The sequence below is a fragment of the Papio anubis genome, chromosome 7 (genome assembly GCF_008728515.1).
Source record: "Papio anubis isolate 15944 chromosome 7, Panubis1.0, whole genome shotgun sequence".
Taxonomy (NCBI): Eukaryota; Metazoa; Chordata; class Mammalia; order Primates; family Cercopithecidae; genus Papio; species Papio anubis.
This window is the reverse complement of record NC_044982.1, coordinates 143,797,867-144,065,035: the sequence shown is the minus strand read 5'-3', so window position 1 is coordinate 144,065,035 and position 267,169 is coordinate 143,797,867. Positions and strand designations below refer to the sequence as shown.

General features: G+C 40.4%; 4 protein-coding genes and 3 pseudogenes across 19 annotated transcripts in view; 3 read left to right on the top strand and 4 right to left on the bottom strand.

Moving 5' to 3' along the window:
- Positions 1-17,068: 17,068 nt before the first annotated feature.
- On the bottom strand, positions 17,069-19,007 carry LOC101010600 (annotated as a pseudogene).
- A 4,634-nt stretch (positions 19,008-23,641) lies between these two features.
- Positions 23,642-179,322, bottom strand: UBR1 (ubiquitin protein ligase E3 component n-recognin 1). Of its 5 annotated transcripts, none has more exons than XM_017960573.3 (47): positions 178,978-179,320; positions 159,260-159,516; positions 155,606-155,684; positions 149,859-149,969; positions 145,668-145,798; positions 142,477-142,615; positions 134,070-134,132; positions 133,720-133,843; positions 130,147-130,254; positions 129,352-129,440; positions 127,380-127,478; positions 125,744-125,901; positions 118,703-118,802; positions 117,441-117,569; positions 113,401-113,581; positions 110,707-110,768; positions 110,308-110,418; positions 109,072-109,137; positions 108,718-108,819; positions 105,969-106,032; positions 103,029-103,153; positions 100,839-100,891; positions 99,635-99,737; positions 98,477-98,525; positions 97,925-98,079; positions 95,805-95,904; positions 94,372-94,472; positions 89,898-89,984; positions 88,439-88,620; positions 82,507-82,712; positions 80,857-80,950; positions 79,573-79,722; positions 75,112-75,209; positions 66,912-67,002; positions 65,686-65,834; positions 62,095-62,150; positions 61,107-61,203; positions 55,117-55,184; positions 53,963-54,113; positions 47,926-48,013; positions 43,195-43,328; positions 41,321-41,429; positions 37,971-38,027; positions 34,716-34,793; positions 28,653-28,823; positions 26,625-26,726; positions 23,642-23,936 (listed from the first exon to the last, which is right to left on the bottom strand). In XM_017960573.3, the coding sequence occupies exons 1-47, from the start codon at positions 179,056-179,058 to the stop codon at positions 23,795-23,797; spliced, it is 5,250 nt and encodes a 1,749-aa protein (XP_017816062.2). In that variant the 5' UTR covers positions 179,059-179,320; the 3' UTR covers positions 23,642-23,794. The 5 variants fall into 5 exon arrangements, 3 of the variants coding, with proteins under 3 accessions (XP_017816062.2, XP_017816061.2, XP_003900891.4); XM_017960572.3 differs by lacking the exon at positions 178,978-179,320 and adding an exon at positions 166,532-166,662; XM_003900842.5 differs by lacking the exon at positions 159,260-159,516 and having other exon boundaries at positions 178,978-179,091.
- A 13,727-nt stretch (positions 179,323-193,049) lies between these two features.
- On the top strand, positions 193,050-200,926 carry LOC101014650 (annotated as a pseudogene).
- A 1,482-nt stretch (positions 200,927-202,408) lies between these two features.
- On the top strand, positions 202,409-248,192 carry TMEM62 (transmembrane protein 62). 10 transcript variants are annotated; one of them, XM_021940504.2, is made up of 14 exons: positions 202,409-202,890; positions 203,165-203,276; positions 204,406-204,543; positions 207,490-207,535; positions 215,567-215,708; positions 217,830-217,954; positions 218,102-218,224; positions 220,801-220,920; positions 223,989-224,148; positions 230,807-230,920; positions 235,010-235,094; positions 242,264-242,368; positions 244,869-244,987; positions 247,307-248,192. In XM_021940504.2, the coding sequence occupies exons 1-14, from the start codon at positions 202,696-202,698 to the stop codon at positions 247,631-247,633; spliced, it is 1,911 nt and encodes a 636-aa protein (XP_021796196.1). In that variant the 5' UTR covers positions 202,409-202,695; the 3' UTR covers positions 247,634-248,192. The 10 variants fall into 10 exon arrangements, with proteins under 10 accessions (XP_021796196.1, XP_009208277.1, XP_021796201.1 ...); XM_009210013.4 differs by having other exon boundaries at positions 220,765-220,920; XM_021940505.2 differs by lacking the exon at positions 203,165-203,276 and having other exon boundaries at positions 202,411-202,890; positions 220,765-220,920.
- LOC103885786 lies at positions 208,992-210,537 on the bottom strand (annotated as a pseudogene).
- A 120-nt stretch (positions 248,193-248,312) lies between the features above and the next one.
- On the top strand, positions 248,313-259,208 carry CCNDBP1 (cyclin D1 binding protein 1). Of its 2 annotated transcripts, XM_003900847.5 has the most exons (11): positions 248,313-248,624; positions 248,801-248,860; positions 249,141-249,220; positions 252,304-252,385; positions 253,143-253,239; positions 253,413-253,486; positions 254,068-254,144; positions 254,797-255,077; positions 256,148-256,208; positions 258,414-258,460; positions 258,726-259,208. In XM_003900847.5, exons 1-11 carry the CDS (start codon positions 248,516-248,518, stop codon positions 258,838-258,840), a joined length of 1,083 nt encoding a protein of 360 aa, XP_003900896.1. In that variant the 5' UTR covers positions 248,313-248,515; the 3' UTR covers positions 258,841-259,208. The 2 variants fall into 2 exon arrangements, with proteins under 2 accessions (XP_003900896.1, XP_021796205.1); XM_021940513.2 differs by lacking the exon at positions 249,141-249,220.
- A 2,770-nt stretch (positions 259,209-261,978) lies between these two features.
- Positions 261,979-267,169, bottom strand: part of EPB42 (erythrocyte membrane protein band 4.2) — a 19,979-nt gene continuing 14,788 nt past the window's right edge. For both annotated transcript variants that reach the window (XM_031668777.1, XM_031668778.1), the window contains 2 exons: positions 266,324-266,457; positions 261,979-262,216 (listed from right to left, as the gene is read on the bottom strand). In XM_031668777.1, coding sequence (XP_031524637.1) covers positions 262,054-262,216; positions 266,324-266,457 — 297 coding nt within the window. In that variant the 3' untranslated portion in view covers positions 261,979-262,053. The remainder of the gene's footprint in view (positions 262,217-266,323; positions 266,458-267,169) is intronic.

Genomic DNA, 267,169 nt, shown 5'->3' with positions numbered 1-267,169 from the left:
GCAACATAGTGAGACTCTATTGCTACAAAAAATATATATTTTTAATTATCTGGCCCCTGTAGTCCCAGCTACCCAGGAGGCTAAGGCAGCAGGATTGCTTGAGCCCAGGAGGTCGAGGCTGCAGTGAGCTATGATTGTACCACTGCACTCCAGCCTGGGTGACAACACAAGGCTCTGTCTCTAATAAATAAATGTGGTAGCCAGCCTTCCAGATGGCCCCCAATGATCCCTACCTCACTTACTCTCGTTCTTGTTTATTCCTGTCCATACTGAATTGGACTGACCTGTGTAACTAATAGGATTTTCCAGAAATTATGGTGTGGGAATATCAAGGCCAGGTTATAACAGACATTGTAGCTTCTGCCTTATGCCTTCTTGGATCACTTATTTTGAAAGAAGCCAGTTGTCCTTGCCCGAATATACTCTAGCAGTCCCATGCAGTGGTCCCCTGGCGAGGAACTGAAGCATCACATCAATAATCAGCACCGGTTTGCCATCTATGTTAGTGAGCCATTCTTAGAAGTGAATCCTCCAGCCCCAGTCAAGCCTTCAGATGACTGAAAGCCCAGCTGGCTTCTTAACCACCACCTTGTGAGACACTCCAAGCCAGAATCACCCAGCTAAGTCACTTCCAAAATGGAGACCCACAGAAACTATATGATATAGTAAATGTTTACTATTGCTTTAAGCACTAATTTTTGGGATAATTGGTCATGCCGCAAGAGATAACTAATACAGTAAGACGTGGGAAAATAAGAGACAGGAATAACTCAAGTCTAAGGATGTGTCCCTGGATAAGTCTAAAGGAATCAGGCAGATTCTAGGATCAGTCTTACAGCATATGCAAAGATATGATGTCCAAAGTTCAGATTTACACTGAAAAGCCCCTACACAGGACATAAAGCCCCTTTCAACACAGCTTCTTTTCTCCTAGCATGAAATAAATAACATATTGAAGAATCTCTTTCTTCTATTCCTTTCCTTTCATTTATGTCCTCTTCTGCCTATCTTTAGGTATCACTTTGTAACCTTCTTCCCATAATCCAAACAGAAAAGGATCTAGATGTGTCACTTACATCAAATTGTTATCGGGACAGCACCCCAGTGTGAATCCGTGTTCAACTCAAGGAAAAGAGACCTCTGCCCTTTTCTCTTTCTATCTCTCTCTTTAGAAACACATCTCAGAGTTGCACACGAGAAGTGGGTAAATTATATGATATGTTAATTATATCTCAATAAATCTCTTTTTAAAAACTCAGTTCACAGTGCTTTGAAACATGAAACTCAATCGTGAACTGGTGCTCAAGCACTTCGGAAAACCAGTAAGCAACCTTGTTTTTCAGTTTTTCATCAAATCGGTTTCTATTTGAACGTTACTTAAACCACAAACAAAATCCCCGTAAACAAGATTTTTTGCTTTTTTGTGAGACAGTCTTGCTCTGTCGCCCAGGCTGGAGTGCAGTGGTGCGATCTCGGCTCATTGCAAGCTCCGCCTCCCAGGTTCACGCCATTCTCCTGCCTCAGCTCCCGGAGTAGCTGGGACTACAGGCGCCCGCCACCTCGCCTGGCTAATTTTTTGTATTTTTAGTAGAGACGGGGTTTCACCGTGTTAGCCAGGATGATCTTGATCTCCTGACCTCATGATCTGCCCGCCTCGGCCTCTCAAAGTGCTGGGATTACAGGCTTGAACCTCCGCGCCCGCGCTCCCGTCCCCGGCCCCCAAAAACAAGTTTTTATAGAGCCTACTAATGCCATCTACTCTGATAGGCACTGGGCAAACAAATTTGAATAAATTCAGTCCTGTCCCTCAGGGTTTCACAATGTAATGATTAGCAAACATGCAAATCTTACTATAATACATTGTAATAACTGCTGTAAGAGAGGTATACAGCATATAGGCCGGGCGCGGTGGCTCAAGCCTGTAATCCCAGCACTTTGGGAGGCCGAGACGGGCAGATCACGAGGTCAGGAAATCGAGACCATCCTGGCTAACACGGTGAAACCCCGTCTCTACTAAAAATACAAAAAACTAGCCGGGCAATGTGGCGGACGCCTGTAGTCCCAGCTACTCGGGAGGCTGAGGCAGGAGAATGGCGTGAACCCGGGAGGCGGAGCTTGCAGTGAGCTGAGATCTGGCCACTGCACTCCAGCCTGGGCGACAGAGCGAGACTCCGTCTCAAAAAAAAAAAAAAAAAAAAAAAGAGAGGTATACAGCATATAAAGATACTCAAAAGCCAAATCCTTGGGGTTCTCTGAGAGCTTCATTTCTTTAAGCCAGTGTCAGCTGCATTCATATTTCGACAGAAAGGCATTCACATCACATATATGCACTAACTCAAGTGTTTGTGTGTTTTTGAAAAGCTTGTTTTTAAGTAAAAGGATTGATTTTTTTTTTTTTTTTTTTTTTTGAGATGGAGTCTCACCTTGTCACTCAGGCTGGAGGGCAGTGGCACAATCTTGGCTCACTGCAACCTCCACCTTCCAGGATCAAGTAGTTCTCTTGCCTCAGCCTCCCAAGTAGCTGGGATTACAGTCGCCTGCCAGCATGCCAGAATAATTTTTGTATTTTTAGTAGAGACAGGGTTTCACTATGTTGGCCAGGCTGGTCTCGAACTCCTGACCTCGTGATCCACCCGCCTCAGCCTCCCAAGGTGCTGGGATTACAGGTGTGAGCCATTGCTCCCAGCCTTGATTTCTTTCCTTTTTTAAAAAAAAAACAGAGTCTTGCTCTGTCACCCAGGCTGGAGCACAATGGCACCATCTTGGCTCACTGCAACCTCCACCTCCTGGGTTCAAGCGATTCTCCTGCCTCAGCCTCCCGAGTAGCTGGGACCATAGGTGTGTGCCACCACACCTGGCCTTGATTTCTAATTTTTGTATTTTCAGTAGAGACAAGGTTTCACTATGTTGGCCAGGCTGGTCTCAAACTCATGACCTCGTGATCCACCCGCCTCAGCCTCCCAAGGTGCTGTGATTACAGGCATGAACCACCGCACCCGGTCTTGATTTCTAATTAAAGAAATTTCAAGCAAAAAGAATTAGGTAAGAGAAAACGGTGTTGAGGCGGCAAGGCAAAAAAACTCTCAATTTGGGAGATAAGAGTTTATTCTCTTTTAATCTATTGATTATCAATTGTGTTTAATGATGATTAAAATAGACCATAATATCAGAGAAGATTGACATTGATTAGACCTAGTAAAGTGAGAAAAGAAACTAAGAGAGTTTACATTCACAAAGTAATTCTAATTGTAGTTATTTCTTGATCTGCTTCCCATTTAGGCCTTTTATGAAACAGAATAATTATATAATTAACCGTTAACTTTTTGAAAGTCTTATTAGAAGAGTGAATTATAGCTATATATATTTGCCGTAGTTTTGTTGCAAAGATTTTTTTTTTTTTTTCGGAGACAGAGTTTTGCTCTCGTTAGCCAAGCTGGAGTGCAATGGCATGATCTCAGCTCACTGCAACCTCTGCCTCGCGGATTCAAGTGATTCTCCAGCCTCAGCCTCCCTAGTAGCTGGGATTACAGGCGCCCACCACTATGCCCAGCTAATTTTTTTGTATTTTTAGTAGAAACGGGGTTTCACCATGTTAACCAGGCTGGTCTCGAACTGCAGACCTCAGGTGATCCGCTGCCCTCGGCCTCCCAAAGTGCTGGGATTACAGGCGTGAGCTACCGTTCCCGGCCCCATTAATATATTATTGTTGTATACTCATAGTTTTAAAATGAGAAAGTAGTGGGGTGATGTTATGATTGTGCCTGTTACAGTCTGGAAAAAGTTCAGTGACTTTTCGTCTAGTTCAGGAACCAGCCGCTCGACTCCTAACGCTGGACAGCTTTCCCTGATTTTCAGGCTCTTCTGGCAGGATCATTAACTGACTAGCAATGCTAATAGCGCACCCTAGTGATAATAGTGTTCCATTGCAAGGTGTATTGAAGCAAAACTGGTTTTATATTTTTGACATTAATCAAAGCCGACTAGCCAGTGGCTAAGGATTTTAATCATTTTTAAAGACCTGATTATGCTCATGATAAAGATAATCTTTTTTTTTTTTTGAGACGGAGTCTCACTCTGTCCCCCAGGCTGGAGTGCAGTGGCACGATCTTGGCTCACTGCAACCTCTGCTTCCTGTGTTCAAGTGATTCTCCTGACTCAGCCTCCTGAGTAGCTGGGATTATAGGCGAGCACCACCACGCCAGGCTAATTTTTGTATTTTTAGTAGAGACGGGTTTCCGCCACGTTGGCCAGGCTGGTCTCGAACTCCTGACCTCAGGTGATTCACCCGCCTCGGCCTCCCAAAGTGCTAGGATTACAGGCATGAGCCACTGCGCCGGGCCAAAGATGATCTTGAAATATTTTTCTGGTGGTGTCATTTTGGGAATTGTATGTTCTACAAAATAAAATAGATTTGTAGATGGCAGATAAAAATTTCCAGAAATGTATTGAGTACCTACATCAAGGTTACCATAGGATATCCTATGGAGGAGTAAAAACATACAAGGGGGCCGGGCGCGGTGGCTCAAGCCTGTTATCCCAGCACTTTGGGAGGCCGAAACAGGCGGATCACGAGGTCAGGAGATCAAGACCATTCTGGCTAACATGGTGAAACCCCGTCTCTACTAAAAAAAAAAATACAAAAAAACTAGCCAGGCGAGGTGGCGGGTGCCTGTAGTCCCAGCTACCGGGAGGCTGAGGCAGGAGAACGCATGAACTCCTCGGGAGGGCGGAGCTTGCAGTGAGCTGAGATCTGGCCACGCACTCCAGCCTGGGCGACAGAGCAAGACCTCGGCCTCAAAAACAAACAAAGGGCCGGGCGCCGGGTGGCTCAAGCCTGTAATCCCAGCACTTTGGGAGGCCGAGGCGGGTGGATCACGCAGGTCAGGAGATCGAGACCATCCTGGCTAACATGGTGAAACCCCGCCTCTACTAAAAAATACAAAAAACTAGCCGGGCGTGGTGGCGGCTGTAGTCCCAGCTACCGGAGGCTGAGGCAGGAGAATGGCGTGAACCTGGGAGGCGCTTGCAGTGAGCCGAGATCGCCACTGCACTCCAGCCTGGGTGACACAGAACAGACCTCGGCCCCAAAAAAAAAAAAAAAAAAAAAAAAAACAAAAAACAAAACAAAACAAAAAACAACATATAAGATATGGTTCCTATATATGCTATTTTGAATTATAGTTTTTGTACATCTTATTTTTATAGAATGTAGAGGGATAATTTCTTATACTATGTATTCCCCATACCTTCTTCACTTTGTAAATATTAAGTACACTTAGTAGGTATTTTAAAATAATTAATGCAAAAAGTTAAATACTAATAAGTACAAAAATACAAGTGATGTCACACATTGTTTTAACTTTCAAACAAGTGCTATCAGCACCTCCGGGTTTGCCTTTTTCTGCATTTTTCTGTATTAAGATGCTTTCAAAGAAAATAAATAGTATCACTCTGTTGCCCAGGCTGGAGTGCAAGGGTGCCAGCATAGCTCTCTGTAACCTCGAACATCTGAGCTCAAGCAATTCTCCTACCTCAGCCTCCTCAGTAGCTAGAACTACAGCAGCATACCACTTTGTCTTTTTATTATTATTATTTTGTAGGGCTAGCACTCTGTTGCCCAGTCTGGTCTTGAACTGCTGGCTTCATGGTATCTTCTCACCTTAGCCTCCCAAAGCACTAGGATTTCAGGTTTGAACCACTGCGCCCAGCAAGTTGCTTTTTTATTTTCCTTGACTCTTACCCAGAAACACAACAAGGGTGATTGTTAAAACAACAAAGAAAATCCTTCAGTGTGGAGACCTCAGAAGAGAGAGAAGAGAGAACAGTCCCAGGAAATGTACCTTAGGAGTAGTAACAGCAGTGTAGAAACTAGAACTAGAAACCTGGCTTTCTGCGTTCCTGGGTCAGTCTGTCTGATACACAGCATTCAAATAGAGTCCCTGATTATTCTTAGCACAGCATCTCACTGTGCTCGCATGTAAAGCTTGCTCTAAACAAGTCAGGGTTGCAAGTCTGTGGGGGAATAAATATCCAGATCCAGCTGGAGATGAGTTCTAGCCTTGTAGAAGGACGGTATCCGTATTCCTTTTTTCTTTTTTCTTTCTTTTTTTTTTTTTTAGACGGAGTTTCTCTCTTATCGCACAGGCTGGAGTGCAACCTCCTCGGCTCACTGCAACCTCTACCTCCTGGGTTCAAGCAATTCTCCTGCCTCAGTAGAAGGCAGTAGCTGGGATTATAGGTGCCCACCACCATGCCCAGCTAATTTTTTAGTATTTTTAGTAGACACGGGGTTTCACCATGTTGGCCAGGCTGGTCTCAAACTCCTGACCTCAGGTGATCCACCCGCCTCGGCCTCCCAAAGTGCTGGGATTACAGGTGTGAGCCACCTCGCCTCGCCTCCTCTTTTCTTAGTAAACTGAAACTTCATTTTTTTGCTCACACAGATTTTCTTTTTTTTTTTTTTTTTTTTTTTTTTTTTGAGACGGAGTCTCGCGCTGTGTCACCCAGGCTGGAGTGCAGTGGCGCGATCTCGGCTCACTGCAAGCTCCGCCTCCCAGGTTCAGGCCATTCTCCTGCCTCAGCCTCCGAGTAGCTGGGACTACAGGCGCCCGCCACCACGCCCGGCTAGTTTTTTGTATTTTTAGTAGAGACGGGGTTTCACCATGTTAGCCAGGATGGTCTCGATCTCCTGACCTCGTGATCCGCCCGCCTCGGCCTCCCAAAGTGCTGGGATTACAGGCTTGAGCCACCGCGCCCGGCCCACAGATTTTCAAAAAATGTGTTGCTGGGAAAATAAAAACAACTGGAAAAAATAAAAATTTTAAACTTTGAATTCTAGTTGAATGTAATAGGAAGTTGAGAATAAACTCAAGTACATTTTACATACGATAAAGGTGACATCTCAGATAGTTGGGACAAAGATGGACCCTCTTAGAAACAGTGTCCAGAGAACCAGATTAGATGGTTAAAAATAATAATAAAACTGAACCACAAACAGGAATAAACTCCAAATGGATCAGAGATCTAAATGTAAAAAATGAAATCATACAAGTACTAGAAGAAAACATGGATGAATTCCTTTAAACCTGGGTATGAGAAGAGGCTTCCTAATTATAATTCAACATCCAGATGTAATTTTTGAAAAGATTGAAGAATTTAACCACAAAACATTAAAAGAACTTTTTATGGAATTGAAACTATAAAGTCAAAATTGGTGAGATAAAATATTTAAAATATATTTCACAGATAAAGAGCTAATATCTTGGATATATTTTAAAAAGCTTAAAAATCCAGGGAAAAAAGAATTTAAAACAATGGAAAAATGGGCAAAAAATATAACATACCTACTATATGGCTAAAATTAGAAAGACTAACAGCATCCAATGTTTGTGAGGATGTGGAGCAACCAGAGCTCTCAAACATTGTTGGTAGGAATGTAAATGGTACATCCATGTTGAAAAAAAGATCTGAAAATTTCTTTCAGACTAAACATATATCTATCCTATGAATCAGCAGTTTGACTTCAAGATATGTACCCAAAAGAAATGAAAACATATTTTCACAAAAAGACTAACTCAAGAATGTTCAAAGTAGTTTTATTTATAATATCCCAAAATAGGAAACAGCTCAGGTCCGAAGGAGAATAGACTACAAACTGTACTATGTTCATAAGTGGAATATCACTCAACACTAAAAATAACCTAATACACAAAACAACACGGATGAATCTGAAAAACAATATGCTGAAAGAAATAAACCTTGCCAAAGCACCATATTATATGATTCTATTTATATGAAGAAGTCTTATGGAAAAGAGAACATACTGGATTATTCTAGTTATGTAAAAGTCTAGCACAAAACACACTGATCTATGGTAGAAAAAAATTAGAACAATGGTTGCCTCTGAGGAGACAAGGGCTGGGATTAGCTGGTAAGGTATAGAAAGTAATGATAATGTTCTATATCTTTTTTTTTTTTTTTTGGAGACGGAGTCTCGCTCTGACGCCCAGGCTGGAGTGCAGTGGCCGGATCTCAGCTCACTGCAAGCTCCGCCTCCCGGGTCTACGCCATTCTCCTGCCTCAGCCTCCCGAGTAGCTGGGACTACAGGCGCCCGCCACCTCGCCCGGCTAGTTTTTTGTATTTTTTAGTAGAGACGGGGTTTCACTGTGTTAGCCAGGATGGTCTCGATCTCCTGACCTCGTGATCTGCCCGTCTCGGCCTCCCAAAGTGCTGGGATTACAGGCTTGAGCCACCACGCCCGGCCTGTTCTATATCTTAATAGAGTTTTGGGTTACATAAGTGCATGCATTTGTCAAAACTCTGTGAATGTACACTTAAGATTTGTGCATTCATTGAACGTAAATTTTATATCAAAAGAAAAAACTGACCAGGCATGGTGGCTTGCATGCCTTTCCCAGCACTTTAGGAGGTCAAGGCAGGAGCATTGCTTGGGCCCAAGAGTTCAAGACCAGTCTTGGCAATATAGTGAGATCCCTTCTCTACAAAAATAAAAGTAAATGAGCTGGGTATAGTGGCATGCGCCTGTAGTCCCAGTCACTTGGGAGGCTGAGGTGAGAGGACTATTTGTGCCCAGATGGTTGGGGCTGCAGTGAGGTGAGATTGCACACACTGCACTCCAGCCTGTGTGACAGAGTGAGACCCTGTCTCAAAAAAAAAAAAAAGAAAGAAAAAGAGAAGAAAAAACCTGCAAAAAATATTGAGCTCTAGTTAATTATATGCATATAAAATACATTAGGGGGGATATGTATTAATTACTGCAATTGACTTTGAATTTTTTCCAAAAAATAAGAGGGATTGATGAATGAATAGAGGGATGGATAGGTGGATAGATACACGATAAAGCAAGTATAGCAAATTACTACTGGTAGAATCTTGGTGGTGGTATATGCATGGTCGCTATAAAGTTCTTTCAACTTTGCTGTATGTTTAAAAATATTCATAATAGACCAGTTTTGGTGGCTTATGCCTATAATCTCAGCACTTTGGGAGGCTATAATGGGAAGATTACTTGAGGCCAGGAGTTCAAGACCAGCCCGGGCAACACAGTAAGACCCCATGTCTACCAAAAATTTAAAAATAATAAAAAATTAGCCCTTCATAGTGTTGCATGCCTGTGGTCTTAGCTACCTGGGAGGCTGAGGTGGGAGGATCACTTGAGCCCAGGAGTTCAAGGTTACAATGAGCTGTGATTGCACCACTGCACTAGAGCCTAGGTAACAGAGTAAGACCTTGTCTATAAAAAAAGACAAGAAAAGAAAATATTCATAATAAAATATTGGAAAAAAATATTTCACACCCATGTTAGGGAGCCATCTTGGAAACAGGTCCTCTGATCAACATCTACTTAGGATCCAGCAGGGCTGCAAATGCACAGAGTGTTCAGTTCTACCCAGGGCTGGGGGCAGTGCGCACCAGCTTTCTGTGCTGATGTAACAAATGAACACTGACCTAGTGGCTTAAACAACACGACATTTTAATCTTACAGTCTTGTCGCTCAGAAGTCCAACATGGGTCTCACTGGGCTTAAATGAAGGAGTTGGTAGGGCTGCCTTCCTTTTTAGAGGCGCAAGGAGAGAATTTGATCCCTTGCCTTTTCCAGCTTCTAGAGGCTGCCCATATTCCCTGGCTTATGGCCCACTTCCTCCATCTTCAAAGTCAGCAGCAACAGTGGGCCAAGTCCTTATGGTATGTCTCTGTGACCCAGGCTTCTGCAAGCCTCTTCTCCTTTTAAGAATCCATGAGATTAGCCGGGCGCGGTGGCTCACACCTGTAATCCCAGCACTTTGGGAGGCCGAGGCAGGCAGATCACGAGGTCAGGAGTTTGAGACCAGCCTGACCAACATGGTGAAACCCCGTCTCTACTAAAAATACAAAAATAAGCCGGGACTGATGGCGCACGCCTGTAGTTCCAGCTACTCAGGAGGCTGAGGCAGGAGAATCGCTTGAACCTGGAGTGTGGAGCTTGAAGTGAGCAGAGATCGTGCCACTGCCCTCCAGCCTGGTTGACAGAGCAAGACTCCTTCTCAGGAAAAAAAAAGAATCCATGTGATTAATTTGGGCTCACCTGGATAATCCAGGAAACTCTCCATCTCAAGGTCTGTACACATAATCACACCTATAAAGTCCCTTTTGCCATGTAAGGTAAACATGTTGACAGGTTTCAGGGTAGAACATGGACATCCTGTGGAGGCAAGTGGACATTGCTGTGTGCCTGCCACAGGGAGCATTAAAAACAACACTTCCTATAAGAAGTAAAGCTCGAGTTCAACTCTTAAATTTTCTTGCATCTTTTAATTTGCATTCATAATATTATTCATTTATATATCCTTGCTTTTGTCGTTTCTGCATTAATTATTTATTTCTATGTTAGAACTCGGGGATTTCTTCAATAAATGGCTGTAAAACTCCTATGGTTTGTGTTATCTTTGCTAAGAATTATAACAAAACATTTTAAAAATTCAAATCAGGCTTTGATATGGTTTGGCTCTGTGTCCCCACCCAAATCTCACCTCAAACTGTAATCCCCATAATCCCCACGTGTCAAGGGCAGGACCAGGTGGAGGCAACTGGATCATGAGGGTGGTCCCCCCCAGTGCTGCTCTCGTGATAGTGAGTTCTCATGGGATCCGGTGGTTTTATAAGCGTCTGGCATTTCCCCTGCTTACACTCACTCTGCCCTCCTGTCTTGTGAAGAAGGTGCCTCCTGCTTCTCCTTTGCCTTCTGCCAGATTTTAAGTTTCCTGAGGCTTCCCCAGCAATGTGGAACTGTGAGTCAATTAAACCTCTTTCCTTTGTAAATTACCCAGTCTCAGATATTTCTTCAGAGCAGTGTGAGAAGGGACTAATACAGGCTTATTTTGATGCTCCTTTAATTGTTGGTTTGACCTTGTGCCATTTCATACACTGGACACTAATTGTGTTGGTCTTTTGCAAATTATAAATCCCACTCTGCAGGAGCAAATTTATTAACTTTTACGTGCCACCTAGCCTAGAGTCATGCACAGATAATAATTAGGAGAAAATAAAAATAAAAAACTAGGCTGGGGGCGGTGGCTCATGCCTGCAATCCCAGAACTTTGGGAGGCTGAGACAGACTGATCAATTGAGCTTAGGAGTTTGAGACCAGCTTGGGCAATATGGCAAAACCCCAGGTCTACAAAAAAATACAAAAATTAACTAGGTATGGTGGCGCACACCTGTAGTCCCAGCTAGTTGGGAGGCTGAGGTGGGAGGATCGCTTGAGCCTGGGAAGCGGAGGCTGCAGTGAGTCGAGATTGCGTCACTGCACTTCATTCTGGAAGACACAGTGAGACTTTTCTCAAATAAATAAGGAGTAAACATAGGGATTTCCCTATTTTTAAACCATATTAACTCACCTAAGCATTAATCCCTCATAGACCATAAAACTGACTTTCAAAACAATAGTAGCTGCTGTTCAAAATAGCTTCAGTATTTCTCTCTCATTTGATTCCAGCCCTAATTAGAATCAATGACTTTGATGGATGAAATCCACAAGGAAGTACATAGGAAGCAAGAAGGCAAGAGGGCAAGACTGGAACCTGGAGAAAAGTCAACATTTAAAAGGAAGGTGGAAGGACAGGATTGAGGAGAGGCCATTGGATAGGACAGTCTGACCTGTGTGAAAAGTATTCCTGCTGAGCTCCCAGATTCTCTTTCCTTGCCTCTTGCTTCACTGTGTTTACTTTTACCCAGAGGCTCCTCCTGGAAGGATCTCAGAACAGTTTGGGTTATTCTCAGCTACCCCTTGCCTATTCTTTCCTGACAGGAAAAATTCTAGTCCACTCCAACTGCAAATGTCAGGAGGAGGATTTGGTAGACCATCTTCTTTTTTATCTGATTTTATTTATTTGTTTGTTTAATAGAAAATAGATTCATATAGTGCAACATTCAAAAGGTCAAAAGGTATTAAAAAGAGTATATTGTGAGGCAGGAGGACTGCTTGTGCCCAGGAGTTTGAGACCAGCCTGGGCAACTCAGTGAGGCCCTGTCTCTACAAAAATTAAAAATAAAATTAAATTAACTGGACGTGGTCCTAGATACTCTGGAGGCTGAGGTGGGAGGATTGCTTGAGCCTAGGAGGTCGAGGCTGCAGTGAGATGTGATCATGTCACTGCTCTCCAGCCTGGGCAACAGAATGAGACCCTGTCTCGGAAAAAAAAAATATATATATATATATATAGAGAGAGTTATATTTATATTTATATATACAGTGAAGAGTAAGTCTCCTTTCCATCCATGTCTCCCGTGGATGTTCCCTGACTTTTACTACTGGTCTCTTACATATTGTAGGGAGCCAGAGATAACCTCCAACCTCTCTTTTAGCTCTTAGTGCGCTCTTCAGCTGGATGTAAAAACTACATTGACATCATATAGATTAACCAGAGAAAAGTATACAAATTGTATTGCTTTTCCATGGTTATTGCCTCCAGTTCCGTCTCTGGTGATAAGGACTGTTTTCTTACCCTGGTATAGAGAGGGTCCCCTGCTCAGAAGAATCTTTCTTTCTTGCTGTATGCAAAATTCAAACAGTATTAAAACATTCAAACAAAAGGCATTAAAACATTCAAAAAGTATAAAAAGAATATATTGTGAGGCAGGAGGGTTGCTTGAGCCCAGGAGTTCAAGACCAGCCTGGGAAAAATAGTGAGATGCCGTTGCTACAAAAAATTTTAAAACTAGTCAGGCATGATGGTGTATACCTGTATTCCCAACCACTCAGGAGGCTGAGGGGGGAGGATCTCTTGAGCCCAGAGTTCAGCGTTACAGGGAGCTATGATCTCACCACTGTACTCCAGCCTGGGTGACCTAGCAAAACCCTGTCTCTAAAAAAAAATAATAATAAGGCCAGGTGCAGTGGCTCACGCCTGCAATCCCAGCACTTTGGGAGGCCGATGCGGGCAGATCACTTGAGGTCAGGAGTTCGAGACTAGCCTGGGCAACATAGTGAAACCCCATCTCTACTAAAAATACAAAAATTAGCCAGGCATGATGGTGAGTGCCTGTAGTCCCAGCTACTTAAGAGACTGAGGCGGGAGAATCACTGGAACCCAGGAGGTGGAGGTTGCAGTGGGCTAAGATTGTGCCACTGCACTCCAGTCTGGGTGACAGAGTGAGATCCTGCCTCAAAAAATAAATAAATAAATAAATAAAAATAATAAAATGGATAATTATTATTAACTAAAGTCCATAGTTTGTCCAAATATCCTTAGTTTTTACCTAGTGTCCTTTTTCTGTTCTAGGAACTCATCCAGGGTACCACCTCACGTCTATGACTTGGACAGCTTTGAGGAATACTGTTAAGTATGTTGTAGCTTGTCTCTCTATTGGAATGTGATGTTTTTCTTATTATTAGACTGGAGTTAAGGGTTTTAGGGAGGAAAACCACATAAAGTACCATTTCATCATATCAAGGTTACATACCATCAACATGATTCTATCACTACTGATATTTACCTTGCTCACCTGGTTGAGGTAATGTTTATCAGGTTTATTCACTGTAAAGTTACCCTTTTTTCTCCATTTCATATTGTATTCTTTGGAAGGAAGTCACTGTAGTCCATACTTTGGCCAGGCGTGGTGGCTCATGCCTGTAATCCTAGTACTTTGGGAGGCCGAGGCGGGTGAATTGCTTGAACTCAGGAGTTCGAGACCAGCCTGGGCAACATGGTGAAACCTTGATCTACAAAAAATACAAAAAAAGTAGCTGGGCATGGTGGCACACGCCTGTAGTTCCAGCTAATTGGGGGACTGAGGTGGGAGGATCTCTCGAGCCCAGGAGGTTGAAGCTGCAGGTCATTGAGATCACGTCACTGCGCTTCAGCCTGGGCAACAAAGTGAGACCGTCTAAAAAAAAAAAAAAAAAAAAAGCTCATAACAGCTTTATTCCAAATGGCAACTTTAGAAACAACCCAGATGTCTATTAATAGGAGAGTAGGTAAATTACGTACTCACACAACTAGATACTAACTAGCAATGAGAAGAAAGACCTACTGGAACATACAACATGGATGAATCTCAAAGATGAAAAACCTGAACACAAAGAGTAGATCCTGTATGTTACTGTAGATGGGCTAAGTGAGTGCACGTAGTGCTCACTGAAGATTTCTGCGTTACATGTTAACAGCCACCAGAAAGCATCCATTACAGAAGAGGGACCAAAACAATCAAGTGTCAAAATACTGCTCACACTAATGTTTTAGCACCCTTTGGAGACTGGCACAATGGGCACACAACTGGACAGACGGGGGTTAAGCATAGGCCCAGTGGCATGGGCCTCCACGCATCAAGACGGCCACCTTTCAATGTCCACCCTGTCAGCAACAGAGACCAATGCTCTATGGATGTGGCATTATTTTTGTTTTTCTTTTTCTTTTTTTTTTTTTGAGATGGAGTCTCACTCTTTCGCCCAGGCTGGAGTGCAGTGGCATGATCTCGGCTCACTGCAACCTCTGCTTCCTGGGTTCAAGTGATTTTCCTGTCTCAGCCTCCCGAGTAGCTGGGATTACAGGCACATGCCACCATGCCTGGCTAATTTTTGTATTTTTAGCAGAGACGGGGTTTCGCCACGTTGGTCGGGTTGGTCTCAAACTCCTGACCTCAGGTGATCTGGCCACCTCGGCCTCCCACAGGGCTGGGATTACAGGTGTGAGCCACCTCACCCAGCCTGTGCACTGTTTTTCAAGATCAACCAGCTACTTTGCAGCAACTTGACTACTTTTTTTTTTGAGACAGTCTCCTTCTGCCACCCAGGCTGGAGTACAGAGGCACAGTCACAGCTCATCGCAGCCTCAATCTCCCAGGCTCAAGCAATCCTCCTGCCTCAGCCTCCTGAATAGCTAGGACTACAGGTGTGTACTACCATACTTGGCTACTTTTTTTTTTTTTTTTTTTTTAGTAGAGACAAGGTCTCACTATGTTGCCCAGGGTGCTCTCAAACTCCTGAGCTCAAGCAATCCTCCTGCCTTGGCCTCCCAAAGTGCTTGGATTACAGACATGAGCCACTGTGCCTGGCCAGGATGTTTCTATCCTAGAAGAGTCACTCGTTCATTCTCATATGAACAGATACCTATTTAGCGTATGGGTTTGCCTTTCCTGCCCACAGAGCTTCAGACAGCACCAGTATCTGGGGGTTTGACGAGTACCTGTTCTACAACATGGAATTCCACTCAGCATAGCATGTAACCAGGGAACCCACTTCACAGTAAGAAAGTGCTGCAGTGGGCCCAGTGACTATGGGTTACCCTGGTTGTACTGCATATTGCACCACTCAGGAGCAGCTGAGCTAATACAATGTTGGAATGGCCTGCTGAAGGGACAGTTCAAGTGTCAGCTTTGAAGGCGGGTGCCATGCTCCAGGCACATTGAATCAGAAACAGTGTAATCCAGAATATTTTCATCAACCCAGTAAGAAACCCCATACCCATTAGCAGTCATCCCTTACTCCCCTGTCTTCCCAACCCCTGACAACCACTAATCTACTGTTTGTCTCTATGGATTTGTCTAATTCTGGACATTGGATATAAAGGGAATCATACAATATATGGTCTTTTGTGACTGGCTTCTTTCACTGAGCATAATGTTTACAAGATTTACCCATGCTATGGCATGCATCAGAATGTCATTCCTCTTTGTGGGTGCATAATATTCCATTGTATGGATAGATACTTTATTTATCCATTCATTGGTTGATGGACAATTGGGTAGTTTCCTGTTTGGGCTATTATGAATAATGCTGCTATGCACATTTGTGTGTAAGTTTTTTTGTGTGTGTGTGAAGATGTTTCAAATTCTCTTGTGTATACACCAGGGAGGAGAATTGCTAAGTCATCTGGTAATGGATATTATCAGGAACTGCCCATCTGTTTTTTAAAGCAGCTGTACCATTGTATATCCTCACTAGTGATGTATGAGGGTTTCACTTTCTCCACATTCTTGCCAACACGTTATTCCCCATCTTTTTGATTATAGCCTTTCTGGTAGGTGTGAAGCAGTACAGTAAGTCTTCATTTAACATCATTAACCCTTGGGAACTATGACTTTAAGCAAAATGATGTATAACGAAGCCAGTTTTACCATAGGCGAATTATTATAAACAAGAGTTAAGTTCGTATGGCATACTTCGCATCACAAAAACATCACCAAACTTCTTCCTTTTTTTTTTTTTTTTTTTTTTGAGACGGAGTTTCACTCTTATTGCCCAGGCTGGAGTGCAATGGCGTGATCTCGGCTCACTGCAACCTCCGCCTCCCGGGTTCAAGCGATTCTTTTGCCCCAGCCACTTGAGTAGGTGGGATTAAGGCATGCGCCACCACACCCAGCCAATCTGTATTTTTAGAGACGGGGTTTCTCCATGTTGGTCAGGCTGGTCTCAAACTCCTGACCTCAGGTCATCTGCCCACCTCGGCCTCCCAAAGTGCTGGGATTACAGTTGTGAGCCACCACGCCTGGCACAAACTTCTAAATAAAGATGAAAACACTTCTAATAATAAACACTGAAATAAATGTGAACTATACATACATTTAAGAAAGATTGATTAAAAACAAGTAAAATAATTATTTATCTGCCTATCCTGGCTGCAGCTCAGGGCACAGGGTGGGACTCACATTGTTTCACTGTGTAGCCTATTTGCCTTTTTCCTCCTCTTTGGTGGTGTACTTCTAGCAGTAAATTTTGCACTAACAATTTTATGTAATATTCTCTTTCCTTAAATACTGTTGGTTTCTTAATACATGACCAATTTTGAAATTGCTTCTTACCCTGCTCCTTCTCTCTCACCATGTAGCCACTAGCTTTATCCTAGTGTCAATGTGTGTACTTGTTTGTATTTTTTTTTTTTTTTTTTGAGACGGAGTCTCGCTCTGTCACCCAGGCTAGAGTGCAGTGGTGCGATCTTGGCTCACTGCAAGCTCCGCCTCCTGGGTTCACACCATTCTCCTGCCTCAGCCTCCCAAGTAGCTGGGACTACAGGTGCCCGCCACCACGCCCAGCTAATTTTTTGTATTTTTTAGTAGAGACGGGGTTTCACCGTGTTAGCCAGGATGGTCTCGATCTCCTGACCCACCTTGGCCTCCCAAAGTGCTGGGATTACAGGCGTGAGCCACCGTGCCAGGCCACTTGTTCTTATTTCTTGATTTGTCACCTTCAAGTGATACCTTATTTATTTATTTTTAATTTTTATTTTTTTAAGGTTACACAATAATTTATTTATTGAGGGCCTCTTCTCCCTGCCCTTGCAGTCTCTAGGTCACTTTTCCGCTTGTAGATGTTGCACGTCAGCCCTAGAAAGATGACTGGGGGCAGGGGCACTGCGTCCTGTTCAGTGAGACCCATAATGTGGCTGTAACTGTCTTCCTAGTATTGCAAGAACACGGCCGGCAGGTCCGGCTCCTCATACAGTCTTCACCGGGGCCACCTTCTCGGCCTCCTTCTGCTTGTAATTCTCCTTCAGGATCTGCTACTGTTCCGGAGTGGCCCGTTGCAGACACTGAACCACCAGTCAGCTGCATTTGTTGTCCTGTTTGTCAGTGCCAACTTTGCCGGTCACACTGGGGTCCCCAAAAGAGGTCAAGGTAATCATCCTGAATCTGAAAGAACTCTCCCTCTCCCATCTCCAGCAGGATCTTCTTGGCATTGGTGTGCTCCTTCTCACCATCAATGCCTGCCATGTACATGGCTGCAGCTACAGGAAGGCAGAAGGAGTAGAAAGCTGCCTTGTACTTGACACTAGATTTGCACCTCTTTTCACTGAATCTGCCAAGATCTGCATTGCCATGGGGGGCTGTGATGAGGTCCACGGTCTGTCCAATCTCAGTCTGATAGAAACACTGCAAGAAGAGCTGGATCAGGTTCAGGTAATAGGGCTGCTCCCGGCAACAGAGCTTCAGCAGGCAGTAGATACATGCTTCCCTTCCAGAAGCATAGCATCACTGATGGCATCCAAACCCACGCCCGGCTTCTGTAACTAGCAGATCTGTCCCCAGCGGTGAGGGATGAATCCGTGATGTCATCTGCCACCAGGAAGAAAGCTTGCAGCAGTTCCACACACCAGCCCACAGTCAGGGCCCGCTGGAGACTCTCAGCATCCTGTTTCCTCAGCTCCACCAGCTCCCGGAATGCTACTAGCACTGTCAAAGCCCAGTGATACTTGCCTCCAATGGCATTGTACTACAGGACCTCCTTGAGCTGGGTGATAGCATCTCCTGTCTCTGGGTGCCCCATCTCGTCCTCAGTCAGCACCCTAACAATCTGGGAGAAGCACTGAACGAAATCCTGCTTTTCTTGGACATAAACATCTGATCTCTGGTCTCCATTCATTCTGAGGGAGGTGCAAAGGGCTTTGTTCCTGGATGCGGGTTTCTGCTTGATACCTTTTTAATTCTGGCTAAAACCACTGATGTAATCAGTGAGCTTATTTAACTTTCTACCCACTTGCCCTTTTTCTCCTATTTTTTGTTAGTTGTAATAATTCTACATCATTAGAGCATCCAATTTTGTCTCTCATCCCCCATCTGTACAATTAAACATACGCAACACTCACCCCCAGACCTTATGCCAAGGCTTCTATAATCATTTACGATTGTCTGAAGCTGGCTCACTGGTAAATTTCTCAGGAAAGGCTCATGGGAAAAAATATTCCCTGAGTGTTAGCATGCTCTGAACTGTCTGGGTGGATTTTATACTCGGACAGTTTGTCTGGATGTGAAGATCCTTTGGTGTTGACTCTTCTGGGTTTTTACAATGTTCTCTTTCAACATGTATTCAAGTTTTTCCTTTTTCCCCGAAGAAATTTTTACCTAATTATAGTTTCCATTTGTGTTCTGTTCCATTGCTTTTTCTTTCTTCAGGGACTTCAATTAGTATATATCAAATCTTCTTTATCCTAAATCCTTTTTTCCTCCTCCCCTGCCCCCTGCATTTTTTTTTTTTTTTTTAAGTCAGGGTGTCACTCTGTCATACAGGCTGGAGGGCAGTGGCATGATGTCAGCTCACTGCAACCTTGACCTTCTTCTCAAGGGATCTTCCCACCTCTGCTTCCCAAGTAGCTGGGACTACAGGTGTGCCACAATGCCCAGGTCTTTCCAGCTTTTCCTTACTGTGCATTCCATTGGTAACTTTCATTTTTGTATTCCTTCTTAGTCTTCATTTCTACTTTTTCCCCAAATTTCACTTGACTGATCTGGGTGACAGAGCGAGACTCCCACTCAAAACAAAAAACAAACAAAAACCCTTCTTTGCCTTCAGTGTTGCCCCTCATATAATTTTTTTTTTTTTTTTTTTTTTTTTGAGACGGAGTCTCGCTCTGCCGCCCAGGCTGGAGCGCAGTGGCCGGATCTCAGCTCACTGCAAGCTCTGCCTCCCGGGTTCACGCCATTCTCCTGCCTCAGCCTCCCAAGTAGCTGGGACTACAGGCACCCGCCACCACGCCCGGCTAGTTTTTTGTATTTTTTAGTAGAGACGGGGTTTCACCGTGTTCGCCAGGATGATCTCGATCTCCTGACCTCATGATCCGCCCGTCTCGGCCTCCCAAAGTGCTGGGATTACAGGCTTGAGCCACCGCGCCCGGCCCTTTTTTTTTTTTTTTTTTTTTTGAGATGGAGTCTCACTCTGTCGCCAGGTTGGAGTGCAGGGGCGCGATCTCGGCTCACCGCAACCTCCACCTCCCAGGTTCAAGTGACTCTCCCACCTCAGCCTCCTGAGTAGCTGGGATTACAGGTGCACGCCACCATGCCCAGCTAATTTTTGTATTTTTGGTAGAGACGGGGTTTCACTGTGTTAGCCAGGACCGTCTCAATCTCTTGACTTTGTGATCCACCCGCCTCGGCCTCCCAAAGTGCTGGGATTACAGGCGTGAGTCACCGCGCCCGGCCCCCTCATAGAATATTTTAAAGCTTAAAACTAAAGCAACTGCTTCTAATTTTAAAAAAATTCCAGGTACCCTTTTCTCAAATGAAAGCTTATACAGAAACTCAAAATGAAAAATCACAACTATCCAGCTTTGGCATTCTTTCCCCTCTCGGGCCTACGTTTCTCCCAGAATCTTTGGCACTTAGTCTGAAAATCACCAAGCTAAAAAGAAAGCAACCTCTTCATTTTAGTGAAGAGTCATGGCTCAGAAATGGAAGAAAACCACCCTGCTTATTTTAAGGCTCAATCCCAGAAGACTGATTCCAGATCGAGGGTGAGAACCAGGCATTTGGATTTTGTTAACTCTCTCTAGGTGACTTTAATGCACAGTTAAGTCTGAGGACCATCACACTAGATACATGCTGCCCAATATGGTAGCCACCAGCCACACATGACTACATTTAAATTAACTAAAAATTAAAAATTCAGGCCCTCAGTTGCACTAGCCACATCTCAAGTGTTCAATAGCCACATGAGAATGGTGACTGCCATTCCGTATGGTAAATACACACAGAACATTTCTTTTTTTTTTGTTGAGACGGAGTCTCGTTCTGTCACCCAGGCTGCAGTGCAATGGCATGATCTTGGCTCACTGCAAGCTCTGCCTCCTGGGTTCACACCATTCTCCTGCCTCAGCCTCCCGAGTAGCCGGGACTACAGACGCCCACCACCACACCTGGCTAATTTTTTGTACTTTTAGTAGAGATGGGGTTCCACCACGTTAGCCAGGATGGTCTCGATCTCCGGACCTCGTGATCTGCCTGCCTTGGCCTCCCAAAGTGCTGCGATTACAGGCGTGAGCCACCGCGTCCGGCCAGAACATTTCTATTACTGCAAAACTCTTCTGGCTACTGCTGCTCTAGACAGCTGTCTTCATATCAGAGTGTGCATACCCAAAAGGACGCAGACTGGATTGGAAGATATTTAAATATCTATTTCTATTTTTAACTGATTTTTAAATCTCCTTTTTAAAGCTATGTTTTATAATTTGCATGTATTAGTAAAGCACTGCATATAGAATATAAAATATGTGTATGTGTTTATATTCTATTTGGCATGCAAGCTTAAAAACTATTTATTGATGGAGCATATGGCTAAAAAAGTTTGGAGACCCATATATACTAAACACCTATGTCTTTTAAGACATTTGCCTGGGCTGACAAAGGTTTCGACTGGAGAGTCTTCCTAGGCACAGATTTTTATACTTCAAACCCAAATCCCCAAACATGAGAAGTCCCTTTTTTTTTTCTTTTTAAATATACACATATATTTTATTTTAAAAAGCACAAGAACATTATACAAGTTTTAAATTTACATTTTTGCAATAAAAGTTATCAATATATGCATTATTTGTATAACTTCATCATGGATGGAATTTGAATCAGTGGTATAAACATGTTGCAGTCACTAAATATAGATCATCATCACAGTGAACCAAAATGCATAGTTGTTATGAAATGACAAATGACCACTAAAAGGTGAACTCACAGCCCATACACCAATATAATAAATTAATTATACAGATATATTTTTCTTCACCATATCATTAAAACTCTCACTAGCCCCTCACCAAACATTAGAAAAACACAGTTCTGGAGCCATCCTGTTGAACCAGTGCCTTCACATACTACACTAAAGAAAATAAAGTGACTCAGTTGCTTGTTTGTAAGTAAACTTCATAACCATAATTGTTTGCAATGATTAAGGTAAATCACTAGGACATTTGAACATAATGAGAAATCCCTGGGGCTTGGGGCAGCACTGAGACATATGCTCACCTACAGTGCAAAAGTCTGAATCAATCGCAATCAGTGGAACGTAATATGAAATGGGTTCTTTGGCAGTAAAGGTCTGGCTGGCCATTGCCAGATAGTCCCTCTGTCCTCTTGAGAGCCTAACTCCAGAATTGATTAAGTTAATATAAAAAGGACTAAAAGAAAGTCCATTTATCTTTGCTGAATTGGGGCCCATCTATTAGGGTAGAAGTCAGCATCTTCTGTTTCCTATTCTAGCCAAGATTTCCCAAACAATCCACTCAATACAATTACATAACAAACACAAATGTTCAAATACTTTAATCATTCTGGCAAATCTGACAAACTGAATAGTGTATTTCCTGATCCTTACCTGTTACTTTTACAAACTGTTCACTACAGATGTATCTATTTATCCGGATACCTTCTGAATTGTAATTATTCAAGTAGAAAATCATGATTGTGATTCTGATGCCTGCTCAGGCCAATCCCTTACTGCGAAATCCACTTTTCTTTACATAAAAGGACCAGAAAAATCTAGCCCCAAATGTGCATCACGAATCACTTAGCAAATATATTTTTACTTGCCTGCCTTTGCTGAGCAAACAGAAGGTAAGAAAACATTTACACATGTGTGTGAGACACTAGTAGCCAAGGGCAAAATAAGATACAGTCTTTGAATGCATCTTTCAAGGTTCTAACATTACCCCAGAAACAACATAAGTTAAAATGGAAGGTTTCCATTTATCTTTTGTCTGCTGCTTTATATCACAATTTCTTGATACAAAAAATAAAAGCCAGGAATCAAGAAGTCTATGCACAAATTCAGGAGAGCTCTATTATTTATAAACAAGATGGCTCAACCACAGCATGTTATAACAGGACACAGACCATTGATCACACGGCTTTTTGGTGGTTTGTACTAGTCATAAAACCAGAGTTTATGAAAAGGTTGCACACAGACAACATCAAGGATTTGTCTTTTACAAAGATATAGAAGATTGTGGAATTGGCTTAAATCCGATTGTTCTAATTTACAGTTGTCATGATCCACTCATGTCATGATCCACTCATTGGGAGAATTTTCTTATCCTCATTCTACAAATAGTTTACATCAGAATAACAAGAGGTTTCTGAGAGTCAAATAGGATGGTACCACAATCTCCTTGCAGAACGAGATCTGCCTTTGGAAAATGTTAAGTATTATTTCAAAACTCAACAAAGCTACTGGTAGTCAGAGGTGCAGAACTGCAAGCTCTTTGTACCATCAGGAATGAATAATAAATACATTACCCTAACTTTTCTTGAGGTCTACAGTGAGAAAAAATCTTTTCCACATTGGCAGAAATCATCCTGTCCACATCGAGACTGAGTTTAATTTGTGGTGATAGCAGCAGGTGGCACATTAGGGGTATTTCCTTAAAAGAGAAATAATAAAAAATTTATATTTGGAATCTTTCTCTTTTTTTTTTTTTTTTTTTTTTTTTTTTTTTTTTTTGAGACGGAGTCTCGCTGTGTCGCCCAGGCTGGAGTGCAGTGGTGCGATCTTGGCTCACTGCAAGCTCCGCCTCCTGGGTTCACGCCATTCTCCCGCCTCAGCCTCCGAGTAGCTGCTCAATTCAAGTATATTGCATGGTTTCTGCAATTCTTCTTTAGCTGCAAGGAAGACTATCACAGATTATTAGAATCTTGTCAGTGATCCAATGTCAGCTGAACTAACTTGCGGGGAAAACACCAAATACAAAATTGCAGAAGAGTTAACCAACATATAAAAATGTCCACAACTGTTTGACGTGACTTCATCTACCAAGTGGATGAAATAAAATGAAATGAGACAAATTATGAAGGGGAATAAATTCTCTGGAAATACCAGCACATAAAACAGATTCATCTACGTCCTTTTTTCCTGTGAAGCATATGTTTGCTAACTGAAAGCAATACTCCATTAAGAAATACTTTATTGATGTAAGTGAATCTGGACGTGGAGCAAAAGACCCTCCAATACTTCCCCAGCCCTCAGAAAGTTTTCCATAATTCTGAATCAGCCTTTATTACTGGTCGTCATTTGTGATTGTCTTGAGGCAGAGTTGGAGCTCACAGTAACTGCCAGTTGAATCCAAATAGCATCTGATTAGTCTCTTGGCTCCTAGCAATCTCTTCTATAATGCAGTGTTGTTGCCAGACCAAATGGAGCTTCCGATACCGCTCATGAGATAAATGAAGGGGGTTGCCCCTCCTTTAGGGAAAAAAGAAAAAACATGTAAGTTTGAATCTAGTAATTGCCACATCTTTATTGTCTAAATTAGTATGTACTCTTGAGATGTTCCTGGAGCTGGGAGGACTCACCAGCACAGGGCTTAAAAAGGGATATTTTCCCTTCACCATTGATCACTAAGAACTTGACAGGCTACTTAGCTAATAAAGCAGAAATATACTCCTTGACTATTCATAAAATAGGTCAGGTATACTATGGCATTATGGGACCTCACTTAAATGGTCAGTGAGGTTTATAACTTGAAGCAGCACTATTCTTTTTTGGTGGTTAGCTTGAATAGCTTTTTGGCTTCAGATTGTTATCTAGCTTCAATTTATGATCTTTGCACAGTAGAGGTTAGGTCTGACATATAACACTAGGCCCTAAAATTATATTTTGCTACTCAGAGATGTTTGGTTGTAACTGTCCTTATGATATGACAAACTGGCTGGCTATTAGCAAATAACTAGCAAATAATTTAATAAAATAATTATACTTCAATTCTAGAGCTGCACAGTTTTTAACACTGTATAACAGTTAATCCAAAATGATTTAAGTCTGGCTGTTGCCAGTAATGGAGAACTGTGAGATCCTAATTCCTTTAGACATTCAAGTGTCTCAGCTGGTTGGGATTTTTTTTTTTTTTTTTGAGACGGAGTTTCGCTCTTTTTGTCCAGGCTGGAGTGCCGTGGTATGATCACGGCTCACTGCAACCTTTGCCTTCCGGTTTCAAGCAATTCTCCTGCCTCAGCCTCCAGAGTAGCTGGGATTACAGGTGCCCACCACAGCGCCTGGCTAATTTTTTTTGTATTTTTAGTAGAGACGGGGTTTCACCATGTTGGCCAAACTAGTCTCGAACTCCTGACCTCGTGATCCGCCCGCCTCGGCCTCCCAAAGTGCTGGGATTACAGGTGTGAGTCACTGCGGCCGCCTGGTTGGGGATTTTTAAACTGCCAAATTAATTTTAAAACTCTGCTTTGTACCCTTGTGGAACAACTAAGACTATCCTCAGTCATTAACTACTTTCACCACTCTGCTTTTCTCCCTAAACCAAAGACAGGTCAAATGTCATCCCAATAGAAACAAAGCTCTGTATGATCCAAGGTCCCAAGCCCCATCTATTAAGCCTATTCTTTCTGAGCAATATTTCAAAGGAACAAAATTTCAGTGAACCAAAAAGAGTTTATTGTAAGGAGGTCTAATCTTTATCTATATGTACTTTTGAGATCACTGTCAGTCACCTCATTTTCATAAGCCATCAGTAGGACCCCAGTTCCTACCACCAGGGAAGGATACAGAAAAGTTCAGGATTATAAATCTTTTGCTAATGCTCAGAAGGAAAGAAGGCTGATATAGCTGGCTAATAAAAAGTCTCAGTTGGGTAGGGTGGCTCATGCCTGTAATCCCAGCACTTTGGGAGGCCAAGGTGGGCATCTGGATCACCTGAGGTCAGGAGTTTGAGACCAGTCTGGCCAACATAGTGAAACCCCATCTCTACTGAAAATACAAAAAAAATTTAGCCAGGTATGGTGGTGCATGCCTGTAGTACCAGCTACTTGGGAGGCTGAGGCAGGAGAATCACTTGAACCCTGGAGGTAAAAGGTTGCAGTGAGCCGAGATCCAGCCTGAGTGACAGAGTGAGAGACTGTCTCAAAAAAAAAAAAAAGTTTCAAGTATTGCAATGGAAACAATATCTCTAAACCAAACTTCATCACTGGACACTACAAATATATACTATCAGTGTCAATCCTTTTAAGCAATTCTGAAGAAAGGTTGATTACAAATACTAGAACACTGAAACATTAGGATGGCTGGGGCCTTTAAAAATTTTGGAGAAATACTACCTTCAAATTTTGGAGAAGCACACAGTTGTTGAAAATTATGTGCTAAAGATTGGCATCATATTTAATATTTAAAATTTGAAGCCATTTAAAAAATAGCTCTCGGCTGGGTGCAGTGGCTCATGCACTTTGGGAGGCTGTGGTGGGTGGATCACTCGAGGTCAGAATTCCAGACCAGCCTGGCCAAGATGGTGAAACTCCGTCTCAACTAAAAATACAAAAATTAGCCGGGCATGGTGGCATGTGCCTTGTAGTCCCAGCTACTCAGAAGGCTGAGGCAGGAGATTCACTTGAACCTGGGAGGCAGAGGTTGCAGTGAGCCGAGATAGTGCCACTGCACTCCAGCCTGGGTGACAGAGGAGACTCTGCCTCCCAAAATAAATATATAAATAAAAAATAAAAGTAAAAGGTAGCTCTCAATTACTTTTTTTTTTGAGACAGAATCTCCCTCTGTCGCCCAGGCTGGAGTGCAGTGGGCGATCTTGGCTCACTGCAACCTCCTGGGTTCAAGTGATTCTCCTACCTCAGCCTACCGAGTAGCCGGGAGTACAGGCGCGCACCACCATGCCTGGCTAATTTTTGTATTTTTAGTAGCAACGAGTTTTCACCATGTTGGCCAGACTGGTCTCAAACTCCTGGCCGCAAATGATCTGCCTGCTTCAGCCTCACAAAGTGCTGGGAATACAGGTATAAGCCAAGTGTCCGGCCTCAATTACCTTTTGTGATTAAAGAACTATCACCGTTTACATACAATAATATGACTGAAATAGAAAACAAACAACATAAAAGAGAACTTACTGAAACCTTCCTATTATAAAAAAAATCTTACTTCAGGCCAGGGTCTGTTTCTCCATATTCATCCAAGTAAGGAGCTGGATAAGCACAGCCTCTGGCTTTACCTTCAACCAGGACCACTCGGCACTCTCTGATTCTGAAAGAGAAAACCAACAGGAATGTGGTTAAGTGTATGTGTGCAAATGATAGGCACTGCATCAATGCTAATCTAGAGAAAAGATATGGCCAATATCTGTTAGAAATTCAGTATACAGACAATATAAACAGACAAATAGACTAAATTATGTTTTGTCTAAATAAATGAGAACACATATTGGTATTTCTGTTGAAGCTATAGAAAAGGAGCAGTGGATTTGGTGAAATGAGATCAGTGACACTGACGGAATCTGTTGAAGGGAGGAAGCTGTCCTACTTCAGCCACAGACACCTTGGAAAATGGTGGCTGGGGTTGTTTCTATTCTGATTTCTGACACAACCTGGACAGGGGAGGGAACCTCACAGAAGAACAGAATCACATCTCCTAGTCTGATAACCTCAAGTCAGACAGAATATCAACTAGGGAAGTATACCAGCTTTTCTGGCTAGAGCTCGCCTGAAACACTGCAGGTACAAAGAGCCACTGCCACCCTGAAGGCACCTGGGACTTTTATGTCTCTTGGGAAACAGACATAAAAAAGGCTTGCGTACACATGTACAGGGGCAAGTACTTTACAGAGAAATTATAAAATAAACAGCTGGGCTAAGGCAGTGGGTTTACTTGCTGTGGGTTCCCTAAAAATAGGTGTTTAGGTTTGGCTTCCATACATTCTTTCCCCTTGGTTCAAAAGATGCCTATGAGTAATGATTACATATTTCACAGTTAGAAAGACATTTGGGTTTATGTAATGGAAACTGTGTTACATGAGGAGAGTGGAAAGAAAAAGGATATATATCCACTTTGAATTTTATTTCTCTGCAGGCAACTTAAACTCTTCTTTCATATATATATAACTGACTATTTTTCTTTTTTCTCTATTTTTTTTTTTCCAGACGGAGTCTCGCTCTATCGCCCAGGCTGGAGTGCAGTGGCGTGATCTCTGATCATTGCAACCTCCGCCTCCCAGGTTCAAGTGATTCTCCTGCCTCAGCCTTCTGAGTAGCTGGGACTACAGGAGCCCGCCACCATGCCCAGCTAATGTTTGTATTCTTAGTAGACACGGAGTTTCACCATGTTGGCCAGGTTGGTCCTGAACTCTTGATCTTGTGATCTGCCCGCCTCGGGCCTCCCAAAGTGTTGGGATTACTGGCGTGAGCCACCGTGCCCGGCCATAAGTGACTATTTTTCTATCCTCAATCTTTTGCTGAAAGACTAGGAGAAATGGTGGGTTAATAGATGAAATAAGGATATCACAGGACAAACCAAAGTTAACAATTTACATGGACTTTTTTTTTTGATAGAGGATCTCACTCTGTTGCCCAGCCTAGAATGCAATGGCACGATCATGGCTTTCTGCAGTCTTGAACTCCCAGACTCAAGCAGCCCATCCACCTCAGCCTCTCAAGTAGCTGGGAAAACAGCCATGTGCTACCATGCCTGGCTAATTTTTTATAGAGATGGAGCCTCGTCATGTTGCCCAGGCTGACCTTGAACTACTGACCTCAAGTGATTCTCTTGCCTCAGCCTCCCAAAGTGCTGGGATTATAGGTATAGGTCACTGTGCCTGGCCTACATGTACCTTTTATTTATTTTTATTTATTTTAAAGAACTCATCTTCCAGGAAGATTACATTTTAAATATAAGTTTTAGGACTCGAAGTTCTTTCATTATACCTGAGTATTATATAATACCAGAGCAATTAATACAAACTCTATCGTATTTAAGATTTTCCATAAATAATGGAAATGTTAACAGAAACCTGTTCTTTTTTCACAGTATCTTCTCAAATGTAATTTCACGTCAGTAACAGGTTAATACTCTAACTTCTGATTATTTGCTATCAACACACTGTCCCAATAGTGACCCCCAGATTGGATCCAGATTCCTTAAGTTCATCATAAAGCTTCCAGAACACTCACTACTCACTTTAGGAAAATGCAGACTCCGGCTCCACAGTGAAGTGCGTGAAAAATGCAAGCTCCAACCTCTTCCCCGTTCACAATTTCTTGGCAGCAAATGTTCTGAGAACATAGTATAGCCCCACAGAAAAGACAGAGGACAGGATGCTTTCGCTCATCATCTGCAGACCGTGGGCACCTCAAAAGGGAAGAAAACATTTAGAAAATGGTGGAAAAACAAAACAAAACAAGTACCATATATCCTGTTAGCAATCAAGCATGTTTTCATCACTGACCCCTTTCTAGCAAAGGAAGCTCTTAAAACACAAGGAAACACTGAATTAGCTAATTCCTCTTTAGTATGTCCCCTAAAAGGGCTTCATGGAAAATCTTCCAATTAATCCATAGTAAGAAAATCTATATTACATAAACGGTGTGCTGATAATTCTCATAAAGTATGGTGGTTGAATATATGCCTTGTGATTGAGATTCACTGATAGACTCCAGTCTTCATCTGACATGCCCAAGTTACAGTTACCTGCCTCCTCTCTATTGGGTTAGTCAAGCTTGTGTCTTCAATGTTGAAGGGATATGACCTTGTAAGTATGCAATCGTTTAAAAGAAAAAAAATTACATTTTACAGTAAGGGCCCAAACACATCCCCCCCATTTCTTTTTTTCTTTTTTTTTGAGACGGAGTCTTGCTCTGTCACCCAGGTTAGAGTGCCGTGGCATGATCTCGGCTCACTGCAAACTCCACCTCCCCGGTTCAAGCAATTCTCCTGCCTCAGCGTCCTGAGTAGCTGAGACTGAAATGAGAGACTATAGCCTTTGAGTTGGCCCACCCTTCCATCTGGGAATCACAGTCTTAGGAAGAAAAAAGTGATAGTGTTGACTTGCTTGAGTCAACCAGTGTTTTATGAGACCATTTTACATACTATGCTGGAGGTGTGCTACAAAGCCCCACCAAGGGGGATAACGATTATCTTTTAAAAAGGAGTTTCCCATGCTCCTCCCATCTATGCTGTACATTGAACACAATGGGAAATATAAAATTCCTTAATTTGGGAAGTAGAAGATAAATGCAACCAAAGGAGAAATCCAACCAGCCCCACACTGGGGTCAGAATAAAGAACATCAGACAGAATCTCCAATAGGGTACTGACAGCTCTTTTTCTGATCCCCCGTTTCTCAGACAGGATTAAAACAAACAAACAAAAAACCCAAAACAAACAAAACCCCACCTCTGTCTCCACAGGAGCAGAGGGACTCTGTGCATAGGATGAGAGGACTATTTTCACTTCCAGGAGGTTTCTCCAGAACATAGTTATAGCCCTTTTTGGATAAAGCCAACATCTTTCTTTTTTTTTTTTTTTTTTTTTTTTTGAGACTGAGTCTGGCTCTGTCGCCCAGGCTGGAGTGCAGTGGCCGGATCTCAGCTCACTGCAAGCTCCGCCTCCCGGGTTTACGCCATTCTCCTGCCTCAGCCTCCGGAGTAGCTGGGACCACAGGCGCCCGCCACCTCGCCCGGCTAGTTTTTTGTATTTTTTAGTAGAGACGGGGTTTCACCGTGTTAGCCAGGATGGTCTCGATCTCCTGACCTTGTGATCCGCCCGTCTCGGCCTCCCAAAGTGCTGGGATTACAGGCTTGAGCCACCGCGCCCGGCAAGCCAACATCTTTCATCTTTAACACAGGATGGCTGAGTCTGAGTCATTAGCCATCCTACAGAGGAAAGGCGGGGAGGGAGCCTAAAGCATATCACTGAGCAGCCACTAGGGATGGCTCCATCTTATGGAAATTGGTGGTGACAATAAAACTGGAAGAGATCATAGGATTGATCTTCATTCTTATGTGAAATCTATAAGTAGTAATATCATCCAGAAGGATCCTCACTGTGATTAATAAAGACCAACACTCTCCTCAGATCCTCCTAGGAGCCAACAGCTTGATATTCTTTTTTTTTTTCTGAGACAGGGTCTGGCTCTGTCACCCAGGCTGGAGTGCAGTCGCACAGTCACGGCTCACTGCTCCCTCAACCTCCTTGGTTCAACTGATCTTCCCTCCTCAGCATCCCGAGTAGCTGAGACTACAGGCACATGCCACCAAGTCTAGCTAATTATTTTTTATTTTTTTGTAGAGATGGGGTCTTGCCATGTTGCCCAGGCTGGTCTTGAACTCCTGAGTTCCAGTGATTCACCCACCTCAGCCTCCTAAAGTGCTGGGGTTACAGGCATGAGCCACTGTACTCGGCCAACCTGATATTCTTAATGCCTGGAAGGTAGTATCTATTCACCAGGCTTTTGTGGTAGCAATGTAGCCCAAGATTAGGAGAATTACTGAATTTAGAGATGGATGCAATCTTTGAAATTAATTAGCTAACTGTTTGAGGGCTGAAAGGTAAAGTGACCCAACCATTCCTTTAGATGATTGACTAGAAAGGGAGCTAGTACAGGAAGGTCAATTTTATCCTGTAACAGTGGCTAGGGTGTGACTCAAGGCCCTATTGGGACAGTTAACTTCCCCAACTTCATGGCTTAAAACAATAGTTTTAACTAGAAAAGAGAATTTCCTGAGTCATTCTGCAGGGCAGTGATTCTCAGAGCGAGTCAAAGAGGGGCTCTTTAAGACCTCAAATGATCTTTTTTTTTGAGACAGAATCTTACTCTGTTGCCCAGGCTGAACTGTTGCCCAGGCTGAAGTGCAGTGGGGTGATCTCAGCTCACTGCAACCCGCGCCTGCAGGTTGAAGTGATTCTCGTGCCTCACCCTCCTGAGTAGCTGCAACTACAGGCATGCGCCAACATACCTGGCTAATTTTTTTTGTACTTTTAGTAGAGACAGCATTTTGCCATGTTGGCCAGGCTGGTCTCGAACTCTTGGTCTTAAGTGATCCGCCTGCCTCGGCTTCCCAAAATGTTGGAATTACAGGCATAAGCCACTGTGCCTGGCCTCCAAATAACCTTAAACTGGCCAGGCGTGGTGGCTCACGCCTGTAATCCCAGCACTTTGAGAGGCCAAAGCAGGTAGATAACGAGGTCAGGAGTTCAAGACCAGCCTGGCCAAGATGGTGAAACCCTGTCTCTACTAAAAATACAAAAACTAGCCAGGAGTGGTGGCAGGTGCCTGTAATCCCAGCTACTTGGGAGGCTGAGGCAGAGAATTGCTTGAACCCAGAAGGCGGAGGTCAGAATGAGCTGATATCGTGCCACTGCACTCCAGCCTGTACAGAGCGAGACTGTCTCAAAAACAAAACAAAACAAATTTAAACTGAACTCCTTTTTTTTGGTTCCTTCAAATGACAGCAAGTTATTTTACATATGAGTAAGGACTACTACATGAAAGCAGTTAATTATGGCTACTAACTGGTATCCTTAAAACAAAATATAAGAGTTATGTGTATTTACTGAGATCTTGAATTAATTTAAGTATTTTACTAAAAAGTCTGGCTGCTGCATAATGCTTAGTAACATTACAAAACTCTTAAAGGAGCTTCGGAATTCTTGAAATTTGGAAAAAGGATGATTACTTACTAGTAAATCAATAAAGTCTTGAATAGGCTTTGTTTTTCAGGCTACCAAGATTCTTGTCTTTTAATTACAAGTTACTACTTGTTTCATGTCATCATTATCAATGTGGTTTGCTATGGGAGGTGATATGATGCCTCCTGAGTATCTAGAATATATAGTTACATCAACAGAAGTTTTGACTTAGTATTTTCAAATACTAAGTCAATGCATTATGATTCAAATATGAAGTATTCACACCCCAATGGTGAAAGTAGATGTGAATATAATTCCTCCATTTGGTGGTATCTCACTGGTGGTGGTCAGGATTCATGCTACTCAAATAACTTACAACATATTATGGCAAGGTAAGCATAATAAGATACAAAATTATGTGTAAGCTACAGGATATTATTTTATCATGTAGACATAGGCTTATGCTCTCTTATAGAGGTAACTAATAGGTAACTCACACACAGCGTTAATAATGAGTACCTGTATATTGTTAACCTATTTTGTTTTCACCAGTCTTTGTTATCATCCAATTCTTTTTCCACTTGAAATGATCAGTGAAAGGCGTGAAAAAGAAAAAAAAAGTTTGGGAACCACTGCTTTAGAGTGGTTTGATAGAGGTTGGGGGGATGGTGCCAAAAAAGCCCAAGGGGGTGTACTCCACTCTTCAGGCTTGCTTGAACCTGAGTCAGGATGCTATTACCTGTTCTGCTGTTTAATGGATTTCCATGTAAGATTTTATTTAATAAGGGTTCTTGTGGCTTGAGGAAAAAAAAAAAAAAAAGATTAAGGAGTAATAGCATAGAAAAGGTAGAGGGGGAGCTCCAGGAATCAGTCACTCTAATCAAACAACTGTTGAGCCAGCAAGAACTGCCTGAAGCAACTTTTTTTTTCTTTTGAGACACAGTCTCACTCACTCTGTTGCCCAGACTGGAGTGCAGTGGCATGATCTCAGCTAAGTGCAACTTTTGCCTCCTGGGTTCAAGTGATTCTCATGCCTCAGCCCCCCAAGTAGCTGGGATTACAGGTGCGCACCACCACGCCTAGCTAAGTTTTGTATTTTTAGCAGAGGCAGAGTTTCACCATGTTGGCCAGGTTAGCCTTGAATTCCTGACCTCAACTGATCTACCCGCCATGGCCTCCCAAAGTGCTGGGATTACAGGCGTGAGCCACCGTGCCCGGCCTGAAGCAACTATTTTGGAACGCTGGAGCCTGGTGAAATACTTGCAGCATCCAGGGGAATGCTTAATAAAGGAAGCAGCTGGTAAATTTTGGTGAGTTTTGACATTTTGTGTCGTGGCTATCTTCCTCTAGCCCCGCCAATGCCACGGCAGGTAGCCATGGGTATGATGGCTTGTTTTTCTGGTGTGGCTTGCTTGTGTCAGGGTAGACAATGGAGACCTTGTCTTCCAAAAGTTGAGGCTGTATGTTTAGATCTCGCTGGTGGTTCACTGCGGGGCCAGCAAGGATGTGAGAAAAAAGGCACCCTCACACATTGCTGGTTGGGACATAAAACGGCGCAACCACTGTGGAAAACAGTTTGCAGCTCCTCAAAAAGTTAAACACAAAATTACCATATGACTCAGCAATTCCACTCCTGGGCATAGATCCAAAAGAAATGAAAACTTTATGTCCACAAAGAAACTTGTAGATGAGTATTTTTTTAGTAGCATTATCTGTAACAGTCAAAAGGGGGAAACAACCTAAATGCCCATCTATGGAGGAAGGAATAAACAAACTCTTTTATATACATACAATGGAATATTATTTAGTCAAAAAAGGAAAAAAGTAATGACACATGCTACGACTTGGATAAATATTAAAAACATGCTAAGTGAAAGAAGCCAGGCACAAAAGGTCACATATTGTATGATTCCTTTCATATAATATATCCAGAATAGGCAAATCCATAGAGACAGAAAGTAGATTACAGATTACCATAGGGTATGGGATGAGAGGAACAGGAAGTGATTAGTGAGTAGAAGGTGATGAAAAAGTTTGCAAACTAAAGAGGTGGTGATTGTACAAAATTTTGAATACACTAAATGCCACTGAACTGTACACTTTATCATGGCTCATTGCATGATTTCCCCTAAACTTAAAAAAAATTGACAACCACTGTTATCAAGGATACTCAGAGGTCACTGTTAAAAAGGGAAGTTTGTGGCCAGGTACAGTGGCTCATGTCTGTAATCCCAACACTTTGGGAGGCCAGTGGGTAGGAGGATCACTTGAGCCCAGGAGTTCAAGACCAGCCTGGGCAACATATCGAAACCTTGTCTCTACGAAAAATCAAAAACATTAGCAGGGCATGGTGCTGCCTGCCTGTAGTTTCACTACCTGGGAGGCTGAGGTGGGAAGAGCCCAGGAGTTTGAGGCTGCAGTGAGCTATGGTCAAATCACTGCACTCCAGCCTGGATAACAGAGCAAGACTGTCTAAACAAACAAACAAACAAACAAAACCCAAACCAAAACAAACAAAAACAAAGAAGTGTGTCAGTTATGGCGTATACCAACTGCAAGTTCAGAAAATGATTTAAAATTATACACACATATATATATACACATTCTCCTTACCTGAAATGAGAAGCTTGATTCAGGAGGCAGCTATAGTCATCAGGAAGCTCTATCAAACTATTTCTTTTTCTAGGGTACCTACAATGTAATTTAAAAGGCAATTTTATTTTAGAGTAAATAAACCCAGATCAAAAACTACCCAAGGTGATAGAAGGAAGAATGTCTTAAAAATAACAAAAGGGCCTGGGCATGGTGGCTCACGCCTGTAATCCCAGCACTTTGGGAGCCTGAGGCGGGCGAATCCCGAGGTCAGGAGATCGAGACCATCCTGGCTAACACAGTGAAACCCCATCTCTACTAAAAATACAAAAAATTAGCTGGGCATGGTGGTGGGCGTCTGTAGTCCCAGCTACTGGGGAGGCTGAGGCAGGAGAATGGCGTGAACCCGGGAGGTGGAGCTTGCAATGAGCCGAGATCACGCCACCGCAGTCCAGCCTGGGCGACAGAGCGAGACTCTGTCTCAAACAAAAAAACCAAAAAAAAAAAAAAAAAAAAAAGAAAGGATCTACACTTGCAATTCAAATTAATTCCCACTGTTAACCTGATCAAATCCAAACTTCTCAGTCTATAATTCCAAATCTTTCATCAGCTGGATTCCTTTCCAAACTTAACTTCCACTAGTTTCTAGGATGAAACTGTTTTAGCTAGATTTCTATACTGTATAGGAAAGTAACATCAAGTAGTAGTTAAGAACACAGCCTTTGAAATTAGATCTGGTTACAAATCCTAAATTCCCTGACACTTCACAAGTCTTTGAACCTAAGCCTGTATTTCCCTGTCTGTAAACTAGGGATAAAATACACCATACTCCAATCATGGGGCCACCATCAAATCAGGTTCTGGGGAAGGGAGGGAGAGAAACATTACATTAAATGAACGTATCAATTAAAAGGCTCATATTGATTTAAGAAATGTTAAATTAAATATGAATATTAGCATTAAGGAAACACACAGAGCAGGTGAGGACTAAATGAGATGCTGAAGTAAAACACAATATACTTAGTACTTAATACATGCTTGCAAATGTTACTCATTCTCACTAAACTAGATACAATAAAAGCCTTGCTTGCATGTATTGGGGAAGATCATCTGAATAGTGTGAAATTCTCTCCTCAAACCTCAATCAATCAATCAATTTATTTATTTATTTATTGAAGGCAGAGTCTCACTCTGTCCCCCAGGCTAGAGTGCAATGGTGCAATCTCAGCTCACTGCAACATCTGCCTCCTGGGTTCAAGCGATTCTCATGCCTCAGCCTCCCGAGTAGCTGGGATTACAGGCGCCTGCCACCATGTCCAGCTAATTTTTGTATTTTAGTAGAGACAGGGTTTCATCACATTGGTCAGGCTGGTCTTGAACTCCTGACCTCAGGTGATCCGCCCACCTCGGCCTCCCAAAGTGCTGGGATTACAGGTGTGAGCCACGGCACCTGGCCCCAATCAATTTAAATTCTGTAATTCTTTTCATCTTCAACTCAGTTGTCTATATTTAGTGCAACCATAACATTTATTTGAAAAACCCAGACACTTTTTTGTTTGTTTTTTTAGAGACAGTGTTCACTCTATTGCCCAGGCTTGCCCTGAACTCCTGGGCTCAAGCAATACTCCTGTCTCAGGCTCCTGAGTACAGGTACACGCTACTCTGCCTGGCTTAAATTTTATAATTATTTCTATACTCAGCTAAAAATGATCTCTAAGACTAACCTTGCCTCATTAACAATCTTTTCCTCTTTAAATTTCTATAGCACTAATGGTATATTCCATATATCATTATACTTTATGTTATAATGTCTTAAGTTTTATGTTGATAACTAGATTATAGATTACTCATGACCAAAAGCTAGGTTACTTCTTTTAAATTTTCTAGAGTATTTCAGTACCATGCTGGGTAAACAGCAGATGTATAAAAGGTATACAGTGAATTGAAATAAAGGAAAAATTTTGTGAGATTAACAGTCCAAAAATATGTATTCACATCTTAAACTTCTCGTTTCTTTACTCGAAGATCTTTTCTTATGAGTGACTCCTGCTCCATCTGAGCACAGGGGCTGAATCTGGTCACTAAATCTCTAAAGATGTGCTACAAGTGAAAGCAGCATATGCACATGCACAGTGGGGGTGAAAGGAGTTCCAGGGTGACAGAAGATGAGAAAAGAAGGCAAATGTATACTGTCTTCATGTTTGTTTTATCCACAGGAAAATGGTACTAGTGTTGGTATTTAAAGCCAAGAGTCAATTCCTCCACTTGTTTATAGATGTGATTCAAGGGAATAAAACCAGACACCGTATACAATACCAGACAGGCCCTGGGAGGGGATACAAAGAAGATAAGCGTGCAGTTCTTATTGGTCAGTTATTCTGGGTGCAAATAAGTGGACACTTATGAGAGAGAATATATTAGGGGAGGCTTCATGGAGGAGGTGGCATTTAAATTAGTACTTAAGAAAGAGGTAGATTTTGTTAGAGCCATAACTTAAGGGAGATAGGAGGGCTAAAGAAAAGTTTTTTGGGTACTTTCTAAGGACATAAATAGGAAGGAAAAAGGATATAGTTCTATGTATATCTTGTTTTATTCTTTTTTTTTTTTTTGAGACGGAGTCTCGCTCTGTCACCCAGGCTGGAGTGCAGTGGCCGGATCTCAGCTCACTGCAAGCTCCGCCTCCCGGGTTTACGCCATTCTCCTGCCTCAGCCTCCCGAGTAGCTGGGACTACAGGCGCCCGCCACCTCGCCCGGCTAAGTTTTTTTGTATTTTTAGTAGAGACGGGGTTTCACTGTGTTAGCCAGGATGGTCTCGATCTCCTGACCTCGTGATCCGCCCGTCTCGGCCTCCCAAAGTGCTGGGATTACAGGCTTGAGCCACTGCGCCCGGCCTGTTTTATTCTTAAAAAAAAAAAAAAATCAAAAACAAAAGTGGCTTATAGAAATACTGTAAACCACCACCTTCTGAAGTTCATATACCAGCAGCTCCATGATGCCTCCTCCACCTTTGCCTTTTGACAGGCATGTGCTAGCTTAAAAAAGATTCTCTCAAGAGGAACTGCGGGCTTCTAATAATCTAAGAGGAAAAGGACAGTCATTCCAAGAAAAAAATATTTGTAGGAAGAACCTGATTTCTGGCAAAGACCTAACAGAAGTCAGGAACACTGCACTGAGTGAGAATGAAGAAAGCAGACTAGAAAGCATGCTCAACAAACCAACTACTTTAGGAAACACAACTTGTGGATGAGGGAGAAAGGATTAAGCAGTAAAACCAACCTGACCACGGTGTTTTTTTGCTTCAAACAGTTTAGTAAGGCGGGATCTGCACACCACCTGTATGTGGAGCCAAGAGAAAAGACAAATGGATTATCACAGCTTCGGTGCATGATTTGTCAACAAGCCATTGTTATCTTCTTTTTTTTTTTTTTTTTTGAGATGGAGTCTCATGCTTTCGCCCAGGCTGGAGTGCAGTGGCAGCAATCTCGGCTCACTGCTTCTGCCTCCTAGGTTCAAGCAATTCTCCTGCCTCAGCCTCCCAAGTAGCTGGCGCCCGCCACCACACCTGGCTAGTTTTTGCATTTTTAGCAGAGATGAAGTTTCCCATGTTGGCCAGGCTGGTCTCAAACACCTGACCTCAAGTGATCTGCCCGCCTCAGACTCCCAAAGTGCTGGGATTACAGACGTGAGCCACTGTGCCCAGCCTTGCCATTCTCTTCAATTCTTTCTGCCCCTTCTTTCTATATTTCCCTTTCTTTTTTTTTTGAGATGGAGTATTGCTCTTGTCACCCAGGCTGGAGTGCAATGGTGATCTCCAGTCACTGCAATCTCCATCTCCCGGGTTCAGGTGATTCTCCTGCCTCAGCCTCCTCAGTAGCTGGGACTACAGGCACATACCACCATGCCCAGTTAAATTTTTAGTAGAGAGTATTTTTATTTTTTAAATAAATTAATATTTTAAAAATATTTTTAAAATAAATATTTTAGTATTTTTTAGTAGAGACAGGGCTTCACCACGTTAGCTGGGCTGGTCTCAAACTCCTGAACTCAGGTGATCAGCCTGCCTTGGTTTCCCAAAGTGCTGAGATTACGTACATACGAGCCACTGTGCGGCTTATGTTCCTCTTTTCTTTTCTTTTCAGATGGAGTCTCGCTCTGTCACCCAGGCTGGAGTGCAGTGGCACGATCTCGGCTCACTGCAACCTCTACCTCCCAGGTTCAAGCGATTCTCCTGCCTCAGTCTCCCAAGTAGCTGGAATTACAGGCATGTGCCACCACGCCCAGCTAATTTATGTATTTCTTTTTTTTAAATAGAGACAGGGTTTCACACCTTGTTGGCCAGGCTGGTCTTGAACTCTTGACCTCAGGTGATTCCCCTGCCTTGGCCTCCCAAAGTGCTGGGATTACAGGTGTGAGCCACTGTGCTTGGCCCTATGTTCCTCTTTCTATACTTATCCTTTTTGTTTTTTGAGATGGAGTCTACCTCTGTTGCCCAGACTGGAGTGCAATGGCGTGGTCTTGGCTCACTGCAACCTTCGCCTCCAGAGTCAAGCAATTCTCCTGCCTCAGCCTCTCGAGTAGCTGGGACTACAGACGTGTGCCACCATGCCCAGCTAAATTTTTTTTTTTGTATTTTTAGTAGAAATGGGTTTTCACTATGTTGGCCAGGCTGGTCTCAAACTCCTGACCTGGTGATCCACCCGCCTAGGCCTCCCAAAGTGCTGGGATTATAGGTGTGAGCCACTGCGCCTGGCCTTATATTTAGCTTTTTATATTTATCATTTTGCCCCTTTTCTTCTCTCTTTCTTTCTTCTCTTTCTTTGTTGTGTCTAATTATTTTTCCTTCTCTTTTTCATTTATTTTTTAAAGACTATATCAACCAAGGTCTTACTAGAAAAACAGAAACCATTCTAAGTATTTAAACAAGAGAGAATTTAACAGGAGTTGGTAATAAAAGTGACAGAAGGGCTAAGAAGTCAACCATGAGACAAAAAGGCAAGGCAAACTAAAGATCACCACTACCCTAGGCTGGAGGAACAAAAAGAAACAGCAGTATCATGGAGCCCAGAGGCTAGGGACACCAGTGGATGCTGGAATTGCAGTAGGCTTGTCTGGTGGGAATTGGAGCCAGACAAGAGCTGCAGTCACCGCCAGAGATGCCCCACAAGACAGAAGGAGGTAGCCTGAACTGGGGCCACTCTCTTTTTTTTTTTGGAGACGGAGTCTTGCTCTATCACCCAGGCTGGAGTGCAGTGGTGAGATCTCAGCTCACTGCAACCTCCGCCTCCTGGGTTCCAGCGATTCTCCTGCCTCAGCCTCCCGAGTAGCTGGGATTACAGGTACCTGCCACCACGCCTGGCTAATTTTTGTAGTTTTAGTAGAGACAGGGTTTCACCACATTAGCCAGGCTGGTCTCAAACTCCTGACCTCAGGTGATCCACCTGCCTTGAAATCCCAAAGTGCTGGGATTACATGCATGAGCCACTGCGCCTGGCCAACACTGGGGCTTCCCTTTCTCCTGGCCACCAAAAACTTGCCAGTGCCTCCCCTCCCACTGGCTGAACCCATGTAGAAGCCAGCTGACAAGGTAGAATGGGAAATTCCCAGAGTCATTTTCCTGCAACATAGGGCAGAGGATGAGAAAAGACTTTCAGACAAGGAGGGTCTGGAAAGATACAGAGGGCAAGGACTTCCTGTTCCAATGTGTGATTTTTTAATACTTGACTAAACTAGAATAGCAATTAAAACTTATGTACTCCAAGAATATAAAAGTAAAATTAGTTCAACCTTGTACTTAACACAAAGCGTGATGCTGATTTTCTTAATTCATTTTGATCACACTAGAGATCAGAATATCCCAAGAGAAAAGAGGAAGCAAAGAAAAGAACCCAACACAGAGAACCACTGCACAAGAAGGGTGGTAGGAGACAGAAGCCAACATTCACACAATACTGACTTGGGTATTAAAAAAAAGATAATGATTAAAGAAAAAGGTAGAAAGTAAGGAGAATAAAGGAAATGATGGGCAAGAAAAGTCATACAGTGAGAGCTGATTATAAGAATGATGGAAAATGGTGCAGGCAAAGATAGGGTAAGGAGATTGGAGGTTAGGAGCATTGATAATGAACAAGAGGGCCAGTAACTAATGGGGTAGAAAGCTTTTCCGAAAGAGGGACACATTTCTCTCTTGGAAGTTTAACTGAAGTATTTTTTTTGATCTACCAAATGACCTTCCTTCTTTTCTCAGTCACTCTCCTGATACATGTGCTACCATGTGAGATGTGCTCCTATTTTGGATACAGCTCCAATTTGGGTTCTTTTGATACTAATTGTGACTTTATGCCTGCTAGCAAAATCCCCATCCCCCACCCCCAATTTAAAACAGATGAGACACCAGCTGCGGGGAAAGCAAATAAAACGAATGACAGTTATAGTGGAGTCAGCAGAAATTCCAACGCCTATGGCTGTTGATCTTATCCCCACTTCTTAAGTGTATAACTTAGGAATCTCCTATACTTTTGCCACCCCTTTAATCAATGCTAATCAAACTAAAAGCTTTGCAAGTAATTGTAATTTTAAAATTTCAAATTGTATAATAACCCAACGACGACATTTTACCCCCATAGTACCTCTGGAGCAAGGGCCTTACAGTATCCCAATATTCCTGGAAGAGCAGGAACAAATTTGTAGGTAAAGACAGATAGCTACAGAGTGCACTGTACTCTCCTTCTGCAGAATCTGCAAGAGAATAAAAATACATTTAATAAGCACATTATTCTTACCTGGTCAGTCTGTTATTAGAGTTTCTTCACTGTTTATGCTCATTTCTATACTCTCCTTGTACAGGGTATATTGCTTATTCTATAAAACCATGGGTGGCAAATAAGTCACAGTGATTTTTTTAAAACATAAATTGTATTCAGTCACTCTCCTGATCAGATGGCTCTAATGTATAAACCACACTTAATATAAAATACAAGGTCCCTGTGGTGGCCCAAAGGCCCTGTGTGAGCTGCCTCTAGTTGCTGCTTAGACCTCATCTCCTGTTACCCTCTCCTTAGGCTTCAGCCATACTCATCTCTCTGCAATTCTGTGACTACATCAAACAAAGCCTTGACATTTATAACTTCTTCTACTTAGGAATATTCTTCCTTCAACTGTCTGTCCAACTCAACCCCATCTATGCAGCTGTTTGCTCAATGTCTCCTCACATAGAAGCATTCTATGAAAACTAGCTCGGAGAGTTCCCCACTCTGGCCCCAATACCCTCTCTATCCCTGAACTGCTTCATTCTGCCTTGCAACATTTATCAGCATTTGACATTACATTATATATATATTTCTCTATTTGTTTATAATTGGATTCCTCCCAATAAAAACGACTTTATTTCACTCACAACTGTACTGCAGCACCCATGAGATAAATACATGACTTTTTTGTATGTGAGCAAACAACAGATCTGTGCTGGCAATTACTTGGAAAGTGGACTCCTATTTTATAAAAGACCATGAAAAATCTAGATCAGATAAACCCTACTGAACTGAGTTCAAGATAAAGAAGTTGATAGCCAGTAACGGTAACCTGGTCAGCCTATTCTCAAAGGACAAAAGGAAGAATCTCTGAGCAGTTTTGACGACTCTTCCAAAATCATATAAACATTCTGATTTTTACCCATACAAAGCCACAGGAAGGCTTCCCTACTTTGGTCTAGATTTAGAGGCAAGTAAATGAGAAGGTGATCCTCTTGCTTAAATATACATGGCCTCAGTTGGTTCCAGTAGGCCTTTCCTAGCAGCACTTTCATTCTTTAATGTAGTTACATGTACTTTTTTTTTTTGAGACAGCCTTGCTCTGTCGCCCAGGCTGGAGTGCAGTGGTGCAATCTCGGCTCACTGCAACCTTCACCTCCTGGGTTCAAGTGATTTTCCCACCTCAGCATCCTGAGTAGCTGCGATTACAGGCATATGCCACCATGCCCAGCTAATTTTTTTGTACTTTTAGTAGAGACAGGGTTTCACCATGTTGGACTGGCTGGTTTTGAACTCCTGACTTCAAGTGATCCACCTACCTCGGCCTCCCAAAATGTTGGGATTATAGGCGTGAGCCACCACACCTGGCCTATATGTCCACAATTTAAATAACAGAGTACACAGTAAAGTCTTCCTCCTATAGCCAAACAGTTCTCTTCTCTAAAGACAACCAATGTTTCTAATTTCTTGTATAGCCTATCAGTTATATTCTGCATGCAGGTATTTTATAAGCTCAAGCATATAACCTATACATAGATAGGAGCTAAGAGTAGGTCTTGCAGATTAAAAAGCTAATAGACTTTTTGGCCTCACCTTTAACCTACACCAAGGCTCATGTTTGAAGTGAACACACATGAAAGAAATGGGGAGAGGAGAAATGGTTTTGTCTGCTTTAACCTTGTATTCATGAACTTGAAGATAACAACAAAGAAAATCTCCCATTTTCCACTCCGTGATTTCATTTTTCTACTTACTGGTATGCAGGTCCTCAGGCGGAGTTACCCCAAGTAAATAGTGGAAAAATAATGCAGCACAGCGAAGATAAGGGGTGATGCCATTCTTCAGTGAGACCCACAAATACCAGCCAGGGATACTACACCCAATGCAGCTAAGAGACAATAATTCCAGAAGAGAACAGAATACATATCAGACTAAAGTCCTAGATTTAAACATATCCCCCTTTTCAAATACAAAGTTAAACATTTAGGTAATTTATTATCCATGCAATTTTTAAATATTTAAAAGAAAATACAATCCCAGCACTCTGGGAGGCCAAGGCAGGCGGATCACCTGACGTCAGGAGTTCAACCAGCCTGGCCAACATGGCAAAACCGCAGTCTCTACTGAAAGTACAAAAATTAGCCGGGCGTGGTGGCAGGCACCTGTGATCCCAGCTACTCGAGAGGCTGAGGCGGGAGAACTGCTTGAACCCAGGAGGCGGAGCTGCAGTGAGCTGAAATTTTGCCACTGCACTCTAGCCTGGGCAACAGAGCGAGACGCCAACTCAAAAAAAAAAAAATTTGAGTAGCTAATAGTTTCAGTGTTTAAATCTCCTAATAATTTCCTCAAGAAAATCACAAATCTTACATTTTTTACCACATGGATTTTTAAGGCAAGGAACTACTCTTCTTTTTCCTAGATGGCGATAAAAAACAAAAGCAAAACAAAAACGAAGAGGCAACCAAAAAATCTACTTTAAAGCAACTTGACTCTAAAATAGGTATACTCTTTATTTTTAAATTTTTATTATTATTATTTTTTGAGATGGAGTCTTGCTCTGTCACCCAGACTGGAGTGCAGTGGCGCAATCTGGGCTCACTGCAACCTCTGTTTCTCAGGTTCAAGTGATTCTGCTGCCTCAGCCTCCTGAGTATCTGGGACTATAGGCACACGTCACCACGCCTAATTTTTTGTATTTTTAGTGGAGACGGGGGTCTCACCATGTTGGCAGGATGGTCTCGAACTCCTGACCTCAGGTGATCCGCTTGCCTCAGCCTCCCAAAGTGCTGGGATTACAGGTGTGAGTCACCATGCTCAACTAGTTTTTTTTTGTTTTTTGTTTTTTTTTTTTTTTTTTTTTTTAGTAGAGACAAGGTCTCACTATCTTGCTCAGGCTGATCTCGAACTCCTGGGCTCAAGCAATCCGACTACCTCAGTCTCCCAAAGTGCTGAGATTATGAGTATAAGCCACCATGACTGGCCTAAAACATATTCTTCAACATAAAACTTAAAGGTAACTAAAACTTACTTTTTTTTGGTTTGTTTATATTAAAACCTTGTAAAGAAATGTGGAGAAAAAAATTTTATCAATAACTAACCAAAGCAACTTGTTAGCTAAAACGAAATTAATCATTTCCTAGTTTCTATATTAAGATTGACTAATGATGTGTATGGCAGTTAAACTATTCTGTATGATACTGTAAAGCGAACCTTATGTAAATTATGAACTTGAGTGAATCATAATGTATTAATATTGGTTAGTCAATTGTAACAAATGGTACCTCCCTAATGCAAGGTATTAATAATACAGGAACTGGTGGGTGGAGGGAGCAAATGGTGACTTTTTTTTTTTTTTTTTTGAGATGGAGTCTCGCTTTGTCGCCCAGGCTGGAGTGCAGTGGCCGGATCTCAGCTCACTGCAAGCTCCACCTCCTGGGTTTACGCCATTCTCCTGCCTCAGCCTCCCGAGTAGCTGGGACTACAAGCGCCCGCCAACTCACCTGGCTAGTTTTTTGTATTTTTTAGTAGAGACGGAGTTTCACCGTGTTAGCCAGGATGGTCTCGATCTCCTGACCTCGTGATCCACCCATCTTGGCCTCCCAAAGTGCTGGGATTACAGGCTTAAGCCACCGCGCCCAGCCAAATGGTGACTTTTTATACTTTCTGCTCAATTTTTCTGTAAACTTAAAATGCCTCTAAAAAACAAAATCTATTAACTTAAAAAAAAAATAAAAAAGACTGGTAAAGATGACTGATGAGGGGAACTTGGCAGCAGATGTAGTTCAGCAGAGTACGCCCATCGTACTCCTACTATAACCTCTACACAAAGGTTAAATACACATAAGATTTTAACTATACATTATGAATATATGTATAAATTATATATGTATTACATAACTATGTTACACAATATATGTACATATTGTATGTTATGTATGTATTACATGCATATTAAAATACAAATGCCAGTGTATTTTCCACATTACTCATAAGAACCTTAACCTGTAACTACATGCAAGCACTGAGTGCATCAATTGTATGGATCACTGTAAAAGGACAACCTATTTTCCATTTTCTACATTTATTTTAATTCTAAATACTCCTTTTGTTAAAATCCAATCATCTTTTGGCTATGCTTCCAGACCAGTTTACAAAAGTAAAGATGTGTTGACTTGTTTCAGTCTCAGAAACAAGTGGGTAGCTGTTATTCCAACCTACTATCTTTTAGTTCAAAGTAAAATCATTAAAATGAGTTTTCTTCACTGTAAGCCTATCCTGTAGCAAACAAAGTCATGCTAAAAGCCCTTAACAGAATTTTTTTTTTTTTTTTTAAATAGAGAGACAGGGTCTTGTTATGTTGCCCAGGGTGGTCTCAAACTCCTGGGCTCAAGTGATCCTCCTGCCTTGGCCTCTAAAAGTGTTTGGATTACATGCATGAACCATTGCACCTAGCTTCATAACTGATTATTATTATTATTATTTTTATTATACTTTAAGTTCTGGGATACATGTGCAGAATGTGCAGGTTTGTTACATAGGTATACATGTGCCATGGTGGTGGTTTGCTAGTACCCATCAACCCGTCATCTACATTAGGTATTTTTCCTAATGCTATCCCTCCCCTTTTCCTCCAGCCCCTGACAGGCCCTGGTGTGTGATGTTCCCCTCCCTGTGCCCATGTGTTCTCACTGTTCAACTCCTACTTATGAGTGAGAACATGCGGCATTTGGCTTTCTGTTCCTGTGTTAGTTTGCTGAGAATGATGGTTTCCAGCTTCATCCATGTCACTGCAAAAGACATGAATTCATTCTTTTTTATGGCTGCATAGTATTCCATGGTGTGTATGTGCCACATTTTCTTTATCCACTCTAACATTGATAGGCATTTGGGTTGGTTCCAAGTCTTTGCTATTGTGAATGGTGCTGCAATAAACATGTGTGCATGTGTCTTTACAGCAGCATGATTTATAATCTTTTGGGTATATACCTAGTAATGGGATTGCTGGGTCAAAGGGTATTTCTAGTTCTAGATCCTTGAGGAATCACCACACTGTCTTCCACAATGGTTGAATTAATTTACACTCCCACCAAGAGTGTAAAAGTGTTCCCATTTCTCCACACCCTCTCCAGCATCTATTGTTTGCTGACTTTTTAATGATCGCCATTCTAACTGGTGTGAAATGGTATCTCATTGAGGTTTTGATTTTCATTTCTCTAATGACCAGTGATGATGAGCTTTTTTGTGTTTGTTGGCCGCATAAATGTCTTCTTTTGAAAAGTGTCTGTTCATATCCTTCACCCACTTTCTGATAGAGTTGTTTGTTTTTTTCTTGTAAATTTGTTTAGGTTACTTGTAGATTCTGGATATTAGCCCTTTGTCAGACGGATAGATTGCAAAAATTTTTTCCTGTTCTGTAGGTTGCCTGTTCACTCTGATGATAGTTTCTTTTGCTGTGCAGTGGCTCTGTAGTTTAATTAGATCCCATTTGTCCATTTTGGCTTTTGTTGCAATTGCTTTTGGTGTTTTAGTGACGAAGTCTTTGCCCATGCCTATGTCTTGAATGGCCCAAAAACTCCCAAAGCTGATAAGCAACTTCAGCAAAGTCTCAGGATACGAAATCAATGTGCAAAAATCACAAGCATTCCTATCCACCAATAATAGACAAACAGGGAGCCAAATCATGAGCAAACTCCCATTCACAATTGCTACAAACAGAATACCTAGGAATACAACTTACAAGCAATGTGAAGGACTTCTTCAAGGAGAACTACAAACCACTGCTCAAGGAAATAAGAGAGTACACAAACAAATGGAAAAACATTCCATTTGTTATCTAAAGCATCCATGTTCATAGATAGGAAGAATCAATATCATGAAAATAGCCGTACTGCTCAAAGTAATTTATAGATTCAATGCCATCCCCATCAAGCTACCATTGACTTTCTTCACAGAATCAGAAAAAACTACTTTAAATTTCATATGGAACCAAAAAAGAGCCTGTATAGCCAAGACAATCCTAAGCAAAAAGAACAAAGCTGGAGGTATCACGCTACCTGACTTCAAACTATACTACAAGGCCACAGTAACCAAAAGAGCATGGTACTGGTACAAAACAGATATATAGACCAATGGAACAGAACAGAGGCCTCAGAAATAACACCACACATCTACAACCAACTGATCTTTGACAAACCTAACAAAAACAAGCAATGGGCAAAGGATTCCCTATTTAATAAATGGTGTTGTCTAGCCATATGCAGAAAACTGAAACTAGACCCCTTCCTTACATTTTATACAAAAATTAACTCAGGATGGATTAAAGATTTAAATGTAAGACCTAAAACCATAAAAACCTCAGAAGACGACCTAGGGAATAACTGATTATTTTTAAACTAGAATTTAAATGATTCAAGTGTTACACTGCCAAACAACTGAACAAGAAATGGAATTACTACAATAGACTGAACTAATGGATTTTCACTCACCCACTTGTATATTGAGAAATTTCTGCAAAAAAAGAAGACGCGGAATGAGCCTCTTCACTGTCTTCTTGAACCTGAGCAAGGGGTACGCCTGAAAAAGAAATTCTGCAAGATGAATTATGTATTTGCTATTCAGTTTATAAATTATACTTTAATTTCATGGTTCCAAGATAATAAACAATGTAGATTCATTCAACTGAGGTTTTCACTTTTTTTTTTTTTTTTGAGACAGAGTTTCGCTCTTGTTGCCCAGGCTGGAGTGCAATGGCACAATCTTGGCTCACTGCAACCTCCGCCTTCTGGATTTAAGCAATTCTCCTGCCTCAGCCTCCAGAGTAGCTGGGAACTACAGGCATGTGCCACCATGCCCAGCTAATTTTGTATTTTTAATAGGGACGGGGTTTCACCATGTTGGTCAGGCTGGTCTTGAACTCCTGACCTCAAGTGATCCACCCGCCTCGTCCTTCCAAAGTGCTGGAATTACAGGCATGAGCCACTGTGCCCAGCCCCACCTGCTTTTAATCTAAGTAACTGATGCTGAATATTAAAGTTGTTAGGTAAACTTTATCTATATATTAGCTGGAGAAACAAACAGGGCAGAATCACTGAACATGGATGTTTAATATTTACTTGCTAAACATGTAAATACTTCATCATAATATGACCATGGAAATAAATTGTTATCAACCTGCTTTGGTTTCCTAGGAATCTTAGGCAGCAGATAGAAATTCAACCTCTAGAAAGGGAAGTAGGTGTCTGTCCTGCCTTCATGCTCAAGCAAAGGGTCCCATAAAGGGAACTTTGTGAGATTATTTTCCTCCATCAACCTATCCTTAAGAAGGACCATCCTAAACCTTTCCAGCAACTGTCAACTCTCCCACTTACATTAAGGCTCTGGATAAGCTACATAAGTTCCCTGAACTTCAGAATTACTGTATTAAAACTGATATAGAAATGTCTACCTTGTAGTTTGCTGAGAGGTATAGTTATAGCACATTTGAGTATTGCTCTGTTGTTTTAAAAATGCTTTTGTTTATGTATTAATTCATCTGGAAGGTCATGATTCAAGTTGCCCTCAGTAATTTTATCATATCTTGAATGAATACTGCTAGTCCTTTTCATTTTCCAAATAACACCTCTTTATTCCTATACTTTTAAAAAACACATCATGAATTCATACTGATTTTTTCAATTCAAATGTAAAAGAGTTCAATAATTCTAAGGGATTCTTTATAAATTTGAGGTAAATTTTACATGCAATTAAATGCACAAATATCAAGTGCTCTATATGATCATGAGTTGGACAAATGCATACACCCATAAGATTTTTATTTTTTAGTTAATACACTTTATTTTTTAAGAGAAGTTTTAGATTCACAGCAAAATTGAGCAGAAAGTACAGAGGATTCCCTCTGTCTCTCTGCACATACAACATCCCCCACCTATCAACATTCGGCACCAGTGTTGTATGCTTGTTATAATCAATGAGCCTACATTGCCACATCATTATCACCCAAAGTCCACAGTTTACATTAGGGTTCATTCTTGGTGTTTACGTTCTATGAGTTTGGACAGATGTGTAATAATGACACATATGCACCGCTGTAGTATTTTGCAGAACAGTTTTACTGCCTTAAAAATCCTCTATGCTGTGCCTGTTCAGCTCTCCCCCAACACCCTTACCCCTGGCAATCACTAATCTTTTTACTGACTCTATAGTTTTGCCTTCTCTAGAGTGTCATATCATTGGATTAATATAGTATACAACCTTTACAAATTGAGTTATTTTAGCTAGTCATAGGCATTTAAGTTTTGTCTATCTTTTCATCTTGATAACTCATTTTTTTTTTTTTTTTTGTATTTTTTTGAGATGGAGTCTCGTTCTGTCAGCCAGGCTGGAGTGCAGTGGTGCAGTCTTGGCTTACTGCAACCTCCGCCTCCTGGGTTCCAGCAATTTTCCTGCTTCAGCCTCCTGAGTAGCTGGGATTACAGATGTGCACCACCATGCCCGGCTAATTTTTGTATTTATTTAGTGGAGATGGGATTTCACCATGTTGGCCAGGCTAGTCTTGAATTCCTGATCTTAGGTGATCCACCCATCTTGGCCTCCCAAAGTGCTGAGATTACAGGTATAAATCACTGTGCCCGGCCGATAACTCATTTCTTTTTAGCACTGAATAATATTTCCACTCTCTGGATATACTGTAATTTATTTATCCACTCACCTATTGAAGGATGTCTTGGTTGCTTCCAAGTTTTGGCAATTATGAATAAAGCTGCTATAAACATCCTTGTGCACAGTTTTGTGTGAACTTCAGTTTTCAATTCATTTGGGTAAATACAAGAAGCATGACTGCTGGATCACATGGTAAGAGTATATTTAGTTTTAGTTTTTTTTTTTTTTTTTTTTTTTTTTTTTTTTTTTTTTTGAGACGGAGTCTCGCTCTATCGCCCAGGCTGGAGTGCAGTGGCGCGATCTCGGCTCACTGCAAGCTCCGCCTCCCGGGTTCACGCCATTCTCCTGCCTCAGCCTCCTAGTTTTAGTTTTGTGAGAAACTGTCAAGCTGTCTTCCAAAGTGACTGTACCATTTTGCATCCCCATCAGCAACAAATGAGAGTTCCTGTTGCTCCACATACTTGCCAGCATTTGGTGGTGTCAGTGTTTTAGATTTTGGCAATTCTAATAGGTGTATAGTGGTATCTCATTGTTTTAACTTGCAATTCCCTAATGGCATATAGATGTTGAACATTACGATCACTTATCATCTGTACATCTTCTGTGGTGAGGTGTCTTTTCAAGTGTTTTGGCCACTTTATTTTTTAGAGATGGGATCTTGCTATGTTGCCCAGAGTAGTCTCAAATTCCTGGGCTCAAGCAATCTTCCTACCTTGGCCACCTAAAGCGTTGGGATTACAGGCATGAGCTATCGCACCTGGCTCATTGCCCCGTTTTTTTTGTTTGTTTGTTTGTTTGTTTGAGACCAAGTCTCATTCCGTTGCCAGGCTGGAGTGCAGTGGCATGATATCAGCTCACTGCAATCTATGCCTCCTGGGTTCAACTGATTCTTATCTCTCAGCTTCTCAAGTAGCTGGGACTACAGGTTTGCACACCACACCAGGCTAATTTTGGTATTTTTAGTACAGACAGGTATTCATCATGTTGGTCAGGGTGGTCTCAGATTGCTGGCTGAAGTGATCTGCCCACCTTGGCCTCCCAAAGTGCTGGGATTACAGGAGTAAACCACGGCACCCAGCCTCATTGCCCATTTTAAAATTGGGTAGTTTGTTTTCTTACTGTTGAATGTTAAGAATTCTTTGTATACTTTGGATAACAGTCCTTCATCAGAAATGTTTTTTGCAATACTTTTTCTCAGACTGTGGCTTGTCTCTCATTCTCTTGACATTGTCTTTCAGTGCATAAGTTTTTAATTTTATTGTAATGAAGTCCAGCCTATCAATTATTTCTCTCACAGATTATGTCTTTGGTTTTATATCTAAAAAGTCATCTCCATACTTAAGGTCATCTAGGTTTTCTCCTATGTTATCTTGTAGGAGTTTTATAGTTTTGCATTTTACATTTAGGTCTATGATCTATTTTGAATTAATTTTTGTGAAAGGTGTAAAGTCTGTGTCTAGATTCATTTTATTGGACATGTATGTCTACTTGTTCCAACACCATTTGCTGAAAAGACTGCCTTTGATCCTTTGCTCAAATGTCAAAGATCAGTTGACTACATTTATGTGGGTCTGTATCTGGGCTCTCTTTTATATTTTATTGATCTATTTGTCTAATCTTTTGCCAACCACACTGTCTTTATTACTGTAGCTTTATAGTAAGTCTTAAGGTTGGGTAGTATCTGCCCCTCAACTTTCTTCTCCTCCAATACTGAGCTGGCTATTCTAGGACTTTTGTCTTTCCATATAAACTTTATTTATTTATGTACTTGTTTGTTTACTTATTACTTACTTTCTGATTGGGTCTTGCTCTGTTGCCTGGCCTGGACTGCAGTGGTGCAATCCCAGCTCACTGAAGCCTTGACTTCCTGGGCTACAGCAATCCTTCCACATCAGCCTCCCAAATGGCTGGGACTATAGGCGTGTGCCACCATGCCCAGCAAATTTTCTTACTTTTTCTTAGAGACAGAGTCTCACTATGTTGCCCAGGCTCAAACTCCTCCCAAAGGGCTGGGATTACAGGCATGAGCCACTGGGCATGGCTCACATAAACTTTAGAATCAGTTTGTTGATATCCACAATAATAACCTGCATGGATTTTCATCGGGAGGCTGGAGTACAGTGGCATGATCTCGGCTCACTGCAACCTCCGCCTCCTGGGTTAAAGTGATTCTCCTGCCTCAGCCTCCCGATTAGCTGGGATTACAGATGCCTGCCACCACGCCAGTTGATTTTTGTATTTTTAGTAGAGACAGGATTTCACAATGTTGGTCAGGCTGGTCTCGAACTCCTGACCTCAGGTGATCCGCCTGCCTCAGCCAAAGAGCTGGGATTATAGGCGTAAGTCACCATCCGGCCTCTATTGTCTCTTTTATAAAACACATAAGCAAAAATGTATATAAACACATATATTCATAAAATACCCTACAGAAAAATGCTATGCTATAACCACTATTCTGTACCTCACTTTTTTAACTTATTGTATCATAAAGAGCAATTCATATCAGATCTTGTTCACTACTTTTTAAAACTGCATAGAATTACATTATATGGTACATCATAGGTAATTCAACGAATCCCCCATTGATGGACAGCTCAATTATTTGTTTTTTTGATATCCCAAAAATAACACAATAAATAATGTTGTGCTTGCATCATTTCCTATTTTTGCCGGTAAAGCTTTGGGATAAATTCCTAGAAATGAAGTTGGTGTACCACAGGGTAAATGCACATGTACTTTTGCCATATTTTATTCTGACATCACTTTAATTATGTTCGTCCTCTAGATTATCTGAATCTTCAGTAGCCCTTACTGGTCACTGGTATCCAGGATCAGATTTTGCTTTGGGTTTTTTTTCCTTCTTTTTTAAAGAGATGAGGTCTTGTTCTGTTGCCCAGGCTGGAGTGCCATGGTGCAATCACAGCTTTCTGCAGCCTCAAACTCCTGGGCTCAAGTGATCCTCCCACCTCAGACTCTCAAGTAGCAGGGACTACAGGCGCCCACCAGCATGCCCAGCTAACAACAACAACAACAAAAAATCTGTAGAGATGGGGTCTCACCATCTTGCGCAAGCTGGTCTTGAACTCCTGAGCTTAAGGGATCCTCCTGCCTTGGCCTCCCAAAGTACTGGGATTACAGGCATGAACCACTGCATCCAGCCCCCAGACTTTGCTTCCTATTAAAACCCAGACTCTAAAAGAACAACTGTATCATCATTCCATAATGTTGTATTACTCATGTATCTTCAAATGAACATTAATTCAAAAGACATTTCATGAGTGTTTACTGGGTTTAACAAAGGTTACTAGATACTTGCAGCTTTAAAGGGAAGATGTTGAAATTTCATTGTTTCCTATTATCAAGAAACTTACACTGAGGACAAAGGAGCAGAGAGAGAGAGAAGAAACAGGGAAAGGAGCAGAACAACAATAAGATATAGCCACAAGTAACTATAAAACAAGATACTAATGATAAATGCTACAAGGGGAAGAAAGTACTATCATTTTAGCTGAAGGAATTAAGAATGGTTTTAGGGACCTCCTTATCAAAAGGTTGAAAAACTCATGTAGGGACAGACCTCGAGGACGAGGAATTTGAAAAAGACGGAAAAGCAGGTTCAAGTGGTCTCCCTGCATATCTGCAGAGCAGTTGCTAATTAGGTAGTTTCACCTAATTATCTTTTTCACAGCTTATTCTACCTTTCCTTGCTTAAATAGTATCCATTAAAAAACAGATGAATAATCATTCAATGAAAAACGTAACACAGAACCCAGAAATACATTATATAATCACAAACATAATTAATTCTGCCAGTAAAGCATGGCAAAATGTTATTCACAGTCAACACCCAGATGAAAACCTTACCTGTGTCTATTGTAAGTAGTATCTGAAGCATGTGTGCCATGGTGATCAAATGGAAGAGATAAAGGTGGTTATAGGAAGAACTAACTGAAGAAGGCTGCAGATCGACAGTTTCATCCCAATACAAGGATGGGAATGCTAACACAGCACCCACCTGTGAGAGAAAAATGGACATCAACATGGGTAATGATAAAAGACTAACATAAATTAATGTCATAACAAAATGTGAAGGGCATCAGATGCTACACTGTTTGTGTGTGTGTTTTTTAATAAACACCATATTTTTCTTACTTATTCAATAGAATATCTTAGAATGTAACATACCATAAATGGAGGACGATGGTCACCACCAAATAGGTTATCCCTTTGCTGTGTCTATTTATTGTAGTTCTAGGTAGTGGTTCTGAACTCTGACTCAGAAGATTCAACATTACAGGAGTTCTTAAAACAATACTGACACAGAGGCCCCACCCTAGTCTAACCAAATGAAAATCTCTTGGGGTAGGGTCCAGTTAATAGCATTCTTTTCGAAGTCCCTCAGGAGATTCTAAAAGACAGTCAGGGTTGATGACCACTGGGTAGAGGCCTAGATAATGAGGGATGAGGATGCTGGCTAACCCTGCATCCATAAACCCCATGCTCTCAATCTCAATACTGTTTTCTCTACAGAACTTGGTTTGAAGGAATGAGATCATCACAGGAATGGAAAATCTCTGCAAAAAACTAAGGGAAGTTGCCATCCATCCATAGGTGTTTTGAGGAAGCCTAGATACACCCATGATCTGGTCCTTATCATCAAATAATGATTTTAAGAGAGCTCACACAGTTATTGACTGTATATCATGTATACAACTTAAGAAAAAGGCCAGAAGGGGAGCATAATATGAATTAGAAAAGGCTTGTCTGTACAGACACCCACTAATGTAATCAACCAGGAAAAGACCTATTACAAATTCAAGTGCTTTTTTTTTTTTTTAAATGAATTTGATGGTCTCCATCAAATCTGTACCTATGTAAACAGAATGGACAGGAGAGACCAAACTTTATAGATTAAACACCAATAATTTATAATCTTGAACAAAGAGCATTAATTTGAATGAGGAAAGTACAAGAAATTATCAACATGAGTGACTTAAACAAAATTACTGAACACTTACCAAAACATGAAACAGATCTATAGACAGAAGGCATGGTGTATCTTCTGATTTTAGGTTAGGAAGAACGACTAAAACAAACAAAAAGTTAATGTAATTCCGTCAGTAAGATAGCAATGTAGTTAAATAAAATGCAAGCTAAAAACACCTAAACCAAACATGTAACAGGGTTATAAAACACAGAAACTAATAAGTCACACCTTTGAGATATGGAAACTATAATGAGACAAACTGAACTGAGAAAAGGCTGCTAGAAAGACTTGGATACAGTTTAAGCGTTGAAAGGTAAAATCTAGGTGGAAAAGGCACATGAAATAGGATAACTGAAATATAGAGATTGTTAAAGAAATATTTGTTGAATGAATGAGAAGAGTTACTTTTATACAATGTCACCTCTATCACTTGTTTTCTCTGACTTCCATTTCTAAGTGTTCTGTGATACATAATATGTGAACAAAATTGGGGTTGTGGAGTGGAAAGAACATGCAAAACAGAGTAGGTGAAATGAGGATGGAGAAGATCCTCCTGAACAAAATTAGATAATGGTTTATGTAGATTGGTCATCTGGAGGAAATGCAAATGACTCAAAAGCTACTATCTTTCCAATCTGGTCCATGCCTAAGGAAAAGCTGTAATTCCAAAAGTGAGAGCAAGAGTGGCAAAGGAGTGAAATTGAGAAGTCAGGACAAGAGGAATGGTTTTGTTTATATAAACATGAGGGAATGAATTACTGTAGGTCTAGGTATTGGTTCTGAACTCTGGCTCAGAAGATTCAACATTACATAAATAAAGCTGTTATTTTTAAAAATGAGGAAGAGAAGACTCCTCAGACTAAATTTTTTTCTTTTTTTTTTCTTTTTTTTGAGATGGAGTCTTGCTCTCTCACCCAGGCAGGAGTGCAGTGGCATGATGTCGGCTCACTGTAACCTCCGCCTCCCAGGTTCAAGCGATTCTTGTGTCTCAGCCTCCCGAGTAGCTGGGATTGCAGGCATGTGCCACCATGCCTTTTTTTTTTTTTGAGATGGAGTCTCGCTTTATCACCAGGCTGGAGTGCAGTGGTACAATCTTGGCTTACTGGAATCTCCGCCTCCCGGGTTCAAGCAATCCTCCTGCCCCAGCCTCCCGGGTAGCTGGGACCACAGGCGCGTGCCACCATGCCCAGCTAATTTTTGTATTTTTAGTAGAGACAGGGTTTCACCATGTTGGCCAGGATGGTCTCGATCTCTTGACCTCATGATCCGCCCGCCTTGGCCTCCCAAAATGCTGGGATTATAGGCATGAGCCACCGTGCCCAACCAATTGTTTCTATTTTTTTTTTTTTTTTTTTTTTTAGTAGAGACAGGGTTTCACAATGTTGACCAGGCTCGAACTTCTGACCTCAGGTGATCTACCTGCCTCGGTCCCCCAAAGTACTGGCATTACAAGCATGAGCCACCGTGCCTGGCCATGTGACTAGATCAATTTCTTAACCTCAAATCCCGAGATTCTAAACAAAAAGCATAAAGGTTAAGATCAGGGGCTTTGAAGTCAGACTAAAATGGCTTCCAGTACTCGTTGTGACTATTGGTCATAGGCAAGTGACAGGTGACTTAAGTTCTCTTAAGTTTACACGCAGTATATACAAGTTTGTTGGGAGGTTCATTAACATATTAATTTATTATTTGTGTATTTTATTTTGAGATGGAATCTCACTCTGTTCCCTAGGCTGGAGTATAGTGGCATGATCTCGGCTCACTACAACCTCCGCCTCTTAGGTTCAAGCAATCCTCCTGCCTCAGCCTCCCAAGTAGCTGAAATTACAAGCACCTGCCACAATGCCCAGCTAATTTTTTTACTTTTTATTTTTATTTTTTATTTTGCCACGTTGGCCAGGCTGGTCTTGAACTCCTGGCCTTAAGAGGTCCACCTGCCTCGGCTTCTCAAAGTGCTGGGATTACAGGTGTGAGCCACGCTCCAGGCCAACATATGAATTTAAAGCACTTGTCCAAGCTTGGCATATGTAACCCCTCAATAAAAGTTATTACTACTGGCTACATAAAACAAACTAAAGTGATCACAGGGCTCTGACATTAACTATCTATGTGACTTCCACAAGTTATTTGCTGTTTCTAGGTCCCATCTCCTCAAATTATCTTTTAGTAATATTTCTGATATTTCAGTTAGCATGTCTATGATACTACCTGTCTTATTTTTTTCCTCAATGTTACAGCTTACTCAAAATATTTAAATCATTCCTGATCCCTTGTCCTAATTTCCATCATCTTTTCAGCCAAAAGAATACTCTTTGTGTCATCAAATTTTTCTTACAGGCAGTTTTAAAATGATTTTTCTTTTCCTGATTGCTAAAAATATTTAAAATTCTTTTGAAATCAAAAGTCAATTTTGGTAAGCATATTTTCATTTTATCTATGGGTTAAGCCAAGCCTTTATGCACAATTAAACACCTCGGCAAAGTTTACATGATATAGTGGGAAAATAATGGGCTTTATGGTCAGGTCTGGGTTTAAATATTAGTTCTACTTCTTATTAGTTTTATTACCATGGGCAAGTCATGTAACTTCCCTGTGCCTCAGTTTTCTCATCGTAAATCGGGAGAATAATTTCCTTGAAGGATGGTGACTAGAAATGAGATTTTATTTAAAAATTCTAGTACAAGGCATAGCACATGGCAGTGAGCATTGTATGTCCTATATATCTATCCATCAATCCATCCATTTAGAGATAAAGTCTCTCTCTGTTGCCCAGGCTGGAGTGCACAGTACGATCACGGCTTACTGCAACCTTGACCTGGGTGCAAGTGACACTCCTGACTCAGCCTCCTGAGTAGCCAGGACTGCAGGTGTGCACCACCACACCCTACTAAGTTTTTTGTGGAGACGGAGTTTCACCATGTTGCCCAGGCTGGTCTCGAACTCCTGAGCTCAACTGATCTGCTCACCTTGGCTTCCTAAAGTTCTGGGATTACAGGTGTAAGCCATTGCACCCGACCTATCCTACTGCTATTGCAGCAATCAACATACTAAACAATACTCATCACTTTACGTAGAAAACAGCTCCTATTCTGAACTCCCTTATTTCTCTCAATTTTTTTGCTATTCATTTTAGTTCAAAATCTTGCCCCTGACCCAGCCCACACCAATGTCTTCCCTAATTCCTGCTACCACATTCAGATGCATATGTTACCTCTAATTTTTCCCTCCTTCAATCCAACCTATTCAATATCAAATTAAGCTCAGAATACTATTGTCCAAAACATTTCAAAAAATTCTAATTACCTAAAGAATAAAGTTCAAACTTACGGCTGGAGCATTTAAGTCACTGTAATTTTATTTAAAAAAAAACTTCATGCTTCTCTATCTGTAGATGCCATTACTCCTATCAAACCTGTCTACCTGAACATATCACATACTTTCCTACCTCCTCAGTGTTTGTTCAAATGCACCCTCTGTCTTTTGGAATGCAGCTTCTGTTCCTCTCAATTTATCTATTGTGTGTACTCCCTTCAAGGCTCAATTCAAATCCTACCCTGTTAGAGGAGATGACAGCAGAGTCCCAAAGTGATTTCTTCCTTGTCTCAATTTTTTTTTTTTTTTTTCCTTTTTTGAGATGGAGTCTCGTTCTGTCACCCAGGCTGGAGTGCAGTGGCGTGATCTCGGCTCATTGTAAGCTCTACCTCCTGGGTTCACACCATTCTCCTGCCTCAGCCTCCCAAGTAGCTGGGACTACAGGCGCCCGCCACCTCGCCTGGCTAATTTTTTGTATTTTTAGTAGAGACGGGGTTTCACCGTGTTAGCCAGGATGGTCTCGATCTCCTGACCTCGTGATCTGCCGCACCCAGCCACTTGTCTCAATTTTTGAAGTGTGTATTAGTGAAGCACATATCTGGCATTTGGCTATTTTATGTTTGTTTTTAGAGAGGTTCTGCTTCTTTAATTCAATCATAAGCATTAAAATGGCAAGGAACATATCTGATAGCCCTAACATCTTACAAATAAAAATGCTCCTCAAATAAATGTTCATATGAAAAACTTTAATATATAGGCATAAAGCTATACTACAGAAATTCCTCCAGTATTGCTAATTAGAGATTATACAACATCATTTTAGTCTCTCCCATCTGTGATAATGTTAGTCTCGTTTGGTGCTTTTTTTGAGACAAGGTCTCACTATACTGCCTACACTGGTGTCAAACTCCTGGGCTTAAGGGATCCGCCCCCTCAGGCTCCTGAGTAGCTGGGATTATAGGTATGTGCTACCATGCTGGGCAATAAGTTGTTTTAAACATTGTAAATCCCATAATGTGTAATAAGTGCAAAAACAGTGAAACTATTTGGAAGAATTAGTATCTAAATAATGACTGAAACGAAAGAGATACCAAAAAAGTAAAATACAAAAACAAAATAGTGATATGCAAATAGGATAAACTGTTCAACAGAAAGAGGTCCTAAAAACAAAGACAGGCACATGTGACATATGGAAGGTTCTGGGCCTGTGCAACTGACCAAGAAGAGAAAAAAGTAAGTGAAAGAAGGGAAAACTTTTATGTGTGTGACTAGGGGAACGGTATCAACATTAGATTTCTATTAGCATGAAGCCAATTCAGGAGACACCTGGAAGTCAATTTGAAAATATAAAAGCTAAGCATGGCAGAAGTTCTAACAAAACTTGAGTGGCAGCCTTGGGAGGAGTTGTGGAATCTCCACATCAACAGGATGAGCAGAAAGCTGCTCGGAAGAGCTCCCTAAGAAGCTTGTGGGGATTGACAAGGAAAAACACTATTGGCTTCAATAGATTTTCAAGGTAAAGAAGTAGGTCTATTTTGCTGGGGAAAAAAAATGTCTGCTAGTTTAGCTACAAGAAAATTATGCCTGGCTTTAAAGCTTAAAAATCTGAATAACTCTTATTTGTCAGAAATATATCTGGGAAGTGCATGCTGAAACTACCCTACTCATGACAATTGGGACTTATGAACAAATAGATTTACAAACAACTCTCTTTAAGGCTGGTCTCTTTGGGTACAGAGGAGCTTACAGTAGACTTCAAATGCCCAGATGGAAACGCAGATAACCAAAAGGAAAGCAAAATCATTCTAATGCTATGTAATGACTTATCCTTCACTTTATTTTTATACTAATTGAGATCACCATATGAGCTCTTAGTAAATTTCTAACTTGTCAGAATCTGAGAAGAGTAGCTGTTATAGCCAGCCTGTCAAAGAAATGGGCATGGAACTGAGTTCTGAGATTACTGAATGTAGCATTTCCATTATTTCATAAGAATTTGACCCACAAACAAAATTAAACATATTTTAAAGTGATCTATCCACATCATTGCTCCCTTTTCTAATTGGATTGGGGATACATGGATGTTAGTTGTTGTAGACATTGGTTCAATAACCTAGGTAGGTAGAAGAAACATAAGTTGAAAATATTTGGAAAATACAGATTTTAAAAATAAGGTCATGAAGGCCGGGAGTGGTGGCTCACACCTGTAATCCCAGCACTTTGAGAGGTGGAGGCAGGCGAATCACCAGAGGACACGAATTCAAGACCAGTTTGGCCAACATGCTGAAACTCCATCTCTGCTAAAAAAAAAAAAAAAAAAAAAAAAAAATACAAAAATTGGCTGGGCGTGGTTGTGGACGCCTGTAATCCCAGCTACTCAGAGAGCTGAGGAAGGAAAGGTGAATCACTTGAACACGTGAGGTGGAGGTTGCAGTGAGCTGAGATCGCGCCATTGCTCTCCAGCCTCAGTAACAAGAGCGAAACTCCCTCTCAAAAATAATAATAATAATAAGATCACAAGTTTTACAGAGGCAGCTACGTGTTTATCTGTTTTTTTGCATGACTTCTGTAGGTGGTAAAATTTCATTACTGAGAGCTCAAAATTATTGTAGCATGTGTTGTTTCCTAATGAAATACACTGCCAGAAATGCAATAGAAAAAGACATAAAAATAATACAATACATAATAATAGTTCAGAGAAGACTCTACCTGATAGAAGACGAAGCAGATGTTTCTGTATCAAGACCTGAGGACAGGTAATCCTCTGTGCAACTGCAAACTGCATTAATGCTTTCAGACCATTATGCTAGATTGTAAAAGGGAAGATAAAAAGATGAGGAAAGATGAGAGACCTAACTCATTCACTTAAGAGTTTGGTAAAAACCAACTCTAGTTTGTCGGAATTAGCTGCAGACTCATTATATACCTTATATCATTGCAAATAAATTACGATATTCTTAATACCTGTACAAGGTTTTATGGCCTTGCTAAATTTCTAACAGATTTTCTGATAAAAAAGTGGTATTAAAGCTATAATTATTTTAATTCTCATGTAAAAAGTATTCATCTTCCCCAGAGCTGAGCACACTGTGGACCAAAAGTCTTCTAGTCTTCTGTGCCAGGTGTCAGAAAAATAAGAGGGACATGGGAAGCAAGGGATGGCAACCTCAGTTACTCCTTTTGTTTCCCCAGGGCTACTCCGCATATTTCTTTAGTACCATTTTCCAGGGATCACTATGTTAAAAGGTTTAGGCCTGGGGCAGGAGTAGAGTCCTACAGTAGTGTCAGTATCTGCCCATCAAGGAGTCATGGCTTAATTTTATTTTTGAATTCAGTATGATGATTCATCCAGAGATAAGTCAGCATTAATACTCAATGTTATATAATGGTGCAAAATTAGTGAGAAGGAAAAATATAGAAAACATGAGGATTTTGAAGTGTAACAAAGGGAGAAAAAGTAATCATCACATGAAATCTCCGTATGAATTACACTTAACCTCTGAGATTGAGTAAGCTCTGTAAAGTGCATACACTATTCAGTTTCCTATAAGACTGAGGCAGCTCCTTTTCTCCCCTATAGAATTCTGCTAATTTTTACAGAAAAGGAGTAAAGATTTTTTTTTTTTAAATAATAAACTGTGGGGGGAAAAAAAACAGCATGCCATGAGTTACATGTACCTTGTTGGAATATACATACCTGCCTATTTTGAAGCGCTCCAAACAAAGGTTTTCCTTCATCTCCCAACAGGTTTTCTCAAAGAATTAAAAAAACATGAAATAATAAATCCTGAATAGTGCCATAATTATATACTGTACTTTTTATCAAATGTTCCTTAATTATATTTTTGATGAGATGATTTGCATTTTTCCCCTTCAAAGTCTTGTGTTTTAAGTCTTTGCTAAAATTTTCCAATTTTTGAGTGAGAGAATATTAGAGAATCAAATGCATATCATTTACAAATTACTAGCATAAAAAATAAAGTCCCTGCAGCAATCTTAAAAAGAATGCTTGGGGGGAAAAAAGCAGCCTGGATTGTTTCTTCTCATTTCAGCATCTTTTTTATGCAAAAAATTCTAAAATAAGTAACTTATATATGTAATTATAGCCTATTTTGTTTAAAAATAATATGTAAGGCAGACATAAATAACTTCTTGCTCTTTTGGGCACAATTTTTTTTTTTTTTTTTTGAGACAGAGTTTCGCTCTTGTTGCCCAAGCTGGAGTGCAACGGCGCGATCTCGGCTCACTGCAACCTCCGCCTTCTGGATTCAAGCGATTCTCCTGTCTCAGCTTCCTGAGTAGCTGGGATTACAGGTGTGCACCACTACGCTGGCTAAGTTTTTGTATTTTTAGTAGAAACAGGGTTTCAGCACGTTAGTGGTGGTCTCGAATTTCTGACCTTAGGTGATCCGCCCACCTCAGCCTCCCAAAGTGCTCGGATTACAGGTGTGAGCCACTGCGCCCGACCTCGGGTACAATTTTAAAAGAATTAGAAAAGATCAATAGGAAAAAAAAGAAAATGAGACCAGGTGCGGTGGTTCATGCCTGTAATCCCCAGACTTTGGGTGACTGAGGCATGAAGACTGCTTGAGCTCAGAAGTTCAAGACCAGCCTGGGTAACATGGAGACACCCTGTCTCTACAAAAACTACAAAAATTAGCTGTGGTGGTGCATGCCTGTGATCCCAACTGCTTGGGAGGCTGAGGTGGGAGGATCACCTGAGCCCGGGGAGGCTAAGGCTGCAGTGAGCTGTAACTGCGCCACTGCACTCCAGCCTGGACAACAAAGTGAGACCCTGTCTCAAAAAAAAAAAAAGAGAAAGAAAAAGAGAAAATGAAAATACCAAAACCATGGATTTGTGTTTTGTTGTCCATGGTATTTATTTCTAAATTACTCTTATTTTCACTGATCCTTAGCAGCAGATATGAGTGTGGAAGCATTTTTTTTTCATCTTTGCATAAACAGTAATTGAAAGGATGCTTTGTTTTGATTCCTCAACTATTATCCTATGCCAATGCATTCTGTACATGTCTCTCCATCCCCACAGGGACTGAGATAAGTTAGTTGCTTATGTACTAAGAATAAAGTACAGTATTATGCTTGCTTGATGGAAAAAGCACAATAGTGAACACAATATGATATTAATCAAATGGAATCCAATTACTAGATTATAGAACCACATATGAAAAGATTCAGCTCCATCAGCAGTGAATTTCTTATCTCCTTTATAACAGACTATGCCCCCTTTTTAATGTTCAAGGTCTAAATAGAAATTCTTGACTTCCTAATGCTTATCTTCCCCAAAATAGGAAAGTGTGAAATAGCTTCACTGAAAGTCTGAATAGACTTAACATGTCATGACTCCGAAGAATGCTTTACATTTCTTATCGATTTGTTCAGATTCTATTTTATATAAACCTCGCCTTTCCTATATCCCATTTGATTGAATCATAGCAAATATAAACTGATGTATTATCCTATACCCATAATTTAAGTCTAACAGGTTTGGAAGTGACTTTCCCCCCTCCCCCCAAGCACATCCACCCACGGTGGCTTTGTTCAGTCACGTCCCCACCCCCACACCTCCCTCCACCAGGCAGACAGGTGGGAGGCCACGCCACAGCAGCATCCAGGGACCACAGGCCAGCAAAGGGCCCCGGCCAGAGGGCACCAACCCCAGGAAGACACAGTCCCCACCTGGAGCTTCCCTGGGCTGCCTCGGCCCCTGAGCCCACTCTGAGGATTTGTGCTTTGACTCTGACAGGAAGCAGGAGGAAGCCACCAGCCCACTGCCCCCCGGGTATCCTTGGAGGGCACACGGTGGAGTGGAGACCCCAGCTCCTGAGCGGCACTTCCTCAGCTCCCACGGCCCTGCATGGTGCTGGGCTCGACCCAAGATGCCCAACTGCAGAGTCTGGTCCTGACAGGAATGGTCACGGCCTAGCCACGGGGCGACTCTGCCCATCAGTCCCCCTGGGGCAGCGACTGGATCCCAGCAGGGGCAGAGCCGGGATGGGCCCTATGTGCCTAAGATCAATGTAGGCGGGGGCTCACTGGGCCAAACAATGAACTCACCCATAGGAGCCCTCTGAGGACAACAGTAGGGGGTCTGCTCAGGGCAGGCGCCCGTGGCCTGGAACCTGCCTTTTCCAAAGCACTGGAAGTGACTCTTAAACTCTATTAAGAAACTAATGATAGTATGTAGGAAGGTTTTGGGAAAAATTTGGCTTCATGCTATTTAATTCAAATTATAAGTGTCTTGTTACAAAAATATATTTAAATGAAGAAAATATAATGGACTCCATTAAAAACAATTATCAAAAATATATATATTGGAAAGGGAAATCAAAGTTGGCTTGGATAAAGACAGGGAAGAATCACCATTCTTAATTTTTTCCATGTAATATTGGACCTTGTCCTTACAATGAACAAGTGCACTAACTTAAGAAATCTAAGTGATCCCTCACTGCTACATTTTTCTATGGGAGATTTTCAATATGGCAGAGAATTTGATAGTAGGCTTCCCTTTAGAGCTGGTTTCTGCCTGCTAATCTCTAAAACTGCCTCAGTCTTCCTTTCCCCTTTCTGTTCATTTTTGGGTAACTTTGGTTTCCCCTCAAGTTCTTCTCTCAAAGGATAAAAGAAAGGAAAATTACTGAGCATTTCTGAGTTGTCTTTTTTCCTTGAACCTCTTTAACTTAACATCATGCTGTTCCTTTAATATAGATACTAAAGGAATATATGTGTGTGTGTGTGTGTGAACATGCACACACTTTTTAGAGACCGGGTCTCACTCTGTTGCCCAGGCTGGAGTGCAGTGGTGTAACCATGACTCACTGAAGCCTCAAACTCCTGGGCTCAAATGATCTTCCCTCTTCTGCTTCCTGATTAGCTAGGATTACAGGTGCATACCACCATGCCTGGCTAATTTTTTGTAGAGACAGTCTTGCTACGTTGCCCAGGCTAGTCTCAAACTCCTGGCTTCAAGTTATCCTCCCACCTCTGCCTCCCAAAGGTCAGCCTCCCAGGCATAATCCACCATGCCCAGCTTTTTAAAAATATTTTTTTAAACTTATGTTTCACATGGCGATCATAGTTAAAAAGAGATCAATATAAAAAAATTATCAGACCAAATGGCATGAGCCACACAAATACACTGAAATGCAAATAGTCGTCATACAAGTCAAATTATTCTGGCCCATCAGTGAAAAAAGGAATTTAAGAATGAATGATCAATGTTAATTCTGTCCCACTGAAACCTCCAAACCAGTTTTCTTATGAGCTTTACCAATTGCCTGGATAGTGAAAGCACAGGTGCTCCAGGTCAGCATAGGGACTCGAGGATCCGTTTCATCAGGAGGCACTTTCAATCCAATTCTATAAATTGTTGTGGCAAAGAGAATAACCATTTCCTTGATGCTATTTGAATATTTAATCCTATAAATAAAACAAGAAAATTTGTATGATTTAGTAAAAGGAGTTACTTAGTAGGACCTACTTAGTAAGAAGTCCAATTAAGTCCTGGAGCAATAGAAACAATTTAACCGCTTTCAACATAAGTAAACTGCTCTTTGCCAAATTAGAGATTAGAGCCTCCGAAGATTTATTCAGCTGGAAAAAAATTGGAAGAGGAGAACTGTATTTTTTAAAGGTAGAGAAATAGCTCTTATAAAATGGTAATGACCAACATAACTTCACTTCCTGTAAAAGATGCAGCAAATGCTCACAGCTAGAAGGGGTTCAGGTTCTAATTAAAAAACAGACTGAACACAGAAGGAATAAAATTCAGAGGAACAAATCTGACCTAACGAGTTTTGGTGCTTGGAAAAAGAACCAAAGAAGTACTTTTGTGTTGACAGATATGTGTATGTGTTTGTGTTGTGTATATGTGTGATAATACCATGTACCTAGAGTGATAATTTCCAGTTTTCTCAACTTCCACTTATAACAAGTATTTTCAGTAGCAATGGGATAGATAAACAGGGATCACAACTAGAAAAACTACCCTGGATACTCAGTATTAATGAAATAATAATACCTGATTTGGGTATATTACATCTCTCCAATAACCTAATGAGTGAGGTAGGACAGAAGGCCTCAATTTTACATACACAAAAAATGAACTGGTGGTAGCATGGAGTGACCTGAGACATTTCAGAAAGTCGCAAAGCAAGTTAGATGTAATTTTAAATGAAGTCTCATAATTCTGGTCCTCTTGTAGGACCAGACAGAACTGGCATTTTTGGTCCTCTTGTAGGACCACAGAGAATTGGCATTTTTGTTGGTTAAAAATGTTACTCAAGAGGCGTAGTTCGCCTTAATATACATTACTTTAATATATCAAACCACTTCATTTTGTTAATACAAATAAACAAAACAAACAGAGAAAGAAACAAGAAAATGGGATAAACTATTTTACAAATAAAAAAGGAAGGAAAGATGGAAGCCTACACTGTTTCCTACTCTTATTTTCACAATCATTTACAAAGTTCTCTTAACTATTTAGATACTTACGAAGACTGAACACCAAAACTCAGGATGGAAGTGAACTCAAAAGTAGAATCTCCCATTCCTTGATTAAAGAAAACAGGAATTGGGTTTTCTCCTTATAAATTAAAAGGAAAAAGAAAGAAAAATCATGAATGAGTTTAGTCTGACATACAGTTTTCTAACATTTATTTATTTGTTTTGACAGTCTCACTCTGTCACCCATGCTGGAGTACAGTGGCATGATCATCTGTAGCTCCAACCTCCCGGGCTCAAGCGATCCTCCCAAATAGCTGGGACTATAGGCAGGTGCCGCCATGCCTGCCTAGTTTTTAAACCATTTTTTTGTAAAGATGGGATCTTCCTTTGCTGGCCAGGCTGATCTTGAACTCCTCAAGAGATCCTCCCACCCTGGCCTGCCAAAGTGTTGGGATTACAGGCGTGAGCCACTGTCCCCAGGCTTTCTGGCTTTTTAATATTATACATGATCATTTTAGGAAACTCAGGATATGCTAATAAGCAATGAATAATTAACAAGTTTCTCCATCCAGATAAACACAGTTAACATTTGGGTGATATTCTTCTGTTCCCCACACAAATATTACATATTTATATTTTTTAAGAGGATGACATGATATAATACTAGTCTACATCTTGCCTTTGCACTTAATAGATCATGGACATCTTTCTATATCAGTAACTCTCCCTCTATTTTGCCATTTTTAATGACTGCATAAATGTTCTCTTGATAAGGCAGCATATATTAGTGAATAAGAGTAAATGATCTGAAGCCAGGCTGCCTGGGTTTGAATCCTAGTTCTGCCACTTACTGTTACTGCAACCTTGTGTGAAAACTAAACCTCTCCATAGCTCCATTGCCTTGTCAAATTCAAATGCTATTTCCCGACATGAAACGGGTTTTCTCCGGTTGCTTTCAAGATTTTTAGTTTTTTGTTTTTTAAGAGATGAGGTCTCCGCCAGGCATGATGGCTCACACCTGTAATCCTAGCACTTTAGGAAGCCAGGGCGGGCAGATCAGTTGAGGTCAGGAGTTCAAAACCAGCCTGGCCAACATGGTGAAACCTCATCTCTACTAAAAATACAAAAAATTAGCCTGGCATGGTGGCGGGCGCCTATAATCCCAGTTACTTGAGAGGCTGAGGCAGGAGAATCGCTTGAACTCAGGAGGTGGAGTTTGCAGTGAGCCGAGATCGCATCACTGCACTCCAGCCTGGGCGACAGGGCGACACTCTGTCTCAAAAAAAAAAAAAAAAAAAAAAAAATGAGGTCTCACTATGTTTTCCTGGTTGGCTTCAATTTCCTTGGCTCAAGGGATCCTCCCACCTCAGCCTCCCAAGTAGCTGGGCCTACAGACATGCACCACTGTGCCTGGCTCTTTATTTTTTGTTTTCAGCAGTTTGCTTTATGATGTGTCTGACTGTGGTTTTCTTATCTGCTTGAGATTTACTGAACTTCTTGAATCTGCAAATTTGTCTTTCACCAAATTTGGGAAATTTTCAGCCAATTATTTCTTCAAATTTTTTTTCTGCATTATTTTTCTCTTCCTTTTGGGACTTCAATGACACAAATGTTGGATTGAAAAAAAAATTGTCCCATAGATCCCTAAGGTTATGTATTTTTATCCCCCATCTCTTTTCTGTCTGTTCTCCAGATTGAATAATTTCCACTGATCTAATTTCACATTCATGGACACTTTACCTCATCTCCAGTCTAGTATATATATTTTTGAAACAACACAGCCTTGCTGTGTTGCCTAGGCTGGACTGCAGTGGCATCATTATAGCTCACTGTAACTTCAAACTCCTGGGTTCAAGCGATCCTCTTGCCTCAGCCTCCCAAGTACCTAGGACTATAGGCACATACCGCCAAACACAGCTATTTTTGTTGTTGTTGTTATTTTATTTTTTTAGAGATGGGGTCTTATTATGTTGCTCAGGCTGATCTTGAATTCCTGGCCTCAAGCGATCCTCCTGCCTCAGCCTCCCACAGTGTTGTTATTACAGGCCTGAGCCACTGTGCTTAGCCTTTCGGTTTACTATTGAGCACATCCAGTTAATTTTTGTTTCATCCAGTATTTTTTCAATTCTATTATCTCCATAGGGTTGGTATTTTTAGTTCCTATTTTTCTGGTAACTTCTATCTTTCAACTCTTTCAAGAGTGTTCACCTTCAACTTATGTTTCAAGGTTAACTAGTTGCTTTAAAACTCTTCGATAAGTTTAACATTTAAAACATCTCAGGATTGGCATTTGGTTGTTTTTCCCTTGAGAATCGGTCAGATTTTTCTGGTTCTTTGTATGTCAAGTAATTCTGGATTATTATCTTGTATATGTAGAATATTACATTGGGAGGTTCTGGTCCTGTTAAAAACCTCTGGAAAAATATACAGTTTTAAAGTGTTTTAGACGGTAATAAACTCAGGTCCAACAAGTCCTGTCTCATTCTCTGTGGATGGTGATTCCAATGTTAGTTTTCAGAGCCTTTGCTGTGGTGTTCTGATCTGTCCAGCACATGTACTCCTCGTGGGGTTAGTCTAGGACTTGAGTGATGGTTTAAATGAAGCTTACTTCTCAAAACTTTGGTTACGCCTCTTTGAACCTATTCTGTACATGTGCAGCTTGGAGGTGAGCCCAGAACTTATGTTGACCTCAAAAATATGAGATTCCCCTTCTACAGTTCTCTCCTCTTAGGGATTTCCCACCCTAGCCCTCCCGCTTTCTAGCTCCTAAGGGCCCTTTCCCCCAGTTTCTCTGGCCAAAATAACATGTTTCTCTCAGTTTTAGTCTACTATGCTGTCAGTCAGATTTATGACTGTGGATGCCCTTGGCGTGAAGCCACAAGGCAAAGACAGAAAAATATGATGATGATTAACCTTGTACTCTTTGGAACACAGGAGCCCCTCTTCCCAGTTCCTCACCAGAGAGACTGGTTTTCTCCTGGGATTATGGGCATCTGTGTGGCCACCATGGCTGTGCAGCTCTATGCCTGAGGCTGGCCTTGGGAGAAGGCCAGAGGAAAAATTAAAAATAAACACACTCCTTTTATATTCTGGCTATGAGGGGCTTCTTTTCCTGATCCTCTGACCAGAAAGAGATGGCATTTCTCATGGATTTTTGTTATTCATGCTTATTGTACAGTTCTAGAACTCAGCTGTTCTTGGGTGAAAGTTGGGAAATAAAGGAGGAAAAAGCCTCAGGAAACTCACTAAATGTACTGATAATTCTTAAATTTTGACTTTAGTTCCCATCTGCCTGCTATTTTACTTTTCAGAGACTTGAGCTGTTGTGGTTTTTCGTATCCTGTGAAAGTATGAGGAATTAGATATTGGATTTTATGAAATGTCTTTTTTTTTTTTTTAAAGACAGAGTCTCGCTGTATCGCCCAGGCTAGAGTACACTGGCGCAATCTCGGCTTACTGCAACCTCCACCTCCCAGGTTCATGCCTCAGATTCTCCTGCCTCAACCATCTGAGTAGCTGGGATTACAGGCACGCGCCACCACGCCTGGGTAATTTTTGTATTTTTAGTAGACACGGGGTTTCACCATGTTGGCCGGACTGGTCTCGAACTCCTGGCCTCAAGAGACCTGCCTGCCTCAGCCTCCCAAAGTGCTGTGATTACAAGCGTGAGCCACCACACCTGGTTTGAAATGTCTTTTTAAAAGTTATAATGACCAGCCAGGTGTTGGTGGCAGGCGACTGTCATTTCAGCTACTCAGGATGCTGAGGTACGAGAATTGCTTAAACCTGGGAGGCGGTAGTTGCAGTGAGCCAAGATCTCACCACTGCACTCCAGTCTGGGGGGCAGAGTGAGACTCCATCTCAAAAATAAATAAATAAATAAATAAAAGGCTATAATGATCATATTAGTTTTCATCTTTAACCTATTCATTTAAGAAGTTTCCATCAAGGCACTGTTAGAATAAACTCAATCTGAGCATTGTCTCTTTTGGGCTATGAGCTGTCTTCTAAGTATGGTTTTGGCCATATTCCATGGATTTTGATCTGTGGTGTTCTCATTGTTGTTAATTGCTAAATAGTCACTAATTTCTCCATCTCTCTTTAGCTTTTTCCTTGCATTCAACAGTTATACAGAATAATATTTAAAAATTCCTAATTTGTTAGGTTTTTGAGCTCTTTTTTGTTAAGTATTATTTTATTGTATTGTAGATAGTGTAAGTGTCCTACATAATTTCCCTTTTTGAAAACTATTGAGATTCTTACATGGCCTAATTTATTAACCAATCTATTATTAATAATCCACGGACAGGCGGGCACAGTGGCTCACACCTATAATCCAAACACTTCGGGAAGCCACGGTGGGAAGATCACTTGAGGTCAGGAGTTCAAGATCAGCCTGGGCAACACAGCAAGACGCTGTCTCAAAAAAAAAAAAAAAAAATTCCATGGGCATTTGATAAAAATATATTTTCCAATAGGAACAAACTCCTGTAGAATATATTACAAAATCAAGCTTAATTTTAAAAATTCTCTGAGTCCTTATTTATTTTAGGATTACTTGACCAGCCATAGTCTTAGAAAGATCTGGTAAAATCTCCCACTATCACTATGTTTTTGTTTAATTCTACTTATGTACCAAAACAACACAGCACGAAAATAAATAGAAACTGAATTTATTATCTGTCTTTTCTCCTAACCTCCCCAGTACACTAGGCAATATAGATAAAATGTTTACACGTTCTCTGCAATCCTTCCTTTACAATCTCTTGGCTGTTTCTTTCTCGCAAACAATTAGTCATTCAATAAGCATTCAGAGCAAACTTGTCAATGCTTACTATTAATACCACCACTTCTTACCATCTCATGGTAGGACCAGTGCAACTGATTCCTGATTAATCTTCTTGAGTTATCTCCTCACTCTTCCAATCTATCTGCGGCACCACTCCCACACTAAAAAGCTACCAGAATAAATGCTAGTCACTTGCTCAAAAATTTTAATCATTTCATGATTTCTTTTTTAAAGTTCTTTATTTCAATAGTTTTTCCTTAGATTATGTTCAGTATTTTCTTCCCTTAAAAATATAGGCTTCTAAGTAAATTAGTGAATATGCTTAAAAAGATACTAATCACTCTTACACTTCTTTTTTTTTTTTTTTTTTTGAGACGGAGTCTCGCTCTGAGTCTCACTTTGTCACCCAGGCTGGAGTGCACTGGTGCGATCTCGGCTCACTGCAAGCTCCGCCTCCCGGGTTCACGCCATTCTCCTGCCTCAGCCTCCTGAGTAGCTGGGACCACAGGCGCCCGCCACAACACCTGGCTAATTTTTTGTATTTTTTAGCAGAGACGGGGTTTCACCATGTTAGCCAGGATGGTCTCGATCTCCTGACCTCATGATCCACCCACCTCGGCCTACCAAAGTACTGGGATCACAGGCGTGAGCCACTGTGCCCGGCCTAATCACTCTTCTACTTCTTTAACGGTCACAGAGGTCCTACTGCTAATAAAGTGATCTTTCTACTTAATGCCATGTTTGAGACCTCCAATTAAACATTTAGAGGCCAAAATAACAATAAAAACTGACTTAAGGCTGAATTTTTGAATCCTAAAACTCAGGATGTATAACCAACATGTCAATCTACATTTTTTTTTAATAAAAAGAAACTAAATTCACATATGTCAAGTCATTTTAAATTACTATAAAAATTAAGAAGAATCTCTTGTACTGAATTGCTTCTCGGTGCTTAAAACAAGTAGCAAAGTAGCAAGTACATGCCAAAAATCACTTCTTAACAAATATAAGGTTTTTTGTTAGAAGAGTTTCCACCTAACAGATTGTTATCTCATTAGCACCACTTGTGGAAAAGGTTTTGTTATAAAATAGAGGAGGAGGGAAACTGACGGGATGTTGCCAGACTCATTCATTGCTGACTGTTGTCTTCCATCATTCTGTGTTTCTAAATGACCAAGTTCAAATTCTTACAAACCTCCACAACTGCCCCATATTCTCCACTATTCCCCACTGTGTACTCTCAACTAAGGTAAGCCAGGCTTTTTCAATGTCTCTGAAAATGTCATGCTCATAATTCCCTAAAAACATTTCTGTTTTCTACCTGGGTTCTCCTTTATCCCTACCACACATCCAAATTTTATACAAGGTCAAATCAAATCTAATTTTCTCCATGACATCTTCCCTTACTGTTTCAGCCCCTACTGATCAATTCCTTCTTAAAAATTCTATGAGCCCTACTGTTTTATACAATAAAATCAGGCTGTTAATGCTATTTCCTCTTGTATCATTCTTAACTGCGTAACATGCACACATATGAGGTCAACAAGGCAGGGAACATAAATAGTGCTGAATGCATGATTAAACACTTAATAAATACTTGATAACTTAGGCTGGGCACACTGGCTCATGCCTGTAATCCCGGTACTTCGGGAGGCTGAGGTAGGAGGACTGCTTGAGTCCAGGAGTTTGAGACCAGCCTGGGCAACATAGCGAGACCTTGTCTCTACAAAAAATTTAAAAATTAGCGTGGGTGTGGTGGTATAAGCCTGTGGTTCCAGCTACGTGGGAGGCTGAGCCCAGGAAGTTGAAGCTGCAGTGAGCTGTACTCCAGCCTGGGTGATGAATGAGACCTGTCTAAACAAACAAACAAACAACAACAAACCCCCCCCCCACATACAAAACAAACAAAAAACCTTTGTAACTTAGACTATGGTGATGAGAAATAAAACCATCACCCCTATTTTTTCCTTTGTAGCTTTTGTATACATCCTTTATTTTCCTTAAAAGTATGTAACTGAAAGGACATAATTAAAGCATAACAGAGGGTAAAATAATCAGGGAAAATGTGGATAAATACAGAAAGGTATGAAATGTAGAAATAAGACATCAATATTTTGAGTAGAATACCTAAAAATACTCTGGAACATTTTCTAGGTATAGTTTTCATCAATTTCAGATCCAAAGAGGGGATGAGAAGATAATTTTTAAAATACTGGACTTTGTCTTCACCCTATTGATTTCACTGCCTAAACCAGGGGTCCTCAACCCCGGGGCCATGGACGAGTACCAGTCTATGGCCTGTTGGGAACCTTGGGAATGGGCTGCACAGCAGGAGGTGAGCGGCAGGTGAGCAAAGCTGCATCAGAATTTACAGCCGCTTCCCATCACTGGCATTGTCGCGTGAGCTCTGCCTCCTGTCAGATCAGCAGCCACATTAGAGTCTCATAGGTGCGCAAACTCTAACTATGAACTGCCCATGTGAGGGAACTAGGTTGCCCACTCCTTATGAGAATCTAATGACTGACATTCTGTCACTGTCTCCCATGACTCCCAGATGGGACCATCTAGTTGCAGGAAAACAAGCTTAGGGCTCCCACTGATTCTACATTATGGTGAGTTATATAATTATTTCATTATATATGACAATGTAATAATAATAGAAATAAAATGCACAATAAATGTAAGGCACTTGAATCATCCCAAAACCATCCCCCTCATCCATGGAAAAATTGTCTTCCACAAAACCAGTCCCTGCTGCCAAAAAGGTTGGGGACCATTGGCCTAAACAAAAGACAACTTTTCCTCACTGTATTTTAAAAATTCCCATTTTTATCCTTTTAAGCACGTCTCCATTAATAGCCATACCTGTCTCACAACTGTAAAGAATATGTAAATAAGATGACAGTTTTAAAATGTTTTCGTTATTACAAACATTACTAACCACATATTAATAGTATTAGTAATAGTAATGGCTAGCATGTAGCACTTACTAGGTACCATGGACTATTCTACTTTACATATAATAACTCTACTAATCTTTCAACCAATAAAATAGGTACTATTATAATATTATTATCCCCAATTTGCAAATAAGAAGTTGAGGCACACAGAGCTTAAGTAACTTAACTTGCCCAAGATCACATAGACAGTAAGTGGATCTTAGTGATTTAGATGAATCTTGGATCGAAGATTTAAATCTAAGCAGTCTGACAGCTTGGAATAATCAGATAGATGGACTTGATAGTTTAATCACTGTCTGTATTGTCTCCTAGTATGAAAAACGATTAAATTTAATAAAGCAATTTAAGCCAAACTTACTCTTAGCTTCAAAAACTTCTATTTCCTGATATTCAAGAAATTTGTACTTGCAAACCATATTTTAGCACATTAATTATTTTAAAAAAATAAAGATTCTGACACCATCTTCACATAGTTAATATAAAATAAATGTAAGCAAACCTTTAGCATGTCTTATATTATAACCTGATATTCTGGCCAGAACAGTCTGTATCCATTGTGCCAGGGTCAAAAGTTGAGCAAGAGCATCTGCATTCTCACTGAAAAATGATATTTAAAAATTATTACAACCATGGGTACAAAGTCAAATGGAAAAGCTGAATTTGTATTATTTCCTTGGATAAATTTTCGTATAAAAAAGTTAAGTTCCTCTAGATTCATTTCCTAGGTCACAGAAACATGTCTAAAAATGTAGCTTTTTGGAAGGGGAAGAAAATTTTAAACTTACAAGAAATAAGTCACCACCCACATGCCAATCACCCACAGGTAGTAAATGTCAGTAAATGGAATCACCATTCTAGTTGCTCCAGTCAAAAACTAGCTGTTGTCATTGATTTCTCTGATTCCCTCACACCCCACATTCTGATCTGTTAATTAACCTTGCAGGTTTTATCTTTTAAATATATCCCAAGTTGATCACTCCTACTTACCTCTTACTACTACCCCCTAATCCAAGTCACATCAGCCCTCACTTGGATTACTTAAATAGACTCCTAAGTGTTCTTCCTGCTTCTACTCTTGTGTTTCATTGTAAGTATAAATTCTTCATACAGCAGCTAGAAGAATTTTCTAAAATTGTAAATAGGATTACACAACTTCTAATCTTTGCTCATAATCCTTTTTATGATCTGGTCTTTACTTGCTCCATTCCATGCTGCCTTCTTGCTGTGCCTCAAACATGATGATGGGGTTCCAAACTTGAGCCTTTGCTTTTTTTTTTTTTTTTTTTTTTTGAGATAGAGTCTCGCTCTGTTGCCAGGTTGGAGTACAGTGGCACGATCTTGGCTCACTGCAACCTCCGCCTCCTGGGTTCAAGCGATTCTCCCGCCTCAGACTCCTGAGTTGCTGGGATTACAGGCGCCTGCCACCACGCCCAGCTAATTTTTGTATTTTTAGTAGAGACTGGGTTTCGCCACGTTGACCAGGCTGGTCTCGATCTCTTGACTTCATGATCCGCCCGCCTTGGCCTCCCAAAGTGCTGGGATTATAGGTATGAGCCACCACCCAGCCAAGCCTTTGCCCTTGATACAGCCTGTGCTTAGAATTTTCTTCTCCCAGAGAAAAGCAGTGATTATTCCTCACTTTATTCAGGTCTCTGTTCAAATGTCACCATCTCAGAGAAGAGCTCCCTGATAACTCTGTCTATAAATGGCCTCATGCCCCAGTCTGTCTTCAGCCCTTTAACCTACTGCTTTAGCTTTCTCATAGTATTTCCCACTACTCAACATTTTGCCTTATTTTTTTATTGCCAGTCTCTCCTTCCTAAAATGGACATAAGGAAAGGGACTTGAGACAGACTGTTATTAAGAACAAAGAAGGGCTGGGCGCAGTGGCGGCTCAGGCCTGTAGTCCAGCACTTTGAGAGGCTGAGGTGAGTGGGTCACTTGAGCCCAGGAGTTAGAGACCAGCCTGGGAAATGTAGTGAAACTCTGTCTCTACAAAAAATACAAAAATTAGTGGGGTATGGGTGGCACATGCCTGTGGTCCCAGCTACTTGGGAGGCTGAGGTGGAAGGATCATCTGAGCCCAAGAAGGTTGAGGCTGCAATGAGCTGAGTGAGATCACACCACCGTACTCCAGCACACAGTGAGATCCTATCTTAAAAAAAACCCCAAAAAACCAAGAAGGACCAGAAACAGTGTTATTAAAAAGACTATAAAATAGGAATCTTTTTATTGAAATAATAGTCTTGAGCAAAGGTAAAATATATAATGAACTGTGCCAAAATTTACGTATCTGGGCACAAATTTGACCTAAGAAATTTTTTTTGTTCTCAAAAAATGGAAATATACTATGACTGATTATAACCAATTTTCTTTACAGACACCAGTTCATTAGTTTTAAATTTTTTGGTAAGTTTATATTATAAATTTTTAATCAAAATCTTAGTTTTGACAGTTTTTATATGCTTTTATCTTTACTATCTTAGATTATATTCATGCTGATTTTCTAAAATCCAAAAAAGGCAAATATAATCAATTATATAGGTAAATTGAAGTATCTAATAAAACTGCTATGTATAATCATGTATTTCAGATCCTGAGTAACAAAATTGTTACTATAAATTAAAAGTGTGCCAGAGTTCTAAGAGAACTGGTTGTAAGGATCAGTTTTCTGAATTTAGAAAGAACTGCTCTGAAGCATCTGATCCTTAAAGACATCAAAGAAAGAAGTAGCTAAATACTCTGTTAGAGAACAATTTACATAGTTTAATAATCCTATTTGGGGGAGCCACTGTGCAAAAAAGGCTTGTGCAAGAAGTTGGAAAGTCACTTTATTATGATTTCCTTTATCTTTGTCTTCTGCTGTACAGTTAGGTAAGGCTTTGGAGTCAGGAGTCAGGCCTGGGTTTGAATCTTAGATCTGTCTTAGGACAAATAAAAACTATCCATAGTTTCCAATTCCTTTAAATGGAAATAATAGTACCTACTTCACTAGACTACTGTGAGAATTAAATAAGATAATAAGATAATGCAGCATTTGCTTTGCAGAATGCCTAAAATGTATTAATTACTCAAATCAAGGATAATTCTTTCTCATGTTACCAAATACGTTGAAGAAGACAATTTGAATTTAGGTTTATCAATGACATGGAATAGTAGAGATCAGAACAACTCTTTATTTATTTATTTATTTATTTATTTTTATTTATTTATTTTTGACGAGAGTGTCGCTCTGTCGCCCAGGCTGGAGTGCAAAGGCATGGTATCAGCTCACTGCAACCTCCGCCTCCCGGGTTCAAGCAATTCTCATGTCTCAGCCTCCCGAGTAGCTGGGATTACACGCATGCGCCACCACGCCAGGTTAATTTTTGTATTTTTAGTAGAGACGGAGTTTTGCCATATTGGCCAGGCTGGTCTCAAACTCCTGATCTCAGGTGATCTGCCTGCCTCAGCCTCTCAAAGTGCTGGGATTACAGGTGTGAGGCACTGTGCCCAGCCAAGGTTAGAGCAATTCTTTTTTTTTTTTGAGACGGAGTCTCGCATTGTCACCCAGGCTGTAATGCAATGGCTAGATCTCGGCTCACTATAACCGCAGCCTCCCAGGTTCAAGCGATTCTCCTTGGCTCAGCCTCCCAAGTAGCTGGGATTATAGGCACCCACTACCACACCCAACTAATTTTTTTGTATTTTAGTAGAGACGGGTTTTACTATGTTGGCCAGGCTGGGCTCAAACTCCTGACCTCGTGATTTGCCCACCTCGGCCTCCCAAAGTGCTGGGATTACAGGTGTAAGCCACCACGTCCTGCCGGAACAACTCTTTATATTGACCCTTCTCGCCAAACCTATCACCTTTGAACTTTTATGGGGACATAAAGGTATTTTTATCAACAAAACAATTTTCTGTAGCAGAATTTAGGTTTCTCATTATAAATTCATTGCATTTTAAAGCAACTGAAATAATATAAATATTATAGTACTGTCATCCTCATGTAGAACAGTGAGAATATAGAAATATATAATTAAATTTCCAAGTTGTCATACAAAAACTAATAATTTGCTGTTAAATTCCATTTACAGATCAGAATATAAAAATTTAAAAACTCAGAATATAAAATATATAAAATATGTCAGAATATACAAATTTAAAAGAGATATCTATAAAATGATATATATATATTATATATATAAAATGAATCTAGTGTTTTTGCTTAATTTTTTTAGTTAACATTTGTCCACATCTCTAGAGCTATAGCATTTGGATCTTCAGAAAAATGAAATTAAAAATAATACAAAGATCATTCGAGCTATCAGACTCCAACTGGCAACTCTAATAATGGCAAAGGGCCATATGAAAGGAATGAATTTTTTTTGCATCTTTTCTCCTTTTGTGAGTGCTAAGGCAGAGTTCAGAGTTCTATTGCTTTAATGGCTGCTGGAAAGTATAACCACAATATATAGATTCGAGTAAATAAACATTATAGTTCTCTGAGAGTCCAAAAAAATTAGGCTGTTGATCACATTTTAAAAGTATAACACAAGATATAAAATGAAAAAGTATTAATTCCTTTGAAGAATAAAAAAGTTATCTAACAAAAACAGGCACAAATTAAAGAACTAAAGACAACTTTCTATTTGTTTTTGAGACAGGGTCTTGCTCTGTCACTCAGGCTGGAGTGCAGTGGCGTAATCTCGGCTCACTGGAGCTTCAATCTCCTGGGCTCTAGTGATTCTGCCACCTCAGCCAGCTCAAGTAACTGGGTCTACAGGCATGTGCCACCACGCCTGGCTAACTTATTATTATTATTATTTTTTGTAGAGATGTGGTTTTACCGTGTTACCCAGGCTGGTCTCGAACCCCAGAGCTCTGGCAATCCACCCACCTCGGTCTCCCAAAGTGCAAGGATCACAGGCCACTGCACCTGGCCAACTTTTAAAAAATTAACCAAAACATAAAATATACCTGTTTATCTTTTGAGGTTGCAAAGGAATAATGGGGATCACAGTATTGCACAGAGATTTGCAAAGAGGGCAAAGATATTCTCCACTTTCCAAGTCAAAAAGGTCAACATGAATGCGCTGCTGAGAGCTCAGCTGTACAGCTTCAAAATATCTGCAAAATTACAAAGACACAGGCCCATTTAGAACTACACATGCATCTCTATATGTGTATCTCTACTTGCTCTAATCCAAGTTTTAAAAATCTAGAATTTTTGCCTCAATAAACATCTTTAGAACATACATGCAAAAACACACAAGTTGTAATCATAGAAGAAACAGGTTGCCTATTATTTTGGGAATAAATTGGAAAATATATCAGAGCAGATATAAATTTAAAATAAGTTTATTGAATCATAACTCATCTCTTGCCTCAAAAGCATGGTGATACAGCATGGACACTACTTTCCTCAGTTTCTAATGATGAACTGAAGTAGTGAGGGCTATCTTGGAAAAATTATATATTGTAATCTAATGCCAAATGGGTAAACTCTACACAAAAGATTTCTCAGGAATTACATTTTTGAATTTTTGTAGTTTCCAGAGATAGAATGAGAACTTCTTGTCCTATTCATCCTATTCTATTTCAAAGGTACTTTTCACAGCAGTATGTTTTGAGGGAGATTAGATTTTTATAAAGATTACTTATTTATTATTTATTTGTTGTGCTTATTAATTTTTTTGAGACTATGTTTCGCTCTTGTCTCCCAGGCTGGAGTGCAATGGCGCAATCTCGGCTCACTGGAACCTCCACCTCCCGGATTCAAGCGATTCTCTCCTGCCTCAGCCTCTTGACTAGCTGGGATTACAGACATGTGCCACCACACTCAGCTAATTTCTGTATTTTTAGTAGAGACAGGGTTTTACCACGTTGGCCAGGCTGGTCTCAAACTCCTGACCTCAGGTGATCCTCCCACCTCGGCCTCCCAAAGTGCTAAGATTACAGGTGTGAGCCACCACGCCCAGCCAATCATTACTTTTTTTACATGAATACTGATGAAGAGCAACTGATTAGTTTATGGAGAGCAAGCACAAAGGAACAGTGAAAATCTAAAGTTGGTAACTTTACACACCACTTTCCAACTTTGATAATAATAATTCATGCAAACAGAATTAGTAATTAAAACTGTTTCAGTCATTCAAATAAGAAGAAAGGAAAGAAGACATGAGAAAACATGCCTTTTTGTGGCCTTGAGTGAACTTCAATGTTCCTAGTCTCTTTCAAGAACATGTCAGAAGGACAACTTACTTCTGCCAGCACACTGCATGCATTACATGACCACAGCTTCCTGTGTAAGTTCCATATGCCAAGTCTGGATCCATGAAAAGTGGGTCTAGGGTTTCTGGCACAAGGCATAAAAAGGAGGGAAAAAGAGAGACAGGTTATCAGGTCTAAAGTCTAATCACAAACTGTCTTAGGAATGTCCAAGCAAAGTGTCACAATATCATAATAGGAGGATATATAGTAACAAAAAAAGTAATAGTAACAAAAGAGAAAAGCATAAAGCTAACCTGTCAGATATGATTCTAAACTTAGTATGGATTAATAACTCTATCTTTGATTTACTTTTTAACCTTGAATATTGGGTTTAATCTGCATTATCTTGGTTATTTAAGTGATTTTCTATGTTTCCAATATAATTTACTTTTTAAATTTTAATAGTAATTTGATAAATAATAATTTTAAGGGATACTTAGGGGAATTACAACCTCATTAAAAAAAGCACAGATGGCAGGACGCAGTGGCTCACACCTGTAATCCCAGCTCTCAGGGAGGCAGAGGCGGGAGGATAGCTTGAGCCCAGGAGTTCGAGACCTGCCTGGGTAATATAGCGAGACCCCGTTCTCCACAAAAAGGAGAAAAAAAAAAAAAAAAAAAGCACAGATGGAGGATTTCAAATTCTGGTTTCATCACTTATAACTCATGGCCATGGGTAAGTTACTTGACCTCTCTGTGCCTCAGGTCCTTCATCTATAAAATGGAACCAATAGTGATAACTAACTCATAGGGCTGTTGTGAAGATTAAGTAAATACACATAAAGCACTTAACAAGTGCCTAGCAATGTTAAGTTTTCAATAAATGCTAGTCTTTATTATCACTATTATTCTAAGGAGCTTTTTTTGTTTGTCTGTTTTGAGATAGGGTTTCACCCTGTTGTGGACCACAGGCTCATGCAACCATGCCTGGCTAATATGTTTGTAGAGATGAGGTTTCGCCATGTTGCCTAGGCTGGTCTCAAACTCCTGAGCTCCAGTGATCCACCCACACCGGCCTCCCAAAGCGCTGGGATTACAGGCATGGGTCTCAAACTCCTGAGCTCAAGTGATCCGCCCACACCGGCCTCCCAAAGTGCTGGGATTACAGGCGTGAGCCACCATGTCTGGCCTATTCCAAGGGTATTTTAAAATAATAATGATGCTAAAACAGCTAACTCCTGATGTAACAAGTGCAATAAATTATCTAATTAGCATTATTGCCAAGAAAATGTTTAACATGATTCTAATCAGGAGGCAACTTAACAATCAAATAAATTCAGAATGTGATACATTATACAAAACAAGTGGCCTGAATTCTTCAAAAAAACTACTATCATAAAAAAAGGAGGGACTAATCTAGATTAAAATAGAGTAAAGGAAATATAACCAAAGCAACACATGAAATGTGTTTGGATCCTGAGTAAAAAAAAAAGTCTAGCAATTGAAGACATTTTGAGAAGTGTTGGAGAAAAACTGATTTTATATTAGATGATATTCCTGGATTATTATTACTTTCTTAAATATGATAACGGTATGGTAGATATATAACCTTACTTCCAAATGTCTTTCAAATATTATTTTCTTTAATTACACAGGCATGAAAAGAAATGCACAAAAGGATATTTATTAAAGAATACATACCTCCTGAGAGTTCTATGGGTTTTCCCCTGTGCTGAGTTAAGGCAGTAGATTTCTGGACACAGGCAGATAATACCATGGCATTATTTTCTATTTTCACCTCTTGTTCTTCTTGGCAAAGGATGCACGTCAGCACCTCCTTTTCAGTAACAGATGGACCCCGTTTAGGACCCAGAGCAATTCTAGAGTAGTCACTGACTGCTGGGGTGCTACCAAAAGAAATGACCAGAAATGAGGACACATGTTTTGGTCACTTGTCTTCATATTTTGGTAGATTTTAAGTAACTATAGGCAAGAAATATAAGAAAGATAATAAAAATAAAAATGATATTTAGCAATATTAAGTTAAAAGCTTCCCCCCTTCCTTTGTGGTTTTTATCAGTTATTTGCTTATTACAAAATACAAGTGTTGCTAAGTGCAAAAAAACAGATGATAAAATGGAATGCATATTATAATTTTATTTAATTTACTATACCAATAAGCTGGGTTTTTTTTTTTCTGGATATAAAAGTAATACAGGGTTATTGAATAAATTTTGGGATATCTGTAATAGTATGTTATATTCCCACAACCTAGAGATACTCACTAGTAACCTTGTACATTTCCTTCTAGTCTGCTTTCTATTTATAATATACTTCTTCATATAAATAAGATCACATTACACAGATTTGCATCCTGCTCTATTCACTTACAGTTTCTTACATCATTAAAACTTCTTCAGAAACATTTTTAAATGGATGCACAGCTCTTACTACATGTGCCATAATAGTTTTATCCATTCCCTGTCATTAAGCATTTAGGTTTCTATTCTATTTTAGTAGCTATTCAAACTAAAAAACTTACACCTTAATGATTCAGCAATTCTTAGAATCTACTCTTACTGACTGGGCAAAACTCAGGATCTACTGATGTGTACAATATTTAAATAATGGCAAATATTTACAACATGCTGATTGTGAAGCTAGGCACTGTTTCAAATACTTTACCTGTTTACTCAATCCTTAAAATAATCCTATGAGGTAGGTATTATTATTACGTCTAGAGCAGCTGCTGCAAAGATGTCTGCTGCAGGAGTGGAGGCGTGGCTGGGGCAACATGCTCCATTGAGCCCTTGGGTTGGGAACAGGACGGAGCCCACCCCTTCTGAGTTTGCGGGGCAAGAGCCCTGCACTCCCGGGCACAGCTGCAGCTGCCCAGCTCAGAAGTGCCTGTTCTGAGCCTCTCCCCACTCCCAACACCCGTTCTCATTTTGGAGCAAAGTTGTGAAGGCCATAAAAACCCCAGACTCAGCCAGACTCACATGGGGACTACCAGTTGCAGGAAGGAGCTACCCAATTCAAGTCTCCTGACTCACTGGGATGACCTGCCTGTGGAAAGGCAATACCCATTTTGGATCTCCTCTCCACTGAGTGCTGGACACTCGCTGGGATGACCTGCCTGCAGAAAGAGCCACCCACTTCGCGTCCCTAGAGAGCTGTTCTGTTGCTTAATAAAGCTCTCCACCTTGCTCACCCTCCAGTTGTTCATGTACCTCATTCTTCCTGGAGGCAGGACAAGAACTCAGGAACCACCAAATGGCAGGACTGAAAGAGCTAGTAACACAAACAGGGCTGAAACGCCCACATCTACCGCTTGCCATATTGCAGGTGACAAGGAGAGATAAGCTGTGGTCCTTCAGGGAGCCCAGACCTAGGGGCTCCCTGAGCCAGGGCTGTGACACTCTCTTTGGGGCTTCGCAGTCTCTGGCATCTCTGAGCTTCCAGGTGCTACCACATTCCCCTTGTCCAGACACGAGTCCCCACAGCAGAAGCCGCTGGTGCATATGATCCAGGTGCAGGCTTGCACAAAGCTGGCCTCTGTCCCAGTGCCGAGAGCTGCCTGCCCGTGCACAGTGGCTGGACCCTGCAGGTGCCCGCTCATGCACCCCTGGTCACTCCACACCTGGCTCACCCTTGGCAGGCATGGGATCCAGGCTGGTAGTGTGAGCCAAGTGCAGCCTGCCGGGTCAAGTAGGCAGGATGAGCCCAGAGAGACTGAACAAAATTCTGGCAAAGGTGCCACTGGCCACAGAGGTTTCTGGCTGGAAAAGCAACACCCTAAGGATTGTGTGACACTACCACTCTTCAGATGAAGAAACTGAGGCCTAGTGACAATAAGAGACTCACCCAATGACTCATTAATAGTATGTAGCAGAGCCAGGATTTAATCCAGGTAATCTAGGCTCACAGTCTATGCTCTGAACTACTCTGCAATATTGTCTCTGTGCAAGAAGCTCCCTGAACTATGGTATATCACTGAACAATAAATATTCATCATCATTATAAATGAACTTACCTAACAGAAAATACTCTGCAGCTTTTTGTTTTGTTTTTTGTTTGAGACAGAGTCTTGCACTGTTGCCAGGCTGGAGCGCAGTGGCGCGATCTCAGCTCATTGCAACCCGTGCCTCCCAGGTTCAAGTGATTCTCCTTGCCTGGGCCTCCCAAGTAGCTGGGATTACAGGCGCCTGCCACCATGCCCAGCTAATTTTTTTATATTTTTAGTACAGACGGAGTTTCACTATGTTGGCCAGGCTGGTCTCAAATCCCTGACCTCGTGATCTGCCTGCCTTGGCCTCCCAAAGTGCTGGGATTACAGGCGTAAGTCACCGCACCCGGCCTACTCTGCAGTTTTTAAAAGGTGGTAATTACGTGGTACCACCTCCTAGGAGGCATCTAGCAATAAATTATGAAAGGTTTACTTATTGATTGTCACAAGGTACTAGTGGGCACAGGATGCAGTCCCACAATTCACAGGACAGTACTGCATGAAAAAAAAAAAAGCTGCGTAAATGCGAAGACTGAAAAATGCTGAGCTCGTTTTGTATATAAGAACATATATATAGGAAAAATTCTGGCAGATACACATAAAACTTATAACCAGAGAACCTTTAAGGAGCAGAAAGAAGTCCAGGATTTGGGCCGGTGCTCAAATGGAACTTTAGCTTTATCTCTGACATTCAGCTTTCAAGAGGAAAATTATTAATGTACCTATGTAATTTGGCCAGGCACAATAGCTCACGCCTGTAAGTCCAGCACTCTGGGAGGCTGAGGTGGGAAGATCATTTGAGGCCAGGAGTTCGAGACCAGCCTGGCCAACATGGTGAAACCCCGTCTCTCTAAAAATACAACAACAACAACAACAACAAAATTAGCCAGGTGTGGTGGCAGGCCCCTGTAATCCCAGCTACTCACGAGGTGGAGGCAGGAGAATCGCTTGAACCAAGGAGGCGGAGGTTGCAGTGAGCCAAGATCAAACCACTGTACTCCAGTCTAGGCGACAAAGCAAGATTCTATCTCGTGTGTGTGTGTGTGTGTATGTGTGTGTAAAACTATGTAATTAAAATTTTGGCTGGGTGTGGTGATACACGTCTGTAGTCCCAGCTACTCAGGAGGGTAAGGCAGGAAGATCACTTGAGCCCAGGAGTTTGAAGCTGTAGTGCATCATAATTATCCCTGTGAAGAGCCACTGCATTCTAGCCTGGGCAACACAGTGAGACCCCATCTCTTAAAAAAAAAGGGGGGGGGTTTAAAAAAATATGAGAGAATATATTTGAGACTTTGGGATAGGAAAAGCTTTCTTAAACAAAATATTAATACAAAAAGTTAAAACTCTAAAAGACTGATAAATTTGTCTTTATCAACACTGCACACTTCTCTATGGCTAAACCCCATAATTAAGGTTAAAGAAACAGGGACAAAATATGGGAAACATATGTAACAAAGTTAAGTATTGATTTTAAGATTTATATAAGTCAATAAGACAAGAGCAAAGCACCCAATAGAGATGAGCAAAGAATAATAATAGGCAATTCCCAGAGGATAAAATGTAAAAGGTCAGTGAATAATCATATGAGAAGATGCTCTACCTAGTACTAACTAGCAACTGGGGAAATTCAGCCAGATTGGCACAAATCTGTAATTTTAATAATATCACATGTTTTCAAGTACTGAAAATAGTTAAGTATTGGTGAGAACAAAGTAAATTGGGCACCTATATGCACTATCAGGAGCAGAAACTGGTAAAACCACTCTGGATGGAAATGTGGCCATATCTATAAAAATTTTAACTCAGCCCTTTCCCTTACTGGACTCCTTGACTAAGTACTTGCAGAGCTGCACAAGGAGACACGTACAAAAAGGTTCCCATGAACTGTAATAAGGAAAAATTAGAAGCAACCTAAATGTCTAAAGTCAGACAAATAAACTACTATATAACCACATCAGAGACCACTATGCAGCAGTTATAAACAATGATGTAGAATCTACACTATAGAATGATATGTACTGATATCCAAAGATTCCTAAGACATTCAAACAGCAAGCTGCAGACAAAATGTATGGTTAAAAAAGAAAAACCACTAGAAAACACAAAACAAGCCTCACTATTTCTTCATGTACTCATGTTCATAAATGCAGAGAAAGAGGTCTAAGAACAGTGGTAATTTGTAATCATGGTTACGTGTGGATAAAGATCAGTAATGCAAAGATGGTCAAAGGGGGACTTCCTGCATTATTTAAATTGTTTTCAATAAGAACACATTAAAAAATCACATGTCCAATCAATCAGGCAATAAAAATAAATAATGAAAGCATTAAGGCCATAAATGAACTCTGAGTACACCTTTACTTACACCTTCTTATTATATTGTCAATAGTTTCTTTCTCACTATTTCTAAATAGTATGTTGTTAATACACAATATCTAGAGATGGGACTTTGGCTTGTCATTTAAAATTTCCAGTTTTAGTACAATATAGTCAGCCAAGGAAAGCATACCTTCATATCTTTTTATTTTTAATCACTAATATAATCATTATTCTTTATGGTCCTTGTTAGCTTACTCAGCTTCAAGACTAAAGATACAGATCAGATAGGATGTAATGTGCCTACTATTATTACAAAAGCACAATTTTCTGAAAGTATCCACAACATTTTTTTTTTGAGACAGAGTCTTGCTCTGTTGCCCAAGCTGGAGTGCAGTGGCATAATCTCTGCTCCCTACAACCTCTGGCTCCCAAGTTTAGGTGATTCTCATGCCTCAGCCTCCCGAGTAGCTGGGACTCAATGCATGCATAGCCACAACCAGCTAATTTTTGTATTTTCAGTAGAGATGTGGTTTTGCCTGTTGGCCAGGCTGGTCTCGAACTCCTGACCTCAGGTGATCCACCCGCCTCGGCCTCCCAAAGTGTTGGGATTACAGGCGTTAGCCACCGCTCACAGCCCACAACACATATTGTTTTAAACAGCAGTGAAAGCTTGTCTTAAAAAAGGGCCAAAGCGGGTACTTCCAGTATTTTAAATTTCTTGGAATGCTTTTCAAAGTAACATTATTATGTCTCCTCCCTTTTCTCACTGTATAATAGCCTACAAAGCACAGCTCAGAAAATTAACCAATTTCTCTAAGAGCATACCACAGTCAGAACTCAGAAAACCAGATTTACTGATTCTAATTCCAAGGTGCTATCCATACCTGTAGTTATAAGCAATGTCCTTCTTCTCTTTAAGAAAAAAAGAAAAACTCGTATAAGCCACCTTTTTCAGGCAAAGAATTTGTTTCCAGTATGTAATAGCGGTAGTCATTTTTATTAGAAATAATAATGTGAAGTAAGTGAACTGATGAGTAAATGTGTACCTAAAAGTGCTAATGCATACAAAATAATGGGTTTTTGTGCATAAAGGTTCCTAACATAACTTTACTGCACACTCAATGCATTTATCAGTATAAAATTATATTCAATAAATACCTTAAGAGTCTTCACTCTGACCTTTCTAGAATGAAAATAGTTGAATTTCTCTTGCCACAAAATACATTTTAGAAAAGCATAATTTAAAGTGACTATTTAACTTTTCCTCCAAAAATTGAGTTGGTAATTTTGGGGTTTGCTTTATTTTACCTTTCTTCCTCCATAATGGAGTCTTCTTTCCCAGGCATTTCTGTTGTATTGTCATACATGAGTTTATGAGTTTCAATGAAGTTTTTCTGTAAGGCAGACATCTGAGCCATGATCTTCTGGCGATGTAGCCTAGCAGCTTCAGCTTTTCTTTTTCGTTCTGCTTTTTCTTTATCATGAGTAATCTGGGTATTAAGAAATGACAAATTTAGGTCAGATCCACTGTTAAAAATTTATATACGCTGTTTGGATGGCAAAATTCCTTAGAATAAGATTCTGAAACCCTGATTACCCCTTACATCCTGGATTCAGTTTAATGTTTCAAAATTAGCATTACAGGCTGCATGACATCACACAACTAATTATTCCTTTAGTTATTTAAATAATTTGCTGTAAAAAGCTAAGAACCTTAAATATCCAATTAACTGCCCTTTATACTCAGTGCAGGTGTATTAAGAAATAACATTGGATAAAACAAAATTTCAAAATCATTTGTCAATCACTTAATCACTGACAATTTAAACAATCTTGATTTCTAACAGTTACTTCTAAATGCACTGTTAAAAATGAGAACTTTAACAACTTTTTTAACTTTAACAATATTACTGAGATACATTTGGTGCATTTTAAATTTCTATTCAAATTTACATCCAGTGTGTTTTACTTTTAGGAAGAACATGTAATAACCACAAATAGTATTATTCTAATAATATAAATATTAGAATCATCAAAACCTGATTCACTGTACTATAGAAATAACACAAATATTATTGCATTTCATTGAATCTAAGATGTACCACTATCTTATATTTCTCTAAAAAATGCTGTTGATGAAAGTCATTTATTGTGAGACATATCCCAATTTAAGTCACTAAAATATATTAAAAGCTAATAAAATATGGTATTTCAGTTTTTTGTTTTTGAGATGGAAACTTGCTCTGTCACCCAGGCTGGAATGCAGTAGCGTGATCTTGGCTCACTGCAACCTCTGCCTCCTAGGTTCAAGTGATTTTCGTGCCTCAGCCTCCTGAGCAGCTGGGACTACATGAGCACGCCACCACATTGGGCTAATTTTTGTATTTTTATTAGAGACACGGTTTTGCCATATTGGCCAGGCTGGTCTTGAACTCCTGACCTCAAGGGATCTACCCACCTCCGCCTCCCAAAGAGCTGGGATTACAGGAGTGAGCCACACACGCTCAGCCAAAATATGGTATTTCTAATAGAGCTCTACTATATATCAATTTCTCCTGTTTTTGCAAAATACAAAAATTATACTGCATTGCCATGTACTATTAATCTCCACAATATAGAAACATAATGAATAAAAGATGAACAGATCTCATATACTTTACAATAAACAGGTTTCTCCTAACGAAAAAGCAGCAGCTCCCTTATACCAGTAAAGTTCAAAGACAGAGATGAATGTCACCATTACTACAGTGTTATTACAGTGTCATACCTCATCATTCTTAACAGATTCTGATCCTGATGTGGTTGCTACAATTAAACAAGATTTTTCTCTTAATCGCTTCACTGTGTCAAACATCTGTGAAAAACAGATGAAATGTTAAAAGAGTTAGTTAGACCGTTAGACCGACCAGGAACAGAAACATCCACTAATTTAATTTTGGCATCATATCTCCAAATGTCTTTCACTTAAAACTATTTCAATATATGAAGAAAAAAAGTGACTCTGTGACAAACATCTCCCCTGGTCAATGAGCAATTCAGCTAAGGAGGAGGCCACTGGTAGCACAATCAGCTGATTCAGTAGGTTGGGGGCATGCCTCTGTTAACTTTCAAGAGATTTGCCAGGAAACAAAAATTTTTTTAATCTGAAATAACATTTTTGTGCAAAAACACATAAAAACAAAGATACAAAACGGTGACTGCTCTTTTGGAGGCAGAGGCGGGGTAATCTCAGCACTTTGGGAGGCCAAGGAGGGTGGATCACCTGAGGTCAGGAGTTAGAGACCAGCCTGGCCAACATAGCAAAATCCTGTCTCTACTAAAAATACAAAAATTAGTCGGGCGTGGTGACCCATGCCTGTGATGCCAGCTACTTGGGAGGCTGAGGTAGGAGAATCGCTTGAACCCAGGAAGTGGAGGTTGCAATGAGCTGAGATCGTGCCACTGCACTCCAGCCTAGGTGACAGAGCGAGATCCTGTCTCAAAAAAAAAAAAAAAGACAAAGATACAAAATGGAAAGTAAAATCCTCCTCTCCCTGATTGCAACACCTCTATCAGAATATATAATTTTTATATTTACATCTATTTTCATAAAAAGAGATGCTACCATACATACTGTTTCACACATCCTCTTTTCACTTAATCATTTATCTTCGGGGACATTTCTCTTTCTTTTTCTTTTTTTTTTTTAACAGAGTCTTGCTCTGTCACCCAGGCTGGAGCACAGTGGTGCGATCTTGGCTCACTGCAAGCTACGCCTCCCGGGTTCGTGCCATTCTCCTGCCTCAGCCTCCTGAGTAGCTGGGACTACAGGCGCCCACCAGAACGCCTGACTAATTTTTGTATTTTTAGTAGAGACGGGGTTTCACCGTGTTAGCCAGGATGGTCTCGATCTCCTGACCTCGTGATCCACCCGCTGGGCCTGTGCTGGGATTAAAGGCGTGAGCCATCGCACCCAGCCTATCTTCGGAGACATTTCCACAACAGCTTACACAGAACTGCCTCATGCTTATTAACAAAGGTCATGGTTTCAGCATGAATACATTCATTAATTCATTCATTAATGCATTAATTCATTCATTTGACAGAGTTTCACTCTGTCATCCCGGCTGGAGTGCAGTGGCATAATCTTGGCTCACTGCAACCTCTGTCTCCCAGGCTCATGCCATCTTCTCACCTCAGCTTCTCAAGTAGCTGGGACTAGAGGCACACACCACCATATCCTTGGCTAATTTTTTTTTTTTTTTTTCTTTTTTTTTTTTTTGAGACAGAGTCTCGCTTAGTCGCCCAGGCTGGAGTGCAGTGGCGCGATCTCGGCTCACTGCAAGCTCCGCCTCCCGGGTTCACGCCATTCTCCTGCCTCAGCCTCCCGAGTAGCTGGGACTACAGGCGCCCGCCACCTCGCCCGGCTAATTTTTTGCATTTTTAGTAGAGACGGAGTTTCACCGTGTTAGCCAGGATGGTCTCGATCTCCTGACCTCGGGATCCGCCCGCCTCGGCCTCCCAAAGTGCTGGGATTACAGGCGTGAGCCACCGCGCCCGGCCCTTGGCTAATTTTTATATTTTTTGTAGAGATGGCAGTTTTTGCCACATTGTCCAGACTGGTCTTGAACTTCTGGGCTCAAGCAAGCCACCCACCTTGGTATGAGTCACTGTGCCCAGTAAAATTTATTTATATTTTGAAGGAACCTTGGTCTCATGAGGAAAAATTTCCCACGATGAACACTTACAACATAGCTTTAAATCAACCATCTGGATAGAGTACCTAATGTTTTTAACAGCAGACACGTATGCTTTTACATCTTTTGATAATAAAATTTAGTATTCTAATTGAAAATGAATTTTCAGGACTAGATCTGCAATTCATAACACCATCTCTATGGGATATGAACATTGAACTAAATAGTACCTCAACTGACTTTCTTAATAGTTACCTACTTTTGTTTGATTTTACATCTTAAAATAATATTGGCTAGTTTAACACAAATACTAAATACTCATAAAATCTACTTCAAGAAGAATTTTAATAATATCATTATCTTATAGTTACATCGTTACATCATGCTTAACGACTGTTTCTAATTAAGTAGTAAAAAGAGCTGCCCTCTTAAAGTATAAATCAGTACCAAGATTTCCAATTGACAAGAATGTGAAAAATAACTACCCTATACATTCTAATTATCAAAACAATACTTAGTAATAAACATCAGAATATCTTAATGAATGCAATGAGTGCAGAAGCTCCATAATCCTGGTTTCATGCTTTTTGTTTTTTTTTTTTTGAGACAGTCTCACTCTGTCGTCCAGACTGGAGTGCAGGGGCGCGATCTTGGCTCACTGCAACTTCTGCCCTCCGAGTTCAGGCAATTCTCCTGCCTCAGCCTCCTGAGTAGCTGGGATTACAGGTGCCTGCCACCATGCCCAGCTAATTTTTTTTTTTTTTTTTTTTTTTTAGTTTTAGTAGAAACGGGGTTTTGCCATCTTGGCCAGGCTGGTCTTAAACTACTGATCTCGTGGTCCACCCACGCCGGCCTCCCAAAGTGCTGGGATTACAGGCGTGAGCCACCGCGCCCAGCCAGTTTCATGTTTCTATGTGGAGGTTTTCCATTCAAGTAACATTCCTGGCGTCTCTCTCCCCTGCTTATTTAATTCACTTGTCTCCAAAGGCAATGCTATTTACTCAATAGCTCAAGCACCAAATCCAGGAGTCATTTTTGATTTCCTTTTTTCTGAGACAGATTCTTGTTCTGTCACCCAGGCTGGAGTGCAGTGGTGAGATCTCGGCTCACCACAATCTCCACCTCCCTGGTTGAAGCAATTCTCCTGCCTCAGCCTCCCGAGTAGCTGGGACTACAGGCTTGCACCACCACGCCTGGCTAATTTTTTTATTTTTAGTAGAGATGAGGTTTCACCATGTTGGCCAGTCTGGTCTTGAACTCCTGACCTCAGGTGATCTGCCCGTCTTGGCCTCCCAAAGTGCTGGGATTACAGGAGCTAGCCACCGTGCCCAGCCTCATCTTTGATTTCTTTATTTCATTCATCCCTCCCATCAGACTGATGAGCAAGTACTGCAGATTCTATCTTCATATACCTTCAAGATACACCTTAATCGGCCAGGCGTGGTGGCTCAAGCCTGTAATCCCAGCACTTTGGGAGGCCGAGACGGGCGGATCACGAGGTCAGGAAATCGAGACCATCCTGGCTAACACGGTGAAACCCCGTCTCTACTAAAAAAAATACAAAAAACTAGCCGGGCGAGGTGGCGGGCGCCTGTGGTCCCAGCTATTCGGGAGGCCAAGGCAGGAGAATGGCGTGAACCCGGGAGGCAGAGCTTGCAGTGAGCTGAGATCACGCCACTGCACTCCAGCCTGGGCGACAGAGCGAGACTCCGTCTCAAAAAAAAAAAAGATACACCTTAATCAGTTCAGATTCTTACTATCTGCATCTTAGCCTACGTCATGCTTATTTCCCATCAAGATTACTGCAACAGTCTCCTAACAGTTTCCTTACTTCTATGCCTATCCCCTGTAATCCATTTATTCCACGGCAGTCAACACCATCTTGTACAAACATAGATTAGGTCACTTAAAATCCGCCAGTATTTTCCCATTGTGCTAAAAAATTATCACTTTATGCTGCCTTGTAAGGACCTACAAGATCTGGCCCCCGGCTGCCCCTCTGACCTCACTGCCTACTTTTCCATCCCTCACCCATTATGTTCCAGCCATACTGGTCTTCTTTCTGGCCACCACAGAGCTTTTGCACTGCTGTTCACTCTTTCTGGAGTACTCTTCCAGACTCTTCTAAGACTGACTCCATGTCATTCAGGCCTTAGCTCTAATGTCGTATTTTGAGAGTAACCCCTTACTCATCTATTGAATTACCCTGATATTTTCTTGTTTATTTATTTGTTTAATGTCTGTCCCTCAACTACAGTATATGTTCCATGATAGCGAGCACCTTGTCTGTCTTGTTCCATCTAGAAATCTATAAATGAGCATGGCACATGGTAGGTATTCAGTAAAGTTGACTAAATAACGACAAAAAAAATAAATAAATAAATCTTAGCTTATCTTTAAAACTACACTAAAATATAGGAAAATAAAATTATTAACATGAAGAATAAGTGATTGTGTAAACCAGTAGTAAATGGCTACAATGGTACAGCGGTTTAATTTTGGAGGCAAGCAGAGAATTCTTAAATATTTAAACCAAGACAGGATCACTTTACTTTTCTAGTTTACCTGAAGGATCCACGTTATCATGTCCTTCTGGCCTTCTAACTGGGGAATTCCTTTGAGTTTTTCCAAAAGCATTTGCATATTCATGGCTGAACTTCCCAATCCTTTTTTAAAACACAAAATCACACATCATAAATAAATACATACAGTCATCTCTTGGTATCCTCAGGGAATTGGTTTCAGGACCCCTATGGACACCAAAATCCACTAATGCTCAATTCCCTTATATAAAATGGTGTAGTAGTTTCATAAAATCTATACACACGCTTCTGTATGCTTTAAATCATCTCTAGACTACTTATAATGTCTAATACAATGTAAACGCTATGTAAATAGTTGTTAGATAATATTGTTTTGGCAATAATGACAAGAAAAAAAATGTCTGTACATGTTCAGCACAGTGACAACCATCCTTTCCTTTTTCCCTCTGAATATTTTCAATCTGCGACTGGTTGAATCCCTAGATATGGAACCCACAGATATGGAGGGTCAATTATATCTTCATAATTATGTACAAATCACAATTTCTAGTTAATGTTATTTACATTGATAACCAAGGTTTGCCAATCAGTCCCTTAACTACATTAATTTTTCAATGGACGAATCTGCAATTATATGAAGTACTGGGTTATAATGATATGATCTATTAAATTTAAAAATGAGTTTAAGTCTCTCTCTTACATCTTTTACTGGCACTGCTAAGTGAAAGCTACCCTAAATATCTGTCTCTGGTCTTTTCTCTGCTTTACTCAACATCTAAGCAAAAGTGCTTAATGAGAAACAAAATTGCCAAAAATATTGAAGTGGGGGATGTCATATCCATAAACTGAATAGGTTTTTGATGTCTTCAGGGATCTAAAGAATACAGCATGTAAACAGAAAACATTTGTCTCCTATTGTTTTTATAATCAACATGCCTGGAATGTGCTTTGAAAAAACTATCTTAATCAGGTAGGATTTATTAGAAATCTAATTTAAAACTATCCTTTTCTTCCAAGTTGAATACAATCAAAATGAACACATTATCATTCAGATTTCTAGCATTTAAAATTCAGAAACATTAATATCTTATTAAGACATGTCACATGAATGCTATGGTTGACACAGCAGAAAATATTTGATAATACTGAGATGAGGAATTAAAGTAAAAATCACCAATATATGCAACCAAAAAAAAAAAAGGTGGGGAGATCACGTAGTAAAAAGATTGTAGTAAAGACTACAGTAAAGGATTTAAAAATATATTCGTATACTTGAAAATACTAGTTACAAACTAAGAATGCTAGGAAAAAAAAATTATTTCAGGGTTACCTATGTTTTAAGGACTGACAGATTAAAACTCTGTAAGATATAAACTTTCAGGTTTGACAAACTAAAACTCCTTAAGATCTAAACTTTCAATGACAAATGTGTTGAAGAGTGATACTCAAACATACTTGAAGCCTTATGATAAAAGTCAAATGTTACTTCTTCTTCAGGAGCTTTTTGAAGCTGTTGCTTCTCTTCTAGTAAACCCAATGCCAGAATATGAAAAGCCTGAAGGAGGAAAATAAGAGATCTTTAAAATTGAGCTTCTTCAGGTAAATATATTTTTAATTTAATTTTTATTTTTTTCAGAGACGGCTCTCACTCTGTCACCCAGGCAGGAGGGCAGTGGGGCAATCCTAGCTTACTGCAGCCTTAAGCTCTTCGGGTCAAGTGATCCTCCTGCCTCAGCCTCCTGAGTGGCCGGGGACTAGAGGTGCACACCACCATGCACAACTAATTTTTTTTCGGGGGCCAGGGGGTAATAGACAGCGTCTCACTAGGTAGGCCAGGCTGGTCTTAAACTCCTGCGCTCAAGTGATCCTCCTGCTTCAGCTTCCCAAAGTGCTGCAAATTACAGGTATGGGCCACCATGCCTAGCAAAGTAAATCCATTTTAAGAAGAAGTATAAAAATAAGAAGGCTGATATGTAAAAAACACGCAAAGGTTTCAGCAGTTCACATTAAACAGTTTACAGAAAGAGAAATGATGAATACACATAAGAAAAATGTTCAACCTGGCCCGGCGCTGGTGGCTCATGCTTGTAATCCCAGCACTTTGGGAGGTCAGGGCAGGTGGATCACCTGAGGTCAGGAGTTCGTGACCAGCCTGGTCAACATGGTGAAACCTCGTCTCTACTAAAAATACAAAATGAGCCGGGCATGGTAATGGGCGCCTGTAATCCCAGTTGCTTGGGAGGCTGAGGCAGGAGAATAGCTTGAACCCAGAGGCGGAAGTTACAGTGAGCCAAGATTGTGTCACTGCACTCCAGCCTACTCCAGCCTGGGGGGACTAGAGTGAAACTCCATCTCAAAAAAAAAAAAAAAAAAAAAAAAAAATGTTCAACCTCACTTAGAGAAAAATGAGTTGAAACAAGATCATCCTATTTTTCACCTATTACAGTGGCAAAAATTTTGGTGTTTAGTAAAATATAGAGCTGGCATAGGTATTGGGAAGTAAGCACTTTTGACCATACTGGTGAAGGGAAAGTAAACTGGTACAACATTTTTGGAGGCCAATTTGAAAACATCTACCAAAAATGTAAAGGCATATACCAACTACTAGGAATTAGTATGACAAATACACTCCCTTAAGTATGCAAAAACATTTGTATAAGAATGTACTTTTTATTATTCTTTGTTACAGCAAAGACCTAGAAATACCTGAATGTCTATTAATAGGAGACTACTTAAACACATTATATCCATATGATGGACTATGCAGCTATCAAGAATAAGTAGATCTATATGCGCTAATGTGCAATGATTTCCAGAATATACAAAACTTTAACAATGCTTATGTCGTATATAGCATACTGGGACTCAGGGAGAGAAATTTTAACTTGATTTCAAACATATCTCTACAGTTTGAAATTTACTAGAGAATGTATTTATCAGTGTTATAACAAAAATTGAGGTACACATAGGGTAATGACAGCATTTAGAACCTGTAGACCAACAATACTCAAAGAAAAAGGATTAGTTAGGCAGGTATAAATAAACATAGTGTTACAACTACCATGACGTGGCATAATTAAGTAACATGTATTTATCTCTAACAGTAACAAGGAAAAATAGCTGCTTTCACTTTAGCTAATTCTCCTACCTCTATGAATAATTACACTTTTATCCATTTTACTAATGAGAAAATCATTATTTGCTCCTTAAATAGGAAGTGGAGAAACCCAAGACTGAGGTCTAGACCTATCTTCAAATCTTTATTATACTGTCTCCTTATAATTCAAGTAAAATTAAAAATCATGACACAATAACAACATGTCAATTTATTAGCATAAGTATGCCTGTTTTTGTTTCCATGGGTTTTATTAAACAGAAATGGTTCCCAAGAGTAAGGATGCTAAAAACACGAGAACATATCACTAAAAATTTGTGCTGTCTGTAAGCTATTTTTAATGACCCCTACATTTCCAGTGCTCTAGATGTGGTTCCAATTGAAGTTAGACCTGAGATCTTCTCCAGATCCCCAAGAACTCTAGGACTTGATGTAGAGAAAATATTTTGGGTAAACAAACCATTTGGAGCATTCCTTCAGTCCACAAGTTAGAATCTGTGTCTATTGCCCGCTCAAATACGGTCCTGAGAATGTACATCATGACATCACAGTTGAGAAGGTTAATCACTTTGCTGAAAGCAGGGCAGAATTCAGGAGGTGGTGGTGGTGGTAATGCTATAGGAGGTGGGGAATGGAGGGGGAAAGAGACAAACAGGTACATTTTTATTTGGGTTATCCTACATACTAAATTGCAAATGTCAAAAAATAATAGGTTACATGCAAAACAACACATGCTTTTTTGCTACCTTTCCAGCACTGAAAATATCAATGTTAAGTGTAATGTAAGTACTATATCAGTCACCCAAAATGAACTACATTTGCTATCAATTTTAAATTCAGTTACTACTGATATATACCATATCTTAATATGTGAATAAGAAGCAAAAAGCTCTTTGCACTTCCTTGAGCTGTCCACTCTCAAAGACCAACAAAAACAAAAAACTATATGCTTTGCTGATACAAAACCACAGAAAATAATCAAAATGAGTCAATTCAGAATCTCACTTTTTACCTTCATCTTTGTTTTCTTGTTTTCGCCTTTTCTTTTGCATATGTTCAGCCTATAAAAAAAATCTGTCATTAAATATACTGCTTTGCAAGCATGAAACAAATGAAATACTTTAAAGCAGTCAGGAAAGACCTAACCACCTATTAAAATATTTTATATACTGAAGCATGTATTCAAAATGCCTCTTTGTCCTAGAAACAAAATGGTGTTCTAGAGAAAACTAAAGCAAAATAGATGAGGAATATCCCTGGTCAAAAACTTAGTCTTCATTATTTTCTACTGAAAATATTTACTCAGTACCTATTATGTACGGGGTACTGTGCTATGGGCTGTAAAGTATTTACTTTATAAGGACAAAGCCAGACATTACCTTAACTAAGTGATCAAACTTAACATGATCCTTCATAGGACAAAAGGACGTATGTGCCAAATAATGAGATGTAATATATCACTTACATAGCATTCTTGCCAAAAACTGTTTAAGTTGAATCTATTTGGTACTCTATAGAAATGCTGATGTTATGAAAGAAAAAGATGCAAAAGAATTATCTTCTAAATTAAAGGAGACTATTGGCTGGGCGAGGTGGCTCATGCCTGTAATCCCAGGATGTTGGTAGGCCAAGGTGGGTGGATCATTTGAGGTCACGAGTTTGAGACTAGCCTGGACAACATGGTGAAACCCCGTCTCTACTAAAAATACAAAAATTAGCCAAGCATGGTGGCATGTGCCTGTAGTCCCAGCTACTCAGGAGGCTGCGGCAGGAGAATCACTTGAACCTAGGAGGTGGAGGCTGCAGTGAGCTGAGATCGTGCAACTACATTCCAGCCTGGACAACAGAGTGAGGCTCCGTTTCAAAAAAAAAAAAAAAAGACTAAAGAAACATGACAATCAAATGAGGGTGGGATGATGAAGTCCATGATGCTTGATTGAATCCTCTTCCCAAGACAGCTATTAAGGACATATGTAGTATAATCAGGAAAATCTGAATATTGCCTGTATACTAAATAACATTATTGATTCAATTTTAATTATTGGGTGACATAATGCCCTCTATTAATAAGAACCAGCATGAAACTATAGAAAAAGAAGAAAATTTTCTGTGGAGTTAGAAAGCATAAAGCAATTTAGGTTTATTTACTGAAAAGGATACTTTTTTCTACCTTGCTATGCTGGGTTTTGGAGTAATGATAGAAGTACATATTGAAGTCTTTCAATGATTCATCTTTTAGTTCATAAACTCCATGGCCTGATACACCTGGTTTCCTAAATAGATGGAAAATAAAAGATGAACTGCAGTGTTCTTGAAGCATAAAATACAGACAAAATAAAAACCTAAAAATTAATCTAGAAGTCAAATATACAGAAAAAAATTATGTCTCATTTAGCTTATGAAAAATTCCATTCCAATAATAAAACTAAAAACCTACATTGTGAACACGAAGCCTAATAACAGTTGTGTTTTATAATAGTGAAATTCAAACAAATCTGGAGAAGTTTGTTTTATACTATCTAGAACTGATACCATGCCCTATCTCTAAACCGTCTTAGAGATTTAAGAGTCTCTGATGCCTAAAGGTTGTCTGTTCAACTAAAGAACATTTCATTGACCTTAGGCACTTCACTGTCTAAGGTCATATCTAAAACAGTAGGGAGACATCATAACCTTAGTAATTTGCAAATGAAAATATAGTACTGAATCCTTTATATAGTACTACAAGGAAGATCATTAAAGTCAAAAGGAGTACTCCATATTTGTTCTAAACATTAAATAGCTTTTGGTTTCTATCCAATCTCTAAGTCGAATATTTCAATGAACATTACTAGATCATAAGAAAAGCTATACCCTATTTTAAAAGTTATTTGAAACTAGTAATGTATCTGTAAACACAATACTGCAACAGGTAGAAATTCACTATCAGTATTGATTTTTCAAATTTCAAAGACTAATACAATCAAATTTTTATTTCCATTTTATATACTCAAATGAAAATATTATAAAATAGTTTTAATTCTACTAGAGAAAAATCCAAAATTAGCATATAAAATTTTATAGAATAAATGAAATCATGGGTTCAGATTAACGGGAAAGAGAGTATCAGAAAAGTTCATTTACTTACTATCTAAATAAATCATCTAATATCATAAATGAGTATTTCTTATTCACTTGTCAAAAACACTCATTTTTTCAACAAACAGGTGCTAAGTGTCTACTGTGAGCCCCTCACTGTCACCCTTTCTAATCTGTATTCCACTCTTATTCTTGGGAGTTCAGGTTAAGAACTTCAGAGCTTCTACAAAGTATCCAAAGTACAAGAACAAAGATCAATCTACCTTTTAGAATAAACATAAATATTAAGCACTTACTTAAATGTGGCCACTTTGTTTATGACATTCTCTAAGCCAGTTTCATTATTTTCCTGTTGAAACAATATTTTTGTCATTTTTACCTTCATATAATGACTTCCACTTCATTGTGAAGTGAAATACATTTTCAACTGCATCTCTGAAGTACTTTGTAAATAATTTTAAAAAGTTCAATTTCCACTATTAAAAAATTAGGTCTAAAACCAATTATCTATGTTTTGGGAGACCAACTTCCTAAGAGATAAGATGTATGTATAAACTGTTTAAGAAAGGTTATCTAAGTTTGCCTTCATATGTGTGTATAAGTACACACATACATCTATGGCATACACACACAGTATTACCAATACTTCAAAGAAAAGAAGCTCTTCTTTATGTAGTATATTCATCACCCCCATCATTTATGTACATGCCTATGCTATACTAATCCCTAAAACCAAGGTAACAAAATTAATGAGCTCCAACTAGTAATCTATAGCAATACACATGTCTAGATGTCCTAATCTACCCTCTGCAAATATAGTAAGTTTTTTTCTGATTGACCTGATCTTTTCCTTAAACAGGGAACACTATTTTTTTACAAAGTTATTTAAAATTAAGATAAGGACCTAGTCAAACTACTACAGTAAGCTCAGATTCCTGCAGTCTTGTAAAGATAAGAAATGTAACCTTCTTTAAAAATATATATACTTGGCCAGGTGCAGTGGCTCACACCATTAATCCCAGCACTTTGGGAGGCCGAGACGGGTAGATCACGAGGTCAGGAGTTCAAGGCCAGCCTGGCCAACATAGTGAAACCCCGTCTCTACTAAAAATACAAAAATTAACCGGGCTTGGTGATGCACGCCTGTAGTCCTAGCTACTCGGGAGGCTGAGGCAGGAGAATCACTTGAACACAGGAGGCGAAGGTTACGGTTAGCCAAGATGGCAGCACTGCACTCCAGCCTGGGCAACAGATAGAGACGCCGTCTAAATATATAAATATATATCTCTTTTCATATTCATTCCTTGGCCGGACGTGGTGGCTCACACCTGTAATTCCAGCACTTTGGGAGGCCAAGGCGGGTGGATCACTTGAGGTCAGGAGTTCCAGACCAGCCTGGCCAATATGGTGAAATCCCATCTCTACTAAAAATACAAAAATTAGCCAGGTGTGGTGGCACGCACCTGTAATCCCAGCTACTCGGGAGGCTGAGGCAAGAGGATCGCTTGAACCCGGGAGATGGAGGTTGCAGTGAGCCAAGATTGTGCCACTGCACTCCAGCCTGGGTGACAGAGCAAGACTTCGTCTCAAGGAAAAAAAAAATGTATATATAGTGTGTATATATACACACACACACACATATATATATACGCACATACACACACACACACACATATACATATATCCCTATTCTACCTCTTTGGAAAGTCTTGACAGCACAGATAAGTATAATTATTTTTTAAGAATCATTTTTCTAATTCATATTCAAATCTCGGAGGGAAAAATACCAGACTCATAATCTGTAGGACTATTACCACAGTATCTGTATATACAAAAATACAAATACCATCTGTGGCGGTCATGGTCATGTGAATGCACCTTGCAGACATCTAATTACAGGAAGTAAATGACTACGTGCCTCAACTGCTGTGCTCTGGTGAAACCAAGGCCAAGCTTCTCACCAGTCATTCCCAGACAATGAGCAAGGCAGAGGTACTCATGCAGGCTCATTCTGGGAGACATGGGAAGGCACAGATGGAAAGTCCATTGAAGCCCAGCAGTCTGGGATGCTTCTATTTAACTTTCCTTCCCTCTTTATTTCACTGGGAATCAGATTTGCATCAGAATCTGATGGCTCCCCTTTTCGTTCCCAGATCCCTCACCATTGTCTTTAATAAAAATCTTAATGTTTTGTCACAAGATCTGCTTCTCAGAAGACCCAGATTAACACACCACCCAGTTTCAGTATCTCAGGAAGTTCCCTTTTTTCCTCTAGAGTAATCTTTATTTTAAAGTAAACAAAAAGTAAAGGAGTTTCTCCCAGAATTAAAATTTATACCACTAAAGGATGAAGGTGATTGGTTTACACCTATAAGGTAACAATATAGGACTTTTTGCCTAAAATTTTGAAGTAGTTTCCAATTAAAGAAAAAGAAAAATCTACCCCATCTTGAGGTAAATAGAGATAAAACCAAAATCAGACTTACATTCTCAGGTAAATTTTTGGCAATGGCACTGTGTGGCATAGGTTCAATGCAAAGCAAGTGAATAATTTCTCTCATTGTGACCTCTTCTTTGGTCACATTTCCCACTCCAGGTACATAACGCTCACCTAGTTCAAACAATTTAAAACAAAAAAAAGTAGAATAATTGTTTTCTATTTAAATTTCTCCCCATCAGAAGCACTACACACAGAACATTGCATTAAATTAAGTCTGTGAGAGAGGGACAAGAGTTATTTGAATGTGTTCTCGCATCTGAACAAGAATCTATGTTGAAAGACAGAGGCAGAAAACTGTGACCTGAAGGAGAATCCAGGCCTTGTCTTAGCTTACTTAGACACATACACACAAACACACATACATATACATACACATACACATACTCACACATTATAAACAAGGCCCCTCAAATAAATTAGCATGTGTTTCTAACCCAGAATACATGGCTGATGGCATCTGAATGAGCAGTGGCCATCACTGAATAGCTTTTCTTTCAAGATCTTTCTCAATTTTGTCTCTACCTGTTATTTAACAAAGAACAAAGTGAAAACTGAAAAACAAAATACTTTAAAATGTCTTTATGTGTTACATGACAAAACAGTAATACGTATTAAGAATGACTGGTGTTGTGAAAATGCCCACAAGGTCAGATTTCCATTTTGCATCACAATAAACTGCCAAATGAAGAGAGAAAATAGCTAAAATAAGTATGAGAACTCCACTGGTGTCAACAGCATCTAATTCCCATTGCCTTAAGAAAGCTTACCATATCTGGCCTTATGTCACCACTGATTTTCAACACTACAGTATCTGTACGAAGTCCTATGATATCTACAATAGGGTTACAAAGAAACCCCTTGCCTAAGAGATTTGATGAATTCTACAAATTTGCCAAAGAAAGACTTTTTGTCAAGTGAATTCGTTTCCAACACATTCATTCCTCTTTACATTTGTAAAGTATTTTGTAATTTTCATAACTTTTCACCAAAAACAGTATCCCCTAGAATTTTAGTGCTAGAAGATACCTTAGAGATCATGTAGGTTACCTCTACATTTTACAAATCAGGAATCTGAGGCCCAAAGAATGCAACTGCATGCTCTTGAAAGCTGGTAGCAAGGCCAAGACTAGAGCTCCTGATTTTAAATCCAAATATTTTTCTGTTTCTTAATGATTTTCCACTATAGATCAGAAATATAATTTTTTAAACAAAACTGTTGACTCCTTAAAGTAACAAACTTACACTCAGGAACAGAGCAAGTATTAACTAAAAATCAAATCACAAGAAAAAAAACAATAAATTTGGGCAAACACAATAATAGTAAAATAACAGTAGGAATAAAAAAACAGTAAAAATAAAACAGCAAAATTATACTACAATATTAGAAATTCTTCATATAGGCCGGGCACGGTGGCTCAAGCCTGTAATCCCAGCACTTTGGGAGGCCGAGGCAGGTGGATCACGAGGTCAGGAGATCGAGACTATCCTGGCTAACATGGTGAAACCCCGTCTCTACTAAAAATACAAAAAAACTAGCCGGGCGTGGTGGTGGGCGCCTGTAGTCTCAGCTACTTGGGAGGCTGAGGCGGGAGAATGGCGTGAACCCGGGAGGCGGAGCTTGCAGTGAGCCGAGATCACGCCACTGCACTCCAGCCTGGGAGCACAGCGAGACTCCGTCTCAAAAAAAAAAAAAAAAGAAATTCTTCATATAGTACTCTAAGGACAAATATAAAACTTTCCCTTGAGTTTTCATAATTTGAAAAAGTATATAATCAATTTTAAAATCTTTTACACATTCTTAATTTGCCCATTTTTTCCCATCTGCTTCTAACTGGCATATTCTGGACAGGAAGAGTTAGTAGCCTGGAAGGTTTAAGTCTCACTCAGCAATAAAGGCTTACTACCCTTTCTGCTGAAACATGTAGCTAGTCTAGCAACTAGCTCTCTGACAAACAGTAAGTAAAACTGAACCCATGTTTACAGACTTATGTAACAGCTAGAATCCCCAGCTAAAGAACGATTCAAACCAAACAGCGTTTGGTGCAGTAAAGTAAATAACAAAAGCCAGAATAAGAAGTCAAGAACAAGATGATAGCCGGGCGCAGTGGCTCATGCCTGTAATCCCAGCACTTTAGGAGGCCAAGGAAGGTGGATCATGAGGTCAGGAGTTCAAGACCAGCCTGGCCAATATGGTGAAACCTTGTCTCTACTGGAAAAAAAAAAAAAAAAGTACAAAAATTGGCCAGGCATGGTGGCGCATGCCTGTGGTCCCAGCTACCCAGGATGCCGAGGCAGAAGAATCGCTTGAATCCAGGAGGCGGAGGCTGCAGTGAGTTGAGATCGCACCACTGCACTCCAGCCTGGGCAACAGAGCGAGACTGTCTCAAAAAAAACAAAAAAAAGAGAACAAAATGATTGCAATGAATGTACCAGCTGGTAAAATCAACACAGACTATGACATAGCATATATTTGTACTTAATAGGTTAGAATGTAGTGTTTCTGCACCGAATATTTATATTAATCTCAACTGAATTATAAGACACATTTCTATGGGTCGATGTCATAACTTGATAGACATTATTTCTGGCAAGGAACACTCTTTTTCTTTTCTCTAAGTAACCTTAACAAAGCTAAGTATGACCAATATTTGCACAAAATTATTAAACAGAATGACACAATGAAAATATATTTTACTTAGACCTATAATATATATAAAAATTTTAGCACTAAATGACCTCCAAATTAGTCAAAACATTTACAAATCAGGTACTGAAAAATAAAAATGTAAAATCTGTACTTGTGCAAAGGTGATTTTCTAAGTGCAGTATTTGAATAAGGAGTAAAATGATCAATTATAGTTCATATAAATGGTCTCTCTAAAAAGTAACCCATGTTCTATTTCAAAACATTGTGTTTTAATCTTACCCACAATATAGATGAGGACCTGAAGCATTTCTTCTATTAGTGTATTATATTGTTTAATCAAATCCTATAGAATCGAAAAACAGTAAATTAGTTATGCAAGAACCAAAAACCTCCATAAAACATGCATTTCTGGATGAGACTCATGGTCCATCCAGTCTAGTATTTTTTTATCCAGTCTAGTATTTCTGTGTGTGTGTGTGCACAGCACAAATAGTTACAATCATTCCCTTTTTTGACATCAAATTCAACAATACCTGGCATATAATTGCCAAATACTGTCATCGTTTTCATTATCATTATCGCCCACATAGTTATAAATCAGCACACTAATGCTAATCTTCGGCTCTTCCTCTATTATTTGCTGCCTTCTTACCTCGGTTAGTGAGAAAGTGCCCTCAAATAGACTCCCAACAGTTATATGGTGAGAGTATCCTTCTCTAACACATCCCTCATTTAAACACTATTAAATCAGATACTGATTTTCACTAAGTATAAAACAACTAAAAATTAGCTCTGCATTTTATATCCTATTCATGTTAGCCCTTTGCAAGTAACTTCTATTTTTTTCATTTAAAAAATTTTTTTGGCCAGGTGCAGTGGCATGTGCCACTGCTCTCGGCTCTCCTAGAGTTCTTTAATTCTTGAATTTGATTTAGAAATTGTATATGAATTGTATAGAATTGTATAGCCAGGTGTGGTGGTGCACGCCTGTATTCCCAGCACTTTGGGAGGCCAAGGAATATGGATCACAAGGTCAGGACTTTGAGACCAGCCTGACCAACATCGTGAAACCTTGTCTCTACTGAAAATAGAAAAATTAGCTGGGCGTGGTGGCACACGCCTCTAATCCCAGCTACTCAGGAGGCTGAGGCAGGAGAATCACTTGAACCCAGGAGGTGGAGGTTGTAGTGAGCCAAGATCGAGCCACTGCACTCCAGCCTGGGCGACAGAGTGAGACTCCGTCTCAAAAAAAAAAAATTATATATTTATTTATTATTTTTCCAAAGAAATTTTACTAGCAGGAGTAACTTCTAATTTGAAAGAATAAAATAATGTGATTTCATGAATTCAAAGTAGTTAAGGGCTACTTTATAGGTTGGTACTTCAAATGTTCAAACAATAAAGATGCGGCCAGGCACGGTGGCTCACGCCTATAATCCCAGCAATTTGAGAGGCCAGGGCAAGCAGATCACTTGAGCTCAGGAGTTTGAGACCAGCCTGGTCAACATGGTGAAACCTTAACTCCACTAAAAATACAAAAAATTGGCCAGATGCAGTGGCTCACACCTGTAATCCCAGCACTTTGGAAGGCTGAGGCAGGTGGATCACGAGGTCAGGAGTTCAAGACCAGCCTGGCCAACATGGTGAAATCCCATCTCTACTAAAATACAAACATTAGCTGGGCATGGTGGTACATGCCTGTAATCCCAGCGACTGGGGAGGCTGAGGCAGGAGAATGGCTTGAACCCAGGAGGCAGAGGTTGCAGTGAGCCGATTGTGCCACTGCACTCCAGCCTGGATGACAGAGCAAGACTCCATCACAAAAAAAAAAAAAAAGAAAAAATTAGCTGGGCATGGTTGCTCATCCCTGTAGGCCCAGCTACTCAGGAGGAAGCTGAGGCAAGAAAATCACTAGAATGGGAGGCAAAGGTTGCTTTGAGACAAGATTGAGCCACTGCACTCCAGCCTGGGTGACAGAGTGAGACTCTGTCTCAAAAACAAATAATAAATAAATAAAATAAAATTTGTATATTACCTCTGAGACAACAAAGATAAAAAATACCAATGTCATTATAGATGTACATAAATAGGCTTAAATAGGACTTCTTTCTGAGAGCAATTTGACAACATGTATTAAGAGCCTTAAGAAAAACATGTTGTTGGCCAGGCACAATGGCTCACACCTGTAATCCCAGCACTTTGAGAGGCCAAGGCGGGCGGATCACCCGAGGTCAGAAGTTCGAGACCAGCCTGGCCAACATGGAGAAACCTATCTCTACTAAAAATACAAAATTAGCCGGGCATGGTGGTGCATGCCTGTAATCCCAGGTATTTGGGAGGCTGAGGCAAGAGAATCGCTTGAACCCGGCGGGGGCAGAGGTTGTGGTGAGCCAAGATCGCGCCATTGCACTCCAGCCTGGGCAACAAGAACAAAACTCCATCTCAAAAAAAAAAAAAAAGAAAGAAAAACATGTCATTTTATCTACCAAATCCACTTCTAAAAATGTGTCTTAACAAAACAGAGAAGTATTTAAATACTGAGCTACAAATGTTTATAAGACCAACCAACTAGGAAGACCTCTTCAGTAATAGACTTCAAAGTATAATGCATCATATAGTGCAATCCTATATAGTTACCAAAATTGATATAATTGTATATTTATTTCATGACAAGAAGAAAAAACTGCACAATATGTTGTTAAGCATAGGAAGCAGATTACAAAACAGCACAGACAGAATGATACAATTTTTGCTTTAAAAACAAGCAAGACACAAACTTTAAAAGTGATCATTTCTAGGAAGCAGTGTTTTTCATGTGATTTTTTGTTAATCTACATATTCTAATTTTTCTAGATTAAAAATATTATATCTGTGTATATATATGTCTGCCATATGTATACATGTCATTTCGGGAGGTATGGTTAAGAAATAACTTAAAATATGGCTAAATACGACTGAAATAAAATATGACTAAAATAGCAACAATATGTCCTTTAAAATTAATTCACAGAATTTACAGGTTGTGTACCTGGTCTTTTGTAGATAGCGTCTTGTTAAAAGCCTCGGCAAGTTCATACCTCTGAAGTACCAATAACAAGAACTTATTGGGATCCATTAAAGATGCACCAATCTGTGAAAGAAATACAGCATCACATTTCTTGTGTATTATATGGAGAAACATTTTGTCTTATGTAGGACTGTCAAAAATTATAAAGTAAGTTTGCAGAAGATAATGTAGTAGTCCCTTCTATTTCTATGTGTCATATTCAGTTTAACAGTGAGAGTGTTTTAAGTTAAAAATTATTAGATTATCTTCTCTTATTAGAAAGAATTCAAGAAGGAAGATGAAGACACAAATATCAGAAACAATTTAAATAGGTACCTGAAGCATGATGATATCTTTATCATACATTTCTTCTCTGCACTTAACGTCTTGGTAATAAAACACCTATAAAGTAATAGGTAGAATAAATGCTAAAAGAATTATTTTATTTCAAGCAAAATTCTCAAGAAAACCTATCCTTTAAACTTTCTCTAAGCTAGAAATCCCTAAAAAATCCTTAGTGGCAAAAAATAAGTTGCAAATCTATGAATCATTTAAAAGGACTTGTGAGGATGAAGTGAAGAAATATGGCACGAAATCACTTCAGAGTTAAAAATGTTCTATATTAGTTATTACTCTCACGTATAACAAGGGAATTTATTTTCCCTAAGTTTAAAATACCTACTTCAATAAAAATAAACCAATTTCTACACTCAATCATAATACCATTTTTCTTTTCTTTTTTTTTTTTGTAATTTAATTTTAAGTTCCAGGATACACATGCAAGATGTGCAGGTTACATAGGTAAATGTAAAATACCATTTTTCTTCCAAGTGATAACAAGACCTATCTCTCCACCTTTTAAGAAATGCAAGGCCGGGTGCAGTGGCTCATGCCTGTAATCCCAGCACTTTGGGAGGTTGAGATGAGTGGATCACCTGAGGTCAGGTGTTCAAGACCAGCCTGGCCAACATGGTGAAGCCCCATCTCTACTAAAAACACAAAACTAGCCAGGCATTGTGGTGCACGCGTGTAGTCCCAGCTATTTGGGAGGCTGAGGCACGAAAATCACTTGAACCCCGGAGGCAGAAGTTGTAGTGAGCCGAGATCACACCACTGCACTCCATAGCCTGGGCAACAGAGTGAGATTCTATCTCAAAAAAAAAAAAAGAAAGAAAGAAAGAAAAAGAAAAGCACTACTCCATATTTACTCCAAAATAGAAGAAAAAATTACAAGGTGGCCTTCAATTAAGACAGATGGTGGGAAGACTAAAGGCCTCTAAGTAAGGTAATTCTCAGAAAAGAACTATGTTAATGGGGAGGCCTCTGGTGTTACTACTGGCTCTCACCTAATTTATCACACAAGCATCCTAGTTTATAATTCAGATGGAATACACAGTAAACAGGATAGGAGAAATGTCTATATAGTTCTTAGAACATTCGTTTCTAAGAGTATATACAAGAGAATAGTAGCAAACACTTAGTAAAATCTAGGAACATAGGGTAAAATTATATAAGAGAAAAAAATTAGAAAATGAACACATTCATAAACATGAATAATAGGCTTTGCTGTACCTGACTAATAAGAGACAGTCCATTTCTTCGCCACATCTCAGCAACAACCTGGGCGACCAACACCAGACAACGTAAAGGATATTCCACTAGTACCTCTACTTGAAAGTCCTCCTGAAATAGAGTGAGGTCAATTTTATCATTTCTCACAGAGCCTGGACGTGTCTCCAAGATACGGCACTACATATTATTCAGTTTTCTCATGTGTAAAATGGAAGAACTTGATCTAGATGACTTCTAAGTCCCTGTGACTCAGATTACAATGTACTATATGAAGATGCAAAATTGCTAAATGGGAATTATTCAGGTGGGTTTCCAAATATTACTTTCCTTCTCATCCATCACCCAAGAGGTATTCGGAAACAGAACATAAGCAAATCAATACTTAGTAGAATCACTTACAAAAGACACAAATTCATGTAGTCTTGAAACAGCACCCAGCCTGCTTAAACGTACATGAAGACCTAAAGGTAAAAAAAAAAAGAGAAGATGAGAAAACAAACCCAATTTGTTAATCAGTTAACTCATCAAGTTTAGAAACTTGTGCGATTTGATTTGGCTGGGCGCGGTGGCTCATGCCTGTAATCTCAGCACTTTGGGAGGCTGAGGGGGGTGGATCACCTGAGGTTAGGAGTTCAAGACCAGCCTGGCCCACATGGTTGAAAGCCCGTCTGTACAAAAATACAAAAATTAGCTGGGTCTGTAATCCTAGCTACTTGGGAGGCTGAGGCAGAAGATTCACTTGAACCTGTGAGGCGGAGGCTGCAGTGAGCCGAGATCATGCCACTGCACTTCAGCCTGGGTGACAGAGTGAGACTCCGTCTTGAGAAAAAAAAAAAAAAAAAAAGAAGAAATTTGTGTGATTTAAACGTATGTTTACTGAGTTTAGAAGTGACACTCTAGAATGCAGACTACTGATCTCTAATTTTGAAACACAGAGTTACTAACATATTTAAAATCCTATACTGTGCAAGGTGTGCTCATACCTTATACAAAAATAACAGTCTCTCAAGATATCTTTATTCTGCTTTCAGCCATGTATCAAAAGAAACGAAAATTAACCTAAGTATTTTTTAATAAAAATAGAAGCAATATAAAATCACATGACGTCAATTATGCCATATACAAGCATTAACTCAAAATGGATCAAAGACCTTAAACACAGGTTTAAATATAGGTGCTAAAACCAAAAAATAAAACTCATAGAAGAAAACATAGGGAAAGGCTTCATAACATTAGATTTGACAATGAGTTTTTTGGATATGACACCAAAAGCACAGGCAACAAAAGAAAAAAATAGATAAACTGGACTACAACAAAAACTCCTGTGTATCAAACCAGACCATCAACAGGGTAAAAAGGCAACCCACAGAATGGGAGAAAATATTTGTAAATCACATATCTGATAAACAGTTAATATCTAGAATTATATAAGTAACTCCAACTGAACAGCAAAATTAAACCCAATTTACAAATGCGCAGAGCACCTGAATAGACAGTTCTCCAAAGAAGATATACAAATGGCCAACAAACATGTGAAAAGCTGATCAAAATCACAAAATCACTAATCACTAGGGACATGCAAATCAAAATCACACAAAATCACTTCATATCCATTAGAATGGTTATTATCTAGGGGGAAAAAAAGGAAAAATAGCAAGTGTTGAAAGGATGTAGAGAAACTGGAATCCTAGTGCATGCTGGTGGGAACGTAAAATGGTACAGCCACTAAGGAAAACAATATGATGGTTCCTCAAAAAACTAAACATAGAATTACCAAATGATCCAGCAATTCCACATTTGGGTATATACCCAAAATACTGAAAGCAAAGACTTGAACAGATACTTCTACATCCATGTTCACAACAGCACTATTCACAACAGCCAAAAGGTAGAAGTAACCCAAGTGTCCATCAATGGATAACTGGATGAACAAAATGTGGTATATCCATACAATGAAATATTATTCAGCCTTTAAAAAAAAAGGAATTCTGACATGTATTGCGACATAAACCTGAGGACACTATGCTAGGTGAAATAAGCCAGTCACAAAAGGACAAATACTGTATAAGTCAACTTATAATAGGTACCTAGAGTAGTCAATGGGTAAGTATTGCTTAATAATAATAATATTATTCTATTTCAGTTTTGGCAGTTTCATTCTTAGAAGATAAAAAGCTTTTGGAGAAGGATGGTGGTGGTCGTTGTAGAAAATGTGAATATACTTAGTGCCACTGAACTGTACACTTAAAAATGGCTAAAATGATAAGCTTTATGTCATGTACATTTTCTTATCATTGAGAATATAAATATATACACTTCAGTAAAGGTATTTTTTAAAAACCCTGACGAATGGCCAATTTACATGGAAATGCAAATGATTAAGGAGAATCTATGATTTCTTCCTTTTAATGATAAAGAATGATAGAGATAACACACTAATGAAATTGGTCAGAGAGGAGGTTTAGAAACCAGCAACCAGATTTTATTTTATTTTTTTATTTTTTATTTTTTTTTTGAGACGGAGTCTCGCTGTGCTCCCAGGCTGGAGTGCAGTGGCGTGATCTCGGCTCACTGCAAGCTCCGCCTCCCGGGTTCACGCCATTCTCCCGCCTCAGCCTCCCAAGTAGCTGAGACTACAGGCGCCCGCCACCACGCCCGGCTAGTTTTTTTGTATTTTTAGTAGAGACGGGGTTTCACCATGTTAGCCAGGATAGTCTCGATCTCCTGACCTCGTGATCCACCCGCCTCGGCCTCCCAAAGTGCTGGGATTACAGGCTTGAGCCACCGCGCCCGGCCCAGATTTCATTATATTTAAATTTAGGTGGGAGATGAATTACCACGTTAGTCCGTAAGTACACACTATAAGGATCCATAAGTCAACCCAGATAAAACAAAGCCCAGGTAAATAAGCATCTTTAAACAGGTGTTCTAGTGGCAGCTCCTTGAAGGGCAGTGACAGCCCTTAACTGTAGTATCTGACCTGAGCATGTCTGAACATACTGAGCACAGAACAAAAATAGAAATGATTCTACTAAATGAGTATCTAGAAACAAAGCTAATAGGTATATGCAAAAAGAAAAAACAAACACTCACCAGCAAGGGTCCTAGAGAGTGGCAGATGTATGCTTACAAGATCCTCAGATACTCTGTAGGACTTCGTTTCCAAACTATGTCCACACAATTGTACTACTGTCTTGCTACTAGATATGAAACTGGTACTGCACCTCATCACAGCTTTGTGACATTCTTTATAAGCCACAAGTAAGAGTTCTTCCTAAGAGGAAAATAAGAATACAAAAAGTTGACAAGTTGTCTACTTCAACACTCCTTTTTTCTTTTGAGACAGCCTGTCCTGTGGCCCAGGCTAGAGTACAATGGCATAATCACAGCTCACTGCTCAACCTCCTGGGCTCAGTTACCTGAGGTGATTCTCCCACCTTAGCCTCCTGAGTAGCTGGGACTACAGGCACGTGCCACTATGCCCAATTTTTGTATTTTTTGTAGAGGCAGGGTCTCCGCATGTTGCCCAGGCTGGTTTTGAACTCCGGGGCTCAAGTGGTTTGCCTACCTTGACCTCCCAAAGTGCTAGCATTACAGGTGTGAGCCACCATGCCCAGCATAACATGCATCATTCAATAAATATTTACTAAATATGAGTGGAAAATTGTTCTATGTATTACTAAGTCTACCTCCACAGGATCTGCAAACTTGCAGGAAACATAAGATATACCCATATATGCACTTATAATCAAAGTAAAAAATAAGTACCATGTAAATGGTACAAACTAATTGCTCTAAGAGGGGGGAAAAAAGAACCACAAAGAACTGGGAAGACATATTTCTGAAAGCAGCTTCTGATGGGCCCTAAAAGAATATGCAGAATTTAAATATGAGGAAAGATAAGGAGAAGATGGCATTCTAAGCAGAGACATAGAATAAATAAAGACAAAAATAAGAGAAATACAACTCCTATTCAGGCAGTGGAGAATAAAGAGTAGATATATGAAACAATTTATGGATGAAACAAAGCATTTGAACTGGAAATACGCCTTGGCACAGGCATGTGAATACACTGAGGGAGTCTGCAGTGTAATGATGTAGTCAACACACTGCTTCAAGAAGAATAAATGTGGGTCACTGAAGATGATCGATTGGAGAGGATAAAGTTAGGAGACACAGAAACCAACAGGAAGATGACTATGAAGTAAAGTGCTAAGGGTCTGAACTAGGATGGGGCCGTCACAACAAAAAAGAATGAACCCATAGAAAATGATTAGGATTATAAAATATATTTGGGATTAGGAAGAATAAAATCTGGGTGACTATAGCAGGAAGAGAGAAGTTAAAGACCATTCTTTTAAGACAGTGTTTCTATTTTTATCTTGAAAAAGGAACTCCATGGTCAAACAGATGATTTGGAAATGTCCCTCTCAGAAATCAGCATACTGACTAACTAAAGGGTTTTAGAAATTCATTAGTGGCTGGGCGTGGTGGCTCACGCCTGTAATCCTAGCATTTTGGGAGGCTGAGGCCCGCGGATCACGAGGTCAAGAGTTTGAGATCAGCCTGGCCAATAAGGTGAAACCCCATCTCTACTAAAAAATACAAAAAAAATTAGCCGGCGTGGTGGCGCACACCTGTAGTCCCAGCTACTCGGAAGGCTGAAGCAGGAGAATCGCTTGAACCCAGAAGGCAGAGGTTGCAGTGAGCCAAGTTCGTGCCATCACACTCCAGCTTGGGTGACAGAGCAAGACTCCATCAAAAAAAGAATGAAAGAACGAAGAACGAAAGAAAGAAAAGAAAAGAAGAAAAGAAGAAAAGAAAAGAAAAGAAAAGAAGGAAGGAAGGAAGGAAGGAAGGAAGGAAGGAAGGAAGGAAAAGAAAAGAAAAGAAAGAAATTCAGTAGCTTAAAAAAAAAAAAAAAAAATAAAAAAAACCCTCTTTTTGTTTAACCTAACATTTCTGAATCTTACATGAACCCAGAACACTCTTCCCTTCAAAACACCTGTTAACATTGAACATACAGAATATAGTGGCTCTGAGATTTCCTACATGGATGAATTTAATAGTAATGTCACTAATAAAACAAGGATAATCAAAATGAGAAAATACAAGTTGGAAGTAGAAGGAAATGATGACAGGTCCATTTAAAATATTCTGAGTTTGAGGCCAGGTGTGGTGGCTCATGCCTATAATTCTAGCACTGTGGGAGGCTAAAGAAAGAGAATCACTTGAAGTCAGGAGTTTGAGACTAGCCTGGGCAACATAGAGAGACCTTGTCTCTGCAAAAAATAGAAAAAAATTAGCTAGGTGTGGTGGCATGTGCCTGCAGTCCCAGCTACTTCGGAGGCTAAGGTGGGAGGATCACATGAGCCTAGGAGGTCAAGGCTGCAGTGAGCCATGATAGCACCACTGTACTCCAGCCTGGGTGACAGAGTAAGACCTTGTCTCACACACACACACACGTACACACATGTAAGATCTAAACAAGAATGTCTGGCCCACAAACAGAAGTGACACTGTAGCTTAGGAGAGTCATCCCTATGAACTTTTAACTAAGTGGTAGAAATACAAGAGAAGAGAAAAGAATGTAAGATATACACACATACATTCATATCATCAAAGTAAAAAAATTTTAAGTACCATGTAAATGGGACAAACTAATTGCCCTAAGATGGCAAAGAAAAGAATCACAAACGATTAGGAAGACATATTTGTGAAAACATATTTCTGTAAGAAAGGGAAGAGAATATTGGGGAATGTCTCATTTAGCAGGCAGAAGGCACCAGAAAAAAGGCAATCATTGACCAAAATAGATAATCGATAATGTATTAGGATAATGCATGTTTGTGAAAACCAGACGGAAAGTTTCAAGAAGATGAAAGTACTCAAGAAAATACAATGCTGCAGACAATTCAAGGAATATGGAAACTAAGGAAAGACCCCTGAATTTGGTTACCAAATGCATCCTCTGAGATTTTTTTCTAAATGCAGTTCTTGTCAATTGCTAAGGGCAGAACCCAGACTGTAAAGAAGTGTTAGGAGCTACAAGTGAAGATACTAAATGTAGATGACTTCAGAAGGTTTGGAAGAAGTCAAGATGAAAACACACACCTTTGCTTCATCATCTAACAATTGTGCATGCCCTCCATAAAAGTGAGCGAAGCCAAAAAATACGTGCTGTGCTTGCTGGACAGTATTTCCTGTGGTGATTGTACTAAAAAGCTACAGTGCTAGACTAAAGTCTACCACATCTGTTGAGTATGGCTGCCACTCTGAACCTGTGATCAATTGCTGGTGGTGAAGCAGAAGAGACTATAGTTCACAGGGGTGCAAACGCAAGAAAGGAGGCTTATATTATCATTGTTTTTAAAAATAAGGGAGTCCTGTGTGTTTACAGACAGTTGACTAAAAGAGTAGGAAACACAAGTCCGGATAATTCAGGAAGCTAACTCCAGGAAAAAGTAATAATAAGTTAGAACCAACAGCCTAGGTAAAGGCATTAGACTTAGAAAGAGACAAAAAGGAAAAGACCAATAGTGAAGACACAGAAAAATTTAGTCACTGAATAGGTTATGGTAACAGATACAGAGAAACCGGAGATGATGAGGGAATTTAACTTAGATAATGGCAATTTTCTCAGAAAATAAATAAATGAGGTCATCATTCTTAAAGGGAATCTAGGGTGGGATTATATAAAGACGGTTATAGTCTAAAATTGCTACTTAAGGAAATACATTAGCTCTATTTTTTGAAACGAACACATATAACAAAGCTCTTGAATGAATAATCTACCCCTCTTCATTCTTGGAGTATTTAAAAGTCTAATATGGTCCTAATTATATTATTATGCATATATATGCATTTTCCAGGGAATAAACGTGTGTATAAATACATATATACACATATTTAAACCCTGCTATTCCCCAAAATAAGCAAAACTACCATAGGGCACATTTTCTACTCAAGTATATACAGTTTCCTCCTAAATTTAAAAAGACAAATTCAAATATGTAAAAAACTACTACAAATAATAAACACTTTACATCAAGGAAACTGTAACATATAACTATACTATTAATAATTACTAAGAACTTAAAAAGGCACTGATCCTACTAACAAATTTCACTTACATCACAAGCACACCACTCTTGGAACATGAGTAAAATATTCTTCAATTGCATCTGTATAGCAATGGCAGCCTCCCAATCAGGATCCACTTCAATGTGTTGCCCAACCTGTCTTCGGATTTCTTCCATTCCCTGCAATTAAAAGTTGGTCAACATATACCTATTTGAGCCCTCTCTCTTTGCTCTGCTCTTAGCAAAATATAAAACTGTCAGGATTCATAGCATTTTAAAATGGTTGTTACACTGGCTCAGAATGCATGGATTCAAATCCCAGCTCACAGATATATGCTCAGGGCTAGAACATTAGCTGCAAAGCACAGCTCTGTCTGGTATCTCTAGCTGTGTGACCCTGGGCAAATTATTTCTAAGCTTGGTTACTAAATGGATCCTTTGAGATTTTTTTCTAAATGCAGTTCTTGTCAATTGATAAGGGCATAAGTCAGATTGTAAAGCAGTATTAGAAGCTAAAAAAAAAAAAAAAGGTATTAGAAGCTAACAAGTGAAGATACTAAATGTAGATGAATTCAGAAGGTTTAGGACATGTCAAGATGAAAACAGGCACCTTAACCTCATCACCCAACAACTGTGCATGCTTTCCATAAGGGTGAGGGAGCCAAAAAAAAATGTGTTGTGCTTGCTGCACATGCAAGTAACCCTTCCATGTAAAATGAGAATATTAATAGTAACTACTTAATAAGATTGCTATAAGGCTCAAAAGAGACCATGCATGAAAAGTGCTTACTACACATTTATCACATGGTAAGTATTCAGTAAATATTAATAGAAGTAGCAATAGTAGGCCGGGCATAGTGGCTCACGCCTGTAATCCCAGCACTTTGGGGGATGGATCATGAGGTCAAGAGATCGAGACCATCCTGGCCAACATGGTGAAACCCCATCTCTACTAAAAATACAAAAATTAGCCAGGCGTGGTGGCAGGCACCTGTAGTCCCAGCTACTCGGGAGGCTGAGGCAGGAGAATCACTTGAACTCGGGAGGCGGAGGTTGCAGGGAGCCGCGATCACACCACTGCACTCCAGCCTGGCGACAGAGCGAGACTCTGTCTTCAAAAAAAAAAAGTAGCAACAGTAAACTAAGGTGTATAAAAGGATCTATCAAAACAGGATGAATGAGTCAATGTTTAAATCTTGTTTCTACTTTGCTAAATTCTTTCTTGTATTAAAACCAAAATCTGTTTTCAAAAGACTGGGGTTAAATTTTTAAAAATAAATTTATCTTACTGATGTACAGAAAAATGATCATACCTGCATACAGGTAAGAATCTTCAAAAAAGATCGAAAACCTTCAAGGAACTGCATTCTTAATCTTTCTGTCCATATTGTGGGTTTGCTGATCAGGATATACCTATCGTTTCAAGAAAGAAAGAAAGATTTCACTTCTCTATTTTGAGATAATTTTAAGGTTCTCAGGGTTATAGACAATGTTGATTTATAAAAATTATGGATTGTAATTTCTCACAACAATTAGAAGATCTAAGTAGAGCTAAAATTATTTATTCTGCCTTATTTTAAATACAACCAGTAAAACATGAATGCTTTAGAAGAGGCAAATATCAAGCTAAACCTGACTTCATACACTACATTCTCAGAGGTTAGTCTGATTAAGTGAACCTAGAACTGACCAAGCCTGTCACAGCTAACTCTGGACAACCACAGTACAGATTCCCTAAAACTGTGCACACCCATCACCCAAAGGGCCAGCTGAAATTCTTTCAGCCTCAGGAAATTTGGAACAGATTTTCTACCTCCAGTTTTTCATAACCCACAACTCGGAAGAAGGATGTAAGCACCTGTCATCTTGACTTGCACATCAGGATGTACTAGTTTCAAGAGATAAACAAACTCATTTTAGCCTATAATCTGTATGATCAATATTTCTTTTGGCTATAAAGACAATGACTGGTTTCATATACAACGGGAACAATGTTTATCATGAAATGAGTTGTCAGGAAGTAATTATTAACAAGTATTAAACACTATTTTGCACTTGACCAATGAGAATAAATTCCTGTTATATTGTAGGTATTGGGAACATAAACATGGACACACCTGTCCTGAAGTTCATAGTATAGTAAGAAAAACAGATACATATAGTAGACAGAAATTCAATGTTAAACACTAAAATAATATATAAAAGAAGTAATGTATGGCTCATGCCTGTAATCCCAGCACTTTGGGAGGCCAAGGCAGGCGGATCATGAGGTCAGGAAACTGAGACCATCCTGGCTAACACGGTGAAACCCCGTCTCTACTAAAAACACAAAAAATTAGCCAGGTGTGGTAGTGGGCGCCTGTAGTCCCAGCTACTCGGGAGGCTGAGGCAGGAGAATGGCGTGAACCCAGGAGGCGAGCTTGCAGTGAGCCGAGATCATGCCACTGCACTCCAGCCTGGGAGACACAGCAACACTCCATCTCAAAATAAAAAAAAAAAAGCAAAAGTAGTAATGGAGGTACATAAAGACAAAGCAACAAAGAAAATATATTTTTTTGAACTGTAAAGATAGGATTGTGGTTTAATTTTTCTCACTCTTTAGATACCCATTAATATGTAAATGTACATTAAAAATACAATCATCAAAGAAACTTAGCAAAGATTTAATTCAAATACACGAATTACCATCTAAATCTTTCCTTTAAAGTAAAAGATAAAAAAGATTAAAGTTTAAAATCTGTCACACTGAACAAACGGCATTCATGTTTCATTGCTTTCTAGAGCACTACTACTCAGAGTGTGGTCCACTAACCAGCAGCATCAGCCTCACCTGAGTACTCTTTAGAGACGCAAAATCTTAGGCTCTAATCAGACCTGCTGAATCAGACCTCCCCCTGCCCCCGTATTTTTTTAAAGTTGGCTTTACTCTGTTGCCCAGGTTGGAGTGCAATGGTGCGATCATAGCTCACCACAACTTCAAACTCTCGGGCTCGAGTAATCCTCCTGCCTCAGCCTCCCTAGTAGCAAGACTACAGGCACGTGCCACCAAACCTGGCTAATTTTATTTTTTGTAGAGACAAAGTCTCACTATGTTGCCCAGGCTGGTTGCAACCTCCTGGCCTCAAGTAATCCTCCTGCCTCAGCCTTCCAAAGCACATGAGTCAACACAATCAGCCCTAGAATCTGAATTTAAGGAAGCTCCCCAGATGACTTGCTTCTGCACAGCAAAGGAAACTATCAACACAGTGAAGAGACAACCAATAGAATGGGAGAAAATTTTTGCAAACTATGCATCTGACAAAGGCCTAATAGCCAGCATCTATAAGGAATATAAACAAATTTACAAAAAAAAAAAAAAAAATTAGTAAGTGAGGCTGGGCGTGGTGGCTCACTCCTGTAATCCCAGCACTTTGGGAGGCCAAGGTGGGCAGACTGCCTGAGCTCAGGAGTTCAAGACCACCCTGGGCAACATGGTAAAACCCCATCTCCACTAAAATATCTCTACTAAAATACAAAAAATTAGCCAGGCATGGCAGTGTGCGCCTGTATTCCCAGCTACTCGGGAGGCTGAGGCAGGAGAATCACTTGAACCCAGGAGGCTGAGGTTGCAGGGAGCTGAGATAGCGCTACTGCATTCCAGCCTGGGTGACAGAGCAAGACTCTGTCTCAAAAAATAAAAATTAGGCCGGGCGTGGTGGCTCAAGCCTGTAATCCCAGCACTTTGGGAGGCCGAGACGGGCGGATCACAAGGTCAGGAGATCGAGACCATTCTGGCTAACATGGTGAAACCCCGTCTCTACTAAAAAAATACAAAAAACTAGCTGGGCAAGGTGGCGGGCGCCTGTAGTCCCAGCTACTAGGGAGGCTGAGGCAGAAGAATGGCGTGAACCCGGGAGGTGGAGCTTGCAGTGAGCTGAGATCCGGCCACTGCACTCCAGCTTGGGCGACAGAGCGAGACTCCGTCTCAAAAAAATAAAAAAATAAAAAAATAATTAATTAATTAATTAATTAAAATTAAAATTAAAATTAAAAAAAGCGGGGAGGCCGGGCGCAGTGGCTCACGCCTGTAATCCCAGCACTTTGGGAGGCCGAGGCGGGAGGATCACGAGGTCAGCAGATCGAGACCATCCTGGCGAACATGGCGAAACCCCATCTCTACTAAAAATAGAAAAAAATTAGCTGGGTGTGGTGGCGGGCGCCTGTAGTCCCAGCTTCTAAGGAGGCTGAGGCAGGAGAATGGCGTGAACCCAGGAGGCGGCAGAGCTTGCAGTGAGCGGAGATCGCGCCACTGCACTCCAGCCTGGGCGACAGAGCAAGACTCTGTCTCAAAAGAAAAAAAAAAGCGGGGGGAGCAAAGGATAGGAATAGAATAGACACTTTTCAAAAGAAGACATACATGCTGCCAACAATCACATTAAATAAAGCTCAACATCACTGATCACTGGAGAAATGCAAATCAAAACCACAATGAGATACCATCTCACACCAGTCAGAATGGCCACTATTAAAAAGTAAAAAGTAACAGATGCAGGGAGGCTGCAAGGAAAAAGGAATGCTTATACACTGTTGGTGGGAGCATAAATTAATTCAAGCATTATGGAATACAGTGTGACAATTCCTTGAAGATCTAAAAACAGAAATATCATTCAACCCGGCAATTCCATTACTGGGTATTCACCCAAAGGAATATAAATTGTTCTATTATAAAGACACATGCACACATACATTCATTGCAGCATTCACAATAGCAAAGACATAGAATCAACCTAAATGCCCATCAGTGATAGACTGGATAAAGAAAATGTGGTACATATACACCATGGAATACTATGCAGCCGGAAAAAGAATGAGATCACATCTTTTCTGGGAACGTGGATGGAGCTGGAGGCCATTATCCGTAGCAAAACAATGCAGAAACAGAAAACCAAATACCACATGTTCTCACTTACAAGTGGGAACTAAATGATGAGAACGCATGGACGCATAGAGGGGAACAACACACACTGGGGTCTATCAGAGGACTGAGGTTGGGAGGAGGGAAAGGATCTGGAAAAATAACTAATGGGTACTAGGCTTAATACTTGGGTGACAAAATAATCTTAACAACAACCCGCCATGACACAAGTTTACCTATGTAGCAAGCCTGCACATGTACCCCTGAACTCAAAATAAAAGTTAAATTAAAAAAAAAAAAAGCAGCTCCCAGATGATTTGCATTCACATTAAAATCTGAGAAGCACTGATCTAGAAGAGAATTTATTTTTGGTTTCTAGCCATCTCACATAGCTCATGAGTGACTTCTCCAAATGACTTATCAAGAAGATATGAGGAACTGGAACAAACAAAAGGGTAAGGAAGGGAAGGAAAAGAAGTTTGTAGATAAAAATAGGTGGCAAAAGCAATGGGAAAAGAGGGAGAAAGTGTGGACAGGGTGAGACATTAAGGGAGTGATTTGGTTTGAGAATGTGCTATACTTTCCGGAAATGGAACAAAGGAACAGGTTGGAGTAATAAACAATATTTTTCTCCTCAATAGAACCAAGGTTCAACTGCATCTCTTTTCTAAGTTGCATTTCCACAATAAATTAGCAACTGAGAAACAAAGTACCCCATGAGATACCTCCCAAAGAGCAACTGACCAAACTGAAGTAATAGACATACATTTTTTAGAATAAGAGAGGTAATCCCTCCCTTCTATGTTTTACCAGGCAGATCTCAGTTGGAGAACTGTGTTCATTTCTTCGCACATAAACGGTATACATGCACCAGAAACAGGTTCAGTACAGAAGGACAATGATTTAGAAGGAATTTTAACCAACATGAAACGGGACCAGTTAAGAAATAAATGCAACTCAATGCAGAAAAGACCTGGCAGACATGACTGCTGCCTTTAAACACTTCTTCAAGTTAAATGAGAATCGAAGTTGTTCTGAATGGACAAAGAGAGAACTAGAACCAGAAAATAAAAGCTACAAAAAAAGACAAGAGTTCAATATACAATAGGAAACTTTCTAATAGTTGGAAGAAGCTATCCAAAGTTGGAATGTGCTGCTTTGAGAGAATGAAAATTTCCTAACGCAGGCTGAACAGAGTACCTACTAGTACCAACAAACTTATTTCATGCTGAGGTACAGTCAGATAAACACAAAGCTAAACTATGAAGACCTACAAATTCTGACAGAATTTAGACTTTATCCTGGGAAGAAAATACATTGAGTGTGGTTATTTCTAACTAATTTAAAAACAAGGTTTCAGGGGAAATTAGTAAATAAACATGCAAGGAAAGAGTAAGATGTTACTACAGAATTTCTAAAATGAGAGACTGAGGAAACAGTGAATATGAATTATTTGCTAAATAAAGAGTTTTTGTGATTGGTGTGTTAGGCCAGGTTTCAGAGCAGGTTTTGTGTTGCTGTTTATGTATCCTGTGAGGCTACATGACATAGTAGAAGGAACATGAGTTTTACAGATAAATGGTGTTTATAATCAAATCTCAGTTCTGCCACTTACTAGCTTTGTGAACTTAGGCAAATATTTACAATCTACAAGGTAAGATTATATCAAGTACCTTCTAAGAATGGTGCAAGAATATAATCAGGTAAAATAAGCAAAGCTCCTTGGCACATAGCAGTTACCAATAAATTTCACAGGATTCTTATGAAAGCGAATTACACAGTACCTGCAGAACAGGTGTTAATTTTCCCTTCCCCTGGTCACTAGAGATATCTACATTTAGGTTGGGATATAGGGGAGGAATTGTAAGCATCAGAAGATTTGAAGTTGCCTTCCAAACCAGACACCTTAAAGTTCTACTATAAGGGTAGGTATTTAGGGATGTGCTGGCTCTAAACTATTCACCGTAAAGACTAGCTATAGTCAGAGACCCATAAAATATGATAAAACAAGTGATTATGCACCACTTAACTGGATATAAAAATAACTCAGTTATAAGAATACTTCACAGTAATGACAGCCACGGTGGAGAGATTTTGTTTTTCTATATTCACTGACTTAACAATAACTTTAAGGACTGCCATTAGGAGTTTTTGTTTTGTACAACATGTAATTTTTGCATAATTTGGCTGAGAAACAAATTTCAATTGCAATGGCTACATATTGATTCACTACTGAATTTACCTACCATCTCCACTTATACTGAAGATAAAACATAACAATTTACTAAACTTTATTTTATTTTTTTAGAGATAGGATCCCGCTCTGTTGCCCAGGCTGGAGCGCAGTGGCATGATCACAGTTAACTGCAACCTCAAACCCCTGGGCTCAAGTGATCTTCTCGGCTCTGCATCTGGAGTAGCCAGGAATACGGGCTTACACTGCCATACCTGGCTAATTTTTATTTTTATTTTTGTAGAAACAAGGTCTCGCTATGTTGTCCAGGCTGGTCTGATATAGATGCAATTTTTTTTTTTTTTTTTTTTTTGAGATAGAGTCTCGCTCCATTGCCAGGCTGGAGTGCAGTGGCACAATCTTGGCTCACAACAACCTCCACCTCCAAGGTTCAAGTGATCCTTCTGCCTCAGCCTTCCAGCAATTTTTAAAAAGTGGAGTATTTTCAATCTGTGGTTGGTTGAACCCACAGATGTGGAACCCACAGATATGGGGGATCAACAGTACAGCAAAAAGGGAGTTAAAAAAAAAGTTAATAGCCAGGCACAGTAGCTCATGCCTGTAATCCCAACATTATGGGAGGCCAAAGCAGAAGGATTGCTTGAGCCCAGGAGTTCGAAATCAGCCTGGGCAACAAAAGGTGAGACTCTGTCTCTACAAAACAATACAAAATTAGCCAGGTGTGTGGCACATGCCTGTGGTCCCAGCTACATGGGAGGCTGAGGCAGGAGGATCACTTGAGCCCAGGAGGTCGAGGCTTCAGTGAGCCATGTTTGCATCACTGCACTCCAGCTTGGGCAACAGAGCGAGACCCTGTCTCAAAAAAAAAAAAAAAGAAAAAAGAAAAGAAAGAAATTTACATCAATAGATTATCTGAAACTATGCACAAAGAGACTATATAGGAAGGACAGAACCAAAGTGTGTGAGTGGAAGTGAGTGAAAAGTATGGTAATTACAACGCGAATGCATTTAGTGACCCCAGAAGACCCTAAGTTCTTGCAACAGGCCTCTCCTCAATAGTGTCTTTATTAACCAGGTTTTACAACTCAATAAGAAGACTTCACTGAAGACATTTATTAATGCAAGGTAGTAACAGTTCTTTGTACTTGCCATCATTATAAAGAGAATTCTAGATAACCAAAATGATCACAGGATTACTTATAAGACAGAGCAAATAAGCACACTGAGTTTAACAGGTGCCCTCACGTTTTGACTTGAACAACTTACTTTAGGTCACATATTACTGCATATACTCTTCCCAGTTTGTCCTGGCTGTAACCCTGGAAGTTGAATTTATTGTTCCTGTCCAAGTACTCAGGTAAAACTTCTAGCAGAGTTTCAGTAATGACAGAGATAACATTCTGCTCTTCAATAAGATGTCGAGCCTGCAGAATATTTCAAGAATATTTTCTTTAGCATTAACTCACTGTGGTATGGACTTAATTTATTCATTCATTTGGTTAGTCCATAAGTTATTTTAAATAAATATTTGTTATTGAATGTTAAACACAGTCCTTAGTTGCACTGAATAGCAACTACTAAGAAGTTATTTTCTAAAAGAAAAAAATTCCCTACTCCTGGGTAACCAGATAACACCTATTTGGATACTCCAACCCCATTAGACAGGTTATCTAGATAAATGTTTATCATCAGTAATCACACAATGAAGCCAGGTGTAGTGGCTCATGCCTGTAATCCCAGGATTTTGGGAGGCCGAGGCAGGCGGATCACCTGAGGTCAGGAGTTCGAGACTACCCTGGTCAACATGGCAAAACCCCTTCTCCACAAAAAATACAAAAATTAGCTGGGTGTGGTGGCAATGCCTGTAATCTCAGCTATTCAGGAGGCTGAGGCAGGAGAATCGCTTGAACCAGGAGGCAGAGGTTGCGGTGAGCCGAGATTGTGCTAATACACTCCAGCCTGAGTGACAGAGCGAGACTCTGTCTCAAAAAAAAAAAAAAAAAATCACATGATGAGCAAAGTACAACAAAGATGTATTTCATGACTTCTAGCACACTACGATCTATTCTGAAATCTCCTCCTTACCCCAATCTAAATTCTCCTCCCCTTCCTTTTGAAAAAGTAAACTAGAAACAATTAACCAAGTTTGGTTAACTATCTAATTCCAAACAAGAAAAGAAGTAGGGCTGGGCGCGGTGGCTCACACCTGTAATCCCAGCACTTTGGGAGGCTAAGGCTGGCAGATCACCTGAGGTCAGAAGTTTGAGACCAGCCTGGCCAACATGGTGAAACCCCGTCTCTATTAAAAATACAAAAATTAGCCAGGCATGGTAGTGCATGCCCATAATCCCAGTTACTTGGGTGGCTAAGGCATGAGAATCGCTTGAACCCGGGAAGCAGAGGCTGCAGTGAGCCAAGGTCGTCCCACTGCACTCCAGCCAGGGCAACCCAGCAAGACTCTGTCTCAAAAACCAAAAAACAAAAAACAAAGAAAAGTAGTAGTATACAAAGGAAGCAGAATCTTCCACTCTACTCCCAGGCCTATGTAGCACCATCTCTCCCAAATGCTTGACAGGCACACTCTCCCGCTTCTTAGTTTTATCTTACTCTATCTGCCTACAAACAATAACTTAAAAATAAAATATTTTTGGTTTGAAAAGGCAGGGTTCGTAAGTTACTCTAGAAAGTAAGAAACCAGTTCTAGGTGTCATCTGCATTGATGAGGACATCTGAACCAAGGCAGCGCCTAGTTAACTAGTCCTTGGGTAGCACTAAAGTATTCACATAGCCCAACTTACTGATTCTAACATTGTTCTAATTTGATTCAACATTAAGTAGAATTCTTACAAAGCAAAACAAGTTTTACTTAGAAAGATTGAAAAGGAATATAATCAATACATACCAGAGTAGGAACAGTAAACATCTGAACTGAAAGTGCAGTTATAGAGATACTTCTGTCATGATCATCACTGATATATTCTTTTTGTAGTTGTTTATAATACTGAAATATATAAGTAGAGAATCAATTATAAATCACTACTAAAGACCTTTAAAAAATCCCAATTTTAATAACTGCTGCAAGTTTCTATCCATAAAATGTCAAGTAAGATAATTCCTATTTATTAAGGCAAGATATTATGATCAACAAAAATATCTTAGAAGGAGAATAACAAACAACAAATCAAGTAAAAATTCACCTACTCAATTTAGCAGAGATAGAAGTGGAAACTATTAAAACATACATACAGGTTAAAAAACAAAAAAACAAAAAAACAGAGGACTGCAATGGTATAGTTTATCCTTTCTCCAAACAGAATCTGGGGCAACCTTTAGCAGCTTCTACTCTAATGGTATTGGGCAGGGAATATATTCAAAGTATTTAACAACTGATATGACCCAGAAAAACCAACCAGTCAGATTGAATCCAGCCTTAAACAGAATGGATGCTGGCTGCAAATAACTTCTTTCCCATACTGGTACATAACAGCTGCAAAACAACTCTGATAAACTGGGAGAACAAAAATGGTAATACATTCAGTCACATAACAGGCATCTATTATGTGCAAGGCACAAAGCTGGATACTTAACCTATTTGAAGTTGGATACTTTACCCTCCAAAATTCCTACAAAGTTTAAGGGGTAACCACGGTGTACAAAAAAAATCATCTAAGTAGGGAGATTAGCTTTTGTATAAGAAAACAAAATTTCATTTCAGATCACACATATGGTCCAATATTCTATATCTAAAGAGTTTTAGAAGAGAACATCTTAAGTTGCCATCACTGATGAAGGATAAGACATACAACAAATGTCTTAGTTACTTGTAAGTCTGCATATAAAATCCAGGGAATGCAGGTATCTTATCCCACAGTGTCATTTGCTTACAACAATCATTATTTCTTTCTCTGCTTCCAATTCCATCTTGGGTCCTATATCTATCTTAAGTCTTACAGAATTGACTGCAACTCAAAATCAGAGGAAATCAACAAGTATTACTGGATACCTTTATATAAGGCAAAATAAAAGATTGAAAGGAGTCCCTGATATGTATAACCTTGCAATCTAATTTGGTTGATAGACAAAAAGACACAGTAAGGTAAGAGATATATGATAGATTAATAAAACATTAAAAAGCTGTAAATTTTAGCCTCACATTTTAGCTTCCAACAATTAAGTAAAACCCTTGGCCACCTAATTTCTGCACCCCACTTTAGCATACACATCTGTTCTTCTTTCCTGCTATCCTTTATCAATTAGTTACTTCTATTCTTATTGTAATTTTACAAACAGGCAAATAAATGACTAGGCAGACTGAATGCATATGTGAATGTGATAATCTCCCTTTGCTCTGGGTCAGTAGGTCATTTTCCACCTATCTCTTCTCTAAGAGCGCTGTTTCTATACAAGCAAATGACACTTGTGAAAATATTTATGTAATGTATGAGAACGAACTTTTTTTTTTGAGACAGGAGTCTCACTCTGTTGCCCAGACTAGGGTGTGGTGGCGCAATCTTGCCTCACGGCAACCTCCATCTCCAGGGTTCAAGCGATTTTCCTGCCTCAGCCTCCTGAGTAGCTGGGGCTACAGGCACCCGCCACCATGCCCAGCTAATTTCTGTATTTTTAGTAGAGATGGGGTTTCACCATGTTGGCCAGGCTGGTCTCGAGCTCCTGACTTTAAATGATCCACCCACCTCCGCCTCCCAAAGTGCTGGGATTACAGGGGTGAGTCAACTCTCAGGGCCAAGAATGAACTTTTGATAAAGAAATGAATCATAACATTTAATTTTGGATTCATAATTATCTGTTTCTATTAATTCATTTATAAAAACTGCCTATTTGTATTTACTGAGATCTAATTTATAAATAATTACCTTCACAAATTCCATAGCAAAGAGTTTTTTGTATTCCATCTCCATAAAAAAACTGCTGAAGATCAATTCATGAAGGATCTTACGGGCACCTATAGATTATTTTGGGGAGGGTGGGGGAATGAGGCGAATCACCAAGGCAAAAACCAAAAACATTCCATCTATTAGAGTGGCAGAATATTATAAAATTATTTCACATGCAAACAGACCTCAAATATAAACAGTATTTATTGTATTAATATTTAATAACTAGAATTTAAAATACACATATATTGCCTTTTCCCTTTTTTTCTGTACCCCTCCCACCACTTCATCTTACACTTCAATTGATTCTCTCTCAACCTTTTCATTCTTTTTCTATTTCACTCAAAAGTACTCTTACTCTGAACTTTTCCTTCTCCATGCTTTTAGCCTTTCTCTTGACTTTTACACTTTGTTCTTCATTTAGATTTTTACAATGAAAAGAGCTTTTTTTTTGCCACTCAACAATGGCATTACTACCTGAATTTATAGATACATGTATACATATATATATATATACACACACACACATATATACTCTTTTTGACTGGCTCTCACTAAATGAAAAGACTCTATAATTAAAAGATAACATCCCTGCGTTTTAACACCAAAGAATACATACTGACTGGTTAAACTTGATATTCACATGTAATAGCTTATCAATCAAGATCACAGATTTAATAACTAATTTAATAAACAAAAGATATTACAGCTCCACTTTAAGATCATAATCTTCCTTTGCTTCCTGACAAAAAGCATAAGCAAATGTCTACTTACCTTTATAAAGCTTTGCATCCCAAAGCATTAACCTGCTTATGAGACAGGGATTCTCTGAGTCAGGTTCTTCTCTAAGGCATGCTTGGCAAAAGATCTGCCTAAAGTCACCTACAAACAAAAGAGGTCACACAATTACACAACTTGTATTCTTTTTCTTTTTAAATAGAGATGAATCTCACTCTGTTGCCCAGGTTGGTCTTGAACTCCTGGGCTCAGGTGATCCTCCCGCCTCAGCCTCTCACAGTGCTGGGATTACTGACACAAGCCACTGCACTCAGCCATAATTTTTATTCTTATAATATTTATCCTAAAAATACATTTCCTATAACATGTGAAAAGACTAACATTAATCCTCCCACATTTGATGTAAAGAATAATTCTGTCAACATCAAAGACTCAACAGTCAACAAAAAGGTATTATTTGATACTATGCACTTGAAATAATATCTTAAGATATTATGCATTTGAAATGCAACCCTGAAAATTAATCAAAGTGTATAAACCAAAAAAATAAACAAAACAAAATTGACAGACCACTAGCAAGACTAATAAAGAAGAAAAGAGAGAAGAATCAAATCGACGCAATTAAAAATGATAAAGGGGATATCACCACCGACCCCACAGAAATACAAACTACCATCAGAGAATACTATAAACACCTCTACGCAAATAAACTGGAAAACCTAGAAGAAATGGATAATTTCCTGGACACTTACACTCTTCCAAGACTAAACCAGGAAGAAGTTGAATCCCTGAATAGACCAATAGTAGGCTCTGAAATTGAGGCAATAATTAATAGCCTACCAACCAAAAAAAGTCCAGGACCAGATGGATTCACAGCTGAATTCTACCAGAGGTATAAGGAGGAGTTGGTACCATTCCTTCTGAAACTATTCCAATCAATAGAAAAAGAGGGAATCCTCCCTAACTCATTTTATGAGGCCAACATCATCCTGATACCAAAGCCTGGCAGAGACACAACAAAAAAAGAGAATTTTAGACCAATATCCCTGATGAACATCGATGCAAAAATCCTCAATAAAATACTGGCAAACCGGATTCAACAACACATCAAAAAGCTTATCCACCATGATCAAGTGGGCTTCATCCCTGGGATGCAAGGCTGGTTCAACATTCGCAAATCAATAAACATAATCCAGCATATAAACAGAACCAAAGACAAGAACCACATGATTATCTCAATAGATGCAGAAAAGGCTTTTGACAAAATTCAACAGCCCTTCATGCTAAAAACGCTCAATAAATTCGGTATTGATGGAACGTACCTCAAAATAATAAGAGCTATTTATGACAAACCCACAGCCAATATCATACTGAATGGGCAAAAACTGGAAAAATTCCCTTTGAAAACTGGCACAAGACAGGGATGCCCTCTCTCACCACTCCTATTCAACATAGTGTTGGAAGTTCTGGCTAGGGCAATTAGGCAAGAGAAAGAAATCAGGGGTATTCAGTTAGGAAAAGAAGAAGTCAAATTGTCCCTCTTTGCAGATGACATGATTGTATATTTAGAAAACCCCATTGTCTCAGCCCAAAATCTCCTTAAGCTGATAAGCAACTTCAGCAAAGTCTCAGGATACAAAATTAATGTGCAAAAATCACAAGCATTCTTATACACCAATAACAGACAAACACAGAGCCAAATCATGAATGAACTTCCATTCACAATTGCTTCAAAGAGAATCAAATACCTAGGAATCCAACTTACAAGGGATGTAAAGGACCTCTTCAAGGAGAACTACAAACCACTGCTCAGTGAAATAAAAGAGGACACAAACAAATGGAAGAACATACCATGCTCATGGATAGGAAGAATCAATATCGTGAAAATGGCCATACTGCCCAAGGTAATTTATAGATTCAATGCCATCCCCATCAAGCTACCAATGAGTTTCTTCACAGAATTGGAAAAAACTGCTTTAAAGTTCATATGGAACCAAAAAAGAGCCCGCATCTCCAAGACAATCCTAAGTCAAAAGAACAAAGCTGGAGGCATCACGCTACCTGACTTCAAACTATACTACAAGGCTACAGTAACCAAAACAGCATGGTACTGGTACCAAAACAGAGATATAGACCAATGGAACAGAACAGAGTCCTCAGAAATAATACCACACATCTACAGCCATCTGATCTTTGACAAACCTGAGAAAAACAAGAAATGGGGAAAGGATTCCCTATTTAATAAATGGTGCTGGGAAAATTGGCTAGCCATCAGTAGAAAGCTGAAACTGGATCCTTTCCTTACTCCTTATACGAAAATTAATTCAAGATGGATTAGAGACTTAAATGTTAGACCTAATACCATAAAAATCCTAGAGGAAAACCTAGGTAGTACCATTCAGGACATAGGCATGGGCAAAGACTTCATGTCTAAAACACCAAAAGCAACGGCAGCAAAAGCTAAAATTGACAAATGGGATCTAATTAAACTAAAGAGCTTCTGCACAGCAAAAGAAACTACCATCAGAGTGAACAGGCAACCTACAGAATGGGAGAAAATTTTTGCAATCTACTCATCTGACAAAGGGCTAATATCCAGAACCTACAAAGAACTCCAACAAATGTACAAGAAAAAAACAAACAACCCCATCAAAAAGTGGGCAAAAGATATGAACAGACATTTCTCAAAAGAGGACATTCATACAGCCAACAGACATATGAAAAAATGCTCATCATCACTGGCCATCAGAGAAATGCAAATCAAAACCACAATGAGATACCATCTCACACCAGTTAGAATGGCGATCATTAAAAAGTCAGGAAACAACAGGTGCTGGAGAGGATGTGGAGAAATAGGAACACTTTTACACTGTTGGTGGGATTGTAAACTAGTTCAACCATTATGGAAAACAGTATGGCGATTCCTCAAGGATCTAGAACTAGATGTACCATATGACCCAGCCATCCCATTACTGGGGATATACCCAAAGGATTATAAATTATGCTGCTATAAAGACACATGCACACGTATGTTTATTGCAGCACTATTCACAATAGCAAAGACTTGGAATCAATCCAAATGTCCATCAGTGACAGATTGGATTAAGAAAATGTGGCACATATACACCATGGAATACTATGCAGCCATAAAAAAGGATGAGTTTGCGTCCTTTGTAGGGACATGGATGCAGCTGGAAACCATCATTCTTAGCAAACTATCACAAGAACAGAAAACCAAACACCGCATGTTCTCACTCATAGGTGGGAACTGAACAACGAGATCACTTGGACTCAGGAAGGGGAACATCACACACCGGGGCCTATCATGGGGAGGGGGGAGGGGGGAGGGATTGCATTGGGAGTTATACCTGATGTAAATGACGAGTTGATGGGTGCAGCAGACTAACATGGCACAAGTATACATATGTAACAAACCTGCATGTTATGCACATGTACCCTACAACTTAAAGTATAATAATAATAAATAAATTTAAAAAAAAAAAAATAAAAAAGAAAAACTGTATTTCATACTCGATGACATTTTAAAATTTGTGACTATAAAAAACACAGTATTTTATCAGAAACAAGAAAAACAGGAGGTATGCTTACTTGAATAGCTCATAATTTTGTTCATCCAGGAACCAAGACGCAAAGCAAATTTCTGATGAGCCATAATCTCTGAGTGTAATACTTCTACATGAAGTGGATGTTGAGAGACATTTTCTGAATGACTCTACAAATGAAGGGAACAAACCAAAAAAATAGCATTTAAAATTTGCTTTTAGTTAAGGCATTTATACTTTAAAAAAAGAAATCACATAATCCTGCCAGTTCCAAATCTCTGCATGTAGGTGCCCCAAACCACTTCAACAACATCATCGCTCAAATTATTCTACTTGGGCTCTTGTAATGTACATTTGTCTTTAACTTCTCTTTTTCCCCCTAATTCAGAAAGTTACCTTTATATCTTCCTTTGCTTCCTGGCAAGCAGCATAAGCACCCGCTTTAACAGCCCGACGACCCTAATTATAGACAAAAGTGAGAATTAGGTAATGAAATGATAACCACAATCAATAAGCAATATGTAGCCCAAAGACTTAATGAGTTCTTAATTACTAATCACATGTCGACTAAACATTGTAAGATATTGAAACAGGCCGGGCGCGGTGGCTCAAGCCTGTAATCCCAGCACTTTGGGAGGCCGAGGCGGGCGGATCACGAGGTCAGGAGATCGAGACCATCCTGGCTAACATGGTGAAACCCCGTCTCTACTAAAAATACAAAAAACTAGCCGGGCGTGGTGGCGGGCGCCTGTAGTCCCAGCTACTCGGAGGCTGAGGCAGGAGAATGGCCTGAACCTGGGAGGCGGAGCTTGCAGTGAGCCGAGATCGCGCCACTGCACTCCAGCCTGGGCGACACAGCGCGAGACTCCGTCTCAAAAAAAAAAAAAAAAAAGATATTGAAACAATACCTGAAAGACAGTTGCAAATGTTTAACACCTTTATGAAGCATGAAAACTTTAATATATCTAGGAGAGACATTCTATAATTTAAGATGCTGAGTTTCTTGCCTGGCAAGAATGGTAGTTCTTTAGTTACTGAAGTGTCCTCTCTACTTGTATGAAACAATGACTCAGGCTTTCTAAACTTCTGCTGTGTGTTTAAAATATTTTTCAAGAATGAATTCACAGTTCTTCAACACATATCCTATAATATACTTGTGGTCCATTAACGAGCTGGAAGTCTAGCTGGACTACTGATTCCACCAGTACTGGAGGCGCTCACGCAAGGTCTATGTAGGATTTCCTTGTAGCGTATTCTTTTACTCACCTGTAAAAATTTATCATTTTCTACGTGTGTCATGTGAAAAAAGTCAGGAAGCACTGTCTTCCTCATTTAACCTTTACAATGACCCTATGAAGAAGGTATACCCCATTTACAGATGATAAAAAGAAAAATAAGACAGAAGTTAATTTGTCCCCAAATCAGAAAGTTAGCAAGTGACAGATTCAGAGATCCATGACAAGCATTTCATCTCCAGAGTGTGCACTTCTAACCATCTTGTAATATTCCCTCTTTAGCTCCTTAGTACATAAGCATAAGAACTATCCAAATATATTTGGACTACTAATTACACCAGTAAGGTTGCCATTACAGAAGAAAAAAATGCACAAAAAGCCAGGCCATAAGAGATTGTTGAAAGAACAGATAAGACAAGAATAGTTACATAAACTTGAGCTCAATCAGCTTATATGTATGTGATGCTGGCAATTAACCTAAAGCAGTGGATCTCAATAAACGGGGGGGAGGAAAACCACCTCATATCCACATTTTTTGGCTGCTATCAAAAAATAACAAGGGAGTTTGCTGACATCGTGGATGGGAGGCAGGACTAGATTGGAGCTCCGACTCAGATGGACGGAGGAGCGCACAGAGGCTCACATCATGAATTTTAGCTTCAGAACGACTGCAAGAACAAACCAGGAATCCACAGAGAACCCACAGACCTTCTGAAGCAGGGGACTGTTCCTGCAGGACCTGGGAGACACCCCAAATACTCAGTCCCACCATCTTTGCAGAGGAAAAGAAGTCATTATATGAAAAAGATACTTGCACACACATTTTTAGCAGTTACAATTCGCAATTGCAAAATCACGGCCCCAACTCAAATGCCCATCAAAGAGTGGATAAACTGTGACATATCAATATATACACACATATATACACATACACATACATATACACACAAACACACATATATGTATATATATACACACACGTATACACACACACACACACACACACACACACAGGATGGAATACTACTCAGCCATAAAAAAGGAATGAATTAACGGCATTTGCAGCAACCTGGGTGAGACTGGAGACTACTATTCTAAGTGAAGTAAATCAGGAATGGAAAACCAGACATTATATGTTCTCACTGATATGTGGGAGCTAAGCTATGAGGACTCAAAGGCATAAGAATGATACAATGGACTTTGGGTACTTTGAGGGAAGGGTGGGTGGGGGAAGAGGGACAAAAGACTACAAATAGGATGCAGTGTATACTGCTGGGGTGATGGGTGCATCAAAAATCTCACAAATCACCACTAAAGAACTTGCTCATATAACCAAATACCACCTGTACCCCAATAACCTAGGGAAAAAAGTATTGACAAGGATGTGGAGAAGCCCTTGTGCATTGTTGGAGAATACACAAAATGGGGCAGCTGCTACAGAAAACAATATGGTGGTTCCTCAAGAAATTAGAAATAGAATTCCCATATGATCCAGCAATTCCACTTGTGGGCATGTACCCAAAAGAACCGAAAGCAAAGACTTGAATGGACTTTTGTGGATCCATGTTCATAAGAGCATTATTCACAATAGCAGAAGGTGGAAGAAACCCAAGTGTCCACTGACAAGATGAACAGGCAAACAAAATATGGGGTGTGTGTGTGTATATATACTGTATACAGTACAATACTGTACATATGTGTATACACATATATACATATATATACACACACCACATATACCATATACATATACATGTCATATAGTTGATAAAATATGGATAAACTTTGAGGACATATATGTTAAGTGAAATAAACCAGTCACAAACAGACAAATACTGCATGATCTCACTTGTATGAGATATCTAAAATAGTCAAGCTCTTAGAAAGTAGAATTGGTGGTTGCCAGGGGATAGAGGGAGGGGAAAAGGGGGAATTGTTCAATGGATATAAAGTTTCAGTTTTGCAAGACAGAAAAGTTCTAGAGATCTGTTGCATGACAAGATAGTTAATACTAGTATATGGTACATCTAGAAAAAGATTAAAATGATAAATTTTATGTTATGTAGATTTTACCACCATTAAAATTTTTATTGATTGACTGGAGATGGGGTCTCACTCTGTTGTTCAGGCTGGAAGGCAGTGGTGTGATCAAAGCTCACTACAGCCTTGAACTCCCAGGCTCAGCCTCCTAAGTAGTTGGGACTGCAGGAATCCAACAAAAATAACCTTTCTTAATGATCAAAAAATACACGGGTGGGAGTAGATCAACTGAAGGGAGGCAGTGTTTTCAAAAGAGACGGGCATTTCTTTCCTATTCTCTTCCCCACACTCCCAATTCTGATTTCCTAGGCTTGGGTTGGCATGTCTACTCCGAAAAAAAAAAATTCTTTCCAAGTGATTTCTAATAGGTTACCTTTATCCTCACACTATAGCTGAAAGCACAGAACTACAAGTGTGTATCTTTAAGGATTTATAAAACAGACTAACTGCAACACAGTTTCTTCTAGCCAAAGAGTACATTTTTCACCTTAATTGGATGTACAATATTATCTCATGTCCTATTTTACTTTTTGAATAATCATTTATTAAAAAGCTTTTCTTGCAATCACCATCACCTTATAGAGTCTTGGGATCCCAAAACAAGACAACCTATCAGTAGATAGATTAGCTGTAGCTACAGGCCTTCTCCACTTTGACTGCAGAGGAGAGCAGTAACAGGAAGAAATGCTAGGAGGAGATAGGGCAAACACTGGGAGACACAGATCTTTCCATTCCATATGAAAACCGACAAAGCACAGCCCCACGCTTTCGCAAGTCAATTCTCCTGGGACACCAGTTTATCCTACCGATATGTATCTTTTCAGAGTCCTAAGATCATGACAGCTCACAGTAATCCTACCACAATAATAGACCTTATTATCTACCAAGATTTTCTCTTATAATCTGCAATATTAACCTTGTACATAAGACGGCAAAAATGTGACCCAGGAGCCGGGTGCAGTGGCTCACACCTGTAATCCCAGCACTTTGGAAGGCCAAGGCGGGCAAATCACCTGAGCCCAGGAGTTCAAGACAAGTGTGGGCAACATAGTGAGACCCTGTCTCTTAAAAAAAAAATTATTTTTTTAAAAATATGAACTTAAAAAGAGCACCATTACGTCTTTAAATTTTTTCTTGAATGCCTGTTTCTTTCTTTTATTAATATTTTTTGAGATGGAATTTTGTTCATTGTTGCCCAGGCTGGAGTGCAATGGAATGATCTCGGCTCTTGCAACCTCCACCTCCTGGGTTCAAGTGTTTCTCCCGCCTCAGTCTCCCCAGTCGCTGGAATTACAGGCATGCACTACCACACCTGGCTAATTTTGTATTTCTAGTAGAGACAGGGTTTCTCCATGTTGGTCAGGCTGGTCAAGAACTCCTGACCTCAGGAGATCCGCCCGCTCAGCCTCCCAAACTGCTGGGATTACAGGTGTGGGCCACCGTGCCCGGCCTTTGAATGACTGTTTCTTTCTTAAGAACAGTAGAGAATAATTCTTTGAAGGCAGATTCTATCTAATTCATCTTGGTATTTCCTCAAAGAGCTTTAATAAATGTTTAGTGAACTCACTTAGAGTTCACTAAAAGTGTGTATCTTTAAGGGTTTGTAAAACAGACTGTTTTATATATTTTAAGAAAATCTTTGATAAACTATTATTTACCCGGGGGAGGAGGTTGAGAGAAGGAAATAGAGTTTGATCAGTATGAGGTTATTATCATAGGACAGCTGAAGAAAACAGAAGAAAACAAACATAACAGTTTTCTAAAACTATTCGATGGGTTGTCATCTGAAAGCAAAAGAAGAGCTTTTCTGGTTTGTTCTATAAGAAATTAGTCGGAAAACACATGGAGACAGATTTTGGCTGAAAACAAAAAAAAGTTTTCTAAGAATCAGAGTTGTCCAACAAGCAAAGCAGTCAGAGAAACAAACTTTCTAAGTGCTAAAAGCACAAGTTAGAGGACCAGCGATATTGTGCTCTCAATATAAGGATGGCCAATTTCACTGGTTTTTCACTATTTCCTATCTTACATCTTTTTTTTTTTTTTGAGACAGAATCTCGCTCTGTTGCCCAGGCTGGAGTGCAGTGGTGCAATCTCAGTTCACTGCAACCTCCCCCTCCCAGGTTCAAGCAATTCTCCTGCCTCAGCCTCCTAAGTAGCTGGGATTACAGGCATGTGCCACTACGCCCAGCTAATTTTGTATTTTTAGTAGAGATGGTGTTTCACCATGTTGGCAAGACTAGTCTCCTGACCTCAGGTGATCAGCCTGCCTAAGCCTCCCCAAGTACTGGAATTACAAGCGTGAGCCACCACACCCGGCCCTATCTTACCACTTTACCATCAAACAGGGTCCTACCAGGAGAAAAACAAAAGGCTCCATTTTTCTCCTAAGAAGGATATTTAAAGATTGTCTTTTAAGGTCTTTGTGATTACAGCCAGCTAGTGTTTTCTGAATGAGACAGGGTATAAATATATATTTAATAATTGTTGTGAAAATCTAACATCCCAAGTAGATTTTACTTTGTACAACTAGTACTGTAGTTGAAAATCATAAGCCTGATTAACCTTTAAAGTTCCTTCTATGACCTATAACTACAGCATAGCAATAGTGATACAGGTGTTGACATCTGACTAAACCCGGTATCATTCTGAAGGACTAAAAAATGTTTGCTATATACCCCATTTCACTGTCTTCTATTATTTTCTGTCTTCTTTTCCTATCTCTATTGTTTTTGCCTTTTCTTTCTTTGCCCACTTTTCTCTTTCTTCCTCTGATTGGTTCTCCTTTCCTATTCTCTTCCTTACCTTTTTTTCTTCAACTTTTAATTTCCAGGGTCCATGTGCAGGGTGTGCAGGTTTGTTACGTAGGTAAACATGTGCCATGGTTGTCTGCTGCAGAGATCAACCCATCACCTAGGTATTTAGTCCAGGATCCATTAGCAATTCTTCCTGATACTCTCTCCCGCCTCGATCTCCCTGACAGGCCCCAGTGTGTGTTGCTCCCCATCAAGTGGCCATGTGTTCTCATCATTCAGCTCCACTATAAGTGAGAGCATGCATGTTTGGTTTACTTTTCCTGAGTTAGTTTGCTGAGGATAACAGATTCCAGCTCCATCCACAGCCCTGCAAAAGACATGATCTTGTTCCTTTTTATGGCTGCATTTCTCTAATGATCCATGATGTTGAGCTTTTATTCATGTTTGCTGCCTGCATGTATGTCTTCTTTTGAGAAGTGTCTGTTCATGTCTTTTGCCTACTTTTTGGTGAGGCTGTTGGTTTTTTTCTCGCAAATTTGTTTAAGTTCTTTGTAGACTGGGTAATAAACCTTCATCAGATGGACAGATTGCAAAAATGTTCTCTTATTCTGTAGGTTGTTCACTCTGATGATAGTTTCTTTTGCCGTGCAGAAGCTGTTTGGTTTAATTAGACCTATTTGTCAATTTTTGCTTTTGTTGCAATTGCTTTTGGTGTTTTTGTCATGAAATCTTTGCCCATGCCTATGTCCCGAATGGTACTGCCTAGATTTTTTTCTAGGGTTTATAGCTTGGGGTTTTACATTTAAGTCTTTAATCTATCTTGAGTTAATTTTTGTATAAGGTATAGGGAAGGGGTCCAGTTTCAATTTTCTGCATATGGCTAGCCAGTTATCCTAGCACCATTTATTGAATAGGGAATCCTTTCCCCATTGCTCGTTTTTGTCATGTTTGTCAATAATCAGATGGTTCTAGGTGTGTGGTCTTATTTCTGAGTTCTCTATTCTGTTCCATTGGTCTATGTGTCTGTTTTTGTAGCAGTACCATGTTGTTTTGGTTACTATAGACTAGTAGTATAAAGTAGGGTAGCATGATGTCTCCAGCTTTTTCATTTTTGCTTAGGATTGTATTGGCTATTTAGGCTCTTTTTTGGTTCCATTTGAATTTTTAAGTAGTTTTTTCTAATTCTGTGAAGAACATTAATGGTAGTTTAATGGGAATAACATTGAACTTATAAATTACTTTGGGCAGTATGGTCATTTTCACAACGGTGATTCTTCCCATCTATGAAGATGGAATGTTTTTTCCCATTTGTTCGTGTCCTGTTGAGCAGGGGTTTGTAGTTCCCCTTGAAGAGGTCCTTCACTTCTCTTGTTAGCTGTATTCGTAGGTATTTTATTCTCTCTGTAGCAATTGTGAATGGGAGTTCATTCATGATTTGGCTCTCTGCTTGCCTGCTGTTGGTGTATAGGAATGCTTATTCTCTTCCTTTTCTTTTGCCTGCTAAATCTTCATCTTTCTTGGGTTCTTTAAGGACTGCCTTACCTATCTCTCTTTTTCTCAATCTTCTTAACTGTAAATAAATATAGCTTTCAACCATTCCTCTTAAAACTCACTCATACTCATGTTCTTCACTTCCTTACAATAAACCTAATTTCAGGAATCTATCAGCCAAAGAGTAGAACACACTTTTTAAAATACTTTAGAGTTGTATCAAATTATAAAGAATCTGGAAACACAGTCAATCTGAGACCAGTAATGATTAACATACATTTATCACCTCCACTTGACTATATGTAACTTATGAGGTCATCCAGAACTCAGAAGAAAACACAGTTCACATTTATATGCTGGTCATATCAGTAAATAACTGATCTTTTTAGCCTCTGAGCAAACAGAAACTTATTTATATACAAGAGAAATGTTGGAGAAAACATAGGCTGACCAAAATGTGGTCCTTGCACTGGAAGTATCAAAATCACCTAGGAACTTGTTAGAAATGAAGAACTGCATACCCAATAGCAAACCTACTAGAAATCACCTGGGAACCTGTTAGAAATGAAGAACTGAACTGCATACCCCATAGCAAATAAGAATTTACATTTTGTTTTGTCTCAGTTTTTCTGTAGAGACAGAGTCTCGCTATGTTGGCCGGGCTGGTCTCAAACTCCTGGCCTCAAGCGATCCTGCTACCTCAGCCTCCCAAAGTGCTACAAGTACAGGCATGGGCCACAGCACCTGACCCCTAGAATCTGCATTTTTAATACGATCTATTCATGTGAACATTAAACTTTCAAGAGTGCCATTCTAACCAGAACTCTTTTTTTTTCTTTCTGAGACAGAGTCTCGCTCTGTCGCCCAGGCTGGAGTGCAGCGGCATGATCTCGGCTCACTGCAAGTTCCGCCTCCTGGGTTCACTCCATTCTTCTGCCTCAGCCTCCCAAGTAGCTGGGACTATAGGTGCCCGCCACCACGCTGGGCTAATTGTTTGTATTTTTAGTAGAGATGCGGTTTCACCATGTTAGCCAGGATGGCCTCAATCTCCTGACCTCATGATCCGCGTGCCTTGGCCTCCCAAAGTGCTGATTACAGGTGTGAGCCACCGCGCCTGGCCACTAACCAGAATTCTTATGTACTCAGAATGAGCTACCAGTGTGCCAAGAATAAATGGAGAGGATGGTCAGACCTAACACAATACTGAGCAAGGGCTTCAGTCAACACCTGGCTGCCAGGAAGCTTTTAGAAAACAGAAACGTAATTCAAAAGGAGACCACAAACCTCTTTGTCTATGGCAGTGGTATGCAATTGGGCCTCTGCGAGCTCACAGTCAAGAGCTCTTTGTAGGCTGTATATGACATGGTCATATGAATGGTGTTCATCATTGAAAAGGACACAATAGTATCTTTCATTTTTCTCCCTGTTAGAAAAAAAAAAAATAACACACATATTTAGATACTAATCAAATAAACAAAGGAAAAGTTAAAAAAAAAAGACAAAATTAATATGTAACAGCTGTGTAGTTTCCTACCTGTAGAAAAGTAACACCATAAAAGTAATATAGAATTTGGGTTTTTTTTGAAACAGGGTCTCACTCCGTCACCCAGGCTGGAGTGCAGTGACGCAACCTTGACTCACTGCAACCGCTCCCTCCCAGGCTCAAGCGATACTCCCACCTCAGCCTCCTAAGTATCTGAGACTGCAGGCACGTGTCACCACGCCCAGCTAACTTTTGTATTTTTTGTAGAGATGCTTCACCACGTTCTCCAGGCTGGTTGCAAACTCCTGAGCTCAAGTAATTCGCCTGCTTCGACCTCCCAAAGTGCCAGGATTACAGGTGTGAGCCACCATGCCCGGCCCAGAATTTGATTTTAAGTGGTATAGTGCCATCACTTTTTAAAACCCTGATAAAGGTATTTCCTTTTCCATGTTTTTCCCCCTATTTTTCATATTACCTTCAAAAGTTTCAGTTTAGTGACTGTATGTTTTGGGGTTTTTTTGTTTTTTTGAGATGGAATCTCACTTTGTCACCCAGACTGGAGTACAGTGGTGTGATCTCAGCTCACCGCAATCTCCATCTCCTGGGTTTAAGTGATTCTCCTGTCTCAGCCTCCGGAGTAGCTGGGATTACAGGCGCCCACCACCACACCTGGCTAATTTTCGCATTTTTAGTAGAAACAAAGTTTTACCATGTTGGCCAAGCTGGTCTTGAACTCCTGACCTCAGGTGATCCGCCTGTCTCGGCCTGACTGTACATTTTTAATACTACCCTTAACTCTTGCTTATCTCCTATTCTGACAAAAGGAGACAGGCCTCAGGCTCAGAACCTTGAAGCAAGTAATAAAAAACAGACTTTATTGAATTTTTTTTTTTTTTTTTACCTTCTATTTAAGTGATACTGGTATTAATGTACATTTAAGTTAAAGTTTTAAAAAGTATACAGTATACTTAAGCACCAGCACTGCCATTTGGCAACAGGACCTTAGACAGGCCATCTAATCTTTTAATCTTGCTGAGATGACAGTGCTTTTTCATCTCCAAATGGAACACAATATCTACATTTAAGAGTGTTATGAGGATTTCACAAGATAGTAAAAACAGCTGACATGGGCTACATATATGTTCAGGTTTTGTTTTGTTTTGTTTTGTTTTTTGAGACTGAGTCTCGCTCTGTCGCCCAGGCTGGAGTGCAGTGGCGCCATCTCAGTTCACTGCAAGCTCTGCCTCCTGGGTTCATGCCATTCTCCTGCCTCAGCCTCCCAAGCAGCTGGGACCACAGGCGCCCGCCACCATGCCCAGCTAATTTTTATATTTTTAGTAGAGACAGGGTTTCACCATGCTAGCCAAGATGGTCTCGATCTCCTGACCTCATGATCCGCCCACCTCAGCCTCCCAAAGTGCTGGGATTACAGGCGTGAGCCACTGTGCCTGGCCTATGTTCCCAGTTTTAAACAATATATAACATACTTTTACAATACACTCAATTGATTCTCAAAACTCTGAGGGGCATATTTTCTCAGCCCTCGTTCATTTTAGAGAACAGAGACCTAAAGGGGTTAAAAGTCATGTGTGTCATGGTCACAATTCCAATAGGCAGTGAGAGGGCCTAGAACTCAGATGCGTGAACCCAAACTCAGATGCGTGAACCCAAGGACCCGTGCTACTCACATATACAATGACACTCAAGAAATCCTCCTTTTTTTGACGGGCAGATGGCTCATATTATGTTTATCAACATAAAGTGACTTATAAGGTTTAACTGACATTAACACCTGTTGGAAATTAACATATTTGTGGATACAGTTTGTCATAACATTTATTTCCACAACTGGTTTTTGGCCTAATAAGTCAAAATAGTACATTTAATAGTATATTTAATCTCTCTATTAATTAGAATTCTTACTTCTTTCTCCCTTTAAAACAAAACAAACAAAAATAGTAAACTCAAAGAATGACTATTTAGATTTGTGCTGCAATTATGTGAAAATCCTAATATTACACAGGTAGAAAAACTCTCACACAGCTGAAAGTTATCTTCATATCAGATCCAGAATTCCTTTATTGCATTTGTAAGTTAAGAGCAAATATTACTGTCACTGGAAGACTTATGGCTACCAGAAACTGCCGAGTTTTTTTTTTTTTTTTTCTTTTTGAGACGGAGTCTCGCTGTGTCTCCCAGGCTGGAGTGCAGTGGCGTGATCTCGGCTCACTGCAAGCTCCGCCTCCCGGGTTCACGCCATTCTCCCGCCTCAGCCTCCCAAGTAGCTGAGACTACAGGCGCCCGCCACCACGCCCGGCTAGTTTTTTGTATTTTTAGTAGAGACGGGGTTTCACCATGTTAGCCAGGATAGTCTCGATCTCCTGACCTCGTGATCCACCCGCCTCGGCCTCCCAAAGTGCTGGGATTACAGGCTTGAGCCACCCCGCCCGGCCCCGAGTTTTAGCTTAAAAAAAAAAAAAAAAATTACATCCCTATAATTTCAATAATTCTAGATACCAAAGCACAGGGGAAAGGGCCATTTCCTCATTCCTATCAAACTTTTCTTGATCAGGACAAGAGCTAAAAACCTGGGCTACAGGGAGATACACTGTTTCAAAGTTTGTTCACAAACCTCCTGAGGAAACTGGACATTAGTCCAGGCCAGGATCAAACTGGGCAATTTATTTACCTAGTGCGATGAGAGGCTGCTAGGTCCTTATAAACCATTTAGAACAAGACCCCAAAAATGTTGATATTTTTTTCCTAGAAATTCAAAGCTCCTGATAGACTATTCTTTTGGCTTAGCTTCTGGATGGTGCCTAGCAAAGTATATCATACAAACGGACGTTCTGAAATATTCCCAAGAGATATGTCACTAAGAATTTTTCCTAACAATAATTAGGCAGTAAATAACAAAAACAATTATCAAACACACATTTTACAATACAAATAACCATCACTAAAACCCGTTTCGTTTGACAGTTTGCCCCACCTTATCTGGAGTTCAGGAGGCAGTTCTTTTTCCTCTTCCCATATAGTCATTTCTACAACGTATTTTATCACTGAAGGGAATATTTTCCTGGCTTGGGCAATTACCTCTTCATTCAACGGGCAGCGTGAATTCTATAAAAAAGCACAGAAAAACATACTGGTCAAGATTGCATACAAATAAATGGATAAGGAAGGTAATGTTAAGCTAAAATAATCACTTTGCTGAATTCATTACAACATCTTCCAGGAATGAATTCAGGCTGAGCTCAACAGGGTTGCTATATATTTAGATCAGGTTAGCTTAACCCCTTGTGGCCGAGTTGGTGTTACTGATGACAAAAAGGAGGCAGAACCATGGAGTCTCCCCATTAGTGAAATACTCTCTTACAAATGTTCCTACCTGCCTTTCTGAGTAGCTAATTATGATGATATCACATAACAATTGTTTATCCCTTATAGCTTACCAAGACTTTTCTCACAACTTGTTTCCCCAGATCCTCCTGGCTACTCTTTAAGGCAGAACAGGTATTAATGACATCGAAAAGAAATGGAACCCAGCCAGTCACAGAGGGACAAATACCGTATGATTCTGCTCATATGAAGTATCTAAAGTAGTCATAATTATAGAAGCAGAAGATAGAAAGGTGGTTGCCAAGGGCTGGGGGTAGGCAGAAGGTTGTTTAGTGGGTATAGAGTTTCAGTGTCACAAGATGAAAAAGTTCTTAAGATCTGTTACACTACAAAGTGAATATACTTAACACTACTGAACTCTATATCTACACTACTGAACTATACTCTTAAAAACAGTTAAGATGATAAATTTAATGTCATGTGCTTAACCATAAAAAAAAAAGATAAGGAACTCATCTAAGATCACAGAGCTTATAAAGAGCAGAAACATGACTAAAATCTGGGTCTTTTGACTCCCACAAAAAAGCAATGTTCTTTTCATTACAGAACATTAATAAAAAGCTTGTTCAAGTCAATCAGTTATAAAATCCACTTGAATGCTTCATATCATAAGCCATTAGGGAATGCAAACCCAAATCACAATGAGATACCACTTCACGGCTACCTAGGTGGCTACAACAAAAAATGCACAAAACAGTAAGTATTGGCCAGGATGTAAAAAATAATGTAAAAAGATCAGCAAGATTGCAAGATTTTGTAACAAGATAATGCTACAAAAATTACTTGTATTTCCCTCCCACCTCAGCCTCCTGAGTAAATAAGACTACAGGCATGTGCTACCACACCTAGCTAATTTTTAAATTTTTGTAGAGATGGAGTCTCCTGGCCTCAAGTGATCCACCCACTTCAGCCTCCCAAAGTGCTGGGATTACAGGAGTGAGCCACTGCACCCAGCCACCATAATAAGCTTTTTATATGATATAAAATGAAGTACATAGTTTTAACATCTAAAAATCAATCAATGTAATACACCATACAAATAGAATAAAAAATAACTCTTTATGGATTCTTTAGGATTTTTCATATACAAAATCACTGTTGCCTAGGTTGGTCTCTAACTCCTGGCCTCAAATAAGCCTCCTGCCTGGGTCTCCCAAAGTGCTGGGATTATAGGCGTGAGCCACCAGTTGTGTGTATTTTATGGCCGAAGATGTGTATATTTTATGGTTGTAATTGATAAAATAGCCTAGTGTCTACAAAATCATGTCCTCTGCAAACAGAGCTAGTTTTACTTCTCCCTTTCCAATGTGGATGCCTTTTAACTACTTTTCTTCCCTAAATTCCTTGGTAGAACCTCCAATACAATATTGAACAGATACAGCAAAAGCAGACATCCTTGTCTTGTTTCTGACTTCAAGGGGAAAACATCCACTGTTTCAGCATTAACTATGATATTAACTGTGAGTTTTTCACATATGTCCTTTATCAGAACAACTATGAAAAAGGTTGAGGAAGTTCCCTTCTATTCTCAGTTTGCTGAAATATTTTTATCACGAAAGGCTATTGGATTTTGTCAAATGTTTTTGCTACATCTACTGAGACGATAATGTGGTTTTTATTCTATTTATATGGTGTATTACATTGATTGGTTTTCAAATGTTAAAACTATATACTTCATTGTATATCATATGAAAAGCTTATTATGCTGGCTGGGCATGGAGGCTCACACCTGTAATCCCAGCACTTTGGGAGGCTGAGGCAGGTGAATCATTTGAATCCATGAGTTTGAATCGGCCTAGCCAACATTATGAAACCCCATCTCTACTAGAAATATAAAATTAGCTGCATGTGGTGGTGAATGCCTGTAATCCCAGCTACTTAGGAAGGTGAGACATGAGAATTGCTTGAACCCAGGAGGTGGAGGTTACAATGAGCTGAGATCACGCCACTACACTCCAGCCTGGGCGACTATGTCTCCAAAAAAAAAAAAAAAAAAAAAAAAGGTTATTATGCCATATCACTTCCTTATTAATGATGATGTTAATATTAATGACTGATTTCAGGTGATGACAGTACGACAACTCCGTTGTAAAATTTGCTTTTTCCCCTTATGACTAGCGAATAATCAATAATTTAGAAATAAGTAAATATTGTTCCTCATCAACCTAAGTCTTAAGAATTTTAGCATCCTTGTCTGAATCAAATATTTCCTTATGGTTGACAAAATGTTGATTTTTCTAGTTCTATCATTCCTTCTCTATTAGCTAGCATTTCTCCAGAAAGAAAAGCTTTTCCTAATGAACTAGAGATACTTGGTTACCATGAAATACAATTCTTATTGAAAAGACAGGATAAATGCTTACTTCACTCTCTTTACCAATTTTAATAGTAAGAAATTGACAGTACAGCTACTTCTCATTGTGACAAACAGGTTTTACTTCATCTAGCTCTCATTTAGGTTTCATTAGGAACTCATAGATTTTTATATAGTCAATGTGATTCAATCAATTATATTGGTTATTTATTGTTTTTTCTTTTGATGCTTCAATTATCCAAGTAAGGTCAATGTGAACCTTTTCAAGCTGGGTCCTACGTTCTTTTGCATGAGCTTATACTTTCTCTGACCCAGACCTGGAACCAGGTATTTCTGACAACAAGTGTCATTGCTTTAAGAGCAGAATGGTACTTAAAAGATCAACATACGTGCCCTACAGGTGTTTGCTGTTTTAGGGATATCCACAACAGTTTAAAGAGCACAAAAATGATATTCCTTGAAGTTGTGAAATAATTCATCTGTAAAACTTTTGAACATGGCATTCTGGGGCAAGTACTTTTTTGTGACAATTTTCTGAACTTCTTCAATGTAACTGACCAAGTTTTCTCTCTGCTTTTGAATAAAAATATTGTACTCTATACTATCTGATAAGATAATCCATTTTCAAGTGTAATTGCACAAAATCATTAAAAGAGTATTTTATAATCCTTGTGATTCCTTCTGTATCTGTGATTCTATGGTTATTTCCCTATTCTCATTTCTAATTGTCTATATCTGGGCTTGCTCAAACTTTTTATTTCCTTGACTGGGATGTATCTATTTAATCTAATTGACATGTTCTTTAAGAAAAGCAATTACTGTATATATCAGCTCTACTAATTCACTATATGCTACTCTCATCTATTAATAATTACTTCCTTTTGTTTATTTAGGCTTATATGCTGTGTACTATTTTTATTTTTGAGATACAGTCTCACTCTGTCACCCAGGATGGAGTGCAGTGGCATGATCTTGGCTCACTGCAACCTCCACCTCCCAGGTTCAAGTGATTCTCGTGCCTCAGACCCCCGAGTAGCTGGGATTACAGGCATGTGCCACCACACCTGGCTAATTTTTGCATTTTTAGTAGAGATAGCATTTCACCATGTTGGCCAGGCTGGTCTCGAACTCCTGACCTCAGGTGATCCACCCGCCTTAGCCTCCCAAAGTGCTGGGATTACAGGCGTGAGCCACAGCACCCGACCTGTGCACTCTTATGTATCAAGTTGATTGCTTAACAAAACATTTTCCGATTTCATCTTTTCATTGTAAATTCATTCTCTCTAATTTAGAGACATTATCAAATCCTTAACTTCTCTGGAGCTAGAAAAAAAAATCTCCTTACAGCTAAATATGAGAATAAAAATATCAGGGTTCTAACCGGAATCTATACACATAACATTTATTCTTATCTAACTTCAGCAAACTTAAAATAGTTAACAATTTTTAACACAATAGCATTCTTACCTCTTTTATAGTACCTGCTCTTCCAGGTTCATGATTTATACAAAAAGGGCCAGTTTTCCATGCCTCTGTGTCTCCACAGTCACAGAACCCTCCTCCAGTAGAAGTATGCATCTGATAAAGCAAAAATGAGTTTGTCTTGATTTCAAACATTTTACTAAGCATGAAGAATGATAAAGATGACTCAAATAATAAATGCTCACCAATACTCCAACCTGAACTGAGTTCAATGTAATACTAACTGGATGTAACAAAAACCATTTTTGATTAGTTACCTGAAAAACAAACCAACAAACCAAAAACTTCCAAATCCTGAATACTTCATCATAACAAAAATGAACTGCCAAAATGGATACGCTTTTGAAACATAACTCTAATTTTTAAATCATAGTTGTTTAAATTTTGACTAATGGAGAAGAATAGATTGCGAAGTGTACAAAAATAATCTATACAACACCTAGAATTTTTGAGTGATAAGATTTTTCTTTTTGAGATGGAGTTTCACTCTTGTTGTCCAGGCTGGAGTGCAATGGTGCGATCTTGGCTCGCCGCAACCTCTGCCTCCCGGGTTCAAGCAATTCTCCTGCCTCAGCCTCCCAAGTGGCTGGGACTACAGGCATGCGTCACCACGACTGGCTAATTTTGTCTTTTTAGTAGAGATGGGGCTTCTCTATGTTGGTCAGGCTGGTCTCGAACTCCCGACCTCAGGTGATCCGCCCGCCTCGGCCTCCCAAAGTGCTGGGATTACAGGCTTCAGCCACCACGCCCAGCTTGATAAGATTTTTTTAAATTAAACAAACTTAAAAAAAACTCATTATGATGATACTTACATAGTACTTAAGAAATGTATAAAGTATTTTAATTTACACTAATGTCCCATAGCAACTAAAATGTATTTATAAACTTTATTCTTTCAGTGTTGCTGAAAAAAAATTATCTAAAGTGTACTACCTCAGGCAGAGGATGATGGCAACAACTTTATTTTGAATCCTCCCCCAAACTTCCTCCAAAACATAAAGAGAATAAAGAGAACACTAAAACCACACATTATCCATACTTTTAGCATTTACTAGGAGACAAAAAATATACCACACCGTTCGTATGACATACTCCAAAAGAGTTCCCATTGCCTATCCCTTCAAGCCTGTGGGTGCAGACAGCAAGAGAGGGGAGCTTTAAAGACTCCATAAAGAAGTGCAGAGGTACAGAGGACTTAGAAGAAACTCTGAAACACAGAAAAAAATCACCCCCAAAAGAGAAAGCCCAATGCTAAGGGATGAAACCTAAACACGAGTTGGGACTTGATTGATCAGGAAAGTGAGCAGGACCAGAGGTGGCAACCTCAGAGAAGCAGTACTTTTGGAAGAAAATCAAATACATTTTTACAAAGTGGAAACCCCTAAAGACATGGCAATGAAGGAAAAAGGGATATAAGAGAAAATTTTATAGAAATGAGAGAGAAACAAGACATGCCAAACCCATCCCTTCACATCGCCACCACCAATATCATCAACAAAAAAAGAAATTGCACAGAAAACGGAAGAACTGACAGAGGAGAGCACTTGTGACCCTTGAGCATGAAATGAGAAAGAATAGGAAAAAGCAGCCCATATTCACATAAACATGTAAAAATTAAAAGAGGAGGGGGCAAAAAATTCAAATAAGAGCCAAAAGCCAAACACAAAGCTAAAGAAAACTATAACACAATGCTCCAAACTCAATTACATAGAGTCAAACAAGCATTTGGTGATTATGACTTGAATCAGATTAAAACACCTTTTATCAGAAACAGAAAAACTGGCCAGGCACAGTGGCTCATGCCTGTAATCCCAGTGCTTTTCGGAGGCTGAAGTGGGAGGATCACTAGAGGCCAAGAGTTTGAGATCAGCCTGAGCAATACAGCAAGATCCCATTTCTACAAAAAAATTAAAAATTAGCCAGGTGTGGTGGCATGCACCTGTAGTAAATAATACAAAAACTAAGAACAGAAATAGACAAAGAAGTAGGAATAAATGAGACTTAACTGAACTCAGAAAAAAAAAAAAAATACAAGAAAATGAGAAAATCATACCCATATTTTGGACACATTACAAAGTGTCCAAAATATAGGCTCAAATGAAAAGTTAATGAATAACATTGAAGCAAAGCAGGAATACAAGACATTGAAGCAAAGCAGGAATACAAGAGAATGAAAACGAGATGAAGTAAAAAGTAGGATCAGAGAAAAAGTCATTGAAATGGGGGACAGACATAAGAAAGCCACCATAACTGGAGTCACTGAAGAAAAAAATCAAAACAATGGAACACCGCTAACATTTAAAACTATAGACCAGGCACAGCGGTTCATGCCTGTAATCCTAACACCTTGGGAGGCCAAGGCAGGAGGACTGTTTTAGCCCAGAAGTTTGAGACCAACCTGGGCAACACAGTAAAACCTCGTCTCAGTTAAAAAAAAAATCAAATTAAATTAAAATTTAAAAATAAATTAAAAATAAGACTATAAACTAAGAAAACTTTCTGGAAATAAAGAACACCTGAATCTGTACACTAAAAGGGCCCATGAATTCTTGAGTGACTGATCAACTCCAAAATACATCCTAGCAAAACTATTTGACTTTAAAGATAAAAGTCCTGAGGGCGGCCAGGCAAGGTGGCTCACGCCTGTAATCCCAGCACTTTGGGAGGCCAAGGCAGGCGGATCACGGGGTCAGGATATCAAGACTATCCTGGTTAACACGGTGAAACCCCGTCTCTACTAAAAATACAAAAAATTAGCCGGGCATGGTGATGGGCGCCTGTAGTCCCAGCTACTCAGGAGGCTGAGGCAGGAGAATGGAATGAACCCGGGAGGCGGAGCTTGCAGTGAGCCGAGATCACGCCACTGTACTCTAGCCTGGGCAACAGAGGGAGACTCCGTACAAAAAAATAAATAAATAAAGTCCTGAGCACATTCAGGCAAAAGATGAGATATGACGAAAAGAAAATCTGACTGGCATTAGACTTCTCAGTAACAACATATGAAACAAAACAATAGCTGAGTAGTACTTTGAAGTAAAGAAAATGCAAACTAAGGATATTATTTCCAGCCAAGCTATAAAGGTCTGATCTTGAACGCATCAGGACTCAGGGAACACTATGCATGTGCCCTTCTTGAGGCGTCTATTTGAGCAAGAATCAGCAAACTTTCTGTATAAAGGACCAAACAATAAGCACTTTAGGTTTTGCAGGCCACATAGTCTCTGTCAAATTACTCAATGCTACTGCTGTATTGCAGAAGCAGCCACAGATAATACAAAAATGAATAAGCATGGCTTTGCTGCAATAAAACTTTATTTACAGGCACTGAAATTTTAATTTCATATAATTTTAATGCATCATGAAACATTTTTTAAAACTAACCATCTAAAAATACAAAAACATTCTCAGCTGTTTGAGGCCATACAAAAATAGTGAGTCAGATCTGACCCACAGGCTGTGGTTGATCATTCCCTTCCACCATCATCCCCCAGCCACTAGCAACCACTGATCTTTTTATTGCCTCCACAGTTTTGTCTTTTCCAAAATGTCATACAGTTGGAATCATACAGTAAGTAGCCTTTTCAGAACTGTTGCTTTCATTTATCAATATGTACTTAAGATCCCACCATGTGTTTTCATGATTTGATAGCTCCTTTCTTTATAGCACTAAGCAATATTCCATTGTATGTATGTACCACAGTTTCTCCATTCACCTATTGAAGGACATCTTGGTTGCTTCCAAATTTTAGGAAATATGAAGAAAGCTGCTATAAAACATTCACTGGCCAGGCACGGTGGCTCACACCTGTAATCCCAGCAATTTGGGAGGCCGAGACGGGTGGATCACTTGAGGTCAAGAGTTTGAGACCAGCCTAACATGGTGAAACCTCATCTCTACTAAAAATACAATCATTAGCTGGGCATGGTGGTACACATCTGTAATCCCAGCTACCTGGGAGGCTGAGGAAGGAGAATTGCATGAACCCAGGAGGCAGAGGTTGCAGTGAGCCAAGATTGCACCACTGCACACCAGCATGGGTGACACAGCCAGACTCCATCTCAAAAAAAAAAAAAAATTTTGTGTGCAGTTTTTTTGTATGGACATAAGTTTTCAATTCATTTGTGTAAATACCAAGAAGTGTTGTTGTTGGATCATATGATAAAAGTATGTTTACTTCTGTAAAAAATTGTTGAATTATCTTCTGAAGTAGTTATACCATATTGCATTTCCACCAGTTATAAGAGTTCCTGGCCAGGCACAGTGGCTCACACCTGTAATACCAGCACTTTGGGAGGCCGAGGCGGGTGGATCACGAGGTCAGGAGTTCAAGACCAGCCTAACCAACACAGGCAAACCCCGTGTCTACTAAAAATACAAAAATTAGCCAGGAGTGGTGACACGCACCTGTAATCCTAGCTACTCAGGAGGCTGAGGCAGGAGAATCGCTTGAACCCGGGAGGCGGAGGTTGCAGTGAGCCGAGATAGCAACACTGCACTCCAGCCCGGGCAATAAGAGCAAAACTCCATCTCAAAAAAACCAAAGAGTTCCTGTTGTTCCACATTCTCACCAGCATTTGGTGCTGTCAGTGCTTTGGATTTTCACTATTCTAATAGGTGCATAGTAACATCTCATTGCTTTAATTTGCAATTCCCTAATGACAAATGATGTTGAGCATCTTTTAGTGTGTTTACTGACCATTTGTATATATTCTTGATGAAGTGTCTGTTCAGATATTTTGTCCATTTTTTAAAGGGATGGTTTTCTTACTCTTGAATTTTAAGAGTTCTTTGTATATTTTTAACACTGGCCTTTTTTAAAGATGTATGTTTGGCAAAGATTTTTTGCTCAATCTATCTCTTGCCTTTTTATTCTCTTAAAGATCTATATTTTTTAATCCAGTAATTCTACTTCTGAGAACCTATCCTAAGGAAATAATCCTACATATAGAAAAATTATTTACACATAAAGGTATTTATTGTAACACAGTTTATCATTTAAAAAAAACTGAAACCCAAATAAATACCCCAATAATAGGTAAATTATAAAAATAAAATATGGTTAATATTATATACACAATATGTTCTTTAAAAAAAAGCACAATGTATAATTTCATATATTTTGCTTTTTACATTTAAAAGTATAACAAAAGTTTTTTATTTTTATAACTCCACAAACTTCATTTGAAAAGTACATTTTTTTCTGATTAAAATAGATGCAGAAATACACTCTTTTATGGCTCATTTTTCTCATTTAACAACATGAAAAAAACATTTCTATTAAAAACAATCTTTAACAGTAAGTGTATGTTTGTATGTATGTATGTATTTTTGAGAAAGAATAGAGAGGTTTACTACAAGTTGTTTTTTAGCGGCAAACTACCGAAAGGCTAGAGATCACAAAGAAGGGTCATATTACACACTGTAGAGCGAAGAGCTCAAAATTTTATTGGTTTTCTTGTTCTCAAAAGTTGTTTTGGACTATTCTGCCACTAAAGGTTTATCTTGGTCCCTTCATCAAATAATATCTGATCTTGAGTCTCCCTAAAGTTACACTTTTTTTCTTTTCTGTAAAGCAACACACATCCCTTATCTCTTTCAATCTTTTCTTTAAAATGGCTATGTTCACATATCAGAGCTGTTACAGCAGGAATGTGACTACTACTCAAGAATTTGGACTAGATGGTCATCAGATTCCTACTTATTCAGAGATTTTATGGTTATATTTTCATACCTTGTAACGATGATTTTTATGAACACTATTCTGGAAGCAGTCCATACAGAGTACACATGTTGGATCAATTGCACAATCCCTGAAAAAGATCAGAAATTAGATTCCAAAATTTAGATGACTCCCACTGATGCTCAAGGTATGACTATAATATAATGTGAACAAGTTTCCTGTATGGTACACAAACTGAATATGAAAATGCCTCAAAAACTGAATTGTGAAAATGTTTTGAACAAAGATAATATTGCTAGCATAACTTTAGTCTCATTTTAGCCACATTTAAGTGTGTAGGTCTGGATGTTTGGTTTTCTTTCTGAAATCATTCTCATAACTTTGGGCCTTGACCTGGTTTCAAACTGTTAGATTACAATTCAAAAATAGTGTTGTAAAAAATAATCCACTTTTTCCATTAACTACCATCATCTCATCCTATTACATAAATAAATATATTTTACAAAAGCTGATTGCTCTTTGTTAAATGAGGCTTGGATAAAGACAAAGTTCATGAGAATGCAAGCAACATAAGGGCTGGGATTTTTATTCATTGTACCTTGAAGTGTCCCAAACACCTGCAATGGTGCCTGGCATACAGTGGGTACTTAATATTTATTGAACAAATGAAAGAAATCCAATACCTCTTTATCTCTCCCTCAATAACAATTTCTTAAATGTATTGTTTTATTCAACATTTTGGAGGAGACATTAAGACCAATATAAATTAGTGCAAAGTGCAGGATTAATTTTTTTTTTCTTTTGAGACAGTCTCACTCCATCACCCAGGATGGAATGCAGTGGAATGCAGTGGCACAATCACAGCTCACTGAAACCTCAGCCTCCCAGGTTCAAGTGATTCTCAAACCTCAGCCTCCTGAGTAGCTGGGATTACAGGCATGCACCACCACGCCCAGCTAATTATTTGTATTTTTAGTAGAGATGGGGTTTCACCATGTTCGCCAGGCTGGTCTCAAACTCCTGACCTCAAGTGATCTGACCACCTCGGCCTCCCAAAGTGCTGGGATTACAGGCGTGAGCCACTGTACTTGGCCAGGATTAATTTTTTAAATATCTTATTTAGAAGAATTGAAGAGATAAAATTGGGAAATTTTAAAAAGATTTTAAAAGGCTGGCCAGGCTTGGTGGCTCACACCTGTAATCCCAGCACTTTGGGAGGCCAAGGTGGGTGGATCACCGAGGTTGGGAGTTCGAGACCAGCCTGACCCACATGGAGAAACCCTGTCTCTACTAAAAATACAAAAAATCAGCCAGGCATGGTAGTGCATGCCTGTAAGCCCAGCTACTCGGGAGGCTGAGGCAGGAAAATTGCTTGAACCTGGGAGGCGGAGGTTGAGGGTGAGCTGAGACAGCTCCATTACACTCTAGCCTGGGCAACAAGAGCGAAACTCTGTCTGAAAAACAACAACAACAGCAACAACTTAAAAGGCTAACAGGAAATACAGGTTGTCTAATAATATTCTGTATAACATATATGATTTATAGGCCTATTTAGAGTACGATTTTCAACCTTAATACCACTGACATTTTGGGCCAGATAATTATTTGTTGGGGATGAACCAGACTGTCCTGTGCATCAGGATATTTAGCAGGAATCTTGGCCTCTACACACTAGTTGCCATTACCCTCATCCCCAGTTGTAACAATTAAAAATTTATCTCCATGAAACTTTTGGAGAAATGAGGTCTACAAATGTCTAGTATGCTTTAGTTGAAACTAACTGGGCTTTAGCTAAAAATATATAATAAGATAAATGAACCTTACTATACTATATAGCAACATGGTACACAAAATGCAAAGACTATTTTTGTTTGTTTGTTTTTGAGATGGAGTCTTGCTCTGTTGCCCAGGCTGGAGTGCAGTGGCACAATCTTGGCTCACCGTAATCTCCATCTCCCGGGTTCAAGCAACTCTCTGCCTCAGCCTCCCAAGTAGCTGCGATCACAGGCACCCACCACCATGCCCGGCTAATTTTTGTATTTTTAGTAGAGACGAGGTTTCATTATCTTGGCCAGGCTGGTCTTGAACTCCTGACTGTGTGATCCACCTGCCTCAGCCTCCCAAAGTGCTGGGATTACAGGCATGGGCCACAGCACCTGCCCCAGGCTATTTTTTTTCCTGAGAAAAGAACAGGATAAAGAAAGATAATATGTTCTAAACAACCGTTAACTGTACATAAACCAGTCAGGCCTAGAATTATATGGAAGTAAAAACAATTCTCTGTATTTGTAAAGTCTAAAACTTTACAATCCTAACCTACACTAGCTCTAACAAAGGAGGAAAACTAAATTTCAATTTTCAGGCAGAGGTAGGGAGTAAAAATATTCTCTGTGCTGCCACGAAGTTTAAGGCACTGCTCTCACAAAGAATAAAAAGCCTAAAGTAAGGCCGGGCGCGGTGGCTCAAGCCTGTAATCCCAGCACTTTGGGAGGCCGAGACGGGCGGATCACGAGGTCAGGAGATCGAGACCATCCTGGCTAACACGGTGAAACCCCGTCTCTATTAAGAAATACAAAAAACTAGCCGGGCGAGGTGGCGGGCGCCTGTAGTCCCAGCTACTCAGGAGGCTGAGGCCGGAGAATGGTGTGAACCCAGGAGGCAGAGCTTGCAGTGAGCTGAGATCCGGCCACTGCACTCCAGCCTGGGCGACAGAGCGAGACTCCGTCTCAAAAAAAAAAAAAAAAAAAAAAAAGCCTAAAGTTGCTTTCAGTTTCCCTACCACTGTCCTCTTCTAGTCAACTAAATTACAACTGTTTCTACAGGTTCAAAATCCCTTATGCCAGACTCTGAAATCCAAATAGCTCCAAAACTGAAAGGTTTTGGGATTTTTGTAGGTTTGGCAACAAATCTCACATGGTGGCAAAACATGACTTTAAATGACATGAGACTACAGGCATGATTTATACTACTTGTTGTGAATATTCACAGATTTCTTAAAGAAAGATTGTGTTTGATTACAGTGTCCCACCCTGACTCTGCTGAGGAAGTATTCAGAATTCTGAAATGGCCCAAAGAGTTTCAGGTAAGAATGTGCTGGATACATTATGAATAAGGCAAAAATCTATCACTGACATTCTGTTGGAGAACAGGAAGAAACAGTGAGAACTATTTAACTGGAAGTCATATATATTCAGAAACAAGCTGTACTAGCAAAAACCACACTATAACAGTATAATAAAAGAAAGTTAATTAAATAAGATTAAATGTATTATAAATAGTAATAAACCAAGAAAAGTACATCATGAAATAGATACAAAATACCAAGACTGTAATAATTGGCCAGGCACAGTGGCTCATGCCTGTAATCCCAGCACTTTGTGAGGCTGAGACATGTGGATCACTTGACGCCACGAGTTTGAGACCAGCCTGGCCAACATGGTGAAACCTTGCCTCTACTAAAAATACAAAAATTAGCCAGGCATGGTGGCGGGCACCTGTAATCCTAACCAGGTGTGGTGGTGGGCGCCCATAATCCCAGCTACTTGGGAGGCTGAGGCAGGAGAATTGCTTGAACCTGGGAGGCAGAGGTTGCAGTGACCCGAGACGGCACCACTGCACTCCAGCCTGGGCAACAGAGCAAGACTCTGTTTCAAAAAAAAAGGATTTTAATAATTATAATCAATCCTGTAAATTTCTAATTCTTACCTACAAGAATAGGTTGTCTCTCCACTTTTGAAAACCTTCCCACAAAGCTGAAATGCTCCACTGTGCTTCAATTTCTCTAAGCAAATATCTGGATCTTCTCCAAATAAGTACCATTCCAGTGGAGTGAATATTGACATTTGTACACTTTGCTCCTGCTTTTCCAAGTCTGGGTCCATTTCAGCAAAGTAAATTTCTGGCACCAATTGTGCCAAATGATGCAAGAAAGCAGTATAAAAATCAACCTGCTGATCCCACCACTGAAAGAAAAGAAGATGAAAATTAGACTTACAAGTTCCTTCTTAATCATCTAGGGGCACAAGTAATGACATAATTCTATAATTTCAAAGTAATTTACAATATATTTCATCTTTCACCAATACAGAAGGAAAGTGGGTGATGAAAAAAAATTAAGCTTGGAAATAAGCAAATGCTCACATACCACCTGCATCTGAAAAAAAAAAAAAAAAAAAAAAAAGAGAAGAGTAGCTGTAGTAGGTAAGAATTATCCTTCCCTTCTGGAATGGCCAATTCCTGCTATGCGAAGGTGGTTCTATTATCAGTCACAGGCTATACAGACAATGCACTCATCAAATACTTTGTTTTAGGAAACCAGAGTATTTAACGAGAGATCAAAATGAACATAGGCCAAAGTTTTGTAAACACAAAAAGCACTAACCATAAAAGGAAAAAAACTGGATAAATTGGACCGCATCAAAAATGAAACCTTCTGCTCTTCAAAAGAAACTGTTACAGATGGCTTATTTGCATGTGAAAACATGCTTACCATTATTAGTCATTAGGGAAGCACAAATTAAAATGACAACGAGATACCCCTGCACAACCTAGTATACTGGCTAAAATAAAAACTGGCAATACCAAATGCTAACTAGGCCAACAGTGCTTTCACACCTATAGTCCCATTTCAGGAGGCTGAAGTGGGAGGACTGCTTGAGCCCAGGAATTCAAGGCTACTACAGCCTGTGTGCCTGTGAATAGCCACTGCACTTCAGCCTCGTCAACACATAGGGAGACCCTGTCTCTTAAAAAACAAACAAAAGACAAAAACAAAAACAAAACACATATGACTCAAGGCACATCATTTAAAAACAACAACAAAAACTTATCCAAGGAGTTTTACAAGCTAATATAATTAGAATTAAGATTTTTGATAAGGTTCCATAACAGGTCATTAAGGAAAGTTACAGATATTTGATTACATATAAGGCTTTTTTAGTTTGCACTAATGAACCTCAATATTCCATTCACAAATAAATTCAACCTCAATATTCTACTGACAATTAAAACTTCATGGAAAATATGTTTACATTAGGTATTACTATAGAAATTAGCCCATTCTCTAAAGGGCAACTTGTAGATAGTTATTAAAATTTTAGATTTATATATATTTTGACTCAAAAATGCCCATTCTAGGAATTTATTCCTCAGATAAACATGTATAAAGTATTTTTTTTGCAGCATAACTATCTTTAATCGTAAAAGACTGGAAACAACCGAAATGTCCCAAAGCAAGAGCTGAATAAATCATGGGACATTATTAAAAAAGGAGAGGGCACAGATCTATGTCCTGATATGGAACATTCTTCAAGTTATATTGTTAAAGAAAAAGCAAAAGGTACAGAACAGTGAGTACAATGTGCTACCATTTATACTGGGAGAAGGGAGGAAAACAAAAAGGAAGAGGTGAAGGAGATGTATCTGTATATGTTTATATTTGAAAGGATTCAAAATAAACTGTTAACAGCAGAAAGAGTCCCGGGAAAGACTTAGTGTTCACTGTGTTACCTTTCTTACTATTTTAATTTCTTACTGTATATACACATTATCTATTTGAAATCATTTAAAAACGTTTTCAATCCTATACATTTCACGTACAGTTATTCATAACAGCAAAAAATTAAAAACCTGAATGTCCATGAAGGGGGTAATAATCTATCATTTAGCCATACTTGTCCGAGTGTGAAAATATGTATTTACATCCACCAGATATGCACTGTAACATCACTTGTAACTGAAAAGATGAAGTCCACCTAAATGTCTATCAATAAAGGTATATCCACTGTGGGACAGTCATACCACTCAATGCAGTCAGAATGTCATAAATACTGTTAAATGGAAAAAGAAGTTTTAGGCCGGGCGCCGTGGCTCAAGCCTGTAATCCCAGCACTTAGGGAGGCCGAGGCGGGCAGATCACGAGGTCAGGAGATCGAGACCATCCTGGCTAACACGGTGAAACCCCGTCTCTACTGAAAATACACAAAAATTAGCCAGGCATGGTGGCGGGCGCCTGTAGTTCCAGCTACTTGGGAGGTTGAGGCAGGAGAATCGCTTGAACCCGGGAGGCAGAGCTTGCAGTGAGCAGAGATCGTGCCACTGCACTCCAGCCTGGGCTAGAGAGCAAGACTCCGTCTCAAAAAAAAAAAAAGAAAAAGAAAAAAAGAAAAGAAAAAGAAGTTTTAAATATAATTTCATTTTTATAAAAGGGAAAACATTATATATAATTTTTAAATTTCAACACATTTGGGTTTTCTTTCTTTTTTTTTTTTTTTTTTTTTTTTGAGACAGAGTTTCACTCTTGTCATCCAGGCTGGAGTGCAATGGTGGGATTTCAGCTCACTGCAACCTCTACCTCCCGGGTTGAAGCTATTTTCCTGCATCAGCCTCCCAAGTAGCTGAGTTTTCTAATTTAATATATGTGGAGGCACATCTCTGCCTATGCTTCCCTAAACATAGACCAAGGGTCTGGAAGGAGAAACAACAATCTATTAATAATGGCTACACAGAGAGAAGGAACTGGGGAAAAGAATTAGGGGTTGTCACATTTTTACTTTCAACAATGTTTCACTGTTTGACTTTGTTAGACAAGTGTCAATACTTTTGCAACTAACAAAAAAAAAAACTTCTAAAAAATCCACATGAGGCCTGGTGTGCATGGTGGCTCATGCCTGTAATCTCAGCACTTTGGGAGGCCGAGGCAGGTGAATCACTTGAGGTCAGGAGTTCGAGACTAGCCTGCCCAACATGCTGAAACCCCATCTCCACTAAAAATACAAAAATTGGCCAGGCATGGTGGCATGCACCTGTAATCCCAGCTACTCAGGAGTCTGAGGCACAAGAATTGCTCGAACCCAAGAGGCAGAAGTTGCAGTGAGCCAAGATTGTACCACTGCACTCCAGCTTGGGTGACAGAGTGAGACTCCATTTCAAAAAAAAAAAAAAAAAAATCTACATGAGATAATATGCCCATTTAAAAATGATGCCAAATAGTTTCAAAGTATCTCCAATGGGAAAGACAGTAACAGAGAGAAAGACACCACAACATTATTGTGTTATGCTTTTTTTCTTTTTAATAGAGAAGGGGTCTCACCTAGGTTGGTCTTGAACTCTTGGGCTCAAGCAATCCTCCCCACCTCCTGAGGAGATGGATCTGGCTGGGACTACAGGCTCATGCCATAGCACCTGGCTGACTTTTGCATTATTCTTGCCCAAAATGTATAATCTCATTCCAATCATGAGAAAACATCATACAAATCCAAACTGAGGGACATTCCATACCATAACTGCAAAGTACTCTAAAAGTGGGTCATGAAAACAAGGAAAGATCAAGACATTGTTACAGACTGGAGGAGACAAGAGAGAGATAACTAAATGTAACTGGGATCCTAGGTGTGATCCTAGAACAGAAAAAGCCCATTCATGGGAAAACTGATGAAATGCAAATCAGATCTGTAGTTAGTATTAATATTAATTTCCTGTCCTTGATAGTTATACTATGGTTACGTAAAATGTTAACATTACAGGAAACAGGAAGAGGGAGGTAACAGAACTGTGCTACAATTTATGCAACTTTTTTTATAGTATAAGATTAATCAAAACAAAAAAGAAATGATGCTGAAGAGGTTTATTTACTAATATGGAAAGGCATTAATAACAAACAGTTCAGTAAAGTAGGTTACAAAGCAGTATATATGCAATCTCAATTTGGTTCAATATTATATTTACATTTACATAGAGAAAAATCATGAGGAACATTTCACAAAATGTTAACAGAAATGGGTGGTGTGATTTTAGCATAGTTTCATGGAATTCATTAGTCTGCTTATCTAATGAGTAATATCCTTACAGTGAGTCCATATTTGGGAAGTAATTTTATAATTTTAAAATTAAAATTTATTTTACTAAAACCTTTTAAAAATAAATATACCTTCCAGTATTCCTACTCTAACTTCTGGGGTACTCATACACAAACAACTTTTCTTTACATACCTGGCAACAACTACAACTAATATAGAGATAATATCTAATGTTCTGTTATACCTAAGGATCTTTTTGTCAACAGCACTAAACGGAAAAAAAAAAAAAAAAAAAACTTGCATATTCAGCGCTACAAACCAAACAAAAAACCTTACTGTTCTGCTTAATTATAGGAGGCACAGAACTAGCGCTTTTCAATTTCTCTTGTTAAGAACAGAAGAAATTTGAGAGTAAAAAAGAGTACAAGCCCCTCACATTTTATAGATGAGAAAGCTGAATCACAGGGAACTAAATTGACTTGTCCAAAATCGTCAATAACCAGTTGGTATCAATGTCAGGAACAGAACTAGGTATCCTAAGTCCTAAAGTTCAATGCCCATTCTACTAAACTAAACATAAATGTACAGTTTTTATTTTATTTATTTTTTTTTAATTTTTTTTTTCCTGAGGTGGAGTTTCACTCGTTGCCCAGGATGGAGTGCAATGGCCGGATCTCAGCTCACCGCAGCCTCAGCCTCCCGAGTAGCTGGGATTACAGGCATGCGCCACCACGCCTGGCTAATTTTGTATTTTTAGTAGAGATGGGGTTTTTCCATGTTGGTCAGGCTGGTCTTGAACTCCCGACCTCAGGTGATCCGCCCGCCTAGACCTCCCAAAGTGCTGGGATTACGGGCATGAGCCACTGCGCCCAGCCAAATACATAGTTTCAAAATCCACCTCTACTGGCTTGTTCAATTTCACATTATAGGTTGGGCATTCCACACCCAAAAATCAGAAAGCAAGACATTCAAGGGTAATGCTCATTGTAACATTTTCGATTTTAGATTTTCGGATTTCGAATGTTCAACCAGTATAATACAAATATTCCAAAAACTGAAAAAATCCAAAATCCAAAACACAAGGGATACTCAACCAGTAATGGTAAAACAAAACAAAACAATAAAGTTTTGCCTTCTTAATTCTTGCTTTAACTATGGCCTTCTTTCTAATTGCAATTACAAATGAAGCCTCTTAGCTAACAACTACCGAACATTCCTGAAGGCTTCTAAATATTCTTATATTATATATGTCATCACACGCTTTACCGTGAAGAAGTGGTATTTTAAAACATCATAGCTGGGCATGGTGGCTGTAATTCTAGCACTACGGGAGGCCGAGGTGGGTGGATCACGTGAGCTCAGGAGTTTGAGAGCAGCCTAGGTAACATGGCTAGGTGAAACCCCGCCTCTACTAAAAATACAAAATTAGCCTCTTCAACTAGAATGTAAGCTCCCTGAGGAGAGGAACTTTGCCCTTCAAATCCCTGTATCCTATAGGCCTAGCACAAGTACACAATAAAAGTTCTCAGTTAATTGCTAAATGCTACACATTTCTTGCCAGAGAAAACAAAGCAAATTTTGATAACATTAAGCCTTCTCTAATTTTGTGTATATAATTTTTTTCTTTTTTTTTAAGACAGAGTCTCGCTCTGTCACCAGGCTGGAATGCAGTGGCGCGATCTCAGCTCACTGTAACCTCTGCCTCCTGGGTTCAAGCGATTCTCCTGCCTCAGCCTCCCAAGTAGCTGGGACTACGGGCGCATGCCACCCCAAGCAGCTAATTTTTGTATTTTTAGTAGAAACAGGGTTTCACCATATGGGCCAGGAGGGTCTCAATCTCTTGACCTTCTGATCCGCCTGCCTTGGCCTCCCAAAGTGCTGGGATTACAGGCGTAAGCCACCGCACCTAGCCTAGAATTCTTATAGGAAATAAAAGTTCAGTTATACTCTTCACAAAAATGTTTTCCATTTATACTCTTCATAAAAATGTTTTACATTATTGCCAAACTATGGAAAATTTTTTTCAACTAAAATAGGTTTGATTTTTTGCCTCTGGTTGGTTGGTTTTAAAATTTTTCCCCCATTTTCAACAGGAATAAAATTAAGAATTTTTAACTACCAGGTCCAGGAAAAAAAAAATAACTGTTTGGAATTATGGGAAAGCTTTCCTAATTGACTATTCTGTAAAAAGCAAGTTCTTAACAAGTTCTCAACATTTAAATTCCCAAACATTCCAAACATTTCCCTCATCCCCAAGGAGACTAGAGACATGTTTTCAACTCTGACCCAAGGGCTTAGATGACTGGGAACATCATTCTGAAAAAGGAAATTACTTAAGTAGATTAGTTTTGTTTAAACCACAATTTGACCTTCCTTAAACAACTGCTAGACATCTACAGAGCCTTCAGAGCCCTGTAATTGTTTTTCTAATTCTTCTTTTTAAAGTGGTAACAAAATCTGGAGGCACTACCATTTTTCATAGCCACTATGGATTAGTAATAAATAAACCATCTCTAGGCACCAATCATCTTTGATTATACAATGTTTTCTTCTAATAGTATTCTACAGACTCAAAGGTTTACAGCAACCAGGCACAGTGGCTCATGCCTATAACCTTAGCCCTTTGGGAGGCCAAAGCGGGCAGATCACTTGAGCCCAGAAGTTCAAGACCAGCATAGGCAACACGGTAAAACCCATCTCTACAAAAAAAACACAAAAATTAGCTGGTCATGGTAGCATGAGCCTGTAGTCCCAGGTACTCAGGCTGCGTACCTGAGTGGGAGGATCACCCGAGCCCAGGAGGCTGAGGCTGCAGCAAGCCCTGATCGCGCCACTTCACTTCGGCCTGGGGAACTGAATGAGGCTCTGTCTCAAAAAAAAAAAAAAAAAAAAAAGGCACGCTCATAACTAAGCTAATATCTACCTTCCTGTAACTTTTATCCTGTTACTGAAATAAACCAATATAATTCACTCTGCTTTTTCATCAGTCTTTTCAAATAAATGAAGATAACTATTATGTCTCTCATTCCTAGTCTCTTCATTTCATGGCTAAACTGAAAGAAAGAGACAAAAGAAATTTGGCCAGCCCTAAACACATGGTATCCTGACCACTCTCCAAGTTGATTACCCTTATGAAACTGCACAACATGCTTCCATAAAGAGGAATAGGACTATTTATTACCTTCCTTATCCCGAGCACTAAACTGCGTCAAAAGATCGCATTCTGAAAAGGTGTGGTAGCTCAGCCTGTAATCCCAACACTTTGGGAGGCTGAGGTGGGTGGATCACTTGAGGTCAGGAGTTCGAGACCAGTCTGGCCAACATGATGAAATCCCATCTCTACTAAAAATACAAAAAAATTAGCCGGGTGTTGTGGTGCACGCCTTTAGTCCCAGCTCGGGAGGCTGAGGCAGGAGAATCGCTTGAACCAGGGAGGCGGAGGTTGCAGTGAGCCGAGATCGCGCCATCGCACTCCAGCCTGGATGACAGAGTGAAACTCCATCTCAAAAAAAAAAAAAGCAAACAAACAAATAACAAAAACATCACATTCTCACATTTCTTTTTTCTTTTAAAAATTTTTTTCTATTTCTTTTTCTTTTTTTTTTTTTTAAATATATATTTTAAATCCTCTTTTTCCTAGTTCCCACAAGCAGACCATTCTTTGGCTGCCACATCACATGACATCACATGCAGACAACTAAAACCCTTAGGTCAATCACATGTAAGAGACCTAGTCCTATACCAAATGAACCTAGGTATAAGGCTTTACTTTCATCACAATTTACTTTTGACACAATATTCAGCCTATATGGGATTTATCCTTTACTTGTTATCCCTACCAGCCTTGTGCTGTCTGTAAATATGTCTTCTATGTCTGTATGGCATTGATAAAATAGGCCAGAGTCAAATATAGAGCCACATGACAAACAAGTTCACTCTCTTTTCTTTGCTGTTGAGATAACGTATAAGCATGCTGTCAGAATTTGGTTTTCGAAAACATTTTGTCCCTCCTAAGGGACAAGTTCTCCTTGTCCTATCTGTTATATTCTCTTTTTCGTCTCTGTCATAGGTCATGCCCCAATTTTCTAGGCTTTCCTTGACGTATTTAGATAAGTAAAATCCTGCTTTCATAAACTCTGAGCTATCTATTTCATATTCTCTTTCTGCTGTATGGAATATATATTTGCAAACCAACTAAAATCCTCTCTTAAATTACAAGGCAGAACATGCGTGTATTAAAAAAATTGATAAATTAACAGACTTTCCCTCCAGTGGCTAAAGTCATTTCTAGCTTACCCACAAATACCAAAACTTCAAAGGCATTTTAAAAGGTACTCCATAAAGACATTAAGTAGTTATAGCTCCACTCCTCTAAACAAGTCAAACAGACTTTGTTCTGAAGGGTGGCATTAAGTAAACTACTAGAAAGAAAATTATATTCAAATGAGTAACAGTAGACTGCATTCTGGACAGGGTCTGTGTCATTCCTGGGCGGCAAGTGGGCACTTAGGAAAGTGCATTAACTCTACTGGAGTCTTATCAGTAACGTTTATTCACCACAGCATATTTCCATAAGCACTCAGATTAGTATTAGAGTGTGACAACATTTTTAAAAAAAAAAAAAAAAAGGCTGTACCAAATGCTTTAAAAAAAAACCCAAGCTCATCAACTGTTGTTTATTCAAGAAGAGGCATGTTAACTGAAAATACTTTGAAAGAATGTATAAGCGGTCATAGTAAATCACCTGGGATTAGTGATCTTAATATTTTGTGTTAGGTCATCTGAGGCAAGGGGTTAAAAGCTTAAGGAAAATTATTTCACAGAGCACAGCATACGCTTAATACCTTTACAGAAATGGATAAAGTGGCAGCAAGGGAAATCTGAGGTAACCCTCAAAATCAGCACACGAAGAAAGGATGGGCAAGATACAGGCATACCTCAGAGACGTTTTGGGTTCAGTTTAAGACTACCACAATAGAGTGAACACAAAGTGAGTCGCACAAATTTTTTTGGTTTCCCAATGCATATGAAAGTTATGTTTACACTACACTTTACTAAAAGTGCAATAGTATGAAGTCTTTAAAAATGTACATAACTTAAAATACTGCTAAAAAATGCTAATGATCATCTGAGCCTTCAGAAAGTTGTCATCTTTTTGCTGATAGGGGGGTCTTCCCTCAATGTTAATAGCTGACTGATTAGGTTGGTGGTTGCTAAACATGATGATGGCTGTGGCAATTTCTTTTTCTTTTTTCTTTTTGAGACAGAGTCTCACTCTATCCCCTAGGATGGAGTGCAGTGGTGCGACCTGGGTTCATGGGCTCACTGCAATCTCCACCTCCCAGGTTGAAGCAATTCTCTTGCCTCAGTCTCCTGAGTAGCTGGGATTACAGGCGCCTGGCTCATTTTTGTATTTTTGGTACAGATGGGGTTTTACCATGTTGGTCAGGCTGGTCTCAAACTCCTGACCTTAGGCAACCCACCCGCCTTGGCCTCCCAAAGTGCTGGGATTACAGGTGTGAGCCACCACGCCCAGCCAGGCAATTTCTTAAAATAAGATAACCATGAAGTTTGCCACACTGATTGACCTTTCCACGAAATATTTCTCTGTAGCATGTGACAGCATGTTACCAACAGTAGAATTTCTTTCAAAACTGGAGTCAATCCTTGCCAACTCTGCTGCTGCTTTATCAACTACGTTTATGGAATATTCTAAATCCTTTATTCTCATTTAAACAATGTTCACAGCATCTTCACCAAAAGTAGATTCCATCTCAAGAAACCACTTTCTCTGCTCATCCAGAAGTAGCAACTCCTCATCCATTACGTTTTTATCATGGGTTTGCAGCAATTCAGTCATAACTTCAACCTCCACTTCTAATTCTAGTTCTCTTGTTACTTCTACTACCTCTGCAATTACTTCCTCCACTGAAGTCTTGAACCCCTCAAAGTCATCCATGAGGGTTGAAATCAACTTCTTCCAAACTTCTGTTCATGTTGATATTTTGACCTCCTCCCACAAATTATGAATGTTCATAATGGCATCTAGAATGCTGAATCCTTTCCAAAAGGTTTTCAATGGACTTTGCCCATATCCATCAGAGGAATCATAATTTATGAAAGTTATAGTTTTATGAAATGTGTTTCTTAAATAGTAAGAGTTGAAAGTTGCAATTACTCCTTGATCCACAGGCTACAGAATGGATGTTGTATTAGCAGACATGAAAATAACATTTATCTCCTTGTATATCTCCATCAGAGCTTTTGGGTGACCAAATGTATTGTCAATGAGCAGTAATATTTTGAAATATTATCAGCAGTAGTTCTCTACAGTGGACTTAAAATATTCAGTAAACCATGCTATAACAGATGTGCTGTCATCCAGGCTTTCTAGTTCCATTTATTCAACATACTCAGAGTAGCATAATTCTTAAGGATTCTTGGATCTTCTGAATGGTAAATGGAAATTGGCTTCAACTTAAAGTTACCAGCTGCATTAGCCCCTATCAAGAGAGTCAGCCTGTCCTTTGAAGCCAGGCACTGACTTCTCTCTAGCTATGAAAGCTCTACACGGCATCTTCTTCCAACAGAAGGCTGTTTCATTTACATGGAAAATCTGTTTAGTGTAGCCACCTTCATCAATTATCTTAGCTAGATCTTCTGGATAACTTGCTGCAGCCTCTCCATCAATCAGCACTTACTGCTTCACGCTGCACTTTTATGTTGTGGAGATGGCTTCTTTCCTTAAACCTCATGAACCAACCTCTGCCAGCTTCCAACTTTTCTTCTGCAGCTTCCTCACTTCTCTCAGCCTTCGGAGAACTGAAGAGAGTGAGGGCCTTGCTCTTCGATTAGGCTTTGCCTTAACGGAATATTGTGGCTGGTTCAATCTTCTATCCACAGCACTAAAACTTTTTCCACATCATCAGTAAGGCTGTTTCACTTTCTTATCATTTGTCTGTTCACTGGAGTAGCACTTTTAACTTCCTTCAAGAACTTTTCCTTTGCATTCACAACTTGGCTAACTGCTTGGCACAAGAGGCATAACTCTTGGCCTATGTCAGCTTTCAACGGCTTTCCTCACTAAGCTTCATCATTTCTAGCTTTTGATTTAAAGTGAAAAATACTGAACTTTCCTTTTCACTACAATACTTAGAGGCCATTGTAGGGTTATTAACTGACTTAATTTTAATATTGTCCCATCTTAGGGTATAGGGATGCCCAAGGAGACGGAGAGAGATGGGCAAGCAGCTGGTCAGTGGAGCAGTCAGAACAAACACATTTTTTTATTATGTTTGCTGTCTTTTATGGATGTGGTTCATGGCACCCCAAAACAATTACAATAGTAACATCAAAGGTCACTGATCACAGATCATCATAACAGATATAATAATGAAAAAGCTTGAAATATTGTGAGAATTACCAAAATGTGACACAATGACATGAAGTGAGCACACAATGTTGAAAAAATGGCACTGTAAGGTGTGCTTGAGACAGGGTTGCCACAGACTTTAATTTATAAAGAACTGATTAACTACAAAGCATAATAATGAAGCTCAATAAAATAAGGTATGCCTGTATTTCACTGGTTCATCTGTATCACTGACTTATAAAAGTATCTATCCAGACACAATCTTTGTGCAGTACTGAGGACAAAAACCTTTTCATTTGCAGCATAGTGTTTGGTATTGTAAGAAGTCAGTTTCCAGCACTAGCACATCTACACTAAGTTATTGTTCCTTCCCTAGACTCTTACAGTTAGTGGGGCTGAATCACTCGTTTTGACTTAGGGTTTTAGAACTCAATTTCACATCTAATGCTATAGAATCTGGCATTAAAAAAATCAAAATTTCCCTAAGTCCCCAAAATAGAAATTATGAGATGGTGAAAAAACAAAAGCCATAGGTCTTGCTAAGATCTGGTAACAAAGTACTTCAGTTAGGGCTCAAAAAACCTAGGTTTGGCCGGGTGCAGTGGCTCACGCCTGTAATCCCAGCACTTTGGGAGGCCGAGGGGGGTGGATCACGAGGTCAGGAGACACAGACCATCCTGGCTAACAAGGTGAAACCCTGTCTCTACTAAAAATACAAAAAATTAGCCGGGTGTGGTGGCGGGCACCTGTAGTCCCAGCTACTCGGGAGGTTGAGGCAGGAGAATGGCATGAACCCAGGAGGCAGAGCCTGCAGTGAGCTGAGATTGCGCCACTGCACTCCAGCCTGGGTGACAGAGTGAGACTCTGTCTCAAAAAAAAAACCTAGGTTTTCATCAGTTTTCCTACTCAGAGTATGTCCTTACTACACAAAACTGTACTATGGCCTAAAACAATATAGATTCAAATTTCTAAGGAAAATCATCTCCAATTAAAATCAAACATAACTTCTCACTTCTATTTTGAACTCAAGAGATTATGTTATATTTTAAAGATCCCCTATAGGCCAGGCACGGTGGCTCACACCTGTAATCCCAGCACTTTGGGAGGTTGAGGCAGGTAGATCATCACCTGAGGTCACGAGTTTGAGACCAGCACAGCCAACATGGCAAAATTCCGTCTCTACTAAAAATACAAAAATTAGCTGGGCAAGGTGGTGCGTACCTGTAATCCCAGTTACTCGGGAGGCTGAAGCAAGAGAATTGCTTGAACCCAGGAGGCGGAGGTTTCAGTGAGCCAAGACTGCGCCACTGCACTCCAGCCTGGGTGATGACTCCAGAAAAAAAAAAAAAAAGAAGTTCCCCTATAGATATGAGATTAGGGGGTACATTTTTCCTTGATTTCCATAATGATTATTGCGAAAGCATAACAACATTAAACTTTTAAAAAATCCTCCCATTTGAGCAGGAGACAACTTTGGGAAATAACAGAAATATTCTATATTCTGATTCAGTGGTAGTCACACAAGTATACACATTTGTTAAAATTTATCCAAGAAATGCCTTAAATGGGTACATTTTATTGTATGTAAATTATATCTCAATAATGTTAGTATCTCTTAACATTCTCAGCTCCCATTACCTCTACCTCCTCTCTACCTCAGTGTCTCCTCATTCATTCATTCATGCATTCAATAAAAATTCTGAAGCAATGTGCTAGAAACTAGAGATACAGCTGTGAACAAGAAATAGTTCAGGCCTTCAAGAACTTCACTGTCTAGAAGGAAGGACACATAGTAAACAGATAATGTCGAGTATAGTCTGGGACATGCTACATACAACAGGAATATGGAAAGGGTGCTATAGGAACACATAAGAGGTGCTTTTTTTTTTTTTTTTTTTTTTTTTAAGACGGAGTCTTGCTCTGTAGCCCAGGCTGGAGTGCAGTGGTGTGATCTCAGCTCACTGCAAGCTCCGCCTCCCAGGTTCACGCGATTCTCCCGCCTCAGCCTCCCGAGTAGCTAGGACTACAGGCGCCCACCATCGCACCCAGCAAATTTTTTGTATTTTTAGTAGAGAAGGGCTTTCACCTTGTTAGCCAGGATGGTCTCGATCTCCCAAACTCGTGATCCACCCTCCTTGGCCTCCCAAAGTGCTGGGATTACCGGTGTGAGCCACTGCGCCAGGCCAAGAGGTGCCTTTAACCTGGCTCTACCATTGCAAAAACTTGATGTGCCCCTATGTACTCAAATTCTAAAATTCCCCTTTCTGACCACAAAGTTCAGTCCTCCCAGTTATGTCAATCTCATGTCCTTTAATACCTCAATCCCACCAATTCCCTCCAGATTTCCTGTTTTGGCTTTTATTACCTCCCTGATCAGCCTGGACTCCAAGGTTAGCCACTGCCCTAACATGCCCGCTCATTCCCTCTTTTTTCCATCTACAACCTCCATCCACCGATCACTACTAATCTTACTACAATAAATCATTAACGTTGATCCTCAGTTATTCATTCATTTAAAAAAAGTGTCTTCTGCCAGGCGTGGTGGCTCACGCCTGTAATCCCAGCACCTTGGGAGGCTGAGGCGGGTGGATCACCTGAAGTCAGGAGTTTGAGGCCAGCCTGACCAACACAGAGAAACCTTGTCTCTACTAAAAATACAAAAATTAGCCAGGCATGGTGGTGCGTGCCTGTAATCCCAGCTACTCAGGAGGCTGAGGCAGAAGAATCGCTTGAACCTAGGAGACACAGGTTGCAGCGAGCCGAGAACATGCCATTGCACTCCAGTCTGGGCAACGAGAGTGAAACTTCGTTTCAAAGAAAAAGAAAGTGTGTTCTCTATCAATCATGTACCAAGATACATCAGTGTGGCCGGGCACGGTGGCTCACACCTGTAATCAATCCCAGCACTTTGGGAGGCTGAGGCAGGCGGATCATGAGGTCAAGAGATCGAGACCATCCTGGCCAACATGGTGAAACCTCGTCTCTACTAAAAATACAAAAATAGCTGGGCATGGTGGCATGCACCTGTAGTCCCAGCTACTCAGGAGGCTGAGGCAGGAGAATCGCTTGAACCCGGGAGGCAGAGGTTGCAGTGAGCCGAGATCACACCACTGCACTCCAGCCTGGGGACACAGCAAGACTCTGTCTCAAAAAAAAAAAAAGATGCATCAATGAACAAGTCACACATGATCCTTCCCTTCATGGAACTTACCTCTCCCTCTGGAGGGAGAAACAGACATTTCACTAAGTAAATAAAGACAATACAGTAATTACAGATTGTAATTGCAAGGGGAGAAAAAAACAGGTTGCTTTGACAGAGAATAAGAAGAACTCATCTCTTAGACAGGGTATGTATTAAGAAAAAACAGAGGAAAAACACTCTAGGAAAAGCAAACAGCAAGCAAAGGCACAGACCCTAAAGCAAAATACAGTTTCGGCTTGTACTAATAGGCCAGGATCAGTGAGGAGAATGTAATAGGAAATGAGGTGGAGATGTAGGGGCTGGATCAGGCAAAGTCTTGAAGGCTTGTAATGAGTTTAGACTTTATTCTAAGTATAATAGAAAGCCACTGAGGATTTAGATAGGAGACCGACATGATCTGATTTAATCTTTAAAAGATTATTCTGGTTGTTCCGTACAGAATGGACAGGAAGAGGACAACAGTGGAAGCAAAGAGACCAGTTAAGAAGTCACTGCAGTAGCCAAGACAACAGACAGTGACTTGGACTACATGGGTGGAGACAGAATTATTTGTGTTCAAGAGCTATTATGGAGGTGTTGTCTACAGAGACAGGGATAACCAAACTCTTGATCTGCCTTTCTCCTTTCCTCTCCTAAAATGTGGTCTTTCCTCTCAATATATGACACAACCAAGGCCAGGCACAATGGCTCACACCTGTAATCCCAGCAGTTGGGGAGGCCGAGATGGGTGGATCACTTGAGGTCAGGAGTTCGAGACCAGTCTGGCCAATACGGTGAAACTCCACCTCTATTAAAAACACAAAAAAACTAGCTGGGTACGGTGGCTCACGCCTATAATCCCAGCAATTTGGGAGGCTGAGGTGGGCAGATTGCCTGAGGTCAGGAGTTCAAGACCAGCCTGGCCAACATGGTGAAACCCCTGTCTCTACTAAAAATACAAAAATTAACCAGGTATGGTGGCAGGCACCTGTAATCCCAGCTACTTGAAAGGCTGACGCAGGAGAATCTCTTGAACCCGGGATGCGGAGGTTTCAGTGAGCCAAGATCTCGCCACTGCACTCCAGCCTGGGCAACAGAGAGAGACCTTGGCTCAAAAAAAAGAAAAAAAGGCCAGGCATGGTGGTGCATGCCTGTAAATCCAGCTACTCAGGAGGCTGAGGCAGGAGAATTGCTTGAACTTGGGACACGGAGGTTGCAGTGAGCCGAGATCATACCACTGGAAACAACACAACCTCTGCCATGAATGGTTAAACCAAAAACTGAGGATGCAGATGTCATCGTTCCTTCCCTTTTGCCTCATGCATAATCTATCAGCAAGTCTTTTTGCTTCTTCCATACTTCTAAAATCTCTCTTACATTCATCCTCTTCACTCTATCTCCAGGGATAACCCTTCCAGTGCAAGCTACCATCAACTATGGCTTGGGTTACAGCAGCAACTTCTTAATTGCTCCCACTGTTTGAAACACCAGACATCCAAGTGAAGATGTCAAGTAGGCAGTTGGATTTATGACTCTGGAGTTCAGAAGTGAGATGACACAGAGATATATATTTGGGCACTGAATACATACAGATGGTATTTAAAGTCACAGAACTGGATGAAATCCCCTAGGTAGAGGTTATAAACAGGCAATAGAAAAGAGCTGAGTATCATGCCAAGAGGTATCTTCTGAAATTGACTTAAGGAAGAAAATCTAGTTGAGGAAGACAGAAGGCAGAAGTTCTGGCAGACTACCTCACAACCCTCTTGATTCCCGATTTTTCTCAGTCCTCATTATCATAGACCCAATAAACCACCCTCTCCTCAAAACGATGCCCCATGCCATCACACTACTCTCACCTCCTACCTGCTTGCCTATTCTGTTTCCACGTTCTTACCTCGTTCTTCCATTTTCTACCCATTTCAATCATTCCTGTTCTCTTTCTCTCTGTCTCTGTCTCAATCTCTCTTTTCTTGTGTGTGTGTGTCTATATACGCACACATTTTCCTCCTCAAAGATTTTATCCAGGCTGGGCGTAATGGCTCACTCCTGTAATCCCACCACTTTGGGAGGCCAAGGCGGATGGATCACTTGAGGTCAGGAGTTCGAGACCAGCCTGGCCATATGGTAAAACCCTGTCTCTACTAAAAATACAAAAATCAGCTGGGCGTGGTGGCACACACCTGTAATTCCAGCTACTTGGGAGGTTGAGGCACAAGAATTGCTTGAACCTGGAAGGTGGAGGTTATAATAAGCCAAGATGGCACCACTGTACTCCAGCCTGGGTGATGGAGTAAGACTCTGTCTTAAATAAATAAAATAAAATAAAATAAAATAAAACCGTGTCTCTACAAAAAAATGCAAAACATTAACTGGGCACGGTGGCACATGCCTATATTCCCAGTTACTCAGGAGACTGAGGTGGGAGGATCACCTGAGCCCGAGAGATTGAGGCTGCAGTGAGTTATGTTTGTGCCACTGCACTCCAGCCTGGGTGACAAAGCAAGACCCTATCTCAAAAAAAAAAGATGTTATCCATTCCCACAACCTCAACTGTAAATTTACTGATAACTTCCAAATACCTAACTAAGTATTACTCAAAGTGTGGCCCATACACCACTATTACAGAATTAGCATGGCATGCTTGTGAAAATGCAGATTCTTGGACCTCACCTCAGACCTACAGTATCAGTTCCCCTGGTGATTCTTAAGCAATGGCTTTTATCAATGTCCACCAATTCATACATATTATTTTATTTGAATTGCATGTGAGATAATGTTAGGAATACTACAGCCTTCATGCTTACTATCAGCAACATGAATGAAAAAGGATCTGCAGACTAAGAAGAAAATTTAAGGAAATCAGAGACTATAACCAGGGATTAGACTCTAATGCAAATTGTACAATTGCTTAAACCTCTATGAATGTCCCGTACTATTTATCTTTGTCTAAAGATAAACAATAAGGAGTAGGGGGGAACAACTGAGCTTGTATTGCTTAAGAGCAAAGTAGTAAACTGGGAAGCCAGTGTCACACTATGGCTAGAATAAAATTGAAAACAGTAGTATTTTTAAAAAGAGAAAAAGAGAAAGAGAGAAAGGTAGAATAATCTGTAGGGTCTTCAGTAGAGAGAGAGATGCAAGCCTTAAAAGGGGTTATAAAGCTTAACAGTCACAGGTCCTCATCTACTGACATTACTCTACCTTGAATTAAAATTATCTGGGCACTTATATTACCTGTGTCACCAGATTGTGAGTTCCCTGAGGCTATATTACACAATCTACCTACTACTTTGCAAAACCTAAAGCCCTGCCCAACAAAATCTAATAATATTTCCTGAGGTAAAGAGTTGCCACATAAATTCTAGCTCAATTCCTGTATCATCTCCAATTCCAAATTAGTGGCGGCCAGAATGATGGGGTTTTACTGTATCATTTGGAAAAAATTAATGTATCAAAGCTTTAAATATTAGTCTTCAGATACAAAATTCTAACAATCCTTCAGACCACAGCACAGTTTCCCCACTCCTTCTAACAAGCAAAACTCACAAACTACCATTAAAATGTTTCAGCTGCTTTTATATTTGTCCTACCTCCTCATTCCTTATCATCGCAAATAAGATGCTTTCTCCTTCACTACCAGTAGTGAAGTGAATTTGAACTGCTATTTGGGGTGGAGGAAAACAGCAAGCACTGACATAGTCAGAAGCCAAACCCTTTTCCAACTCGCTCCCTACCTGGTTCCTACCTCCTAGCCAGTCTCTTCAGTCCCTGAAGTAGCTCCCTCTGTTTTTGCATAAAACAATGTTCAATTGTATGCAGGGTTAAAAAACAAACAAACAAAAAACCTTCAAGAATGCTTTTAATCTGTAATCCTAGCACTTTGGGAGGCTGGGGCAGGTGGACCACCTGAGGTCAGGAGTTCCAGATCAGCCTGGCCAATATGGTGAAACCCTGTCTCTACTAAAAACACCAAAAAAAAATAAAAAAAAAAATTAGCCAGGCATGGTGGCAGGCGCCTGTAATCCCAGCTACTCAGGAGGCTGAGGCAGGAGAATTCCTGAACCTGGGAGGCAGAGGCTGCAGCAAGCCGAGATTGTGCCACTGCACTCCAGCCTGAACGACAGAGTGAGACTCTGTCTCAAAAAATAAAATAAAATAAAATAAATAAAATAAAACAAAATAAAGCTTTTATTAAATTACAAACCAAAGAAACTTCAGAAAAAATGGTGTATATCCCAAATCTCTAAATGCTGCTATTTGGGAAGACAAAACTAATAAAACATTATGCAGCGACAGATACTTGAGTATTTTCTACGTATCTCCCCACTAGATACCCTGGGCATCCAGAACGTTTCCTAACATTGCCCTCTACTCTTATCTTCCACCGTCAGCTTTCTCCCTGTAGCTAGTGACTCAAATTTGTTCAATATCTCTGCCTTCCCATTCTTTCAAAATGCAAGAGCAAAGTATAGATTCCAACATTAATTAATGGTATTGCTCTGGCTTGAAATGTTTGGGAGTTCTTTCTTCAGCTTTAAAAAGTAGCGACAGATGATGGGCTTCTCCACTGAGGGTTAGGCCTGGGGTTCTTAAGATGCTATATCGAAGGCCAATTACTACACCTCACATTTAGACATGACAGTGGCAGCACTCTCTACCATTATCAGGTCCCGGCCAGCAGGCTATGCAACACAATACCAGGTGCTGCATTCCCATCATCAAGAGTAAAGGGTTAGTACTGCTTCTATACGAAAATGGCTCTTGCTCCAACCCCGCCTCAGCCCCCACATCAAACCGTCTAATAACATCACTGGTTCTTTCTACTTCAGAATAGAGACATGCATGCTTGAGATCATCAGGAATAATACATAACAAAGTCATTATATTCCGTACACTTGGCTGGCAGAAATGTGGGTTGCGACTAACTTTTTATTCAGTGGCTTCCTTCCAGATCAATCCAGATAACTCCCCCTTCCCAGAGCCGCCATAAGGGGTGAAGCCCCACATCCTCCTAAGCGCAGTAGGGAGGGACTGGGGGGAGGACAAAAGAGACTTGCCTATAGGGACTTACACATGCCAGACGCTGAGGGGTCTGGGGTAACTCCGCGCTGATTTCCATCCTCTCCGCACCTCCAGCTTCCTCGTCCGCCATCTTGAGGGAAACTGACTCCTGCAGTTGCCGACCCCCGGCCAGAGGCAAGCGGAAACCTGTGGCCGGTCGGAGACACAGGGACGACACTTTTACGACGGCCCCTGAAGTCGGGTTTGACGCAGAATTGAGGAGCGGCTTCCGGCCCGCTTCCCGGAAGCAAGCGTCACGACGTGAAGGGACTGGAGAATTTTTTTTTTCCCCCTGTAATTTATTAGGCGTAGCGCTTGGTAGCTGAGTGGTTGTATATTTGGATTTGGTGCTGGGAACTGTTGCATCTACCAGGTTAAAAACAAAAAACAAAAAACAAAAAGCCAAAGTTAGCGTCCATTACGAAAGGAAGAAAACTCGTCAGGGGCTAAAGCAAGAACCTGTCCTAGCTGGCCGGTTGTTGGCCTGAGGGTGTTTTGTATCCCAGCCTCCCTGGAGTAGTTCCCCAGAGCCTATAAAATGAAAAAGAAAGTACTCACACATCTTCCATTTTTAGGGTTCTACCCCGTGGGCACTTGCACATGTGTACAAAAAAGCTGGGGATCCAGCTTTATTGGGGAGCACGGGGGGGAATAATTTGGAAACCTAGTCATTCATCGATAGATGAAAGAAAAGATAGACTATGGTACATTCGCATTTTGAAATACTGTGCAGCTCTTGAGCAAGATAAATCTGCGTGAAAAGATCAAGATAAATTAAGTGAGAGGGAAAAAAGCCAAGTTGCCGCAAACTATGTATTTGCACACATGGGCATTTAAATCTGAAGGAGTAAGTCTGAAAGGGGAAAGGGCAAAGTAATAACTCAGGGCCAGGATTCGGATTGGAGGAAGAAGGTGGTCAAGAGCTACTTTACCTTCATCAGTATTTTAAATTGTTTACAAAACAAATAATTTTAAAGTGTATATTTTTAACAAAGGGAAGAAAATAAAGCTCCAAACAATGTGAAAAGCAGAGGAGGCTTTCCAAATGCTGTGGTCCACCTTGATTAGTAGAACTTTCCTGCCTAAACAATGTTTCTGCTCAAATGAACTACCGTCTGGGTGCTAAAATACTGTTTTTCCAGCCTTTTTTGCCCAACAACCACAATAAATACATTTTACATCTTATCACTGTACCTATACAAAAGTATATGGGTATATATAGAATATGTATATATACGCTGAAACTAAAGTTTTCTGAAACAATGCTTGCGATATGTCATATTTTCTATTCAACTGCAATATGTTTATGCATTTAAGCCAAAATACTGGTTGTAGTTATTAAAGTGATATTATAATCCACAATAGATATTGTCCCACATTTTGATAAAAATTGCCCAAAAAGTTACCTTGTTCCTTCCTGTCTCTATGCCTTTACTCCTGGAGTTCTCTTGTGCTACCCCACTCTCTTTTCTTCTTCTTTCATTCCTAGATAAATGAAATAGACTAGAAAGTTCAGAAATAGGTCAGGGGCGGTGGCTCACGCCTGTAATCTCAGCACTTTGGGAGGCCAAGGTGAGTGGATCACCTGAGGTCAGGAGTTCGACACCAGCCTGGACAACACAGTGAAACCCCATGTCTACTAAAAATACAAAAATTAGCTGGGTGTGGTGGTGGGTGTCTGTAATCCCAGCTACTCAGGAGGCTGAGGCAGGAAAATTGCTTGAACCTGGAAAGTGGAGTTTGCAGTAAGCCAAGATGGTGCCACTGCTCTCCAGCTCTCCAGCCTGGGCTACAAGAGCAAAACTCAATCTCAAAAGAAAAGAAAAATAATAACAGCCACTTATTAACATCTTAATGTAATCAAATCACTAGTATATTAATAGCACTAGCTATATATTAATAACAATCCTGTAGGTAGATGTTACTACTTCTATTTTACTGTCATGAGAAATTGAGAAAACTGAAGTTTAGAGAAGTTATAGAATTTGGTTAGGGACATGCAGCTTCCAAGTGACAGAGCAGACATTCAGCCAGCACAATGGCTCACCCCTGTAATGTTAGCACTTTGGGAGGCCAAGGCGGGAGGATTGCTTGAGCCCAGGAGTTTGAGATGGGCAACATAGCAAGACCCCCACCTCTACCAAATAATAATAAATAAAATCCAGTTCAAATGACTCGCAAGGCCCTGTTCTTAACCATTTCACTTTATTACTTTATACCAAATTCAAGCATTTTACACATGAAAGATACAGCATTTCAAGTTAGAAGGAAATTATGGACCGTTTGTTTGTTTATTTATTTATTTGTTTATTCAGATGAGTTTTGCTATTGTTGCCCAGGTTGGAGTACAGTGGCGTGATCTCAGCTCACCACAACCTCTGCCTCCCGGATTCAAGCAATTCCCCTGCTTCAGCCTCCCAAGTAGCTGGGATTACAGGCATGCACCACCACGCCCGGCTAATTTTGTATTTTTAGTAGAGATGGGGTCTCTCCATGTTGGTCAGGCTGGTCTCGAACTCACGACCTTAGGTGATCTGCCTGCCTTGGCCTCCCAAAGTGCTGGGATTATAGGCGTGAGCCACCACGCCCAGCAGGACTGTTTATTAAGTGGTGCAAAAACAGATGATTATGTAGCAGTTCCTAAAAAAAAAAATAGACATAGAATTCCCATATGATGCAGCAATTCCACTTCTGGGTATATATCCAAAAGAAGTGAAAGCAGGGACTTAAAGAGATGTTTGTACACCTGTGTTCATTGAAGCATTATTCAGTATAGTCAAATGGTGGCAGGAACCCAAGTGTCCATCAACAGATGAATGGATAAACAAAATATGGCATATACATGCAATGAAATATTATTCAGCCTTTAAAGGGAAGGAAAAGGTGACACATGCCACAACATGGATGAACCTTACAGATATTAGGCTATGTAAAAGAAGCCAGTCACAAAAAGACAAATGCTGTATGATTTGACTTATAATACATACCTAGAGTAGTCAAATTCATAGACACAGAAAGTAGAATGGTGGTTGTCAGGGTCTGAGAGGAGGAGAGAATAGAGTTTCATGGGTATGGAGTTTCATTTTGGAAAGATGAAAAAGTTTTGAAGATGTGTAGTGGTAATGGTTGCATAACAATATGAATATATCTAATGCTACTGAATGGTATACTTAAAAGTGGTTAAAATGATAAATTTTATGTATATTTTACCACAATAAAAAATTTTAAAGAGGCCGAGCCTGGTGGCTCATGCCTATAAGTAATCCCAGCACTTTGGGAGGTCAAGGCCAGTGGATCACTGGAGGTCAGGAGTTCGAAACCAAGCTAACCAACATGGTGAAACCCTGTCGCTACTAACAATACAAAAATTAGTCAGGCATGGTGGTGCATGCCTGTAAATCCAGTTACTCAGGAGGCTGAGGTAGGAGAATCGCTTGAACCCGGGAGGCAGAGGTTGCAGTCAGCCGAGATCGCGCCACTGCACTCGCCTGGGTGACAGTGTGAGACTCCATCTAAAAATAAATAAATAATAAGTAACTATTTGGGAAAAAATGGTCAGATCCTTACCTCAAATCATATCTCAAAATAATTTTTTTTTTTTTTGAGATGGAGTGTCGCTCTGTTGCCCAGGCTGGAGTGCAATGGTGAGATCCCAGCTCACCACAATCTCCGCCTCCTGGGTTCAAGTGATTCTCCTGCCTCAGCCTCCTGAGTATCTGGATTACAGATGCATGCCACCATGCCCGGCTAATATTTGTATTTTTTAGTAGAGACGGGGTTTCACCATGATAGCCAGGATGGTCTCGATCTCTTGACCTCGTGATCCGCCTGCCTTGGCCTCCCAAAGTGCTGTGATTACATGCATGAGCCACCACACCCAGCCCTCAAAATAATTCTTAATACATTAAAGAGTTAACTGCTAAAAAGAGTAAATAAGTAAAAATTATTATTATTTTTTTGGAGACAGGGTCTTGCTTTGTTACTCAGGCTGAAGTGCAGTGGCATGCTCTTGCCTTACTTCAGCCTCTACCTCCAGGACTCAAGCGATCCTCCCACCTCAACCTCCCAAGCAGCTGAGACCAGAGGCATGCACCACCATGTCTGGCTAATTTTTGTATTTTTTGTAGAGACAGGTTTTCTCCATGTTGCCCAAGCTGATCTCAAACTCTTGGACTCAAGTGATCCACCCACCTTTGCCTCCCAAAGTGCTAGAATTACAGGCATGAGCCACTGAGCCCTGCCAAAAGTAAACATTTTTTTAATATTGGGGTGGAGAAGTCTTTTTTAAGCATGTTGCTAAAGGCAAAAAATATAAATATAAAAAGACTAATATGTAATTGTATTAAAATTAAAAACATAAAAATAAATGACATAAAATTTAAAGGTTAAAAAAAACTGGGAAGAAATGTCTACAGTAGACATGGCAGATCAAAGGATAAAATCCCAAAGAGGCCAGGCACCATGGCACATGCTCAGAATCCCAGCACTTTGGGAGGCTGAGGAGGCTGAATCACTTGAGCCCAGGAGTTCCAGACCAGCCTGGGCAACATGGCAAAAACCTGTCTCTGCAAAAAATAGAAAAATTAACTGGGCTTGGTGGCATGTGCCTCTAGTCCCAGCTACTCAAGAGGCTGAGATGGGAGGATAACTGGCGCCCAGAAGGCAGAGGTTACAGTGAGCCAAGATCAAGCCACTGCCAGCCTCAGCAAGAAAGTGAGACCCCGTCTCAAAAAAAAAAAAAAAAATCCTAAAGATGACTATTCCAAAAGAAAAACGGATGAAAGACATAAATGTGCAACTTACCAATTTCTATTAATTTATGAAAAAGACCTAACTAGTAAGCAAATAAATGAAAAATAAGAAAAAATTATGATTTATTGCCTGTAAATTTGGCAAGTTTTTTTTTTTTTTTTTTGGAAGATAGTGTTGGTAAGAAGCTGGAAGGATAACCATATTATTACGTAAAATGCAAGTGTAAATTGGTAAACCTCTTGGAAGATGGTGTGGCAATATTCTGAAGCCTTTTTAAAAAAATGTATACTATTTGGACCAGGCACGGGGGCTCATGCCTGTAATCCCAGCACCTTAGGAGGCCAAGGTGGGTGGATAGCGAGGTCAGGAGTTCAAGATCAGCCTGGCCAAGATGGTGAAAACCTGTCTCTACTGAAAATACAAAAAATTAGCTGGGTGTGGTGGTGGGCGCCTGTAATCCCACCTACTCGGGAGCCTGAGGCAGAGAATTGCTGGAACCCGGGAGGCGAGGTTGCAGTGAGCCGAGATCGCGCCACTGCACTCCAGCCTGGGTGACAGAGCAAAACTCTGTCTCCAAAAAAAAAAAAAAAAGCACATTTTTTGGGGGGCAAATTCTTTTTTTTTTTTTTTTTTTTTGAGACAGAGTCTTGCTCTGATGCCCAAACTGGAGTGCAGTGGCATAATCCGTGCCTGGCCGGCAATTCCATTTTTAAGACTTTATACTGGAAAAATAATTCAGAGTGTAAGCCAAGTCTTAATTACATAATTATTGGAAACGTAGAAAAGTTAAGAACAACTCAGGGCCAGACGCGGTGGCTCACGCCTGTAATCCCAGTATTTTGGGAGGCCGAGGCGGGCGGATCACGAGGTCAGGAGATGGAGACTATCTTGGCTAACACAGTGAAACCCCATCTCTACTAAAAAAAAAAAATACAAAAAAATTAGCCGGGCGCGGTGGTGGGCACCTGTAGTCCCAGCTACTTGGGAGGCTGAGGCAGGAGAAGGGTGTGAACCCGGGAGGCGCAGCTTGCAGTGAGCCGAGATCGCGCCACTGCACTCCAGCCTGGGCGACAGAGCGAGACTCCGTCTCAAAAAACAAACAAACAAACAAACAAAAAAAAAACAAAGAACAACTCAGATGCCCAACAATAAAGGACGCTGGCTAAATAAACTGTTCTCCCATACAATATAATACTCTGCAGTCATTAAAAATGTCCACAGATGCAATGAGAGTTCTTGAGACTCAGGAAGTCCGTGAGGGAAATCTATTTTTATAGTAACACAAAAAGTAATTAGCTGGGTGTGGTGGCATGGGCCGGTAGTCCCAGCTTGTTGGGAGGATGAGGTGGGAGGATGGCTTGAGCCCAGGAGGTGGAGGTTGCAGTGAGCCAAGATCCGGCCATGGCACTGCAGCCTGGGTGACAGAGCCAGACTGTGATTCAAGAAAAACAAACAAACAAAACAAACAAACAAAAAAGAGTTATTTGCCTTTTATTTAAAAAAAAAAAAAAAAAACATGTTGGTATTTGCACTGATGAGTCCAAAAGCTTGGTAGCTGAAACTATTGGCCTCTTAGCACAAAATCAAGGCAGTGGCATCAAACTGGACTATTCACCAAAGTGAAGTAGTAGTTCCTTTACCACCATGCACTTGCAGTTAAAAAAGGGCAGGGAGGGGGGAAAAGGCTTTCCCTTAAGAATACCCTTGATGAAGTAAACATTGTTAATTTATTAAATCTCAACCCATGAGCCTTTTAAACATTCTGTATGATGAAATAGGAAGTGCACAAAGTTTTTCTGCCATGTACAAAAGTATGATAACTGACTTGAGAAGAAGCACTTCTGCATTGAGTTCCTAGCTCAACCAGTCACTTTTTTTTTTTTTATCACAGAACACCCTTTTTACTTAAAAGAACAACTGACAACTATCACTGTGATTATTCAGACTTGAGTATTTGGCAGGCATTTTCTCAAATATGAACAAGACTTTTTCTTCGAGGAAAACAACTGTCAGTTTTTGTTGTCTGTGACAAAGTTGAGCTTTCAAATGAAAAATTAGAACTGTGGAAAAGTCATATCTGCCACTGTGAGCTTGACAAAGTCCTCATGAGATCAGTGGTGATATTAATGTGATTTTTTGATACATTACAATGACAGGTGTCAACGTTTGGAAGATTGGTATAACTCAATCAATATTTTCCAGATGACAAATGAGGTGTTAAAAATCCAGCATGGGCTGGGCGCGGTGGCTCACACCAGTACTTCGGGAGGCAGAGGCGGGTGGATCACAAGGTCAGGAGTTCGAGACCAACCTGGGCAAGATGGTGAAACCCCATCTCTACTAAAAAAGAAAAAAAAAAAATTAGCTGGGCGCGAGACTCCTTCTCAAAAAAAAAAAAAAAAAAAAAAAAAGATGGGTAAAAGATCCATCCAAAATGCTAAATAGAACAATAGAATGTAATGCTATGGAGTACAAACATTTCATTGATATGGTTTCAGATTCCACATTGAATTGAGTTTTAAGAAACTACTATTTGTTGGCTGGGCACAGTGGCTCATGCCTGTAATCCCAGCACTTTGAGAGGCCGAGGTGGGTGGATCATGAAGTGGGGAGTTCGAGACTAGCCTGACCAACATGGTGAAACCCCATCTCTACTAAAAATACAAAAAATTAGCCAGGCATGGTGGCACGCATCTGTTTTCCCAGCTACTCGGGATGCTGAGGCAGGAGAATCCCTTGAACCCGGGAGGTGGAGGTTGCAGTGAGCCGAGATCACACCACTGTGCTCCAGCCTGGGCAACAGAGCAAGAGTCTGTCTCAAAACAAAACAAAACAAAAAACACAGGCTGGGCGCAGTGGCTCACGCCTGTAATCCCAGCACTTTGGGAGGCTGAGGTGGGTGGATCATGAGGTCAGGAGTTCAAGACCAGTCTGGCCAATATGGTGAAACCCCATCTCTATTAAAAATACAAAAATTAGCTGGGTGTGGTGGCGCATGCCTGTAGTCCCAGCTACTCGGAGGCTGAAGCAGGAGAATCTCTTAAACCCGGGATGTAGAGGTTGTAGTGAGCTGAGATCACGCCACTGCACTCCAGCCTGGGCAACAAAAGCAAAACTCTATCTCAACAAATAAATTAAATTAAATTAAATTAAATTAAATTAAATTAAATAAATAAAATACTCTTCCCCTTCCCAGTTATGTATCTGTGTAAGGCCAGATTTTCTTCATACACTTCAACCAAAACAATGTATCACAATATATTGAATACAAAAGTAGATAGAAGAACCTAGCCACCTTTATTAAGCCAGACGTTAAGAGATTTGTGAAAATTGCCCGGCGCGGTGGCTCACGCCTGTAATTCCAGCACTTTGGGAGGCCAAGGCGGGCAGATCACGAGGTCAGGAGATCGAGACCATCCTGGTTAACACGGTGAAACCACGTCTCTACTAAAAAATACAAAAAATTAGCCAGGCGTGGTGACGGGCACCTATAGTCCCAGCACTTGGGAGGCTGAGGCAGGAGAATGGTGAGAACCCGGGAGGCGGAGCTTGCAGTGAGCCAGGATCGTGCCACTGCACTCCAGCCTGGGCGACAGAGCAAGCCTCTGGCTCAAAAAAAAAAAAAGAGAGATTTGCAACAATATAAAAGATTACCACATTTTTCAATATTTTTTATATTTTGGAAAGCAGTTAATTTTGTTTTTTTTTTTGAGACGCAGTCTTGCTCTGTCGCCCAGGCTGGAGTGCAGTGGTCAGATCTCAGCTCACTGCAAGCTCCGCCTCCCGGGTTCACGCCATTCTCCTGCCTCAGCCTCTTTTTTTTAGTAGAGACGGGGTTTCACCGTGTTAGCCAGGATGGTCTCGATCTCCTGACCTCGTGATCCACCCGTCTCGGCCTCCCAAAGTGCTGGGATTACAGGCTTGAGCCACCGCGCCCGGCCCTCTACTAAAAAATACAAAAAAAACCTAGACGGGCGCGGTGGCGGGCGCCTGTAGTCCCAGCTACTCGGGAGGCTGAGGCAGGAGAATGGTGTAAACCCGGGAGGCGGAGCTTGCAGTGAGCTGAGATCCGGCCACTGCACTCCAGCCTGGGCGACAGAGCGAGACTCCGTCTCAAAAAAAAAAAAAACAAAAAAAAAAACAATTCACAAAATACGCATTGGTCCCACAAAAATGTCCAAAGCCAGATTAGAGGCTAGCACTTGTCAGATTTATTTCATCATTAGAGGCTCCTTCTTAGGGGTCCTAGCGTTTTCAACCCAAGACCTTATTAAAATGCAATTATGTTTGGGATGATAACCTCTTATCAGATTACCTTTAAGTAGGTATTAGTTTAAGAGATCCTGAAATTCAAGTTCTTTGGAATTGTGCATATCATAGGTTGAAGGTTCGGTTTCACAAGAAGCTGAAACTGAAACAGATTAGCTTGCAGGAGGTATATTAGGGAGTATTCTTGGGATCAACAGCCATGGAAGGGAAGCAAAAGGTAGGAAACATGATTGGACTGAGGGAGAAACTGAGCTGCCATGCAGGCTGAACAACTCTCTGGGGAATCCTGAAGCTGGAATAACCCTCTTTCGGAGTTGGCCCTAGTTGGGAGCAGGAGGGAATGTTTTTATGCGCTTAATGTTGATCAGTCATTAGATGTGGGTAGCCCTGGCAAAAGGGGTCAACTTGAGCAAGCCAGCTGTCTTCAGCAGAGGCAGTCCCTGATGGCTTCTCATTGGCAGCACTCTGAGCAGCTGGGGGAGTAAGTCCTTCATTCCTGAAGGAGGATCTGGGTGGCACATCATAGTTTCCATTACATATGGGAATGGTGAGAAAGCAAAAGGCTAAAAAAAAAAAAGTCAGCTAAAAGAGCCAAAGACAGGCTGGGCGAGTTGGCTCACACCTGTAATCCCAGCACTTTGGGAGGCCAAGACGGGTGCTTGGTCAAGAGATCAAGACCATCCTGGCCAACATGGTGAAACCCTGTCTCTACTAAAAATACAAAAAAATTAGCTGGGTGTGCTGGCGCGTGCCTGTACTCCCAGCTACTTGGAAGGCTGAGGCAGGATAATTGCTTGAACCCGGGAGGCAGAGGTTGCAGTGAGCCGAGATTGCGCCGCTGTACTCCAGCCTGGCGACAGAGAGAGACTCCGTCTAAAAACAAAAAAATGCCAAAGACAATATCTTCTTGAGTTTGGTCTACACTTGAGAGTTTGGGCTTGAATCCTGATTTCACTACTTCCTTACAAAGTCAAATCACAATCTCTGAACCTCAATTTTCTCATCTGTAATTGTGATGATAAAATTTATCTGATAAGGAGGCTATAAGAATTACACAAGAAAATGTATATGAAATTACTTTGTCAGTTATCAAGTACCATATAAATGTATGGTGTTGCTATAAATAGTTGATTTATTGATTAAAGGTAGTAGTGATGAGGTAGTAAAACTGCTGTCTGGTTGGCTGAAGCCAAGGCAAGGATGAAATCTAGTTCTCCAGATTTGTTATGACTGCTTTGTGTAAAGCCTCACTGAACAGTATTCCTTTGTGTCATTTCCTCTTTAGCTCTTGCTGGGTATACTCCAGTGATCCAAGATGCTACCAACATGCCTACTCTAATATGCTTTTTAGTTTTATTTCGATAAAATAAACCCATTTCTCAGAGATGCTTGTGATGCGGTAATATTGTGTTGGGTCAGAGGTATTTTAATGTAATTCAATTATACTTGAGCTATTCTATGTTAACATCTTCCAAAGAAATAAATAATTGATGGCCTAAACATGAAGATCTGCATGTGGGAACTGGTGATCTCACAACAGAAGGAAGTTTAGGAACTCAGGAGGAGGATGACAGAGGACAAAGGTACAGAGGATTTGGGAGATGGAGGGAATGACAGGTCTAAGCTGATAATAAGCTGATGGAGATGGAAAGGGCTTAGGCAGTCATCCCATAAGAAAATCACTAGCCCCAAAAGCATTATCTCATTTAGCCCTTGAAACAACCTTGTGGAAGAGAGACCACTATAGTTGTCATTTTAGAGGTAAGATAATAGTGAGTCATAGGAGTTAAAGATTTGTCTGGTCACACAGTAAGTGTCAGAACTGGTTTCAACCCAGGTTAGTATGAAGTTCTTAGCCACACTGCCTGAAGAGTCTGGTTTCAACCTGAAACTAAGAGAGTACTCCTAGCAGAGAGATAATGACGAAGGAAGGGTGGTAGAAAAATGACTCTATGAATAAAGTAATAAAAGACAGTGACCCAAAGGATCTGGCTAGGTGGGGTTAATCATATGGATAAAGAAACAGGGAGACCTAGAAAAGACTGAGTAAGATTTAAATGGATGTGCTACCTTTACCTAAAATTTCCAGAACTGCCCTATCATTTCATTAATGCCACAACTGAAGGTCAAGAATGAGAAAGATGAGAACATAGTTCATTGTTCTCATCTTACTGTAATTTTGGAAGAGGAGAAAAGAACAAAAGAAGTGAGTGAAGAAAGCAAAGACTTGTGATCTTTATGGAAGGGCAAATGGAGTTGTTATAGAAGAGTCTAACATCCTTCCAGGCAGGAGACAAAGTAAGAAGGGAAATGACTAGAAAAGAGTGAAGGGAAGAAGGGGAGAAGGAAAAATTATTGGAAATAGAAAGATAAGCCTCAATGTGAGGGGGAAAGAAGAGAAAAGGAACATGACATTCATTCATTAGTTTCAGACAGTTTAAATCAAGACACAATTGGGTAAATTTATTCAAATGGTCATGTTCCTGTCATAAATACGCACACACACACACACACATACACACACACTTTTTGTCACATTAATAAAAAGGCAACAAAACTAAGTTGAGTGACAGCTTAGTCCCAGGAACTACTTTGCACCAGAACCTATAGTAACAAAGCAGAGATATTATAACTTATTTTATGCCATGTCACTTAATATATAGGGTTGTCCCTTTGTATATGCCAGGGATTGGGTCCAGGACCCCCCAGAGTATATAAAAACCCATGCATACTCACATCTCACAGTCAGCCCTGCAAAACCTGCATATACAAAAAGTCAGCCCTCTCTATACTCAGGTTTCCCCTGAATAGTGTATTTTATTTTATCTAATTAACTTATTAGTATTTTTATTATTTGAGACAGAGTCTCACCCCATCACCCAGGCTGGAGTGCAGTGACACAGTCTCAGCTCACTACAGCCTCTGCCTCCCAGGTTCAAGCGATTCACATGCCTCAGCCTCCCAAGTAACTGCGATTACAGGCATGCGCCACCATGCCTGGCTAAGTTTTGTATTTTATTTTTATTATCATTTTCTTTTTTTGAGACAGAGTCTGGCTTTGTCGGCTGGGCTGGAGTGCAGTGGCCCGATCTCGGCTCACTGCAACCTCCGCCTCCCGGGTTCAAGCGATTCTCCTGCTTCAGCCTCCTGAGTAGCTGGGATTACAGACATATGCGACTACACCTGCCTACTTTTTGTATTTTTAGTAGAGATGGAGTTTCACCATGTTGGCCAGGCTGGTCTCAAACTCCTGACCTCAGGTGATCCGCCCACCTCGGCCTCCCAAAGTGCTGGGATTACAGGTATGAGCTACCACGCCCGGCCTGAATATTGTATTTTCGATCCTCATTTGGTTGGAAAAAATCTGCATATAAGTGGACCCATGCAGTTCAAACCTGTTGTTCAAGGTTCAACTATATAATCTTTTCCCAGGCATCCAGTTTCCCAAGGAACCAACTGTCTTTGTCTGTTCAGGCTGCTATCACAGAGTAACATAAATTGAGTATCACTGTTCTGAATGCTGGGAAGTCCAAGATCAAGGGCGATTCAGTGTCTGGTGAGGGTCTGCTTTCTGGCTCACAGATGGCACCTTCTAGCTGTGTTCTCACATGGCAGAAAGTGCAAGACACCTCTCTGGGGCCTGTTTTCTAAGGGTATGAATCCCATTCATGAGGGCTTTACCCTCATGACCTAATCACCTCCCAAAGGCTCACCTCCTAACACCATCTACCATGGGGGTTAGGGTGTCAACATATGAATTTTGGGGAACATAAAACATTAAGACCATAGCAACAATTTGTATGAAAGTCTCTTTGGTCCCAGTGGGGTGGCTCACACCTATAATCCCAACAGTTTGGGAAGCTGAGGCCAGCGGATCGCTTGAGCCCTGCAGTTCAAGACCAGCCTGGGCAACCCCTTCTCTACCAAAAAAAAAAAAAAAAAAAAAAAAATTAGGCGTGATGGTGTGTGTCTGTAGTTCCAGCTACTTAGGGGGCTGAGGTAGGAGGACTGCTTGAGCCCAGGAGGTCCAGGCTGCAGTGAGCCATGTTCGAGCCACTGCAATCCAGCCTGGGTGATCGAGGGAGACCTCCTGCGCTCAAGTGATCCTCTTACACCATGTCTTTTTAAATTTATTTTATTTTTTAATATACTTTAAGTTCTAGGGTACATGTACACAACTTGCAGGTTTGTTACATAGGTATACATGTGCCGTGTTGGTTTGCTGTACCCATCAACTCGTCATTTACATTAGTTATTTTTCCTAATGCTATCACTCCCCTGCCATGTCTTATTAACATAAATCAGGGTGGTGTGAGGGGGTCGTGTGTGTGTGTGTTGGTGGTTATACCAAAATTTTCAGTAACTATTAAGAGTGGTGTTAAACAAACAAAAAAGGTAAAGTGTTAATTTTTTTTCTTCAATGTTCACTGTAACTTTTCCTTAGTGAATTCTAGTTGTGTTTAAATAGTTTGGTCTTAAAATACTAGATTTTAAGTTCAAAATAACTTATCTTTGAATATAATTACCTTTACATAATAAAATATACCTTTCTGCCTACAACTCTTCATAGTAATTTGATGAGATAAAGAGATTTTAGGCAACAACCTGCTAATAGCTTATGCCAGATGTTGACAAACTGTGATTAGTCCCCCTATGGTCATTTTTTGACTTCCCTGAGCTAAGAATAGTTTTTACATTTTTTAATAGTTGAAAAAAATCAAAAGAATAGTAACATTTTGTGACACAAGAAAGTTATTCAAAATTCAGATTTCAGTGTCCATAAAGTTTTATTGAGATACTACTACTATGGCTGCTCTCCCAGTGCAACGGCAAAGCTGAGTACTCGTAACACGGCTCACATACCATCTTGCCGTTTACAGAAAAAGTTTACTTACCCCTTTTCCTATAATATGATCATAATTTAGCTATACAATCAGAACTCAGGGTAGAATTCAGCTCTACTCAATAAAAATTCCACAGTCACGCTAAGGTCAACTCTGAATATTGACCTAACCAAAACTGATACAAATTGTTTTGAAAGGATGGGGTCTGGAAGTACGAATGAAAGTGGTCCTTGCAGCATTTCTTGTGGTCGTTGTGAGAGGGCTAGTTTCACCTCTTTCTTAGTGGGAGTCGGTAGATATCATTTAATCCTGAAAGCCCACAGCTATCACTATTGGCAGGTCAAGAGAAATATGGAGGTCAAAAACAAGAGTGAGCTCCAGCATTAAAAAGACTACTGTGGGCCGGGCGTGGTGGCTCACGCCTGTAATCCCAGCACTTTGGGAGGCCGAGGCGGGCGGATCACAAGGTCAGGAGATCGAGACCATCCTGGCTAACATGACAAAAACCCCGTCTCTACCAAAAATACAAAAAAATTAGCCAGGCGTGGTGGCAGGCGCCTGTAGTCCTAGCTACTTGGGAGGCTGAAGCAGGAGAATGGCGTGAACCTGGGAGGCGGAGCTTGCAGTGAGCCGAGATCGCGCCACTGCGCTCCAGCCTGGGTGACAGAGCGAGTCTCTATCTCAAAAAAAATAAAATAAATAAAACATTTCATGGAGAAAAATAGAGAAATAGAGTGTATACATTTATTATTATTATTATTAGTATTAATATTAGTATTAGTATTATTATTATGAGATGGAGTCTTGCTCTGTTGCCCAGGCTGGATTGCAGTGGCATGATGTTGGCTCACTGCAGCCTCTGCCTGCTGGATTTCAAGCGATTCTCCTGCCTTGTCCTCCCAAGTATCTGGGACTACAGGAGTGCACCACCATGGCCAGTTAAATTTTTAAGACCAGCCCAGGCTGGTCTTAAATTCCTGACCTCAAGGGATTTTCCTGCCTAGGCCTCTGAAAATGCTGGGATTATAGGTGTGAGTCACTAAGTCTAGCCTTTTCCTGAATTCTTTTTTTTTTTTTTTTTTTGAGACAAAGTCTCACTCTGTCACCCAGCCTGGATTGCAGTGGCACAATCTTGTCTCATTGCAACCTCCGCCCCCTGGGTTCAAGCAATTCTCCTGCCTCAGCCTTCTGAATATCTGGGATTACAGGTGTGCACCACCAGGCCCAGCTAATTTTTTGTATCTTTAGTAGAGACAAGGGCTTCACCAAGTTGGCCAGGCTGGCCTTGAATTCCTGACCTCAAATGATCCTCCCACCTCAGCCTCCCAAAATGCTCAGATTACAGGCATGAGCCACTGCACCCAGCCTTCCTGAATATTTTTGATCCACAGTTGGTTGAATCCACAGATGCAGAACCCACGGATATGGAGGGCCGATTGTACATTCATACCATAAAACCATCACTATTATCCATCTCCAGACTTTTTTCATCTTGCAAAACTGAAACAGTATACCTATTAAACATTAATTCCCCATCCACTTCCTCCCAGTCTCTGCAAACTACCATTCTACTTTCTGTCTCTGTGAATTTGACTACTCTAGGTACCTTATATAAGTGGAATCACACAGTATTTGTCTTTTTGTGACTGGCTTATTTCACTTAGTATAATGTCCTTAAGGTTGATCCATGTTGTAATAAGTCAGAAATTCCTTGATCTGTGAGTTTTTTGCTTTTGCAGGTGTTTCAGGTTTCTTGTAAAGAGCATTGATTACCTAGATGAAATTCTTCCCAAATTTCTGTTTTGTTAAGGAATAAAAGGAGTGCTCCCTTAAAGCTTAAAAAGCGTATATACCCAAAGTAAAATAGTTCATCCTACCATAAAGACACATACAAGCAAATATTTACTGCAGCACTATTCACAATAGCAAAGACAGGGAATCAACCTAAATGCCCATCAATGGTAGATGGGATAATGAAAATGTGGTACACATACACCATGGAATACTACACAGCCATAAAAAAGAATGAGATTATGTCCTTTGCCGCAACATGGATGGATCTGGAGACCATTATCCTAAGCAAATTAATGCAGGAACAGAAAACCAAATACCATATGTTCTCACTTAAAAGTGGGAGCTAAACAATGAGAACGCATAGACACAAAGAGGGAAATGACAGACATGGGCCTACTTGAGGGTGGAGGGTAGGAAGAGGGAGAGGATCAGAAAAAAAAAAAAGCCTGTCAGGTACTATGCTTATTATCTGGGTGACTAAATAATCTGTACACCAAACCCCTGTGGCATGCAGTTTACCTGAATAACAATCCTGCACCTGTACCCCAAACCTAAAATAAAAGTAAAAAAAAACTTTTAAAATGTCTAGTACACACCAGTGATCATTGCAGCATCATACACAATAGCCAAAAGGGGAAAACAACCCAGGTATTCATCAACAGATGAATGGATAAACAAAATGTGGTCTATACATACAATGCAATATTATTCAGCCTTAAACGGAAGGAAATTCTGCTACAACATGGATGAACCTTGAAGCCATTATGTTAAGTGCTGATGGTTGCATAACAATATGGACGTACTTAACTGCACTGAATTACACAACATCTCACTCTGTTGCTTGGGCTGGAGTGCAATGGTGCAAAATTTCAGCTCACTGCAGCCTTGACCACCTAGGTTTAGGTGATCCTCCCACCTCAGCCTCCCAGGTAGCTGAGACTACACGCATGTGCCACCACGCCCAGCTAATTGTTTGTATTTTTAGTAGAGACAGGGTTTTGCCATGTTGCACAGGCTGGTCTCAAGCTCCTGGGCTCAAGCAATCCGCCTGCCTTGGCCTCCCAAAGTGTTGGGATTACAGGGGTGAGCCACTGTGCTCAGCCTATTTTACCACAATTTAAAAAAATAATTAAAAAAAAATCTTAATCTCAACACTTTGGGAGGCCGAGGTGGGCGGAATTACTTGAGGTCAGGAGTTTGAGGTGAGCCTGGCCAACCTGGCGAAACCCTGTCTCTACTAAAAAATACAAAAATTAGCCATACGTCGTGGCCCACGCCTGTGATCCCAGCTACTCGGGAGGTTGAGGCACAAGAATCGCTGGAACCCAGGAGGCGGAGGTTGCAGAGAGCCTATATGGTGCCGCTGCACTCCAGCCTGGGTGACAGACCTAGACTCTGTTTCAAAAAAAAAAAAACTTTATACACACACAACCTATTTTAATTACATTACTTTAGCTCTCTATAGAAATGAATTCACAAAACAATTTAATACTACATTTTTGTATTTTTAACAAGGTCAGTAAGATAGTGATTTGAAGACAATTATGGCCAGGTGTAGTGGCTCACGCCTATGATCCTAGCATTTTGGGAGGCCAAGGCGGGTGGATCGCTTGAGGTCAGGAGTTTGAAACCAGCCTGGCCAACATGGAGAAACCCTGTCTCTACTAAAAATATTTTTAAAAACTAGTCAGGCATGGTGGTGGGCTCCTGTAATCCCAGCTACTTGGGAGGCTGAGGCAGAACTGCTTGAACCGAGGAAGTGGAGGTTGCAGTGAGCCAAGATCACATCATTGTACTCCAGCCTGGGCAACAAGAGCAAAACTCTGTCCTCCCTCCACTCCCCGCCAAAAAAAAAAAAGACAATTTCTGCATCTTATATTTATGAGAAACGCTTAATTCAACATGTGGCTGTTGGTGACAATGTACATTGTACTGTTAAATGTCCGAGTGATATATTCTCCCTTGACTTTGGTTCTAGGTAAATTTGCTTTCATGGTGAATTGCTGCCTGCTTTCTTTGTAACAAGAACTCTATTTACCTTTCTGCTTTGACTGTCAGGAACTTTGACTGTCAGGAACTGAACTGAAGTGATTAGCTGGTCAAACCAGTATTTCCCTGGAGAATCATTAACCATCATTAAATAAATAATTTCCTGTTCCTATTCACTTTGAATACCACAAATGAAGTGGCTTGGTTGGAGTACAGTGTCTGAAATTGAGACTACTGGCCTTTGTGACTTTTGACCACGTCCAAATGCTTTAACGGCATGATTCCTCCTCTTGTTGTGCCCCATTTCTAGAAAATGATTTCCTGTATCTTTGAGGTTTCTCTAATGTTGCAGGAAGTCAGGGACCCCAAATGGAGGGACTGGCTGGAGCCGCAGCAGAGGAACATTAATCGTGAAGATTTCATGTACATTTATCAGTTCCCAAATAATAATTTTATAATTTCTTATGCTTGTCTTTACTTTAATCTCTTAATCCTGTTATCTTCATAAGCTGAGGATATACATCACCTCAGGACCATTGTGATAATTGTGTTAACTGTACAAATTGATTGTAAGACATGTGTGTTTGAACAATATGAAATCAGTGCACCTTGAAAAAGAACAGAATAACAGTGATTTTTAGGGAACAAGGGAAGACAACCATAAGGTCTGACTGCCTGAGGGGTCAGGCAAAAAGAGCCATATTTTTCTTCTTGCAGATGGCCTATAAATGGACGTGCAAGTAGGAGAGATATCGCTAAATTCTTTTCCTAGCAAGGAATATTAATATTAATACCCTGGGAAAGGAATACATTCCTGGGGGGAAGTCTATAAATGGCTGCTCTGGGACTGTCTGTCTTATGCAGTTGAGATAAGGACTGAGATACGCCCTAGTCTCCTGCAGTACCCTCAGGCTTACCAGGGTGGGGAAAAACTGTCCTGGTAAATTTGAGGTCAGACCAGTTCTCTGCTCTCGAACTCTGTTGTCTGTTATTTAAGATGTTTATCAGGACAATATGCGCACTGCTGAGCATAGACCCTTATCAGTAGTTCTGCTTTTCCCCTTTGCCTTGTGATCTTTGTTGGACCCTTATTAGTAGTTCTGCTTTTTGCCCTTTGAAGCCTGTGATCTTTGTGCCTACTCCCTGTTCTTACACACCTCCCCTTTTGAAACCCTTAATAAAAAACTTGCTTTTGAGGCTCAGGTGGGCATCACAGTCCTACTGATATGTGATGTCACCCCCGTTGGCTCAGCTATAAAATTCCTCTCTTTGCACTCTTTTTCTTTATTTCTCAGCGGGCTGACATTTATGGAAAATAGAAAGAACCTACGTTGAAATATTGGGAGCGGGTTACCCCAATACTCTAAGGTCTCTGCAAATGCATTTTATGTATGCCACATTGCTTGGGTTTTAAATTAGATCATCTTAGTCATGTCTCCCAAATTTGGTTTTAAAATATCCTTCCACGTGTTTTCTAGTGGTGTAGTATTAGATAAAACCAAAATCAAAATTTTATTTTATTGATATGGGTAATGCTCTCCATTCATAAATTATAGCCCTGGTCCCTCAGTCACTATGTTCCACATTTTGGCACTATTTAAAAAAAAACTCTTATTTTCTTCCGTTGAATATCCAATCAGGTGCCATGTTCTATAGTTTTTATTTTTAAAATTGTTGTTACATTTGATCACTCCTTTCTAATCTCAAGGTCGCATTCTCCCATCTTTCTTCTTCAGGTCTTTGTAATTACTCCACTACCTGGATTATTGCAATCTCCTTCCAACAGGATTCTCTCTCACACCTGTCCTCTGGACAGTCAGTTCTCTATGCTGTTGCCAGATCCATGTCGCCAAAGCAGAACTCTGTTGTCTTCACTCTTGGCATTTACAGAGGCCTTCCTCAATGTGCCTCAAGCCAAAGGTCTGGTCTAATTACCATTATTCCTCTTGGTGTAGGCTGGCAAACTGAAACATTCACTGTCCCTGCAACATGCCCTGCATTTTCTCATCTTAATGCTTTGGTTCGTGTTGTTAGGAAAGTGCTTTTACCCACCCCAACCTCAATCTCTGCCAGTCAAGAAATATTACCCATCCTTTATATGCAACATCCATAATTAAACTTTTCTTGATTCTTTCCAAAGATGTACTCTCTGCTAGTTTTTGTTGTTGTTGTTGTTGTTGTTGTTGTTGTTGTTGTTTGAGATGGAATCTCGCTCTGTCACCCAGGCTGGAGTGCAGTGGCCTGATCTCGGCTCACTGCAACCTCCGCCTCCCAGGTTCAAGTGACTCTCCTGCATCAGCCTCCCAAGTAGCTGGGACTACAGATGCGTGCCACCATGCCTGGCTAATTTTTTGTAATTTTAGTAGAGACAGGCTTACACTATGTTAGCCAGGATGGTCTCGATCTCCTGACCTCGTGATCTGCCCGCCTCTGCCTCCCAGTGGTGGGATTACAGGCGTGAGCGGCCATGCCCAGCTTCTCTCTCCTAGTTTTAACCTTCCCCCTGCCTTTTATATCTGTTCATCTCTTGTGGCAAAAAGCATATTCTTCACATATTAAACTTATGTATGTATGTCTCTCTCTTACATAAACTCCTTAGATAATGAACCATAGCTCTTTGCCTACTTATCTTTATGTTTCTTTATGTTTTCTGCTTAGATCAATGTATTGTATTCCAAAGGTACTCAAAATTTAATTGAAAATTTTAAATTGAAAATTCAATTTAATTGAAATTGGCATAAATCCAATACTGACAACATATCCCAAGGAAAAAACTCAAGGGGAGTTTTTTTTTAAGAGCACTATTTGTGTAAAAATATTTGCTCAGCCAGGCGCAGTGGCTCACGCCTGTAATCCCAGCACTTTTGGGAGGCCGAGGCGGGCGGATCACGAGGTCAGGAGATCAAGACCATCCTGGCTAACACAGTGAAATCCTGTCTCTATTAAAAATACAAAAAATTAGCCAGGCGTGATGGTGAGTGCCTGTAATCCCAGCTGCTGGGGGAGGCTGAGACAGGAGAATGGCATGAACTCGGGAGGCAGAGCTTGCAGTGAGCCGAGATCGCGCCACTGCACTCCAGCCTACGTGGTAGAGAGAGACTCCATCCTCCCCAAAAAATACATATCTTTACTCAGAACAGGCATAAGTGGATAAGTTGGCAACAGCAGCTGCACAGGGTGGGAGAAGCAGTGGTAGTGGAGGCAGTAGTGGGGCTGGCGGTGGTTCCAGGTGCAGGACAGGTAGTGGCCATAGCGGCTTGTTGGATAAGTGGAAGATAGATGATAAGCCTGTAAAAATTGACAAGTGCGATGGATTAGCTGTGAAAACCTCTTTGGATGATTCTGCCAAAAAGTTACTTCTGGAAAAATACAAATATGTGGAGAATTTTGGTCTCATTGATGGTCGCCTCACCATCTGTACAATCTCCTGTTTTTTTTGCCATAGTAGCTTTGATTTGGGATTATATGCACCCCTTTCCAGAGTCCAAACCTGTTTTCGTTTTGTGCGTCATATCCTATTTTGTGATGATCTGGATTCTGACCATTTATACCTCATAAAAGGGGAGGAGCATCTTTGTCGTGACCCACAGGAAAGATCCTACAGGAATGGATCCTGATGGTATTTGGCAACTGTCCTCCAGTCTTAAAAGGTTTGATGACAAATACACCTTGAAGCTGACCTTCACCAGTTGGAGAACAAAGCAGCAGCGGGAAGTCGAGTTTACCAAGTCCCCATTGCTAAGTTTGTCATGCATGTCCATGTGAAGAGACCACCAAACAGGCTTTGTGTGAGCAACAAGGCTGTTTATTTCACCTGGGTGCAGGTGGGCTGAGTCTGAAAAGAGAGTCAGCAAAGGTTGGTGGGATTATCATTAGTTCTTATAGGTTTTGGGATAGGCGGTGGAGTTAGGAGCAGTGTTTTGCAGGCAGGGGGTGGATCTCACAAAGTACATTCTCAAGGGTGTGCAGAATTACAAAGAACCTTCTTAAGGGTGGGGGAGATTACAAAGTACATTGATCAGTTAGGGTGGGGCAGGAACAAATCACAATGGTGGAATGTCATCAGTTAAAGCTATTTTCACTTCTTTTGTGGATCTTCAGTTGCTTCAGACCATCTGGATGTATACGTGCAGGACACAGGGCATATGATGGCTTAGCTTGGGCTCAGAGGCCTGATAAAGTTTTTTGACCACAGTGGGACACTGGTCATGGATGTATATGATCCTGAAATATCCAAGCTCCATGACAGTCTCGCCATAGAAAGAAAAATAAAATAGCTAATTCTAAAAGTAGCCCTCTTTCTGCTGGATCTTGCTGAATTACTGGTTTGGGAGGTGGGGGAGATAAAAATAACTCAAAATGGATAAAGTAAAAAAAGTTAAAAAGTTCCTGTTTTATCCCAAAATTTTAGTCTATTCTGGATAAATAGGATTTTCTGACACAGATATGAGAAGTTGTAGCTCTGATGTCTAGCTGTAGTCTCCTTGGTCTGCTGATTGCATTATTTTAATTTGCTTTTCTGGGAAAGCAGTTTTGCTAAAAGCTGTACAGACTTTTTCCTTTGTACCTAGCAGTACTTTATATAGTATAGTTTTGGGTCATGTAGCATTTTAAGACTCAATTAAAAAATATATTCATCTGTTGCTGACTTTGTTAATTCCTATTTCCACATGTGTTTCCTTGAAGAATTCAGTATACGACTTCTCGTGTGTGATAGCTTTCCTTCACACACTATTTTTGTGGGTGTGTATATATCTGATTTGGGGAGAATTTAAAATACACATAGCTTTTAAATTTGTTTGAAACAGACCTTCTGCCTGTTACATTTTGTGCTCCTAACCAATTAAAGAAACCAATGACATTTTAGTTTTATATTGTGTTTTCCACTAGTATATCCCTGTTGATTTGTTTGTGCCTTTTATTAACTGCCATTGTCTAAAAATTTTTTCAATGAAAGGAAGGCAGATGTGAAAATAAATTACTCAGAATACCAATATATAATAAACAATTCAAAAATCAACAATAAGGGAGTGGTTAGATAAGTTAAGTAGGGCTGAATCTAATTCTCCTGGGCTTTGCCCATAGGAAGTATTTAATATTTATTAAATGAATAGTATACCACCGTGTTGCAATATTAGTTAATCAGTTGCATGTGAAATCAGGTTAAGGGAAAAATAACTTTCACAAAACATAGGAATTAACATCTATAGAAAACCTATGCTGCCGGGAGCGGTGGTCCCAGCACTTTGCGAGGCGGGAGGATCGCTTGAACCCAGGAGTTCCGAGGCCAGCTTGGGCAACACAGACACCCTAGTCTCTACAAAAACTATATTTAAAAAATTAGCTGGGCGTGATGGTGCGAACCTGTAGTTCCAGCTACTTGAGGCCAGGGAGGTCAAGGCTGCAGTGAGCCATGATCGCGCCACTGCATTCCTGCCTGGGGGACAGAGTGAGATCCTGTCTGAGAAGTGAAGGAAACGGGAACGGTAGCGGGAAGGGGAAGGGAAAGAAAAGAAAACCTATGGAGGCACGTTAATAATCAGAAGGGGCCAGAGGAAGCCACCTGACACATTTGTGAGACAATGTGAAAGGCGTCCTCATACATTCTCACTTTGATACAACAACCCTGCAAAGTGCGCACGGAAGGTGTTATTAACTCTGTTTTACAGGTAAGGAGATCGACCCACTGAGGTCAGGACTGAATGACCAAGGCGGAGCCAGGACTCTAGCCCTGGCCTCCTGGCCACTGGTCCCGGTCTCCTTGCCCGCCACCACTCGGCCACCGTCATTGGTGTTCAGAGTTTCGGTTCCCTTTTCTTTGATCGCATTACTTACGCAAAACGAGCCCAGACACTTGCGCTGCCAGAGAGGCACAGATGCCGGCAGGCGGCTGACCGGCGCAGCACCCTAGGCCCGGTGTCTGGCTCCAGCCCCGCATCCGGCTCGGCCCCGCATCCGGCTCTGGCCCCGCGACAAGAGAGTCCGGAAGTGCAGGCAAAGCGGCTCCCGGGAGCGCCGCGCGGTCCCGCGCGGGATCAGCGAGGGCCGCTCCCCGGCGGACTGGCTGGCGGGCGGGCGGCATGGCTGCAATGCTGGCTTTCAGGGTGGTCGCGGGGTTGGCCGTCGCGGGGTTGGCGGCCGCAGCGCTGGTGGCCATGCTCTTGGAGCACTACGGCCTGGCGGGCCAACCCTCGCCGCTGCCGCATCCCGCGCCCCCCAGGAGGCCGCACCCCGCGCCAGGTCCTGGAGACAGCAACATCTTCTGGGGCCTGCAGGTGAAGCGGCGGGAAGCCGGGCCGGGAGGCGGGTGCAGAGCGGGCACCGTGCGGTGAGACCCTGGCGGGTGCTGGGCCCCACCCTCCAGGCTGCGGGCCTCACTCAGGTTGTAACTCGAGGCTCTGTCTAGTGCTGGCCCTGTCCCTACCTGGGGGGTTCGTTATGCACTGCCTCTTTGTCTTTTCCTTCTGCCCGCGAGAGCCGCTGAGCCGCCGCTCCCCATGCTGCCTCTTCCCGGCTCAGATCTCTCTGTTCAATACCTGTTTTCGGCAGATATCCGACATTCACCTGAGCAGGTTTCGAGATCCAGGCAGAGCGGTAGACTTAGAGAAATTCTGTTCTGAAACTATTGACATCATTCAACCAGCTCTCGTCCTAGCAACAGGTAGGGAGGCTTGCCGTGCTGTGGTGGTGTTCTGTGGTCCGGATGGTAGAACTCTAGCCAGGGCTGCGGCTTTTCACTTTGGGGACGTTGGGAGCAGTATAGCCACAGCCCCAGATGAGCCCTGTGAGGTGGAAGAGATTGGACATGCTAACCCCTTTGCCTATGGATAACTGAATGAGTCAAGATCCAGGCAAAATGATTTGACGTAGCAAGGTTTTGTCAAAGCAGTAAAAGCAAGGCTCCTAGTTCTCATGTCAGTCTTTTGTCTCATATATTTGTATCTGGTTTCTGTTCTTGTTGTTACAGTTGTGGTTGTGAGAATTAGGGAAAAGCCTGTAACCACGAATCAGAAGTTCTCTTCTTTTGCTCACTTTTCAATTTTCTTTATATTATTAATCTTATATTTTCAGTTGTTTGAGGCTTCCGGTGACCCAGGGCACTTTTTCTTCATCTTTTAATAGTTTTATGACTTGAGTTTTGTAGACTCTTCAAACCCTTTATTTGCTTCCAAACTGTAGTGGAGAGAAGAAGCTAAAGGAGCATCTATCTGTCTTGCTTACTGGGGAATTCATCACCCATCCACCTTATTGAAGTATCTCTGCTGACATGAAAGGATATCAGTTCTCATTTAATGGATGAACCCCCATAAAAAGTGTTCTGTTTAGTTCCCTATAAATTTTGGTATTTTGTTGTCCAGTTGCACCTGCCACATTGCTTCTTGCTATAAAACTAATACTTGGTCAAGTCACATATTCTGATTTTGTGGTTTGGAAAACATGGTTGCCGTAGATATTAGGTACCCACTCAGAGTATTGGAATTTCTTATAAAAACATTTTCATTTTATCAGAGTCTACTGATGCATTTTGTACTGTTCTCTTTAAGGATTTTTTTCACAACTCATTTCTAATATCACATAGGCATTTGCTAACGTATAAGGAACAAAGCCCTTGCTGAGAAAATCTTGTTAGTTTAGATGGCTTGATTGGACATTGGTGGTCTCATGAGCAGTTTTGCTTATACATGTTGAGTACTTTAAGTATCGTTGTTCCTTCAGTGTGCATATCTAAAAAAATGGAACCCCTAGGAGTTTGTTTTGCATTGTGATTCAATTCTTGTGTAAACCTACAGGAGACCTGACAGATGCCAAAACAAAGGAACAGTTGGGATCCAGGCAGCATGAGGTAGAATGGCAAACCTACCAGGGTATTCTGAAGAAGACAAGAGTCATGGAAAAAACCAAGTGGCTGGATATCAAAGGAAATCATGGTGAGACCCAAGAGCCAGATATAATAAAGAGTAGAGTTTTTTTCCCCCTTCAGGAACCTAGATTTTCTAACTTAGATTGTAAAATTATTAAGTGGGACATTATAACATAGGTTTACATATACTAAAGGTCACAACTCTGAAATACAACTATATAATGTGGTTTTAAAACTTCAGATGTCATTGTTAGCCTTTGAGATGACAATTGGTATGGTCCTTTTTTGTGACATATGCTGCTTTTTTATTATTATTATTATTACTATACTTTAAGTTCTGGGATACATGTGCAGAACATGCAGGTTTGTTACATAGGTATACACGTACCATGGTGGTTTGCTGCATCCATCAACCTGTCATCTACATTAAGTATTTCTCCTAATGCTATCCCTCCCCCTGCCGCCCACCCCCAAGTCCTTTCTTCTTTACATAGAAGAAACATGAGTTTTAGCAAAACTCATGCAGACAGATGTTTTAATAAATATACATTTTGCTAAGTGAAAGAAGCCAAACCCATAAGTCTGCATACTGTATGATTTCATTTATATGACATTCAAGAAAAGGCAAAACAATAGACAGAGAACAGATTGTAGTTACCAGAGGATAGGGATTGGGAGACAGATTAACTGCAAACAGGCATCATGGAGAATTTTTGGTGGTGATGGAACTAGTCTGTATTTTGGTTGTTGTGGTGGACGTCAGGTTCGCTATGTATTTGTCAAAATCCATAGAACTGTAAGTCACAGAAAAGAACGAATTTTCCTGTGTGCAAATTTTAAAAATTTTTCTTTTTATTTTTTCTTTTTAAAATTTACTATGACTATTCTTATTATCATTATTTTGTGAGACAGAGTCTCACTCTATCACCCAGGCTGGAGTACAATAGTGCAGTCTCAGCTCACTGCAACCTTTGTCTCCTGAATTCAAGCAATTCTCCTGCCTTAACCTCCTGAGTAGCTGGGATTACAGACAGGTACCATCCTGCCCAGTTAATTTTTTGGGGGGGGCGGTATTTTTAGTAGAGGCGGAGTTTCACCACATTGGCCAGGCTGGTCTCGAACTCCTGACCTCAAATGATCTGCCTGCCTCAGCCTCCTAAAGTGGTGGGATTATAGGCGTGAGCCACCACACCCACTTTATTATTATTTTTTTGACAGGATCTTGCTCTGTCACTTAGCCTAGAGTGCAGTGGTGTGAGTATAGCTCACCGCAGCCTTGACCTGAGCTTAAATGATCCTCCCACCTCAGCACCCCCAAGTAGCTGGGACTACAAGCATGCATCACTACACCCAGCTAATTTTTGAAGGTTTTTTTTTTTTGTGGAGTTGGGATCTTGCTATGTTGCTCAGGCTGATCGCAAACTCCTGGGCTCAAGCGATCCTCCCACCTCATTCTCCCAAAGTGCTGGGATTACAGGTATGAGTCACTGCACCTAGCCTAAAAATTTTAAATTGCAAACAAATCTCCATAGGCATGAACAGGGAAATGAATAATCCTTTCCCTTTTTTAGATTATTGTTGTGTTGGTAAGGAAATGAACTCTTCTCTAAAAGAGTCCTGGTGGTAGTAGATTTGTTTGATTTATAAAGGTTGACTTTTTTATTAGCTAAGTACTTCATTTGTCTACTTTATTTGATCAGTAGATCAGGCATGAATCCACTTCTTGCTGGCTTTTAGAATCACATGATTAAGACAAGAGCAACTACAGTTCAATCTTATAATTTCAAACTTATTTATTCTGAATGGTATAGAAGTCAAAGTACCTGTTTTTCTCTAGTATACTAAATGCCTTAAATAAATAAGTTTCTAGATAATCTGAATTTTGTTAAGATATCAACATTTTAAAGTATCAATCTAATTGATTGACATTCTACCATTAAAAGTGTTATAGAAAGATGACAGAGGCTGCTACAGTCACGCTATGGCTAGCTCAGTCTGTGCCAGCAGAGGCAGAGAGCTTGGGGAGGGCCAGTAGCCCCTGCTGGAGCCTCAGTTAAATCTGAATATCCCATTGTCCCAACCCTCCCACAGATGTGCACCGGGCTGTACTTTGGCTTAAGACTGCAGGTGGACATCTCCACTGCCCGGGAATCATTGAGTGTGTAGACAGGACAGCCTCCATGGAAGGCTGCTCATACCAGAGTCCCGCCTTGGCATAGGCCTTGCCATTGAGGCAGCTCTACTGTCTGTGCTGGTCTGAGGGTGGGCTGCCTGTCATGGGGGCAGCCGTTTCCCAGGGAGTGCTCATTGCCATCATCTGCAACACCTCATAGGCTTCTTGCTGCTTCTGCTCCGAGTCATTCTCTGCCAGGCCTACCACTCTTGCTCTGCCAATATTGACTGTTTCTACAGATTTAGACCCAACTCCAGCCCTGGCTCCTATTCTGAAAAAGTACCACTGCCCAAGAAGCCTAGCCGTGAAGGCAGCTACCTGCTGCAGCCCTGAAGGCCACTGGCTTAGCCTGGAGCTTGGGACCTAAGTCCATCCCACCCACATCCTGAAATCAAGATTCCAGAGTTTTAGCCAGCCTAGGGTCTAGAACTTGGAGCCCAGCCTGCTTGGATTGGACCCAGCAACCCAGAGTCTAGCCATACTGGTTCTAAGAGAGGCTCAGTGGCCCTAGAGAGATGGACCATGGTGGGAGTTCATGAGCTGGTGGTAGGGCCAGGGCCATCTGGACTCTGTTCTGAGTCTACCCTTTGCCTAGGCTAAACATTTCTAGTTTGGGGAAGCAAACTGAAACCCATGGCAATAATGGGAGGTTGTCTAGGATGGGCCCCTCTCCTGGTCCTCCCGCTATTTGCTGAATAATAAATGGAATGGCTCTACCCTGGGGGAGTGTGTGGGGGAATTGTTATAGAAAGAACTATTCTCCCTTAGTCATTAAAGAACATGTTTGTATTCTTTTTTTAATGTGGATGAATGTTTGCTTTTTTTTTTTTTTTTAATTAGATGCATTCAATATTCCAAGTCTGGACAGCGTCAAGAATTATTACAGGTACTGTAATAAACAGAAGACAGACCACTGTGTAGAGTCAGTGTTATAAGGAGGGTGTGGTCAATTCAATGAATGAGAGAAAACTTAAAAAAAATTTTAAGAGGCAGGAGTCTAACTATTTTGCCCAGGCTAGCCCTGAACTCCTGAGCTCAAACGATCCTCCTGCCTCAGACTCCTGTGTAGCTGGGGCTGCAGGCACATACTACTGTGCCTAGCTGAAAACATTTTTTAACAGAAAAAGTTCTTCTATAAAGAATCTCTGGTAATTAAAAAAATGAGCCTTTTTGTCTTCTTGTGACAGATGCATTTCTTTTTGTTTAGACTTTTTCTTTTCTTTAATTCTTTCTGTTTCATATACAGGCATGCCTCGTTTTATTGTGCTTCGCCTTATTGCGCTTTGCAGATGTTGCGTTTTTTACAAATTGAAAGTTTGTGGCAAGCCTGCCTTGAGCAAGTCTATGGGAGCCATTTTTCCAACAGCACGTGCTCACTTTGTGTCTCTGTGTCTCATTTTGGTAATTCTCACAATATTTCAGACTTTTTCATTGTATCTGTTATGGTGATCTGCGATCAGTGACCTTTGCTGTTACTATTGTCATTGTTTTGGGGTGCTACAAACCTTGCCCATATAAGTCCAGGAACTTAATCAATAAATGCTGTATGTGTTCTCAGTGCTCCACCAACCAGCTGTTCTCCTATCTCTCTCCCTCGCCTCTGGCCTCCCTATTCCCTGAGAGACAACAATATTAAAATTAGGCCAGTCAATAACCCTACAATGGCCTCTAAGTGTTCAAGTGAAAGGAAGGGCCCAACATCTCTCACTTTAAATCAAAAGGTAGAAATGATGAAGCTTGGTGAGAAAGGCTGTTGAAAGGCTATCAGGTAGGCTGAAAGCTAGGCCTCTTGCGCTGAAGCAGTGAGCCAAGTTGTGAATGCAAAGGAAAAGTTCTTGAAGGAAATGGAAAGTGCTGCTCCAGTGAACAGATGAATGATTAGAAAGTGAAACAGTCCTACTGCTGATGTGGAGAAAGTTTTAGTGTTCTGGATAGATGATCAAAGCATCTACAGCATTCACTTAAGCCAAAGCCTAATCCAGAGCAAGATGCTAACTCCCTTCAATTCTGTGAAGACTGAGAGAGGTAAGGAAGCTGCAGAAGAAAAGCTGGAAGCTGGCAGAGGTTGCTTCATGAGGTCTGAGGAGAGAAGTTGACTCTATTACATAAACATGCAGTGTGACGCAGCAAGTGCTGATTGGAGAAGCTGCAGCAAGTGACCCAGAAGATCTAGCTAAGATAATTGATGAAGGTGGCTGCACTAAACAACAGATTTTCCGTGTAAGTGAAACAGCCTTCTTTTGGAAGAAGATGCCATCTAGGACTTTCATAGCTAGAGAGAAGTCAATCCCTGGCTTCAAAGGACAGGCTGACTGTTGCTAGGGGTCCGTGCAGTTGATGACTTTTTTTTTTTTTTTTAAGAAAGTTACACAATAATTTATTTATTGAGGGCCTCCTCTCCCCGCCCTTGCAGTCTCTAGGTCACTTTTCCGCTTGTAGATGTTGCACGTCAGCCCTAGAAAGATGACTGGGGGCAGGGGCACTGCGTCCTGTTCAGTGAGACCCATAATGTGGCTGTAACTGTCTTCCTAGTATTGCAAGAACATGGCCGGCAGGTCCGGCTCCTCATACAGTCTTCACCAGGGCCACCTTCTCGGCCTCCTTCTGCCCGTAATTCTCCTTCAGGATCTGCTACTGTTCCAGAGTGGCCCGTTGCAGACACTGAACCACCAGTCAGCTGCATTTGTTGTCCTGTTTGTCAGTGCCAACTTTGCCGGTCACACTGGGGTCCCCAAAAGAGGTCAAGGTAATCATCCTGAATCTGAAAGAACTCTCCCTCTCCCATCTCCAGCAGGATCTTCTTGGCATTGGTGTGCTCCTTCTCACCATCAATGCCTGCCATGTACATGGCTGCAGCTACAGGAAGGCAGAAGGAGTAGAAAGCTGCCTTGTACTTGACACTAGATTTGCACCTCTTTTCACTGAATCTGCCAAGATCTGCATTGCCCTGGGGGGCTGCCCAATCTCAGTCTGATAGAAACTCTGCAGGAAGAGCTGGATCAGGTTCAGGTAATAGGGCTGCTCCCTGCAATAGAGCTTCAGCAGGTGGTACATACATGCTTCCCTTCCAGAAGCATAGCATCATTGATGTAGCATCATTGATGGCGTCCAAACCCACGCCCAGCTTCTGATACCAGCAGATCTGTCCCCGGCGGGTGAGGGATGAATCCGTGATGTCATCTGCCACCAGGAAGAAAGCTTGCAGCAGTTCCACACACCAGCCCACAGTCAGGGCCCACTGGAGACTCTCAGCATCCTGTTTCCTCAGCTCCACCAGCTCCAAGAATAGTACTAGCACTGTCAAAGCCCAGTGATACTTGCCTCCAATGCATTGTGCTACAGGACCTCCTTGAGCTGGGTGATAGCATCTCCTGTCTCTGGGTGCCCCATCTCATCCTCAGTCAGCACCCTAACAATCTGGGAGAAGCACTGAACGAAATCCTGATTTTCTTGGACAGAAATGTCTGATTTCTGGTCTCCATTCATTCTGAGGGAGGAGCAAAGGGCTCTGTTCCTGGACGTGGGTTCCTGCTCCATAGCCAATGACTTTAAGTGGAGCCAATGCCTATTTACCATTCTGAAAATCCTTGGGTGCTTCAGCATTATGCTAAATCTACTCTGCCTGTGTTCCATATATGGAACAACAAAGCCTGGATAATAATAGCACATCTGTTTACAGCGTGGTTTACTGAATATTTGAAGTCCACTGTTGAGAACTACTGCTCAGAAAAAGATATTCCTTTCAAAGTATCAATGGTCATTGACAATGCACCTGGTAACCCAAGAGCTCTGAGGAAGTTGTACAAGGAGATGAATGTTACTTTCATGCCTGCTAGCGCAGTATTCATCCTGTAGCCAATGGATCAAGAAGTAATTTCAACTTCCAACTCTTACTATTTAAGAAACACATTTCATAAGACTATAGCTGCCTTAGATTATGATTCTTCTTCTGATGGATGTGGGCAGTCGATTGAAAAATTTATGGAAAGGATTCACCATTCTAGATGCCATTAAGAACAGTTGCAATTAATTGGAGGAGGTTAAAATAACATGTTAAACAGGAGTTTGGAAGAAGTTGATTCCAACCCTCATGGATAATTTTGAGGGGTTCAAGACTTCAGTGGAGGAAGTAACTGCAAATGTGGAAATAGCAGGAGAACTAGGATTAGAAGTGGAGCCTGAAGAGGTGACTAAATTGCTGCAATCTTAGGATAAAATTTGAACAGATGGCAAGTTGCTTCTTATGGATGAGCAGAAAACATGGTTTCTTGAGAAGGAAACTACTCCTGGTAACTATGGTGTGAACATTTTTGAAATGACAACGAAGGATTTAGAATTATACATAAATTTAGTTGATAAAGCAATGACAGTGTTGGAGAGGATTGGATTTCTTTGGGTAAAATGCTATCAAGCAGCATTGCATGCTACAGAGAAATTCTTGTGAAAGGAAAAGTCAATTGATGTAGCAAACTTCATGGTTGCCTTATTTTAAGAAATTACCCCAGCCACCCCAACCACCACCCTGATCAGCCAGCAGCCACCAACATCAAAACAGGACCCTCTATCAGTAAAACGATTTGACTCACTGAAGGCCCAGATGATCATTAGCATTTTTGGCAGTAAAGTTTTTTTTTTTTTTCCCCCTGAGACAGGGTCTCACTCTGTCACCCAGGCTGGAGTGCAATAGCGCGATCTCAGCTCACTGCAACCTCCACCTCCCAGGCTCAAAGTGGTCCTCTCACCTCAGCCTCTCGGGTAGTTGGGACCACAGACATGAGCCACCATGCCTGGCTAATTATTGTATTTTTTTAGAGAGACAGGGTTTCGATGTGTTGCCCAGGCTAGTCTCGAACTCCTGGGCTCAAGTGATCCACTCACCTCAACCTCCCAAAGTGCTAGGAGAACAGGCGTGAGCCACCATGCCCAGTCAGTAGAAGTATTTATAAATTAAGGTATGTGCATTGTTTTGTTGGACATGAAGCAATTGTACACTTAATAGACTATAGTATGGTGTGAACATAACTTTTTTTTTTTTGAGACAGGATCTTGCTCTGTTGCCCAGGCTGGAGTATAGTGGCACCATCTTGGCTCACTGCAACCTCCATCTCCCTGGTTCAAGCGAGTCTCCTGACTCAGCCTCCTGAGTAGCTGGGACTACAGGCATGTGCCAACATGCCTGGCTAATTTTTCTATTTTTAGTAGAGACAGGGTTTTGCCATGTTGGCCAGGCTGGTCTCAAACTCCTGACCTGAAGTGATCTGCCTGCCTCAGCCTCCCAAAGTGCTGGGATTACAGGCATAAGCCACTGCGCCCAGCCGTAAACATAACTTTCATACACACTGGGAAACCAAAAATTCATGTGACTCGCTTTTTTGCAATATTTGCTTTATTGTGGTGGTCAGGAACCACAATACCTCTGAAGTATGCATGTAGTTTAATGCTTTGTTTTGGCTAATGGTACTTTTAATATTCCACATGGGCTTAAACAATTTTTTAAGTCATTGATACATAGGAAAAGTCATTTATATCAGAGCTTGTCAGCCACACTGCTGAGGTCACTGGGTTTTCAGAATCCTGAGATACTGATTTTCCTGGCCTCTGTGGTGGCTGGAGAGCCCAGTTAGTCACCTGGCTGCTTTATCTTTTCATCCTGTGTCATATAAATATTAAAATAATCGTTATTTGTCGTGAATGTGGAAAGGCAAAGGCAAAGAAACTAGAGAAACCAATTCTCTAGTTTCATTATGTTTAGATTCCTCTTTTGGTTGCAGTTCACTTTTCAGCCTCAGGATATTCAGTAGCTTTGTTCTGCATTGTCAATCAATCATGTAGCAAATATTTATTGAGAGTCCATCCCTAGCTGGATACTGTGAGAGATACATGAGCTAATGTTAAAAATTTGGCTTTTGCCTTCAAGGAACTGATAGTGTAGTTAAGGGACATCAGAATTATTTAGGAAACAATTAGAAAAGAACATGAAGGAATGGCTGATGAAATGCTAGATTATTTGGTACACATGATAATCACTATGAGAAATCAGAAAAGCATGGGTGGACATAGAGAAGACTTTATAAAAGCAGCAAAAAGTGTGTCCAGTCTTAAAAAATGAGTAGCATTTGAAGAAGTAAGACATGCCAAGGAGGATATTTTAGGCAAAAGAATAGGTATGAATAGATCTTTAAAAGCTATGCACTGGGAAACCAAAAACTGAACTTTGCTGGGGCAGTAAGGAAACTGGTATCACCAGAATTAACATCCATACTGAGGACTGGTATGACACTGGATAGGTAGCTTAGGGCTAATTTATATAGGTCTTAAGTAACAAGCATAGAAATTGAGATGTGATGGGTAATAGTTGGTAATTCAGCATAGGTTCTTAAGGAGGCAAGTAACATAATTAAAATAGTGTTTTATAAAGGGCAATCCCACAATGAAAAAGGAAAAAGATGGGGTAAAAAGGAAAAAAGATATTGGAGTTATGTGGACTAAATAGGAGGGTCCTGCAATAGTCCAGTTGTGATATGAAGAGACATACCCATCTGAACTAAGTTCCTGGATATGGAGATGGTGACATCAATTTGAGGATGATAGGTCAAAAAGCACTGGTTAACTGAGTTTGTATAATTAGAGTCACCATACATTGGAAGAGGAGGTTGTTCTCTTTTGTTAATGTGAGAAAGGAAAAGGACAGAGATGAAAATCTTTCACTTCCTGTTAACTGTTTGTATCTTTGATGGTGATTATGGGCAGTTAGGAGACATTTTCAGAAATAATTAACAGGAATTGGGGCTGAGTGGTTATTTGGAAAGTAAAGTGAATAGTCACTTTAAAGTTTCTTACCTTTGTATTTTTGTTTTTAGCCACCTAAACTTTATCTGAATTTAATAAATGGCATTTTACTAAAAATGTAAATATTACAGAAATATCAGTCTGAAGAAAAAAAATTAAAGTTAAATCTTGATCTTAAAAATGTCCCAGAGAGGAGGCAGAGCTTTCTGTGAGGCGAGATCACGCCACTGCACTCCAGCCTGGGCGACAGAGCGAGACACTGTCTCAAAAAAAAAAAAAAAAAAAAAAAAAAAGAAGTCCCAAAGAGGCTGGATGCAGTGGTTCATGCCTGTAATCCTAGCACTTTGGGAGGCTAAGGCAGGTGCACACTTGAGTCCAGGAGTTCGAGACCAGCCTGGGCAACATGATGAAACCCCATCTCTACAAAAATACAAAAATTAGCTGGGCATGGTGGTGTGCACCTTTAGTCCCAGCTACTCAGGAGGCTGAGATGGGAGGATCGCTTGAGCCCAGAAGGCTGAGATTGCAGTGAGCCAAGATCATGCCACTGCTCTGTAGCCTGGGTGACAGAGCCAGACCCTGTCTCAAAAAAATAAAATAAGCCCCAGAGAATGCCAAAATCCCATATTATGTTAGCATCATATATTTTAACTTGTGTTTTCAAATAGTTGGATTTATTTTTAGACAGTTGGATTTTAATGTATCAAAAATGCAGGAAAGGAAACAACATATGTAAGATTATAAGATTCTGAGGAATAACTGAACATAAAATAAGAAAAAATATAAGTAAAAATTTTAATTTAGACTAAAACCCTGAAACAGAACTTTTTTTTTTTTTTCTGAGATGGAGTCTCACTTTGTTGCCCAGACTGGAGTGCAGTGGCGTGATCTCAGCTCACTGCAAGCTCTGCCTCCCGGGGTCACGCCCATTCTCCTGCCTCAGCCTCCCGAGTAGCTGTACAGACTACAGGCTTCACCACCATGCCTATTAATTTTTTTTGTATTTTTAGTAGAGACAGGGTTTCACCGTGTTAGCCAGGATGGTCTCAATCTCCTGACCTCATGATCCGCCTGCCGTGGCCTCCCAAAGTGCTGGGATTATAGGCGTGAGCCACCATACCTGGCCCTGAAATAGAAATTTTAAAAATACCGAGAAGAAAGGCAATAGAACTAATTGACATTGTTTAAATTGGGTTTGACTAATTTCTGAGTATTAGTTGTAATTTCTGTATAATATATTTACTCGGGTTACATTATACATGATGGCTTTTGTGGCCCACTAGCATATTAAATTTCAGGAGTTTATTTGTATTTTTAAATATATGCTGTTAGGTAAAAATCATGTAAGACACTTAGATTAAAGATAATACCAACTTTCCTTATAATGTTCTGACATTTGAATAATATAGGTATGCCCCCCAATAAAATCTATACTTTCCTTCTTGTTTATTCAACACATACTTAATGAGTGCGTGCTCTGTACTGTGTTACCCATCCTTTCTTCCTGGTCTTCACTCTGCAGTTTTATGGACACCTGAACACTGTTGACACTTAAGGTGGTAAACTTTCATTAGTGGATATAGACCCTGTGTATATTATCAATGTATCTTTAGGAACTGAAAAAGATTTAACAACCCAGACCTAGACTAATATTTTTCTCCTTGCTTGAAGACTTCGTCTTGTCTTGCTTGTGAATTAAGCCTCTGTAGTCCTGTTTCAAGAAGTAAACAGCTTTTGTATCTCACTACACCAAGAATTCTTCTAGGTACTTAGTAGGCCCTGACTAAATCTGCAAATGATTGATAAATACTGTTCCACTTTATTCTGATTTGTTTCTTTTTGAATATTTAATGGACTGCCTAAAAGAGCTCTCTTACTTCTGAACGTTACTTGGTGAACTTGTGTTTGGTTATTGATGAATTAGTTTGCATGAGTCTTTGGGGACAATGGGAGAAAAACTTCGCAATTTGATCAGTTTATCCATTGTGGATCTAGTTTAGTATACTTCTCTGTCAGATCAGCAAATCTCTTTTTCAAAGGAAGGTAAAATTTTGTGTATTCCGGAAGGAATTTTAAAGCATTGTCTTTTTATGATTACACTAACACCCTCCTGTCTTCTATTTTTTAGGAAATATTCTGCTGTACGTAGAGATGGCTCTTTCCATTATGTCCACAGTACTCCCTTTGGCAACTATTCGTTCATCTGTGTAGATGCCACCATAAATCCAGGGCCTAAGAGACCCTATAATTTCTTTGGAATTTTAGATAAGGTGTAGTAAAAATCTTACTTCCCTTTGTAGTTTACTTATTTTTTCATGGATACATGTGGATCACTTAAAGTTATCATAAGTAAACTAGTTATTATCTAGGAGTGCTTGAGAGAAATTTAACTTGGTTACAGGTATGGCTAGAAGTTACTGGCTATTTCAGCACTATTTTTGCTATCCTTGTTCTTGTCCCAAAATCTGAGAAAGAAGTACCTCACACTTTATGGAGTAAACATTTATTAAATAGGTACTGAGTACAGGATGCACTTTGGACATCCAGCAAGGAACAGGACATACAGCTTTGTGTGGTATATTCCTAAGTTCCCACAATTGCCAGTTCTAACTAGTGGGTTTTTTTTTTTTTTTTTTGAGACGGAGTTTTGCTCTGTCGCCCAGGCTGGAGTACAGTGGTGTGATTTCAGCTCACTACAACCTCCACATCCCAGGCTCAAGCAGTTCTCGTGCCTCAGCCTCCCAGGTAGCTAAGATTATAGGCATGTGCCACCACACCCAGCTAATTTTTGCATTTTTACTAGAGAGGGGGTTTCGCCATGTTGGCCAGGGTGGTCTTGAACTCCTGATCTCAAGTGTTCTACCAGCCTCAGCCTCCCAAAGTTCTGGGATTACAGGCATGAGCCACTGTGCCCAGCTGGTCTATATTTTTTTAAGAAGAGAAGGACAACTATTGAAATCAATACGTTTATTTTCAAGTATTTTGACAAGACTAGGTGATTGCTGGATTTAAACTGTGGAAAGTCTCATTTGAGAACCTCTTATTATTTCTTGGTACAGTAAATGCCAACTCATTATTTAATAAGCATATGCCCCTAAGTAAGACATACGTGCTCATATGAAAGAATACAAACGTGATAAGATCAAGTTCTTAGACTCTTAGAGTATTTAATCTAGTGGTAAGGTATAAGACCAGTATAGAAATAAATATAATAAAGAGCAGAATTTGCTAAATTAGAACTATGAGGTTCAGAGTTATACGAGAGTTCGAAAGAATGTGAAATCAAGTGAACAGAATATTGTCAAATGCATTGCGTTACTTTAGGCATTTTATTTAATTGGGTTCTATTTTGTTTCCTATCTATCAAGTGTCTTTAGTCAGGGTTGATGAACTTATATTAAATCCCATTCCTTTGTATAGTGTTTTTTAAGGTAGAATTCAAGGATCATGTACATGAAAACCAACTGGAGTGTTACAAAATGCAGATTCCCTGGACTTGCCCCAGACTTACCAAATTAAAAACCCTGAGGGTAGAGCCCAGAAATGTATTGCTGTAAGCACCTTACAGATAATATTAATGCATATTTACATATGTACCAGTTATTTTTTGAAATCAACTTTTGAGGTATGATTTGAATACTATAAAATACCCTCATTTTAAGTGTTTGAAGAGTTTTGACAAATGTATATACTGGTATAACTGTCACCACAGTTAAGACTAGAACATTTCCATCATCCTAAAGTCTTATCTTCCATGTACAGTCTTCACCGCTTAGGGAATCACTGATTGGTTTTCTATCAGTATAGATTCGTTTTGTTTGTTTTAAAATTTTGTATAAATGAAATCATACGTTATGTACTCTTGGGTCTGGCTTCTTTTGCTCATTATGTTTCCAAGATCCATCCATATGATTGTGTGTATCATTAGTTCTTTCCTTTCTGTTGCTGAGTAGTATTCCATCATGTGGATGTATTACAACTTGTTGATGGTTTCTAGTTTTTGGCTATTATCAGCGCTGTTATAAACATTTAGGTAGAAGTCTTTCCATGATATTATTTTAGAAGTTTAGTTTCTGTATCCTTTTTATTAATTGTAATGTGTTATACAAAGCTGTAAAGATTAGTGATGACTTCTTTATTTCTCAATTTCCTTATCTATTAAAATAGATATCTTCCCTACCTATTGCAGAGTTATTTTTAGGATCAAATGAAATATATGTGAAAACCATTTGAAACTTACAGAGGTCCATAGAGGGCATTAACTAGTAAGGTTTAAGGTCTACACACATATAATAATTATTATACATCTTCAGAGGAGTTTTCTAATCTGTTGACATTAGATTTTAGCCTGAGCCCTAATTTAAGATCCTTCCATTTTTCTCCCATTTCAGAAAAAGATGGAGGAGCTCTTATTACTGGCCAAGGAAAGTAGTCGGAGCAACCATACAATTTGGTTTGGACACTTTACAACATCCACTATTCTTTCTCCATCACCAGGAATCCGGTCAATAATGAGGTGAGACAAGCTTCCAAAATCAGAATTCATTTGTTTTTAGTTTTTTATTTTGCTGTACCTATTCTGCTTTTCTGGCAAGACATTTTTATTAGTTTGGCCTCCCAAGTTATCTTTGTTCATTTATTTCATTTATTTTTCACTGGTTAGTTCGGCGATAGCTTATTTGTGTGGACACCTCCATACACTTGGTGGACTGATGCCTGTTTTGCACACTCGTCACTTCCAGGGCACTTTGGAACTTGAGGTGGGAGACTGGAAGGATAATAGGAGGTAAGGGAACCTCCCCACAGAATAAAACTTATACACATAAGTTTTGCCAAAGCAATGATAGTTTTGTTACTGATATCATGGGTGATCACAGTTAAAGAAAAACTTGTGATATTTCTGCCTTTTTAAAGTAATAGATGTCTCTGCAATCTTCGTCATTTTGTGGAAACCTTGTCACAGCAGTGATGTTCACTATCACTATGTTACATTGGATTTTCAAGATATGTCCATTAGGAAATGGACTCAAACTCTAATGTGCACAAGAATTATGGAGGAGCTTATGAAAAATAAAAATTTTCAGGCGCTACCTCTAGAGATTTTGATTGTGTTGGTCTGGATTAGGGTCCAACAAACTACTTTTTTTTTTTTTTTTTTTTGAGACAGAGTCACATTCAGCCACCTAGGCTGGAGTGCAGTGGCGTGATCTTGGCTCAGTGCAACCACCGTCTCCTGGGCTCAAGTGATTCTCCTGTCTCAGCCTACCTAGTAGCTGAGATTACAGGCACGTGCCATCATGCCCGGCTAATTTTTGTATTTTGGTAGAGACAGGGTTTCACCATGTTGGCCAGGCTGGTCTTGAACTCCTGACCTCAGGTGATCTAGCCGCCTTGGCCTCCCAAAGTACCAGGATTACAGGTGTGAGCCACGGCACCTGGCCCAAACTGCATTTTTTAAAAGCCCTCTGGGTGGTCTATGCACCACAATTTGAGAAATACCAGTACTAGAAGTGCCTTCTTTTTTCTCCTGAATTTTGTATCTACCATACTGGTTACTGCTACAAGATGGCAGTGATTTAAGTTCTTCAAATAGATGATAGTTGACTTTTTTAAGGTTAAAGTCTAACAGAAAACATGTTTATCAAAAGCATGTAGTACAGTTAAATATATGTTTTTTTCTTTTTTAAAAGAAGTATTTAAGTGAAACAGTTTATCAAGTTTTGAGGAGTATCATCTTATTGTTTAACTATTACAGTTATTTAATTTATACAAACGCTGTGCTCTCAGATAATAGGTACTCAACAAAGATTTGTTGAGCTGAATATGTTATCTTTTTGTTTTTAACTACTTCCATTAATTAAAAAGGAACTTTACATCTTGGAAGGTACTTCCTCATTTTGGTTGACTTTTTAGAAACTGTATGAGTTATGCTTGAAACCTGTAATTATTTGGCAACTATAATTACTTTGAGCTAAGAGTTGTCTGTTCATGGCTGTGAGGCTGTGGGCTGGGCTATGATTGCCTTTTGTGAGATAGTCTTACTAAGCCTTGACCAGCTTCTTTATTTCTTCTAAGTGCTCCAGTTACAAGTTGTGTTGTTAATTATGAAGCCATTTCCTTTCTCTCTTCACCAGCTTTCCTGTGTTCCAACCTTGGGGTTTTATCTGGAGTTTCCTTAAGGACCTAAACTTTACCTGCCCTTATAAACACTTAAATTGTGTTTGTTACAATAGAAGAATTTTTAAAAACAGTATATTGGTAATATTAGGCTTGGCCTTATTGTAGATGCAGATAAATCCAGAAATATCAGTGGCTTAACACAAATGTTTTTCATTTGTGTAAATTCAATGTGAGTCAGAACAACTCTTGTCCATGGGGTGAGTCAGTAATTCAGACTTCGTCCGTCTTAAAATTCCTCTTTTGACATGTCAATTCCAGGGCAGGGAAGACAGCACGGAGAACTCACACCCACTCTTAAGTACTTTGGACCACAGGCATGATATGTGTCACTTCTGTTCACAGCCCATTGGCCAAAACTAGTCACATGGTCCCAACCTGATACCAGGGAGACTGGGAAATGCAGGGGAATGTGTAGAGTATTTGGTGAGCACTAGTGTTTCTGCCATAGTGAATCATTTCTTTTTTTAATTCTACAAGTTAGAAAATACAAAACTTTGGTTATTCTTTAATGAATATTTTATACCTTTTGTTATTGCATTTGGAAAATGAAAACAACTTTAATTTCTTTGAAATTATAGAAATGTTTAAGGCCAGGTGCAGTGGCTTACGCCTGTAATCCCAGCACTTTGGGAGGCCAATGGAGGGGGATCACCTGAGGTCAGAAGTTCCAGACTCCTGCCCAACATGGTGAAACCCTGTCTCTGCTAAAAATAGCCAGGCATGGTGGCAGGCACCTGTAATCCCAGCTACTTCATATTTTGTGTAGCAATGTTGATGGGATGAAGAATGTCAGGTATTAGGGTTATAATAAATGTTTTAGGTTCAAAGTTGTCTTACAGTACAGGGATAAGATGAATTACTTCAACAAGTATTTATTTAAAAATTAAAGAGTACATGCCATGTACAGGTGTTGTTCAAGAGCACAGTTGAATCCATTGCCCAGTCAGAGGCCAGTTATCTGACAAATGTGAAGGCTAAAGTGATAGGGTTAAGGGAGGAAAGAAAGAAAATATTACTTAATCTGTATTCAAATTCATCATGTAAAAAAGTCCTAGTTATGTATTTTTATATTTGTTCTGTGTATTACCTACACGACCTCTTACAATGTGAAGTGACTAAATTACCTTATCATTATCTGGTCTCTAGGTACCGGATTTTTGCTTTTGATCATGACCTCTTTAGCTTTGCAGATTTGATCTTTGGCACATGGCCTGTGGTTCTGATCACCAATCCTAAATCACTCCTTTATAGTTGTGGTAAACATGAACCACTAGAAAGACTTCTTCACTCAACACACATCAGGTATGTAGCGATTTTTCAGAATTTCCTTTCAGTTTGATAATGATGGAAGATAAGTCATTGTGATTGCATTCCCGTATGAAAGCTATGAGACGCCCCATTTTAGTTTACACAGCAGCCTACACATGATATAAAGATAGATTGCTTAGTGTTTTGTTCCCATTAAGTTAAATAGCCGATCATGTTTCTAAGCTGATGAAATTTTAAAAACCATTCAGAAATCCGTAATTCTAACATTATTATTTTTGTTTTATTTTATTCCAGCCTTTTTATTTGCATGCTTTTACATTGCTATAAGCGTAATGTACACATTCCTTTATAGCCTACTTTTTAAAATTTGCATTATATATCAAATTTGTTTTCATTTTGTTGTGTAGCCTTCTAAGAAAGCAAAAGCTATACATATATAATCCTTATGGAATTGAAAATTCAGTTGGCAAGTGAATTTGTTTTGTTTTGTTTTGATTTCGACAGTGTCTTGCTTTGTTGCCTGGGCTGGAGTGCAGTGGCCTGATCTTGGCACACTGCAACCACCGCCTCCCGAGTTCAAGCTTTTCTCATGCCTCAGCCTCTGGAGTAGCTGAGATTACAGGTGTGTGCCACCAAACCTGGCTAATTTTTGTATTTTTAGCAGAGAGAGGGTTTCACTGTGTGGGCCAGGCTGGTCTCGAACTCCTGACCTCAAGGGATCCACCCTTCTCCACCTCCCAAAGCGCTGGGATTACAGGCTTGAACCACCTTGCCCGGCTGTGAATTTGAGTATATAGATTAATAGAATCCTAATGGGACATTAACATTCTTTTTGCAAAGAGCCATATAACTTCTTTCAAGTGTAAGAGCGCTTTTAAAAATATACTTTTACAGTTTATTTTGAAAAGTAATATGACAGAACAACCTTTGGAAAACAGGGTAATGGGATATTAAGTGTATTTTCTCCACTTCTAACAGAACTATTATTAACACTTCTGAGTATTTCTTCTCAGGCATTCTCTCTTAAGCATGTTTTTGTATAATTATAATCATAAAGCAGTCTATTCTCATCCTGATTTGTTTTCTTTCAACACAAAGAATGTACCACAGTTTTTCTAACCTTTTTCATGTCTCACTGGTGAACTTTTAAGTTTTTTCTTATTTGTGGATGAATATCTGGTACATATATATTCTTCCTTCACTTGAATAATTTCTTTAAGAAAGTGTTCTAGAAGTGGGATTCTAGATGAAAAAGTTTGAATTATTTTATGACTATTGATAAAAATTGCCCAATCCCTTTTTTTTTTGGAGTTAAAATCACTATTTTTAATCATGGTAAGCATGATTAAACAAAGTACACATAGCATAAAATGTACCGTTTTAACCATTTTTAAGTGTACAGTTCAGTAGCATTAAGTTTAAGTTTACATTGTTGTGCAACCATCATCATTATCCATTTCTGGAACATTTATCATTTTCTAAAACTGAAATTTTTACCCATTAAACAATAACTTCCCATTCTTCCCTCTCCCACAGACTCTGGCAGCCACCAATCTACTTTCTGTCTCTATGAATTCGACTACTCTAGCTAACTCATATAAGTGGAACCATTCAATATTTATACTTTTGTGACTGGCTTATTTTCATTTAACGTGATGACCTCAAGGTTTATACATGTTGCGGCATGTGTCAGAATTTCCTTCCTTTTAAAGGCTGAATAATATTCCATTGCACATTGTGTGTGTGTGTGTGTATATATATACACACACACATATATACACATACACACACACACACGTATACACACACACACATATATACACACACACACCATATTTTGTTTATGTGTTCAGCGGACACTTGGGTTGCTTCTACTTTTTGGCTATGTTGAATAATGCTTCTACGAATATGGGTGTACAGATATCTGTTCAAGTCCCTGCTGTCACTTCTTTTAGATATATATCCAGAAGTGGAATTGCTGGATCATATGGTAATTATCTGTTTAATTTTTTAAGGAGCTGCCATACTGTTTTCCATGGTGGCTGCACCATTTTATACTCCCACCAGCAGTGTATCAGGTATCCAATTACTTTCAACAACAGATGCTAATTTATAATATTACCAAGCAATATGAGTGCCAAATTCACAGTACTCTTTTTTTTTTTTTTTTTTTTTTTTTGAGACTGAGTCTCGCTCTGTCACCCAGGCTGGAGTGCAGTGGCTGGATCTCAGCTCACAGCAAGCTCCGCCTCCCGGGTTCACACCATTCTCCTGCCTCAGCCTCCCGAGTAACTGGGACTACAGGCGCCCGCCACCTCGCCCGTCTAGTTTTTTTTGTGTGTTTTTTAGTGGAGACGGGGTTTCACTTTATTGGCCAGGATGGTCTCTATCTCCTGACCTCGTGATCCACCCATCTCGGCCTCCCAAAGTGCTGGGATTACAGGCTTGAGCCACCACGCCCGGCCCACAGTACTCTTATTATTATTGGATATTATGCTTGAAAAAGTATTTACTAATTAACTTGTAAAAAATGATACCAAGATGTTTACTTTTGTTTTTAATCATTAATGAAATGGAACGCACACGTGTCAGTTAGGTTTTCTGGTGGGAGCTGGATATCAGGTTTAGGTGTCATACTCTCTGAAAGGGCTTGGTAGCCTAGTCCTGGTTATAACCCTGTTTCTTTGGGACAGATACCCTGGTACCAAATGAGTAGATGGTAGGCTTGACATTAGATTAACAAAATGAGATTTCTACCCTATATTATTTTCCTAAGAGAAAAATCAATACTTCTGCAGTTTCTTCAGAAAGAACTTTGAATCTACCTTACCTATATTTGTCAAAAGAAAATTGATTTTTCTTTCTAAAAAGTAAAAGAATAGTTCCGAATTTCTTACCAGTTCAGTTTTGCTAATTGTTCAACTCCAGAAGCCACCATTCAGAAAGAAACCAGATCATATAAATAGTGGCTTCTGCAGTTGTACAATATGATGGTTCTGCCTATATGTATATATTTACAAGTTACAATAAGGTTTTTCTCCTTTACAAAAACAATGACAAACCTCAAACCATGTGTTGTTTTATATATGCTCTCATTTTAGAGTTTTGGCCTTTTCCTTATCCTCCATTACTTCTGTCACAGTTAAGATTGATGGAGTTCATTTAGGCCAGGCTGTTCATGTGTCTGGTCCCATTTTCGTACTGAAGTGGAATCCTAGAAACTACAGTAGTGGGACACATAACATAGAAGTAATCGTCCAGGTAAGTTAGTAATTTATATTTACTATGTAAATGATTAAGCTGTAGCTTAATTCTGGTTTGGAATTTTTTAGTCAATTGGTAATGAAGCTATGTTTAAAAAAAAATTGGGGGCCGGGCATGGTGGCTCGCACCTGTAATCCCAGCACTTTGGGAGGCCAATGCAGGCGGATCACCTAAGCATAGGAGTTCGAGACAAGCCTGGGCAAAACAGTGAAACCCCATCTTTACAAAAAAATACAAAAATTGGCTGGGCACGTGGCATGTGCCTGTAGTCTCAGCTACTCAGGAGGCTGAGGCAGGAGAATCCACTTGAGCCCAGGAGGTAGAGATTGCAGTGAGCTGAGATTGCACCACTGTACTCTAGCCTGGGCAACAGAGCCAGACCCTGTCTCAAAATAAACAAAAAAGTGAAAAAATTTGGGCTGAGGCTGGAGGATCGCTTGAGGCCAGTAGTTTGAGACCAGCCAGGGCAACATAGTGAGACCCCATCTCAACAAAAAAATAAAAGTTAGCTGGGCATGGTGGCGTGCATCTGTAGTCCTAGCTACTTGGGAGGCTGAGATGGAAGGATCGCTTGAGCCCAGGAGTTCAAGGTTATAGTGAGCTCTGATTGTGCCAGTGCACTCTAGCCTGAGTGACACAGCGAGACACTATCTCAAAAAAAAAAAAAAAAAAAAATTGAATACAGTGTATTTAGTATATTCTGAAAATGGGCACTCAGGAATAATTCTAATATTAGATTAAAAACTAGGCAGAGGAGAAGAGGAGTGGCCATAGACTCCCTTTTTTTAACCCCAGGAAATCATTATTTTGTTTTCTTCCAACTTTGCCCAGAATCTTTTCATAATAGGGGCAAATTCCCCAGTATACCCAAGGGTAATAGAGTAAGTCAGAAAACATGTATTATGTTTCCATGTCTTTGATTGCTGTCTCTAATTATAAGACAATTGTGTCATTATTTGAAAGCTTGAGGACACAGAATTTCCAGCGCATCAAAGGCACTTTTTTGTTAAGGGGAATAAGCATTGTTAGCATATGCAGTACCAGTTTGCCTTTTCTTATTCTGATTCAATTTAGGGCATTTAATTTATTAGCACCCGCCAGAGTAGAAAGTAATAATCATTACCAGAATAAAGCAGTTTCATTAAACTCTTTTTTTTTTTTTTTTTTTTGAGACGGAGTCTCGCTCTGTCGCCCAGGCTGGAGTGCAGTGGCCGGATCTCAGCTCACTGCAAGCTCCGCCTCCTGGGTTTACACCATTCTCCTGCCTCAGCCTCCCGAGTAGCTGGGACTACAGGCGCTCGCCATCTCGCCCGGCTAGTTTTTTGTATTTTTTTAGTAGAGACGGGGTTTCACCGTGTTAGCCAGGATGGTCTCGATCTCCTGACCTCGTGATCCGCCCGTCTCGGCCTCCGAAAGTGCTGGGATTACAGGCTTGAGCCACCGCGCCCGGCCATCATTAAACTCTTAAAACGATAAGCTGTGCTCAGAAATTAGTTTCTTAAACACACACACACACAGACACACACACACAACTATCAATTTCTGCAACTTTGTGATTTGATGACAGTTTTTAACTATTTAATCTTCTAATATTGAGACTTAATTTGAAACACCAAATAATTTTTCAGAAAACATATGTAGTTATTTTCATTATCTTTTTTATCCCCCCTACAGAAACAGGTTGAGCAGGAAGAAACTATTTACTGAGCTCCCTCTAAGGAGATGCTAGGCACTTAGAATTATTTACTTAATCCGCAAAACAATCCTTTGTCGTGGGTAGTTTTACCCTTGGTTTGTAAATGGAGAAACTTGTACGTCTGCACAAGAGAAGACACTCTGCTATGCCACCCATCTTTAAAATGTTCTGTGTAGAAGGACGAAAAAACTTACAGAAGAAGTAGGAGAGATGCCTGGGGATGAACCCTTAAGGTCTCTCATATTAGAAGAAGTTGGATCATTTTAAAGAGACTTAAAGGTTCATGTGCACCTAGAATAAATTATTGCCTGTCTTTACAGTCACTACAGTCTGGAGTGCCTCAGAACCCCGGTGTATTATTTTCTTAATAAGGTATACATACAACTTCTGTAGCTTTATGAAGAAAAAAAAAACATAGCTTACATTCCTTGAAACATTTCTGACTGCTTAGTTGAATCCTTAGTAAAAATGTAAAATCACATACTTTTAACATTTCTTACAAAGGTATGGAGGTAAAATTTTTACATAATAACATAATAAATCCTGTATATTTAAAGTATACAATTTGATGAATATTGACATATGTATACATCCTTGAAGTCATCGCCTACAAGCAATATGATACATTCCCCTCAAAAGTTTTCTTGTATCCTTTGTAATCTGTTTTCCTTACATCCTCAATCTCAGGCAAGGACTGATCTGTTTTCTGTTTTCTTATATGTGTAACTTTAAACAACCTACTGAGTATTAAATAGGGAACCTGGTCCTCTCATTCGTTCGTGGGAAAGTTCTGTCCTTTTAAATACAGTAAACTATAGATGAGTCAGATTTGAAACTCAAAGTCTGTGGGAGAAGACACGTGTTTATTATCTAATATTTTACCTACTCATTGTATTTATTGACTATCTATAGGTTCCCTGCAGTCTAGTAGCAACTAGACCTTTAAATCAATTTTCAATGTGGGTCCTGGGCTAGTGGCATCAATATCATCTGGGAACTTGTTAGAAATGGAAATTCTTAGGTCCCATCCAAAACCTACTGAATCAGAAACTTTGGAGATAGGACCCAGCAATCTAGTTTAACAATCTCTCCAAGTGATTCTGATGTCCACTGAAGTTTGAGTACCTGTAGTTTAAGATTATTGTACCTACTTTGCCAATTTAAAGAGTAGACCCTAGAAAGCTCTAATCTCAAACGTTAGAGAAATCTAGATTCCTGCTTTAAAACAATAACATAATATAAGCACATTTTGAGCAATCAAAGCTTAAAAAACACAAATGTAAGTTCTTATTGTTATTTTAAAAGTTTTTTATAATGGGAAAATTTTAAATATACAAAAGAGATAATATTATAATGAACTCCCATATATCCATCAGCCAATCTCAACAATTATCAACACATGATCAGTCTTGTTCCTTCTTTATCCCTATCTTCCCTCCCTGTACAATGATGTCATTTCATATATAAAATAATGTCATTTCATATGTAAATATGTCAATATGTATCAGTAAAAGATAAGGACTATTTTGGCCGGGCACAGTGGCTCACGTCTGTAATCCCAGTGCTTTGGAAGCCAAGGCGGGCAGATCACGAGGTCAGGAGATCGAGACCAACCTGGCTAACACGGTGAAACCCCGTCTCTACTAAAAAATACAAAAAAGTAGCCGGGCCTGGGCGACAAAGCAAGACTCTGTCTCAAAAAAAATCAAAAGATAAGGACTATTGTTAAAAAACTTAACCGTGATACCATATCATACTTGGAAGACTAACAGTAATTCTGTAATACCAAACTACCCAGCTAATGTTCGGTTATCCCAATATGTCACATAGATAGATAGACAGAAATATACATAAATAGATATGTACATTTTCATTTGGTTGGTTCAAATCGGAATCCAATCAAGACTCATACATTCCATTTAACTGACTTGTCTCTTTTGTCTCTTTTACTGTATAGATTGCCTCCCTTACCTCCCCCTTCTTTTTTTTCCCCTTAAAATTTATTTGTTTTGGAAACTGAATCTTTGGTCCTGTGGAGTTCCCTGTTTTCTGGATTTTTGCTGTTTACATCACTGTGGTATCATTTAACATGTTCCTCTGTCCCCTTCCCCCTTAGTTTCTATAATTGGTAGTTAGATTTAGAGGTTTCATCAGGTTTACATCTATTTTTTGGCAAAAGTACTTTATCTGTTTTTTTATGCTTTTAACAGGATACCCATAATATTTGGTTGTCTCTTTTTCTGTAATGTTAAGATGGATCAGTGTATTCAGCTTTTGGTAGCCTTATCCACTGGTGTGCTGGTAAATATTTAGCAACCAGCTTGGGGCAAGTTACAGGGGTCAAGGAGAGGGGATCCTGATATGTAGCATTTCCCTGATTTGTACCAATTCTCATAATATAAATATTTCTACCATGGCTGGTTTTAAACTACCAATGCCATACTAAGTGGCCTGCAAAATTGCTGAAAACTTAACAGTTGGCTCTTGTGAGCAGTCAAGCCAGCTCCAGCACACTGCTGGCTCATCTCTCCATTAGCTTTTCACCTAAGGGTTTTTAGTAGGCATTGATGATACTTACCTAAATCCATTTTTTTCATTAGAGTTCCAAAATGGTGATATTCAACTTTTCTTTTCTTATTATAGGAATATTAATTAGAACAGTCCTATGAAGAAAAAAATTATCTCATCTATTTGGTACCCAGATATAGAGTTCACACAGGAAATGCAAGATAAATTCTTCTTTCCCCATTGCCCCTTTACTAAACCAGTTTTCAGAATAATGAGTTGGTTCTTTAGTATCTGCCAAAGGTGACTGAGTCTTTTACATTTAGTATTATTATAAATTCAAAGTTTAAAAAATATATTGATGTATGAAAACATACTTGATGTATTTCAGTCCATTGCATTTATTCTTTTCCATGCTCAAATTGTTCCACCTTTGGCTAGTGGGAGCCTCTTCATGTTGACTACTAAGCCCTTTGACACAATCCCAGTAGTCTTTGTTCATTTTCTTACTTTCTGATTTGATAAGATATTCCAAGCTTTTCTTATGCACTTTTTTCTTTAAATTTTTTTTTTAAAGTTTTACTTTCTGTGAGTACATAGTAGATGTGTTTATCTATGGGTTACATGAGGTGTTTTGATACAGGCATGCAATGCATAATAATCACATCATTGAAAATGGAGTAGTCATCCTCTCAAGCATTCGTCCTTGTTTTACAAACAGTCCAATAACACTCTTTTATTTATTTATTTATTTATTTTTTTGAGACGGAGTCTCGCTCTGTCGCCCAGGCTGGAGTGCAGTGGCACGATCTTGGCTCACTGCAAGGTCCGCCTCCTAGGTTTACACCATTCTCCTGCCTCAGCCTCCCAGGTAGCTGGGACTACAGGTGCCCACCACCTCGCCCGGCTAGTTTTTTGTATTTTTGTAGAGACGGGGTTTCACTGTGTTAGCCAGGATGGTCTCGATCTCCTGAGCTCGTGATCCGCCCGTCTCGGCCTCCCAAAGTGCTGGGATTACAGGCTTGAGCCACTGCGCCCGGCCTCTTTTAGTTATTTTTAAAAGTACAATTAGGTTATTGACTCTAGTCACTCTGTTGTGCTATCAAATAGTAGGTCTTGTTCGTTCTTTCCATCTATGTTTTTTGTACCGATTAACCATCCCCACCTCCCTCCCACTGCCCCCTTCCTACCCTTCCCAGCCTCTGGTAACCATCCTTCTACTCTCTGTGTCCATGAGTTCAATTGTTTTGATATTTGGGTCCCACAAGTGAGAACATGTGATGTTTGTCTTTCTGTCCCTGGCTTATTTTGCTTACCATAGTGATCTCCAGTTCTATCCATGTTTTTGCAAATGACAGGATCTTATTCTTTTTTAATGGCTGAATAGTACCCTATTATGTATATATACCTCATTTTCTTTATCCATTCATCTGTTGATGGACACTTAGGTTGCTTCCAAATCTTATTTTGAACAGTGCTGCAGCAAACACGGGAGTGCAGGTATCTCTTCTTGTGCACTTCCTGTTCAAGAACCGAAATCAGCTGTTTCCCTAAAGAGCACTGGTTTCTTGTAGTGAGAAATGCTATTTTGAGACCATAATCTGGGCACCAGCCTAGCTAGCTCATTACTGTTAGCTTTGTTGTTATTTCTAGGCCTTTTTAGGGAACAGAGGGAAATACAGATTTTTTTTTTTTAAAGGGAAAATAGGTTGTGAGTGCATGCTAATATTTCCTATTTAAATGTAGAATTATAGGTTTTGAACATTTTTTCTTTTTTTCTTTTTTTGACAGAGTCTCACTCTGTCACCCAGGCTGGAATGCAGTGGTGCAATCTTGGCTCACTGCAAGCTGTGCTTCCTGGGTTCAAGCAATTCTCCTGCCTCAGCCCCCTGAGTAGCTAGGATTACAGGTGCATACCACCACGCCTGGCTAATTTTTTGCATTTTTAGTAGAGATGGGGTTTCACTATGTTGGCCAGGCTGGTCTCGAATTTCTGGCCTCATGTGATCCGCCTGCCTCTGCCTCCCAAAGTGCTGGGATTACAGGCATGAGCCACCTCACCTGGCCTAAGAAATATTATTAAAAGTACTTATAAGGCCAGCACTTTGGGAGGCCAATGAAGGAAGATTACTTGAGGCCAGGAGTTCAAGACCAGCTTGGGCAACATAGCAAGACCCCATCTCTAAAGTAAATTTAAATATTAGCCAAGCATAGTGGTGTGTGCCTATAGTCTCGCAGCTGAATCAGAAAGATCACTTGACCACAGGAGATGAAAGCTGCAGTGAGCTATGATTGCACCACTGCACGCCAGCCTGGACAACAGACAGAAACCTTGAAAAACAACAACAACAACAACAAAGTGTAGTTATTAGAAACCTATTCTTATTATAATTTAGAACATTATAAATATTTCCATATACATGATAGTTACTTTTCTTCTGTGGTTATTACTAGGATTCTGCTGGAAGAAGTAAGAGTGTTCACCACATATTTTCTGCTCAAGAGAATAATCATCTTAGTTTTGATCCCCTGGCATCATTTATTCTTCGTACTGATCACTACATCATGGTAAGTGAATTCAATTAAACATTGCATATGTTACTGGATTTGGTAAATGCAGAGTCCTAAATAACATTCAGTAGTCCTCCCTTATCCGTGGTTTCACTTTCCATGGTTTCAGTTACCCAAGGTCATCCATGGTCTGAAAGTATTATATATAATAAGATATTTTGAGAGACAGAGACCATAGTCCTGTAACCTTTATTATAGTATATTGTTATAATTGTTCTATTTTATTATTATTGTTGTTGATCTACTGTGCCTAATTTATAAATTAAACTTTATCATAGGTATGTATTTATAGGAAAAAACATAATATGTATAGGGTTTGATACTATCTGTGTTTTCAGGCATCCACTGGAGGGGGGACTTAGAATGTATCCCCTGTGGATAAAGAGGGACTACTATGATCATATGACAAGAAAGTTGAATCTTATAAAATTAAAGTTTAGTTATTTGTCTAGAAGAATAAAATGCTTTTTAAGTTGATTTGATTTGAATTTAAAGAATCAGAGGCATGGATGAGTCATTTGGGATGCTATAAAACCAGGATAACTAAGGGAATTATAACTAAGGATATCTAAGGGAATTATAACTAAGGATGCTATCAAATCAGGATGCTATAAAATCAGGATAACTAAGGGAATTATAGGGACTATGCTAACTTGGGTTAAGGCTTTTTAAAGAATATTTCTTCCCACATCAATAATATGTGCTCAATGTAGAAAACATGGAAAATTTAGAAATAAAGTGAAATCAACCACACATCTTTCTTTTATCATAATATCCATTATAACCGTTGTATTTGTCATTATGATACTCTATTTTTCACTCTTATACACACGTGTATATATATACACACATACATATACACATGTATATATGTATACACACATATATATGTATATTTTTTTTTGGAGACAGATTTTTGCTCTTATTTCCCAGGCTGGAGTGCAAAGACTGACTTTTTTTTTGATGGGGTCCTCCCAAGTAGCTGAGACTATAGGCACATGCCAGTACAACCAGCTAATTTTTACATTTTTTTTGTAGAGACGGGGTCTTACTTTGTTGCCTAGGCTGGTCTTGAACTCCCGACTTCAAGCAATCCCCCTGCCTCTGCCTCCCAAAATGTTGGAATTACAGGCGTGAATCACTGTGCCCAGCCTTCTCATTGCTCATTAACATCCTTTTCTTTCAGATTGAAGAACTTCCTTTAGCATTTCTTACAGGGCAGGTCTGGTGTTGATGAAATCCCTCAGCTTTTGTTCGTTTGGGAACGTCTTTATTTCTTCTTCATGTTTGAAGGATATTTTTGCTGGACATAATATTCTAAGATAAAATTATTTTCCTTCTGAATGTGTCAGGCCACTTTCTCCTAGGCTTAAGGTTTCCACTGAGAAGTCTGCTGCCAGACATGTTGGAGCTCCTTTGTATGGTATTTGTTTCTTTTCTCTTGTTGCTTTTAAGATCCTTTCCTTATCATTGACCTTTGGGAATTTGGTTAGTAAATGCTATGAGGTAGTCTTATTTGGGTTAAAACTTCTTGGTGTTCTGTGACCTTCTTGTACCTGAATATGGATATATTTCTTTAGGTTAAAAAAGTTCTCTATTATTATTTTTTTGAATAAACTTCCTACTCTGATCTCTCTCTGTACCTCCTCTTTAAGGCAAATAACTCGTAGATTTGTCCTGTTGAGGCTGTTTTCTAGATCTTGTAGGTGTGCTTCATTCTTTTTTTTTTTTCCTTTTTTCTCCTCTGACTGTGTATTTTCATATAGATGGTCTTTAAGCTCACTAATTCTTTTTTCTACTTGATCAGTTCTGCCCTTGAGAAACTCTGATGCATTTGTCAGTTTGCCAATTTAATATTTCAGCTTCAGAATTTCTGCTTGATTTTTAAAAATTATTGTAATGTCTTCATTAAATTTCTGTGATAAGAGGCCGGGTGTGGTGGCTCACCCCTGTAATCCCAGCACTTTGGGAGGCTGAGGTGGGCAGATCACGAGGTCAGGAGATCAAGACCATCCTGGCTAGCACGGTGAAACCCCGTCTCTACTAAAAATACAAAAAGTAACCAGGTGCGGAGGCAGGCGCCTGTAGTCCCAGCTACTCGGGAGGCTGAGGCAGGAGAATGGCATGAACCCAGGAGGCGGAGCTTGTAGTGAGCCAAGATTGTGCCACTGCACTCCAGCCTGGGCGACAGAGCAAGGCTCCGTCTCAAAAAAATAAATAAATAAAATAAAAATAAATAAATAAATTTCTGTGATAGGAATTTGAATTCCATTTCTGTGTTTTCATGTAGTTCATTGAGCTTCCTCAAAACAGCTATTCTGAATTCTGTTTGAAAGTTCACGTATCTCTGTCACTCCAGGAATGATCACTGGTGCCTTATTTAGTTCATTTGGTGAGGTCATGTTTTCCTGGATGTTCTTGAGGCTTGTGGATGTTTGTCAATGTCTGGGCCTTGAAGAGTTAGGTATTTATTCTAATTTTTGTAGTCTGGGCTTGTTTGTACTCATCCTTCTTGAGGAGGCTTTCCAGGTATTCAAAGACAATTGAGGGTTGTGATCTAAGCCTTTGGTCACTGCAGCCGTATCTGTACGAGGGGGCGCCCCAAGCCCAGTAATGCTGCAACTCTTGCAGCCTTACATGCGCTTGGTGGGCTTGGGTAAGAACTGGGAGAATTCTCTTGATTACCAGGCAGTCTTTTGTGTTCTTTCCTCACTTTTTGCCAAGCAGAAGGAGCCTCTCTCCCTCTTTGCTGGCCTGCCTGGATATGTGGGAGAGGTGACCACGGTTTGTACCATTCTGGGTCACACCTGAATTCACCATAGTACTGGGTCTTGTCCAAGGTCTGTGGTGACTACTGCTTGGCTACTGCTGATGTTTATTCAAGGCCCAGGGGCTCTTTAGTCAGCAGATGGTGAATCTTGCCAGGACGTGGTCTTTCGCTTCAACACAGCAGGTTCTCTTCTGGCCCAGGCTGAGTCTAGAAATGCCATCCAGGAGTGAGGGCCGGGACTCAGGGGCTTCAGGAATCTGCTCAGTGCTTTATCTTACTGTGGCTGAGCTGGTATCCAGGTGGCAAAACAAAGTCCTCTTTACTTTTCTCTCTTCTTTCCACAAGAGGAAGGAGTCTCTCCTGGAGCTGTACTGCCTGGAGAGTTGGGGGATGGGTGACACAAGTACTCCCCTGGCCACCACAACTGGTGTCTCACAGGGTCACGTGCACTCCAGTTCCACTGGCTCTGAGTCCAGCGTAGTACCCAGATTTGCCCAAGCACTGAAGTCCTTGTGACTTGACTGCCTTTCAAGTTTATTCAGGACCCCAGGGCATTTGTTTAGTCATCTGGTGCTGGAGCTAGCTGGAACTCAGGTTCCTACCACTGAGGCAGAGGATTCCCCTCTGGCAAGGGCCAGCTTAAATGCTCCCTCTGTGGGTGCTGGCAGAATTCTGCCCTGTGTTGTGTTCTCCTGTGACAGCACTGAGTTCCAACACAAAGTCCCACAGTCATTTTGCGCTCTCCCACAAGTGCCCAGATGATCTCTGCCACAGAATGGGGGAAGGGTGGTGTAGGCAATGAAGTACTGTGTTGTCTACCCTTTTTAGTGCCTCTTTCCTTGATATGAGGTTAAAACCAGGTACTGTGATCACTCATCTGATTTTTGGTTCTTATGAAAGTGCTTTCTTGTGGGGATAGTTGTTCAGTTTGCTGTTCTGACGGGGAAGGGGTGGATGATTGCTGGAGGGTTCTATTTGGCCATCTTGCTATACCTCCTCCAAAAGGGGCTTGTCATGAATAACAATAGGTATTCCTTTTACTTTATCACTCTAGAGCTGTTTCAGGAACCAGAGACAAAATCCAAATGTTATAATAATATGCTGCTATCACTGCTATCACTTAGAAAATTACAAGGATTTTAGGAGCTCTGACCAGTGGGGACAAAGACCAAAATATGTATTTCTTCTATCACAGTATCACAGATGCCATTTCCATTTTTGTTAATAAGGCCACTTTAAAAATCTTAACTGAAAGTGTACCCATGTATCTATTTCACATTAACATCTATTTCCCATTAACATCTATTTCCCTGCAGGCCCGGATCCTTTTTGTGCTAATTGTGCTGAGCCAGCTCACCATTCTCATTATATTTAGATATCGAGGATACCCAGAGCTTAAAGGTTAGTTATGGTTCCTTTTATTCCTATAAGCCTTGTTCATGGAAAAACCAAACTCCGTAAAATATTTTAAAGAGGTTTATTCTGAGCCAATATGAATGACTATGGCCCAGGGAAAACACAAACTCAAGAAGCCTTGAGTAAATGGTCCTGAGGCAGTTGGATTACAGTCGGGATTTATACATTTTATGGAGGCAGGAGTTATAGGAAAAGACATAGATCAATACACGGAAGGTATGCATTGCTTCGGCCCCAAAAGTTGGGATATCTTGAAGTCGGGGCTCACAGGTTATACGGGGATTCAGAGATTCTTTAATTTGCAGTTGGTTACAGGACTGAGGCTCAGTCTAAAACTTGTCAGCAGAAAGGAATGTTTACGTTAAGATAAGGATGTTATGTCAGCCACAATATACTGGGTGAAAAATGACCTGTTTAGCAAGATTGATGTCCTGCAGGCATTAGATCTTGTTTATAATTTGGTCTCTTATTGTGACAGAGTCTGTTTTGTCAGTCTTATGATCTCTATTTTAACATGAATGGTGGTCTGTTGTTGTGCCCAAACCCTAAAAGGGAGGGAGTGTGACAAGGTATGTCCAACCTCCCTTTCTATCGTGGCTGAGAACTCAATTTTTAAGGTTTCTTTGGGGTCCCCTTGGCCAAGAGACATCCCAAAATTAGTTCAGGGTCAAAAAAGACTTAATTTATAAATTGATCGTTGGTAGGCATGCCAAAGATGTCAAAAGGTTTAAAACACTTGGTCAGAATAGGAATAGATGTCATCGTGAGGTAATAGTCACTCACTTAAACAGAGTGACAATTAAAAGACTTCAAAAACAATACAGAAAGTTCTGTGGCTGTAAACAAACAAACAAAAACCTTTCAAAGCTCAGTTTTCCTAAGAAATATTAAAAAAAAAAAGGATAATATGAAACATAGGAAATTATCTTGATAAAATGTAAAATCTTTGTTTCTTAGTTCAGTTCCCAAAAAAGTAAAGAAAAAAAACCTTCCTGACGTGTGATTGCTGCTCCTTATGGGAAGCCTATTTAGATAACCTGGAAGTGAAACCTGATGGAAAGATACTTAAATATAGTCAGACATAGGAAGAGCATGCGTCCAAGGTTATATGTATACACTATATTATAGAGGGACATAAACAAGAAAACTAGTACCTTGAGCAGGGGAATACAGGGCTTTTAGAAAAAGCATGGGAAATTTCCTGGTTATGTGGACAATTCAGAAACATCAAGAAAAGCCAAGAGTACAGAATCAAGTTATATTGGAGGAAAACATTGGTCTATAAACTTTAAAGCTGCCATTCAGAAGATGCTTGAAAATTAAATTTTAAAGAAACAGATTTTAGAATTAAGTCAAAACCTCTTGTGGCTGGGCGTGGCGGCTCACACCTGTAATCTCAGCACTGTGGGAGGCCGAGGTGGGCAGATCACAGGAGATCAGGAGTTTGAGACCAGCGTGGTTGACATGGTGAAACCTCGTCTCTACTAAAAATACAAAAATTAGCCAGGCATGATGGCACGCACCTGTAGTTCTAGCTACTCCGGAGGCTGAGGCATGAGAATTGCTTGAACTCGGGAGGCAGAGGTTGCAGTGAGCCGAGATCATGTCGCTGCACTCCAGCTTGGGCAACAGAGTGAGACTCTGTCCTTTAAAAAAAAAAAAAAAGTTCCCTTCAAATTCCAGGCCGGGCGCGGTGGCTCAAGCCTGTAATCCCAGCACTTTGGGAGGCCGAGACGGGCGGATCACGAGGTCAGGAGATCGAGACCATCCTGGCTAACATGGTGAAACCCCGTCTCTACTAAAAAATACAAAAAACTAGCTGGGCGAAGTGGCGGGCGCCTGTAGTCCCAGCTACTCGGGAGGCTGAGCCAGGAGAATGGCTAAACCCGGGAGGCGGAGCTTGCAGTGAGCTGAGATCTGGCCACTGCACTCCAGCCTGGGTGACAGAGCGAGACTCCGTCTCAAAAAAAAAAAAAAAAAAAAACCAATTCCAACCATCCTGATGATATAAAACTTCCATTACAGGACCCATCCTTCATAAACCTTCCACAGCTTGCTTAGACCTTCCATTATTCTCCTAAACTCCTAGTCTTTGTCCTATATTTCCCCCCTTTTATATTAGAATAACTAGTTATTTTACCTTAAGACAAAAAATTACTTAAAAATTTTTTATTTATATTGAGACCACACAAAATTCTTTCTCATATAAAAATTATTGGTTTCATATTAATAAAATCTTTTTTTTTTTTTTTCTTTTTTGAGATGGAGTCTGGCTCTGTCGCCCAGGCTGGGGTACAGTGGCGCAATCTCGGCTCACTGCAAGCTCTGCCTCCTGGGTTCACGCCATTCTCCTGCCTCAGCCTCCCAAGTAGCTGGGACTACAGGTGCCCGCCACCGCACCTGGCTAATTTTTTGTATTTTTAGTAGAGACTGGGTTTCACCGTGTTAGCCAGCTTGGTCTTGATCTCCTGACCTCGTGATCTACCCGCATCGGCCTCCCAAAGTGCTGGGATTACAGGCATGAGCCACCGTGCCCAGCCTTAATAACAACTTTGAATTTTTAGTAACCTTAAGCTTTAGGTTACTCAGGAAGTAAGTAGTTTTGAACTGTTATATATTAACATCTCATGAATATATAGTTTATAATCTCTAAAACAATTTTTTTATGGAACAATTTTTGAATGTGGAATTTACTATTTACTAATAGACCCAAGTACATTTTATCTTTCTATACAATTTAAGAAACCAAGAACAAACTTATACTAATGTTTAGCAATTTATGTTCAGCATTTTATCTTACTTAGAAATGACTCAGACATTTCATGAGTATTTATTAATTAATTTAATATAATGTAACTTTAGGATTTAAAATCACATGAAAAGTTAATTTATAAATTTATCACATTTACATTCATCTAATTTATTTTTTAACTACACATAGATTACTTATGAAAACTAAGATATTAGATAGAGTTAGTCATTCTGTCAAGGTATCTTTCTGTTAATCATTTTTACAGCATGTGAATTTCGGGTGTTCACCTAAGTAAAAATCTTAAAGCTAACTATATAAATATTTTGCCAAAAACTGAAAACAGCTATTTTCATTAAATCAACTATATTAGTTTTACTTATCAAAGACTTACACAAAGATCATTCTGATTTTAGGCTGAATACATAGTTTTGTAACCTTTTGGTCAAATCTTGGCAGCTTAAAACATCTAGCACAGACAAATGCAAAACTATCTGATCAGTAAACCCAGGCAAAAATGTGTGCTGATAATTCCGAAGACATTTCTATTTTTATCAACAAATTTAAAGTCAGGTTATTTATGAAAGATTTACTTAAGTCACATGAACTTGCAGGTATTTGAGTTAATCACTATATTTTGATAGAAAAATATATACATATAACATACTGATATTTAAAAAATTAAAAACATATAGACTATCAAAAATAAAGACCTTACAGGAAGACCTTACTACAGTTTTTAACCTTAAAAATCAAGTCATTTTTTAGTAATCATCAGTCTTCACTCCTAATGGGAACATATTATTAAAACCCATTAATTCAGGTCAGGTGCAGTGGCTCATGCCTGTAATCCCAGTACTTTGGGAGGCCGAGGCGGGTGGATCACTTGAGGTCAGGAGTTCAAGAGCACCCTGGCCAACATGGTGAAACCTTGACTCTACTAAAATTACAAAAAATAGCCAGGCATGGAAGGCAGAGCTTGCAGTGAGCCAAGGTCGCACCACTGCACTCCAGCCTGGGTGACAGAACAAGACTCCGTCAAAAAAAAAAGAAAAAAGAAAAATAGCCGGGTGTGGTGGCACATGCCTGTAATCCCAGTTACTCAGGAGGCTGAGGCAGGAGAATCACTTGAACTGGGGAGGCAGAGGTTGCAGTGAGCCAAGATTGTGCCACTGCACTCCAGCCTGGGCAAAAGAGTGAGACTCTGTCTCAAAAAACAAAATAAAACAAAACAAAAAACAAAACAACCCATTAATTCTTTCTTCAAATGTGTCTTTTCCTTTTGAAAGGTCACCAGTGCCATGTCAGTATCACCTCTCTGGATTCCTGAATAGACTCCTAATTCCTGCTCCTATATCCAGTCTGTCTATCTAATTCATCCTCTTAATTATTAGCCAATTATCCTTCTCATGGCATCTCATCCACAGATCACTTCTGTATGCAAAAGCCTTTAGTGACTTTCCAGAACATACTGAATAAAGGTCAGACATCTCTGCAAGACATTAAAAATCTTCCACAATCTATTCTTATTTAACTAGCCATGTCTTCAACCAGTTACCTGTGTTTTAGCCTAGATACTTTTTCACTGTTCCCTACACATACCGTGCTCATTTCTGCTTCTGTACTTTTGCTCATAGTATTATCCCTACTTTATATTTTTCTAAACTTATCTAAATCTTAGCCTCCTGTAAGGCTTATCTTAAGACCTCTTTTGTCATACCGTTTTCTCCAGCTATTCCAGGCCATAATGAGCTTTTGCTTATCTGAATCCCTATAGTCCTTTCTCACAATTAATTCTATACTTAATTAGATAGCCACTTTGCTTTATATAACCACTTCAAATGTATATACATTTTCTTCTTAACCAGATTAAGTTCCCCAATGCAGGAACTCTTTTTTTTTTGACAGTCTCGCTGTGAACCCCAAGCTGGAGTGCAGTGGTATGATCTCAGCTCACTGCAATCTCTGCCACCTGGCTTCTCAATCAATTCTCTTGCCTCAGCCTCCCAAGTAGCTGGTACTACAGATATGCACCACCACACCCAGCTAATTTTTGTATTTTTTTTTCTTTTTTTTTTAAGTAGAGACGGGGTTTTACCATGTTGGCTAGGCTGGTCTCAAACTCCTGACCTCAGGTGGATCTGCCCACCTCAGACTCCCAAAGTGCTGGGATTACAGGTGTGAGCCACTGTGCCCGTCTTCAGTGTAGGCACTCTTGCTTCCTAATTATCTTCTGTTTCCCACAGCCCCCAGCACTGAATTTGTACATAACAGACAATAAATACTTGTTGAATCAAATTTTCCTGATTCCTTCTTAATTTGGATGAAATCCCTGGGATCAAGGACTGATGATAGAGAAGGGGAGTATTGTAGTAGTGATTAAACGGTAACATGATTAACTGAATATGTACAGTGCACATCCTACGGAATGTTGTTCTGCTTATATTTATTTCTAAAATTCCATGAAAAAGTTCAAGAAGCATTATTATACATGTGTATTTTCCTGAACATTATGTAAATAAATAAATATTTGAGGTCCCCAGCCTCTTATATGGGGCTCTCAATATCTTTATATAGTTATTTAAATTTGAAACATATTTTAACCTATATTGTTTCACTTAATCCTTAAAACATTCCTGTGAGGTAGGTGCTATTGACCCCATTTTAAAGATTAGAAAACAAAGGTTTGGGGAGGTTATGTAAATTGTCCAAGGTTTCATAGCTAATAAGAGATAGAGGAGAGACTCCAAACCCAAGGCTTCTGACCCCAGGTCAGTTCTTTCCTCTAAATAAGACTTTACAACTTTGGTTGTACCTTAGAATCCACTGGGGGAACTTCTGAAATTTCAGTACCTACAACAGCATTCTATACCAATTACATCAGAGTCTCTAGGGTGGGACCTAAGCATCAGTACCTTTTAAAGCACCCCGGATGATTCCAATGTACAGTCAAGACTGAGAAGCACGGCTCTGTCGAAAGCAGTATTTCTCAATCCTGACTGCTTAGAATCACTGAGTTGCTGCCTAAGGTCTCCCTCTACCCCAGGAAAATTAAATCAGAATCTCTGGAGGGTGAGATATAAGCATGAGTATTTTCTAAAAGTTCCCCTAGGTTATTCTAACGTGCAGCCAAAATGGAGAATAATTACTTAAAATTTAAAGAATAGCTGCCTCTAAGGCTAAAGGATTTCTTAAAATAATAAATAATTGTTATTCTATCTGAATATGTAGGGTAATACTTCGAGAAGTACAGGCTAGAACAAAAAAAAAGCTGAGAGAGTAACACACAAAGTAGGAAAGGTCATGCATTATTAGGCTTTGCATAAAATTGTTAGGCTGAGCAAGGTTATAAGTATAAAATGAATGTGCTGGTCTGTTAGCAAAGACATGACTTATTTAACTTACATTGGACTATCTTTCATTGGGACTAGTCCTTTAAATATTTTTTATCAGTAGTGTTGCTTAGTGTATACTGAGCTTCCTTTCATAGTCCTCAGCTGACTGGTTTATGATCAGCCACATGCATGGGTGACATGGCTGGCTAGGGCTGAGGATCCGTGGTACTGTAGACTGTGGCTGCAGAATGGAGCTTCTCTGAGTCAAACCCTTACACTTGGGCTTTTTGTCACTGTATTTTAAAAGCATGTTAATTTGGAAAGTTTAGGGAAAGCTTTCAATTGGAGTAAGAGGTTAGCTATGAGTTAAGAACTGTATAATGTACAGGAAAGGACTATATTTGGACAGATACTCATATCTATGATTCGAATGAAGATATTTTGATATTTCTTTTAATTTACTTTTGAAATACTTTGATACACCTTTTTGAAGTTTGTATATTTGGACACTAAATTCCATAGAAAGCAGAGATTTGATTATCCTTTGAACAAACCACTATCTTTCAAACCTAGCTCTCAGGGAGGCAGAGGTGGGAGGATAGCTTGAGCCCAAGAGTTCAAGACCTGCCTGGGCAATATAGCAAGACCCCCGTTCTCCACAAAAAGGAAGAAAAAAAAAAAAGACAAGATAAAATAGTATGCTGCTCTGGTAGGTGTGTCCATTGTTTTTGGTTATTATATCTATCTATATATGTATGTATATGTACATATATGAGTTTGATATATTGTGATTATATATAAATATAACAATTATATATCTTATGATATATATAAAATGTCTCACAACTACAGCATTTCTTCGAACTCTGCCTTCTGCAATTCTAAGTGAACTGTCTCACCAGGATTCCTGCCAAATTCTGAATTTAAAGTGGTGTCATCTTTATAGTTACCATCTAACAAAGGATTTGCTGAATATATGGTAGATAGCCCATGAAAGTCTTCTAGAAAATGTCATAAAGAAACTGAACTTTGCATGTGTTCACTGAATTTTTCAACTTTATGTTTTTTAGAACCTTCAGGGTTTATAAATCTGACCTCATTTTCTCTTCATGTCTTGAGCAAAATAAACATCTTCTACTATTCCGTGTTGTTGTTGACACTATATACAGTGCTGGGTAAGTAAATTAGTACATATTGTGGGGAATTTTGCCAAAGAATATATTAACAATTTTGACAACAGAATTAGACTCTTGAGGGTATAACAAACGGCTCTCATGGATTCTTCATAAATCATTTTCTGGGACACGGTTTTGGAAAATAAAGCTCGTGCCTAACATGTTTAAAGGACATTTAGTTAACACCAAGTTAACTTAAGGGTGCTGAGAAGACTGCTACCGAATTAGTATTTGTGTAGAAACCTAATAGAAACTGAAATAGCACCTCCTTAGAGAAACCTTTATCTTAAAGTTTTAGTCTGTATCTCATCACACGTTTTATTTCCATCATTACCTTTATCAGAATTTATGCTTATCTTCTGGGTTTATTATCTATTTCCTCATTAAAATATTCACTGGTAGGTGGGTACACTCATGCCTGTAGTTCCAGCTACTCGGGGGCTGAGGCGAGAGGACTGCTTGAGCCCAGGAGGTCAAATCCAGCCTGGGCTACACAGCAAGATGCCATCTCAAAAAAAAAAAAAAAAGTATATATATCTATCCATTGGTATTTTGCCTATTTTGCTTAGTATGTAGTTCATTGAATATTTACTAATGTGTGGCTCTCAAAAATTCAGGTCAAAAAAGAGAAGCTGAGATGAGCAATAGTTCAGGCATATCTGCACTCTTCTGTTGTATTATTATACCCAGTACTATCATGTGGCATATGACAACATTTCAGTCAACAAGGGACCCCATATACAGTGGCAGTTCCATAAGACTATAGTGGATTTGGAGGTATATAGTAGACTACATCATGTAGGTTTGTGTATGACATGTAAGGACAAAATTGCCTAAGGACACATCTCTCAGAATGCATCCCCATGGTTAAGCAATGCATGACTGTACTTACAAAGTTACTTAGCCACAGTTATTAAAAGCAGAAATCCCCATAAATCTCTTTTAGACTTTTGTGCTCATGTTTCTTAGTGACTAAAAGTCAATTAGGAGTACATTAGCCTGTTTGTTGCCTAGTCTTAGTCTTTTACACTTTTATCCTCCCTTTAAACTTTGCTCATTAGTAACTCCCACCAGAGAACAAATGAAAATATAACACTTTATGATTCTGTGTAAGCTATGGCAGATCACCTCTGGAGGTAAGTTCTCTTTTTACAAGATAGGTTGAAGCTGTTTTTGACGCTTGTCTTACACAATGAGGTAAAGCAAGTAATTTGGTTCCTGGGCTGTAAAACAAAACAAAACAAAATACATTAATAGGGAAGAATTGTTCCATTCAAAAAGTTGAAACCTGAAGAGAAAGCACCTTTTTAGACTCATGTGTCTTTAATGCAGTTTATATAAAGAATATCTGAGAAAATTGCCTCTGACTTTTTAAAGCTGAACCCTATTCTTGCCAGCAAATGATGGTATTTGCATTTTTTTTTTTTTTTTTTTTTGAGATATAGTCTCGCTTTGTTGCCCAGGCTAGAGTGCAGTGGTACAATCTTGGCTCACTGCAGCCTCTGCCTCCCAGGTTCAAGCCATTCTCCTACCTCAGCCTCCCGAGTAGCTGGCATTACAGGCGTGTTCCACCACACTTGGCTAATTTTTGTATTTTTAGTAGAGACAGGATTTCACCATGTTGGCCAGGCTGGTCTTGAACTCCTGACCTCCGGTGATCGACCCGCCTTGGCCTCCCAAAGTGCTGGGATTACAGGCATGAGCCACCCTGCCTGGCCTAGTATTTGCATTTTGAGAAGGCTAGTCTAACTGTCCCTTATCACTCTTGACAAACACTTGATACTCTTACATAAACCAGCACACTTACAAGACAAAATGACAATATTAATAATAATAATAACACCTAGAAACTCACACACTGAGAAGGGGGCAGTAAATAATAATAGAGAGGAGAGAAAAGTCAGCATGGCATTCTAGATGAGAAAACTGAAGCAAGTTCAACTTTCTACATGGTAACCGTGATTATATAGTTGATACACAAAGTAATGACTGTGGGCCTTCAAGAAGAGGTTAAAATACATTCATTATATTAATGAGTGCATCTTAGAAAGATTTCTTTCAAAAGGTAGTTGAAGTTTTTTTTGCTTTAAGGAGTAATTCTCAATCATCTGGAAATTTAACTTCTGTGGAATACCTCTTTACCTCTTAAAGGAAATGTTAATGCATTGTATTGAGGTTATTATTGCAACGGAATTTTAAAAAATGTGAGTGTGCCTTTTTTTTGTTTCTAGAATCTATAAGACACATATCTGTTCCAGGTATAGTGTCTACTAAGACAATTTCATAATCCAAAAAATATGGAGTAAAGGAGCAAATAGTTGGTTAGCAAGGATATTGAGTACAACATAGAGATTAACAACGAGGAAAGGCTATGAAATAAAATACTGATAGATGGCTAGTCTGATATATTTGCATTATTCCTATAAATGCATCTCATGATATATGTAATCAGGGTTATAGTTATTTAATCTCCTCCTTTTTTGTCCATTGCCTCTTTTAGGTCCATGGTTTTTTGGTGAAATCATTGATGGCAAATTGGGTTGCTGCTTTTCCTTTGGGATATTTGTTAATGGACATTTCCTACAAGGCAGCATAACATTTATAATTGGAATTCTCCAGGTAAGAAGTCAGAAAGGCAATTTAAGAACATCTTGGCCTTGTCAGACTAATTGCATAACAGTTATGAATTAAATCCAAAATCCAAAATTAAGTACCATAGATCATCTTTCCTACTTTACTTGCAGGGGAGCCTTTAATAAAAACTTCATTTGCTTTTTTTTTTTTTTTTTTTTTTTTGAGACGGAGTCTTGCTCTGTGCCCCAGGCTGGAGTGCAGTGGCGCGATCTCGGCTCACTGCAAGCTCCGCCCCCCCGGGTTCACGCCATTCTTCTGCCTCAGCCTCCCGAGTAGCTGGGACTACAGGCGCCCGCCACCTCGCCCGGCTAATTTTCTTGTATTTTTAGTAGAGACGGGGTTTCACCGTGTTAGCCAGGATGGTCTTGATCTCCTGACCTCGTGATCCGCCCGTCTCGGCCTCCCAAAGTGCTGGGATTACAGGCTTGAGCCACCGCGCCCGGCCTCATTTGCTTTTAAAGTGCTTCCTAAACTCCTTCTACCACTCTCATGTAAACATCTAAAATATATTTTTTATTCCCCGACACAGCGTTGCGCCGTCGCCCAGGCTGGAGCACAGTGGTGCAATCTTGGCTCACTGCAGCCTCCGCCTCTTGGGTTCCAATGCATTTCTTGCCTCAGCCTCCTGTATAGCTGGGATTACAGGCATGTGCCACCATGCCCAGCTAATTTTTGCGTTTTTAGTAGAGATGGGGTTTCATCATGTTGGCCAGGCTGGCCTCTAACTCCCGACCTCAGGTGATCCGCCTGTGTCGGCCTCCCAAAGTGCTGGGATTACAGGCGTGAGCCACTGTGCCTAGCCTCATTTCAGTTTTCTATTATGTAGATGGAGGCTGTCTCTAAGGAACTCTCTCATACCAAATGAATCCTGAGCCTTACCAAAAGGCAGGGTTTTTTCCTTTGTAAATGTTTACATTCATATTCTAATAAATAGTACACTAATAATGGATTTTATGTATCATCCAGACCCATGACTCCCCAATCTATCTCTCTGATCTCGACCTCTTTCTGCACTTCAAGTGCCTCTATATCCAATGGCCACAGATGTCTAACAGGCATCTCAACTTCATATGATGTCTCTCTAATTAGGAACATTATTTCTACCCCAAACCTGTTCCTCTGTTTTTCCAGTTTTAATAAATGACTCCACCATTCACCTGATTTCTCCAAGATGTATCCTCAATTATTCTCTTTCCTTCGTACCCTGTATCTAGTTAACCAGCAAGCTCTACCTTATTTGATCTGCTTCCAGTGCGTATCTTGAATCCATCCACTTCTCTCTATTTCTGTTACCCTAATCTAAATTTTAATTATTTCTTGCCTGGGTCTTCTCCCTGATATTCTTGCCTGCTTGCTCTCAGTTTAATACCGAGCATCCAATGTGCTCTTTTAAAAACTTTACAATCAGCTTACTTAGTTTTCAGCTTGAAATGCTTTGAAGCAGAGCAGTGATCTGGGTCCTGCCGACTGCCAATTCCCACCTGGGTTATGCTCTGCATGCACTTCCTTAAAGAGGCCAAGACCTCTCCCATCTCTGGGCTTTTCATTTGTTCCTTCTGCCTGGAATGCACTTCCCTCCGCTAATTTATTCCTGTCCTGGCCTCTGAGAGCCTTTCTCCCCGTTATCTTCTTATGACCCAGTTCTTTCCTTCATTGAACTAATCACAATCTGTAATTATATTTTTTTGTTTATTTTTTTGGTCTTTGTCTTCTCCCTGTTGGAACGTTAGCTCTATGACAGACCTTTTCTAACTTGTTTGCCATTGTGTCCCTAACTTGGAGCCTAGCTCATGCCTGCCACATAACGGGTGCTCAGTAAATATTTGTTAAATGAATGAATCATACAGCAGCTCAACTTGGATTATAATTTAGATCTTCTAATTTATATTCCAGTACTTAGTCATGCTACCTCAAACAAAAATGGAGATAAGAAAAAAAATACTGACAGCCAAGCCCTCCCCTCACTCCACCAAAAAAGAGGGGTTGTTGTATGTGTGTGTATGCATTTACTCAGTTCAATTCCAGCTTAACACCACTGGATATTAACTGTGTATATGATACTGTACTACAAGTTGGGACTTCAACATAAATTAAATGATACCCGCCTCTAAGATGAATAAAAGGACATGGGCAAATACACAACTAGCCACAAGTCAGCTGTTGTGTTATAAGCAACTGTGCTTAAGTAAATTAGCTAACCCCAAGACAGAAAGCAGCATATTCTTAGGATCCACTAATGATGCATTATTAAGACCAAACTCTTCCAAGGACTTGGGAGTAAGCTATGGCTCTGTTCTTTTCCAGCTGGCATTTTTTAACATCCCCTTGATGGCTTACATGTGTTGGAGCTTGCTGCAGCGGTGCTTTGGTCACAACTTCAGGTCTCATCTCCATCAAAGAAAATACTTGAAAATTATGCCTGTTCACCTACTTATGCTACTGCTGTACATCTGGCAGGTTTATTCCTGCTACTTTCTTTATGCGACATACGGCACCCTAGCTTTTTTATTCTCCCCTTTGCGGACCTGGTTGACACTGCTGACACCTGTTCTCATTCGTTGTGTGTGGACACTGAACTCCGCCAAGCTTGGAATCTTCATGGTGCAGTTAAAAAGCCACCTGAGCTCCTGAAGGCCATGTCTCACCACTGGCAGCTGGGCAGAAGCCCAGCCTCTGTGTCTATAGCCTAGGCCTCTACCCCAGTAGCAGGTGGAGGGCCAGTATTGGTGCATGAGCTTTAGGGAGCTGCTGCTCGTTTGGACTCCTGGATGTTGGAGGGATTACCCACTACTGATACCTGCAGAATGGACTGCAGAAAAGTCTCAAAAATAATGCCTTTATTCCTTCCCTCCTCAAGGAGGCAAAGAGTTGATTTATCTTTGTGAAGAGAAAACCCTTATCTAGGACACCCACAGGATAGGGGTTGGGTGTGTGTACGGGAGTGTCTGAGGCCCAGTGTGTTTTTTAGGGGTTACCCCATGTAAAGCACCTACCGCTGTGCTTGAAATTCAGCAGCTGTCAAAGGTGCAATTTCAAGGGCAGGGAACCTTTGAGGATCTGGGCCCGACCCTGACCACGGCAGAGATATTAGTTCCCAGGCCTGTTTTCCCGCAGGACTGTGGGCTCTCTGCTTCCTTAGTCGGAAGTGTTTTCAACTAATCAAATAAATGAATGAATGATGAATAAGAAAGACCGTGAGCCTGAGCCTTGCTCGTGTGGCCTCGCTTAAGGGGCGAGAGAAGGCGTGGCCTGTCCTGGCCTCTGGGATGGTTGGTGCTGGACCTCTGGGGACAGGGTGGGGCGGGAGGAGGCGGGGCCAGGCCTGGTCTCTCATAATGGGATGGGTGGTGCTGGACCTCTGGGGGCGGGGCCGGGCCTCTGGGGCGGGGCTGGACGGCTTGTTGCCGGAAACGAGCCATTGACGCTGTGGCCCGGAAGTGGAGCGGCTGTCGCAGTGCGGCTCCGGCAGTGGCGGCGGAGGCCTGTGTTTGCGGCCTTCGGCAAGCGACTGAGATGGCGAGCGCAACTGCACCTGCAGCCGCAGCCCCCACCCTGGCTCCACCTTTGCAGCAGCTCCGGCACTTGGCGGAGGAGCTGCGGTTGCTCCTTCCTCGAGTGCGGGGTGAGCTGACGGAGTTGGAAAGCGCGACGGCAGGGGCGGGCTGGGGGAGAGGCCGGGATCGGGGAGAGGGCGGGCTCGGGGTCGCGGAGAGGGCGGGCTGGGGCGAGGGAGGTAGGTCCGCTTACCTTAGCTTTTCCACTCGCCACCATTCGGCCCCCACACGCCACACCCACAAGTCGGCGAAGCCCAGGAGACCACCGAGGAGTTTAATCGAGAGATGTTCTGGAGAAGACTCAGTGAGTGCGCCTCCTGTCCCGGCTCCCCTTGCCTCAGTTCCTTCAGCGTCCCGACCCCTTTCCCTCTCGCTCTCCCCCAGGGAGGGGACTGCCCTCCTCCGCTGCATCCTTTCTGTGAGATACCTTACCCACCTCAGCACCTGAGAGGGTGAACTAGAATTCTAACATCGACATTCGGGAGGTGTTTTTGAGAAGTCTGGGTCGGTAAGGGAACGCGTATCTTCCAAGTCCGTGCAGCGCTAATGTATTGGCACCTGCCTTCTCTTCGGCCACCCCCCAGATGAGGCAGCTGTGACAGTGTCAAGGGAAGCCACGACTCTGACCACAGTCTTCTCTCAGCTTCCACTGCCGTCTCCACAGGTGGGCTTCACTTTCCTGGAATCCTTGGGCTGCCGAGTTACACCTTAGGAATCCTCTAATTGTCTTTCCACCTTTTACACGCATGCCAGGAGATTTATTTTCTTCATCTGTCCAATGAGTTTACCGTTTTTTACTTCACAGGATTGTTGTGAAGACCGAATTGCCAAGTGCATTTCCTGGCGCGGAGTAGGCAGGTCTTATAAATATTGGTTCAATCTGAAGTTCACCCTGGTTGTTTCTTTTCTGATAATTTTTTAAGCACTTTTTATGTGCTGGGTGTTTTCACATACTTGATGGCCATCTGACAGATGAGCAAGCAGGCTCAGAAGCTCAGGTTAAGATTTAAAAAAAAGCAGGGGAGCTAGAATTTAAATCAAGGTCTATCTGATGTCTAAGGTACACCTATTCTGTTATACTACATAATACCCTTTTTATATTATTTTTTATATTTAATCAGTAACCTATGCAGATAGTATAAAATTCAAAAGATATCAAAGTTAAGTGTGTTAAGTTTATCGTTCCATCCACTTTCTCGTTTTTGTCTCCCCCAGTTCCTTTTGCATTATTCCACATATATTCTGTGCATATATACATTCATAAACATTTATCTTGTATGTGTCAGCTTCTTTTTACACAAATGGTAAGATACCATAAACACTGTTCTGGACCTTCCTTTAAATAAATTAACAATAGAGCTTAGAAATCAACTCTTAGCAGTTAGTATACAGTTGTTCCGTTCTTTGTAATGACTGCATGGTATTCAATAGACTAGATATAAACATAATTTAACCATACTCTATGTGGACATTTAAGCTGTTTCCAACTTAGAATTACTGCAAACAGTGTTGTGATGAATTACCTAATTCTGTGTATGTATGTATATCAGTAGAAAAAATTCCCAGAAATGGAATTGCTAGAACAAAGAATTTATGCATTTTAAATATTCCTTTATTATTAAACTAATGAAAGTAAACATGTCGGCTGTGACCACGTATGCTCTATGCTTAGTTTTTCTAGAGCTGTGTATCCTTAATATGGGAGTAAGATTCTTTTAAAATGGCATATTCATTGCCTTATTTGATTTTCATAGTCAATAGTTTTAATTTCTCAGTCTACATATATAGGTGTTTGGAAAGAATATAGGTATCTTCTGCTGCATGTACCTACAGTGATAAACTCTCTCCTCCTCACATACCTTTGAGTTTTTTTTTTTTTTTTTTTGAGGCAGAGTCTCACTCTGTCACTCAGGCTGAAGTGCAGTGGCACAGTCTCGGCTCACTGCATCCTCTGCCTACGCGGTTCGAGCAGTTCTCCTGCCTCAGCCTCTCGAGTAGCTGGAATTACAGGCACCCGCCACCATGCCTGGCTAATTTTTGTATTTTTAGTTGAGACGGGGTTTCACCATGTTGGGCAGGCTAGTCTCGAACTCCTGACCTCAAGTGATCTGCCTACCTTGACCTCCCAAAGTGTAGGGATTACAGGCGTGAGCCACCGTGCCTGGCCTACCTTTGAGATTTGTGATGAGGAAACAAGAGATGAATTATATGACGGCACTTTAAAAGATTCATGGAAAATAGACTATTTCAAAAAGAGTAGTTAATATTATCTTATTTTTCTTATCTGCTAACCCCTTTCTTTCAAATACACTTAGGACTTGCTGCTAAAACTCACTGCAAGTAAGATACCACAAGGAGGCAGCATAGAACTGATTTTCTGTACATGCTCAGGACAGTAGTTTCACTCATAGATGAAAAATTAGAATTTGGATTTATTTGAAATATATACAAATATTCAAGTATATACATATATTCAAATAAATACATATATGTATATATGTGTGTATATATACACATACATACACATGAATCATCATTGCCTTCTTGAGATCTCACCACTTTAGTCCTACTAAAAGATGGGTGGGTTTTTTTTGTTTTTTTAAAATTCCAATCTGCATGGAATGATACTTTAATAAAATTATGTGCTTGGATGTTGAATAAATGTCAAATTACCATAAAAGTTTCTAAACACTCTCAGTCACTGTCCTTATCTCATCCCTGACTGGTCACAGTTTGTAGACTGGCTCCAACCTGGACCACATTTGTATAGTATTGACTTAGAATTTAAGTCAATTGAGGACAAGGAAGATGAGAAAGCCAGTGACCACCTAGAAGGAAAATAGTTAACATCAAGCATTGTTGAGTCCATGCTAGTTACCTTTAGTTACATATTGTGATTCTGTTAAGAGAGAGAGAGACCTGGTTAGTGATCTAATAACCATGGTCTATCAGTTGGTCTGTCTGTCTGTCTCTCTCCCTCTCTTTTCTGTAAAGGGCCAGTTAGTAAACATTTTAGATTTTGTAGCCAACTACCCAACTCTGCCCTTATAGAGCAAACACAACTACAGACATTTAAACCAATGAGTATGACTGTGTCCCAATACACTTTATTTACAAAAACAGGCAGTGGGGCCTGAGTTGGCCTGAGGACCACAGTTTGCCAACTCCTGGTCTAAGATATCATGAATATCTTGGGATACAGTGTATCAGGAATAAGTTTTTTCCTGCTGTTTCTTAATGGTTTATTGAGTTGTCAGCCCAATGTCTACTATATAGCTAACTCCTCTCTGGTATGTGATGAGTATAGCAGAAGGCCTACCTTCATACTAGGACTTCAGAAAATGTTTGATGATGCTGTAGAAATATCTGCCTTAGGCCGGACGCAGTGGCTTACACCTGTAATCTCAGCACTTTGGGAGGCCGAGGGAGGTGGATCGCCTGAGGTCAGGAGTTCAAGACCAATGTGGCCAACATGGCAAAACCCCATCTCTACTAAAAATACAAAAAATTAACCGGGTGTGGTGTGGGCGCCTGTAATCCCAGCTACTTGGGAGACTGAGGCAGAAGAATTGCTTGAACCTGGGAGGTGGAGGTTGCAGTGAGTTGAGACTGACTATGCCATTGCACTCCAGCCTGGGTGACAGAGCAAGACTCTGTCTCGAAAGAAAGAAAAAGAAAAGAAATATCTGCTGTATTCCACAGTAGAAGGGTTGACCACTTTGATCTAATCTGTTTCCTTTTTCATAGGAAACCCAGAAGTTCTGTGAACAAGTCCATGCTGCCATCAAGGCATTTATTGCAGTGTACTATTTGCTTCCAAAGGATCAGGGTAAGCCACATAGTAGATCTTTGCTAATATTGTGGATTATGTCCTGTGACTTTTACTTTTACCCGACTTGAACATATAACTTTCTCCCATACAATACAGTCAAGGATAATTTTGTAATGTAAGTGACTTAAATAATCAAGCCATTATTCTAAGATACAGATGCTTTGTTCCTATGACTTCCCATCTCCCCTGCCTTGCCTGACTTGTAAGGCTTTTAATTTTCACAGGCTTCTCCCTCTTCACCCCGTTTTAACACCACAGATGCTGGCTGGCTCTCAGCCCCATATGCAGGCTCAGGCCATCCTTAGTTTCCTCTACCCATATTATATCTCACCCTATTTCTGAACATCTTCATAGGTTAAATGGCCTCCAGCCCTGCCTGTAGAATCATGCATTGATTATAATCTTGCCAAAATTATAACTGAATACATGTCATGGATCTTCAGGGTTACTCAAGTGGCTTAAACTTCAAGTGTTTCATCTACAGTTGTTAAGAGATCACGGTCTTTAACGAATGAATACATGGTGTCACAGAAAGATTTTGTTCCAGATCTCTTTTAAAGAAAACACTAAGGAATGGCAGGAGGGGCAAGAAAATGCCATGGGGATATAAGTAAGACCTGAGTTTTGTGTTAGCATGTAGGTTAAAGCATGGGGGTGTACATTACCTTATAGTTCTGTAATGCTTAGACTCAGGAAAGCAGATGGTGCTTCTGAAAAGAACACCAGGCTGCTTATTCTTTGGGTTTGGCCACAGGGATCACCCTGAGAAAGCTGGTACGGGGCGCCACCCTGGACATCGTGGATGGCATGGCTCAGCTCATGGAAGTACTTTCCATCACTCCAACTCAGAGGTAGTGATGCCACAGTTTAGGTTATCAGTTATTGGGGTTCCTTGCCTAAGAGGGGAAAAACTCATTTTAACAGCAAAGTTACTGACAGCTGAGAGTAATGACCAGCAGGAAGGAGCTTTTTAGGAGACAGGAACCTAGGTTATTAATTTATCCTTATTGATTTCTTTCCCCAGCCCTGAGAACAATGACCTTATTTCCTACAACAGTGTCTGGGTTGCGTGCCAGCAGATGCCTCAGATACCAAGAGGTGAGTAAAAGTGGGAAGTGGGCCGTGTCTGCTGCCCAAAGCAGAGAGACCTCTCATGTTTAGCTTCCAGCTTTGTAACATGTATGTATTTGAATTTATATAAACAGTCTGGTGAAACATATATATTTTATTATCAAAATTAATAGGTAGGTATTAATACTTTTTGTCATTCTCTAGTTCTCATACTTCTAAATTCCACTCTGCTTTGCTGTGGCTCTGTCTCTTGTTGGACAAATATGGTTTGTTTTCCTAGTCCTACCCCAAGAGTAGTATTATGGAGCACACAGAAGCAGTTATGAGGTAGAGACAGCTAAGCCAAAACAGTGGTTGTCCAAGAGGACCATGATGATAAACATCATGTGACCATTTTATTTCTTCTTGTGGTGAATAAAATACAAGCTTTTTAAACCCCTGTCTAGATACCAGGGGATATAGTGAGAAGAATTTTTTATTAAACCACCACCCTTGTCAACTGTCCTTGGCACTCCCTTTAATAGGAACAATGTGGTTGTTCCTTGCAGCCTTAAGAAAATTCTTGGGGTTTTCCTCTAATTCTAGTGCTTCTGATTTTTCACTCATAGATAACAAAGCTGCAGCTCTTTTGATGCTGACCAAGAATGTGGATTTTGTGAAGGATGCACATGAAGAAATGGAGCGGGTGAGGGGACCTCCATCATTGGAAGGCAACTCCTTGACTAGTAGATGAGAATTAATTATAAAGAGAGATTTCCTAAGCATTGCCAGATAGGTCCCCTTCTCACTACTGTCCTCTGTCTTCCATCTCCCACTCCTTGTTAGTGTGTGATTTACTACCACTCCTCTCCGTTCCCTTACTGGACAAGGAGAGCAAGAAACAGGGTTTATGAAATGATTCTACTCTGTAGCCGTTAGTGAAGTGGCTGGCTAAGGTTTTTTTTTTTTTTTTTGAGATGGAGTCTTGCTCTGTCGCCCAGGCTGGAATGCCGTGGTGCGATCTCGGCTCACTGCAAGCTCCGCTTCCTGGGTTCATGCCATTCTCCTGCCTCAGCCTCCCGAGCAGCTGGGACTACAGGTGCCCGCCACCACGCCCGGCTAACTTTTGTATTTTTAGTAGAGACGGGGTTTCACCGTGTTAGCCAGGATGGTCTCAATCTCCTGACCTCGTGATCCGCCCACCTTGGCCTCCCAAAGTGCTGGGATTACAGGCGTGAGCCACCGCGCCCGGCCTGGCTAAGGTTTTTGGACAACAAGGCACGGTGGTAAAAGTGTAATAGGCCTTTTTTTTTTTTTTTTTTTTTTTTTGCATTCACATACATCATGGTATGTCTTAGGCTGTGGAAGAATGCGACCCTTACTCTGGCCTCTTGAATGATACTGACGAGAACAACTCTGACAACCGCAACGATGAGGATGATGTGTTGGGGTTTCCAAGCAATCAGGACTTGTATTGGTCAGAGGATGATCAAGAGCTCATAATCCCCTGCCTTGCACTGGTGAGAGCATCCAAAGCCTGCCTGAAGAAAATTCGGATCTTAGTGGCAGAGAATGGGAAGAAGGATCAGGTGGCACAGCTGGATGACATTGTGGATATTTCTGAGGAAATCAGCCCTAGGTAAGCATGATCTCCACTTGAAACATCTGAGCAGCAGCTTTCTGATCTCAGTTTGTACTGGGAAATTTTGAAATTTTTGAAATTTTTCAAACCTATAGGAAAGTTAAGAAAGTACCTTCAGTGAACACTCCTATATCCTTCTATTAGATTCGCCTATTCACATTTTTTTCCTATATTGGTTTATTTCTCAAGAGAGATGTTTCATATTTATTCCAGAATCTTTTGAGAGTAAATTGCAGGCAGCAATGACATTTCACCCCTAAATACTTCAGTATGTATCTCCTGAAATGCTCTTATTCCTACTCCACATCCAAGATGTGGATTATCACATCCAAGAAATTTGACATTGAATATAATAATATTATCTAATATTCAGATTTCTCCAGTTGTCTCTATCTAAAATGTCATATAAATTCAGGGTTCTGTCAAGGTCCCACATTGCATTTAATTGTCATCTCTTTAGTCTCTTGAAATCTAGAACAGTTCCTGTCCTTTGTAATCTTTTTTTAAAAAATCAACATTTTAAAAAGAAACCAGGTCAGTTGTCTCATAAAATATCCAACAACCTGGATTCATGTGATGGTTAGTTCTCATTTTTGCAAGAATATTGTATAATTGAGTGTTTTATACATCTCACTTTATCATATTAGGGAGGCACATGGTGTTGGTTTGCCTCATTATTGGTGGTACTAAATTTGATCACTTAAAGTGGTGCTCACTTTAGTAAAGTTATATTTTACTCTAATTCTAGCTTCCATTGATGACCTGCCTGCCTATATTAGTTATTAAACTGATGTTTTCATATCCTCACATTTTTGACTGAATTGATCATGCACCCTACTATGAACCAAGGGAATTTTTCCCCCCAACTTCCTAGTGAAATGGGGTATGCGTGTTTCAATAAAGACTGGTTGAACTTATTCTGTATTGGTTGCCCAGTTGCCCAATTTTAAAAACTGACAGGCATTTCTGGGACAGTTTCTTACTGTTGACATCCATAGTTGTGTATTAGAAACAACTTGGCTGCATTTCTTTTTTTGTTAATGATTACTTTTGTTTTCTGCTCTTAGTGTGGATGATTTGGCTCTGAGCATATATCCACCTATGTGTCACCTGACCGTGCGAATCAATGTAAGTACTGGCTTTGAGGGAATAGCTACAGATGTAATGGGTGGAACTTCACTAATCACTAGTATTTCCTCTAAGCTATAGGGTACATATTTATTTGTCACATTTGGATGCAAGTACAACAGTAATGTCACAGTTCTTGCATGTGTTTGGGGTTGATAAATATTTGCTGAAGTTGAATTATAATAGCCATGAGCTTTGATAGTTCTCTCTTCCATAATCACCTGGGTAATCATTTAGAAAAGCCCAAAGACCTTAGAAAATGCTGCTTTAAGTCTGGGCGTGGTAGCTCACACCTGTAATCCCGGCACTCCGGGAGGCTGAGACCCGCGGATCACCTGAGGTCAGGAGTTGAGACCAGCCTGGCCAACATGGCGAAACCTTGTCTCTACTAAGAATACAAGGCCAGGCGTGGTGGCTTACGGCTATAATCCCAGCACTTTGGGAGGCCGAGGTGGGCGGATCATGAGGTCAGGATATCGAGACCATCCTGGCTAACACGGTGAAACCCCGTCTCTACTAAAAATACAAAAAATCGGCCGGGCGCGGTGGCTCACGCCTGTAATCACAGCACTTTGGGAGGCCGAGGCGGGCGGATCACAAGGTCAAGAGATTGAGACCATCCTGGCGAACATGGTGAAACCCCGTCTCTACTAAAAATACAAAAAAATTGGCTGGGCATGGTGGTGGGCGCCTGTAGTCCCAGCTACTGGGGAGGCTGAGGCAGGAGAATGGCGTGAACCCGGGAGGTGGAGCTTGCAGTGAGCCGAGATCGTGCCACTGCACTCCAGCCTGGGCGACAGAGCGAGACTCCGTCTCAAAAAAAAAAAAACAAAAAAAAACCCAAAAAATCAGCCAGGCGTGGTGGCGCGCGCCTGTAGTCCCAGCTGCTCGGGAGGCTGAGGCAGGAGAATGAGGTGAACCTGTGAGGCGGAGCTTGCAGTGAGCCGAGATGGCGCCACTGCACTCCAGCCTGGGCTACAGAGCGAGACTCCGTCTCAAAAAAAAAAAAAGAATACAAAAATTAGCTGGGCATCATGCGCCTGTAATCCCAGCTAACTCGGGAGGCTGAGGCAAGAGAATCACTTGAACCCGGAAAGTGGAAGTTGCAGTGAGTCGAGATTGCGCTACTGCACTCCAGCCTGGGCAACAGAGCAAGACTCTGTCTCAAAAAAAAATAAAAAGAAAATGCTTCTTTGAAAAGAAAGTCTTAATTACAGAGTAATTTAGGAACTTCTCAACCTGAAGTCACAAGTTTCTAATTTCTAGACTAGGCAGCAATTAGATTGAACTCTAGCTGTTCAGAAGTAGCTGGCTGAGGTCACAAGTTTCTAATTTGTAGTCGAGGCAGAAATAAGTGTTCCAGAAACATACTCTGTTCTAATACAAACTGTGTGATTTAACCATGGAGAGTCAAGTTTCTTATAAAAATCTGATTTTATTGTATTCTTTGAAGTTCTGTGCTGTGCCCTTTGCTAGAGACACTTCTGTTCTCTCTAATGGTATTGGAAAGAGCAGTAAAACTGCCAAATAGCTTATATTTTACAATCAAATGTATCAATTCTAGTAATAACTGATAAATTGAATAATGGAAATTAGATTCATCAGAAGTGTCTTCATGATGTACAAACACCTTGAAGTAGAATAGGATCCTTTTGGGCATTAACTTTTTTTGGCATTAACTTTTAAAAAATTGACTTCCCAAGAAACAAACGTTTTTAGTCAGCTATCCCAAACATAGTATCTGCTCTAGCAATTTTAAAATGTGTACTGCATATGCATCTTATATGTATTGATATTTTATGTTAAACGTCTCCATGTTATCCTTATATTGGTGTTCTTAAAATTCTTTATGCTTTTTTTTTTTTTAAAAAGGAGCCTTAGTCATTTCTGCTTTATATTTTGAGCTATTAGCATTTGGGACCAATTCAGGTTACATTTTCCTTTTTCTGTCCTTTTTTAAATTGAAAATATTTTAGATCTAAAAAATTTATTAAAATGTTATAGCAATGGTATTAACAAGATCTTGCTAAATGAAAAGAACCCGTATTCCTGCCACCCTAACCTAATCAGCATTTTTAAGTTTTGCATACTTCCTTCAGATTCTTTTTCTAAATGATTTTTTTATTACTTGGGTCTTTTAAAATATTTGAGCTCACCTTTTTATGGTAGGGCTCGGGGTGAATAACTTCTGTGTTTCTTTTCTAGTCTGCAAAACTTGTATCTGTTTTAAAGAAGGCACTTGAAATTACAAAGTAAGTATGAAGGCTTCTCAGATAGCTTTTTGAGAGTAAAACGGAACTCTTGTCCAGACATTCTCAACTCCCTAGCCCCCATTTCAAGGAGTGGGAAAGGGTGGGTGTGGGATTTTCTTTCAACTTCAGTTGTGGGGCAGCTGAGATTCTGCAAAGAAGCTTCCCTTTAAAAACATTTTAGTTTTCCCTGTGCTCCCTCCTGAGGGTAGGTTTTCCCTTGATGCCCTAACAAGTTTAACTTGTTTCTTTCCTATTCTATTCTCAGAGCAAGTCATGTGACCCCTCAGCCGGAAGATAGTTGGATCCCTTTACTTATTAATGCCATTGATCATTGCATGAATAGAATCAAGGAGCTCACTCAGAGTGAACTTGAATTATGACTTTTCAGGCTCATTTGTACTCTCTTCTCCCCCTCTCACCATCATGGTCAGGCTCTGATGTCTGCTTTTAAAATGGAGCTAGAATGCTTGCTGGATTGAAAGTGAGTGCCTGTCTATATTTAGCAAGGGACACTATTACCAAAGATTGTTGGTTAGGCCAGGTTGGCACCTATTTATAAACCATATGCATATAATATATTTTTCTGTGCTATATATGAAAAATAATTGCATGATTTCTCATTCTTGAGTCATTTCTCAGAGATTCCTAGGAAAGCTGCCTTATTCTCTTTTTACAGTAAAGTGTGTTGTTTTCATTGTAAAGATGTTGATGGTCTCAATAAAATGCTAACTTGCCAGTGATTAAACGAGTACCCTTCAAAAGTGTCTTTTTACCAGAAATACAGTGGATTGAGACTAGAACATTGCTTTCATTTGGGTTTGTAGGTTTAAAAATCTGATTCTGATCAGAAGTATATTTAGAACAAAACACTTTATTTATAAAAGATTACTCCAAAATTCATCTTAGTATTTCACCATGTTACATGTTATTATCAGCAAGTCCTTCTGAATATTATCCCAGATTACTCCCTGTCTCACAAATGTATTGGCATTGAGCTCATTTGTTACGTTTGCCCCTTATTGAACAGATTTATTTTCTTTTTTTTTTTTTTTGAGACGGAGTCTTGCTCTGTCGCCCAGGCTGGAGTGCAGTGGCCGGATCTCAGCTCACTGCAAGCTCCGCCTCCCGTGTTCACGCCATTCTCCGGCCTCAGCCTCCCGAGTAGCTGGGACTACAGGCGCCCGCCACCTCGCCCGGCTAGTTTTTTGTATTTCTTAATAGAGACGGGGTTTCACCGTGTTAGCCAGGATAGTCTCGATCTCCTGACCTCGTGATCCGCCCGTCTCGGCCTCCCAAAGTGCTGGGATTACAGGCTTGAGCCACCGCGCCCGGCCTTTTCTTTATACATACTTGTGTTGTCCTCTGTTATGTGTGTCCCCAAATGTAAATACCAAATTTTTATAAATTAAAATTTTTTAGTGTATTAGAGATTTTGTATAATTTTAAGGGCCTTTTCAGTTCATCCTTTTGCAAAACCATCACCACTTAATTGTACTTTTGCATCGGTCTAGAAGACTGCATATTGGAAAGCAGCGTAAACCTGTAATGATGTATATTCTGGTGAGCTGAATAGGGCCTTATGCATGTCCTACAGGTCTCCGGCACCTCTCATGCCCATCATCTTCCTTCTGTAGGTGTAATTCATCACATATGCCTTTCTGCCCTCTTTAGGTATAATCAGCAACAGCAGTCATTCTTTGAGTGACTAATGTATACTTGGGGTTGAAATTCTTTAAGCCAAATGAGTTTTAATTGACTGTTTTGAAGTGCCATTTTGTACTGTTAACAAGTGTCATAAAGGGAAGGAACTAGAATCAAACTGATAGAGTGCCAAGGCAACAAAATAACATAAACAAAATAACTTTGTACAACAGGAGACTAGTTCTTTTATCCTTTCATATAGAGCCTATGTTTTATATACTTTTATATTTCTCTGCTGGACCAAATTCATGTTATTAACATCAGACTTTAATTGTGGGATACTTAATGAATATAGAACTCTAATATAAAGACCAAGGGCCGGGCGTGGTGGCTCAAGCCTGTAATCCCAGCACTTTGGGAGGCCGAGATGGGTGGATCACGAGGTCAGAAGATCGAGACCATCCTGGCTAACACGGTGAAACCCCGTCTCTACTAAAAAACACAAAAAACTAGCCGGGCGAGGTGGCGGGCGCCTGTAGTCCCAGCTACTCGGGAGGCTGAGGCAGGAGAATGGTGTAAACCCAGGAGGCGGAGCTTGCAGTGAGCTAAGATCGTGCCACTGCACTCCAGCCTGGGCGACAGAGCGAGACTCCATCTCAAAAAAAAAAAAAAAAACCTATCTGTAGCTGAATTTTTCTTTCAGGTCCTATATTGTATAACTTCGTTCAGTCATGTTTGGATCTTTAAGGATAACGATCAGGGAAAGCACTGATCAATGTAAATTTTTTTTTTTTTTTTTGAGATGGAATCTCACTCTGTCCCCTAAGCTGGAGTGCAGTGGCACAATCTCATCTCACTGCAACCTCTGCCTCCCAGGTTCTCAAGCGATTGTCTGGCTTCAGCCTCCCGAGTAGCTGGGACTACAGATGCACACCACCATGCCCAGCTAATTTTTGTGTTTTTAGTAGAGATGGAATTTCACCATGTTGGCCAGGCTGGTCTCGAACTCCTGACCTCAGGTGATCTGCCCACGTCAGCCTCCCAAAGTGCTGGGATTACAGGTGTGAGCCACCGAGCCCAGCTTGATCAATGTAATTTTGAGATTACCTAAAAATTCCATTTTGGGATAATATCCCACTTCATCAGAAATATAAGAATGATTTAAGTGTTAGATCCTTTCCCTTACCCGTAAGTTACGAATGTATTAATGAGCAGTAAAATGGTTGTGAAAAACCTGAACCTGAACAATCTGAATGTACTCTTTAAAGGTAACTGAGCACCTTTTCAAAGGCTTCTTTTTGTCATTTCAGCCCAGTAGTGTCTATTGTAAGACAGCTGGTCTTCATGGCTGCCTTAGCTGAGGTAACAGAAATAAACATCTTGTCTATTGATTTCTGGGAATCTGGTTTTGTTCTTGGTCACTCTTCTGCTTATCCTGAACGACTATTCATTTGTCTGATAAAGTGATGTAGTTTGGATATTCAACCCTGCGAACCTCATGTTGAAATTTGATCACCAGTGTTGGAGGTGGGGCCTAATGGGAGGTGTTTGGATCCCTCATGGATGGATTGGTTGCGTCCTTGGGGTAATGAGTGAGTTCTTGCTCTATACGTCCCTCCCCCACCCCAGAGCTGGCTGTTAAAATGAGGCTGGCACCTGGCACCTACCCCCCGCCACCCACCCCCCGCCACCCATTCTTGCCCTATGATCTCTGCTCACGTTGGCTCCCTTCACCTTCCTGCATGAGTAGAAGCATCCTGAAGCCTTCACTGTTTCTTGTACAGCCTGCAGAGCTGTGAGCCAAATACACCTCTTTTCTTTTAAACTACCCAGCCTCAGGTATTCCTTTATAGCAACACAAACACTGAGACGCAAAGTTTCTCTTCCTAGCACATGTTTGGTTTAGATTGTAGAGCAAGGGTTGGCAGGAGAGTGGTGATAGAGCTGGAAATTTAAGCTGAAAGTTCAGGGGCTACCACGGTGACATTTTTATAGTTGGTTAGGTTCTGGAACATGTTGCAGTCCATTTCCACAGTGAGCCTCTGGAGCCCCACATGTGTCGGCGTGAACTGGAACTCGGTACACATGGTGTTTTCAGGCCACACTGAACCAAATCTGAAATAAAGGAAAAGGCAGGTGCTAGTTCTGTCCCAGGTTCATTGCTCTGCTGGTCCCAGTGACTTTGATCCTTCCTTGCTTGAAGAGGTGGATCATGCAGAAATAAACATCTAAGTACCTTGCTATTAAAACGGAAATGTTTATAAAGGAATAGAAGACAGGAACCGCCCAATGCTAAGCAACTGCATGGTTGAGAAGAGATACATCCTAAGGGCTTCCAAGCTACATCTGTTGTTCCTTCTGTCATCTGTGACTTCCTTCTGGTTCAATTCCTGGTAATCATACTGGAGTTTGTTTGGAAGAATGATACGGTTTGGCTGTGTCCCCACCCAAATCTCAACTTGGATTCTATCTCCCAGAATTCCCATGAGTTGTGGAAGGGACCCAGGGGGAGGTAATTGAATCACGGAGGCTGGTCTTTCCCATGCTATTCTCGTGATAGTGAATAAGTCTCATGAGATCTGGTGGACTTATCAGGGGTTTCTGCTTTTGCTTTTTTCTCATTTTCTCTTGCCACCACTCTGTTAGAAGTGCCTTTTGCCTCCTGCCATGATTCTGAAGCCTCCCCAGCCATATGGAACTGTAAGTCCAATTAAACCTCTTTTTCTTCCCAGTCTCAGGTATGTCTTTATCAGCAGCATGAAAACAAACTTAATACAGTAAATTGGTATGAGTAGATTGGGGCATGGCTGAAAAGATACCTGAAAATGTGGAAGTGACTTTGGAACTGGGTAACAGGCAGAGATTGGAGCAGCTTGAAGGGCTCAGAAGAAGACGAAAATGTGGGAAAGCTTGAAACTTCCTAGAGACTTGTTGCATGGCTTTGCCCAAAATGCTGATAGCAATATGGACAATAAAATGCAGGATGAGGTGGTCTCAGATGGAGATGAGGAACTTGTTGGGAACTGGAGCAAAGGTGACTCTTGTTATGTTTTAGCAAAGAGACTGGTGGCGTTTTGCCCCTGCCCTAGAGATTTTTGGAACTTTGAACTTGAGAAAGATGATTTAGGGTATCTGGTGGAAGAAATTTCTAATCAGCAAAGCATTCAAGAGGTGACTTGGGTGCTGTTAAAGGCATTCAGTTTTATAAGGGAAGCAGAGCATAAAAGTTTGGAAAATGTGCAGCCTGACTATGCAATAGAAAAGAAAAACCCATTTTCTGGGGAAAAATTCAAGCTGGCTGCAGAAATTTGCATAAGTAGTAAGGAGCCTAATGTTAATCCTGAAGATCAAGGGGGAAATGTCTCCAGGCCATGTCAGAGAACTTCATGGCAGCCCCTCCCATCACAGGCCCAGAGGCCCAGGAGGAAAAAGTGGTTTAGTCGGCCAGGCCCTGGGTTCCTGTGCTGTATACAGCCTAAGGACTTGGTGCCCTGTGTCCCAGCCACTCCAGCTGTGGCTGAAAGGGGCCAACATACAACTTGGGCTGTGGCTTCAGAGGGTGGAAGCCCCAAGCCTTGGCAGCTTCCACATGGAAGCTGTGTTGAGCCTGTGGGTACACAGAAGTCAAGAACTGAGGTTTGGGAACCTCCGTCTAGATTTCAGATTATCTATGGAAATTGCTGGAGGCCCAGGCAAAAGTTTGCTGCAAGGGTGGGGCCCTCATGGAGAATCTCTGCTAGGGCAGTGCAGAAGAGAAATGTGGGGTCAGAGCCCCCACACAGAGTCCCTACTGGGGCACTGCCAAGTTGAGCTGTGAGAAGAGGACCACCATCCTCCAGACCCCAGAATGGTAGATCCACTGACAACTTGCACTGTGTGCCTGGAAAAACCACAGACACTCAACGCCAGCCCATGAGAGCAACTGGGAGGGATGCTGTGCCCTGCAAAGCCACAGGGGCAGAGCTGCCCAAGACCATGGGAACCCACCTCTTGCATCAATGTGACCTGGATAGGAGACCTGGGGTCAAAGGAGATCATTTTGGAGCCTTAAAATTTGACTGCCCTGCTGGATTTTGGACTTGCATGGGTCGTGTAACTCCTTTGTTTTGGTCAATTCCTCCATTTGGAATGGCTGTATTTACCCAATACCTGTACCCCCATTGTATCTAGGAAGTAACTAGCTTGCTTTTGATTTTCCAGGCTCATAGGCAGAAGGGACTTGCCTTGTCTCAAGTGAGACTTTGGATTGTGGACTTTTGGATTAATGCTGAAATGAGTTAAGACTTTGGGGAACTGTTGGGAAGGCATGATTGGTTTTGAAATGTGAGGACATGAGATTTGGAGGGGCCAGGGGTGGAATTATATGATTTTGCTGTGTCCCCACCCAAATCTCAACTTGAGTTCTATCACCCATTCCTCAGAGGAGGGACCCAGGGGAAGGTAATTGAATTACAGGGGCTGGTCTTTCCCATGTTATTCTCGTGATAGTGAGTAAGTCTCATGAGAGCCGATAGGTTTCTCATGGGTTTCCTCTTTTGCTTCTTCGTCATTTTCTCTTGCCACCACCCTGTTAGAAGTGCCTTTCGCCTCCCGCCATGATTCTGAGGCCTCCCCAGCCATTTGGAACTGTAAGTCCAATTAAACCTCATTTTCTTACCAGTCTCGGGTATGTCTTTATTAGCAGCGTGAAAACAAACTAATACAAAGAGTTATAGCTTTGGAACCCTTGCTTATTGTTAAGCACAGTGGGTGTAGCAGGCTTATGGAGAGGGTGTCAGTATGTCAGCAGGTGGTGTTTGGAGCCTTGTCAGCAACCTCCTGACCTGCCTATAAACCTTCTTTTGGTGACAGACTTCCTTTGGGGAGCTTTGCCCCACAACCGATTTGGGAGATCACAAAAGTCTGGTTAAATGTTGACAGTCCCTCCTCTCGATTTCTTGGCAAGAATGACTCATTAAGTTTCATGAGGCTGAGGCAGTGGCTCAGTAACCCAAACACCTGCTAGGGACCTCAGCGATGGTAGGAGTAGGTATCTTGAACTTTATACTGTCTATTCAACTAAGGATGCAGTAGACATAATGAAAGAAGATATTTGCAACATCTAAAACCAACAAGGGACTAATACCTGGACTCTACAGGAAACTTCTACAAATCAATAAGAAGGAAGTGCAGAAACACCAAAGGAAAAGTGGGCAAAATAAAGACAAACTACTTACCGAGGAGAAGACATAAAAGGCTAACAAACATATGAAGAGTTGCAATTAAAATAATAGTAAGATGTTACTTCATTTTTATTTGACTGGAAGAAAATGTTAATAGCTGGGTATTGCCAGGAATGAAGGAGAGGTAGGAATATAGAAACTCTCATGTACTGCTGGAGGGAGTGGAGACTCCTGCAGCCATTCTGCAAATCTGACAGCACCTGGTCAAACCACATCATATCCTGTGACCCAGCAATTCTATTCCTGGGTATATATAGCCCCAGACTCCACCAAATTTTCAAACAAGTATATAAGGAGACTTGTGTGAGGATGTTCACTGCAACATTATTTGCAGTGTCAGAGAGTTGGAGGCACTCTGGGTGCCCATCTCTGTGGAGTGGAGTGGTAGAAAGTGGTGGGTGTACATGATGAAGTATTTTGTAGCAGAAGACGTATGGGCATAAATCTTAAGAACATAGTTCCGAGTGAAAAGAAAAGCAATTAAATATAAATTTATATATAAAGTTAAAAATACAGGCTCATGAAAACAACAGTACACATTTTACATATACGAATTAAAGGATATGAAGGGTGGTGGTGAAAATGGGAATAAAAGGGAATAAATTAAACAAAATTGTGTATTGTGGTGGTGACTACCAGAATGTAGCCCTCTGACCACAATGAGAGATAGCCTGGCCTCCCTTCATTACTCTCCAATACCTAGCCCTAATGCCCTCGCCTACATTCACAGCAACACCCAGGCTCTCGCTGCAGGATCAGGGCAGCAGCCAGGGCAGGTGGGTGCCCAGGGGGCCCACACAGCCTGCCTCACTCCCATCCTCTTGCAGATATGGTGGTCCCAAGATGAGGGAAGCCACTTGGTAGCCCTAATCCTTTAGTTCAGTTTCTGGGGGTATCTGCTGTCTGCATGGACATGGCAAAGAGAGAGTCTCTCTCTTGGGCCCCACCTTTCTGACCCATTGAGACATTTCAGGAGGATTAGAAGCCTGTCTTTGCTTACCTGTACCTCCTCTCTCTGTGAATGAGCCCCCTTCCCAGGATGGAGATCACACAGTCCTCCATGGGGGCATCTAGGGAGTTCTGGATGCTGACTGAGGCTGTGAGGGGTTGATACTGCTCTGCTTTCTCTGGCATCTGTGGGAAGAGGCAATACCTGGTGTGGATGCCAAGGGCACAGCTGCAGTCACTCTCTCCTCCCATGCACCCCTGTACCCTCCTCAGTAAGTTTCCTCATCTCTGCCGAGCTGACCGAAGCTTCACAGCTGACATTTTCTGCCGCTCTACCTGCTCCTCCTGCATTTATTCCCACCCTTGGTCCATCACCGATGATTTCTGACGTTGCCTCTCCTCTAGGCAGACCCCTTGGAGGGTTTTCCACCGTCTTCGGAATTCAGTTTACATTGTATTCAACATTCTTCACGGTGTGCCCCCAACCCCCCTCTCCCACCTCACCTGTTCTTCCCATGACTAAGTGACATCCCAGCCCCATCAGGGACTGTCCCATCCCCAGCACACCCCTCAGGCTACCTTCCATTGCACCTCTTTGTTGTCTTCTTCTGTCTTCAGTGGCCTTCCCCTACCTCTGTACTGAAAGGGTACCCATTTTTCAAGGCCCAGCATAGATGTCATCTCTTTCATAATGTCATCCCTTTCATAATGTCATCCCCGAATCCATCAGCTGGAATTAATCCCCTTTGCTTCACTTATTCCATAGCAACTTTGTGCGTCTATTAAAGCACTTACCTGGAAGACCAAATGTTGTGTCTCCCTAACTAAACTATAACCTGCTAGAGGGCAGGGATCAGATCTCATTCATTTTGGCCAGGGTAGACACATGGAAAGAGGG

Coding starts and splice junctions, on each gene's coding strand:
- UBR1 (XM_017960573.3), bottom strand. CDS start 179,058: ATGGCGGACGAGGAAGCTGGAGGTGCGGAGAGGATGGAAATCAGCGCG. Junction 98,080..98,476: donor ACAAGAAAACAAAGATGAAG/GTAAAAAGTGAG, acceptor CACCTCCTATAG/CATTACCACCACCACCACCT. Junction 89,985..94,371: donor TGATAACGTGGATCCTTCAG/GTAAACTAGAAA, acceptor TGTTTTTCACAG/ATGTTTGACACAGTGAAGCG.
- TMEM62 (XM_009210013.4), top strand. CDS start 202,696: ATGGCTGCAATGCTGGCTTTCAGGGTGGTCGCGGGGTTGGCCGTCGCG. Junction 203,277..204,405: donor AGCTCTCGTCCTAGCAACAG/GTAGGGAGGCTT, acceptor GTAAACCTACAG/GAGACCTGACAGATGCCAAA. Junction 217,955..218,101: donor GGAATCCGGTCAATAATGAG/GTGAGACAAGCT, acceptor TTCACTGGTTAG/TTCGGCGATAGCTTATTTGT.
- CCNDBP1 (XM_021940513.2), top strand. CDS start 248,343: ATGGGTGGTGCTGGACCTCTGGGGGCGGGGCCGGGCCTCTGGGGCGGG. Junction 255,078..256,147: donor TCTGAGGAAATCAGCCCTAG/GTAAGCATGATC, acceptor TTCTGCTCTTAG/TGTGGATGATTTGGCTCTGA. Junction 258,461..258,725: donor AAGGCACTTGAAATTACAAA/GTAAGTATGAAG, acceptor TTCTATTCTCAG/AGCAAGTCATGTGACCCCTC.